This window comes from Cetorhinus maximus, chromosome 7, assembly GCF_964194155.1.
Source record: "Cetorhinus maximus chromosome 7, sCetMax3.hap1.1, whole genome shotgun sequence".
NCBI lineage: Eukaryota > Metazoa > Chordata > Chondrichthyes > Lamniformes > Cetorhinidae > Cetorhinus > Cetorhinus maximus.
This window is the reverse complement of record NC_135885.1, coordinates 29,451,682-29,653,645: the sequence shown is the minus strand read 5'-3', so window position 1 is coordinate 29,653,645 and position 201,964 is coordinate 29,451,682. Positions and strand designations below refer to the sequence as shown.

Genomic DNA, 201,964 nt, shown 5'->3' with positions numbered 1-201,964 from the left:
GAAGGAAATCTGCCATCGTTACCTGGTCTGGCCTACATATGACTCCAAATCCATAGCAATATGGTTGACTCTTAACTACCCTCTGAAATAGCCTAGCAAGTCATGCAGTTCAAGGGCAATTTGGGATGGGCAACAAATGCTGGCCTTGCCAGCAATGCCCACATCCCGTGAGAGAATAAAGAAAATCTAGATCAGCAGACTTCCAGCAGGAATTGTTGAAATTGTTAGAAGCAGGAGCTATAACTGCTTTACCTTATCCTGATAAATAAGTGCTGAAACCAATTGCTTCTTTAACAGAGGACAGAGTGGAGATGAAATCTGTCACCATCCTAGTTTGTATGGCATACTAAATAACCTTTTTGAATTATGTGAGAGCCAAACAGATATTCACTTGATTACCTCTGGGAGTCAGAGAAAAATTCTTGCCCTCAAGTGACCATGAGATGACAGACGGATTACCGGTACATAAAAATTACAACACAGAAATAAGCCATTTATATTCATATCCTCTTATCTTAGGTTCAACTTCTTAGATTTTTCAACAGTATTCATGGAGTTCTCATGACTAAATGCTTCAATTCAATGGTTTCATCTATTTAGAAATTAACATTTTTTACTTGGTGTTACGGAGGTGTGTTGATGTCAAATATTAAATTTCGATCTCATCTGCTGGACTCACATGTGAAACTTTTTAAAAACAAAGACATTAGGTTGGCTGCCAGAGGTCACCTGACATCTGCAACTGTAAGCTGGTCAAGTTTCTGGATGTTGCCAACGTGGATTACAATTAGGACAGGTCCAGGCAGCCCTCCTGTGGAATTTCACACCTGTTAATATCAAGGATTAATTCAAAGATGGACTGAAACTTAAGATGGCTGCCATTATTTGCATCACTATACTAGCTACATGGCATTCTATCAGAATGGAAATGGAGAGTCTATAGGGACAACGGCTACACCTGGGAGCTGTTGGTATGTTCTTTCTGGACTTGTCTGAATGAGTCATTCAGAGGCGATGGCTTGGACATTAAAAATTCATCATGTAGAACATAACACGATAGCCAAGGTCTGTCCAGACATAAGCTAATAAATTACCTTCTATGAAATACTCATGATGGAGAGGGGTCATGTGATCATGATCACCATTTTGAAATGTCTTTAATTATGAAACTCTGCTTGCTTTGGAGCAGTTCAAAAAGTAACATCTGGAAAGCAGATGACACCAGCTGCCTGCGCCTCCTCTCTTTCTCTCAATTAACTTGAACCCTGCCTGCTTATATCACACTGTGGACAGCTTACAGAGAAATTCTAAAGAGTTCAAATTCCAAATCAACGTTTCCAGGAGGAAAAAAACAAAGACCACAGCTTTAAAAACTGCCTCAGCCACAAACAACAGCATGATGAACTTATTCTTTATTTAAGTGAATTCTTTATTTACTTACGTTTTCTTGTTGAATCTTAATTTGACCAAAAGTAAACTTCCTCTACTTTGGAACTTGTATTTTTGCATGTTTGTATCTGTGTGTGTTGTAACAGTTGGGATGTGTGTTAACTTTTTTAAAAAATGTAGCTATACTTACCTGAGTGGGTTTTTAGCAGAAGAAAAACTAACCCCTTGTTTGTTTAAACTCAAGGAAGCCTGGCTGACTGAGTCCTTTGCTATCAGCATGTTAAACAGTTAAGCTGAATTGGCACATTCATCCATATATATTTCAAAAACCCTGTTATGCTCAACCGATGAGTGGAAAAAAAGGGATGTCCTTACACCCTTCCTCACCTGGATGTAACAGTGGAGAAAACTAAATAATTAATTGCAACACCTTGAAATGACTGCATGAAAATGGCAGCTCTGCAATAAATGGAACTTTTACACTAATAAGTTAAAGCAACAGTAGGTACTTTAATGGTCCAAGCAAAAGTACACGGTGTTTGCTGCAGATCAGTCATTTAATAGTTGTACTGACTTATTACAGAGTATTACAAATTGCAAACAATGTATTGGAAAGAAATACAGATTTGGAATTACACCACTGAGACTAACAAGTGGAGACAGTGAAAACATGACTTCAGGTTCTGAACTGCACTCAGTCTCAACGTTCCTTGAAGTGGTAGTTTGGAAAGTTTACAACAATTAAGAGGTTATGGAAAAATGTTTGTGGTACCTCAGGGGCAGCACAACTAAGCATAAACCTTCATTTTACGCACAGTAATTTACAGTCTGTATATCCATAGCCCTGAACTGAGGCACTACTTATTAATGTAAAAACTTGTACACATTAAAATTTTAAATAGTTTAAACCTACATTATATAAGCATGTAATAGCATGTATACCTAGGACTATAAAAGAACAGCAAATCCTGCTCAGCCCGAAGAACAATCCCACCCTACAGCAGTATCCAAATGGACCAGTAGAGGGCAATAGATGGTAAGATTTTGTTGGTACGTGAGGTGCACACCCATCTTGTTTATTTTGTTCTCTGCATCTCAACTCAACACTAAGCTAAAGGGTAATTGCAGCCAAAATTGGCAACCTGTTCCATGTCCTCTGTCTGCAACTGTTCTCCAGGCACCAGGAGCTGATCAAAAGTGGACCAATCATGACTGTTCCTCTAATTAACAGCCCTCACCTGTCCCCAAGTGAATCACTGTGCCTTCACTCTATATGTGGCGTGGCTGAGATTAGCAATGCATGAGTGGGTATGTTTCAGTTTAGTAGTCCCATCCCAAAACTTCATGGCATGGTTCATCAGAACTTTTTACTTACCATATACCACTCCATCCTGCCAATCTTGGGATATGTCACCCTTGTAAATCTTAGAATTCTGAAAACAGTCTGCAGATGGGATTACAGAATGCATGGGGGAGAAATTAAATATTGATGGGGTTGCAAAATAGGCATGAGCCGATCACCCATCTGTAATACACTGGTTTTCCTCTCTATTGAAGTCAACAGAAATTAAACCTCACCCTCACATAGTTCAACATCCCCATGAGGAGGTTTCAATTCACAGAATAGAGTGTCTGAAATCTTTGTTCGAGGGAGGTTCATTGCACCTAATTCCCCAAGCTTATTAAATCCTGCTCAAATGAACTCCCATATCCTGTAAATCTTCAATCTCTAATTTTGCAGTCTTCTGGGATCTATGCTACATGCAAAGCAAGTTACTGGTGATGACCTAGATTCTATGATACGCTGCGTTTAGTTCCATTCTCTCCACTTGTCTGAAGGGCCTTTAGATTTTCTTTTGAACAAATTACTCTATAATTACTTAGTAAACTAATTGGGAGGCAGTGACCTCTTGATTTATAATGTAACATGGAAGCTTTCACAGGATCACAAATTGAGGTCTGGGAAATATTGGAGGCTAATAAAATGTATATAAAGCTAAGTATCTTCAGCTAATGATATTAAGATATTATAAATCATCAACCTATTTTGTGGAATGGGGACCATTTTGAGCACCGACAAACTTAGCATCTGTATTAAGTGTTACTGTAAATGCTTAATCATTTGGCTCTTGTTCCTCCAGGCTGTTTCTAGGATTGGGCATGCACCCAAGATTTTAGAAAGACCTCAACAAATGCCCAAACAATTTTTAGGCCACATATTTTTTATAATCATTTGCCATTGTGCTTCAATAAGCATATCAATAAAACATCCATTGTGACCAACCTCAGTCAGCACACACTTCAAATTCTAACTCTACCATTTTGCTCTACAACTACTCAGAATTTACCAAAACATCGGATTGTTCAGTTCATTATTACAGTATATTACAGTGTAATCACTATCACTGTGTATCAGAGTGGCACTACCTAATCTACGTGTGATCTCAGTTCACATTTGGTTTTTGGCTGGTGTGTAGAAGTTTGATTTGGATTAGAGTACTTCAGGTTTCCAGCTGCATGTGGATTTTCAACTTAACAAGAGTCAGTGACCCAAATATTTGTTTGATATTTCTCAAAGGTCCAAGTGCCAATCAATGGTCTCTCGACTTTGGATCCAAAGTTACAATGTGGTGCAGATATGAAATTTGAATTGCGCCAGCAGGCTATCCAGTTTACATCTTTATTCTAAACCTGATCTTAACTGTCTGGGCAAAGGAGCTGATTCCTGACCTTCATATCTCTAAGCCAGGTAATTCCTGGTTGGTAAACATATCATCACTATATTTCATCAGTAACTGTAAATTTAAATGCGTACCTCCTGTTTGTGGTTTGTTTTATGCCATGGGTTTGGTCTATTTGAGTTTGACAGATCTGGTGACCTGGAAAACTGGGTGAATATATGGTTTGTTTACCAACATCGGGGCAGCGTTGAGACCAAACCTTTCAGAACTGTCAACACTTACCAAACTGAATCAGGTGAACTCAGCAGCAAGGTGAAATGGCACATTCTATCAGGCCTTGTATCAGTTGCTTTGCAAGTTCAAGACAGATACAATATTGGTACAACTGCCATATATCTGATTTGCAACCCCAGGCTGAGCCTAGAAATGAGATGGAGGCCCCACTTTGTGGAGAAAATGAGGGGGATCTCAGAGTAGAATTGATATTGACAGTGTAGAGTTTTGTTGAAGGTGGATATAATACTCAGGGTTACCAGATAAATTCTGCTGTCCAGACATGCATTTTCTATTACATGCCCACTTAGTCAACTATCGATGCACTCATGATTTCTGACTAGTCAGGAGCGATGTAGCTTTTGATTGCTGAGGTTGTATGTAGGCAAAAGGCTCGGATTGTCCTCCGCGCACAAATCATGTGAAATGGTAGTGGAACTGGTGGAAAATGAAGAAGTGAGGATTGCTGCTGCCTTCCTGCCCCAACCTACGTGCCCCTCCATGATGACTATCCTAATCCTGCCCTCTACAGGTAGATTATGGCAGGAAGCTTTGGCCCCTTCTACGATGGGTTCAGTCACTTCAGGGACCACTAGGCAAGGAGTGGTGTTAATCCCTAGGTCAGCAGCTCATCCCCAACACTGCCCTATCATCACTTATGGGGGAAAGAGTGCCTTTCTCCTGTTCCAATTATGCCGGACACCTGTGACTTTGGTAGGACTTGGCTCAGTCTGAGCCCTAATGGTAAAACCTAACTCCGATCTTTGTGACCCCTTTAACCTCGGATTCACCTCTGCTGGTGTGGCAGCGGTGGTCTTGTTGTGGAACCACAGGAATTTTCCTTGTTTGCAGTGGTGGAGGCGAGGGGATGACTCCCACCTGCTGATACGGATGCCACCAGGAGTCAACCCTGCAGACGTAATGACCTCTAACCCAGGTAATTGGGTTGGATTCATCGCATGATTGGTGCTGGGTAGAAGTTCTGCACTGGCCCTCCTCTGGCAATGTGAGGAGAACCCAGGTCTAAATCTACTGTCTTTTTGCTGTTCACAGGATTTGTTGAATATCTGCATGGAAAGTGACTGCTACTTGTATACTGTAACAGCAAAACACTGACACAAATTTGTACTATGCAAACCTATATAATGAAGTATACACATGTTGAATACAATCTACCTTGACATGATAATATGGTACACAATATAAAATACTGCTATTACCTACATTTATTATGCTTTAACATTGTGACCAAATTATAAACACATTTTTTTCCAAAATGGAAATGTGCGGATATGGATATATAATTATATATATAATTATGTACATATATGTAAAAAAAAGCTTTTACTAGTAAATTGGTCCTTTGAAAAACATTACTTAGAAGATGAAGAAGGTTGCAGGGGAATGCTATTCACTCAAACTGTTCCATCTTTTCCAGAGGGGAATAAAATTCACCATAAAATTGTTTCAAGAACAAAAATTATGACTATTACTGCTAGCCTGGAGATTGACTCCCAATGAGCATAGCTTGTTCCCTGTAACTTCCAAAGCAGCTCTTACAGCGAACAGAAGGCATGACTTCAAACCAGCTTGAAAGGTGCCCCTGGGCCACCAACAGCAGGAGAGCAAACGACTGGCTGCTTTGCAATCAGTTCCTCTTCCTCTCCTGACCCACTCTTTGCTATTTAGCCGAGCCAGGGTGCTCTCCATCAATGATGTCAGCAGCGGCCAAACAAGCAGGAATATCTTCCTCGATGGTCTCCATTTGTTCTTGACTCATCGACAACATTTACAGCGAGCCTATTCTATAAAATGAGGGAGTTTGAGCAGGGAGCACTCTGAACAAAGAGAACTTGTCCAGGACGGTCCTTCCTCTTTAATGATTTGGAAGGCCTCAACAAGATACATCCAAGAAACAAACGCTTAAAAGAAAAAATGATCATAAACCCAGACGTCAAGTCTTTTGCTCAGACTGATTTTCAGTTTGCAATCTTCTCATTTTAGATTTTAAATGCCATTAGGAGTAAGTTCAGTAAGGAAACTTTGGAAAAGTTCCATAAAATGTTTTGCCTGCAGTTTTACTCCTCCACAGCCCTCTTGCTCAGAGCTGTTTCAATGTCCTTATTTGGGGCTTCAGTATGGATACTGTTTCTGCTTTTTGCCAGCAAAGCAAGCCAGCCAAGTGCAGAGAAGCATTGCAGCCGCTGCACCTCCTCCAGTACAGTAATAGGCCCATCCCAGCTGACATGTACCTATAAATCAATAAAATTGTGTTAATTCTAATATTGCCAAGTTTTGCTTCACATTCAGCTTTCGAGTCAAAGATGTAGGAGCTTCCATAAGAGGCTCAGCTGCCACGTCTATTTGAAACTTCTACTTCAGACCGTACAAGTTCTACCCACAGTAATGATCTCTCCAAAGTGCCATGGGGTTTGTCACATGATAAGTTCCCAGACATAGATATGGAATTCTGGCTGAGTACAGATTGAGGCAGAAGGCATGTGCTTCCTCATAGGTAAAAACTTAAGCCTAGGAACTACTGTGGGCAACATTATTGTACAAATGCTTATCACACTCATATCAAAATTCTTCTCTGTTGTTTTAACGGAAGAGCTGACCTGTTTATTTTACATGGGCTAATGCCTCGTTAAAATAGTAGATAGAGGCATTAATCTGATTGTGCTAAACAATCTTGCATGAAGAAATCCAGGAAAACTTGCGACTGGACAAGACAACTCATTGGCAGCCCCTGGAAGCTGAATAGCAATGAACTCACTTGCAACATCTTAAAGGTTAACATTCTAGAACATGTAACTAACAAGATGTGTTTCCCATTCATGGACTGCAGCGGATCAAGAAGGGAGTTCACCACCACCTTCCCAAGGGCAACTAGAGTTGGGCAATAAATGTTGGCCTAGCCAGCGACGCCCACATCCCATAAATCAATTAAAAAACGTTTGGCAATGTTTGTGATGGAGATCAAATGGGGTTGGACCTCAGCTCAGGGTTGAATATGCTGCAGTTGCCTATATTTTGACCCCAACATGCTATGGGATTTGAAAATGGTTTATACCTAAGCGAAGATCCTGACTGGAAGTTCAGTTCACTTACCTAGCTCAAACTGGTCTGAGAGATTGCTGCAGGTTTGCTGCACCTCTTCACTATTCCAGCCCAGGGGATACAGGGCACAACCTGAGCCAATCAGTAGACCTGGCAAATAAAAAGGATAAATGTATTAAACTGGGAGATAAATACACATTATAATATCTACAACATACAGAAAGCTCAACAGCACATAGCACAAATATATTCAGCATACCTAATAGCTGTTACATAATGCGCCTCACTCCATTTGCACTTTGTGCTGTCTAGCATCAGGCTATCAAGTTTTAACATTAAATGACAGGAGCATGGCAATTAGTGAGACTGTCACCCAGCAGGTTTGCTAGAAACAATGAGTCCCAAGGAGATGCCTGAGAACTGGATGTGAATCCAACCCAGTCTGGTGGGACAAAATTCTATTGTATCTCAGCATCGATACACATTAAATGAGTGATCTCAATCCAGTATACTTAGGCCTCAGCACAAAGATTCCCTCAGAGGATTGGTAGAACAGCTTTCTAAGAGGAGGTATGTTGCTTCTGTTTGGTCTAGCCAGGGCAAAACCAGATGTTAACTGTGTTCGAGGTTTTCTTGGGTCACCTTTTAAATCTACCTTCAATGAATTAAAATCTTCCAAAAGCGGGGGCTTTTTTTATCTCTGTTTATCTCTGAGGATCCAGTCTGCAATCCTGTCCTGGACTCATAGGACCCACCAATGCCACACGTTCTTAAGCCAAGCATATGCCAAGTCTCTGAGGAGGCCATGCCACGAAAACTCCAATGTTCAAAATGCCCCCCCACTTAACCTCCTTTCACTGCCAGATTTTTAAGGGGCAGGTGGAGGGTCTGCCCTTTCCTATGCCAAGCAGGATTTCCAGCCTCTCTGAATGCCAACCAAGGCCGAGAAATTCCTTGGCGCTGCTCCAGCTGCACCAGCAGAATGGGAACCATTCAGAGGAATTTCCTTTCTCTAGTCTCTGACCATTTTGGTGCATACCAGCCCAAGTTATTCCACCAAAATGGCCACAATCTTCGACCCTTTATTGTCTTAACTCCAGGTGAAGTGCAAGCATGTTGGTGCAAAGTCCCCTTCTGTGCAGCAGAAAGAAGAATCGAAGGGTGAAATTTAATGCTCCTCCAGAGATAAGTTCAGAGGTGGTGGTGGGGGGGGTTTTTTTGGGGGGGGGGGGGGAGAGGCGGAAGGTGGCGGGATGGGGTGACCATGTGATTGGGTGGGGGGGGTGTAGGGTGGCCTTTGTGTCCAGAGGCCAATTAAGACCCTTAGGTAGCCATTTATGGGCCTTATCTCACTATCATTGGAATTCTACCAGGAGGCAGAGGAACTCACCAGGTGGCCAAACACACAGCAAGCTCCTCCAGCCCCCTGGGGGCAGAGGTGGGGTCCCTTGTTCTCAGGAACTATGTGCCCAATCGAGGGATCTGGCATCGAGGAAGGACCCACCACCCCCTCCCCCTCAGCCCTGCAAAAAGCTACCCCCACTGTCCATGCTGTTGACCCCCTCCCCTCCCACACCAGCAACCAAACCATGGGACCCCCTCATCCCATTCCCTTACCTCTCTCCATGGATCTAGCAACAGTCTGGTGAAGTTCCAAGTGCAAAAGAGGCAATGGCCATCGCTCCTGGTGGAGCTGCTAGTACTGGGGAGTTGCTGACCTCTGATTGACCAGCAACTCCCGAGGGCATGATTTCCAGCTGCATTGGCTTAATTTGACGGGAGGCTCAATGCTGTCCAGGTAAGTGCCCTGTTCTTACTAAATTGCATGGGACCTCCCAAAGATGTTCAACATGGGGGTTTCCACCCTGCCTTAAATATTAAATCCCGTCTGAAGTATCAAGCAACAGCCCCAGTAGGTGCAGTCTAAATGCACCCTGTGTTATACCTGGTACTGCTTAATACTGACTTCGGGTGCCTAAAATCTCTCACATTGATCAGCACAAAATTGACCAAAAGAAACATGGGGCAGGATCTTTCGCTGAGCGGGCGGGCAGGCGCGCGCCTGACCCGCTTGAACGTAAAATGACGTGTGATGATGTCGGGCGAGCGCCCTCCTCCCCACCCCCCCTACAGGCAGCGCTGAGTGCTGAAGCACATGTTTCACGCTGGGCAGGCCCTAAATTAGTACACCAGCGTGAAATCGCAGTCCAGCCCCAATCGCGGGCGGCAGTCAGCTTCCTGGCCTCTCCCACCTGCCCCCACTGAGCCCGCCCAACAAGGGAAAAGTCCTGGCCGAGGGAATGCTCACTGATCATTTTTAACTGATTGTACCATCTGTGCTGAAGCGTGCAGGGAATTGCGAGGGGGAATTTATTGTAAGACTATGATCTGCCCTGTGTATATGATATGCAAGCCACTTAGGTCACACTACTTTCAGCAGTAATAGCAAGCTAAATCAATTCTGTGAGAAGTATCGTCCTCCCTGGCCCTGATCAGCAGGCTTCATAGTGAGTAACACTATTAGGTTGTCTGAACGATTGTTAATTTTTCACTCCCAAAGATTTGTGTGCATTTCCGTACTAGCGTCTTTGCAGTCATACTGTTAGCTAAAATGTTCAGCTTGCAAAAATATCATTACTGTGAGAACACCCATTTAACAGGGTACACCCAGAAGTGGAGATGAATTCCTGATTATAAATTCAGCCTGAAAGCAACCGCATTGATAGAAAGTATTTTTACAGAATAATAAATAACTTGACAGCAACTTGTTGGTGATCAATCAGAAGTGTATTGTGTTGGTAATATGATTTGGTCAGTAATTGGTACCAAGACGATGGTAGAACAGTTGATTTCTCCCTTGGCGTTTGAAGAGTTGTCAGTTAAATAGTCATACTGAACTTGTTGGTTTCTGCTCTCCAGAATGCTTTCTCTGGTTTTCCTTAACTGTGAGTTAATTGATGTTATTTATAAGCCTGTGTTAAAAATAACAGCAACTGTAAACTCCAACATAAAACCTGACAATTTATAATGGAGCGTACATTTGATGTTATTTTTAACACCAGGCTAAAATCCTAGCTTTTATGTCCTTAATAGTCACTCTTGGGGGTGATTAGCTCAATGGCTCTACAGCTAGTGTGTAGATCAGGTTAACACCAACAACACAGGGTTTGACCCTCATTCTGGCTGAAGAAGACTTACTGCCTCCTCACCCTGCCCATAGTAAAAAATCACTGCAATTTGCCATGGTTCAGTGAATTTGTGCCAAGGACCTGCCTTTGAGCAGAGAACTCAAGAAGAAGGTTAGTCACCCTTGCGATTCTATGTAACTATAATCATGGTTCTTTGCTCCTCCACAAAATCTTCAGGCTCTGTTCCATCGTCCGCCAACATCCCTTCTCTATAATCCACTCCATGGTATTGCTCCTTCCTCATTCCAATCATAATTGTTGAATATGGAGTCACTGCATCACCTCCAATAGCTTCTCTTCCTACCTAATTCCCTCCACTTTGCGATTTCCTCTTCTCCTTTCAATACCTTCCTCAAAAGCTATTCAACTCAGTTTTCAGGCCCTCCCAAACTAACCCTCTCTGTTGTGCTTTTTTCTCTTCCCAATACATCCACCTTAACATAAATCATTGCCTAGACATGGGAGGAATGCTGCAGCATTGCAAGTTGCTGTTGTGTAGCATGACACATCAGAACTTTTTACAAAGCATCTTATGACATAGGAGGCCATTCAGCCCATTGTACTCACTCTACAAAAATACTATCCAATTAGTCCCACTGCCCTGCTCTTTTCCTATAGAGCTGAAAATCATTCCTTTACAAGTAAATACGGAATTCCCTTTTGAAAGTTGCTACTGTATCTGCTTCCACTATCAACAAGTCACTGCATAAAAATAAATCTTCATCAGCCAGGGCTCGTTGGCCAATTATCTTATTATTGTGCTACGTCGGTACTACTGAAATGCAACATTTATTTATAAGCACTTCAGCTTTATTGGAGGTTGGTGTTTGTTCCAAGTTGTGCGCTATCGCATTAGTGGTAATTAATTTCAAAATATCAACACTTGATATCTCTCCATATCAGTTTAGTGTGTCCATCTCAGATAAATGGAAAAGTAGCAGAACAAGCTTAGAATTATAAGGTTCCTCTCTGTAACCTTGAAGCATAGACACATTAATCTAATGATGTGTATTCCCCAGAACACATAAGCCTCCAATTTCTGCTCCAAGTGACAGTATTTCTATTAACTTCTTTATTGCCTTGAAGGGAAAGCTGGTAGGGCTGCGAAAGTTGCAGTGCTTAATTCTGCACTGGCCTGACAACTATCAGCTAAATGTCATCTCCTTAGGCACAGTTCAATTTTTAGGCTGTTTAAAAAGTGTGTGATACTAGATGGGAAAAAAGGCTTGTAGTCTTAGTAGCCTATCCCTGTTCCTAAAAATTCTTACACTCTTCTGAAATAAGTGAATAAATTTGACTTTCTCCCTGCCTCTCTCTCTCTCTCGCTTCACGGTCCAGCAGCAATGAACATAACCGTATAGCCCATAGTAAGTCTTTGGGAAACCTTCCTCCATTCAGTGGCCCACCCATAAATCAAAGAGAATTATTCTCAACAACTGGAGATCCTGAAAATTATCTGTTGTTAGTGCAAGATCGAGAAGAAAGGTGTGACCCAAAATCACCAGACTAAAAAAAATGGCAATTAAAGTGAAAATTATTTATGCTTCTGAAGCAAGCGAAATACATCAGGGAACATTTTCTTGGTACATCAATAGATTGAATTATCTTTGGGACATTCAAATTGCAATGAGTCATGGGGTCTTGCTCTTATAATGATTAATGAGGCCACTACATGGATAAATGGCAGCGATGCAGTACAATACCCAAGTGCTGGAACTTGCCAAAATGCTTCTGGGCAACTTCAATTCCTCTTAAGTTTTGCAATCGATGGACTAGGCAGGGGTTCGTTTGGAGTTAACTATCTGCAATAAAAATAGTGTATAAGGGGCATGGTTTTCTTCAGGGCTGAAGTTAGCAGATTTGAATTCAACACCATCTGCAATGATGTTTTTACCTTATGCTTAAAACGAATGACCTTTATGAGTGAATGTCCACCAGGTACATTTCACATTAGGGAAGCCAAGAGACAGCATGAAAAAATATGGGCAAGTAATACTAAGGAAAACTCAAGGAATTTTTTAATATAAATACATAAAGAGCAAGAGGGTAACTAAAGAAAGAGTAGAGCCTATTCAGGACCATAAGGGCAACATATGTTTGGGGGAGGAGGATGTTGATATGGTTTTTAATGAATAATTTGCTTTGGCTTTCACAAAAGAGAGGAATTATACAGACATTGCAATTGGTTGGGGGGGACGGAGACCGGGGGGCAGTGGTGGGGGGGTGTAGAGGAGTGTGAAATATTAGATAGAATTAACACATTGAGAGAGTTTAACATCTTTGAAAGTGGATATATCCCCGGGTTTGGACGAAATGTATACGAGCCTGTTAAGGGAAGCAAAAGTAGAAACAGCAGAGACTCTGACCATCATTTTACAATACTCTCTAGTTACAGGTGTGCTGCCAGAGGACAGCTAACATTCAAAAAGGGAGAAAGGGATGACTGAGTAATTACTGGCCACTCATCCTAACAATGATGGCAGGGAAATTATTGGAAAAAGATTCTGAGTGACAGAATAAATCTTCATTTAGATTCATCAAAGACAGTCAGCACAGATTTGACAAGAGAATGTCAGTGTCGGGCTAACATGATTGAACTTTCTGAGGTGGTAACATGGAGACTCGATGTGCATTTGATGTAGTCTATATGGATTTTAGCAAGGCTTTTGATAAGGTTCTACACGGCAGACTGTCCATGAAAATAAAAGCTGAAGGCAAAGAGGCCAGTTAGATCCAAAGTTGGCTCAGAAGCCAGAGGCAAAGGGTGATGGATGATTTTGCAACTGGAAAGCTGTTTCCACTGGGGTTCCGCTAGGCACAGTGATGGTTCCCTTACTTTTGGACTTGAATGTAGGGGGTATGATTAAGAAGTTTACAGGTGATACTAAACTTGGCTGTGTGATTGCAGTTGGCGGGCAGGCAAAAAGGCCAAGCAGCCTTTGCATTTTTTAGGAAACCTCATTCACAGGCGGGATGAGGTTTCCAACAGCAAATAAAAATAAAATAAATTTTTAAAAATTTAATTAATAACAAGTCCCTGCTCATGTGACAGAGTGCTCATGAGGGGGCATGTTTATAATATTTTAGAAATCTTCATTTTTAATTTTCAAGTGCGCACCCGCACACATGCAACGAACTTGCACTCTCGCCTTCCTCCTATCCCCTGCACAGGCAGCGCTGAGCGCTGCCACTCATGTTTCACGCTGGGTGGGCCTTAATTGGCTCGCCAGCGTGAAATTGCAGCCTGGTCCCGATCGCGGGCGGCAGTCGGCGTCTCGACCACCCTCGCTGAGCCTGCCCGACGAGGGAAAAATCTTCCCTTATATGTTCATTCTCATTCCTCTCTCATTTTTACAGCCAGGTAGCAGAAGTGAAAATATTTCTCATTGACCCCAAGTTGTCTTTTGCTGCTATTAGATAAAGGTGGGAAGTAAGGAGCTGAATGGATATCCTGAGCGACATCAGGCAATGGGAATATTGGTTGCTATCTGCTCAAGAAGGAGGGAGCAACTAAAGAAAGGCTCATCATCTACCTTTTTGAAACAGCAAAGTACAGACATTTTACCAGACACCAATGTAATCCATGATATGTCGTTTAGGATAAAAACAGCAAGTGTTGGAAATTTGAAGTAAAAATGGAGAAAAAATGCTGGAAACTTCACAGGAAGTCAATCAGCATTTGAAACAGGAAGAAAAGGTTATATTTTGGTGGGTCCTTCATAGTGACAAAGAGCCCCAGCTGAAATGTTCTCTCTCCTTTGGCTATCGAATGACTCACTGTACGTTTCCTTTGTTTATTGCTTGTCAGTAAATCAGCGTGTGTCACTGTTTACTTGTGAAAATGTTGCAATAAAAAGGGAAAACAGAAAATTTTGTACGATATAAATAACATGTATTTATTCCGGGGATAAAATATAACTATAACTAGCTATAGATGGGATACATTACACAAGGGATGATGGGCTGATGCAGTAATGGGAGGATTCAGGTCTCAAACATTATTGGTTACATCAGTCAGGTCAACAGAGCCACTGAGCAGAAACGTCATTGTTCCAATGTTTCACACTATTATAGAAAGGGTGCTACAGATTTCAATGAGTGTTGGTTACCAGGGTAATCTGAAATCTGATTTGGTCTGTTTAAAGTTTTTTGGAAACGATGAACAAATATTGGTGGAGGAATTGAGCCCCATTTTGTACAGAAATTAGTGGCACAAAGGAATAATTTTGGACCATGGAGTCCTGTGCCTGCATTGGGGGTGAGGGGGGGAGGGGGGCATATTGGTAAAGGTTGCTTTCCAGGTGTTAGGATTACATTCAGGCCAGGCCACCAACAACAATAACATAATTACATAGCACCTAAAAGGTAAGAAAATGTCGCAAGATGCTGCACAGGAGCATTATAGAAGAAAATATGACACAGAGCCACATAAGGAGATATTTGATCAGACCACCAAAAGCTTGGTCAACAGGATAGGTTTTAAGGAACATCTTAAAGGAGGAAAGAGAGCTAGAGAGATGGGAAGACGTAGGGAGGAAATTGCAGAGCTTAGGGAACTTGACATCTGAAGGCATGGCCACCAATGGTGGAATAATTAAAATCAGGGATGATCAAGAGACCAGAATAAGAGGAGCACAGATATCTCAAAGGCTGTGGGCTGGAGGAGGTTACAGAGGTAGGGAGGGGAGAGGCAATGGAGGATTTTGAAAACAAGGGTGAGAATTTTAAAATCAAGACATTGCTTGACCAGGGGCTAATGTAGGTTAATGCAGGGGTGATAGGGAACAGGACTCGGTGTGAGTTAAGACACAAGCAGTAGAGTTCTGGATAACTTCAAGTTTACAGAAATGTGGGAGGCTGGCTAGAAGTGCACTGGAACAGTCAAGTCTAGAGCTAACAAAGGCATTAATAAGGGCTTCAGCAGCAGATGAGCTGAGACAGTTTTTATTGACTTACTTTGTCAGCCTCCCTCCTCCACCTTCTCAGGACCAGTGAGGCAATAGGTACAAATCCATACAATTACCAAGATGTAGCCAGTGGACCAACTTTCAACAATTTAGGATAAACACATTTGGATAGTGATCCTTTTCAAAACGGCTTGCAGTTTGAAAATGGTAAAAAAATAAAATGGCTAAAATAACCAGGAAATTAGCTCTGCTTAATCACTAAACTTGTTTAAAAATGCAACTGTATCAGAACAATAATGTGAAAGTAGCTGGTCCATTTTTAATTAATTTTCCTATTGGCTTAATTTAGTATACAAATAATTTCTTTAAATAATTCTTTACTAAACGTGGGCAGAATGATACAGACAGCACGTTTTCCCCCGGAAACTGCATCGGCGTGGAGCCAATGTACTCCACACCCACCCACCCCGCAGCCATAAAGCACTGCAGGTGGGTCTAACGAGGGCTGAGCGGGACAAGTCCCGCCCTCTGGAGGTGCCGGCCAATCCGACTGGAAGTGCCAGGAAGGCATTAGTGGCCACTGTTGGGACTGCGGAAGAAGTCCAAGGGGCATGGATCCCCAGAGCAGCTAAGTCCGAGGTCATGGGCTGGGAGGATTTGGGTAGGTTAGGTAGAGGAGCAGGTTGTTGGGAGGGGGCAGGTTTTAGGGAAGGGGCGGGTAGGATAGAAGTGGATGTTTGACCTAAGGGGGGGTGGGGGGCCGCACCGCACCGCAATTGGCAAACGGCAGTCCCCGAAGAGTGACCCCCTCCTTCCTTCCCGCCCTTTAAATCTTTAAGTTTAAAAATTGGGCTTCCCAAATGTTTTATGGCATTGGGCAACATATTATCAGGGTCAATTGGCTTGAAAACAAGCCTAATTGACAATTAATTATTCAATTAAATATGGTGGCGGGAAGGTGGTGGGATGGGCGCGCACCCCATTTTACATGCCTCCCCCACCCCCATGGGAAACATGCCTGCCGGGCGCACATTAAAATTCAGCCTATGTTCCAGTGGCGCCTAATTAATGTTGGTGTAAACTAGAACAATATGAACATGTTCACAGGCCATGAAAATTTGAGCCTGCCGAAAAGTGTGATCGAGCTAAACTGTTTGAAATGTGAGAAATTCCTTTTGGACAGGCCTCAGGTTACTACTACACGCTTTATATGCTGATTGTTCCTCACCTAAAGATGGGCCTAACATCAATTTCTAGGCCATGTGTCAGGAGCTGTATAATATTTTCTCCCAGCCTCTTGTGTTATTATGCTGATTTGCCAATGAATGTTTAATTTTCTCAAACAATCACATTCATGGAGCTGATTGTAAAGAACAATGGGGCTGTTGTGACTGTTCGCAAATGGTAAATGCGCAGTTTCCCTGTGGTTTCACACGTCATATCTGCAGCTGTTTTGATGTCAAAGAGGCATTCAGCAAGCCTGCTGGTGGCTGCTTTCTGTGCACATCTCCAGCAGTGCAAAGTTGGGGGTCAGGGAGAAAGAGAATTCTTCCACCTGGCAAGGTTAGTGTCCCACTCCAAACCCTAGACAAATACATGGAACTAATATATTGCCTTGCTTTGCTGTGGAGATTTTCAACATCCTGTAACTGTTTAGAATATGTGGTTAAGCGGGTCTGCTCGAGACCGTGACAACAGAGAAGCCTTTTGTCTTTGTTGAATTCTGTTTTGGCTTCTTCATTTATGTCACGGTATACACAGGGTTAAAATCAACCTCACTTACAGATAAATGGGCCAACCCAATTGATGTGCACAAAGGCTCCAGAACAGACAAGGCCTAGAAATTCAGGTGCGGCATATTTGGGAGCATTCGTTGCACCTGAATGATGCAGTTTGATGTGCACCTAATACTGGGCCACAGGCCTTATCACCATTGGACGCGGGACTGAAGATCAGATTGTCAGAAGGGCAAAAAAGGTCCTCAAGTAAGTGATAAACGTGGGCAGGGATGGTGGGTGGATGATGGATTTGGAAATGAAGCAGTGAACTGGCCAGGGGTGAGGGGGTGGAAGATAGCCACAGTGCAAGGATGGGGCCGAGGTAATGGTAGTCTATGGGAGGGTGGTGGTGGCGATTGCAGGAGCTGGCAGCAGCCCACACTCTTTAAATGTAGAAATGCTCCAGTCCCACCTGGCTCCATAGTCAGGTAAGTATATTTTAAAGCCTTACCTTGTTGTCTGCCTCAGGGCAAATCTGTCTTGCATTACAGATCTGAAACTGATGTTAAAACCCCTTATTTACATATGCACAGGGCCTATTGCATGTTTCAGGTGTGTTCATTTAAGTCAATGGTTTGGCCATTACTAATATAGTGGGTGACAGGCTTCAGGCAGATAACGTGTGGGTCTTTCCTGTTCACCATAATGGAGGAGGCCACTTGGTGCCTGAAGAATGGGTGCTGCAAGGCCAAATTTCTAGGCCCATATCGTTAATATAAAACATGAAGGAGACACATATCTTAAGTTGAGACCTTGTTAACTGGATTGCTCATTGTGTTCAAAGTGTGCTACCAATAGGGAATAATTGGAATGTTCTAGAATTGGGGAATGTTCCTTAGTGAGGAAAAGTCTCAGTTTGTCCGAAGCTTTTGCAGCAGATTAGTTTTGTTCATGGGAAGCTGCCAATTCAAACAATAATCCCCCTGAGGGCCTTTTCAAGTATATATTTTATTGACAGAGCAATATGAGTTTAAGAGATGTATTTTTAATTTCCTTTGTCCCAGTCAATCTTCCAGGATTTTTAAAGTCTATCTTGGGCTGACTACCTCCTAGTCAGCATTCCTCCAAAAGCTATATGACAGAAGTAGGCCGGTAACTCTGTGAAAATATACTTAGCAGTGAACTTCCACTTAATGTCATTGTCAGCGTTTTATTTCGCTTCCAGTTTTGCGCTGAATGTTAATGCAGGAGGTGCAATTGTTGTTTCTCTACGTTGTAAGAATTAATAATGTATGTAAATTACTGCAATTCAACTGTTTATTTTTTCTATTTATCTATAAATAAATCTGTTTTGGTAGTTTTGATTACGCAGCACAGTAGCCTTGGAGTACAGTATAAGTTACAAATGGGCTTTATAACTGTGACAGAACTGTGCTCTATCTTGCTTCAAGCTATAAAAGCTCTGCATTTGATTTGTTTCACATGAGATTTATAACTAGGTCAAGCATAATAAATTCAAAATTAAATGCTGTCACTTTCTGAAAAGAATGCTTCTGTTTTCACCATGCAGCCTATATGTAAACATCTAAGAAATATTTGCACTTGTATAGCATCTTTCACATCTTCCCAAAGGACTTTGCAGCCAATGGAGTACTTTTGAAGCACTGTTGCAATATGGGAAATGTGGTCACCAATTTGTGCACAGCAAGGTCCCCGCAAACAGCAATACAATAATGACCAGATAATCTGTTTTTTTTAATGTAGAGGGATACATGTTTCCCAGATCATCAGGGAACTACTTCCCTGCTTTTCTTCAAAACAGTGTTGTGGGACCTTTTACGTCCACAGAGAGGACCGACAAAGTCTTGGTTTAACATCTCAGCTGGATGATGGCGCCTCCTACAGCACAGCACTGAGATGTCAGTCTAAATTATGTGCTCAGGTCTCTGGAGTGACACATGAATCCACAACCACTCAGAGGTGGGCGTATTACCACTGAGTCAAGGTTGACAACTATAATAACTATAATTTAACAGCTAGTATAAAGGATTGATGCAGCTCCAACTGCTTTTTTCAGACATAATGACTTCATCCACTTCTACAGTATATCCTACACAAATCAGCATTTATTTCCTCTGAAGGTCTTTCAAAGTGCAGGCGTAACATTTATGTTTTTAGAAATGTTGTCAGTAGAAAAGTCTCTGAATTTTTTCTTTGAAGTTTTCCCCCTCTTGAAGGCACCATCTCTGGGTGGGATTATGGTCAAACTGGTCATTCTGGTAACTTGCCTAAATGGATATGACCTAAAAGCCATAGGAGCATTTCAACTGAATACTATCCTCACCTAATCGTCCACACACAGGCAAACTTTGCTGCAGGATACCTAGATAACAGGAGTGGGACTCTCTTGCAGCAAACAGTTGATTTACCAATAATCCATTAACGTGAAATATTGCCTTCATGTATAGCATCACATGCTTCTGTGACTCTACAAGATGGATTCAAATTGTTTATGTTCTCCACCCTTCGGAGATCACCATCACAAATCTGCGGGCGGTATTTAATGGAGAGACAGTGACCTTGCCCGCTGGCTGGATAGCCAAAGAGAGCTCTGCATCACCTCTTTTAGGGAAGGCCCACGGTATTTAACTGGACAACAAGAGGTCTTCTCTGAGATCAAGGCGGACGTCTTGCCGGCTGAGAGCTGTCGGCTAATTAGATGCTCTATTGAATGGCAGCGCCACAGGGAGGTGGTGTCTGCTGCTTGTAAGATGCCTACTCAAAGCCCAGTATCTTTGCTGGATCCTAGGCCACAGGTGAATGATGGCAGGAGGGGGAAATCACAGGGTGAGGGATGTAGGGGAGAGAGATGGGAGGGGCTGCGGCAGTAAGGTCAAGGGGCTGGCTCTCTGTGGTCCCCCCCCCTTACCGATGCCAGGTCCCTCGATCAGGCACTGAGTGCCTTTGATTTAGGCACCACCCCACCCTGAAAGACCCCACGGGTTTGTTTGTTGTGCTCCCTGCATGGTGAACCCCCTGCTGACTGCTGGGTTAATGCCAATGGCAGCAGGATAAGGCCCTTACATGGGCATCAATTGGCAGCGGGACGGGGAGAACATCCATGGGCCTTCCAGCCACAGATTCTATCGGGGTGGAGCCAGGAAGATGTCACCCTCCTGCCTGACTAAATGGCCAACCTGCCTCCAAACTTGCCACAGGAGAAGGCATTAAATTCTGCCCTGTGAATCGCAAGGGAGATGTGTAAAAGGAAACTGCAGTCTTGAATCACATATTAATTATGTGTTATGTTTGCTTTGTTTATTTGATACTGAAGTTGTAGGAACGTGCCTCGGACTTTATGCCAATTCTATAATCAAGACTGCCCGGTGGAGCATAGCAAAGTGTCCATGTTCATAGTCAATTCCTTGTCCACCTCTGTATGAAAACAAGAATGCATAGAATGCGCATGAAATGCAAATTATTCAAATTCATTTTCTTCCTCTTTCTCTCAAATTTTCTCTCCAACTGTGAAGGAGATTGCAGCCAAGCTCAAACTTGTAAGTACTCTGTTTCCACATGCATTCAATAACTCTCCGTATGCCAAAAGGAATGGGCAGTCTGCCTGTGTTTGTTTTTGACTTCCCAAATTCAGGATTGCAATATGCCCAGTTGGAGTGCCCTTACCATTTCCTCAGCTGAGATCACCTCACTCAGCAAGGACTAACCATGAATTCTGGAATTTCCTGCTCTCGTTACTCCTAGATAGCTGTTTTACCCCAGAAGAAATGGGACAGCTAAGTGAGTTTATCAACGTTTTGTAAGGTGTTTCACTGCCCTGCTGCTCCTGTGGTTTTCATTCTATGACGCAGCAGCTTGTAGCTTAAGTTGTAAATTGCTCTTAAAAATATCACAAGCATTTCATGTTTTCAGGAGTTCACACTTCCGATGTATTTGCGTTTGACAGACAGTGACAGGATGAGATAAAGTGAGATATCACTTTGGCTACTTGGAAACAAAATCAGACTTTCAAAATTTTTTCAATGTTATGACAAATATTTCAGCTGCTCCGGGTTAAGGTTACAACCGGTTAAAGTAAGCCAGTGTTTACATGAACACAAATGCAACTGTTGGGAGTCACTGTGCTATGTGAATTGACACTAATTGGGAAGTGAGATCAGTGTTAAGGGCTGGAAAAATGTTAATATTTTAAGATTTTATCAGTGTAATACTTCCACATCAGCTAAGCTCTATGCTTAGGAATGCCTCTCCCTAAACCAATTTTATTTCTACTGGCTGGTGTTTCAGTAATTAAAGGGCATCAGTTTAAGAAAGAAGTGAGTGATTTTTATATTGCCTTTATTACACAGAGGGATGTTACGTTATGGACTGCTTACCAGAAATAGCAGTGAAAGCTGAATCCACAACAGCTTTTAAAGGGGAAGTGAATAAATGAAATTAGGCAACAAAAGTCTTAGAGGGACTGGGAAAAGGGTTATAAAATTCAATGATTCTATTATCCACATTGTGTACATTGCTAGCCTGTCTGAGCAAGAATGTCAATGTGTCATTAAGAAATGCCTATCTGGATGCACTGAACCTAAAAATTCTAAGGCCAGGGTTTTAAGGCCCCGCTGTGGCGTGTCTGCCCCCGGCAGATGTTCCATTCAGTCCAGCAGGACTGTAATATCCTGCTGGGCAGGAGGGGCTGTAAAATCCTGGCCTAAACTCAGATTGAAAAGATGTTGCTCAAGAGGAGGAGCCTCCGGGCCTGGAATTATTATTTTAATAACCAGCTATGAAGGACTGAATATTTGTGTTGAAATGGACACATCCCAGATCAGTTTGGTACGAATGCCACACATAAATATCCCTTTGAAAAGTGACAGGTGACCCAGTGCAGACCATAAATAAATGGATAACAAAGCTGGGTACTCTGAAGGTGTTCAAGAGATAATTGCCTCCCCTTCTATTGCTTCCCTGGCCGCTGCCTTGAGTAGAACCAGACTGGCTCATGAGTTGAGCTTCTGACCGGCCAACAGCCTCTCCCATCACAAAGATTGTCCGCCTCTAGCCCTTCCTCAACGCATCTGCTGCTGAAATCAATGTCTTTGTCACTTCCAAACTCAACTATTCTGGTGCTCTCCTGGTTGGTTGGCTTCCTATCCTCCAGTCCAAAGGATTCAGAACATCCAAAATGTTGCTGCTTCTCCGCCTATCCCACATAAAAGCCTGTTCAGTGTAACCTGATGAATTTGAAGCTGAAGACACTTTATTCAGGGCAGCTGCAGGATTGGGGGAGGGGCAGCAGAATTTGGGGCAGGGGAGCAGGATCTGGGGAGCAGGCAGCAGGATTGTGGGGGACAGAAGGATTGGGGGAGGTGGCACTAGGAAATTGGGTGAGAGTAGCAGCAGAAATCAGTTTTTTTTAGAGTTTTACACAAGGCAACTGAAGTTCAAATAGAGAAGAAGCAGAATTTTATCTTTGGCGCACACCATAGGATTTATGAATCTACAAAGAGCCTTGAATGAATACATACATTTTGATTTGTTATATTGTTTACTGGATCTATTCAGAATCCGTTACATTTGTCTTTTCTGGCTGTGCAAAGACTGTGAAATTTGACCAAAAATCTCAAGAAAATTCAGTCAGATGGGTCTCTTCACTGAAATTATTTTCTCCGTTACCTTTAAAGGGAATGTGCTCGTTTTGCATCGTACCAAATATATTCTTGAATGCTTCCTATTATTTGTTTGCATGTTTATCCATTCAGCCCAGTTAACTGAGAAGAGCCCAGTTAACTGCAGAAAAGATTTGTGAGAATGGTTTTAGGGTTGCGAGACCTCAGTTACAAGGGCAGATTAACAAAGCTGGGGCTGTTCACTTCAGAGAAGGTTGGGAGGAGATTTGATAGACGTGTTTAAAATCATGAGGCATCTAGACAGAATAAGTAGGCAAAAATTGTTCCCATTCCCATGTAAGGGTTGAGAACCAGAGGACACTGATTTAAGGTGATTGGCCAAAAAAGCAAGGCAATATGAGGAAGAATTATTTTTATGCAGTGAGTGGTCAGGACCTGGAATGCACTGCCTGAGGGTATGGTGTAGGCAGATTCAATCAGGGCTTTCAAAAGAGAATTGAATAATTATTAAAGAGGAAAAATTGCTGAGCCACAGTATAAAGGCAGGGAAGTGAGACCATTAGACAAAGTTCAAGAGAGTCGGGGGGGCAGAGGTGAGTATGGTGGCCGTTACCAAGGAGAAGGTGCTAGGAAAACTGAAAGGTCTGAAGGTGGATAAATCACCTGGACCAGATGGATTACAACCCAGAGTTCTGAAGGAGATAGCTGAAGAGCTAGTGGCGGCGTTAGTGGTGATCTTTCAGGAATCACTGGAGTCAGGGAGGGTCCCAGAGGACTGGAAAATCGCTGATGTAACCCCCCTGTTTAAGAAGGGAGTGAGGCAAAAGACGGGAAATTACAGGCCGTTTAGCCTGACCTCGGTCGTTGGCAAGATTTTAGAGTCCATTATTAAGGATGAGATTTCAGAATACATGGAAGTGCATGGTAAAATAGGGCAAAGTGAGCATGGTTTCATCAAGGGGAGGTCATGCCTGACAAATCTGTTAGAATTCTTTGAGGAGGTAACGAGTAGGTTAGACAAAGGAGAGCCAATGGATGTTATCTACTTGGATTTCCAGAAGGCCTTTGACAAGGTGCTGCACAGGAGGCTGCTCAGTAAGATAAGAGCCCATGGTGTTAGAGGCAAGGTACTAGCATGGATAGAAGATTGGCTGTCTGGCAGGAGGCAGAGGGTGGGGATAAGGGGTTCCTTCTCAGGATGGCGGCTGGTGACTAGTGGAGGGGTCAGTGTTGGGACCACAATTTTTCACTTTATACATTAATAATCTAGATGAAGGAACTGAGTGCATTCTGGCTAAGTTTGCAGATGATACAAAGATAGGTGGATTTGTCACTTCCAAACTCAACTCAACTATATGGACAGGCAGTATTGAGGAAGCGGGGAGGCTGCAGAAGGATTTGGACAGGTTAGGAGAATGGGCAAAGAAGTGGCAGATGGAATACAACGTGGGGAAGTGTGAGGTCATGCACTTTGGAAGGAAGAATAGAGCATAGACTATTTTCTAAATGTGGAGAGAATTTAGAAGTCTGGAGTGCAAAGGGACTTGGGAGTCCTAGTCCAGGATTCTCTTAAGGTTAACTTGCAGGTTGAGTCGGTAGTTAGGAAGGCAAATGCAATGTTGGCATTTATTTCGAGAGGACTAGAATATAAAAGCAGGGATATGCTGCTGAGGCTTTATAAGGCTCTGGTCAGACCACATTTAGAATATTGTGAGCAATTTTGGGCCCCGTGTCTCAGGAAGGATGTGCTGGCCCTGGAGAGGGCCCAGAGGAGGTTCACAAGAACGATCCCAGGAATGAAAGGCTTAACATATGAGGAACGTTTGAGGACTCTGGGTCTATACTCGATGGAGTTTAGAAGGATGAGGGGGGATCTGATTGAAACTTACAGAATACTAAAAGGCCTGGATAGAGTGGACGTGGGGAAGATGTTTCCATTAGTAGGAGAAACTAGGACCCGAGGGCACAGCCTCAGAGTAAAGGGAAGACCCTTTAGAACAGAGATGAGGAGAAACTTCTTTAGCCAGAGAGTGGTGAATCTATGGAATTCATTGCCACAGAAGGCTGTGGAGGCCAGGTCAATGAGTGTATTTAAGACCGAGATAGATAGGTTCTTGATTGGTAAGGGGATCAAAGGTTACGGGGAGAAGGCGGGAGAATGGGGTTGAGAAACTTATCAGCCATGATTGAATGGCGGGGCAGACTCGATGGGCCGAATGGCCTAATTTCTGCTCCCTATGTCTTATGGTCTTATAGACACATGAAGGGCCAAATGGCCTCCTTCTACACTGTAATCATATGAGTCTATAAAATAATGGGGCAAAATTTTTAGCTCAGCGGACTCAAGCGTAAGATGATGCGTGTTGACATCGGGTGAGCATCCCGACGTCAACGCACAGTTGCGCAATATTTTGGTCGGCGGGCCGGAGTCAGCAGTGCGCCCGCTGACAATTACAAGGCTTGTTAAGGTTATTAACAAGGTTATTAACTTAAATTTTTCTTAAATTTTAAATTACAAAACTTAAGTTTTAACCTTAAATTTTCGCAGCCTTTGCACATTTTAGGAAACCTTACCAGGGGCGGGATGAGGTTTCTTAAAGCAAATAAAAATAAAATAAAACACTTAAAATGTCATTAATAACATGTCCCTGCTCATGTGACAGAATCACATGAGGGGACATGTTTTATTATTTTTTATTTCTTTAATTTTTTTGAAAATTCTTCATCTCCCTGAGGCAGCTCTGTGCCTCAGGGAGATTCTGAAGCGCGTGCTCATGTGCATGCGCAAAGTTCGTGCTCATCCCGCTCGCCCTCTCCCCCCGCCCACACAGGCAGCGCTGAGCGCTGCTGCTCGCGTTTCACGCTGGGTGGGCTTTAATTGGCCCGCCAATGTGAAATCACCTTCTGGCTTCGACTGTGGGAGGTGGTTGGCTTCCCGACTGCCCCCACCCGCCCCCACCGAGCCTGCCCAACAAAGGGCAAAATTCTGCGTATGATTTCCTTGCTGAGGGGGCAGTCAGACTACCTGCAACCAATCCCCTGCCCATTCTGCTCTTGGCCTCAGTGTTAAGAAATGTTCTAAAGGATGGGACTCTTATTCCCTTCCGTGTCCCTAGGGAGCCACCTAACCTCTGTTTATTGTTATCTCCACTGCCATTGTTAAAGTCAAGGGTCCAGTTGTTAGAATACCATGGTCCTAATTCCAGGGCACACTCCTCCTCGGCTGAATGAGCTACACTGATACCGCTCTTTCAGAGTAAACAGTTGCAGATAACAACAGCAACTTGCACTTCTATAGCCCCTTAAATATAGTACCTACTTACCAGGCACATTGCAGGAGAGTTAACAGACTAAATCTGATGCTAAGCCACGGAAGGAGATGACAGGTGACCAAAATCTGGGTCATCAAAGAGTTAAGTTTTAAGAAGCATCTTAAAGGAGGAGAGAGAGGTAGACAGGCGGGGAGGCTTAGGGATGGAATTCCAGAGTTCAAAGCACAGGCAATAAAAGGCACAGCCACCAATGGTGGAAACATTTAAAATCGGGGTTGTGGAAGAGGCAAGATTTGGAGGAGAGCAGAAATTGTGGAGGGCTGGAGGACACTACGGAGACAATGAGAGTGAGGCCACGGAGCAATTTAAAAACATGGATTAGAATTTTAAAATTGAGACAGTGCTTAACAGGGAGCCACTTAAGATGCTCAATTGGCCTCTGGGCGGGAGGTCCATCCTCCATCTTCCCTGTTGCTGGAAGGCAACGGGCAAACCCACCCCCCACCGCCTCCCCCCCTTCCCATGTCATTTTATGGGCCACCCGCATCCCAGACCATCCCTAGACAGTCAGTCAAATCCAGCCCTGCGTGTCAGCACATCTCAGTTGGTAGCACTCCTGCCTCTGAGTCACAAGATTCCGAGTTCAAGTTCCACTCCAGGACCTGCTCACAAAAATCAAGACTGATGTTCCAGTGCAACACTGGGGGAGTGCTGCACTATTGGAGGTGCAGGCTTTTGGATGAGACATTAAACCAAGATCCTGTCCACTGCCTCTTAGGTGGATGCAAAAGATCCCATGGCACTATTTCAAAGAAGAGGAGGGGAGTTATACCCAATGGCTTGGCCAATATTTATCCCTCAATCAACATTACAGAAGCAGATTATCCGACATTATCACATTGCGTTTATGGGAGCTTGTTGTGTGAAAATTGGCTGCCATGTTTTCTACATTGCAAAAGTGACCATGGGCAGGATCTTTAGGTTGGCGAGCGTGGGGCTAAAGAACAGATACAAAGATAAATCATTTAAAAGGATAACATTGGTCTTTATTCACAAGGACAATGAGAAGTTTTGCTCCAGCGGTATAAAGATCTGGTTAGATGCATTCAGTTCTGGGCACCACACCTCCTGGGCAGAACTCCCGACGTCACTGCATGTTATCTCCACTTTCAGGTTGGCGCAACCGAATCAGCTGTGTGCCTGCCAACGTGTCAACTGCCTATTGAGGCCATTTAAAAAGTCATTCACCTAATTAATGGACCTGCCCTTCCAATCTTAGGGTTGGCGGGCAGGCCGGGAGCCCTGGCGGGCTTCAGAAAAAGCATGAAACCTCACCCACGGGCAGGATGAAGTTTCATGAGGGTTTTTACATTTTCCATAAAGGTTTGAGTTTAAGTCACGGACATGTCCCAACTCATGTGACAGTGTCACATGAGAGGACATGTCAGGGAACTTTTTTAAACATTTATGTTAAAAGTTTTAATTCTGAGCTGATCTCCCTGAGGCAGCACTTGGCCTCAGGGAGATCAGTGCGCTCTTTCGCGCACATGCGTGTAACACCGTACTGCCGGCTGAGGGAAATCCCCCCCCCGTCCGCACAGGGAATGCATAGCGCTTCCTGGCAGACATCGCGCTGGGTGGGCCTTAATTGGCCCGCCCACATAAAATGGCGGTGCGCCCCCAATTGACGGTGCCAATCAGAGGATCAGAGGCGTGCCCGCCCACGCCCGCTCCTGCACTCCCCCCCCCCCGACTGGGGGAAAATTCTTCCCCATGTTTCAAAAGTACTTCACTGGCTGTAAAGCACATTGGGACATTCGGTAGCCATGAAAGATGCTCTATCAATGCAAGTCTTTCTTTTTCTCTGTACGGTCCCCTTGTTTCCTTGTTTGGCATTAGGTGTACTCATCACACTGTTATATATTTAAAAGCCAAACCTCCAGTAAGGGAAGTTATCTTACTCTAGAACATTTTACAGGAAACATGAGTTGTCTAAACTACACAAGCTTTCTCACTAAGCTTGCTTAAGAAGTGAGGTGAACCTCCAGCAATCTATAAAGCAATACTAGTGTCATGGACAGAGTTTTGTGTGTTTTCTTACTGTCTGTGATCAATCTGTTTTGTATTTGAGGTGTGTGTACTTTCTTACCATTGGTTGTCCCAATTTAAATAGTCCCACAAGTAAGCCTTTTCATGAGTTTTTAAATACAGAAGTTTACTCAACTCATACAAAGGCTAGATACAGATGAAGATAAAAAACAATATGTGGAGAATTTTTCCTAAGTTGGGTGGGCTGGGTGGGCGCGGGCCAATTAAGGCCCGCCCAGCGTAACGCACGGCCGGTAGCGCTACCTGTGCAGGTGAGGGGAGGAGGGAGAGTTGAGGCCTGCGCTCTTTCACGCATGCGCGCGAAAGAGCGCTGCAATCTCCCTAAGGCACGGAGCTGCATCAGCGAGACTAAGTAGATAATAAAACTTTTTAATAAATAACGTAAAAAATTATTTAAACATGCCCCTTCATATGACAGTGTCACATGAGCTGGGACATGTTTGTGAAGTTTGGAAAACGTATTTAATTATTTAATAAAACCTTCAGGAAACCTCATCCCACCCATGGATGAGGTTCCCTGAAAAACGCGAAGGTCGCTTGGGCTCTGCGCCTGCCTGCCAACTTAAGGTTGGACGGGCAGCATTCTTAACAAGGTTAATTGCTTTTTTAATGGCCTTAATAAGCCATTGACAGTTCAGTGGAGTCACAGCCGCCTCCGGCGCGCACCCGCTGAGCAAAGTATTGAAATGACGCGTGATGGCATCGGGACGCATGCCCGACATCATCACGCGTCATTTTATGCATTGGCGTGTCAGGTTCGCACCTGCACGCCGACGGCAAAGTTCTGCCCTATGAATTCAATGTATAATTGTCTCAGTCTCTCTTTCGTGGCACGCCTGTAGACTCTTAGATGAGTTGATGCTTATAAGACCTTCACTTCAACTGAAAGCAGAGGTTTCTCAGTAAGCTGTAAGGCTTCTTATAGTTGAATTTCTAGGAGGTTGTTTCTCAGGTGAACTTGAAGTTGGAACAGGTTGGGGAGAGTCCTTCTCCCACTTTCAAGGTATTGCTGTTTATTACGTTGGCTGCTTAGTTGACTTCAGCTGGTTCAACGGCATCTGCTGGTCTCTATGTTTCTGCAGAGCTGATTCTTGCTGTTTTTAAATGCAGGCAACAAAACATGGCTGTCTCACCCATCTGACCTGTTACAAATCCAAAGTCCTTTTCCAAATAAGGTGGGTGGCCAGATCAATTATACATCCTGTGTGATGACTTTCACACCTTGAGAGTTTGAGATAGCTAGTGTCTTTGTAACTGAATGACCAATTCCATTTAAAATTACCTTTTTGAATTAGTTTCAGGGAAAAGGCATTCAGTCAACATCAGTCTGGAAAATTCCTTTTGTTCCGTCTTGTGTTTCAATCCACACGAGAAGTTGGGCGATCCTCAGGTAGGCATCTTTTTGTAGCCTTTTGTGGTTTTAAAAAATATAAAGTATCGACTGTGAGTTCGTAACATGACACTTGCGCTGGAGAAGCTTGACTCAGCAACAATTCATTGCCTTAATGAAGTGACCCATTCAAGGGTCTGTTTGCTTAGCAGTAGAAATATGAGCACCAGAATTTTTACAACTAACCTGCTGTAGCATTCATTTCACTTCTTTAGAATATAAAAAATACTGTGGCAATTTAAGGAATATCTCTGGTCCTTCCATCACGCCAACTTGGAATTGTGCAGGTTTGGGGGAACTGCAGATATATTCTAACCATCTGCAGTCTCGTCCCATTTCCCAGTGTTACGTAGGCCCTGCCCTGACTTCTGACCCTGTATGACTCTTGAGGCTGGTGAAACTGAATATCAACAGGGTTGCCGTGTTCCACAGTAAAAGTAATTACATTTTTTAAAAACCATATTCTATGAATTCTTTTATAATTGATACAAAATGGAAGTTGGAATATCTCATTCTGTCCCAGTGGGACATACTAATTCAATGTGTCTTCAGCAAGGCAGCGGAAAGCAAATGAGTCTAGAATTAGGGGGAAAAAATGGATTTGCTGGGTGTCAGGTTTTTTTTTAACAGTTTGTGCTGTTATGCCTCCTATTCTTTGCATTTCAGACAGGCCCCTGTAGTTTTATTTATTGACTGGAAATCAAGTTCAAGTGTAAGCAGAGCGTAGCAGGCTGTCACTTTCCTGTCATCTGACTGTGACATCGTGTCAGACTGCTGAACAATAACTGCCTGGTAATGGCTCCAATTGTCTCCATAGAAATTCATATAAATGCTTTCAGTATTATGGCTGCAGGCACCACGAAGGGCCTGATAGTGCCCTTTGGTATTTCCTCCATAGCTTCAAATCTTCCAGCTTTCAAAGCAATGACATCAGTACAGGCTAAGAGACAGTAGAAAGGATAAGGGAACACCTTTGACCGCCCCCTATGACAACCAGATCTCAAATCCAAATAAACGGCCTTTGTATTCAACAACTGGCAACCTACACCTTATCATAAGTCCTTTACAGACTCCAGGCTGACGGTGTCATCTGCATGAAGCATCAACACATTTCCCTCTATAGAGGTGTGCTTTAGGAAAGGAGCTCATCAACTTTACATCCCTTTTCTTTCTCCTCCTCCTCTCTGGAAAGCCCATAATTATTTTGGGTTTGGAACAGACATTAATTCCCAAGAACGAAGATAAAACCGAACACCGACCACTGATCTTACTTCTATAATGCATTCTCATCACAAAACCGGTGGCCAGGATTTTACAGTCGGTGTGCGGGGGCGGGTCCGACACGCCAGCGCATAAAATGATGCGCGATGACGTTGGGCGTGCGTCCTGACGTCATCACGCTGTCTCGCAACGTTTCATTCGGCGGGCGTGTGCCGCAGTTGGCTGCGTGCCCACCAATAATTAAAAGGCCTATTAAGGCTATTAAGGAACTAATTAATTTCAAATTTACGCTTCCTATGAGCGGGATGAGGTTTCCTAAAGCTTTTGCAAATGGAAAAAAAACTTTGTCTTGAAAAATAAAAACATGTCCCATCTCACGTGACACAGTCACATGAGGGGACATGTTCCATTAAATTTTTATTGCATTTAATTATTTTTTTTCAAAAGCGCCTCAATCTCCCTGAGGCAGCTCCGTGCCTCAGGGAGACTGAAGCACACTTTCGCACGTATGTGCGAAAGAGCGATGGACCCGGCTCTTCCTCCTCCCCCCGCCTGCACAGGTAGTGCTGAGCGCTACCGCTCCGCGACTGCCCCCGCCCACTCCCGCTGAGCCTGCCCGACGCAGGAAAAATTCAGGCCATGAGATTTTATTGGGTGCTGAATTCTCAGGGGAAAAAAATGTGCATTTATCAACACGAGAATATAAATAAACACTTGGAAAGCTCTCACTCCTCGGATGACAGTACACTAGCAAATTAATAGATTGTTGTAGGTTGGTACAATGGAATTCTATCCAATTACAATGGTTGGACCCAGTGTATTTATCTGGTATTGATTGGCCTTTGCGTCTCTATGGCATGCTGATGCCCAATTCTCTTATCGACCCATTCCCACTGGACTGTCCTATTTTATATCATTGGTATTAGCTCCCGACACTGTTGCCCTGAAAAGTTCAGTCCGAAAATAGTCAGGGAGAGAATGATGCAGTGCTTTAACCTTTCACTCCCATAGAAAGTTGGGCGGAATTTTATGGCCCTGACGCAGCGGGGGGCGAGGCCATAAAATGTGGCGAGACGCTCAAAGCTCCATTGGCTTCGGCGGGAACAGAGGCTCCCACCGGTAGGAGGCGCCACAAAATTCTGCCTGTGGAGTCATGCGCGGCAGAGCAGGGGTAACTGTGGCAAAGACACCTGATCCATATTCTCATCAAATTTACTCTCGAGGTTTTGTGTCATCACTTTCCTGCCACTGTGCAATATCCAAGTCCTTTCACAATTATAGCCTTGTTAATGACTTTGCATCATTCTGTTCCCTCTATAAGGATCCATTGGCCAGGAATTTTCGCTCGTTATTTTCGTCCTGACGTTTTCACGCACTCGCGCAATATTTTGGTTGGCGGGTGCGTGAGGGAGTCGGCAGCACGCCCGCCGATAATTAAAAGGCCTTTTAAGTCCATTAAAGTAATAATTAAGTTCAATTTTGCAAAAAGGCCAAGCGGCCTTCGGATTTTTTAGGAAACCTCATCCACGGGCGGGATGAGGTTTCCAACGGCAAATAAAAATTAAATAAAGGTTTAAATTTCATTCATAACATATCCCTGCTCATGTGACAGTCACATGAGGGGACATAATTTTTAATAGTTTAAAATTCTTTATTTTTAATTTTTTAAATCTTCAGCCAGCTCCCTTATGCAGCTCTATGCCTCAGGGTGCTTTTCCCGCGCGCACCTGCGCGCATGCGCGAAGTTCCCCGCTCTCCTTCCTCCCCCACCCCACAGGCAGCGCTGAGCGCTGCAGCGCCTGATTTACGCTGGCTGGCCGTTAATTGGCCCGCCAGCGTGAAATCACGGTCACGACCATGAACGCGGGCGGCAGTCGGCTTCCCGACCGCTCCTGCTCTCCCCCACCGAGCCCGCCCCGACAAGGGAAAAGTCCTGGCCCATATTAAAAGGATGTGCGCTGTGATATGACCTTTCTCAAAAGAAAAATCATTTCACTCTACCCACGTCAAGAACTCCACACTACTTGGCCCCAGGTGACACCGCGGACAATTTATATCAACCATGTTAAAAACTGTGAATTAATATGTTCTCCATCATACAAATCTGAAGTCATTTTACACAACCATGTGAAAACTTTTGGACCCCTTGTGCATCCAAGGACCTTTCATAATAGCGATGTTAAAAAATTCTACCTTGAAGTCCAAAGTAAAAACCATCCGTCATCTGCAAGACTCTGAACACAGACAGCAGTGCAGGTTTTTGGCCTGGATAGATTTTAATGTCATTCAAGTTTTTTGTCAGGCAATCATTTACACTGCTGCCACTTTGTTTCTGTCAAGACACACACATTTATCCCTGTTAAAAAAATCCTGAGATCCAGCACAAGGCCGACATAAATGAATTCCATTCCAGTTTTAAAGTTATTGGTGCAGGTTCATGTGTTTGAAGTGCACTGTACAATCCACCCATGCAGACTATGGGCAGGATTTTACAAGTCGGCGAGTGGGGGTGGGGCCCGCTTGCTGATGCGTAAAATGACACGCGGTGACGTCGGGGGAACTCCCGACGTCACCGCACCCTATTTAAATTTTCAGGAAGGCGGGGTCTCAGCGAAATCAGCTGTGCCCCCACTAACCTGTCAATGGCCAATTGAGGCCTTTGACAGAGTCAATTAAGTAATTAATGGACCTGCCCGTCCAACCTTAAGGTTGGCGGGCAGGCCAGGAGCCCCGGCGCGAATTAGAAAAAGCATGAAGCCTCATCCACGGGCGGGATGGGGTTACATGTAGCTTTTTAAAAATTTTAAGAAAGTTTTTGTAAAAATTATAGACATGTCCCAACTCATATGACAGTGTCACATGAGGGGACACGTTAGGAAAATTTTATTTTTCTATTTTTAGCTTTTTGACATTTAGAGCCGATCTCCCTGAGGCTGCACTTAGCCTCAGGGAGATGAGTACGCTCTTTCGTGAGCGCTTCTGTGCGGACATCACGCTGGGTGGGCCTTAATTGGCCGGTCCACGTAAAATGGCACCACGCCCCCAATCGGAAGCACGCCCTTCAACTTCACTTCCAACTGGGGGGAAATCCTGCCCTATGAAGAGCAACAATGGCTGTGAGTTAGGTCTGCTCGATGGTGCTGAGGTGAATTCAATTACTACCCCTCTGACAGTGCTCCCATAGCACTTCACAGAATCACAGAATCAAACAGTGCAGAAGAGGCCCACCTGACCTGCCTACCTAATCCCATTTACCAGCACTTGGCCCATAGCCTTGAATGCCATGACGTGCCAAGTGCTCATCCAAGTACTTTTTAAAGGATGTGAGGCAACCCGCCTCCACCACCCTCCCAGGCAGCGCATTCCAGAACATCACCACCCTCTGGGTAAAAAAGTTTTTCCTCATATTCCCCCTAAACCTCCTGCCCTTCACCTTGCACTTATGTCCCCTCGTGACTGACCCTTCAACTAAGGGTAACAGCTGCTCCCTATCCACCCTGTCCATGCCCCTCATAATCTTGTACACCTCGATCAGGTCGCCCCTCAGTCTTCTCTGCTCTAACGAAAACAACCCAAGTCTATCCAACCTCTTTTCATAACTTAAATGTTTCATTCCAGGCAACATCCTGGTGAATCTCCTCTGCATCCCCTCCAGTGCAATCACATCCTTCCTATAATGTGGCGACCAGAACTGCACACAGTACTCCAGCTGTGGCCTCACCAAGGTTCTATACAACTCCAACATGACCTCCCTACTTTTGTAATCCATGCCTCGATTGATAAAGGCAAGTGTCCCATATGTCTTTTTCACCACCTCACTAACATGCCCCTCCGCCTTCAGAGATCTATGGACACATAAGCCAAGGTCCCTTTGTTCCTCAGAACTTCCACGTGTCATGCCGTTCATTGAATACTTCCTTGTCAAATTACTCCTTCCAAAGTGTATCACCTCACACTTTTCAGGGTTAAATTCCATCTGCCACTTATCTGCCCATTTGACCATCCCGTCTATATCTTCCTGTAGCCCAAGACAGGGAAGCACAACAGAGAGTGGAAATCTGGAACTCTCTGGAAATCTGGAACTCATCCCCCTTCAAAAAGCTGTTGAGGCTGAAGGGTCAACTGAATATTTCAAAACTGAGAGTTTTGTTAGACAAGGGCGTCAAGGGTTACTGAATCAAGATGGATAGATACAGAGTTAAGATACAGATCAGTCCTGATCCAATTGAATAGTGGAACGGGTTGAAGGGCTGAATGGCCTTCTGTTCTTAAGTCCCTCCTACTAGTAACCTATGCGACTGGTAGAATTGTAAAACAATTAATTTTCTGTTAAACCAGTGAGCTTGATGAGAAACAATATAAAAGTATAGTAATGCTCGTCAAATGAGGAAACATTGTGTAAGAATTGGTGGTACCAAAGCTAAAAGGTTTATAATGTTTTACCTGAATCTAAAGGTGTGTCACAGATAACAAGAATTCTCAAGAATGGGGACTACATTTTCCACAACAGTTCATGTTTAAACAATCACCAGTTGCTGCCTCAGCTGACAGTTGTCTATTGAAGACGGGGTATTGTCTGCCCTTTGAGCTAACATTAGCATATCTCTCGGTTAGGTACTTTAAAACCTTCTAGGATGTTTGGGCCCCACCAAGGTCGAGAATGGAGGTGGACAGAGCCCAAAAATACCGGTACCAGCCAGCATTCGGGTTTCCCAACGCCAATACCAGCATCGGCAATTCTTGGGGAGGTGGGTTCTGGGCCCGGCAAAGCTGCCCACCCCCACAAGGTGGGCAGCCCATTAGGTTCATTAAGAGCTTTACGGTCAGGAGGCTGCCTGGGATTTACCACTTTCCCGGCACCATAGGAGGCAGGTCAGCAGCCTGGAGGTGGGTACCCAGTGGCAGGTGGTGAAGAGGGGTGCGACAATGGTGGTGGCAGTGCTTCAGGCAGGCCTGCAGGCCCTCCCTGCCTGCCTGGGTGTGGGTGCGGCTAAAGGCTGCCCTGAAGGTGGATTCTCCACCGTGCAGTGGTGGCCTAGGCTGCTTTCCTTGTTTTTCATTTCAATTTTTAAAAGGGTGGGTGACAGGGCGCCTCCATGATGAAGCGCCCTCTCAGTTACTTACCCTCAATTACAGGCTGCTGCTCTCTCAAGCTGGAAGGCCTCTGATTGGTCCTGTTGCTTTGCGAGCCCATCTGCTGCCTTTAATTGGACAAGGAACCTGTTTCCATGGCAACGGAGGGGGTGCCCCTGTGAATCAGTGACTGTTTGTCCCCAGGTGCGGGTTTGGGACCCGGAAAGTTCTGGCTCCTGTATTCCTCATCCAAAGTGAAAACGCAGCCCCTAGACTCGGCCCTGATCCTGAGATGATAGCTAACATCGTCTTTGAACTTATGCAACACATGCACGGGCTACAGAACAGCAAGAAATACTTCTAACAAGCTGAAGGGGTGTTTCAAGAGTTTCAAAACCCACTGGTATTCCGTGGGGGAAGGTGCAAACTTGCTGGAGCTTGTGACAGGAACAGTGAAATGAAACTGCCACATCCCCTATTCCTGACATGAATTCCAACGTTATGGTGTTTGTCCAGTCACAATTTTACAAAGGATTAACAGCACAACGTCATCTCTAGAATGGTCCAGAGGAGGGATGTTTAAACTGCACCTAGATCTGTTATCAGCAGTAACTTGAACTTTGTGCAAATGAATGGATATATAGCTTTAAATTGTATTCATAACCCGCCCCTAAAAGTAAGGATTGAAGTGGCCCACACAGACAAAAAGCTTGGACCCTCAATTAGCGGATGGAGATTGGGGGTTTATTTTGACTTTGGCCTATAGGGTAAAACAGACGATAGGGAATCAGCCGCCTGTCGTAAATCTCTCCTGCTTTTCGTTTCAGCTGAATTCACACATTTGTACCTTTGGTAGTGAGATGGCCAGCTCCTTATGCCACCTAAGAGCTGCCTATCTTTTCCATATATTAAACCACGCTCACTTCACGGCCAATGTCTCAGCATACGTTTCATTGACCCAGGGTCATGAAACCATTCTGCCCCGGTCAGATGGGACACTTTGCAGATATCATGTGCTTTGCCTCAACTGGGATGGGCTCTCTTGTTTGGCTCGTATGGGATGCCAGCAAAGACACCAACCTTGTGCTGCACATTAGAATTTGACAACCAGGATATGATGTCATAGATGTTAGCATCAATATTGTTCCTCGCCTTTTAGGATACCAACTCTCTCAGAAGAGATTTCTACTTAATGATCATTTGGCTGTTGAAGTTGCCTGGTTGCACTTTGTCTAGCAATGGATTATGGGCAAGTGGCCTTGGCAGTATGGCTATTGAAGATCATGATGATCTATTTGCTGGTAATACCTCAGTGTTAGTATCTAGTGTCATAAAAGAGCTCTAAGTGAGCAGGTATAAATCTAAAGGGCCATTCCATATGGAAGACACATGATTGTTTTTCAGTGGGGTCTCTACCCATATTCACATTAACCTCTTCCTCTAATGCCTTTCCTCCATTGAACAGGACTACTCCCACCTGGTTCAACTCTTACCCATCTATTCGTAGCGAGAGAATCACCAGTAATGGCTTCTCTTCTTGGCCCAGCACTGCTATCTTTGGAGTCCCTCAAGGGGCTAAATCCTTATACCTCCATCCCCCCTCCCCAAATTCTCAACTACATACTGGTCATATCATCCAAAACATCAGGTTGCACACGGACACTGACGCCAGTCAGTTCTGCTTCACCACCATCTCTCTCAAGCATCACTGCCTCTTGTCTGACATCCAGTCCTGGATGAACCACCTCTGCTAGTGCAGTATTCATGCAGTACTTACCCTCTGACAGTGCAGCGCTCCATTAGTACTTCACCTCTGCTAATGCAGCACTCATGCAGTATTTCCCTCCGGCAGTGCAGTCATCCAGAAAGCCAGTTGGTGAAGGATAGTACTGGAGCAAATCTTTACTCAGTCTTACAGTTCTTTACAGAGCTAAGCATAATAAGCTCACAGTTCCTTACTCAGCCACCCCACAGTTTCAATCAGTGTCTATTTATATGTGCTCAAAGAACATCCCTAGTAATGTCCACCAACTGCATACCATTAAACACAATTAATATACAACTAACGGGATCAAGCTGAAGTTCCTTTCAAACAAGAAAATCAGAGAACGCCTTATGATAATAAAATAGTTCATCTAAGAGTAGAAGGATGTAAACACATCCTGGATGCTGGGCAGTGCTGCTGTCAAAGCAAAAACCATGGGCAGAATTTTTCAGTTGGTGGGCGGGCTCGGCGGAAGCGGGCAGGGGTGGTCGTGGATCCGATCACTGCCACTTGTGTCGCATGAGATGGGTCATGTTTTTATTTACATGAAATTTTATTTATTTATTTAATGAAAGCTTTGGGAAACCGCATCCCACTGGTGGATGAGGTTTCCTAAAAAACGCAAAGGCCGCTTGGCCTTTTCGCCTGCCCGCCAACCTTAAGGTTGGACGAGCAGCGTTTACAATAACCTTAATTAGATCCTTAATGGCCTTAATAGGCTGTTTACACGTCGGCGGGCGCGCAGCCGGCTCCAGCACACACCCGCCAAACGAAACATCGCAACTCAGCGCGATAATGTCGGGATGCGCGCCCGATGTCATCGCACGTCATTTTACACGTCAGCATGTCGGGCCTGCCCCCGCACGCTGACTGAAAAATTCTGTCCCATGGTTTTGATGAAATCATCAACCTGAAATGTTAACTGTTTCTCTCTCCGCAGATGCTGCCTGATCTGCTGAGTATTTCCAGTATTTTCTGTTTTTACTTTAAACTCATAGTTTGCTCACTTACATCTTATTCACCACAGCTGCATGAAATGTGCAGAAACACCAATCCCAGGGGTTTAAAAAATTCTGATGAACTTTGCTAATGGCTTAATAATTAATGGGGTGACCTTGGAGAATGCTAAAGCCTTACAGACCAGGTGGTCCCAGGTTTATTTCCCACCTTGTGATGAATGGATTGGGCCTGACTTTTTGCAACGGTGGAAGAGACCGAAATCCGGAAGTCCTGGCACTGACCCCGGCACCTACCATTTTCGTGAGGGCAGGAATGGGCCCTAGTCAGGATTTGTGCATGTGCATTTCATAGAGGCAGCTGCCCATATAAAACATCAGCTGAGTCCAGTCTTGTCTGACTTTCATTAGTCAGGAGTGGGAAACATGATGTGTGCAGATTAGACCTGGTGTAGAAGCAGGCCTAAATTTTGCAGGGTTCTTTAGAAAGGTGGGGTATCCTTTGGAAATAGTGTCAGAACATCTTTGAGAGCTGTAAGCTACCCTTTGCGAGAGACAAGGTGCCCTTTTGGATATTTAGAAGTGGACATGAATGTGAATAAAAGTGTATAAACTCACTGGAAATGTCAAGAGAGCTGTCAAGAGGAACTGTCAAAATTGCCAAAACTGTTAAAGTGTCAAGGTAGCCTAGGCCTAGGTGGGAAGGCCACCCATAGAATTTTATGCAACCCCCTCCACCCCTCTGGCCTCCAAATCTCACCAGAATAGAACATAAAATTGTGCCCTTTGAATTCCAATCCTTGGTTTTGTAAGGATTAAGCACTTGAATGAAATGTTTGTTCTTATAAGAGGTTATGTAGTTGAAGGAATGTAAATGTACTGAAAAGCTTTTTATGAATGAGAATGTTATTTTTAAATAAAGTCTGCAATACACACTTCGAACTTTATTTTGTTTACACAAGCATGCTCCTGAGATCTGCCCATGTGGATACTGGGTGGGTTGGCATGAGAGGTGTAAGGGAAAAGGGTGGGGGGTGGGAGGGCATGGGCTGACATGAGTTGGCTTAGGGGCTATAAAGGGCCTTGGGGGCGGGTGGTTGGAGCGGCATAGGTTGGCATGGTGGGTATGAGGGGCCATGGGAAGTGGGTGGGGGCATGAGGTGGCATGGAAGGGGCATAGGGAGTGTGTGGGGGTGAGGGGGTGTGAGGGCTGGAGGACTGTTTTTGTCTTAATTTTTTTTTCAAATTTTAACAAAATTCCAGTGCACCGATGTAGGCGTTCCGCCCAGCCCTCTTCCACACCCAGCAGCTTCCGCGCTCATTCCAGGAACGTTCTAGAGAACTCCGCCACCCCAAAATGAAAATCCCAACTTCGGGGGCACTTTCTCCTGGGCCAGGTTTGCAGAGCTTGGAATCGTCCCAACCCTGTGCTCCTGACCTGGGAGGGAGAATTCAGGCCTTAGTCTCAGCTTGGTCAGCAGTATGAACACTGCAGTTAGGGCAAGGAGGCACCAGAAACAGAGTTCTTGATCTGGATCACTATCTGGTGACCTCAGATAGAAAGCATGTGTGTGCATGTGTGATTGACTTGGCTGTGATAGCCTCCTGTGGGCAAACAGCCTTCCTTTTACTGCCATGCTCAAAGGAGGAATGGACATATGGTGCAGGTATCCATGGAACTGTACTAAAGCAAGCAGTCAGCCTGTTCAGGAAATCAAGAAAGGAATGGAAAATAGAGAAAAGAAGGACAGAAAAAAGAAAGTGAATATATGATAAAGAATATCCACCGGCACTGGGCTTTAAATATTTATTGTTTTTTCGGGGTCTTGCATTTTACATTAGCTGTTTGAACAAAAAAAAAGTGTTGAATGATATGATTAAAATTTGTTTAAATAATCCTGATTGAAAATCTGCTTTCTCTCTGGTCCTGCGTCTGTGCGATATCCTAATCTGCATTTGAATGCACACGCTTTGGATTTCATTAAACTTGTAGAATTTTTAAATCAGAAAATAACTAAGCAGCTCCTGCAGGATATTTTATGTAAATGCAACTTGCGTGAATCTGCATGATAAGCATGGGTAAAGCATGTAATGTCCTCCCACACCTTTGCAACTGGTGAATAATGAGTGAGACATCATTAACGTTATCCATTGTTTCCACCGCACTGATGGTCATCAACTTCTCTTAATGCGCCTGCCATCTGCGGATCGCTTAGGCACCAGTGGCGAGTGCTCTAAATGCCAGCTTCACAGGAACATGATAAGAGGTCCAAGTCCAATCAAATTGTAAGCACCCAGTGACTGCTTTGCTGGTGTTGCCCTGTCTCAGCGAAACTAGGGACCCTTCAAAGCTGTTCCCCGATGGCGATATGAAATTCCTCAGAGAGCTGTGTTAAATTTATGGCCCAAAAGCCGGCAAAATAATCCTCTAACACAATGCAGGGGATTAGGCCTGAAGCGCAGTAGTCAGAGCATTAGAAGTAATTAGAAGACCTTTGACCTACAACTGTTTGTTCCATTGACTTCAGCTGAGCCTATTTTAATGTCTGACAGCTCATTTTTTATATTCTTGTTAAATTCCCCATTACAAAGTCCTCCATCCATCACACAGACAAAAAAAAAAGGTCTATGCTTTATTCTGAGCAGTTCACATGAGCTTTTTCCTGTATCTGATTCAGGAGCAGGCAGTTTTCTCATCATAACGAATCTCATGAGCTTTGAGTAATAATCTGATCAACCCTCCTCGGAAATGGTGCTGTCCTCCTTGAATAATTCAAGTAAAACTGAAAACGGCAGAAAGAACTTGTCTATTCTTTTTTTCTTTTTGTTCTAACAGGAATAAATCCTGCTCCTCCCTAATGCTCCACGGGTCTACAAACGGCCATCTACAACTGGAAGTGGGCAGGGACAATTTAACTCTTGTCCACTCACAAACAAGATATTTCCACTTTATTTATTTTTTTCTTTCACGACAGTAGTAACAATTCTACAATCAGACTAAAGGAATGATTTGTGAAGTTACTGCAAGAATAATGATCAAACATTACAAACTTCTGAAAACTTAAGGTGGAAATAAGAATTTCTGATGAGCACATTATCAGTTGGTGGGGGTGGTGGTGGGTGGGGGGCGGGTCATTATCTAATTATTCGGGTAAAGGCCCAAGACCCACAAAGCAAATAAATTCTTCCAGTCTGGGCCTCAGTTTTCAGGGGTAGAATTTTCTCCCCGTCAGAGAACGAAAGCGAGAGCAGGTGGGCGCGCAGCCGAGCGCCGCCCATGATCGGCTGCATGTCACCATTTTACGTGGGCAAGCCAACTAAGGCCCATCCAGCGTGACGCACACCCGGATGCGCTGGGCGCTCCCTGTGTAGGCTGAGTCGGCTCATGAACATAATTTCACCCCCATGCAAAAAATCTGGAGATGGCGAGTTTCCTGCATTTAAACCAGTGTTGAATGGGTGTAAAAATGTGGCTAAGCCCCACTGAACCCTTAATTGACAGAGCAGGCGAGTTTCAGCCTTTGAATATATCCCAAACTATTTCCGGAGTTTGTCAGTGAATTTGTCTTGGAAATTGTATCTTTAAATTTCTCTCACTGAGACCATGTTGTATTTGGTATATCTTTATAATAATGCTTTAAAATGTCATTAAGGTCTGTAACATGGAAACAACCAAACGCTTCTATATTTGCATTTAGCTCAACGTGCTGCATTGCTTAATGTGCGTAAATAATGGCCAGGATTTTCCAGCCCTGTCATGGAGGGACTTGCCGCAGGAGATTTGGTGGCCCAGCCTAAAGTCCATTAACTTCTGGCAGGACCAGACGATCCTGATGGTGGGCGGGGCCAGAAAATCCTGCCTAATGTCTTGATAGCTTCAAACTAATGAGGTAAAACAGGCCTTAAAAATGGAAGATAAAAGCAAAATACTGTGGATGCTGGAAATCTGAACAAAAACAAAAATACCTGGAAAAACTCAGCAGGTCTGACAGCATCTGCGGAGAGGGATACAGTTGACGTTTCAAGTCTGTATGACCCTTCATCAGAGCTAAGACATATAGAAATGAGATGAAATATAAGCTGGTAGAAGGGGGTGGGACAGGAGAGCTCGATAGGAGGCCAGTGATAGGTGGAGACCAAGAAGAGACTGCCAAAAATGTCATAGAATAAAGGACAAAGGGGTGTTGACAGTGGTGATATTATCTAAAGGATGTGCTAATCGGGACATTAAGGGAAGCAAGCTAGTGGCAGATGGCCCTAGGGCGGGTGGGGTGGGGGGAAGGGATCGAAATGGGCTAAAAGGTGGATTCTCCAAAGGTTCTCAATGGTTCTCTGAGTTTGTGCTTGTTTTGTGTCAGTTTTTAAGCTCCAGCACATGCAATTGAGATCCTCAGGAAATTTCAGTGTAGATCGCTGGAGATTGGTGTAAATTTCAGCGTACAGTTCTGCATAATGTTCTGGGCCAAATCTTATTATTTCTCCGTCACAAAAAATGTGCCAGGAGAGCGACCCCAAAATTTCTTAAATATGGAATTACATTCCAGACAAATCTTGTCCTGCAGAAAAACAAAATCCCGTGGTAATCTAATTGATAGGTTCAGATTGTTTATGAAAACAATAATGAATGCATGGGGCTGGGTGGTACAGTGATTTAACACATTTTTCTCCTGCGAGCCAAGTTTGAATCCAGTCCAGACTGAGCGGATAAAAGTTCTAACATGAAAGCAAAATATTGCAGATGCAGGAAATCTGAAATAAGAACAAAAAATACTGGAAATACTTAACAGCTCAGGCAGCATCTGTGGAAAGAAACAGAGTTAATGTTTCAGGTCATTAGCCTTTCATCAGAATTGGATAAAAGTTCTTTCTCTTTGACAACTGTAAGTCTTCTAAGGCTGTTTTTACATTGATTGGGACACAGGGAGAGGAGTAGGCCATTTATCCCCTTGAGCCAGTTCTCCACTCAATGAGATCATGCCTGATCTGTGACCTAACCTTTGCCCCATTTCCCTCAACACCTGTGGTTAACAAAAACCTATCAATCTCAGATTTACAATTAACAATTGATCTAGCATCAATGCCCATTTGCGGAAAAGTTTGAAACTATCACCCTTTCTGTGTAGAAAGTTGGCGAGTAAGTTGGCGGCATTTTTAATGCATTAGCATGTCATGCATACTCATTAAAACACACGGTTGGCAGATTAAATTGTCCCTTTGTGATTAGATCGGCAGCAAACGAGAAACACATGCCTTCAGATTCATGACTGGTTAAAGGTGGCGTGAAGCCGGTAAGTCAGCCTTCCTGGTGAACTTGGAGAGAGTAAGAGCTGCTTTTCTTGTATGGGGAACTTTGTTGGACCAGGGGAGAGGAGGCTGAGCTGTTGCATTAAGCTCAGGCAGTGGCTGTCCAGGGAGGTCAGGGCATGGCTACCCAAGGGAGGGGGACATCTCAGACAGGCAGAATGATGCAGCTGGCTTGGTGGGAGTGGATGCCTGTCCAGATGGCGTTTGGATCTTCAACACCCATGAGGTAACGATGGGGTCAGCGACTTCCTACCCGTCCCTGCCGCATAATTGGCTGGGCCCCGTGACCATGTACAGCTAATTGGCTGGCCATTGCTTGATTGTACATGGCCAGTCATCCTGTCTCTGAGCAGAAGTGCCACTCACTTCTGGTCCCGCCATAGGGACACTCAAGCTACAACAAATTTCTGTCCCTAGACCCCCCCAAACAGCGGAAATAGTTTTTCCTCTACCTACCCTATCTGTTCCCCTAAACACCTTGAAAACTTTGAACATATCACTCCTTAACCTTCTAAATTCTATGGGATACAATGCTGCTTTGTGTAATCTCTCCTTATACTTTAACCTTAGAGTGCAGGTATTCTGGTCAACCTATCTATGCTGCACTGCTCTCAAGGCTGCTATATTCTTTCTAAGGTATGGTGTCCGGAACTGCTCAAGGTAGTCCAGGTGTGCTCTTTCATTATTATGAGTTCTCAGGGTTTGGCGAAGCTTTCAAAGATGCATTTGTTGGCTATCCCTAGGTTCCAGAGGAGGCTGTGGTGAACCTTCTCATTGAGCCCTTTGCAGTCATTTGGTGATACTGCTAGGTAGGGATTTGCAGGATAGTGGCAACAATGAAGGAATGGAAATAATCCTTCCCTAAAATTCCAATGTGGCCAGCCACTGGATTAAAATTCAAGTGGTTTAACATTTAAATTTAATAAAAATATTACAATATGAAAAAGGATTAGAACTCTTACCATGTCAATTCACTCTATTTATAAAGCACTGTCGAGATCAATTTAGTCTATTTCTGTTAATTCAAAGTCACTTAACTTGAATTACTGAATAATTGCACTAAAAAGGTCTACAGTGCTGTTTTATTCCAACTAATTACTGGATAGTTAATTTTTTTGCGTAATAAGCGATACTGAATTTGCGAAAGCTGACACTATACTGTCCCCTAAACATTTTAAGATTTGCACTATTCTTGTTTGCAAATTTATTTCAAAAGCAAGTCTCCTGGAGTTCCCCAACAGCTTGATGAGTAAATGTATTATCCTATGTAATAGCGAACCTTTTTTCTTATTCATTCACAGGATGTGGGCTGTACTAGCTGGGCCAGCATTTATTGCCCATCCCTAGTTGCCCTTGCGATGGCGGTAGTGAGCTGCCTTCTTGAACCGCTGCAGTCCATGTGGTGTAGGTACACCCACAGTGCTGTTAGGAAGGGAGTTCCAGAATTTTGACCCAGCGACAGTGAAGGAACGGCAATATATTTCCAAGTCAGGATAGTGAGTGACTTGGAGGGGAACTTCCAAGTGGTGGTGTTCCTATCTATCTGCTGCCCTTGTCCTTCTAGATGGTAGCGGTCATGGATTTGGAAGGTCCTGTCTAAGGAGCCTTGGTGAATTTCTGCAGTGCATCTTGTAGATGGTATACACTGCTGCTACTGTGCATCGGTGATAGTGGGAGTGAATGTTTGTGGATGTGGTGCCAATCAAGTGGGCTGCTTTGTCCTGGAAGGCGTTAAGTTTCCTGAGTGATGTTGGATCTGCACTCATCCAGGCAAGTGCGGAGTATTCCATCAAACTGCTGACTTGTGCCTTGTAGATAATGGACAGGCTTTGGGGAGTCAGGAGGTGAGTTACTCGTTGCAGGACTCTTAGCCTCTGGCCTGCTCTTGTAGCCACAGTATTTATATGGCTAGTCCAATTCAGTTTCTGGTGAATGGTAAACCCCAGGATGTTACAGTGGGGGATTCAATGATAGTAATGCCACTGAACATCAAGGGCCGATTATTAGATTCTGTTATTGAAGGTGGTCATTGTCTGGCACTTGTGTGGCGTGAATGTTACTTGCCACTTGGCCGCCCAAGCCTGGATATTGTCCAAGTCTTGCTGCATTTGGACATGAACTGCTTTACTCTATGAGGAGTCTTGAATGGTTCTGAACATTGTGCAATCATCAGTGAACAGTCCAGCTCTGGCCTTATGATGGAAGGAAGGTCATTGGTGAAGCAGCTGAAAATGGTTGGGCAGAGGACACTGCCCTGAGGAACTCCTGCAGTGATGTCCTGGAGCTGAGATGACTGACCTCCAACACCCACAACCATCTTCCTTTCTGCTAGGTATGACTACAACCAGTGGAGAGTTTCCCCCCGATTCCTATTGACTCCAGTTTTGCTAGGGCTCCTTGATGCCACACTCTGTCAAATGCGGCCTTGATGTCAAGGGCAAGTCACACTCACCTCACTTTGGGAGTTCAGCTCTTTTGTCCTTGTTTGAACCAAGGCTGTGATGAGGTCAGGAGCTGAGTGGCCTTGGCGGAGCCCAAACTGGGCGTCATTGAGCAGGTTATTGCTAAGCAAGTGCCGCTTGATAGCACTGTTGATGACCCCTTCCATTACTTTACTGATGATCAAGAGTAGGCTAATGGGGCAGTAATTGGCCGCGTTGGATTTGTCCTGCTTTAGTGTACAGGACTTATCTGGGAAATAATCCACATAGCTGGGTAGATGCCAGCATTGTAGCTGTACTAGAACAGCTTGGCTAGGGGCGCAGCAACTTCCGGGGCACAAGTCTTTGGTACTATTGCTGGAATATTGTCAGTGCCCATAGCCTTTGCACTATCCAGTGCCTTCAGCTGTTTCTTGATATCAGGTGGAATGAATCAAATTGGCTGAAGACTGGCATCTGTGATGCTGGGACCTGCGGAGGAGGCCGAGATGGATCATCCACTCGGATCTTCTGGCTGAAGATTGTAGCAAATGCTTCAGCCTTATCTTTTGCACTGATGTGCTGGGCTCCCCCATCATTGAGGATGGGGATATTTGCGGAGCCTCCTCCTCCAGTGAGTGTTTAATTGTCTACCAACCTTCATGTCTGGATGTGGCAGGACTGCAGAGCTTAGATCTGATCCGTTGGTTGTGGGATCGCTTAGCTCTTTCTATCACTTTGCTGTTTATGCTGTTTGGCACGCAAGTAGTCCTGTGTTATAGCTTCACTAGGTTGACACCTCATTTTTAGGTATGCCTGGTGCTGCTCCTGGCATGCCCTCCTGCACTCTTTATTGTTAGCTGACTAGCAGAAAATCATCTGCAATTTGTTAGACAAGGCAGCAGGAGTCGTTTGTCAAGTTACCAGGAATGAGATCTCCCCAGCAATCAGCTGTGTGAAAACTGGCACATCTGTCACAACAACTTGTATGTATACAGCACCTTTAACATAGTAAAATGTCCCAAGGTCAATTTAGAAGGTTGCGGGCTTATTTAATTGAAGTCTTTAAAATAATAAAGGAACCTTTAAGGTAGATGCAGAGAAACAAATTCCACTGGTGGGGCAGTGAAACCCAGAACAAGAGGGTGCAATCTTAAAATTAGAGCCTGACCATTCAGGCGTGAAATCAAGAACAATTTTACTCCCAAAGGGTAATGGAAATCTGGAACGGTCTGGATGCTCAGACAATTGGAGCTTCAGGATTGAGATCAATAGATCTCTGTCAGGGAATGGTGGCCTAAGGTCAGGTCCTCTGTTCATTTCTCCACCCCTCGCTGTTTGGGCTTTAATCTTCAGTTGCTCATAGCAGCCTCCCATTTTCAATATCACAGTGTGTAACATCATCATTCTCTTTCTCCCTCTTGGTCTACATCCCTCTAATCTTCCTTCAATCACCTCCTTCTGCAAGTTCTCATGCTTTGAATATGACAAACCCAACCTTTTCTTGATGATATACACTGACAATCTTTCCTCCTCCACATTCCTGAGAACTTCTTCATTGCTCTTGTGTTGTCTCCAACTGAACCACATTTCTCAACTTTCTAGTGTTTGGATGTCTTTTCTCAAGGGGAGGGTATCAAGGGATATTGAACTCAGGCGAGTAAATGCGATTGAGCTGAGGATCAACCACGATAATTGAATGGCGGAGCAGGCTCAATGGGCTGAATGACCTACTCCTGTCCTTAGGGTTAGTTATGAGTTATAATTCAGGGCTTTCTACCAACACTTCCTTTTTGTTCCCACAACCAGACAGAATCATCTTATAAATCAAAACCTGTGTTCTGGAATGCACTACCTGAGGGGATGGTGGAAGCAAATACAATACTAACTTCCAAAAGGGAAATTGGATATATACAAGTATAAAAAGGAAAAACTAGCAGGGCACAGAGGAAAGAGCAGAGGAGTGGGGCTAATTGGTTAACTCTTTAAAGAGTTAGCACAGTCATGATGGGTCGAATGGCTTCCTTCTGTGCTGTTTAATTTTCTAGGAATCATAAAGAGCAGAATGGACTCAGGCTCCAATCCACATGTTTACTCTGTTTTAGCAGATTGGAACTGTAGCAGTGAGGGTGGGATAATTGGCCTCAGTTCACCTACTGTTGGACTGGGTGCAGGAAAGTGCAGCTGTGTGGACTTCAAGTGAGGAGATGATCGTGTGGTCTGATATGCCCACAATGGTTGAATCAACTGTCAGCATTTGCTGGCTAGATTCACACATGACATAAAGCTGCTTTGAGGCACTGAAAGGCTGGCCTAACAATTGAATTATTAGAGATCAGTGGAACTCTGCCCAGCAGATGTCAACAGCTTCAGGAGAGGTATGTTTGGGCTGGAGGACAAGAAAGTATAGCTTGTTTATTACAACACACTGGTGCAAAATTCCTCCCTAATAGAAACCAGTTTGATGGACAACAAAGGCAAGCAGCATTTTTAAGATGGCAATTTGTAAATGAAACCCTAATGCCGTGTCTTACTTGCTTACTGCAAGGTCTCTGGAGTTCCAACTGCTTTTTAAAAAGATTATATAGCACTCTTTAAATCATTAATAACAATTGTTTATTTGTTAACTAGCGTATAGCACAACACTTCTGCTCTACATTCTAACAGCTTTATGTATTGTATATATTTTCACTATCGCTATCTATAGTATCATTCAACTAATTTTTGTCTAAAATAATGTCTCCAACAAAAGCACCTCCTTCAGTGACCATGTACTTTGGATAATGGCCCAAAGGACAAGCTGGTAATCAGCAATTGTCCCTTGACCTTTAGGAAGTCCACATTTGTTGAGGTTTCACTTCTAACTGATACCTGGGGAGAATGAGGGGTGACGGAACAAGGAGAAACCATCTGTTTCCAGTTAGGCAAATCGTCAGTATTATATGGCAGAGACTTATAATGGCTCACTGGGAACTAGTTTGCCTTCAGCCTGCTGAGTAAGGACTGAGAGCCAACAGGAAATGTAAAGGTACCATGAATGCAGTTTCACATTTTATTCCCTAAATCTTCTTTCCTCCTTTCTTGAAGCCACTCACTCTTCATAGGGAACAGTTCCAGATGCACTGGTAGACTTCCTGTGCCTCACCCAAATGGCTATCCTTCGTGTATGAGTCCAGAAGATGAGTGATAGCAAGCTATTTGACCATGGGATGGGAAACATCAGCAAGTGAGCCTGTTCCTGAAATCCGTATATGTGCAATGTTGAGAGGAGTCACTGAGTGACAATCAGGAGGTGGAACCCTGGCCGATGAAGCCTATTGTATCATCTTACCTGCTGCCCAGCCTGAGATCAGTGAACACGGCACAGAGCTTCTAGTCTGTGTGGATGAGCACAACATAATTCAGTGGCTTTACCTACAATGGCATCAGGGGACCATACTTAATTCACTTTAGCTGTCTACACTGCTTTCTTTGTATTCTAGACCGCCACATGTAACCATGTCTGCTTCAGAGTATTAAGTAAAGAAACGGTGCTGGATGTGGTACGCTGTCAAGTACACTACTGATAACAATATTTGTTAAGGGCTTATTATCATTTAGATATGCGATTACTTTCATGAACTTAATCCATTTGTTTAATTTATAGGAATCTGTCATCCACACACCTGAAGAATAAGAAATCCATGGAAGACTGTGAACATGGTAAGCGGATACGCAGATATAGGTTTCCTAAAGTCTACACTAAATAGTTGTAATTAACCTTTAAGTACAAAGTAAGTTACCCTTCAGCCGTCATCATCTTGCTAACTGTCATTAAATTGCCTTTCCCTTTTGTGAGGTCAAAAGTCAACAGTAAAAAAACAATTATTCCAGCTACTGTGTCATGATAGTTTTGGACGGCGTCATAAATGTAATGGTGATGCCCCATTCCCAAAGACAAAAACAATTCTGCGCACCTCTGGGCACTGGTCTCAGCTTCATTAAAGTTTGGACCAAATGCAGTATAATTCCAACCTTAAACAAAGAGAGTGATAATCAGCTCTACAGATTACACTTAAAAGAGCACCGTCTCCGGGAAAGAGGTGTCTGGGGATTACAGTTTACACGTTGCCTTTCTCTGCCAGATGTAAAAGTTTAGCAGCCTTTAAAAAAGATCACTTTTTCCCTCTTCCCACAAGAGGCTGCCTGTCAGCCACAGCCTATATGTGGCCATTTTTTTGAATGATTAGCATGTGATTTAATTAGCAATTAGCTAGGTCAAAGAAGAGGCACTTCTATCCCCAAAAGCACAATGCTGTCTTATCAAAACATTCTGCTTGTTTCTCCCTCCCCCAAGAACTAGCAAACTAGATCGCTGATGTCGTCAGACAGCTGAGTGCTGGGAAATAAAGGTCCCATACATTTTATTAATTTATTTGTTTTTCACTATAGAGGCAAATTTGGCTACTTCGATAAGATAGTTTGATAGAATTATATGGTAGAATATTTAATAGGGAGTATCTTGGTGCTCCCAGCAATATGCTATGTGCACTGGAGCGTATTAGAAATTGGGAGGCACCCTCAGTTCATAGGTCCCCAATTTGTGCGTTAAAATGAAAAGTTCAGAAAATCAAGGCCCCCTCAAAATCCTGATCCATGCTCTGGACTAAATTTTTTTCCAAAATACTCCAGCATAATGATGCCCTGATGGGTAAAAGTAGAAGTAAACAGATCACAAGGTGACCGGTTTTATAAAAGCAAAATACTGCAGGTGCTGGAGATCTGAAATAAAAACAGAAAATGCTGGAAAAGCTCAGGTGTGACAGCATCTGTGAAGACAGAAACAGAGGGCAGAATTTTTTGCCTGCCGGGTGGGCGGGCCCGACCCAATCTCCGGCAGGTGGGGAGCCAATCCCCGCCGGAGAAGCGGTCCCGTCGCCATTTTACGTGGGCGGGCCAATTAAGGCCTGCCCAACATGACATCCGGCGGGAAGCGCTATGCGTTCCCTGTGCGGGCGGGGGGGATTCCCCAAAAGCGAGAGTGTGCTCTTTCGCGCATGCGCATGAAACAGCGCACATCTCCCTGAGGCTAAGTGCTGCCTCAGGGAGACCGCTTACACTTTAAAAAGATTAAAAATAGAAAAAAAAAATTCCCTAACGTGTCCCCATCAAGTGACAATGTCACATGAGATGGGACATGTTCATAAATTACAGTGAAACTTAATTAAACTCTTTAGAGCCCTGCATGAAACCTCATCCCACCGGTGGATGAGGTTTCATGTTTTTTCTATTTGGCACCGGGGCTCCTGGCCTGTCCGCCAACCTTAAGGTTGGACGAGCAGGTCCTTTACTTGTTTAAATGATCCTGTCAATGGCTTCAATTGGCCATTGACAGGTCGGCGGGTTCGCAGCTGATTTTGCTGTGCCCCCTCCTTACTGAAAATTTAAATGGGGCGGGATGAAGTCGGGGGTTCTGCCCGACATCATCCCACGTCATTTTACACGTCGGCGAGCGGGCTCCACCCCCTGCTCGCTGACAGCAAAATTCTGCCCAGAGTTAATGTTTTTGAGAACAAGGACTCGAAATGTTAGCTCTGTTTCGCTACAGATGCTGCCAGACCTGCTGAGCATTTCCAGCACTTTCTGTTTTTATTTGTGACAGGTTTCATCCTTGGTTTATGCCAAATTAGCCTATCTCACCTTAGCAGCAGTTGGGGTCCAATAACTAGTTCAGCTCTGAAGAATAGTCACATTCGACTCGAAATGTTAACTCCACTTCCCTCCCCACAGATGCTGCCAGGTCATCTGAGTATTTCCATCACTTTCTCTTTTTATTTCAGATTTCCAGCATCTACAGTATTTTTCTTTTAATCAGCCTCAGTACCATTGTAGAAAGGAAGGGAAAAAAAATCAATCAGTATCTCCAATCTGTAAGTACCAATGAAAATCAATGGCTATAGGAGAACGCTGAGCAGTCAACTTAGATTTAGCTCCCTTCTGTGTTGTAAAGGTTTACAATTCTGGACTTTAAAATTGCTTGGATTGAACTCATGAATTGGGGAAAGTTTGCCATCACAGATAATCATCTTAATTGGAATAAGGATAGGGAAATAGGGATAAGGATAGCTGCTTGGTCTGCACTGAGAGCCAGTGAGTGACGGAGTTTTAAGGGTTAATTTCTATCTAAAGTCTGTTTTTTTTTAAATTTAGCAAAAAACTAAAATTACTCCTTAAGTTAAGAGAAGTTAAATTTATTGCAGTCTTAAACAGGGGTATACAAGCTCTCTGAGAGCAGCTGCAGCTAGTTAATTAGGTAGCTATCTTAAACTGGTTTTCAGAAGCTTGAATCAGTTGTTTTTCAAAAAGTATAAAACCAGGGGGTTCTCAGTTTGGTTTGGTCTGCACTGAGTGTTGCTTTGTGTGCACACAGTGCGAAGCTGGGAGGGAGTGACGGACTGACATACTACTTCTAATTGTAACAAATAGTTCTTTAAAGTTCTGGTATGGTAGGTCAGCTTGGCTCAGTGGGATGTACATCCTGCAGTATGTGTGAATTCATGGACGCACCATGCATCGGAGACAAATACATCTGCAAGAACGGTCGCCAGCTGCAGAAGTTGAGCTCTAGGACTTTGAACTCGAGCTGGAGACACTGTGGTGCATCTGCAAGGCAGAACTACATGGAGAACATGTTTAAGGAGGTGGTTGCACTCTAGGTTAGGGGTGTGCAGGCAGAGAGGGAATAGGTGACCACCAGGCAGTCTAAGAGAACCAGACAAGTAATGCAGGAGTCCCCTGAGTCGACCTTGCTTGCTAATCAGTTTTCCATTTTGGATACTGGTAAGGTTCCTCAGGGGAATGCAGCCAGAAACAAGCCTGTGGCACCACAGATGGCTCTGCTGCACAGGAGGGGAGGAAGAAGAGTGGAACAGCAATGGTGATAGGGGATCAGACAGGCATTTCTGTGGCTATAAATGTGACTTCAAGATGGGGTATACTGATTCCCTGGTGCCAGGGTCATGGATGTCATGGAGTGGCTGCAGGACATCCTTCTGGGGGAGGGTGAACAGCCAGAAGTTGTGGTCCACATTGGTACCAATGACATAGGTAGAAAGAGGGATGAGGTCCTGCAAGCAGGTTTTAGGGAGCTAGGAAGGAAATTAAAAAGTAGGACCTTATAAGCAGTAATCTTAGGATTAATCCCAGTCTCATGTGCTAGTGACCTTAGGAATATGAGGATTGAGCGATTGGACATGTGGCTGGAGAATTGGTGTAGGAGGGAGGGCATCAGATTTCTGGGGCACTGGAACTGGTTCTGGGACAGGTGGGGCCTGAACAAACTGGATGGGTTAAGCCTTAACATCCTCACAGGGAAATTTGCTAGTGCTGCTGTGGAGGGTTTAAACTAGCTTGTCAGGGGGATTGGAACCTGAGGGGAAGCTCAAATTGGAAGGAAGTAAAGCTGGTAATAGGAAGTAGAAAACTAGCAAGCAAAATTAGAAGATAAGTGAAATGAAGGTGAGCATCAACTAGGCTTAGAATGCAGAATAATGATCAAAAGATGAAGTTAAGGGCACTCTACCTGAATGCACATAGCATTTGCAACAAGGTAGAGGATTTAAGGGCACAAATAGAGGTAAATGGGTAGGATTTAATTGCCGTCATGGAAACATGGCTACAGGGTGACCAAGACTGGGGACTGAATATTCAAGGCTATTCAACATTTAGGAAGGTCAGGCAAAAAAGGAAAAGGAGGTTGTGTTGCACTGATAATAAGGGATGGGATCAGTACATGAGTAAGGGAGGATTTCGGATCGGAAGAACAAAATGTGGAATCTGTTTGGGTGGAGCTAAGAAAAAGCAAGGGGCAGCAAACATTGGTAGAAGTTGTTTTTGGGCCACCAAACTGTAATCATACAGTGGGGCATGGTATTAATCAGAAGATTTGGTAAGCATGTAGCATGGGTAATACAGTAATCATGGGTGACTTCAATCTGCATACAGACTGGGGAAACCTAATGAGCACTAATGATTTGGAGGATGAATTTCTGGGCTGCGTTGGGAATGGTTTTCTGGAGAAGTATGTTGAGAAACTGACTAGAAAACAGGCTATTTTAGACCTAGTATTATGTAGCGAGAAAGGGCTAATTAATAACCTGGTTGTAAAAGAACCTTTAGGGATGAGTGACCATAATATGATAGAATTTTACATTATGTTTGAAAGTGAGGTAGTTCAATCTAAAGCTAGGGTGTTAATTTCCTTTGTTCAAATTTGAAGGTATGAAGGGCAAATTGGCTGAGGTGGATTGGGAAAATACATTAAAAGATGTGATGGTACACAGGCAATGGACAGTCTTGAAAGAATTATTACATAGTTATATCAATTATAAAATCCTTCAAGGCACAGAAATTAAAAAGGAAAAGTCAGTCAACCGTGGCTAACAAAGGAAGTTAAGGAAGTATAAGATTAAAAGAAAAGGCCATTAAAGTTGCCAGAAATAGTGGCAAACCTGTGGATTGGGAGTATTTTACACCATGGCAAAGGAGGTAAGTGATGGTAGGAGGAGGTGTTGTAGGGTGGAGTCCTAGGAGGGGAGTCGGCAGCAACCCACCCCCTTCCCAATGCTGGGTCCCCCACCCTTGACCCTGGGAACCTGCAGCAAACCCAACAGATCACTGGGTTAATACCAGAGTTAATGTCCACAGGCCTTCCCACCATGGACTTAATTAGGGTAGAGATGGGATGGTGGCGGTCCCCACCCGACACCTTCCCACCTGATTAAATGGCCCCATCCACCAAACTCACCGCAGGGGAGGGTACCATATTCCACCCAATGGTAGGAAATAGCTTTAACCAGTAGGTGGTAATTCTGACACACTAGGCACAGTTCTAATGCTGCCTACCTTGAATAGAGGCAGGGTAGACAGGTAGGCAGTTAAAATCACTCATGGGACCCTACCTGCCATGTACCGATTCCATAGGTTATAATTTTAACCTGCTCTTCTGAATAGGTGAGATGGAGCCTGCAAGTACCTTCATTAAATACATAAATCTTGCACCATTGACAGCATTGGATCTCAATTGCTTTATTAACTTACAGGCCTGACCAGGGAAATAGTTGTAGCTTTCTTGCCTGGTCCACCTCATAAAATGAAAAATCAGAACTAAAATTGGTCCCAAAAAAGGCTCCTCCAAACGCCACATGTGGAGACCTCCCCTGCCCTGATCATCTTACCTGAATGCCAGGGACCATTCCTTCAGTGCCCAGCCTGTCACAGCCATTTGCTGCTCAATGTTGTGTCCTTGCCAGTCAGGGTGGCCACTTCTGGCCAGTTTTAGGAGGGAAACTGGCTGGGGCATGCAGATGAGGCCCAGGAGTTAACATTTTCCAGGCCTTGTGCTGCCAAGGGAGGGTGATTTGCTGCCCATCTCAGCCACTGCTCACCTTGCAAGCTTGACGCACATCAAAGCTATCCCACGGGACTATGGCTATCCTGACCAGATCATTGTTCGCTGTGCAACATGTAAACTCACAAGCGGGTCAAAGGCCACCAATTTTGGACCTGAAAAGTGTCTAGATTACCTCAAATTACCCTGGGAAATGCAAAAGTGTTTCATAAATTTGAGCAACAGATTAAGCAAGCAGTCTTATGCTGCTACTATGCAATAGCTACACAAGTGGTACTTTCTATGAACAATACACTGCCATCAGTCCAAAAAGGCATTCTGCATACCACACAATTAAGCAACGTCGTGTATGAACTTCAGTGCCAGTGCGATGCCAGCTATGTAGGTCATATGCCCCAACGATTGGATGATCAAATCAAACAGTGTGTTCCTTCAGTTTTTTGTAACAGGCAGAGACAGACTATACTCAACAAGTCCACGCTTGCCAACCCCAAAACAAAACATCTACAGTTAGATGTAGTTCTGCAATTGGGCAGCACTTGCTGAACAATTCTGAATGCGCCAATAGCTACACTAACAACCATTTTAAGATAATCAGTCGAATTTGTAACATGGCTTATTTACGCTTGCTGGAAGCGACATACATTCATGCGCAGGGGCCCATTTTCTGCAAACAAAAAAAATATGTTCAAGCCTTGTGCCTTTTTTGAATTACCTGAGAGCTTGGGGAGCCATAGATCCTATTGTTTTCTCCATGGCAACACATTGCTTGGCAAATTGACTCTGATTAGCTAATCAGCACCTTTTTCTCCCATAGTATAATTTATTGTGATTGTTTGAAACTTGGCATTCTGGCATTTGTCCTGATGAGTGCAAGACAAAAATCTTCGGCAACATTTCCCCTTTTCCAGCAATATCTAGCAATACTATCGAGCATCTGTTAAAATTACCTCCACTGTGTTCAAATCTAGTTGCCACATTACAAAAGGTGATATTTGTACTGCAAATAATTAGCCATAGTCCACAATGGACCGTAGGCACTTCTCTCTATTCGACAGAAATAATTAGTTATATATAGCTTGAGGGGCTCCACTCTGCAAAAATGGGCAAGGTGGGGAAGCAGGCCTCCATGCACTACCACAGCTGGTATGGGGATTGAACCCGCATCATTGGCATCATGCTGCATCACATTCTAGCCAACTGAACTAACTGACCCTCCTATTACACCTGACTGTAAAGGGTTCAGACAATTCCAAATTTAATGGGAATAAATTATGAAAAATGGTTACAAAAGTTCATGGTCTAATGCCAAGCAAAAACTAAAGCGAGCCCTTTCAGTATAGATAAACCCTCAATATTATTTCAAAGCAAGCCAGGAAAGCTGGACCAAAAGGGATACACTTAAATTATGGAGAACTAAATTTAAAAAAGGTACAATGGCAAAATATTATTTTCTCAAGTTTGGAAGAATTTGCCTGAGTGATAGGGATATAAGCATTAGAAATGTTCAGGATGTATCTGGACACCATGAGCGAAATGTTAACTCTGCACAGAATTGAAATCGGGCCCTAAACAACAGGGTTAGGATACTGGAAGAACAAGCTTCAATGGGCCAATGGCCTTTTCTCATTTTATTTTCCCAATTATCTTACTTATTATTGGATGCATGAAAAAAAATGCTGTCCTGCCCCGCTAAAATATAAAATAAATGTAATTTAAGTTGACCAAGGCCTTAACAAAATAACAACAATAACAGTGAGCTGCCTTCGATCTTTTTATTAAAAAGTCAAGTCTGAGAAAAACAGGACTGACTGCAATTTGTCTCTTGCTGTTGTTGGTCAGATGTTTGAATTGTCTTTTATTTTCCAGAGTGAACATTAAGGTCATGGGAAATTATCCAGCTCAATGCCAAAGGCAGTTTCCTGGAGTTAAAACCCTGGGACTGCCGCCTCCTCAGATTCCTCCACAGGCTGATGGGTTGCATGCTGCATTTCAGAGTGGAAGCAAGCCAACGAGAGGCAGATTAGCCAGTGGAAAACCATAAATGGAAAAGTTATTTGTAAATTACTCTGTTGGCAAGCCACAGCTTTCCCTAACCCAACCACCGTGTAAACAATGAGGTCCTACCCCAGCTCTCACTAAATAAAATGACGCTGAGTGTGTTGAACTGTGTTCAATGTACCGATGCATACAGCACATCGACACTCCCATTGACTGGATAATTGATGTCCCACAATCTATCATCCATTTATCAGGGCTAAACACTAGAGCGAGGTCCATGCAAAGTGTTTGCAGAATAAAAAAACTCACATTAGCAAAATACAGCTATAAATTAAATCACCAGGACAGCTTAAATTACGATACCATGAATAGAGAGAAGCGAATAGAAAAATATAATCTGTTGTATGGATGAATACACTCAGCGCATTTATCTTTCGAAATTTAAATATGTAGCTTTCAAAACACTCCTTTCCACAGTGTACTGTGCAGTGTTTGGTGGATATTGGTGGTGTTAATTGTTCTTCCTGTTAGCAGCTATTCAAAAGTTTTGTTTTGATGACTACTCACACTTTTGAGCACAATGTTGATGCCAATGAGACTCGTATCTTGAGCATGAATTAAGAAAAAGGGATGCCACATCTCAATACACCTTGAGGTTACCCTGTGGATCCCTGCTTAGCTTTGAGCAGGTGATGTTGAGAATACAGATAGATGCAAGCACATCTGTTAAAACAAGCATGGAAATACTGATAACAAAGGGGCCTGTCTAATATAATTTAAAAGCTTGTGCTGCCCATACTTGCTCTAATTAAGTTGTTAACAGACAGATATACGGAAAGTCGATCCTTGTTTCTATGTTGCAGCTGCACTGCGGGTTTAGCATGCGCCCTAACTGAGGTGCTTGAGGGTTGATGAAATTTGGTCCTCAGTCCTCATCAATATGTGAGTTGCCAGAGCGATCTGTGTCTTCACAAGAAGCTCACTCGTGCAAAGTGATCAATGTCAGGCCACCTATGAAAAGTTGTGTCCATTTCACACCCAAAGAACAGGCAAAATGCCTACCATTTCTATCCCTATATATTCCATTTTACATCATGACCATAGGACAAGGAACGCAGACTAAGCTCAGCTTTCTCGGAACTGTCAATAGTCTCAGTATAGGTCCCCGCTTGAAGAAAGGTGACAGGGGTGTGATACTGAAAGGAGCTGCATCAGTAGAGCCATACCACATCAGCAGTCATGGTGGAGGGGAAATATTAGCCAAACAATAAACCAAATGTGAACTTTTTATAGGCAGCTCTTCAGAACAATCTACTGTGCCTGCTATTAATTCTGAGCATTGAAAAGCAGGAAACCAGACGATGCTCAATAACCTTTTGTCAAGAAGTGGAATGCAGACTGTCTGTGATTGCTGACATCTCTATTAATGCTATTATTCCACATGCAGAATCCTGCATATGCACTGTCTGCAATGTAAATGACAATTTTACTGTGACTCCGTTAAAATACTCTCCTGCTATTGCTAGACACAATCCCTTATTCAGGACCTGTAATTCTCTTGTGATAGCTCTTCACTTTGGGGTTACAGATCCAAACAAGACTGCTGTGTAACTGCTTAACTACAAGAATGTGATTGACAAATAATGTTTCCTAGAAGTGAATTAGAGTCTCTAGAGATTTGCAGGTGAGATCCATCCTATTTCCTTCTCACTGTCATTCACATGTGTAAATCCCCTCCATGTGCTGATCGTAACAGCATTTAAGCCTCCAGCTCCTTCACTTTAAATAATGACATGGGGCAGGAGCCAATGCAGGTTAGCGAGCGTGAGTGAGACCTGGGCAGGATTTTGTGTTTTGGATCAGAACACCAACATCGGAGGTAACTGTGGGTCCCAACTCCGCACTGTAACAGGAAGAGCAACCCCGACAGTGATTTTACCTGCGTTGCCAATTTGAAGCCAGAGGGTGTGCTCATCATGCGATTAAGGATAACGAGTAGGCTCTTGAAACTGGAGGACCAATAGGAAGCCCATCCAGCATAGAAGGAACTGCAGTCCGTAGTTCAGTTAGGATAGAGAGAAAGCACCTCCATTTTGAGACACTCTGAAAACTTTTGAAGTAAAAAATGGCCACAGCTGCCAGACCACCATTGTCGAGGGGGAACTTGCCTCCAGGCAGCTGGCATACTCCCAGCATCGCAGGGGGCCTGCAGGAAAATTCCAGTCAGCCTCTGATCATTGTATTAATTGGCTTTTTAATAATGACGCCCACCTACCTCCTTTCCTGCCCCATATCGGGGTGAAAATGCTGTCACTGGTGTGGATTAGGATACAGGCAGCAGAATCCTGGATGAACTGAAGTTCACAGAAGGTGGGGAATGGGAGGCTGCTTGGGAGGGCATTGTAATGGTTGTCTGCAGATGACAAAGGTACGGCTGATGGTCTTGGCAGCAGATGGGCTAAGGCAGGAGTGGAGACGGCCAATGTTATGGAGGTGGAAGTAAATAATCTCTGTGCTAGAGGGTGTATGCTCTGCATACGGGTGAATAGGACCCTAAACAGAGCTTCCAACAGCCTGTGTAGTCAAATAGCTGACACATGTTGTCCTTCCTAATAAATAATGGCCACTTGGCTGAGTACCAAGAACATTCACCTCAACATGATTCAACACTTTCTTTAGCCAGACTGGTTAAAGTGTCTAATTTACAACCTCATAGAGTAGTTGAGGCAAATCACATAGATGTATTTAAGGAGAAGCTAGATAAGTATATGAGGGAGAAAGAAATAAAAGGACATGCTGATAGGATTAGATTAGATAGAGTAGGAGGAAGCTCGAGCAGAGTGTAAAACTGACATAGACCAGTTGAGCCGAATGGTCTGTAGCAATTCTACTAGTCGTTTGGTAGTACAGAACTTGAGTATTGCTGCAAAAAGAGTAGTTGAAGCTTTTCATCTTGCACTCATCTGGACAGACGCAAGAATGTCAAATTTCAAAGGGAACAACAATTTATACTGCATGAGAAAAGGGGTGTTGATTGGTTGGCAAGTCGGCTCTGATTTGTCGAGACGTTGCCATGGCAAATGCACCAGGGAGCTATTGTCCCCCATGCTTTTTTTCTATTCAAAGAAGGTGCAACATCTGAACATATTCCTTTCGCCTGCAGAGAACAAGTTCCTGCATATGAATATATGTAACTTCTAGCAAGCATAAGTGAGCTACATCATGAGCCTGACTAATAATCTTAAACTGGTTGTTAATATAATTCTTCGCACAATTGGGATTGTTCAGCAAATGCTGCCCAATCACGGAATCAAATCTAATGTTAGACACTGAGTTTTGCAAGCATGGGCTGGTTGAGTATGGTCAGTGTTCTGCCTATTGCGAACAGTCGAAGGGATGTACTGTTTGATAAGATCTGCCAATCATTGGGATGTACAGCCTATGTACCTGGCATCACACTGGCACTGAAATTCATATACAAAGTACTCATTTGTATTGTCGCAGAACATTTTCTTGGCTTGGCCTGAGGTGGACTTGCAAGTGAATTGTGTGAGAGGTAGATGGGGTGGGGAATTAGGGGCAGGATTTGGTAAACCCGGTCTCTACACACGGATTTTTTTGGGATCTGGGCGGGCAGTTGTTGTGTCCATTTCCTTGTGGTCTGACATATCAAATGCATGTGGGACAGACAGGAATGGTGTCATCCATCAGTATTTCGACTGCTCCTGATTTCTATGCTTTGAGCACACTGAATGCTGGCAAGATACCAGCAGTATGTATAGTGAAGCAATCCAAGAGGAGCCATTCCAGGTAGAGGTCATAACTTATCCTGTACTGGATTCTCTGTGTCCTTGTCCCAATCAACAGACCACAAGGTGCACTGGTACTGATGCAGGCACCCACTGGGGATATCTAAAATGCTGCTGGAGTAAGATGATTAATTTTCAGCTCCATTGAGTTTTGTTGCTGTAGTTTCTTAGGAATAAAGGGCAAGTTGTGAATTCTGGTTGAAGTAATTGTCAAAAAATTTCAAAAGAAGCAAAAGTACTAAGTATTAAGTACATATTAAGGCCTTAATTCTGTGCCTAGTTTTGGACAAGTGCACAGACTTGTAAAAGAATTACATATAACACACTTGTAAAAATCAGTAAGGAAATATCTGTTGCAATATAATACATGTTATAATTCATTAGCTGGCATGGATTGGTATGCTTTGAGGACACAAAGAGGTGATTAATTCCTATTTGGGACAACTTACTGTCTAGACCAGTGCTTGCTTTAAAGAGTTCAGTCAACAACAGTTCACTACAGTTTTCCCAGGATCTAACCTGATTGCCTTAAGTAAAACTACTCTATTCGGTCAGCAGTACATCAAACAGCAGAATGTCAAAGCCTTTCCATTCTTTCGTATCTGACAGACCCCCTATTGCAAGCGATGTTTTCTCATGACCGGGATACTGCTCACTGTATATCACAGTTACTTCTTTTGCATTGATACTGTCCAAAGTAGCCTCCGCTTTGGAGCAAGGGTGTACACTCTAAACAAGGTGCTTACTCCCTTTGTGGGAGCATCAACTTGACAGCAGGCCATAAAAATGACCTGATGTTGCACAACACAGACTGCCATTTTGTTTCGGCTGTAGGCAGAGACCATGTAAATAGGCAATGGGCGGAATTTTCTGCCTGCTGGGTTGGCGGGCCTGACCCAATCTCCGGCGGGCGGGGAGCCGATCCCCGCTGGAGAAGCGGGCCCCGCCGCCATTTTACGTGGGCGGGCCAATTAAGGTCCGCCCAGTGTGACGTCCGCCAGGAAGCGCTATATTCCCCCGATGTCATCCCGCGTCATTTTACACGTCGGTGAGTGGGCCCCACCCCCTGCTTGCTGACGGCAAAATTCTGCCCCATATGTTTTTGTCCCTCTGACACTGGAGAAGTTCCATGCCAGAAGCTTGTAGGTTTGACCTTTTTGAACAAAACCACATCTCACAGCCAGTACTCTGCGTTCTTTCCATAATGTAAATGAGAATCAGATCGTCAGTGGGGAACCAGCAGCCTAAACATGACATGAGGATATATCACTGACACAATTCACAGTCTGCACATTACAATCACTGATGTGTGGCCTTTCAGCTCAAACACGCTGATTGTAGCAAGCTGTAGAATTTGGGTTGTTGCCGTAATAGTTGTGCGATTGTTCAGGGTTCACTGGTCTTTCTTTGTGTAGATAAGGCATCTAATAACATATATACTTTATAATGGTCTCAGTGATAGTGCTAGATACACTTAGCAGCATAAACTGTCCAGAAAGGCTTCAAACATGGTTTGGTTTTGTTTGGGAAAAACCAATGAGCAGTTGTGTCAGACATTAGTTCCAAGCACTTTAGATAAGAATGCAGTGTTAGGTACAATTGTGGTGTAGCTGCATGCATGCATGCAAAGCTATTTTTTTTGAAAGTGCCCATTCCTGCTGGGGTATGGCTTCACAGGCACTGGCAGTAAACTGCACATCCTCCATACAGAAGGCTAGCCAGTGAGTGTTGACGTGTTAATTGCCTCAGCATTCCAAGAGTAGACAGTAGAAGACACCGGGCAGCAATTAGGAAGGGGAATTCTGGTTGATTTATTTCCACCTCCCTGGCTCAGGAGCATTGAGGCCAACTATGTGCCCTCAACAATGCTCCAATTCAGATCAGCTAAGTTGGGACAGACCACCTGGGGCCCTTCTGGATTACATGACTGAGTTCCATACCATGTACTGCCTTTGCCAATGAGCAGATAGGGGAACTTGATGCAACCTTAATGAATTTATTATTTTTTCCAGGTACAGGTTGAGGAAATGCAGCTTGCTTTCTGAATGACGATTCTCACAACTACTCATTTAACGGGGAAGCACTGTTACAAGCATTAGAACAGGAATAGGTCATTGGCACCCTCCCTTGAGTCATGATTCAATTAGATCATGAATGATCTGTATTTTATCTCCATCTACCCAGCTTGATTTCATAACCATTAATAGCTTTACTGAACAAAAATCTGTCAATCTCAGTTTTGAATTTTTCAATTGACTTAGCTTTAGCAGCTTCGATCATTTACAATGCATCAGCAATGTTATTAAAGATTGTTGTCAGCGCTGGATAATTTCTAGCTTTTTCATTATTGGCCTTAATATTGCAACAAATTTAAACGAACAGCAAAAGGCCATGACACTCAAATAGACCACCTTCAACTTTCTCATCATAACACATTTGATGTCTCTGCAAAAATGCATCTAACTGCATCTTAACTATTATTACTGTTCACGTCCATGCCATTCTTTCCTTACTTCCCAGTTTATAATTTGTGTATTTTTTTTGGACCAGATACCATAAGTGACTGATTGCCTGGATCAACTTTATCGACCCAACTCATTATTTGTTTTTGCCAACGGTTAAGCTCTTCTATCTGCTGAGAAAATCCTGTTAACTAAACTTGTTTACAGCACCATGAGTTTTAGTTAGGAACAGATTAAACCCAGTAAACCACCTTGTAATCCCAGCAAGACAATAGACCAGGAGCACTGACATGTCAATGCCAGGTGAACAGGATATTGCTGGAAACCACATTATAATTATCAGCTCAAAGTAGGATTTTAACACAATTTGGCAACTGGCATTGATGTACACAGACACAATTTAAAGATTTAATGTAGCTGAGACCCCTTTAAACTGAGTTCTGTGTTCTACATTTATACAGCATCAAAGGGATGAGGTATAATTTAAGTCAGCAAACAAAGACAAGACAGGAAAGGTCAATATTGTTACGTTAACTATCTAATTTTATGATGTTAAATACAGCCTGAGTTATTAATATGAATCCATCCTTTTATGTCACAGTGCCATCAGCTTAGATGTCCTTGGTTTTTAAACATTAATGTCTAGACTTTATGAGTCATTAGAAAGATTGTCGACTTCAAAAAATAATTAAAGTTATGGCAGCATCTGAATTGACTGGCTTTGCTTTGTTTTAACTTTCTAACTATTTCTCATTGCTGTACTCTGTTGTAAGCCCTTTCGCAGACCTGTCAGTTTTATGGATTTCGACACATGTGGGAAAGTACCTGCTCCAAGTCTGCAACTGCCCAGGTTGACTTCTTTGAAATGAGGAGTTCAACATGTGGGAAATCATAAGCCTGGGGCACATCATTCAATGATGCAGTCAGATGGCGTGTTCCTGAGGACAGGCTTCCAGCAAGACACCGCTTGGAGGATTGACAAAAGTTAGTGAATAAAAACAGTATGCAGGATTCTTAGGCCTCTGGGTCACAAATTTCTGATGACAAAATTCCTTAAAGTAGTAGGGTTTGACATAAGGAAATGTAAGCCTCACTCTTTTCATCTGCTGAATGCTCATTTCCAGAATCCATGGGTGGAATTTTCTGCTCTGGAGATTAAGGCTTGAATTTTCCGACCCCGTTAGCATCGGGCGTCATTGCAGGCGGGGGAGGGACAATATGGTGAGAAGGCCAAAAATCAGTTTCGTGCTGGCGTGAAAGCACAGCAGGATCATCCGATGGGAACACGAATACCCCTGGAGGTCGGCATGAGCCCGCTTTGCATCCCGCTAATGGATTGCAAAGTAAGGCCCGGCCAGAATCATCTCCGATGCGAGTTTTACCGTTACGCTGGCAGGAAAACACGCCAGCCCAGAACACGTCTGGACAAGTGTGACATGCAGGAGTTGGGACTTACCATCAGGGCCTTGCTCAGATCACAGACATCCGAGGAGCAGAAGAGGCTGGAGCCCTACAGCTACCGGACTCTGGAGGAACACGTGTATCGCTTGCTGAGTGGATTCTCATGGACATGGCTCTGCCTCGAAGCAGCCCACAGAAGGTGGGTGGTCTCCGTTGATGTCTTGGGTCTGCTTGGAACATCACAGTCTCGGCCATGAGCTGCTGCAGATGATCGCCAAAGTGGGGGGGAAGAGGAAGGTCCAGCTGTGAGTGGGAGAGGAAGGTTCCCCATCTACAGGCTGCAGATACCTCCCCTGACTGTGACTGTGCCATCTCCAGACCAGTATCAAGCTACCAATTCCCAGGACTGATGTGTGCGAGGGAATGACCACACCCTCCACACCATGCTGGGCACAACTGGCACAGGACTGACAGGACCTCGCTGGACGGGGAACAGGACAGGTGTGCCAAGCACAGCCCTCAAAATTGTGGCACAAATCCCCAGAACTGACTATGCTCTCTAGTCCCAACTAATTTCATCCCAACCCCCGCCACTCATGTGTCCCTGTGCTCTCTTCTCCAGTCAACCCCCCCACTCCCGCCAGGCATGTGTCTCTTTGCTCTCTTCCCTAGTCACACCATTACCCTCCCCCCAGTTATGTTTCTCTCTGCACCTTTTTTGTTGGGCTGCATTGCCACACACCTCCATCTCACCCCCCACAGTCAAGCTTTGCCTTCCAACCCCCACCCCCCCCCGCCCACCTTTGCCTTCCCGCTGGTCTCGCATGAGAAGCGTTGGCCCCGAGCCCCCCTGCCCTTGCCTCTCTGCTGGTACTGCCTGAGCAGCCTTGGCAGGGAGTCTGAGCAGCAGTGAACACAGCACAGTGAAAGGCAAGTAAGCGCTGCGCACACCTCGAGGTCCTGAGTGAAGTGCAGTTAGCCAGGTGCACGCTACTTGCATGCGGTCGTGAATCACACTGCTCTAATTATCCACCGGCATGGCCATTTGACCCGGAGCGAGGGTGTGATTCCAGTGAGCTGGGTTTTTAATGAGTATTCACGAGATTCAAATGCATGCACATGCAGTTCCTGACATGTCGTGGTGGACAACCTGACCCACCACGAAAGTCTGGAGCGTAAAACGTCAAACAATTTTTATGCTGGCGGGAAACTGACTTTTGGCTGCACTCCAAGCTTTCCCGTTCCTCCTGTCGCTGGGGGGGGCCAGGAAATTCTGCCCCATATGTTTCCATCTCAAAAAGATTCGTATTTTTATATTGCCAAGTCGTCATGACACAGTTCCAGAAATCTTAGTAGACACCTACCCATTTCTAAAAGGAATTTTCTCCTCACTTTAGATTGTCCACAGTGACATGCACAATTCCTAACTCCACAGGCTTTCTGTATACATTGGCTGCACCTTCCAGGACACACGATTAACACCAGGAATGTATTAGTTGGCATTGCAGAGGAATGCATTAGATGGAAAGCAGATGAGAACCTGTGACCTATCAGTCTGTGATGCACACATTAATGGTTGTGCTGCCAGCTGACCTGCATGTTATTTTTCCCTCCACTCCTAATTTTCTGCCCTCATCTCTTGAAGGCACTGACTCATGCTGTGATGCTGTTCCATAGGTAATGACCATCCTCCACTACCTCAACTAAGTGGTTAATTTTCCATGTAAGAACATAGAGAGTGAGTTCCAGCAAGCAATTTGACTGTGGGAAGTGTTAAGCTGTGCCTGATCCGATCCTCACCAAATGTCCATACAGGCCCACCTACAAGCAGAGTCACTGGCTAGTGATCGTGAGCGTGGCCCTGGCTCCTTTTCTAACCCCAGGCGCTGCAGCATCCCTAATGATGCCATGGCCAAGGTCAACTAAACCAATTTGAAATTGTCTCTGTTGGTGTGGTGCAGGACCACACCATGAGGAGAATTTACCACTGTGCCATCAAGATAGTTTTCAACCTGTTTCGATTTAAGCATTACAAAGAATTATACAGTATACACAGCACAGAAACAGGCCAGTGTTTATGCTTGACATGACCTCCTTTCATCCTACTTCATCGATCATTATCAGCATAATCTGCTATTCCTTTCTCCTTCATGTACTACTCAACTAGCTTCCCTTAAAGATATCTGTTATTCACCTCAACTATTTCATGTGGTTCACATTCTCACCACTACCTGATTAAGAAGTTTCTGCTGAACTTGTTATTGGATTTATTAGTGATTATCATATATTTATTGCCCCTAGTTTTGGATTAGGATGCCAGTTAGCTGAGTTGGCTACATGGCTAGCATGTCATTCAGATTAATGCCAACAGTGTGCTTTCAGTTTCCATTCTGGCTGAAGTAAACTTGGGACCTGCCTCCTTGCCCTGCCCCTAAGCGTGGAAGGCATTGGCAAACCACCACTGATAAAAACTGCCAAGAAACACAGTTCAGATTAAAGCACAGCAGACAATAAGCCAAGGACCTACCTTTGGGCGAAGCATTCCTGGAATGGAATGGATTTTTGGATTAGTGGAAACATATTTTCCACGCCTACCTTATCAAACCGTTCCCTAATTATAAAGACCTCAATTAGGCACCTCTTCTATTTTCTAGAGAAAAGTGCCCCAGCCTGTGCAGTCTTTCCTAACAGTAATATCCCCTCAGGCACACAGCTCCGCATCAGTTCATGTTTTGATAATGCTTCATGCGCATTGCTGCCTTTCACTTCAACTTCATTAAAATCCGTTGAAAGAAAATTCCAGATCAACTTTTCCAGCTTAAGAAATAGAACAGAAATATTGCAAGTACACAACAAGGCTTTTCATTTCAGTCTACTCTGGAAAACCTAACTCTGTAAAAATATCTGAATGATTTATTATAATAGTTTGCCACTTATTCAACATGAGTTAAAAAATCCCATGGCAATAAAATGCTAAAACATTAGCAATGGAAACTGCAAAGCAGGCTCAGCACCAAATAATGACCGTAAATCACTGGATTGGCTTCCAGTGCCAATAAATAGTTTATTAAAGTCCCACTGTTGGCACATTGACTGCATTCTTTCATTCTCCCGTGGGACTTGTGAGGGTGCTAATGTCACCATCAGGCTTAGTTTCCCAGAACCGAACACTAGCTCTCTGTAATGCTGTTACTGTGGCCATTTATCTGAAAATTAATCAGGGAACATTTGAAGAAAAAGAAAACACTGCTAATAGGATGATGAATCATGTAGGGCAGAAGTCCACTCCAATGCACTATGTTCTTGCTGAAATGACTAACCAAGGCAGACATAATGTCACACTGTAGCGAGATCATCAGAACTTTTCAGTTTACATTCTGTAGACAGCACAAGCTTTGGCTTGAAGATTTTGTCCCACAAAACCATGGAGTTTGACATATACAGCTCCTCATATTCAATATAGTTCTTTACAATAATCAAAGAAGGTATCAGAAGGAGTACGCCAATTAGATGTATAAATTGAAAGTATTAAAAGAGAGAATAAAATTGCTAAACAGAGCAGGGAAATAGATTTTTCATTAAAACAAATCAGGCAAGAACATTAGGCTTGCAAAGAGAGAAGCTGCTGCTTGTAAATTGGACACTTGAAATATCCAAGATGGCAGCAGAACGCAGGTGATCTTTACTACAACAACTTGCATTTATATGGTACCTTCAACATAAGACATCCCAAAGCGCTTCACAGGACCATCATTAAACAAAATTTGACACCAAACCATATAAAGAAATGTTAGGGCAGATGACCAAAAGCTCAATCATTTTAGGGAGCATCTTAAAGGAGGAAAGCAATGTAGAGGGGGAGAGGTTTAGGGAGGGAATTTCAGAGCTTAGGGCATTGCAGCTGAAGGCACAGCCAGTAGCAGTGGTGCAACTAAAATCGAGGATGCTCAAGATGTCAGAATTAGGTTAGTGCAGATATATCGGGGGTTTGCAGGGCTGGAGGAGGTTATGGAGATAGGGAGGGGAATGGCCACAGTAAGAATTTGACAACAAGGATGAAAATTTTAAAGCTGAAGCATTCCCAGATGAGGAGCGAGCACAGGGGCAAGGTAGGAAAACAAACCTTGAAGTCCCAAGCGAAGTGCAGCCCACCAAGTGCATGCTTTATATATGCTGTTGTGAAACACGTCGGTGTGTTTTGCCGCCGATGTGGGCTGAGGATCTAGCGGGGGGGGGGGGGGGGTGGAGCAGAAAATTCTGGCAGGCTGGCCTAATATATGCAGATGTATTACAATGAGGCTCCCAATGCCCGATGGCAGGAAATGGCAGACAATCACAAACTGGTTTCACGCCATCGTGAAATCAATTGCGCCATATTGTCCACCCACGTCATCGAACACGCCCAGCACCAGCGGGCAGAGAAAATCCCAGCCAAAATTGTTAACTATAAAAGGTTCCCACACAAAGAGGTATTTTTGAATCTTTGTTAATGATTAAGCTTTCCTATTAGAATACCAATACCGATGATAAGAACCCTTTCTCTAAACCATGTTTTATAGGTGCTTTCTCATCAAAAATACATCCTATATTTATTTTTCTGATACCCATACCAGTCATAGTGAGAATGGCATGATCCCCAGCTGCTGCCCAATCGCGTAAGGCAATTCATTTAACAGTGCAAGTTTCATTTGGAGGCATACCCGGCACTTGATCTCTAGTTTGAACATATGCTGCTTCAATTTTACCTGTAAAGCTGAGTCAAACGTCAGCCACGCACAATCTAAATGGATGTTTCACTGGTCTTTATTGGTGAAAGCACTTCCAAAGTTGCAGTTTCAATCCCTGATTTGGACTGCGTTGTCGATCAGAACAGCAATGGGGCACCCTAAGATCAACCACAGCACCCCTGTACTGGAGGAGAAAGACCAGCTGGGTTCCTAATCCTGTTCATTATTCAATGGCTCCTGTTGAAAGCAGATGTGGGTGACATGCCAAAATGCACCCTTTTCCTAGCATGTGCGACTGCCTATTACAAGCAAAAAGAAGTAAGCACAGAACCAGAGCCAGAAAAAGGGAGTGCAGTATTTGTTTATAGATAGGGAATATTTAGAATATTTGGCAAACTGTATCCCTCCCTGTTTATAAAATAAAATCCCTATAGCAGAGCATAGAAAATGGGACTAATGTGAACAATACAAGCATTGGCTCTCTAAAGACAGGAAACATTTAGATGGCTTGGAGGGATAAAACAAAGGTTGGATAAGTATGCATTTTTCTAACACAATGTAATTCAACTATTTTCTGTTCGTTTCTTAACCGGCTGTTTGTAATTATACAAACAGATATACATTCATGTTTAACTGGGGAAGTTACTACGCAGAGATCAGGGCTTTGTAATGTCTCTGGTATTAGCAGAACACATTTTATGATTTGTTTTAGCTATGGGCATTTTACTGAAAGTTCCCGGTGCTTTGGAAGAACAAACAGTTCAAAAGTTATTACTCAACCAGTTAAACACGGTCAGTAGAGTTTGAATTTTGTCACACAATGGAGCAGTTTCACAGCGCAGGCTAGGACTAAATGAAGTCTTCCAAGTATGTTGTGCAAATGCATGTTTTATCCAATGTTTAATCAGCTATCAAGCTATCCCTTTCTCCTCTGTACTCCTTAAAGCTAGTCTTACAGGTCACGCATTATTTTCTAAATTGCTTTATATTTCTCACCTTTGGCATGGCAGTCCGTCTGTAAAGTTGGCACATTCTAATGAGGACAGGATTTACTGTCTACAGAAGTGCACAACAAGTGTGAGTAATTTTCCAAAGATTGCTGAAGAAAGCATTGGCTGAAAAATTAAATCAAGCATACTGTTACCTGACAGAAGGACTTAATATGAATCTCCTGCTTCCGGTACTTGGCACTGACTGGCATAGGGTGGTATGGTAGCCATGTGGAAACAATACATGAATCTGGTCTTCCTGCACCACTTTGTGTAACCTCTGCACCTATACTACATGTCTCTCCAGAAAGAACTGGCCTCAGGAAAATCCTTGAAAGCAGATTAAGTATGACTCCTCTCCCTGTATACCAAGCTTCTTATTTTCTTTTCTCAGAATTGTTATACCTTTGCTGGTCTCACATTCTACACAATATCTTGGTGAGGGCCGTCAGGTAACTCACATCTTGCCCTCAACCAAGGCTCCCTGTAACAAGGCTTTCAGGGAAGTGTGAGGAAAAAGAATTGTGCATTTCTCCCCCTCCCTTCGGAAAAAGCTTGCTGCGGGAAAAAAAATGATGACCTCAAATCTGCCTACATCTCTGTGTTGTGCTAATTTTAAAAAACTTTTTTTGCCAATTTTTCTCCCCTTTCTAACCTTATTGGGCACGAGGGTGTGAATGTTAAATGCCCTCCAGCACCTCGCCCAAGTAACAATCATTTACATGTGATCTTTGACAGTGAGTATGAGTGCAGATATCAAAGGCAAATCTCATCCTCACCCCACACATACACACACACACTGGCAAAGCTGCTAACTGGTTAAGGTCACTGTCACTGAGAGAGATATTTAAGATCTTTGGAACTCAAATTCCCAAGTAGATCCCAAAAACAAATGTGGAATGCCCATTTGAGTGTTTGCATGTTAAATGTTCACTGGATCAAGTATGTAGCATGAGTAATGTTGACTAGCCCTGCATCCAATTGGCACGCCCCCTCCCAGTATCTTGGCACAAGTACCACATCAAATTCAAATCATCTGTTGCCTCCCCTCTCTGCCAATAAATAAAGTGCTGGTGCTAAGCCTTTAAAGACCAGGATTCCAGAATTCTTGGGATTCCCTAGGAATGCTCCTAGACTTGCCCCTAAAGTTGCCCTCTACCATGGGGGAGAGGAGCGGAAGACTTGCCAAATCTCTTCCACCACAGTCTGAGCTGTTCTTCAGTCAGGGTGGAAACCTGGCAGATCTGAAATCTGCCCCAAATTGCCCCTTCCCCCACAGCGAGCAATCAGTCAGCTCTCCACATTCTCCAACCTCTTGAAATTTGGCTATCAGTCCTGCCAACACCCATTCCCTCCCCGACCAAGGTTTTTAGGGTCTCAACAGTGCATGGCTTCCCATCAACTAGCCAGGTTTTGAACGAGTGAAACTCAGTGAAATACTGCATTGGAAAGCTCTTAAACTTGAAGTCCAGGCATGCAATACAACTGGACTTTGTTTCGCTGCTCATCATCATTCTTGGCAATTGGAAAAATTATCGATCGTATTCGGCAGAGCAGAACTCTGGGAATTGCGGCCTCATATAGTCAGCTAATGGTGTTGGCCGATTAGAGTATCATTGCCAGCTCTCCTGGAGGTACTTAGGTTTTTTTCTGCCTGGGCTGAATCGGAGAATCACAAGGAGAAAACGAAAGGGATTAAAAAAACAATTACAGTTGGTTTATTGGAACTGGAGGCATAGAGGCCGGAAACAAACACACAAGAAAAATTCAATTCACTTAGGATTGATGCAAAAGCAATTGTAAGAAAACTAACCTAGCCTTTGAATAACACAATCTACAGTAACTGCATTTCTGAAGACTGTAGTCAATACCCTGCATCAGATTAAACCCTCTCTCGCTGTAGTTAATTCAACAATGTGAGAACTAATATGCAGCTCATGTTTAATGTTGACCTTCTCAGGGGCAATTAGGGCCAGGCAATAAATGCTGGCCTAGCCAGCAACGCCCACACCCTATGAAAGAATATTTTAAAAAAGCTTTGAAATAACTGATTAGACAATGCAAATATTGATTCATAAAATTCCAGTGTACAAATCAATACATTCTTGTCATTTTCACAAAAAAGCTGTGGCTGGGGCTGTTTTCCATTTTGAGGCATTTTCTATCGATTTTTTTTAAGAAAAGGTTACATTGCAATGGCCAAAACAAATGGCCAAGGGGCAAAACAAATAACAGACCAGCATCCAACCTGGAGCTCTAGCATTTTTTCAGGCTGTTAAAGGCAATTTGAAATGATATCAATGCATCCCATAGAGGGAGATGTAATTGGTCTCCTCCCATTGGCTACACACCTGAATCCCTTATCCAGAGAGCACTGCAGAAACCGTAGAAAGGTTACGACGCAGAAAGAGGTCATTCAGCCCACTGTGCCTGCGCTGGCCAAAAAAGAGAAAAAAAGAAACAAGTCGCTCATTTTTAATTCCACTTTCCAGCATCTGGTTTGTAGCCTTGCAGGTTACAGCGCTTCAGGTGCAGATCCAGATACCTTTTAAATGAGTTGAGCATTTCAGCCCCTCATAATTTTGTCACCTCAATTAGGTCACCCCTCAGCCTTCTCTGTCCTAAGGAAAACAACCCTAGCCTATCCAATCTTTCTTCATAGCTGCAATTTTCAATCGGCAACATTCTTGTAAATCTCATCTGTACTCTCTTTGATGTAGATCTTCATCATAATATTGTAAGAATAAGGGGAGCCAATTGTGGTAATGTAAAACATGCAACTAACTCAATGGCCCAGAAATCTGTTTAATGAAGATCTAGTGAAATCTGTGGAGAGGATTTCGCCTTTGCAGGCATTAGATTTAATCTACTGATGGGTCGCGGAGATCTCCAGGCATCCAACAGTGATGTCATCAAGCAGGGTAAGCAGCCAATCACATTGAAGCATTCTCCCAGACAAGAAAAAGGCAGGAAGTAAAATCCTTCACTTCATTTTGCAGAGAATGAAATAAATGTTTTGGACGTACATGTGGGATTAAGTTGGAAGGTAAAGTATCATAAAGAAATGCTAAAAAGTTATTATTTTGAAATAATGTGGAATTATGTGGAATTTTTATGGAGAAATTTGACATTCCACAAACATAAAATTATTTTTTCAAGGCCAGAGAGGCTTTTCATCACTAATTATGAACTTAGTACGCACTTAAAAAACCCAGCTGCACCGCATTCAACAAGATGCGACTTTTCAAGGGGTTTTAAGCAGGACTAATAGCATAAAATGGCATGTGATCGCCAGTTCAGTGATTTCTAAGTGATTGCAGTCTGTGGGGTCTTCAACAGTATCTCCAATGGGGAAGCGCTGAATCACTGACAGCAACTTCTGGAATTCCGCATTTAACTGCACATGTGCAGATTCCATAAGGTATTGTCAGTTTCAAAGGAGTAATGACAATGAACACTGACAATTTTGGCATCATTACAACCACAAATTCCCAGCCATTAATACTCCCTTTCTGTGAACCCCTCTAAAGAAACTTAGCCATAAACATGCTTAAAGAGGGTTCAATACAGAACATGTAAACCTTTTAAAAATTTACTTTTGCACTTTTGGTTTTCTTATTTTGTTTACAGTTTGCAAAAGCTAGAATGCTAGGAACAAACAGCATTCCCATTACTGCACTGAACACTGAGCTCTGGTTATTTGCTGATTAATGTTGTGTTTACATTACAGGACCACTTCAAGTAGAACTTATGTAGTAATAGCATTTAATGTTGGTGCAGAGGAATCTGCCATGACCATGACAAAAATCCATGCATGTGCTGTTTACATTTCTGCTTCAGTGTTTACTGTCATCGGGGAAATCATGAGAAAGCATCTCTTAAACATGGTGAATTAAATTCACCTTAATAGGGGTTATTGCTTATTAGGGCTTAAGACTGTCACTATTATAATTCAGAATGGTTGGGACCGTCAAACAGCTCCAAAGGGATCCCATCAAAATGTACCCGAGTCTCCAGTTCGACCAGCTCACATCACCCATCCTCATCAAACCAGAGTTAAATCCAGTTGGCAGCCTTCAATATTTCTTCCTTGCAGTTCAGTAGCAGCGAGTGCAAATGTAGCTTCATGAGAACAAATAAAAATAAAATTAACTGGACTCAGTTCACTTCTGCCGATTCACCAGAGTTACACCAACATGGGTTTGAGTGTTAGATTTGTTCCTTCTCCCCAGCATTGACATGGTCCAAGTACTTAACTTGTACTCTCCCAATGTTGCCTTCAGACTAGCTGATTTAAAGAACAGAATACCTATGACTTAATGCATTGTGAAAGTGGGGCACATGGAGTGGAAAGGAGTGTGGTACAACCCCTGTCATGTGCTTAGCTTGATAAACAGGGCTGGGCAGCATTCGGGGGTGTAATAGTGCTTTTATATTCCCTGGGCTTGAAAGGGAGGAAAAACAATCAGTTCAGGTTTGCACTCCTCAATGCTGAACAATAGTCCCACTAGAAAAAGCACATGAGTGGACTTCAGGGCCAATTCCATGTTCTTATAGTCAGAGCAGGGAGTCATATGCGGAAGGAAGTTCTGGTTGGAGAATCAGCACTACTTGCTGTGTTGTAGCTTGGTCTCCAATTCACACTCACTTGCAGGCCTGGTTTCTCCTGTTCAGAGTGCAGGATATGATAGTTATGGAGTCAGAATGATGACCCAGAAGTTGAGAGTTTAAATCCCACTATGGTGAGTTATGAAATTGAATTCAATAAATCTGGTGAAATACGGGCTGGCATCACAAGGGAAATGACCATGAAGGTTTGTTAACAACCCAACTTGTTCACCAATGTCCTTCAGGACAGGGAACTTGGCATAGCTACCCAGTCTGACCTATATATGACTCCCATCCCACATAATATGGCAGTGTTTTAAGGCCTCCTGAAGTGACCTGACAAGCCAGCCTCTTGTAAAAACTAAACACTGCAAATTCTACACATCCCACCACTGGCTTTGCAGAGAAACTTGTGCAAACAAGAGTTGTGACCCTGCCTGCATCACCCGTATTCCGAGTATGAAGTAAAAAAAGATTCACCCCTTTGAGTAAGGGATAGAATCAGGATGAGTTATGATGCTCCCAGCAGTCAAATAGAATTATCAAGGCTCCAACTGGAAAATGGTCACTTGAGCCTGGTATCAGAAGGCTGCCAACTCCCATGAGCCCAGCGTTAGTCACTGCCTTCAGAAAGAAAAATGGGGGGAGAAGGAGGAAAAAGCCAGGGGCGGGGAAAGCAACCATGAGAGATTCTCTTTGGGTTTTTTTTCAGTAAAACTATAAAGTCATCCTAAATACTCTCGCAGTTAAGACTTTATTCCAAATGGCTTGGCCCATGCAATACCGAAATAACTTTTAAATAAATGCATGACCCTTTTGACTTTTCTCAGTTCTCTTTCAAATACTGCCTGATTCTGGCAGTTCTATTCAAGGAGCAGAAGCCAGTGGTTGGTTTCTGAATTCATAAATCATTACTTTCAACTAATAGTCTATTCACAGGGATTCTCAGAACAGTTCGATCTCATCGATTATCTAATAATTACAAATTTCAATTCCTGTTCACTCATATCTTTCAGATGATAAAAAGGAATATTTTGGTTTGGCGCACAGAGTCAGATTTGCCCTGTCTTTATTGTAATTCATTAATCAGGAGGTTCAGACAAGGTTTTTTCAAAGTATTCACAGATCATTCTACACCTCATAAAATAATAGGTTGAAATGTGGGTCAGTTCAGATTTCTCTATTACTCAAATTTTCTCCTTTTGCACCAGAAGCAGCCTTGTCTTTCCAAAATGACAAAAGTATTTCTGTATGTGCTGAATAATTCTTCATTGAGAAAAAACACCCTGTGGCGAGGCCTCCTACCTCCAAATTCCCTAAAGGTACAACATATTACTGACCTGTGAAGGAACAGATGAATCTGCTGTGACACTGTCATCTCAATTCATTAAATATTTAACAGACCCTGGCCTTTATGAGGAGGTTGAAAGAGCTGTAAAATGAATTTCATGACTCATGTCTGCATTGGCTAATTTAAGATACAGTCTGGAATTTCTGCACTGGATCAAGGTTAACTACCTCAACTACAAATCATCACTCAGAAAAGCATGAAAGATAATCAAACAGTGCTGGATCCTTTTTATCTATCATGCCAACATTATTGTGATATATATACTGCCACAATTGGTTTCAGTAATGCATTGGCACCTTGGATCTCTGATCCACTGTACCACCATTGTGTCACAATGCTCAATCAGTTTTAATTCTTTCAAGCATAATGTTCTTGGTTCTCTGCTCGTTCTAATATTATGCATTTAAGATCAGATAGATCCCAGTTCAAAGCCCAGTCTATCCTCAGTGAGTTAATTTCAGCTGGCATGAACAGTGAAACATTTGATTTGAGTGGAGTACCAAATGGCTGCTGAATCTCATGAAACCATACCTCAGTGCTGTTCAATGTGACAGAGAGAGAGAGAGAGAGAGAGAGAAAGAGAGTCACCTACTGACTCCCCAAGACCTGTCTGCCATCTACAAGTCACAAGTCAGGAGTGTGATGGAATACTTACCACTCGCCTGGACGGGTGCAGCTCCAACAGCACTCAAGAAGCTCAACAACATCGAGAACAAAGCAGCCCACTTGATTGGTAGCCCATCCACTATATTGAACATTCACTTCGTCCACCACGATGCATAGTGGCAGCAGTATGTAGCATATACAAGGTGCACTGCAGCAGCTCATCAAGCCTCCTTTCACTGCACCTTTCAAACCTGCGCCTTTACCACCTAGAAGGACAAAGGCAGCAGACGCATGGGAACACCACCACCTGCAAGTTCCCCTCCAAGCCATACACCATCCTGACTTGGAACTACATTGCCGTTCCTTCAACGTCATGGGTTAAAATCCTGAAACACCCTTCCTAACAGCACTGTGGGTGTACTTATACCATATGGACTGCAGCAATTTAAGAAGACGGCTCATCACCACCTTCTCAAGGGATATCAGGGATGAGAGAACAAATATTAGCCTTGCCAGCGACATGCACATCCCATGAACGAATAAAAAAGAGGAATCATAGTATATCACTACACAGGGTGAGGTCTGCAGTGCCTGTTGTGGCTCTTTGAAAGTGCTGCCCAATTTAGTCCCACACTCCAGCTTTTTCTCAATAACGCTTGCTTTTATATTCAATGCCCCGCCTACAAAGTCTCAGTTATCAACTTGACCTGTCACCTTTGTTTGGAATCCATATCTCCAAAGAACTATGTGCTTTTTTAAAAAAAAAATTAGAAGGACATTGAATTATTTGGGCACTCTCCTGAGTTTTTTTTAAAAAGGTTACAAGTTCACTTAGGTCTGTAAGCAAGCTGCTTTTTTCCAAGAAATCACATAACTTCAGCTAAATGACCAGCTAGACACCTGGAGAGATAAGAGTTATTTTGTTTATTTGAGTCTGAGTTAAAATATAATAAACTGTTGTTGCCAGGCTGTGGGCTCCTGCTGATCGGCTGAAAAACATTAGGCCTGGGAGAAGTTCTGTCTGAACATGGTTTTTGAACTCAGTGTGTGCCTTGGGAGCAAACTGTGAAGGAAGATTGCTCCACTCTCTTTCTCTCTCTCACTCCCTGTATTGCCTACAGCCCAGAGTGGGTGTTCACCTTCAGCCAGCAAATTCTCATCTCAGAATAATTCGTCCATATTTGAAAGCCCACGCAGCTGTGACAAGTGAGAGTTAACAAAGACAGTGTCTCACCGAAGATCCTTTGGAAAGGGCTTCCAGACAACTACTTCACAAGTCTTCACAAGCAGGAACACCAAATTGATGGCATCAAGACCTTTTAGAACTTTATCCTTTTTCATAAAGTGTTCCTGTACACCAACCTCTGCTGAAGCCTTGTTTGTCTTGCCCTTTGTTTTCTGTGTGTGTGTGTTGGGATTTTAAAAGGGGTATACCATTACACTTCTAGATTACAAATTGTATGTTAACCAGTTTTGCAACTTGTTTTTAAAAAAGTTTTGATTCATAATAAATCAATTATTCTGAGTTTATTGAAAGAAGCCTGGTTAAAGTCTCTTTCCTGTTTGGCAGTAGCAAAGGTAAACAGTTGGCCATTTTGGTGAGTGAATTAAATGGTTACATTCGTGGTATGACCTGTAGAATAGTGGGGCTAGAGAAACTGTGCACCCCTTCCATCCCAGTTGCAACACCTTCAAAGACTGGTGAATATACACTCCAGGTCACTCTGTCCCCAAGCCCAAATAGTACTGTTTGAATTGTACTGCTTTTCCAAGTTTTCCTCCCAAAATGTAACAATTCACACATTAAATTACATCTGTCATGTATCTGCTCATTTCATGAGTCTGCCTATGTCCTCCTGAAGTCTGATACTATCCTCCTCACTATTTACTACATTAGCAAGTTTTGTATCATCTTCCAAATTCAGAATTGTTTTCCCCATATCCAAGTCAATTGTAATATGTAAAACCTCTACAATGTCACCGCTATTGGAGACCGATTTAACCCAATTGCTTTTTTGCTATATTTGAATGGTCCAATTACAAAAGATCAACCATCTGTGCCTACCCAAGCCAGGTCAAACTCTCAAGATCTTGGGCTTTCCACACTCAAACTCCAGCTCATAATCATTTTAATGCTAAGCTTGAGAAACATGGAAGCCTTGGCAACCAGGTGTCTTGTCCAGGATTCAAGGTACTGTCCTCTATCCTCTATTTACTCTGTCCTCTATCTGGGTTTCTGAGACTCTGCTAAGGTGTTTATTTTTTATTCTCACACAACAGCATGCCTCTTTGTACATTTTGCTATATTTCTGCTAAAGTTTACCTTCTTACAATTTGGTCAATGAAGGCCCAAACCACAATTTCCCATCAAGTCACTTTTCAATTGCTTTTATCCAGAGTGCATCACAAACTGGATTAAAACCTAATTCAGTGTAACAATGAAATTAAAACTGTACAGTCATTCATAGTATTTAAGTTAGTTCTCATTAATTAGCAAGAAAAGCCAAATTAGGAATGCCCAGGATCCTTACACTACTGAAATAATTAAAATGAGCTCTCTTCCAGTTGGGGATTTTCAATATTGTTTTTACTTTGCTCCCTCTGTAACTGATTTTAACATATTTATATTATGACCCATATTACCCAGATGCTCTCCAACTGAAACACAGCCACTTGTCCTACTTCATTCCCCAAACTAGATCCTGCATTACTTCTTGCTTCATTGTGCTAGGAATATACTGATTAAGAAAGTTCTCCAGTATATATTTTCAGAATGCTTCAAGCTCCTTGCCCTTTACATTGTTTTTTCCCCCCAGTCTATATTAGGGTGATTGAAGGCTAAAATAAATATTATTTTATTATTTTTACATTTCTTGGAAATTTGCCAACGGTTTTGGTCTTCCTCTATCTCCTCCTCAGTACCTGGCTGTATTTAGCAAACATCCAGCAATGTAACAGTTCATGTACTGTACCTTAATACTAACAAAATATATTGCATCTTTGAACCCTGCAGTATATCGTCTCTCTGCAGAATTATAATATTGTCCTTGATAAGTACTACCAATCCCCTCCTCTTTTTGCACTTCCCCAAGGTGTCATCTCTCTCACTGGTATTCCAGACTGGGGTCAAACAAGGCAGTGTCATCGCATCAACTCTCTTCTCCATTTACCTCGCTGCAATACCGCGCCTCCCCTCCAGCAAATTACCCAAGGGCATGGAGATGATTTACAGAATAGACAGGAAACTATTCAACTTATGCTACCTTCAATCCAACACCAAAATCACTTCAACTTCAGTCACTGAGCTCCAGTATGCAGATGACACTTGTGTGAGCATTCGCTCAGGAACTGAGCTCCAGGTCATTGTTGACACCTTCTCCAAAGCCTTTGGGCAGAATTTACCCATTGGCGTGCAGGGGCGGGCCCCGCACATCCGTGCATAAAATGACGTGTGGTGACAACGGGCGAGCATCCCAATGTCACCGCGTGCCATCGCGATATTTCATTGGGTAGGCACGTGATGATATCCGCTGCGCGCCCGCCATTAATTAACGGGCCACTTAAGGCCCCTGACTCCCCAATCGATGCCGATTTTTCAGCGCCCGTTGGGCGCAACAGGCAGGCGGGTAGGACACATTTGTACAAACCTCATCCACGAGCGGGATAAGAGGCTCACTGGGGTCGCGAGTGTGCTCTCTCAAGTATTGATTTTTCAAAGTTACTGATACTTGCCTGTGTGATCTGCAATACTTCAAAACGCAATCCAGCTGCTTTGTCTGGACTCTTAACCTTCAGGTCAGCACTCTGCAGTGAGGAATCTATTTTGGGCCTGCAAGCCTGGGAATGGGAGCTGAACTGTCCAATGGAGGCACCTCCTCTGAGGTTGAAGGGAGGGCTAGAAGGGGGAGGAGGCCAGGAGTGCACATTCGGCCTCCAGGGAAGCCACCTTTGGGAGGACAGGCGCAGGCACAAGGGGTGCAGGGCCAAGAGGTAGACCAATGCGGAAGGGGCTGCAGAAGACGCCACTCTCCTGCTGCCAGGGTACACAGGCGGCGAAGCAGTTACTCCAATCTGTCTGAGGTGCAGTGCCGAACGAGGCTCCATCTCTCAAGGGAGACAGTCAACTATATCTGTCAGGTGATTGGGCCTGAGATCTCCCCTAACTGTGTGGGTGGACACCCCATGCCAGTGGCTCTAAAGGTCATAGTTGCCCTCAACTTCTATGCCTCTGGCTCTTTCCAGGGATCGGTGGATGATCTTTGCAGTGTCTCCCAATCAGCTGTGTACACTTGTGTCAAGCAGGTTACAGATGCTCTGTTCAGGCGTGCATTGACATTCATCCACTTCCGTTGGGAACCAGGCAAGCCAGACACAGTGAGCCAGAGGCTTCACAGCGATTGCTGGCTTCCCCCGTGTCTAAGGTGCAATAGGCTGCACACATGTGGCCATCAAGGCGCCAGCAGGTTAGCCCGGTGCCTTTGTCAACAGAAATGGCTTCCACTCCATGAACGTGCAGATAGTGTGTGATCACAGGATGCTGGTTTTACAAGTCTGTGCAAGGTGCCCAGGCAACTCCCGCAACACCTACATCCTCAGACACTCCCAGGTGCTGAGGCTCTTCAGTGCTCCAGCCCGGCTTGATGGATGGCTGCTGGGTGACAAGGGCTATCCCCTCAGAAGGTGGCTCTCCGCCATCCAAGAACAGAAGCTGAGCAGCGGTACAATAGGAGGCACACCTCCACGAGGGCTGCGGTGAAGAGAGCCATCGGTCCTCTCAAAATGCGCTTCCGATGCCTGGAACGCTCAGGGGGCACACTCCAGTACCCCCCAGATCGTGTGTCGCTGATAGTGGTTGAATGCTGCGCTCTCCACAATCTTGCGCTGGAAAGGGTGGACACAGTGGACGATGAAGACATTGACGCTGTGGCTGCGGCTGCACACGATGAGTCCAGCAGTGAGTCCGAGGATGAGCACACACAGGGAAATGCTGAGGGGGTAGATGCTGACCTGGGAATACTGCAGGGAGGCAGGGACAACCAGGAGGCTTTAATCCAACAAACCTTCAGCTAGCACACCACAGATGGACCCCCAGGACAAGTCTGGGCTGTCGGCTCCATACTCAATACCTAAGTGCCAAATCTGCCAGGTTAGGAGAAATAACTAAGGGCCTTGTCAATAAAGCTGAATGTCCAACAAAGCACTCATTACAGTTTTGGAAACCGTACACACGCAGGAGAAAAGAGGCACCCTCAGCCATGGTCACATGTCTGAATTTAATATCACAAGCAAAGAAACTTAAGCCAAAAAAATGACAATGGTGTTCCAATTCAAAGCAAACCATAAAGACTTCATCTCAGGCTAACACAAAAGCACCAGAAATGAACTCGTGGTGTGCCTAAGGTGCCTTATGTTTACGTTTCCGGGAGCTCCAACTCGGTGTTGCCCCATCGCTGGGAGTAGCATCTGAGACAGCCTGCTGACTCTGCTGTCCTGTTGGCCTCAATGACCTTGGCGGCCATCCTCTGGCCCATGGAGCCTGTGCTGGGCCCGCTGCGAGGGATCTGCCAGTTCCACAGTTGGCATCACCCCAGTCGTTGCAGCCTCACTGGATTCTAAGGTCACTGGGAGAGGGGCGGAGGAGATGTCGCCCTCATCCCGGGCGCCCTGAGAGGTGCCCGCAGAGATGACAGGCAGCTGCTGCGCCAATGTGAGGTCGCTTCGGACCTCCCTGCTCACCATAGATGGATGGGCCCCTGCTGCGTTGTGGATGACTCCAGAGGCACATCATCAGGCACCGACTGAGCATGTGCCTGGTCCCCTGCAGTCCTCCAACTGCTGGCACCATGGGCACTCTCTGTCTCTGCCAACTCCTCCAGCAATTGTGAAGTGCCCTCACCACTGTGCCCCGGGACACTAGCCGATGTTCTAACTCCCACCGAGGTGCTAGTATCTGCGCTGGTGCCTGCCTGGCAGAGATGGTGTGATGCTGGTGAGACTTCAGGGCCCTCAGGTATGAGAGGCTGCTCCTCTTCCCGGCCCTGTTTCACTGATGCTGAAAGGAAGAACAAGGACATTGGGTCAGTTAACGTGGAGACAATGACAAAGTGCATCCCTGTCCCCCAGATCATTATGCGCTCATCCTTCCATAAGCAATGGTCAAGTCATGTTGCAAAATTAAATCACTTAACATTCAGCACTGCTATGGCTGTTGGGAGAACAATGCTGACCTCACTGCTGCACCCCAGCTTCACCGACACCAGTGGTCCTGGGCACATGGCGCCTCTCCAAATCCAGGGCCTCCTGCTCATACCGGCTGAGAATGGCTAACTGCACCTGGCCGCTGCCAGTCCTCACCTGCTCTGCCGCGTTATGAGCATTCTTCTCCTGAAAATGAGAGACAAGCATTGATTAGTGCAAATTGCACATGGACTCTCTTTGCACACGGCCCACCCCAACCAGAGAGGGACATATCAGGGCTCCAGTGCCTCCTCACCGCGCTGCTGCCAAACACGCACACAAAGATGCTAGGCCTGTTCCCCAACCCCCCAATGCCCCCTTTAGCCACATGCTGCCTACATCACATTAGGCACCACACGGTATATCCTTCCATAGCAAGGAGGCGCAAGCATGTGGAGCGCAGAGGACAGCAGATGGTTCGATGCCACGCCACCTTGAAGCTCCCCTCCCAGCATCTCATCACCCTGACTTGGACATGTCCTGAAGTTCAAGCACAGAGCCTAGGTGCAGCTTCTCCAGGTTGCCCCTAAACCAGTCATGTGGGTATCAGTGTGCCACATGCTGCGGACACAGAACCCATCTCTTCACCACCCTCTCAGGGTGACCTCGGCATGAGCAATATCTGCTGGCCCACCCAGCAAAGGACACATGTCCTCAATGATTCAATGCAGTCACTACACTCAGACTTGGGGGGAGAGAGGGTGGGGGGCAGCAGGGAGGAAAACCGACCTGCTGGGTTAAATGACCAATGCCAACATTGTCCTCACCCTTGCAGAGCGCAACAAGCCGTTGAAGCGCTTGTGACACTGGATCAAGGTGCGCCACACCACGTCTGTCACCTCCTCTTAGTCACGTTTTGTCATGTCGGGGGGGCCTCCTCCTCCCGTCCTGGGGAACCAGCACCTCCCACCGTACTGCCACCTCCTCGAGGAGGGCAGCAAGGCAGTCATTGGAAAAACAAGGGGCACACTGGCCCCCCACCCTACCCTCCGGCCTGGCCTGCCCCAATGGCCTACCCTCTGCAGAGCCCTTCGCCTAGCCATTGCGAGCAGCCTTTCCAAGGCTGCCAGGCTTTCCCTTATACAGGCTGCCGGGTCGCCACTGGACCCGGCGGGCTGAGTGCGCCTGCCGCCACCCACCCACTCCCGCTATACACGGGAGTCATGAAGTACGCTGGGCGGTCCTAAATTGGCCAGCCTGCGTAAAATGGGTCCACGCCCGCTCCTGCTCCGCCCCCCCCAGCCAACCAGAAAATTCTGCCCTATGGGAAAATGGGTCTTTCAATGAACACTCAGAAATTAAGATCTACTTCTAACAATGGGAATCAAGGAGAAAAATCTCCACTGGCTGGAGTCATATCTAGCACAAGGGAAGATGGGTTGTTGTTGTTGCAGGTCAGTCATCTCAGCTCCAGGACATCACTGCAGGAGTTCCTCAGGGTCATGTCCTCGGCCCAACCATCTGCAGTTGCTTCATCAATGACCTTCCTTCCATTATATGGTCGGAAGTGGGGATGTTCGCAGATGATTGCATAATGCTCAGCGCCATTCGTGAGTCCTCAAATACTGAAGCAGTCCATGTCAAAATGCAGTAAGACCTGGACAAGATCCAACCTTGGGCTGACAAGTGGCAAGTAACATTCGCACCACACAAGTACCAGGCAATGACCATCTCCAACAAGAGAGAGTCTAACCATCATCCCTTGACATTCAATTGTATTACCATCGCTGAATCCCCACTATCAATATCCTGGGAGTTACCATTGACTACAAACTGAACTGGACTAGCCATATAAATACTGTGGCTACAAGAGCAGGTTAGAGGCTTGGAATCTGGCGGCAAGTAACTCAACACCTGACTCCCCAAAGCCTGTCTACCATCTACAAGGCATAAGTCAGGAGTATGATGGAATACTCTCCACTTGCCTGGATGAGTGCAGCTCAAACAACACTCAGGGAGCATGACACCATCCAGGACAAAGCAGCCTGCCTGGCACCACATCCACAAACATTAACTCCCTCCACCACTGATGCACAGTGGCAGCAGTGTGAACCATCTACAAGATGCACTGCAGGAATTCACCAAGCCTCCTTAGGCAGCATCTCCCAAACCCATAACCACTACCATCCAGAAGGACAAACGCAGCAGATGTGTGGGAACACCACCACCTACAAGCTTCCCTCCAAGCCATTCGTCATTCTGACTTGAAAATATATCACCGTTCCTTCACTGTCACTGGGTCCAAATCCTGGAACTTTTCACAAACGGCGCTGCAGGAGTACCTGCACCACATGGACTGCAGCGGTTCAAGAAGGCCGCTCACCACCACCTTCTCAAGGGCAATTAGGGATGGGCAATAAATGCTAGCGAGGCCCACATCCCATGAATGAATTTTTTAAAACTCTTCCACCCGACCCTCCAAGCACCACCCACCCCACATGTGGCAAAAATCTGTAGATTGTGCACTGGACTTATCAGCCACATCAGAACCCCTTGAGCCAGAGTAGAAGCAAGTCACCCTCAAAGCTGAGGGTCTGCCTAAGGAGATGATTTAACACTGAATACCAGTTTGAGTGCCATTTCCCCAGGGGATTCCTGGGCTGCCTGCAGAAAGGAAAAAAATGATATTAATTTGAAACTTTCCTCATTTATCTTTTTATTTTGAAATCTGGTCAGCCTTAAAGGAGTCAGTCTGAATTTATACTCAATTTGCTTTATGCAGCGTAACACCCACCATGAAGTGTGGCATCAGAGTCAAGTACACAGTGTGAGCAATGTGCTGTATCTTCCTTTTGAGGCATGGATTCGATGCTCATGAATGGGTTTCATTGCCTGCTCCAGCTGTAAAGTATTACCAGTAACACTCTGTATTGAGTCTGCCATTTCATTCAAGCTTGTGAGCTCCATGAGTTCTCGATCAGTCCATCATTCAGGTGAGAAGTACATATTTATTCATCAAAATGGTCTGTTTGGATTCACTCTTAATGTCACAGGATGTATCTAGCCAGAACAATAAAGATTGAAAAGAAAATTCAACACCAAAAGAGTCAACTCAATGAATGTGGATTGTGCTCTCATCTTTCTTAAAGCTCGTATGGTTACTGCTGCTTAGGAGAAGCAGTAAGGCATATTTTGATCCTAGTTTAGATGGGTTCACCAAGTTAAACTGCAAATGTAATTTGCAGGGATTTTCCGTTTTTGTACTACAACTGTTATGACACAGTTAATTGTTAAATCTGTTTGTCTGGAGTCATGTATATTATGCGGATGTAGCTGACAGAAATATATTGTTATTGCCTTGATTCTGCCCATTTATAGTCAGTGGGCAGAAAATCTAGGCTTATGCTCTGTCTACAGTGTTGAATTGAGTCTGAGCAGGAGACACCGGCCTTGAAACGGTGCCACTGGATACTAATGTGCAAGCATTTAACATGTTCATCTGAAATTAAAATAATGAGTTAATGCCTAGCATAATTTAAGGGTCATTGTCTATTTGCCTGGGAAACCATCCACAAGCAATTTCCTATGCAAATCAAACTGCGCAAGTAATTGGAAATCCTGACATCAAAAGAAATATCAAGATTAAAAAAATTGGGAGGTTTTAAGTTTTGCTGATCATTCTGAGTTTTGGGATTTGAACAGATGGAGAAGATAAAAATGTAAGATTACATTACAAACATTAAGCTTCCATTCCAATAATGCTGATACTGTAAGGGATACACGAGATTAAGGAAAAGAGGATTTTGCCAATTGAGACACTTGGTTAATCCCTAAAGCCATTTTTCAAAAAGTGTAAGAAATAGCTGACTTTGTTCATTATATTTGTGTTTGACACTATACTAAATACTTTGCCTTATTCTTTTATACTTATAATATCTCTTCATTATAAATAATTACATTGGATGCTTCACACTGAAAACTAACTTGTTGGATCCCTGTGTAATGTCCACCTATCTGAAGAAAGTGTGCAATTTAGCACAAGACCTGTTTAACCCAGCACACAGCAACATCCCACAAACACCAGGTGAAATAAATGACCAGCTAATCTGTTTATATGGTGATGATTGAGGGAAGAATGTTGGAAAGGACACCAGGAGAAATCTCTGCTCTTCAAATAAGGCTGCAGGATCTCTTAAGTCTTCTGTCTGTGGACCCAGTGCCTTAGGAGGCTCAGGCTCTCGCAGCAGGTCATTGCTGACTTCTGCAGCCTCCTGGAACAAGACCTTCTTCCCAATGGAGCAGGTGGGCAAGAATTGTCAGTGGTCAAAAATTGCCAGTGCCTATCACTGGAGAACCAAACACCACTACCCCCACCTGGTCTCTGTGTGCTCTCTTCTCCTGTAAGAGAAAGCAGAGAGTTGCGAGTGATCATAATGGCTTGTGTGGATAGCAGGAAAAGGGCAACATTTGTGGAGGGTGACCATGAGGCATGGGTACAAGAAGTCAATAGGCTGGGGATGAGTGTGAGTCAGACGGGGCTGTGAGGTTGTGCTTGGAGAGAGAGGAATGAGTGAAGCTAAAAGATGTGTGGGTCTGAGGAGTGCAGTGCAGGAGAATGCTGGGAAAGGCAGAGTATGGGGCTTGGTACCTGAAAATGTTGTGCCACTCAGCTGTCTCGTGCCCTCCTGAGGTCCTGGATCCTCATGGTGCACTGTCACCAGGTTGAAGAGATCACTCTTCTGCTGCCAGCTTTACATCCATGTCTGCTTGGCTAGACAGGCTGTTCTCTTCCTCATATGTCTTGGGAGAGCTCAGCTCCCTGCAGTGCCTCAGGACCTCTGGGTAAGAGTGAGACCCCGCACCCCACCCCAAGGAGAAAGTCTTCTTTCTACTTCTTCTGCAGAATGGAAAAGGTCTAGTGCAGTTTACCTGGATTGCAAGTATTGAATCTTTCTCCCAAATATGAATTTACTGTTACTGTGTCCATACGGTGCAATGTGCAGAACATCGTAATGAGTCCCGAAATCAGTGTCATCGTCTGCACAGTATTATAAGTAACTAATGGGATATTTTCCTATCAAATTAACAATATTGCATGATGCTGTTAAAGTAAAATTTGTACTCTCTGGCTTGATTAATAGTTGCGGTGGGTTCACCTATAGGATGCACATAAACTAACACCACATTATGTCATTGCTGCTCTTAATATTAATGACCCATGCTGCATATATATCAGATGATATTTGTAACCAGATGCCAATAATTGGCATTATCATTTGCCTAGGACGTTTCTGTGATTATTTGGTCAATTGATTGGTGAATAATGAAAGGGGAAAAAAATATCATGCGTGATTGATGGGGTGGGTTAAGGGGGTTGGGGGAAATAAGGGATTAGGCAATAAATTCCTTCAAGTTATTGACTGCAACTTGCAGCCCAAGAACCATGACTAATTAGTCCCGTAGCAAACTAGCAATGTAAAGAAGAGGGCACTTCAATATGCCGTCTTTAATCGATCCAATGTGTACTTAAACAATAATTGGCTTTCATCTACATGAACATCATTATATTCACAGATTCCCAAGGATAATTTCAGAATAACTGTGGTGATCTTATTTCTTAACTGCTCATCATGTTATTTCCTCTTCTTTAATTTATATGGGGGAGGGGAAGGGGAAAGGGGGTGGAGGGTGGGAGGATAACTAGATCATGTGTGTTGAAGATGCAAATCTATCTTACAATTTGGCGTCATCTTCCCAGTTGCAAATTTTCTTTTCCATTCTTGCACCAACTTTTTTAAAAATTATGCAACATGGGATCCATAGAGGATTATAAAAAGTGAAATACAGTCATTAGTAAATCTGCAAAGGGCCGATTATGCATGTGCCCATCATTACTCTGCCACTCCAGAATGTGTACTGATGGAACAAATGGGCCATTAATGCTGCATGTCACAAAATTGTGTGTGTCAGCATGGCAGTCTTTATTGAACCAGCATCAGTTCTTCATGCCGCATTTTAAAATATTGATGTATTTGACTTATAAGAATAATTTTAAATCCTATATTCATGAAGGTTTAAAAAAAATCATTTATTTCATGGGAACAGGAGGATCTAATTCTAGTTCCCTATCTAGTTCTCAGTTATGAAGGAATTTTCAGGATGAAGAGTGAAAGATTGTTTTTACTAAGGGCAAATTAACAACTGGGTATAGGTTGAGGATTATAATGAAAGGAGTAAATGACAGCTTCAATCAGCTGTTTGCACTGTTAACAACTACCAGAGGCAGTGTGAAAGTGGAGATTGGGGCAGTGCTTTGACATGGTATTACTGTCCATCACATATAGCAGGCAAATTGCATTAGCACGAGCCTGTCCTTTATATGGGTGGGGATTGTAGATACAATCCATACTTTCAATTGGTATGTTATGGATTCATCTTGTACCCAGATAATAGGTGAAGAAATTAAAGTCTATTTTTCTCCTCCAAATACTTCTCTGTGACTCACAAAAACAAACATTAGATACCTCTTACTTGAAAGCTTATACAGTGAAATGTCGATATTCAATGCAGTGTCAGCATTATAACTACATTGAGGGAAATTGCTATGTTTGAACTACTGCACTATATTCCTCTCTTCCGTGAAACTCCCTAAAACCTTCAACTCTTTAGAAATGATGCTCACAATTGCCCATCAAAGAGTGTGGTTAAAGGCATAAGTGCTCCCTTTGTTGTTGAGAAATGTTATTATACAGTGGAGCCCAAAGGTTGCTCTTTGATGACAGATTTTCAATGCACAAGAGGGATGATTGCAGACTGTGAGCTATCTGGGATGAATGTCAACTCGCAACAAGAATCAGAAATTTAGCCACTGACTGGGGATTTTGGAGGTGTTAAAAATAGTGTTTCCACCATAACTGTTCTGCAAATGCTTTTACTGAAAAGTTTCTTATCTTGCCCCTTCAACAAGCACTACAGATAAGTTCTAGAGGTTGTATTTGCATTACAAAATCAAAGTGAAGGAGTTTTTGTCTTCATCAGAAAACTGAGCAAAGTAATTTCATACAACACAAATTGTTGTCAATAACGATTGTATAGATTTGCGTTTTCTTTTTTCATGTGACTTTATTTTTCTCTCAGCCTTCTCGTCTCCTGAAGGTGATCTGATACAGAGCTATCTCCTCTGCCTCCATGTGTGGTCACTATTCCTTTGGAAGAAATGAAAGTTAGGGGATGAATTTTTTTTTCTCTCCAAAGCACCTTGGGACATTTTACTGTGTTAAAAATGGGCAGATGAACTCTGGAACGGGACCAGCAAGTTGTCCATTGTCCCGCTAGGAGGCCCTTTCAATTTTGGGGATTGGCCATCATTTGTATAGGCCGGCAGCTGCAGCCAGAAACTGAGCATACCAAGCAGCACGACAGCTCTGAGCCAGAGGGACCAGGCTCTGGAGGAAGGATGGATACAGAGCAACAGTGGCCCACGCTGAGGCTGGAAGGAGTATCATCTTTCAGGTGCTCTTTGCCGCGCCACCTGATACTGGTCAGAGCTTGTGAACTTGTACAGTGCACACCCCCGCCCAGGACAGGCTAAAAAAGCCAAACACATGCTATTGACGTCAAAGGACCAAAGGCTTGCATTTCCTGAACTTTAGCTAGTGCTGATAACCAACAACAACTTGCATTTAAATTACATTTTTAACACAGTAAAATGCCCCAAGGTGCTTTAAAGGAAAATTATGAAACAAAATTTGACACCAAACCACATAAGGAGATATTACGCAAGATGGTCAAAAGCTTGGTCAAAGAGAGAAGTAGAGAGGCCGAGAGGTTTAGGGAAGAGATTCCTGAATGTCCAAGGCACCTAAGTCGAACAATCCCAAAAACAGTGATCTGAAATCAACGGCTTGAAAGAGCAGTGAAAGCAGCTTCAATTGTAACTTTTAAAAGGGAACTGCATATCTACTTGAAAAAGAAAAATTTGCAAGACTATGGGGAATCAACAGGGTAATGGGACTAATTGAATAGCTCTTTTAAAGAGTCAACACAGACACAATGGATCGAATGGTTTCCTTCTATGCTGTAGAATTCTATGATTTTAGTACCTGTGGTCTCCCTGTAATGACAAACTGAATACCAGTATAACACAAACATAAGTTTGACAAAAAGAATCAGTGTAGAGTGTATTCACTGACCCAATTAGTAATATGACAGCCCAGTCAGTACATTAAGCGCAGAAGCTTAGCTTTTCAGAGTGGCCAAGTGCAAATTGGGAGACCCAATCAGAAAAGAGGAGGTAGATTCACACACCACTGCATGAATTTTATGGGGATTTTGCAATGGACTAGGAGGCAGAAAGGCTGGCAAAATGGCACAGGAATTCCTGCCACCATGCCATTTTGCCAGCGGTAGGAAAAAGGCCTGTCTGCTCAGAGTCCAACTGAGCCACTTAAGTGGCCAATTAAGGGGTTCTTCCCACCTTCACTGGCATTTTACCAATGGCAAGGGTGCCAGTTGCCTTGTATGGAGATCACCAGGTAACCCTGGTGACCTCCCAGCAGGCTCCAAGGGGTTTGGAGGTTCCATTTTGGGTACTCTTTGGTGCACGGGGGGACCTCGTGATCAGGGCCGGATTGCGACTTTGCACTGGCGGGCCAATTAAGGCCCACCCAGTGTGAAACATGTATTGCAGTGTTTCATAATTTTCCTTTAAAGCGTGCTGCTTGGTATGCTCAGTTTCTGGCTGCAGCTGCCGGCCTATACAAATGATGGCCAATCCCCAAAATTGAAAGGGCCTCCTAGCGGGACAATGGACAACTTGCTGGTCCCGTTCCAGAGTTCATCTGCCCATTTTTAACACAGTAAAATGTCCCAAGGTGCTTTGGAGAGATGAGGATATAAAAAAGAAATTCAGAATTTTAAGTTGCTAAACAAATTTCCCTTCCTGTGACTCTGCCACAGGAGCAGGGACATGTTAGAAATTAGGATGAAATTTGAAAAAAAAATTTTTTAATGACGGATCGAAACCTCATCCCGCCCAGGGATGAGGTTTCACAAAAAATGCAAAGGCTGCCTGGCCTTTTCACCTGCCCGCCAACCATAAGGTTGGACAGGCGGTGAAAAATTTAAATCAATTGGATTGTTGATGGCCTTAATAGGCCTTTTAATTGATGGCGGACACTCTGCAACTCCTGTGTGCGCTCGCCGACCGAAATATTGCTCGAGTGCGCGATGACGTTGGGACACTCGTCCGACGTCATCGCGCATTTTACTTTCATTCGGGTCAGGCGCACGCCCGCCCAACGAGCGAAAAATTCTGCCCATGGAATGTACAGGCAGGGTAATCAATGATGTTCCTCCCTTTAAATGTTGGGTCTTCAAGACTGTTAGCATTATTTCATATTAACCACTCTACTTATTTTCATTAAGCTGCCAAAAATACTAATTGATGATATATTCTGGAGTCAAGAATCAAGTCCTGAGATTACAATTACAGATTAACAATTACATGCTTTTGTAGAGACTTTAACATATTAAAATGCATTTGTACATCCAAAGTAGACAAGGTCAGATTTAGGGAATAAAAAGGACTGGAACAAACTATTGTTTACTGGGCTGTTATTGTACAAATTATCGAGTTTACTTCTGATCATTCATTTCACTACTTTACATGGAATGGAAGCCAGACTAATGAGTCTATAGAGGTGTGTTCTGTTCTGTTGAAGGGTCATGAGGACTCGAAACGTCAACTGTGCCCTTCTCCACCGATGCTGCCAGACCTGCTGAGTTTTTCCAGATATTTCTGTTTTTGTTTTTGCTATAGAGGTGTGTGCCTGAGATGGGAAAGTGCTAGTCTCTCACCCTGTAACCTGGTGCTTCAGGTCATATTAGAAACCTTGAAAATACAAAGGACTTAATTAATAAAGCTGATGCTTTGCTTTTGGCTTGTAATCAAGTTGTGAAACCATTTAATTCAATTTATGTGTTTTTAAATTCCTGGTAGATCAGTGTTTGAAGGCTGTCTGGATAGCTCAATCCTTTTCATACAGTGAACCTGTATCACACTGCATGCTCAGTGAAAGAGATGTCTGCCTGAGGCATCACATTATTACGCAAAGGCCATATCCAAATTATACGTACTGCATAAAAAGCATTTAAACAAAGAAATGCTGTAATTTGGAAGTTGCTATTCTCCTTCCAAATCTCCCTGGCACTGATTACAATTTAAACCTCGTCTATTGGTGAACACACGGTTAAACAAAGCATATGGATTGACCTCAAATCAACAGTTTCAGGGTCCTCTGTCTGCTGTGTCATGGGAGCCAGTCCAATCTGTAACTCCTGCTGGCTTCAGTTACCAGAGTCTCTGTTGCTATTGCATTCAGCATTTCAAATAGGTCAATCTCAGCACAAACATAGCCAAACTCCCCTCTTAGCTACTTTTTCACCTTAGAGCTTTTTGCACCATATCGAAGAGCTATATGCCTGTGAATGGTTAACTGAGGGGCAAAAGCAGGCACCTGAAAATATATTCAGCTTCTGCGCTAAAATGTGTACTTGATAATCATTAGAAGTCACTACAGAAAAACACCACTAACCACTCTACTTATTTTCATTAAGCTGCCACAAATACTAATTGATGATATATTCTGGAATCAAGAATCAAGTCCTGCGATTACAATTACAGATTAACAATTACATGCTTTTGTAGAGACTTTAACCTATTAAAATGCATTTGTACATCCAAAGTAGAAAAGGTCAGATTTGGGGACTGGAACAAACATTTGAAAACCTGCAATTTTTCCAATTTGTTTTGTCTAGTCATTTTTCCAGTTACCCAACACTCCATCCTCAATTTTCTCCCCTTATAAAAAGCAGCTGAGTTATGTTGGAGCTTTAATTCCGCATGTGGTGCAAATCCTCCAGTATCTCATCAAGTGGCTATTTGTAAGGTTATTGTAACACTGGAGTCATTAGAGGTGAATCTAATTCTGTGTTCACTCTACGTGTCCACACACAAAAATGTTCCAGCAGGAATCATTGGGTAGCAATTTGGAATGGTGACACTGGCTAATTTTTCTCTTCCCCAACCCAAAGGTGCGGAACATTAATTGTTGTAGTCCTATTACCATCCTGGCTGAGATATGCAAGCTCAGCATCAAAACGTACATGGAAATTCTTGGTCTGTGTCTCTCAGCTGCACCTGAATCATCAGGGGAGCTAACTGTCCATACTCAGACATAAACCATGTGGCCTTTATTTGTGAGGTGGGGAAACAGCACTGAGTCAATACCTTCAGGAGATGAGCAATAAAGGGAAAAAAATTGGGCAGGACAGTGCTTGAACCGAATACCAGCTACAGGCATTGTTGACAAATTGGAATCTTGTCTGATGATCAGCAGCATAATAAATTTAGGCTGCAATCTCCATAACTGCCACAGGCAAAGCAGTACCTTTGTGAATGGCAGAACAGCCCAGGAGGAAGTAACAGTTTGGACCAGTACTCTTATTTCTCAATACTCCAGCTGAAGCCTAACCAGTGTCTTATATAAATTCATCATAACCTCCCTGCTCTTGTACTCTGTGCCACTATTAATGAAGTCTAGAATACTGTATGCTTTAGAAATAGCTCTCTCTACCTGTCCTGCCACCCTTAATGACTTATGTACATATACACCCAGGTATCTCTGCTCCTGCACGCTCTTTAGAATAGTATCCTTTATTTCATATTGTCTCTCCACTCTATTGTTCTCTGTACCAAAGTGCATCACCTCACACTTCTCCACATTGAACTTCATCTGCCACCTACCTGCCCACTCCACCAATGTGTCAATGTTCTTTTGAAATTCTACACTATCCTCCTCACAATTTACAATTCTCCCAAATTTTGTGTCTGCAAACTTTGAAATTGTCCCCTGCACGCCAAGATCTAGATAATTTTTATATATCAGGAAAAGCAAGGGTCCCAATACCAACCCCTGGGGAACACCACTACAAACCTTCTTCCAGCCCGAAAAATACTCATTAACCATTACTCTCTGTTTCCTATCCTTCAGCCAATTTTGTATCCACGTTGCTACTGTCCCTTTTATTCCATGACCTATAACTTTCCTCACAAGTCTGTTGTGTGGCATTGTATCGAACACCTTTTGGAAGTCCATATACACCACATCAACAGCCTTGTCATCATCAACCATCCCTATTACCTCTTCAAAAACTCCAACAAGTTAGTTAGACACGATTTTCCTTTAACAAATCCATGCTGACTCTTCCGAATCAATCCACATTTTCCTATGTGGCTATTAATTCTATCCAGAACAATTGTTCCTATAAGTTTCCCCACCACTGAAGTTAAACTGACTGGTCTGTAATTGCAGGGCAGATCTTTACAACCTTTTTTGAATAAGGGCGTAATGTTTGCAATTCTTCAGTCCTCCGCCACCTCCCCTGAATCCAGGGAACATTGAAAGATTATTGCCAGTGCCTCTACAATTTCCACTCTCACTTCCTTCAATATTCTTGGATGTATCTTATCTGGTCCCAGTGCCTTATCAGCTTTAAGTACTGACAGCTCATCCAATACCTCTTCCTTATCAATTTTAAACCCTTCTAGTGACTGAATTTCTTCTTCTGTCATCATGGCCTGGGCAGCATCTGCCTCATAGGTAAAGACAGATGGAAAGTATTCATTTAACACCTCAGCTATGCCTCTTGCCTCTATCTGTAATTCCCCTTTTTGGTCCCTATTCGGCCCTCATTTTACCACCTTTTTACTATTGATGTGCTTACAGAATACTTTGGGATTTCCTGTTATGTTAGCTGCCAGTCTTTTTTCATAATGCCTCTTTGCTTTTTCACATCCCTTCTGAACCTTCTGCATTCAGCTTGGTTCTCAATTGTATTTGCTACTAACACCTATTGTAAGCACATTTTTTCTTCTTTAACTTAATTTCTATCTCCTTTGTCATCCAGGGAGTGCCGGATTTGTTTGTCCTACCCTTCCCTTCTGAGGGAACATACTTTGATTGTGCCCAAACCATCTCCTCTTTGAAGGTAGCCCATAGTTCAGCTACTGTTTTTCCCGCCAACCTTTGGTTTCAGTCTATTCGGCCAGCTCCATTCTTTCCCCACCGAAATCTGCTTTTTGCCAGTTGATTATTCTTACTCTGGATTGACCAATTTCATTTTCCACCATCATCCTAAACCTTATGATACAATAATCACTGTCCCCTAAATGCTCCCCCACTGTCACTTGATCTACTTGGCCCATCTCATTCCCAAGAACCAGGTCTAGCAGTGCCTCCTTTCTTGTTGAACTGGACACATACTGCTGTAGGCTTTTGATAAGGTCCCGCATGGGAGACTGATAACGAAGGTAAGAGCCCATTTGGATCCAAAGCAATTTGGCAAATTGGATCCTGAATTGGCTGAATGGCAGGAAACAGAGGGTGATGTTCAAGGGGTGTTTTTGTGACTGAATGCCTGTGTCCAGTGGGGTTCCAAAGGGATCAGTGTAGGGTCCCTTGCTGTTTGTGGTATATATAAACGGTTTAGACTTGAATGTAGGAGGGTTGATCAGTAAGTTTGCGGACGACACGAAAATTGTTGGGGTGGTAAATAGTGAGGAAGATAGCCTTAGATTACAGGAAGATATAGACAGGCTGGTCAGATGGGCTGATCAGTGGCAAATAGAATTTAACCTGGATAAGTGTGAGGTGATGCATTTGGGCAGGACAAACAAGGCACGGGAATACACGATGAATGGTAGGACCCTGGGAAGTACTGAGGATCAGAGGGACCTTGGTGTGCATATCTACCGGTCCTTTAAGGTAGCGGGACAGGTAGATAAGGTGGTTAAGAAGGCATATGGGATACTTGCCTTTATTAGCTGAGGCATAGAATATAATACAAGACGAAGAGAAAAGGGAGGAGAAAGAATAGAAAAGGATGAAAGATAACAATAATATTTTTAAACATTAGTGGAGTGCAATTGTTGGCAGCTGGTTCTCCCAATGTCATTGCATTCCGCAGTGTTAGAAACCGTAGGCATTATGAATTGGGGAAGATGTATGGCTACAAATTTCTGCTGTTGGGTTAACACCTCCTGTTCCAGTGGAGTAAATAAGAGGAGCTGATCCCATTCCTTTGTACTTTGTGCCTCTTATTGCACATTGAAACCTAGAACAGTTTTGGAGATCAGTCCCTGACACTAAAGGCAGAGGTGTTTCAAGGTAAGAACAAAGAGAGCCGGTATTGCAAAAGCACTTAATAATAGGAATGTGAAAATTATTTTCTTTTAGTCTCGATTAGTTTTCCCACTAAATGCAATGTATATTTTTCATGAAGAAGACAGGTTTGTGTTGAAAGGAAATTTTAGATAATTTTGATTTTCTTCAACTGCCAAAAGATAGGTAGATTAAAGGGAGCATATCCCCTCAAATGTTATTATGTTCACTTTCTGTGCTTATTCTGTTGAAGAACTGATCAGGGCAAATAGTCACAGGAAGAGTTTAAATGCACTGTGGGATGCAAACACGCCTATAAATCTCTCACTATCCATACTCGACTGGATTTCACAGAGCCTTTGTTACCGAATCCACTGCCCCTGGGCAAGCCTCTTGTCCCTTCACTGCATTCAAACATAGTTCAACAACGGGTATTTAGCTGCAAGGTAAATATAGTTTGTAAAAATGAACAACAAAAGACAGCTAAAGAAGGAAACAATTAGAACATTCTTCCAAAGCAATTCAACAATTAATTCAAACGAAAGGCCAACTAGGCATTGTGGGTTTTTGACTGTGCTATTGCAAACCAGCAGGGAAATCTATTGTGACCAACATGCCAAAGAACAACTCATCCTAGCACCAGTTGTCTGTGCCCATCCCCCACAACGCTCTACAGTATGTGCACACCAGTGAGATGCGGGTCTTAACAAATGGCAGCTGAGGTGTGATATTCAGCTGCTTGCAATTTGATTTTGTCACTTTTTAATTAAAAGAATCCACGCACAGTCTGGTAGTTGCTTAGTCAACCGCATTTGTCGATAGTGACAGACTTTGCAAGATGAAAGCAGGTCCTAATCAGAATGTGAGAAAAATACATCTAAATCTCATAAAAGTGGCAGCAACTCTATAATTACCTCAGTGGGTATCTTATTGAAGGTATCTCCGAAAGCGCAAGCGAAAGAAAGAGGAAGAGATGCTTTTCAAACATGAGTCTTCAGACAAAAAAAGAGATGAAAGCACAAATTATTTGAAGACTCCCCATCTGGTGTTTGATGTGTCAAAGTGCTTCCTCATGCCATTAGGAAGAAATCAGAGCTAAAATAACCATAATAATTTGATGAACAACACTGACAAGTCTTCTGGGAATGCAATCCTTTCAGAAGCTCAAATAATCATAAAGCATTTAAGTACTAACAAGGGCAGCAGTGCTATCAGTCATGTAAAAGATTAGATTAGTGTGCTCATTTAAAAGATTAGATAATCTCATTCATTTCTGAAAGGTTTTCAGTGTGCAGATAAACAATTATAAAATATTTAAGTTATAGCCTGCTCGGGCGTTTGACAGTGTTAAAGTAGATTCCCTCTTATTAGGCAGGGAAAAAAATTAAACCTTGATGGTTCTGACTTGGCTTCCAACATGAGAGTTTGGTATACTAAGATGCTGCTTTCTTCTCTATAATACATTAATTATTGGACTTTTCTGGAAGTTGTGGATTAAAACATTTTGTGTCACGTATTCACAGGTACTATTTAATATATGCCACCTGAAAATGCTCAGAGATCTTCAGACTAAAGGCCCTGTATCTTCCAAAATAACCATATAATACCTGTGGTATTATTTGTCTATTACACCCCGAACGGCACATTGTAGCATTGTTTAAACATCTCACACTCTGCCGCGGCAGACAGCGGTTCCTAATTATTGATTTTAAACTGAGCCTTCAATCAGAATAGATTCTAAATTAATTAGTTTCTGCAACAGCTTTTAGTGTACTGGGAAAAACTTTTCATTTAATTACTTATTATCAATTTATTATGCATTCCAAATCACAAAATAATTACAAGCAAGAATGGCTTTCAACCATCTAATTTATCCATCCAGAGAGATCCTAAAATTTCTCCACGTAGCATTGAGCTGTCTCTTGGATGATTTCAGGGCTTTAGCTTCCATTATGATACCTGGGAATTTATTGCACGTATTCATCCCTCTTTTCATGAAGAAAAAATTCCTGATATCAGTCTTAAAGTTACCTTTTGGTAATTTTGGTAGAACCTGTGCCCCTAGGTCTATTTCCATTTAATTTAAAATAAAATTCAGGGTTCACTCTTTCCTTAGTTATCAGCTTTATTTTCCTTGGTATCATGTCTCAGACACCTCCTTTTCAAGCTGAAAATCTCAATCAATCCATTCTTTTCTTATGACGCAAACCTTTAACAATAGGGATCAGACTTCCAGTATTACTTTGCGCAGGGTATCCAGGGTGCAGTCTGACCAGAACCAGAAGCAATACTCAAGGTGCGGTCTGATCAGAACTGAAAGGTGCAGCCTGATCAGTACAAGGTAAAATATGATCATTACCTTCTCCAATTTATATTCTACCATTTTGACTCTCTAGTTCATCATACCATTAGCTTTGTTGTTTGCTTCTCTGGTTGGACATAATTAGCAATTATTCCACTATGACTCCCAGCTCTCTTTAGACCTTATTCTTAGTTATTTCAGCATCAGTCTTGGAGTATTTTTCCATTCAACGCGTGGCACTTCTTGTGTTAAATTTTAGATGTATTTGTTCTGCCTACTTACATTGTTAGTCCAACTCACTGTAGTTTCTGGGGTGTTTCCGTTGATTCTATTGTCCCTCCTTTGGTACCATCTGCAAATTTCACCATGTTATTTACACAAATGAGCAGTTGTGGTTGCAGCACTGAGCCCCACTGAGCATCATGGTGCAGGTTTCTGTCAACCCTTAATTTCTGAGGCGGATTTAATTTAGCTAATTTTTCAGTTAGAAAAGCCCAATCATAGAATGAAACCTCTTTTAAAAAATAGGTTAAGGCCACTGTGCCTCATTTTTGATGAATTTCAACTACATCATGTCCCTTTCTCAACAGTTCCGACAATTCTTAGATACATTTAGTGATGTAGGAAATGAGAGGAACAGATGCAGGCTATTTGACCAAGGACTGCACTTCATACTGCACATCACAATCTTGTTTCACTCATACTCCATTGTCATTGTAGCCTAGGTTTCAGTGTAAAAAAAACTGGGAAATGTTCATGCATATAGATAATCGAACCATGGAAATTCTGAGACAGTCATCATGCTACAAGAGTTGCAGGAGCACTCTAGGTTAGACTGTTTTGTTGGCGGCCAACATGACCCTTATGAGCTGGTTTTGTGCTCAAAATCCTTCGGTGTGTTATTTTCACCTGGCCTCACAAGCAGCTTTGCAGTAACATGGGGCTCTGTCACCTATGGGCAAGAGCCTGTTGCCCTGGAAAATCCATCTGTGTCAGAATAACTAGTGGTGCTGAGAAAGGTGGCAATAATCCCAATTGACCGAAAACCACAATGAGGAGGGAAAGCAATTAAAACAGGACTAACAGTTTAGAAAGAGAAGAAAGTTCCCCTCCTCCTGGGATGGAAAAGATTAACCCCAGTTTTCGCATGAAATCATAGCCACTATTCAGTGGGAAGAATAATTGTGTGAGAGGTTTAGAAGTAGATAACCGTGTGTGAAATCATAAATCATGCACACTGTATTGTGTGTGTTGGGATAGGGGCAAAGGGCAGGCAGGGTATGTTTTAAATCTGAGTAGAATCTAAGAACCAAACCCTGTTATTGGTTACATTCGTACCCTAAACTCCTTTAAAACCAAACTTGTAATTTTGCTTGCCATTATCACAAGAAAGCAAATGGAATTTAACCTTTTAGTCAACAGTGATTTTAAAGAATTCCTTGGATTATGCTATATATCAAGTTGGTTTCCAACAACTCTCATTACGTTGATGAAAAAATAGGAACTAGCTTAGGATAATGCTGTCACGCTTACTGGATCCTATAGAACATATTTGCTTGTAGAGCTAATACTCTATGGCTACAGAGGGTAACAATTACTGCCAGTGAAGTCATCATACAAACACTTAACATGCTCATGTCGCATTCCTCTCTGCTATTTTAGTCAAGATGCGAACTGGTTTATATTAAATGGGTGATACCTCTGTTACTGGAGTTGAGTCAGCAATTTAAAAGAGCACATTAAGCATCTGTAGGGCAACCTCTAACCCAATAGGATTTCCCAGTCCTGCTGAAATGCAGAGTTGAATAGTCCCGTTTTTGATTTTATTACATTACATTTAGGCATCAGGAAGACATTTCAGAGCCATGTCTCTTTGAAAGGTTTGCCAATGTTTATTCACCTCTTTCAGGAAATTGGGAAAGTTCATGACCAGTGCAGATCATACCTGCTGTGGTAGAAAAAACAAGCTCAATGGATCAAATGAACATCCATGGCTATGTTCTTATTTCTAAAGTTAAAGTTAAATGAATTACTCAGTGTGTGTCATAGAGACCAGGGAAATCCCAGGTTCAGTTTTTATGTTGTCCTGAGTTACTTTCTTACAGCCTGGGAAACAATGGGAGGTTACAATTCAGCGTCCTGTATTAAGGAGGAGAAAAATAAGCCTGAGTTCGCACTCTTCATTGCCCGCTTCAGATTTAGCAGTGGCATCCCCTGCATCAGCATTGACCAACATAAATCACTGACTAGCCACAGGTATGGCTACAGCAACACAGTTTTCACCAGATGCACTAATTTTAGTAGAAAAAACCCTATATACACTCACACATACAGATAAATGTACTTCACAATTCACTTAACAAATGTCTATCGCCATTCAATAACCAAGGAAATGGAGTTCTCACAATAATCAAACAAAACATTTGCACATTTACTTTTATCTATCTTGCCATTTTACTAACAAAAGTACAAAAATGGTTAAGATCCACAAGTGAAGATTGTGCATGTGCCTATTGAGATCACGTGACCAATGAACATCCATGGCTATGCTCTTGTTTCTAAAGTTAAAGGCTTCCATGATGGGGCAGTGGGTAAATGAGTTACTCAGTGTGTGCCAGAGAGACCAGGGATACTCCAGATTCCATTTTTACTACTTAGAAATTGAATTTGCCACTTTTGAATTCCAAAATAGGCCACGTGACTTGCAGTGAACATCTTGGAAAACAGTGCCCTACATAACCTGCCACGCTCACTGTCAAGGCTTCAAAATGAATCATCGCATTCAGGATAGGAAAGAAAAATATCCATCATTAAACTGAACTGATGAAATGTTACCAAGCAAATGAGGCAACATTCAAACAATGAATTTTTTTTGTACATTGCTAGCCTTTGAAGAGCCTCAATTTTTCTAATAGACTGTGTATCATAGGCCAGGATTTCCCGATCGGCGAGCAGGGCAGGGGACAGGGCCCGCTCGCCGATGCGTAAAATGACCTAGGATGACGTTGGGCGGAACTCCCGACGTCACCCAGCCCCATTTAAATTTTCAGGTAGGTGGGGGCACAGCAAAATCATCTGTGCGCCCGCCGACCTGTCAATGGCCAATTGAGGCCAATGGCAGAGTCATTAAAGTAATTAATGAACTTAGGAGCCCTGGCAGGCATTAGAAAAAGCATGAAACCTCATCCACGGGCAGGATGAGGTTTCATGTAGGTTTTTAACAATGTAATTAAACTGTAGTTAAAAGTGATGGACATGTCCCAACTCATGTGACAGATGAGGGGACATGTCAGGGAATTTTTTTCTCTCTATTCTTCAGATTTTTTACTGTGCAGCCGATCTCTGTGAGGCAGCACATGGCCTCAGGGAGATGAGTGCGCTCTTTTGCATGCACGAAAAAGCGCACTCTCGGCTCAGGGAATCCCCCCACCCCCTCCCCCGGCCCACACAGGGAGCGCACACCGTGGGGACATCACGCTGGGCAGCCTTAATTGGCCCGCCCACGTAAAATGGCAGCACGCCCCCAATCAGGGGCGCCGATTAGAGGCGCGCCTCCCCGTGCCCACTCTTAAGCCTCCCCAACAACGGGGGGGAAATTCTGCCTATAGATTCTCCAGAGAGAGGACAACAAGCACTCTGCTTCCCAAAGGAAAACTGAAATTTTCTGACTCTATACGCAATCAAGTGAAAAATTTAGAATTAGCCTTGTAACGTCCATCAACACTGACTCTCACATTCCAAAGGTCAGGAAAGATCTGCAGTCGTGGTATTTTCTGAAGCACGTGATAGCTATAATCCCTGTAACTTTCAATCCTCTTCATAACTAGACACGTACCTCCTTTTAAAAGGATTTATCCGACTATTGTTAACCAGCTTTCATGAGTGTCTATTTCATATACAGTATTTACTGCTTCTGTGAGAAGAATATTATTTTCTAATCTCTGATGTAGTTTGAAGCCTGTCAACTTTATAATTGTTCAAGCACTTCATTTAAGTAATAGAATGAGGTGTACCTAAACATCTGAAAATGGCAAGCTAAAATTTTATAATCAAGACCGAATGAGTGTCATTTCCAATTATGTTATAGTGAGAAGGCCTGTTCCTTTCCACAGCACAGAATGAGCTTAGTTGACCCACACCAGTCCACAGGAGAGAACATTTTCCAAATATGACAATGCTTCTTGTGAGGTGGCTAAGATGCTCATTTCGTGTCTAATCTTTCTTCCTTTGATCCTTCTGAAGAAATGCCTAGCCCCCTTTCAGCTGTTGAGGTTGAGAATAAGGAACATAGGCACTAGAGTAGGCAATTCAGCCTTTCAAACCTATTTTGCCACTTAATTAGACCATGGCTGATCTATACCTCAATTCCAATGACCTGGCATTCTTCCACATCCTTTGGTACCCTTAATCGACAAAAATCGATCAATCTCACTTATGAAGTTTTCAACTGACCTAGTTTCAAAGGCTTTTTGGTGGAGAGTGTTGCAGATTCCCATCACCCTTTGTGTGAATAAATGCTCTCTGGTATCACTCTAAATAGCCTGGCTCTAATTTATGGTCATGTCCCTTTGTTCTGGGCTTCCCCCAATGAAAGGAAAAGTTTATCTACCCTATGAGTCAATGGGAGGACATCACAGTTCATTGGGTGGAGGAAATCCAACAATCCCACCAGAGCTGGTAATGGGCTGTGGTATGTGCACTCTAGCAAATTGCAGGCACTGTACGTGCACCTCATTGAATGCTGATTAAATTCATGATCTCATTAAATTTGGCAGTGTCACTCACAGACAACCCAGGCAAATGCATTCCCGCAGTTATACTAGAATATGTTTCTCTCCCTTGCAGATATTTTGCTCCAAGGAATGCTAACTGCTTCTGAAGATCTTGAGGGGTCAAAGGCAGAATCTTCTTCACTGACCTAGGCAGCCTGATGATCAATCAACAATCTTGACGGGTCAAGCACTAGCCAAGTGTGATATTGGATTACTGGAGTTCTCATGCAAGTCTACAAGTTCATCCAGTCGTGAATGGTGGTGGACAATTAAACACTCACTGGAGGAGGAGGCTCCACAAATATCCCCATCCTCAATGATGGGGGAGCCCAGCGCATCAGTGCAAAAGATAAGGCTGAAGCATTTGCTCCAATCTTCAGCCAGAAATGCCGAGTGGATGATCCATCTCGGCCTCCTCCGGAGGTCCCCAGCATCACAGATGCCAGTCTTCAGCCAATTCGATTCACTTCACATGGCATCAAGAAACGGTTGAAGGCACTGGATACTGCAAAGGCTATGGACCCTGACAACATTCCAGCAATAGTACTGAAGACTTGTGCTGCAGAACTTGCCGTGCCCCTAGCCAAGCTGTTCCAGTACAGCTACAACACTGGCATCTACCCAGCTATGTGGCCTAGGTATGTCCTATACACAAAAAGCTGCACAAATCCAACCCAGCCAATTACCGCCCCATTAGTCTACTCTTGATCATCAGTAAAATAATGCAAGGAGTCATCAACAGTGCTATTAAGCAACAGTTGCTTAGCAATAACCTGCTCACCAATGCCCAGTTTGGGTTCCACTCAGCTCCTGACCTCATTACAGCCTTGGTTCAAACATGGACAAAAAAGCTGAACTCCCAAGGTGAGGTGAGAATGACTGCCCTTGACATCAAGGCAGCATTTGACAGAGTGTGGCATCAAGGAGCCCTAGTAATACTGGAGTCAATGGGAATCAGGGGGAAATCTCTCCAATGGTTGGAGTCAAACCTAGCACAAAGGAAGGTAGTGTGCTTGTTGGAGGTCAGTCATCTCAGCTCCAGGACATCACTGCAGGTGTTCCTCAGGGTAGTGTCCTTGGCCCAACCATCTTCAGCTGCTTCATCAATGCCCTTCCTTCCATCACATGGTTAGAAGCGGGAATGTTTGCTGATGATTGCACAATGCTCAGCACCAGTCATGACTCCTCAGATACTGAAGCAGTCGATGTCCAAATGCAGCAAGACCTGGACAATATCCAGGTTTGGGCTGACAAGTGGCAAGTAACATTCGTGCCACACAAGTGCCAGGCAATGACCATCTCCAACAAGAGAGAATCCAACCATCGCCCCTTGATGTTCAATGGCATTACCATCACTGAATTCCCCACTATCAACATCCTGGGGGGTCACCATTGACCAGAAACTGAACTGGACTAGCCATATAAATACTGTGGCTACAAGAGCAGGTCAGAGACTAGGAATCGTGTGACAAGTAATTCACCTCCTGACTCCCCAAAGCCTGTCCACCACCTACAAGGCACAAGTCAGGGGTTTGATGGAATACTCCCCACTTGCCTGGATAAGTGCAGCTCCCATAACACTCAAGAAGCTTGATATCGTCCAGGACAAAGCAGCCCACTTGACTGGCACCACATCCACAAACATTCACTCCCTCCACCACTGACGCACAGTAGCAGCAGTGTGTACTAGCTACAAGATTCACTGCAGGAATTCACCAAGGCTCTTTCGACAGCACCTTCCAAACCCACGACCTCTACCATCTAGAAGGTCAGGGGCAGCAGATAGATGAGAACACCCCCACCTGGAAGTTCCCCTCCAAGTCACTCACCATCCTGACTTGGAAATATATCACCGTTCTTTCACTGTCGCTGGGTCAAAATCCTGGCACTCCCTTCCTATTTCTAACAGCACTGTGTGTGTACCCAGAACACACGGACTGCAGCGGTTCAAGAAGGCAGCTCACCACCACCTTCTTAGGGGCAACTAGGGATGGGCAATAAATGCTGGCCCAGCCAGTCAAGCCTACATCTCGTGAATGAATAAAAAAAAATCACCAAAGCCTTCTGTGATATTGCTATCTCCTTCCAACCAAGGATAAACTGTTGATCTGTGTCCAGCCCTGCACTATTTAAGATCGGCTTTTAAAATGGCCACCTACCTACAAATCTTTGCTGGCCATGTGCAATCATTAATACAATTGCTAGTCACTGAAGCCAAAGACCGCAGGGACTACACTGCACTGCTGAACAGTTAAACTACATATATTTCAATAGCACACACTTTAGCTCCCAGATATGGGACCAGCAGCTTTGTAAGCTCAAATTTCAACTCACTTTAGATGGCCAGAAGTGACCTAACTACAAACTATTTGAGTGCAGCTACCTTTTACATTTCCTGCAAAGCAACTGTAAGACAGTAACTACATTCTAATACCAAAGCAAAATACCGCAGATACTGGAAATCCAAAATAAAAAAACAGAAAATGCTAGAAATATTCAGTAGGTCTGGCAGCATCTGTAGAGAGACAAATTGAGTTAGCACTGCATGTTGATGATGAACTTTCAGGCGATAGGTCACCAATCTGAAGCGTTAATTCTGTATTCTTTCTCCGCAGATGCTGTCAGACCGATTAGATTCTAAACCTAATTAAACAGCATGTGGAACAGAAAGCACTGGTGCCTGCATTTTCACACTTTAGAAAAATTAATACTTAAAAAAAAATCTTAAAACAAAGCTGCTTTTGAAACAGATGGGTTTTTGATTTGGGTTCCAAATAATCACATTATATTATGTCTGCATTTTAAACTAATGTGAAGCTGACCATTGTTTAGGCAGATTCTGAATTACTACTCTCTGTAAAGCATGGAGGGCGTCCACTATCATAATTGTAGAATTGTTGATTACCGCTTTATTCTCAAAACAGTGTTTGTGTTGCATCGACATAAACAGAGCAGGGTAGAAGACTAGGAAGTATTCAGAGATGAAAGGAAGAGAAAAAAATTACTCTTCTGCTAGGTAGCATTACTGAAGGTTATCACATGAAAAGGTTTTTCAGTGCTATTGTGGGACTTGGAAGCTTGATGAAGAAGCATTGATTACATTAAATTACAGATCTAACACAGCAAGACTTCCCTTGTTAGTGTAGAACTGACAACCTCTAGCCTTCTTTTACACTCAATGAAATAGATTACAGTAAATTTCAGAAGCAGCGAGCCTCTATGGGCTTTAGGACAGAAATCAAACTTACTTGCTGTCAAGCGATTTCTAAATAAATGAAGTTAATTGAAAAGCTGCTTTTAAATTAGGAATCGCTTTTTTCCACACAAAGGGTTGTGCAAGTCTGTAACTCTGTCCCAAAAGGTTGCAGATGCTGGATCAACTGGTATTTTCAAAACTGAGATTGACAGATTTTTATTGGGTAAGGGTACCAAGGGATATGGGTCAAAGGTGAGTAAATGGGTACAGATCAGCCATGATCTAATTGAATGGAGGAACGGGCTCAAGCACAGGGGGGGTGGTGGGGAGATGGTGAATGTCATTATTTGTATATTTTCCTAAATCGAATGAATAAAATTATTTTCACAAGATATATACATGTGAAAAAAAGAACCATTTGATCAACGTATCCTATAGAGATAAAAGTTCCTGCCAGTAAAAGAATTGGGACATGCTGCATTTCAAGCCCAAAAAATGCCTATTTGTGTAATGGAAAAAACAACTAATAAACAAGCGGAATCTTCTATCCCCGCAGGACGCGGAGAAGGAGGTGGGAGAACCTGAACATTGGGTGGGCTGGCATCAGGACTGATATCCAATGCCTTGTCACCTCCACTGGAAGTAAGTTTTGTGCAGGAAGGCCCATGGTCGACCTTCCCGCCTCACCTCCATTTGAGACACTTAAGTGGCCAATTAACTACCACTTAAGGGCCTTTTCCTGCTTCTGTTGCAATTTTCTCAGCTCCAGGTGGACCAGCTGACATGCAGTCTGCATAACAAAAACAGAATTACCTGGAAAAACTCAGCAGGTCTGGCAGCATCGGTGGAGAAGAAAACAGTTGACGTTTTGAGTCCTCATGACCCTTCGGCAGAACTGAAGTATAGTTAGGCTAACTATAACTTCCCTAACTATACTTCAGTTCTGCCGAAGGGTTATGAGGACTCGAAACGTCAACTGTTTTCTTCTCCACCGATGCTGCCAGACCTGCTGAGTTTTTCCAGGTAATTCTGTTTTTGTTTTAGCTCTTGGCAAGGGCTTGATTCTGGAGAAGGCTCATTGGTTTCTCTGGCTCTGCCTGATTGGCTTAAGATTCGGCAGGCCTTCCAAAGAAGAGGCAGCGCAGGTCTCTCAGCTGCTCTTCAGCTGGCAGATGAGACCCCCCGCTGCCTACGCAAGATTCCACGTGAGGCGAAATAAAAGGGATGCTTCTGCAAAATCATTATCAATCCACTTTCTCCCATCCTGCTGCCCTTTTTCCTATCCTGCAGAATCTTTTTTGCTGGAAAAACTGAGTTTGGTAATCTGTCTGAATTATTCTGAAGTTTTTTTTAAATTATACTCTTTTGTTGAAGAGTCTTGGAGGCTTTAAATATGAATATTAAATGAATACATATAATTACTCACAAAGCTGTCATTGCTGTTCCTCTCATTAAGTCAGAGCTTCAGATAAATTGTGGGGTGTGGCAGTATTTAACACATCAGTCGAAGAATGATTTACATTTCTTAACCTCCCTTTTCTTACAGGCTCAGCTCTAGGGCTGCTAGGGGTTTCTTTGCTTTTTTGAGAGGTTAAGGTGAGGTTGTTATATAAAATGCACTTTTAAGTATAAACCTATGAGTGACTTAAAGATATTACACAAATATCAGCAATTCAGCAAAGTCCTCAGTCATCCATATATGACCCTCGGCTGAACTCACAATATCTCATACGAAATATGTGACTGAACTGAGCCGTCTCCAAGGTACAAAGCCTAGCAAAGTAGTGGGAAATATTTCTTTCATACAGTAAACTTGTTCCTGGAACCAGTTCAGTAACATAACTTGAATACAATAATGAGTTTCAAGGCTGCTTAAAACCAGTAACTAGCAGATCCATCTGACAAGCGCATAGGGCACTGCCAAGTGTCACTCATCTGTTAAAGTCATACCCAATACTAAAATTGAATTTGTTGCATTTAAAAACTACAGGAAGTTAATATGACCTGATTGGTATGGCTCACTCAAACATTCAGTGCTCAGGTGCTTACAGGGTTGCCAACCCTCCAGGATTGTCCTGGAGTCTCCAGGAATTAAAGATCAATCTCCAGGACATTGCTGTTTGCAATCCTGGAGAAAAATCATTGGGTATGAAGAAAGATAGTTTTTATTTGTCATTTTCTTTGAACATTTCTCTTTACCAGGTATAAAAATATTGAAAATGGGGGAGAAAAAGGCTGCTTGGCTGACAGTCAAGCATCATGCAATTGGGTATCGAGTCAGTTTACTTTCTTATTGGAGTAAGAAGGCAGTGCATCATAAGGATGGATGAGTTGGCTGACTAATGGCTGAATCGTGGGAACAAAGCATATGATGAAACCTCCAGGAATACAGTTACTCACAGTTGGCAACCCTGGGTGCTTAAGCTGCTTGTGCAGCCTGTTTTGTATAACCCACACCACATGTTAATCTTGTTCTACATTTGTATGTGGAAAGGGGGAGATGAACATTTTTGAAAGCTATAAGATATTACAAATGTTTGTGCATTACAAACCAGTAGAGTGACTAGGCCAATAACTTATCCCACTATCAACTGCAGGCAAAAGATAAATCAATCCTTTGAAGATTAAGGCACAGCCAAAATGAATGTTACTGGCTGGATGAAGAAAATAAAGCAGATGCTGTACACAGTCAAGGCCCCAGTCTGCATTACTTCCTGGAAGGGGGAGGAGTGGGCAGGGGGAAATCTCAGAATGCCATCTAAAACACCAACACATGTTTCCTCAGTGCAGAGCAGACCTTTTAATATTTCCCATCACAAGATGGAGGCCCTCAGTCAGGGAATCCATTCCAGACAGCACAGCTACAGTGATTGCAGATGTTTAAACAATACGGCTCTCCCTAAAGGAGCCACTTGCCTTCAGAATTTTTTGTTTTACAAACCAAAAGCCCATTGTTCAAGCCAGTTCCCTGTTTGACTGTATCCAAATGACAGCATTGCACTTTTTAATGACACTGTTATTTTTGTGTTGATTATAACTTGGAAAAGAAGAAAAATCCCTGTCATTGGTTTCACAGCTGTAGAATCCAGTTAGAAATCCCTATGTCATAAAACCTAAAAATGTAGCTTAAGTAATTTCATCTGAGTTCCAACTTTGTTCCTTTGTCTTAAACTGAAAGACAAGCATTTCATTGTTTACATGATAATAATGTTTTCAAGGTCCTACAATGGTTCTGAGGTTCATTGAATATTTGGCAGTGTCAAGTTATTCTGACCAATAAGGTCCCAGGTGCAATCCTGTTGAGTTTCCCAATGGTCCTGCATAGAAATTCATATTTGCAGACATCAGCGGAGAACAGGATTTGGTTTGGCTGTGATAACCTTTAACAATGAACAGCCTGCTGACTGGGTTAACATGTGAAGCATGGTCATCAAGTTCCTGGAAACGTGCAAGTACTCATGGGCCAGGATTTTCCAGTTGGCGAGCTGGGGGGGTGGGGCCCGCTCGCCAACGCGGGATGATGTCGGGGGGAACTCCCGATGTCACCGCGCCCCATTTAAATTTTCAGGTAGGTGGGGGCTCAGCAGAATCAGCTGTGCGCCCGCTGACCTGTCAATGGCCAATTGAGGCCATTGACAGAGTCATTAAATTAATTAATGGACCTGCCCGTCCAACCTTAAGGTTGGTGGGCAGGCCAGGAGCCCTGGCAGGCATTAGAAAAAGCATGAAATCTCATCCACGGGCGGGATGAGGTTTAATGTAGGTTTTTAAAAATGTAATTAAAGTGTATGTAAAAGTTATGGACATGTCCCAACTCATGTGACAGTGTCACATGAGGGGACATGTCAGGGAAATTTGTTTTTTCTATTTTTCAGATTTTTTATTGTAGATCCGATCACCCTGAGGCAGCTCTTAGACTCAGGGAGATGAGTGCACTCTTTCGTGTGCATGCATCAAAGAATGCACTCTCGGCTCAGGGAATCCCCTCCCGCCGCACAGGGAGCGCATAGCGCTTCCTGGCACACTTAATTGGCCCGCCCATGTAAAATGATGGCGCCCCCCCCCCCCCCCCCCCCCCCCGATTTGGGGCACCGATCAGAGGCGTGCCTCTGCGCGCCCGCTCTTAACCTTCCCCAATGGGGGGAAAATTCTGCCCATGGAACCATGTTTCCAGAACCATCAAGATAGAATGGGAGAAACACAAGGGGGAAATATCTTGAGCATTTGGTACAATGTATCTTGTTGCTATAACGATATGCTTTACTTCTGTTGTCATTTCAAAATTCTATATTATTAGGTGGAGCTTGTGATATTTTGAGCTTATGATGTAAACCTGAGGTATGCTGGATTTCTGCAGTAAGACCTATGGCACCGCTGAGTCATGCATAACAGTGAATTAACGGAAAAGTTGGTTTCTTGTACATATTGTATTGTAACAATTATTCCCCTCTATCTTCCTCTGCAGACAGCAATGCCTCTTCTATTGATTGCAGCTTACCCTGTTCTAAGACATTAACTACTGACCTCCTCACTCTCCCCCAACTGCAGGACAGGAGTAATGCCCATTTAAAATACTAAATCACTAACAGCCTCATTTCTTGATCAGAAAATCCCAGGAGATTTTGAAATTGCTACGTAAAATCCAGAATCATTAACCCTTTAATTATAGCAAGTCTGGATTTAGCAACTTCCTTTAAATCAAACCTTAAAAAGATTGCAACATGTTCAAACTGTGTGAGTGCCAGCCCTGCTGGTTGCCTTGAGCTGAGAAACTCTGGGAAACATGATTAGCGCTTGTCAATATTAATTAATACAAGGCTCAGTAACAAATCCGACTTGTGCACCATTCTCAAATAAACATTTTAAAAAGGTGCTGCTAAATTGAAAATGTCAGCACATTTATCAAACAAATCTCATAAGTGAACAATAAAGCCAAACAGCCTAAATTAGTTTCCTGCTCGTGCATGAGTGTTGTAAGGCAGTGAAAGGATTAAGTACTAGATGGCTCTCTAACTACTAAAATTAGGTCCAGATTTTCACGCCCAGACATGGGAAAATCCCTGGCTTTGTGAACCGGACATAAAAATGGCTGCCCAGACATCTGATTTGTGGCACGAGGGGGACAGACTGGATTATAAGTCGGGGCGGGTGACCCAGGAGGGTGCAGGCTACGGAGGCGGGTTGGGCAGAAGGCCTGCCTCAGGACTTTGACACTGTGTAGAAAGTTTAAAAATAAAGATTAAAACATGAAACATGCTCCAGCCCTCACCCCTCACCACCCCCCAAACACTCCCCATGCCTCACCAATGCCAACCTATGCCCCCCATCCACCCCACTATGGCCCTTCATACCCTCCATGCCAACCTATAGCCCTCCACCCACTCCCATGGCCCTTTATAGCCCACATGCCAATTTGTGCCAACTCATCCCAACTCATGTTCCCCTTACACTGCCCTTACATCTACCATGCCAACTCACCCAGTATCCACCGTGGGCAGACCTCAGGACCCATGCAGAGATGAGGATAAAATAAAGTTCTATAAAATAAAGATCTAAATGTCTATTGCAGACTTCACTATATTGAAAAAAACACTCATTCATAAAAGCCCACTTACTACATTTATATTCCTACAACTAAATAAAGCCTCATAACAACAAACATGTCATCAAGTGCACAATCCTTTATAACAAGCATTGGAATTCATAGACCCACACCAAAGAGCCTTAACCACATGTAGATGTCAATCAACCTCTGAAATGGCAGGCACCCTACCGTAATAATGGATGGTTGTGAAATCAGTCATGCAGCACTAGTCCTGTAATGGAAGCCCTCAATCGTGTGTCAACACACAGAGTGAAATAGCAGGCAATCATTTTTTTTCAACACTCCAAACATTTTTTTCAATGTTATAAAGGGCAGGACTTTTAAATGCCTTGACAGATTGACAGTGCCCTTTGATAGGTGCTTCCGACAGTTTTCTGACTGTTGAATTTGACAGGTCTGTTGACAGTTCCAATGAGCTTGACCGTAATGAGTTAATGCACATTTTATGTACATTGTGCCTACTTAAAACAATTCCAAAGGGCATCTGGCCTACCCCAAAAGACGCCTAACCTAGGTCACCTGACATCCACCAAAGGGCACCTTATCTCCCCCAAAAGGCTCTGTAGGGCCAGATCCAAATTCCTCTCCAAAGACGTTCCCTGGCTATCCAAACAAATCCACCAAGTTCAGACCTGCTCTTACTTGGTCTAATCTACACATTTCAGATTTCACATTCTTAGCCTGTCCCCCCCGCGAAAGTGGGAAGTGCCATGTTCAGGGGCAAGTTTTACGATTTTCGGTCACTTCAGCCATTTTTGTCATGACAGATATGGGCCTTAGTGTTTTGGGGTCTAGGCAGCTTACAGCAGTGGGGAGAGAGGCAGCAGAACTGAGCAAAGCTCACAGCTCTGCACTGTTTTCTTGCAGAGTTCCATGCTTACATGAATGTGCAACAGGCAACCACAGGAGTCCAAAAATCAGTTAATTTAGTTAAGGACTGGCAAGACAATTATTTCTCAACTACCATCCAAAAACAGTTATAAGGTAAAGTTTAACGAGCTCCCAAAGAATCTTTATACAGCAACCATTATAAAGTTGAAGCATTGAAAACTACCTACTCAGAGCCAAAACTTTGTTCATTTGTACCCTGCCCCATGACTTCAATCGAACAAAAATGGGATTGGGTATAAAGTTAGTGGTCAGTCGGATGGGTTAGGTTAAAATTACCATGCTACTTTTGTCCAAGATGTTCTAAGGGATATTTTAATTAAGAGAAGTTTAATTATACATTTGTATCCTCCAAAAAACAGTACAATGACCAGTGTATGAACTTGTATAGTTTCAAACCTCTGCCACAACAGCATTGTGCTACTTAACTCCCAACTATTTCATAGGTTTTAGAATAAAGCTGCACTGCTAGAAATCTTAGATAAAACCAGAAAATTCTGGAGTTCTGCCAAAGGGTTTACATGAAAACATTAATCTGTCCTGTCTCTTTGCAGATGCTGATAGAAAAAAAAATAGTAGCCTAGCATTTTCTGGCTTTACCCAGATTTTAGACTTCTCTTATCCTTCCTCACTCATGTTAAATACACAAAAGGTTTTTTTTATATATGTGAGCACCTATTTGGGTTTTGATTTTTAACAGACTGGTATCTTTGAGCTGGCTTTCCATGGGTTATAGGTCTGCCACTGGGATGAGAGAAGTAGCTGCAGCTAGATTATGGAATCCCAACTAGTTCCACCGATATTAAAGTAATTTTCATGTAGCTGGAACTGAGGACTGGATTTTGGGTAAAGTATAAAATTTGGGGTTTTTGACTGCAAATTTCAATGTGTGGCCTCTTCGCAGGTCGGGAAGATTGTGATTGTGGTGGGCCATTGGTAACAATACTGGAGAAAGAGGGAGCTGTACCATTGGGATATCCTGTACCTGAACCACACTGGGACCAGAGTGCTGGAGAATTGTGTAACTACAACTAGAAAGAGATCTTTAAACTAAATAGTGATGGGAAATTTGGAAAGTTAAAGAGAAAGGACAAGATAATAGTGCAGGATAATGATACTGGTAATGATAACCAGAGTGTGACAGGAAGGGACAGAGTGTACAAACATAAGAGCAGCATATAAGGTCAGAGCAGGCAAAAACAGTAAGACGACAGAATTAGCGGCTCTTTATCTGAATGCTCGCAGCATTCATAACAAGATGGATGAATTGATAGGACAAATAGAAATAAATGATGGCATTACAAAGACATGGTTACAAGGTGACCAAGGCTAGGACCTGAATATTCAAGGGTATTTGACATTTCAAAAGACAGGGGGAAAGGAAAGGGAGGCAGAGTGTCTCTGTTAATAAAGGATGAGATCACTACAATAGTGAAACATTATTTTTGGCTCGGAAGGTTAAAATGTAGAATCAGTTTGGGTAGGGATAAGAAATATCAAAAGAAAGAAGTCACTGGTGAGAGTAGTTTATAGGCCCCCTAACAGTAGCTACTCAGTGGGACAGAGTATACATCAAGAAATAATGGGGTTTGCAAGAAAGGTACTTGTTATGATCCGGTTTAAGAACCAGTAACTTTTTGTTTAAGGTAGACAAAGTTTCAAATCCCAGGTACTTACTAAGAGTAAAGTAAAGACTAAAATTCCACAGTTTTTAAACAAACAAAATAAATTTGCTATACAAAATCAGAAAAGTAAAACAATTTACAATATCCATCTTATACATTCAGAATTAACATGAGGTACATGTGAATTAATAGGCAACTGTGGTCAAGCACAATACACTGCACAAAAATGGCATATGCAATAAAGACAGATCCCATGGATTTCTCAACAACCCACCCTGACGTCAGTGTCCACTGTGAGTTACACAATCTCATTGAAACTCTGTCTCCCTCACGAGGGATTTCAAGCCCTCACTTTCGAAGATCTAGAATTCCCTCCAAAGGTCACTCAGACTCAGACTGCCTCAACGACCGCTCTCCTCCTGATGGTTTAATCTCTTCTCCTGAGACTACATTTCACTGGTTTCCGAGATTGCACTCCAACACCGACTCACAGGCACAACTCCAGCTCTTCAGCCACGCCGGGCAGAACACCACAACTCCAAAGGGTTACCCTTCCCCAACAGCCCGCCAACACTGTGTCACTGACCTTCTGCTGCCTTTTCAGCTCTCCGGGGCTTCTCCTGAGTCCTCACATCCTGAAGCCTGCCAACCACAGAACTTGTGCTGCTTGGAGCCTCTTTCTTTGCTCCTATTCTCAATGGTTTCTCTCCCTGGTGGTTCCTACTGGTGGTCTCCTCCTCCTAGTGGTCTCTTCCCGGTGGCTCCTTCCCCATTGGTCTCTCTTCCTGGGTCCTCCCTCTCTTCGAGACTTTTCCCTAGGTTCTTTCCCTGGGTTCTCACTCTCTGTACCAGGACTGCCCTAGTTATGGCGTCAAACTGGGTCCCGTGATTGTTGTTTTAGTGCTACGCAGGTGCGCTCCTGATGTCCCAGGTGGCCAAGCCCTTTAACTGAAAACACAAAACTAGAATGTGGCTTACGCAGCCCGTCACCCTGTCACACTCTGTGTAAGCCCGCAACTCTTGGACCTGCTGAGAAATGGAGCCCTTGTCCTCTGCCCAGAACCAATTAAGATCCCATTTCTTAACATGCTGCAATAATCCTGGGTAACTTTAATCTTCAAATCAACTGAACAAATCAAATTGGCAAGGGTAGCCTGAAGGATGAGTTCATAGAGTGTATTCAGGATAGTTGCTTAGAACAATACATTCTGGAACCTACCAGTGAACCAGCTATTTTGGATCTGGTATTGTGTAATGAGACAGGATTAATTAAGACCTCATAGTAAAGGTGGTTAAAGATAGGTTAAGCTAATGGGCAAAAATTTGACAGCTGGAGTATAGTGTGCGAAAATATTAGATTGTCCACTTTGGCAGGATGAATAGAAAAGCAGAATACTATTTAATTAGAGAGAGACTGCAGAATACTGCAGTACAGAGAGATCTGGGTGTCCTTGTACATGAACAATAAAATGTCAGCATGCATGTACAACAGGTAATTAGGAAAGCAAAAGGAATGTTGGCCTTTATTGCAAGGGAGATGGAGTAAAAGTAGGGAAGTCTTGCTACAACTGTGCAGGGCATTGGTGAGATCATCTTTTTTAAGGAGGGACATACTTGTATTGGAAGCAGATCAAAGAGGTTCATTGAGATGATTCTTGGGATGAGGGGTTTATCTTATGAGGAAAGGTTGAGCAGGTTGGGCCTATATTCATTGGAGTTTAGAAGAATGAGGGGTGATCTTATTAAAGCATATAAGATTCTGAAGGGGCTTGATGATGCAATCTCCCAGTAAAGACAGAGATGAGGAAGAATTTCTTCTCTCAGAATGTCGTTAGTGTTTGGAATTCTCTTCCCCAGTGAGCAGTGGACGTTGGGTCATTGAATATATTCAAGGCTGAGTTATGCAGTTTTTTGATCCACAAAGAATTCAGGAGTTATGGGAGGCAAGCAGGAAAGTGGAGTTAAGGCTACAATCAGATCATCCATGATCTTATTGAAGGTGGAGCAGGCTCGAGGGGATGTGTAGCCTAATCCTGCTCCTAATTATTGTGTTCTTATGAATCCCGCAAGCGCCTCTTCTGAAGTCAGGTTTGCCATTGTGAGAATCATAGGAAATTTGAACTTCCTTCCCCATGCTATGTTAGTGTGCTGGTGTAGTTTTTGGAAGCCCTAAAAAAACTAAGCCAGGTTTGAGAGTTTGTGACCACTGGAGGAAGCCTTCTGAGGAACATTCTGACAGTTAAGAGTTAAATGTTTTGACACTTTCAATATAGATGCTGTGTTGTAATGTAGACATGTTTGCAATGCATTGATTGATCATAGGGCTCTGCCCTGAAAAGGTAAATTGACCATTACATTAGCCAGCATTGTGTAAGTGTTAACATGCATTACACTACTTTTGCCAATGGAGAAAGTACCATAATACATTCAAAACAAGAAAAATGTACTGCAGACTCTCCTTTCACGTTGTGGACTGAGATTTAATTATCGAGCATTCTTTAGCTTTGAAAAAAATATCCCTGCAGTCCCACATTAAAAAAACTAAGTACCTGCTACACTACATTGATTGACAGGTAATCTGCTTTGAAATGGAAATGAAACACCATCTGTATCTTCAAAAGACCACTTGGTGACTCAGTTTCAATGGACTCCATTGTCGACATTTCCTGGGATTTTTTGGTAGCTGGGGCTGTTATGAATGCTTAGCTGAGTTTCAAAAGTTCCAAAATCACTTATCTCAGCTGGGGGGGGTGGGGGGGGGGAGGAGCTGTGTTCACATTTTGAATGACAGTTTTAAGAGGTTATTAAAGGATTATCTATCTTTGATGTTGTAAGTGAATAAGTGTTTTGAGTATTTTTACAACAGACTGACCACTTGAGGGGATTTACATTTTTGAATAGGTTATATGGATGGGAGCTTTTTCAGTATTAAGTGTCTTTGAATATGATACCTCTATTAGATTGGTAAAAGTTTATTTTTAAAATGTCAATTTCAAAGATATCCTGAGGTCTGCCCATTGTGGATACTAGGTGTGTGGCTATGGAGAATAAATCAGGGCAAGGGGCGGAATGCAGAGTATAAAGGGGTATGGAGGGTGCATGGGGATATGAGGGGACATGGTGAGTATAAGGGGCACAGAGGAAGCATGTGGGTATGACGCAGCATGCATAAGGTATGGGTGTGGATGGGAGCTGGGGGTAGTGGGTATAGGACTATGTTGGAGAGCTGGGCCAATGTCCCTGCAAACCAAGGCGGACATTTTAACCAAACTGCCTCGGCACCCTTACATCTCCAATGCCTCATCGGGACTTGGAATATCCGATCCCTGCCTGTCCACATCTCTAGGAGACAAAGATATGGCAGGTATGGACAGAAGTGATGGACTTGCTTTCTGAACTCAGGAAATTGCTTGGACCACATTTCAAATCATGAAAATTCAGTCCTGAGCTTCCCTCCAAAAATTGCACAGCTGATATTAGAAAAGAGAAAATGTTCCAATTGATGTAGCTGGAATGTACCACAAAGGGATTTATAAACGGCACATGCCTTTCATCTATACATGGAGAAAATGGCACTTCACAAAAGTATTCACCTCTTAATTGAAAGCAGTTCTTACATTCCCTAGCTCGCACAGCAGATGGTGTAAGCAACTAGTGGCACAGTCTAATATATTAATTATGCCTTTTAAATGAAGGATTCAGAACTGACCTCATCCTTTGTCATGTCCATCTCAGATAACAATACAAACTAGGTTGTACGATTCAAATTTGGTAGATTACCTTCACCTTGCAAGTCTGTCAAAGATTTTACTAACATGGTAATGTATCGTAAGAATTCCAAACAGCCACATCCCTGTCATTCTTTGTGATGATAGAAATGCAAACATTCCTCTGCACGTATGTCAGTAAGAATAGAGTAAGTCAAGTCCATGAATTTGTGAAGATTTTCATTTCAACATTTCTTTTTTTTCTGCAATTGTTTTCTTATTCCCTCCTATATGATGATTGTATCCAGTTTATTATCTTTTAGTGGCAAGTACATACCACAGAAACAGGTCATTCGGCCCAACTGATCAACTCTGGTGTTTATGCTCCATACAAGCCTCTTCCTGATTTATTTCTTTCATTTCACCTATTGACATATCCTTCTCTTGCTTTATACCTCAAGTGCTTATCCCGGTTAGATTTATCCACATGATTGGCCTCAATTGCTTGTGGTAAGGAGTTCCAAATTCTCAGTACAAGTATTGGGATAATCTAATTGACTAACATCTCCATGGCCAGCATCAACTATGAACAGGCAGTGAACACAAAATATTGTGATAAGACACTCCCCTTGGCAGTTCCCCCTATTGTTCTCCCACTCTTCACAGTTTAGTCAAGTCCAGTTGACTCACAGCACCAGGAACTCCTTCAAACTTCCAGGTGAGTCTAAACCTCCAATACTTTCCCTAAAAGCTCATCCTTAGGTTTTTCTAAGAGCATCTTTTCTATAGGTAGAAACACTTTGGGCTGAATTTTCGCCCTGTCCGGGGGTGGGGGGTTTGTGCAGGAGTGGGCGGGAGCGAGTGCGAACCCTATTGGTGCCCCTGCCGCCATTTTACGTGGACGGGCCAATTAAGGCCTGTGCCTCAGGGAGATTTGTTTAACTTTCAAACATATGAATAAAGTAATTAAAAACTTTTAAAACATGTCCCCTCATGTGACAGTGTCACATGAGCTGGGACACATCAATGAATTTTAAATATAATTTTTACTGAACTTTTAAACACTTCATGAAACCTCACCCCGCCCGTGGATGAGGTTTCATGAAAAATGCGAAGGCCGCCTGGGCACTTCGCCTGCCCGCCAACCTTAAGGTTGGACGGGCAGCTCATTTTAACTATTTCAATTAGTTTTTAACAGGCCTTAGTAGACCTTTGTCAGTTCGGCGGGCGCGCAACCGAGTTGGTTGCGCATCCGCCAAACTGGAAATCTAAATGATGCGTGGTGACGTCGGGACGCCCGCCTCCCCTCGCCAACCGGAAAATTCTTCCTTTTCTATATTTAAGGTATATTTAACAGAGAACAAAAAAAATGAGTAAACTTAGCAACTCAAAAATCACATGAGATACTTAGCTATCTCAAAATCGATACTTGAAACCACTTCTCTCTTTTCTAAATAATTCTACTTTCCTTACTCTTTCACGCTTGCTGAAATATCAATACTGTAATATCATCCTCCTAACCCCTTAACTTGTAGAAAAGGTTTAATTCCAATCGATGGTAATGTTAAACCAGTGGGGAAAATAGATTTGAATCAATCTCAATGTATCATTTTCCAATATGAGACCATACCATATTTCTGTGGATTGTTTTACCTTAAATAATACTGCTCAAAAACTGCACCCAGCTTTAGCCGGCGGCCAAGTGGGTTAATAGACTGAGCAGCTGAGCCATTTTGCACCTAGAGATGAGTCCTAATCTTTGCTGAGTTTTAAAAGTTTTTAATTACTTTATTCAAGTAAATCTCAGGGATAGGAAAACCTTATCTCATCTTATACCTTATCCCATCGACCTGCCAATAGGGCCGACAGTCGCAGGTCAGCTCATTAGAAAATCCACGTTGTGGCATTTTTTGAGAGCTATTTGACTTAACCTATAAGATCATAAGGCCATAAGATGTAAGAGCAGAAGTAAGCCATTCGGCCCATCGAGTCTAATCTGCCATTCAAGGAGATCATGGATGATCTGATAATCCTCAACTCCACTTTGCTGCCTTTTTTGTGTAAGTCTATTAAAACAAGGAAAACTAATTGTCATCCAAAAAGTGTTAAGCTTTTGTCTGCTGGAGTCACTGATAGTAGCAACCAAATATTGGTTGCTGCTATCTGTCACCCCAGCAGATTATATGTTACTATAAATGTTTTTGATCAATAGAACAAAGAATTTTTGAAATAAATTGTTCAAATAAAAACTAAAAGGAAAAAGTAAAAATAAAACTGCTGTAGTTCTTTCGGGTTTCTGAATATTGTCAATCAAGTACATATAAGCCCTTATAAACTGGTGTAGGTTTTAACATTATTTATCAGCCATCTGTCAGCACTGCTTTCAAAAATAAATGGAAGCTATTTGATGCCCAAACACTATATTTCATATTAGGACCAATATCTGGCGAATGACAAAATCCAGTGTGAACAAATGGAGTGAAACAAAGCTTTATGTGGACATATGCAAAAGCCACTTTGTAGAGCGATAATTTGAAGCAGGTGGCAAGTCAGAAAAAGGCCTTTATTAGAACATACAATGACTCTGTCTGGTATTGATGTCATACTCAATTAACATTTTCCTAATGCTGACTTTATTACTGTTTGTTAAGTGTGCATTCAATGAATGTGAAAATTAGGGTAATTTTATCCATATTTAAATAAATTGAGGAATTAATGCTTTGGCCGGGATTTCCCATGCCCACTGGTGTCGGGCATGTTCGGCGGCGTGAGCGGACAATACGACGAGAAAGCCAAAAATCGATTTCATGACTTAGTGAAACCAGTTTGCGATTGTCCGCTCAGCACGTCAATGGCGGGCTGTGTTCTCCGCCATCAGATATCGGGAACCTCATTGTAATACATCAGCATATCATTATAAGGCCAGCCCACCGGACTCATATGCCCCCTGTCCCCGCCCCAGCTGGATTGTCTGCCCATGTCGGCAGGAAAACACGTCGACGTGTTTCACAACAGCATATATAAGGCATGCACATGGCGGGCTGCACTTCGCTCGGGATGTCAAGGTTTGTTTGCCTACCTTGCTTCGGTCAGCACTCATAGTCAGCAGCACCAAGCTTCACAGGCAGCACCACATCACTTTTCGGGGGCTCACGGGCAGGTCTCTACCTACCAGATCAGCCATATGTGGGCGGCTTTTCAATGGCTGCAGGGCAAGGTCTTGGCTGGGGAAGGGGGAGGAGTGGCCTCATGCAAGGAAAGAGGCTGCAGGACAAGGGCTGTACTGCGGAAGCAGGGTATCCCAGGGTGTGTGTGTGTGTGGGGGGGGGCATATGTTGATCTGTGCAAGTGGCCTCGAGATGGTGAGGACTGAGGATGCAATCTCCGGAGGAGATGAGGCCAGGTGGACATGTGAAGGTATGTGTGTGAGAATGAGTGCTGTTGTCCCTTGAGCTGGCATTGCGTGAGATGCCAGCGAATGGGCTTGTGAGTGTGTGAGTTTAGAGTAATGAAATGGCTGTCAAACCCTGGCTGCACGGATGAGATTATTCATCCTCTATCTGCATTGATGGCCAACCTTTTCTGCGCAGCATTGGCACTGATCCCCACTGTCATCAACCACCAAGCCGGAGTGGTAATGTTGCTGCCCCTCCTGCAGCCAGAGCCGGGATAGAGGATATCACAGCGGGCCTCCATGGCGTCCAAAAGGTGCTGGAGGACTGCAGTTTTCTTGTCTTTCGGGGCCATGTCTTCTTTGCTGCAGCCCTGGGCTGAAAGCACTGAGCGCGGTTGTACTTTAAATGTGATGCCTGGTGCGATGAAGTGGTGAGGTGACAGCTTGGCAGGCGAATTGGCACCCGCCCACCATCGAAATGGCGTGTATCCTGGTAATGCATAATTAATGCAGCGGGTTTGGGACGATACGTCGTGACAAGCCACCATTGTGGCCGGCGGGTAAGGCATCATGTTTCCTGCCCGCTACCGCCCTTAGTGCAAATCTGGGACGATTCCGCCCTTATTTCTCGCATTGTCTTTTGGTGTTTTTCCAACACTTTGCCTTGTATTTTGGTGATGTCCTTGCTGAAGTATGGCAGGTCTGCCGAACATAAAACTCAACACTAAGTAACGTGCAAAACCAGTGTATATGACAGGGAGAATTTCTTGTGCAGGTGTAAATTATTTTCTTCTCTTTCATGGATCTGCCTCCTCTCTCCCAGTTAGTTCAAGAGGCTCTTGCTCATATCTTGAAACCAGATGCTTGGAACTCTTCAATTTCCCTCCCTCTTCCCAATAACAATGTGGTTTATGATCAAGAATTCAGTGTTATGACCCTATCAAAATATGGTATGATTTATTTACATATATTTACACAGAATTTACAGCACAGAAACAGGCCCTTTAAACCAAGTGGTCTATGCTGCACAACTTTCCTGCTACCTTACTTCATCTCATCCCTTCAACATATCATTCTATTTCTATCTCAAAAATGTACTTAACTAGCTTCCACTGCAACTTTCAAAACAGCATACCTTTAAATGCTATCCATCTTAACCACTTCATGTGCTAGCAGCTCCCACGTTCTAACCATTCTGAGTGGCAAATGGGACATTTTCAAACAGCTACAAAAGATCCAGGAGGAGAACCCAATTTCTTTTATAGTCACAATTCACCAGGTTGCAACTTCGTCCAAAAGTTTCCTGTGGCCATATTTGGGCGTAGAGCCTTGGTCGAGAGGGGGGCAAGTTGAAGGCAGGAATTCCATAGGCTGGAGGTTCGTACATCCCCAGCCTCTCAGGGACCAGGCACAAGGTTGGAGGCCAGACCATTATGTGAGAACAAGTGTATGAATCTGCTGAAAGATGAATATGGGCTCCACATAAGGGGGTTCAGGCATAAACATTTCCTGGGCCCTGAAGACTGTAAGGTAATTATTCATAATGGGTTTTAACGTGGACCCCTTTCAAAGGGGTCTATGCTGGAGGGCACTGGCAGGTGCGATTCCCAGGAAAAGTGCCAAGATTGCAGCTTGTAGAACTTTGGGACTTATGATAACATAAAATGTACTTGGTTTGAGGAGGGAAATGGATGGACTTTATTGCCTATTCCGCTTACTTAATTGCTAAGAGCAGACTGGGAACGCAGAGCAGTACTCAAGATGCTGAAGCAGAATCCCCAAAGCCTGCCCACCATCTACAAGGCTGAAATCAGGACTCAAGAAGCTCAGCAGCATCCAGAACAAAGCAGCCAGCTTGATCAGCATCCCATCCACCAACTTAAACATTCATTCCCTCCGCCATAGATGCTCAGTGGGAGCAGTGTGTCCTCTATACAAGATGCACAGCAGCAACTCACCAAGACTCCTTCGACAGCACCTTCCAAACCTACAACCTCTGCCACCTAGGAGGGCAACAGACACTGGGGAACTCCACCACCTGCAAGTTCCCCCTCAAGCCACATACCATCCTGACTTGGAACTATATCACTGTTTCTTCACTGTTGTGGGATCAAAATCCTGGAACTCCCTTCCCAGCAGCAACAGTTTAAGAAGGCAGCTCACCACCACCTTCTCAAGAGCAATTAGGGATGAGCAACAAATGTTGGCCTTGCCAACGATGCCCACATCCCATGAAATAATTTTAAAAACTGCTAATAAAAGTACAGAAAGTAGTACTGGGTGCTGAGAGTGGTATTGGATGTGTTCAGAATGGTCCTAAATCGCCAGAGTAGGATAGGACGTTTAGTAATATTGACTATGTGATACTGTGGACAAAAAGACAAAAAGTGGCACTGACCGACTGCAGTGGTACTAGAAGCAGTCAGAATGGTGCTGAGGCACAGAGAGGAGCTGTGTCAGTAATAGTAAGCTACTTAGCATGTGGCCTTGTGCCAGTCTGACTCCTCAGATAGTATTTTTAAAATTCTTGAACTGGACATGGGCGTCATTGGCTAGGCCAGCATTTTTATTACCCATCCCTAATTGCCCTTGAGAAGGTCGTGATGCGCCGCCTTTTTGAACCACCACAGTCCATGTGGTGTAGTTGCTGGTGCAGTATTTAAAGTGGTTCTGAAAATTCGGCACAAATGTACAAAAGAAATTAATAAAATCTGCTTCAGTTCCCTTAATATTAATATGTTTATTTAAAAATGCTCCTAATCTCTTTAAAAGGTTATTGGGTAAAAAAAAACCGTACACAATTCCTCCAAACCACCTCCATATTATCTTAATTATACAAAATTACAACCTTGATATATTTTTAATGAACTGGGATAGGCAACAACAGCCTGTGATCAATGTATTATTTCTAATTATTGTGGCTGTCACCTCTTGTGCATTGACTGGAACAAACAGTGTCTGTGCATTCCCATTGTTCTTTCCCAAATGAATTAGGGAGATTTGTCACACAGAGAAAACAATGATCAGAACATATGGTTACCCTGTGTCATGTTGCTCTATTCAAGACTCCCATCGAGCACTGTCAACAGAATGTAGCACCACTCATGATGCAAGAGTGCTGTGTGATTGCAATCAGTGCCAGTCAAAGCAATGATGGAATAAATGCTAGGTTAAAGATTAGGTTCACTGGTTAAAGACACAATGCAGTATGGAGTATTCTCTCGCTTTTTAATTCTTAAAAAGAATGTGTGAAAGGCCAGGTTAGCTGATTTCAGCCAAAGAAGCAGAGGCACGCTATACCTGAGCTAGGGGAACAGAAAATTGAAGTTTTCCTGTGCTTCAGCCCAAACATGAACACCACAGTTATTTGAACAATTCCTTTCACATCAACTTTAAAATTAAGTTCAAAGTTGGGAAACAGTCTCCATGATAGCTGCAAAAGTTAGCTACACAAATATTGATATTATCTACAGAAAAATCATCTATTTTCTCCAAAAATGCTTAGGAATCCTGTTATTTTCTCTTCTTTCTAGCTACGAGGGATGTGACATAAGCTTGAGTATGTCTTTATCTGCGGCTTATCTGCAACTCATAGACACAGTTCCTGATTATAGTCAACTGTTCAGTTTGCCTAATTAAAATTGCGGCATTGCTGAGAATGAGATGTGAATCTTGATTTCACAATGTTCTAACAAGAATCCAGCTAATTCGATTGTTTTCTCGCAGAAGCAAACCATTTTATTATAGTCAGTGCTGCTCCTCAACTGAGAGCTTCCCTGCACAGTGACGCAAAGGCAGAAGCTGAATGTCCCTGGAGTATCTTCAGCACTCTCAAGGGGCTGATTAGCAGCAGTTTGTCAGGGAATAGACAAGACAGGGCCACCTGCCTGCTCTTGGTTAATGATTATAGTAGATGACACAGAGGTGGCTTAAAATGCAGAGGATAAGTAGACTGAAAATGGGAATAAGGAAAAGCTTTCTTAATGGCATTGTATGGTAGTGGACTGAATAATGCTGAACAGGAAGACACCAATTACCTGGAAAAACTCAGCAGGTCTGGCAGCATCGGTGGAGAAGAAATCAGTTAACGTTTCGAGTCTTCACGACCGGGTCGTGAAGACTCGAAACGTTAACTGATTTCTTCTCCACCGATGCTGCCAGACCTGCTGAGTTTTTCCAGGTAATTCTGTTTTTGTTTTGGATTTCCAGCATCCGCAGTAGCTTTTAGCTTTTTGTTTTTATAAGGAAGACACCAATCTTAGGTGGGGCAGCAATGAGGCCTGTAGTCCAAGCATTCCCCATGGTAAGAGGTAAAATGAGCCATCTTTCCTGCTTCTGATTTCTATCCAGTGACATTGGCCTGCTTGTAACGCCTCCATTGTCAAATAATCTTCCAGCAATCTCTGCCTGGCCTAATACATGATGAATAGTTACTTGGATGTTGGAGGGCTATAAGTCTAAACCTCAGCCTGAATCAGATCTTTCAGATGAGGATCAGAGACAGGAGCTAAAGGCCTGAAAAATAAGCTACAAGAAATTGAATGACTTTTAGCAGATGCTGGGAAAGCTGCTTGATGAAGTGCATTGCAATGATGAGCCTCTCCAACCCGGGTAAAAATAGTGAGATATTTCATTAGAAAAACATACCATGCTTCACTGAGCAAATCTATTATTGGCCACTGTTGAACAGCAGGCAGCCCATGGAGAACATGCTGACATGTTCATATAGCTCAGACCATAGCACATCCTCCTGAGTGATCAAGTAACATTATGACAACAAAATAAAGTGAATAGAGCACAAGGCTGAGTAACAAGAACAGGTGCCAGGGTCTCCACCCTGTTTGGTGGGGCAGGGCAGTGGGGGTGCGGGGGAGACCACTGAGCTGTGGGCAGATTGAAACAATGCACCTATCTATCGGCAAGTCCATTGCTCCATGGAACCCATGAAGCTTGATGCTGTCAATGGATGCAGATTGGATACATGCACTTCTCCTCATGAAAATGACATTCATATATAATAAAATGAAGAAGAAAAATTGACAGAGTAGGCTTCTAGTAAAACTTCAGAAGTGTTTTATATAGCTGCAAGCCATGAATAGGGTCAATGGGCCATATTAATACAATTGATTTCTGTTCCTAAATAAGATGTAGGTTACACAAAAAACGGCTTCAGACAAGTAATCAATGATGTTGGTGATGGTGTAATTGTCAACATGCTGTAATGTATTCAGTTCACTAGTTCATATAAGGATATTACTTTGAGTGGATTTTCAGCGCAAGGATCCCAGCTTAACAGTTCACTAATATATTCTACATATTACAGTCTGCTGCCACAGGCCCAGGATGACCTGTTAGCCATCAGCAGCATTGAACTGTTTGCTTCCCAGCAGTTTTGTAATTTATATTAAGTAATAGCATACTTGGTGCATGTTTTAACTATGCAACAAAATGTTTTACTAAGCTGCACACTGATTTGCAAAAACATATTTTTCATAACACAGATACTGGAAACATAGAACCTTAAAGCACAGGAGGCCATTCAGCCCATCATGTCCATGTCAGCTCTTTGAGCTATCCCACTAGTCTCACGCCCCTGTTCTTTCTCCATAGCCCTGCAATTTTTCTTCTTTCCAAATATATATTACTGCAGCATTTTTGACAATAGTAATGCAGCATCTAAACCATGGGGCCCATGGGGCGACAGACCCATTAACTCTCTAGATTCTAACCTAATGTTCTCATGAGTCCCGAACTCTCAAATTCCTGTACAGTTAGCACCTTGTGTATTTTGTGTAGGTTAATGGGAACTCATGAATTTCCTGAATTTCAAACGTGCAGACCTGCTAAGTCTCATACATAGCGTTACCAACCGTGATTGAATGTATTCCTGGAGGTTTCATCACATGACTTGCCTTCACGCTCTTGCCAAAGTTGGCTGACACATCCATCCTTGGGACATGTTGCCTTTCTATGCCAATTGGAAAGCAAAAAGACTCATAACCCAAATGGGCAATGCCTTGTCTGTCAGCCAAACAGCCTTTTCCCCCCATTTTCAATATTTTAATATCTGAAAAAGAGAAATGTTCGAAGAAAATGACAAAAAAAAAACAATCTTTTTTAATGTCCCAATGATTTTTCTCCAGGATTGCACACAGCAGTGTCCTGGAGACTGACCTTCAACTTCTGGAGTTTCCAGGCCAATCTTGGACGGTTAGTAACCCTCCTCACATATTTGATGTTCTGGGCATACATTCATTCCTAACTTCAAAAATACCATGTCAAAGGTTTGCCATTCACTATTTCTTTCAAAATCCCATTCAGCCACACAAGTCACAAAAGAAAATTTTCACTTCGCCAAATTCCTCAGTTCAGGGGAGGCGGTGGCTTAATGGTAGTGTCACTAGAACTCCAGAGACCCAGGGTAAAGCTCTGAGGACCTAGATTCCAATCCCACCATGGCAGATGGTGAAATTTGAATTCAATAAAAAGATCTGGAATTAAAAGCCTGATGATAACCATGGGCAGAATTTTCTGCGTGTTGGGCAGGCGGGCCCGACCCAATCTCTGGTGGGCGGGGAGCCGATCCCTGCTGAAGAAGCTGGCCCCGCCGCCATTTTACATGGGCAGGCCAGTTAAGGCCCGCTCAGCGTGACATCCGGTGGGAAGCGCTATGCATTTCCTGTGCGGGCGGGGGGGGATTCCCCAAAAGCGAGAGTGCGCTCATTCACGCAGGCGCACGAAAGAGCGTACATCTCCCTGAGGCTAAGTGCAGCCTCAGGGAGATCGCTTACACTGTAAAAAATAGAAAAAAAAATTCCCTAACATGTCCCCCTCATGTGACAATATCACATGAGATGGGGACATGTTCATAATTTACACTATAACTTTATTAAACTGTTAAAAACCCTGCATGAAACCTCATCCCGCTGGTGGATGAGGTTTCATGTTTTTTCTATTTGCCACCAGGGCTCCTGGCCTGCCCGCCAACCTTAAGGTTGGACGGGCAGGTCCTTTAATTGTTTAAATGATCCTGTCAATGGCCTCAATTGGCCACTGACAGGTCAGCGGGCACACAGCTGATTTTGCTGTGCCCCCGCCTTCCTGAAAATTTAAATGGGGCGGGATGACGTCGGGAGTTTCGCCTGACATCATCCCGTGTCATTTTACGCTTCGGCGAGCGGGCCCTGCCCCCTGCTCGCCGACGGCAAAATTCTGCCCCATGAAACCATTGCCGATTGGTGTTAAAAACCCACCTGGTTCACTCATGTCATTTGGGGAAGGAAATCTGTTGTCCTTACCTGGTCTGGCCTACAAGTGACCCCAGATACACAGCAATGTGGTTGACTCTTAAGCGCTCTCTGAACAAGGACAATTAGGGATAGGTAATAAATGCTGGCCTAGCCAACGATGCCCATGTCCCATGAATGAATATATTTTTAAAAATGCAAAATCATCTACACTTCATCACTATAATATTTCAGGCAATTATCCTAGAAATAATGTGAACAATAAGCTGTACTGAGCCACCACAATCTCCCCTGCAATGGACCAGCAATGAAGGCTGTTGGTTTAGTAACGTGCTTTCCTACAGAGTAGGAAAATGGAATATGAATATTTTCCCTTATGTTAAGTTCTTGATCAAAGTCAAGGATTGACTGGATTGAGAATTTCACAGCGGAAGGGAGGAAAGCAAGGGCAAACCTACCCCAGTATTCTACCTCATGTGCCTCACAGTGCCCACAGCACTGGCAGAGGCCTGGTAATGGAACAGCTAACCATCCAGTCAAATAGAAAATAGTATATGAGTGGGGGAGGTGGTGCACTGACTAAGTGAAACAAAAACTTCCTGAAACTTTGAAACAAAGGTGATTTTTCTTTTTGGTAGGAAGGCAGCCAGCTTAAATGGGTATCAAATTAGACAGCCTCTGGGATCAAATTCGACTTTGGTGGAAAGGAAAATCAATCGGGGTATATAAAGCATGACTAGTTCATTATCATCGGCTTTGCATCTCACTGAAGTTGAATCTCATTCTCTCTTTCTCAGATAATTGGCTGACACTAGTTGGACAACTAATAGTTTCCAAATTGTGCACCTGTGGTTCACAGGGACAGCTGCCCATACAAAACAGTTTCTGTCTCCAGTCATGTCAGGTTTTCATCAGCACAATTTGGAACCCGCCCCCATTCCTTTCCCCGCAAATAGTGGGAGCCATGTCAGAGGGCGAGACTTCTGGATTCAGGCCAACCACACCATTTTCGCAATGACAGAGAGGTTCTTCATCCTTGCAAAAATTCAGGCTGCATCTTTAAAACATCATATAAACAAAGCCATTAGTTGTCCAACTAGTGTCAGCCAATTATCTGAGAAAGAGATTCAACTTCAGTGAGACGCAAAGCTGATGGTAATGAACTGGTCTTGCTTTATACTGATTTTTCTTTCCACCAAAGTCGAATTTGATCCCAGAGGCTCTCTAATTTGATAGGAGTTGGAAACACAATGTGTGCTGAATAGACATGGTAAGAGCAGATCTAAACTTTGCAGAGTTGTTTGGATAGGTGGGGTACCCTTTTGGAGAGGTAAGGTATTCTTTTGGATATAGTCCTGGGACACCTTTGGGGAAGGTCCAGTGCCCTTTGGGAGAGGTCAGGGGCCATTTGGGAGAGGTAAGGTGCCTTTTTGGATTGTTAAAATTAGAGAAGAATGTGTGTAAAAAGTGTATCGACTCATTGGAACTATCAAGCTCATTGGAACTGTCAAGAGAGCTGTCGACAAAAGGAACTGTCAAAAGAGCTATCAAAAGGAGCTGTCAAAACGAGTTGTCAAATAGAACTGCCAAAAGGAACTATTGAACTATCAAGGCATTTAAAACTCCTACCCTTTAAATATTTGAAAAAATCTGTCTGTAGTGTTTAAAAAATCAGTGCTTGCTATTTCACTGTCTGTTGACATAAGCTTGAGGGTTATCATTACTGGATTAGTGCTGCATGACTATTTTCACAACCTTCCATTATTACAGTGGGGTACCTCTCAGTTCACTGTTTGATTGACAGCTCCAAATGGTTATGAACTCTTTGAAGTGGGACTATGAATTCCAATGCTTGTTTTTATAAGGGATTAAAGGAAGTTAATTGCAATTGATGAGTTTTTATCAATGGAGGTGTTTGTTTGAAATAGCGAATTCTTCAATAGACACGTGGTAACTTTATTTAATTCCATCTCAGCATGGGTTCTGAGGTCCACCCATGGTGGATACTGGGTGAGTTGGCATGGTAGGGAAAAGGGAAAAGGGTGGTGGGGATGGATTGGCATGAGTTAGCATTAAGTTGGCATAGGGGCTATAAAGGGCAAGGGGGTTGGTTAGGGGGCATATATTAGTATGGAGGATATGAGGGGCCATGGAGGGTGGGTGGGGCATAAAGTGGCATGGTTTGGCTTGGATGGGACAAGGGGGGTGTTTGGGGGGATCGAGGGGTGAGGACTGAAGGGTTGTTTTATATTTTATTGTTTTTTTTAAAAAACTTCCACGTAGCGCGGTTGCACCAAGGCATGCCTTCTGTCAGCCCACCTCTGCACCCGGCAGCCTTCGCACTGCTTTTGGGGTCACCCACCACGATTCCCATAAAACCCGGCCCCTCCCAGAACAAAAATCTGAAGTTCCGGGGCACTTTTCCAGTGTCAAGTTTGCGGGGCCACGAATTGTACCGACTCTGCACTCCCGACCCAGGAGCAAAAATTCAGGCTGCAGTGTCATAGCAGAGAGCAACCAATGCAGCATGAAGACCCAGTGAAACACAGAACATTAGCAGAAGCTAACAATATTGTAACTACATGGTATCATTAAGATAACAGTCTCGGTTATCTCATGAGTGCGCCATAGTCGGAAACAATGAAAGATTGGTTCATAACTAGTAATAGGGCACAGCAAACTTACTGGAGAACAAACAAACAAACAGGAAGTTTGAGAAAAGTAAGCACTTTTTTTTATTCATTCATGGGATGCGGGCTTTGCTGCCTAGGCCAGCATTTATTGCCCTTCCCATTTTTTAAGAGTCTACCACATTGCTGTGGATCTGGAGTCACATTTAGGCCAGACCAGGTAAGGATGGCAGATTTCCTCCCCTAAAGGATATTAGTGAAGCAGATGGTTTTTACAACTATGGTTTCATGGTCATCTTGAGAATTTTAATTCCAGATTTTCTTTTATTGAATTCAAATTTCACCATCTGCCATGGTGGAATTCGAGCCTGGGTCCCCAGGCCATTACCCTGGGTCTCTGGAATACCAGTCCACTGACAATACCACCACACCTCCCCCTGACTAACAATTATTCTGCCCTCCAAAGGTGCAAAATGAAAATCTCCAAAGTCTAGTTTTATGACTTATGTTAAGGAATTCTTCACGTAAAGACTAATCCACATTTGGAATGTATTGTAGTGACAGCGTTTAAATCTGGGGTGTCCAACTTTTGGAGCCAGGGGCCTGATATACATATCAAAACCATTGAATTTCCGATAAACAAAAGTGCAAGATTCCCCATTCAGAAACAATAGACTGCCCATACTCAAAAATACAAGGCATCCCAAAAATTCTGGTTCCCTAAATACAAATAAAATCAAGCCACCCACCATTACCAACCCTCCACCCCCAAACCTTTCCTCCTCTCAGCGATGCACCCCACCCCGCCACGTCACTACCCCCCCATTCCCGCCCTACCTTCCTAAAGCTTGGAAATGGGGAAGCTTCAGCCTTCACATTCTTTACAGTCTGCAAGACTGATAAGCATAAAAAGTCTGCACCACTATCAACAACATCCACCACCCCCACCCCCGCCACTATCAACTCCCCCCCGCCACCACTGTGATTGATCTTAACCCATTAACAGGCAGTTTCCTTCATTCTTCCATGCATGGTAGGTCTAAAAAGCTGAAGTTGTGCAAAGGTTGGATAGGCTATCATGCAGAGACAGACTCAGAGAAAGCTGAATTCTCGAAAGATGGCCTCTGCACTGTCCACACCAAACTGAATGACAAGCAATTCAACAATAGCTAGGAAAAGGAACTAAACAGATGCACCCGTGCACAACCAGAACTGTTCCAACATTTGAGCATAGCCCCTGCAAGTAACAGAGAAGATCATTCACAGAAAGATAACAGCATTAGCCCAGCAAACTGCTGCTGCAAACTACAGTTAAGAGTAAGGGAAATGTAACAGAAAACCCCAGGAGAGGAAGTATCATCGAATGTATGCTCAGCGAGGCATCTGACAAGATGATGACAGTGATCGACCGAAGTCTTCATAAAGGCAGTGCTGGGTCATTTCCTGAGATGATAAAAATTACCTGTGGCCACAAAGGTCCTCAGCCAAGCAAAAACTCTTGTGACCCTAGCAATTATCTGCCTATTAGCCAGCCAAGCTGGCTAGGAAAGCTGTTAGGATCATCATAAACTGTGATGGCCGTACACTCTCTGATTACAACATCCAAAAGGAATCAACTTTGCACCTTGTATTGAGACTTCGTGGTGGTACCAAGAAGAGGAAGAAGAAGTCTTACACCACACCAAAGAAAAACCAGCATAAGAGGAAGAAGGTCAAGCTTGCTGTCCTTAAATATTACAAGGTTGATGAATATGGGAAAATCTATCGTCTGCGGCGTGAATGCACTTCTGAGGAGTGTGGTGCTGGTGTGTTCATGGCCAGTCATTTCAACAGGCAATACTGTGGGAAGTGCTGTCTGACATACTGCTTCAACAAGGCTGAAGATGCATAATTAAACAGTTTATAATAAACGATGATGAAAAATGAAAAAAAAAATAAAATAAAATAAACTGTCTCCAGCATCACCTCAAGGGAATTAACTTTTTCAACTCAAGCCAAGCAGGGTTCAAGGCAGGAAGAAGCACCAGTGACAACTTGTACATTCTCCGAGCATTTAAAGCTAACCTGTATGGTCAAGCCGACCCACGGCCTGAAAGATTGGCAGCCAGCAGTGTTCAGTAGCACCTGTGGTAGTACTGCAGCCTGCAGAGGAGCTTTGGGAAAGCAATACCCAGAGTGGTTTATGTTGAGCCCTGTAACAATATGGCCACCTCACTTATGTTACAGCAATGTGATTGATGTTGGGGCTTATGTGAGTAGGCAACAATTCTATAATAGGGTACAAACCATTCCTCAATAAAATCTATTCATGTAAAATCTATGCTGAATAAATCATGTTTTTCTTTTCCTTTTCTCTCCAGCTTTTCTCATTTTTTTGTCCAAATGTCCATTGTTCATAAGTGAACCTTGATGCTGAGTGTTGGCAAAACTGGAGTGGAATTTACAGGCAAACAAATTCTGTTCTTACTTGACTCCCACTCACACATACTTCCACCATGACTCACTGGACAGGGGTTAGTAGTGATTATTAGCACTAGTGATTTTTCGCTCCCTCGCCCAGGGGCAGTAGAGTCAACTGTAGGCTCACCTCTGCCACTTACTCCCCGCAGGCAGCATCAATCAACTCATTCAGTATAGGCCAAAATCCAACCTGTCTGCTTTCCGGCCTTTATGAATCAGTTAGTGACGAGATAAGAAGAGACACTCCTGTGGTTTTTAATTACATATTTAATTAAGAGACTTACAAACACCTTCATCTTATTACTTTGGAATGGTCAACAAAACATTTTTTAAAAACTAGCATAAGAATCATTCCTTACTCCTTTTGACAGAAAAGGATGTACAATTCAGTTACAAAGCAGTGACCTTGGCAGTGATATTTCAGTGGTAGCATTCTCAACTCCCAGTTAGAGGTTGTAGGTCTGAGTCTAGGCTCACATTTGGAGAGCAGCATTGTTGAGGGTGGCATCTTTCAAAAGAGATGATAAATCAAGCTGCCCACTTAGCTGTGTGTAAAAGATTCCATTGCACTATTTGTACAAAGGGCGGGTGAGTTCTCCCTGTCATCTTAGTGAATGATTATCCCTCAACCAAAATCACTAACTAAGAGATTATCTGCTTATTATTCCATTGCTGTTTGTGGCACCTTGCTGTGTACAAACTGGCTACTGTATTTTTCTATGGCCTGAATCTTCTGGTCGGTGTGCGGGGGCGGGTCCCGCTCGCCGACGCATAAAATGACACGTGGCGACGTCGGGCATGCATCCCAATGTCACCGCGCATCATTCCGATTTTCAGTTTGGCGCGCACGCACTGGAGTCGGCTGCACACCCACCGAACTTTCAAAGCCCTATTACGGCCATTTAAAAACTAATTGAAGCAATTAACAGGGCTGCCCGTCCAACCTTAAGGTTGGTGGGCAGGCGAAGAGCCCAGGCGGCCTTTGCATTTTTCATGGAACCTCATTCACGGGCGGGATGAAGTTTCATGAAAGCTTTATTAATTTAATAAATTGTTTCTTGTGAATTGCTAAACATGTCCCACCTCAAGTGACAATGTAACATGAGGGGACATGTCTGAATAATTTTATTTTTTTATTTATCAAATTTTTATGACTTTCCTTAATCTCTCTGCATTCTTTCGCAGGCAGCGATCAGCTGCGCGCCCGCCCGACAGGGAGAAAATTCTCCCCTATATTACATTTGCACTTTGGAACACTGAGGTTGTGAAAGCTGCCACATAAATGCAATTTTCTTTTCATTTTTCTTTAAAATACCACATCAAACATGCATATTTTAGTACACTGTAGAAAAATTTTGCAAAAGAAAATGAAACAATAGAACAGAATGTGAATAAACAATGACATCAAATCAGTAAAAAGAGCCAGAAGTAAAATAAAAACGCAGTACAAAGATCATAGCAATGCCAAAAAACTATGAAAGGCTCAATTATTGTACTAGTTTACATTTTACATTGGCTTTTTTTATTCTTTTGTGGGATGTGTCTATCGCTGGCAAGTTTTTTTGTTTATCCTTAATTGCCCTTAAGAAGGGTGGTGGTGAACATCTTCTCGAATTGCTCCAGTCCATCAGGTGTAAGTGTATATCTGTGGACATCCATGCCAATCTCCAGTCATACTCTTCAATCATGAGAGGATGCACAGAAGAAGATTAAGTCACTCACAGCTAGGACATAATCGAATAACGAGGAGCCTACCACAAAAAGTTATTTGAAATATGACAACAGGAATAAGGCGCTGTCTATCTAAGTTGGACTTCCTTTATGATGGAGCTTCCATTTTGTGCATGGCATGACAATTACTAATATAATTCAACAGTTAATCCCCTCAGGACTTGCCGATTTGAGTCATCAGTTAACTCTTGTCTGTCACTACATTCTGTGCTGCATCCTTAAGAGTTTGTGACTGTAAATTGGCAAAGTTTGTGATCACTGTATGGTACCACCTCTGCATCGGAACTACAGACCAAATTATCTGCATTCCATCTGGAAGTGAAGAGTTACTCCAAGTCTTTTCGGCCAAAGTATGTCAAAACATATTTGGCACTTCAGATAATATCAACAAGGCACTACTAAAAATACAAATTCCTATTGATCAAAACCATGCAAGGTGATTTCACAGACAAAGTGCTTATGGCTGTAAAAGCAGCAGAACAATCAAATAATTCACAGCTGTGTTTGCCCTGCTCCAGTCTGAAGTTAATTGAGTTCTGAATTAAACTCCAGTTTCAGATCTGGTATCTGTTGGCAAAAGTTATTTGTCCATTGTGTGTAAATTAGGTGCTATGGCAGAAGCTGATGTCTGTCCTTGGAGTGGATGGTTCTGCCATTACATATTAGAATATAAAAAAGACTTTAAAATATAATTAATATTATAAAATATAATCCTATTTTTCCTTAGTTCTGATGAAGAGTCATACAGACTCGAAACGTTAACTGTGTTCCTCTCCGCAGATGCTGTCAGACCTGTTGAGTTTTTCCAGGTATTTTTGTTTTTGTTTTAAAATATAATTTGCTGACTTCATGCTCCTGGAAGGGAGCCTTGCCTGTGGAAATGCAGGCATTCATGATTTTCATGCTATTCATGATTTTCTGACCATTCAAATTAATGGTCTGCCCAGATTTCCCATATGCATTTCCAACAGGTAAGAATGCCTGTCAGGAGCATGGTCAGGAAATTATCTCTTGAGAAGCAAGAAAAGTCATCTGACTCAATCCAGTTCAATCAGTTTGTAAATTGGCTTGAGTCAAGTTGCCAACTCTCGTATTCCAGATTAGGTCATGTGAAATTCAATCACATGTTGATCAAATGACATTTTCCCACTCTTTGCAAACGTTATTGTATTTAGAATAATTGAGATAAATTAAGCTCAAATCACAAAAATTTTAACATCTTGTTTTATAGAAGAATGACAGTTTATAAATCAAAGTAAGAACACAAAAGAATAGATTCAACAACAAGTAATGTTTAAATAAAAACTACTTCTATAGTGTTTCCACAGTATCAATTGCAATGAGAAACACCAAGGGCTGAATTTTCTGTTTGGCTGGGGTGTTGCATAGCGAGAACGGGCGCCAACCCGATTGCTGCCCACGATTGGGTCCGCACAGCCATTTTACGTGGGGGGCCCGCTCGCGTAAAATTGCGGGGGTGGGTGGGCGGCGGCGGAAGCGCATTGTCCGCCGGGTCCAATTGGACCCGGCGGCCTGTTTATCAGAAGCGCTGGCAGCCTTTGCAAGGCTGCTCACAATGTCAAGTGGAAGGGCTCACCAGAGGGCTTCTGGAGAGCAGGCCAGTCCGGAGGGTAGGGCAGCGGGTCAGGCCAGGCCGGAGGGTAGGGTGGGGGGCCAGTGTCCCCATCGTTTCTCGGATGGCTGCCTTGCTGCCCTCCTGGAGGTGGTGGCAGCAGGGCAGGAGGTGCTGGTTCCCCGGGACGGGAGGGGGAGGCCCCCCCCACATGACGAAAGGTGCCTGGGAGGAGGTGGCGGAGGTGGTGAGCTCCCACGATGTGGTGCGTCGCACCTGGATCCAGTGTTGCAAGCGCTTCAACAACCTGTTGCACTCTGGCAGGGTGAGGACCATGTCAGCATTGGTCATGTAACCCAGCAGGTCAGCTTATCCCCCTGCTGCCTGCACCCCCCCCACCCTCGTCTGAGCGTAGTGACTGCATTGAATCATTGACGGCATGTGTTCTTTGCTGGGTGGACAAGCAGATAAGGCCCATGCTGAGGTCAGCCTGAGAGGGTGATGAAGAGATGTGTTTTGCCCCCGCAGCATGTGTTACACTGAGTCCCACATGATTGGTCTAGGGGCAACCTGGAGGAGCTGTACCTAGGCGCAGTGTTTGAACTCCAGGACATGTACAAGTCAGGGTGATGACATGCTGGGAGGGGAGCTTAATGGTGGTGTGGCAACGAACCATCTGCTGTGCTCTATGTGCTTGCGTCTCCTTGTTATGGAAGAATGTACCACGTGGTGTCTAATGTGATGTCAACAGCATTTGTTCAAGGCAGGGGTGTGGGGGGGTTGTGCAGCAGGCCTAGCACCTTTGTGAGAGTGTTCGGCAGCAGTGGGGTGAGGAGGCACTGGAGCCCTGATATGTCCCACTCTGGTTGGGGTGGGCTATGCGTGAAGAGAGTCCATGTGCAATTTTCACTAATTAATGCTCTTCTCTCATTTTCAGGAGAAGAATGCACATAACGCGGCAGAGCGTGTGAGGACTGGTGGCAACCTGGCGCAGGTCGCCAGTCTTAGCCACTTCGAGCAGGAGGCCCTAGATCTGGAGAGGTGCCAAGGTCCACTGGTGCCGGTGAGGCTGGGATGCCACAGCCAGATGTTTATGCTCAACAGTGAGGTCAACATTGTTCTCCCAACAGCCATAGCAGTGCTGAATGTTAATTGATTTAATTTTGCAACATGGCTTGACCATTGGTTATGGAAGGATGAGCGCCTAATGATCCGGGGTCATCCGCCAAGGTCATCGAGGCCAACAGGACAGCAGAGTCAGCAGGCTGTCTCAGATGCCACTCCAAGGGATGGGACAGCACCAAGACGTAGCATCCGGAAACGTAAGCATAAGGCACTTTAGGCACACCACCGGTTTTTCACTGGTGCTTTTGTGTTGGCCTGAGATGAGGTGCTTATGATTTGTTTTCTTTGGTGACACTTTTCTCTTTTTTTTGGAATAATTTGGGGAGGGTTTAAACTAACTTGGCAGGGGGATGGGATCCTGAGAGGAGACTCAGCAGGAGGAGATGCACAGCCAAAATTAGAAGAGAGACCAAGTGAGTCTGGAAGGCATAGAAATTATAGGCCAGTTAAGGCACAAGGGAGTTTGGCAAGGTTGGATGGTATTTATTTTAATGCAAGGAATCGACGAATAAGGCAGATGAGTTGAGGGCACAAATTAACACATGGAAGTATGATGGCATTACTGCCACAGAGACATGGTTGAGAGAGGGGTAGGATTGGCAGCTCAATATTCCAGGATATAGGGTCTTCAGGCGAGACAGGGAACGAGGTACAAGAGGAGGGGGTATCGCAATATTGATCAAGGAATCAATTACAGCAGTAAGGAGGGATGACATCTTATAAGGCTCCCCAAATAAAGCCATATGGGTAGAACTGAAAAACAAAAAATGAGCAATCACATTGCTGGGAGTGTACTATAGGCCTCCAAACAGTCAGAGAGAAATAGAAGAGCAGATATGTAGGCAAATTTCAGAGAAGCATAAAAATAGTAGGGTAGTAATAGTGGGGGATTTCAACTTCCCCAACATTAGCTGGGTTAGTCATAGTGTGATATGTTTCAGGGAGCAGAATTCTTAAAATGCATCCAGGAGAGCTTTTAAGCCAGTATGTAGAAGGTCCTGCAGGGGAGGGGGCAGTCCTGGACTAAATTTTAGGGAATGAAGATGGACAGGTGGTAGAGGTATCAGTGGGGGAGCATTTTGCAGATATTGATCATAACTCTGTTAGATTCAAGGTTGTTATGGAAAAGGACAAGGATGGGCCAGAAATCAGAGTTCTAAATTGCGGGAAGGCCGATTTTAATAAGATCAGATATGATTTGGCCAGAGTGGACTGGTAGCAGCTACGTTCAGGTAAATCTGCATCACAGCAGTGGGACTCATTCGAGAAGGAAATAGGGAGAGTACAGGGCTAACATATTCCAGTAAAGACAAAGGGTGGGACCAACAGGGAACCCTGGATGTCGAGAGGTATACAGGATTGGATAAAGAGAAAAAGGGAGGCTTATGGCAGATACCAAGAGCTCAAAACAGCGGAAGCCCTAGAGGAGTATAGAATGTGTAGGAGGGAACTTAAAAAGGAAATTAGGAGAGCAAAAAGGGGGCATGAAAAAACATTGGCAGGTAAAATAAAGGAAAATCCAAAGTTATTTTACAAGTATATTAAGAGTAAGAGGATAACTAGGGATAGAGTAGGGCCCCTTAAGGACCATAGTGGTAATTTGTGTGTGGAGCCAGAAGACGTAGGTAGGGTTCTAAATGAATACTTTGCGTCGATGTTCACAAGTGAGAGGGACAACGTGGGTATGGAAATCAGGCAGAAGGACTGTGATATAATCAAAGAAATTAGCATAGAATTGGAGGAGGTTCTAAGTGGTCTGGCAGACTTAAAAGTTGATAAATCTCCAGGCCTGGATGAAATGTACCCCAGGCTGTTGAGTGGGGCAAGGGAGGAGATAGCAGGGGCACTGGCAATAATTTTCAATGCCTCTGTGGCCACAGGAGAGGTGCCAGAGGACTGGAGGACAGCCAATGTGGTACTATTATTCAAGAAGAAAGGAAGGGATAAACCAGGGAACTACAGGCCCGTCGGTCTAACCTCAGTGATGGGGAAACTATTGGAAGAATTCTGAGGGACAGAATTAATCTACACTTGGAGAGGCAGGGATTAATCAAGGACAGTCAGCATGGTTTTGTTAAGAGGAGTTCAAGTCTGACCAATTTGATTGAATTTTTCAAAGAGGTGACCAGAAGGCAATGCATTTGACGTAGTCTACTTGGACTTCAGCAAGGCTTTTGATAAGGTCCCGCATGGGAGACTGATAACGAAGGTAAGAGCCCATGGGATCCAAGGCAATTTGGCAAATTGGATCCAGAATTGGCCGAGTGACAGGAAGCAGAGAGTGATGATCAAGGGGTGATTTTGTGACTGGATGCCTGTGTCCAGTGGGATTCCTCAGGGATTGGTGTTGGGTCACTTGCTGTTTGTAGTATATATAAATGATTTAGACTTGAATGTAGGAGGGTTGATCAGTAAGTGCGCGAATGACACGAAATGGTAAATGGTGAGGAGAATAGCCTTAGATTACAGGAGGATATAGACAGGCTGGTCAGATGGGCTAATCAGTGGCAAATGGAATTTAATCCGGATAAGTGTGAGGTGATGCACTTGGGCAGGACAAACAAGGCATGGAATACATGATGAATGGTAGGACCCTGGGAAGTACCAAGGATCAGAGAGACCTTGGTGTGCATTTCCACCAGTCCCTTAAGGTAGCGGGACAGGTAGATAAGGTGGTTAAGAAGGCATATGGGATACTTGCCTTTATTAGCCGAGGCATAGAATATAAGAGCAGGGAGATTATGCTGGAACTTTATAAAATGCTGGTTAGGCCACAGATAAGAGTATTGCATGCAGTTCTGGAATCCGCATTATAGGAAGGATGTGATGTGATTGCACTCGATAGAGTGCAGAGGAGATTTACCAGGATGTTGCCTGGGCTGGAGAGTTTTAGTTATGAGGAGAGACTGGATAGACTGGGGTTATTTCCCTGGAGCAGAGGAGATTGAGGGGAGACATGATTGAGGTGTATAAAATTATGAGGGGCATAGATAGGGTGGGCAGGAAGGAACATTTCCCCTTGGTGGAGGGATCAATAACCAGAGAGCATAGATTTAAGGTAAAGGGCAGGAGGTTTAGAGGGGATATGAGGAAGAATATTTTCATGCAGAGGTTGGTGGGAACCTGGAACTCACTGACTGAAAGGGTGGTAGAGGCAGAAACCTTCATAACATTTAAGAAGTATTTGGATACGCACCTGCAATGCCATGGCACACAAGGCTATGGGCCTAGTGCTGGAAACTGGAATTAGAATAGTTAGGTACTTATTTGACCATTGCAGACTCGATGGGCCGAAGGGCCTTTTTCTGTGCTGTCAACCTCTATGGCTCTAAGTTGGTTTGCTTGACAGAATAAATTCAGATATGTCACCATGGCTGAGGGTGCCTCTTTTCTTCTGCATGTGTATGGTTTCCAAAACTGTGATGAGTGCTTGGCTGGATATTCAGCTTTATTAACAAGGCCCTTAGTGACTGTTCCTAACCTGGCAGATTTTGCACTTAGGTGTCGAGTATCGAACCTACAGCCCAGGCTTATCCTGGTGGTCCATCTGTGGTGTGCTAGCTGAAGGTTTGTTGGATTATAGCCTCCCGGGTGTCCCTGCCTTCCTGCAGTATGCCTGGGTCATCGTCTACCCCCTCAGCATTTCCCTGTGCATGCTCATCCCCAGACTCGCTGCTGGACTCATCGTGTGCAGCTGCAGCCACTGCGTCAATGTCTTCATCGCCCACTGTGTCCCTGCTTTCTAGCGCAAGATTGTGGAGAGCGCAGCATGCAACCACTATCACCAAGACACGATCTGGGGGGTACTGGAGTGCGCCCCCTGAGCGGTCCAGGCATCGGAAGCGCATCTTGAGAAGACTGATGGTTTTCTCCACCACAGCCCATGTGGTGCCGTAGCTCCTATTGTACCGCTGCTCAGCTTCTGTTCTTAGATGGCGGAGAGGCGCCATGAGCCACCTTCTGAGGGGATAGCCCTTGTCACCCAGCAGTCATCTATCAAGCTGGGCTGGAGCACTGAAGAGCCCCGGCACTGGGAGTGTCTGAGGATGTAGGCGTCATGAGAGCTGCCTGGGTACCTTGCACAGACTTGCAGAATCTGCATCCTGTGGTCACACACTATCTGCACGTTCATGGAGTGGAAGCTCTTCCTGTTGACGAAGGCACCGGGCTCACCTGCTGGCGCCTTGATGGCCACATGTGTACAGTCTATAGCACCCTGGACGCGGGGGAAGCCAGCAATGGCCTCGAAGCCTCTGGCTCACTGTGTCTCGCTTGCCTGGTCCCAACGGTAGTGGATGAAAGTCAATGCACGCCTGAACAGAGCGTCTGTAACCTGCTTGACACAAATGTACACAGCTGTTGGGGAGACACCGCAAAGATCACCCACCGACCCCTGGAAGGAGCCAGAGGCATAGAAGTTGAGGGCAGCTGTGACCTTGAGAGCCACTGGCATGGGGTGTCCACCCACACAGTTAGCAGAGATCTCAGGCCCTATCATCTGACAGATATAGTTGACTGTCTCCCTTGAGAGATGGAGCCTCCTTCGGCACTGCACCTTAGACATAATGAGGTAGCTGCTTCGCCACCTGTATACGCTGGCAACAGGATAGTGGCGTCTTCTGCGGCCCCTTCCGCATTGGTCTACCTCTTGGCCTTGCGCCCCTTATGCCTGCGCCTGTCCACCCAAAGGTGGCTCCCTTGGAGGCTGAATGTGCACTCCTGGCCTTGTCCCCCTTCTAGCCCTCCCTTCCTCCTCAGAGGAGGTGCCTCCAGTGGACAGTTCAGCTCCCATTCCCAGGCTAAGGGAAGGCTTCATGAAACCTGCAGGCCCAAAAAAGATTACTCACTGCAGAGTGCTGACCTGAAGGTTAAGAGTCCAGAAAAAGCAGCTGGTGTGCGTTTTGAACTACTGCAGATCACACAGGCAAATTTCAAAAACTTTCATAAATAAATACTTGACTGTGCACATTCGCGACCCCAGTGAGCTCTCTTATCCCAACCATAGATGAGGTTAATACAAATGTGTCCTACCCGCCTGCCCGTTGCGCCCATGTGCCGACCTGAAGATTGCACGGGCACCAAAAAATCGGCGTCGATTGGGGAGTCAAGGGCCTTAAGTGGCCCGTTAATTAATGGCGGGTGAGCATCCCGACGTCACCGCGCGTCATTTTACACGCGGACGTGCAGGGCCTGCCCCCGCATGCCAACGGGAAAATTCTGCCCCAAATAAATACCCCTACTTCAACAGAAACATCACTGACATTAATGACTTCTACCTAAATTTTCACATAACTTCATGGCTTTTCACAATGCACAGCAAATTGTATCAAAATTAAAACCAAAACCAAACAGAATTCAATTCACTGACTCTGATGCTCCACCACAAAAGCCCAGCTTCAGCAAACTGAGCTTCAGTCCTTAGGAACAAGCAACAAAGCTCCTTGACTCCTGGAATAAAACACATTATACAACTTCCTGCATTTATATAACGCCTTTCATAACCTCAGGGTATCCCAAAGTGCTTTACAGCCAATGAAGTACTCTTTGAAATGTAGTCATCGTTGTAATGTTGGAAACAGGATAGCCAATTGCACACAGCAAATTCCCTCAAACAGCAATGTGATAATAACTAGATAACCTGTTTTTGTGATGTTGATTGGGGGGTTTAAATATTGGGCAGGGCACCTTTGCTCTTTTCCAAAGCAGCACCACAGAACTTTTAAAATAAAACCATGAACCTTGGCTTAAGGCCTCAGAGAGCACATTTGACAGTGCAGCACTGCTTCCATACAGAATTTGAGCATCGGCTTTGATCTTTGTGCCCAAGATCCAACGTGGGACTTGAACTCACAACCTTCTGACTCAGAAGCATTAGTGTTTCCAGCTGATGCACAGCTGGCATGCCAACTAAAGCATTGGAAATCATATACCCGAATCATGGGAGAGAACAGATGGGGTGTGGTGAAAGTATATTTATACTATGCCAGTCCATCTTTATGATTTACATACAGAACAAATAGATCGAATTAGATTTTTGCTCGTAAGTCTTGTATTGAGTTTAGTGATGCTTACAAAAGCATTGAAGTTTGGATCTGCAATTTTATTGCAACTACAGGGCTCGACTGACTGCCCTGAGAGAGCTTTTGATTTTGTTGACCCTTGGATTAACATAGTTACCTTTATTCTGTAACAGTTCAGCTCCCCACCAACAGGCCTGTAATTCGATATCAATTACATTTGTTTCCATACAGACTTGATCCTTTCTACTGTTTTCAACTCTCTTCTGTGCCACTGGTCCAATTTATCTTGATGTCCTCTGTACTGAAATAAATTGCAATTGATGTCACGCTACTGCTGAGAGACACAAGTCCCCGATAATTTACTTACTGAGGCCTGTGGAGAGTGCAGGGAGGATCTCCAGATGGGAAATAAAACTATCTGGAACCTCAGGCTGAAATTAACAGCAAGGTGCCTTTTAAATTTTTTCTACAGGTTTCTCATCTCTTTTTCTTTCTGTACTTGATTTACCATTGAATTCACTCACCTTCTTATCCTTCTCAATCCTTGCACTGTTGATTTCACAATCTTTCAATCTAAATGGTTAAGATGAGACAGTTGCTTGCCCTGTTCACTCGGGTCCCAGACGCTCTGTTTCACTCACTCGGATGTTATCAGCTCATACTTTCAGCAACTTGCCATACAAAATACACCAAAATTTAAATGGGCAAGGGCAAGTCTAACTAAGTGTAATGACAAATGTCATTAGATTTACTCCGACTACAAATTATGGCTCAACAGCTTTGCTCTAAATGCCACAAACATTTGGCCTTTCATTGAGATACAAATAATAATATACTACCTACCATTCTACCTGCACCATGCATGTCTTCCAAAGCACATTATTAACAATACATTATTAACAATACAAAGGTGGAACTCACTGATCACCTTTTCATTGAAATAAGCTTTTAAGACATGCCCAATCTTCCTGAAGGCTCAGTGAGTTTACTTTGTGTGACAAGCTAAGCCACACAACATGTACCTATATATTGCGTTTAATATAATAAAATGCCTCAAGGTGCTTCACAAGAGCATTATAAAATCAAAATTTGACACGGAACCACATAGCGACAATATGGCAGCTGACCACAAGCTTGGTCAAAGAGGTACGTTTTACGGGGCATCTTAAAGTAGGACAGAGAGGTAGAGAGATGGAAAGGTTTAGGGAGAGAATTCAGGAGCTTAGGGCCTTGGCAGCTGAAGGCATAGCTGCCAATTCTGGAGTAACTGAAATCAAGGATGCTCAAGAAGCCAGAATTGGAAGAGTGCAGCTATCTAGCAGGGTTGCAAGGCTGGGGGAGATTACAGAGATAGGAAGGGATGAGGCCACAGAGGGATTTAGAAACAGGAGCAAGAAGATCCCAGATTCAATGCCATGACCATGTTGATGTGCTTGATCACACACAATGTGAGCGCTCCTATCGGCCCCAGCATCCCATGGTTAGAAAGGGAAATAATCGACACTCTGATGAGACACGAGATGATAACCCCAAAACATTTTTTTTAAATGGAAGGACTGTACTCAAATAGTTATAAATGCCACTAATCCAAGCATCTCAGAAGACCAACATTACTGGTGAGGTTTATGGCCATATATATTCCTGACTTAAAACTGCAGTAAATCATGTTTTGGATTTCCAATGGATTTGAATTTGTGGTGTCAGGAATGGCATTTGTTTTGCAGGTGCAGCTAGTACTCATGAAGCCCAATCCTAGCAGAAGGGGCATATATTAAAGAACAAAGAGCAGCAAGCCATGTAAACATAACAGAGCAAGAAACTGGACATACCTTTCATTTCACATCGTACACACACGACATGTGAACTACTTCCCTTATCCTTAACTGCACAGTGCCACTCTTAGTACAAACAGTAAAAACTAACCTTAGAGCATGCATTCACTCAGTCAATCCTGGCAACTCTGCCCAGGGATTTTCCTAGGGGTATCTAAATGTTAATGCCAAGTGTAAAAGAAATGGGAAACAGCACAAATATTGCTTTGAAATGATCTACAAAATCATAAAAAGAAACACATTGGTATTAAACTAAGTTGTGCCGGACTCCCTTGCTAATGTCTTCCTGATTATATACTGAGTGTGAGGTCAGGCTTCTGATATGCAGCATGAATGATTCATGGCTCAATATTCTGAACTTGCTGCTTGGGTAATTGGTGTGTTACTAACTTTGTTTTCCCTATTTGGCTTTGCACTCAACTGAAAATAAATTGATTTTCTTTCCAGATTCGTTGGCAACTTATGATAACTTAATAACTCTGATCTAAACTGTGTTACTTCAGAAAAGCAGTAAATGTAAAAGTGAACATGGAAAGGTGACTGAATCTGTGTATCCTTCCTCCAGCCTGTGATATGTCACATTGCTGCTCCAATGCATCCAAATGGCCCAAGAATTTGTGCTGTACTTGTGAAGAGATTAGACAAACTGGGGCCCTTCTCATTAGAGCTGAGAAGATTCAGGATAGTTGTTTTGATAAAGTATATAGGGCAAAATTTATTTTGTCATGCAGTGAGTCAGTAACGGGAGAACATAAATTTAATATCATCACTGAAATAATAGGGAGTGGTATGGTGATTTTTTTTTTCACAAAGAAACTCGATAGGACATGGAAAGCCCCATCAGAATTAGTGCTTGAAACAGAATTCATGATAGCTTTTACGAATATACGAACAAGGAGCAGAAGTAGGCCATTCAGCCCCTTGAGCCTGCTCTGTCATTTAATAAGATCATGGCTGATCTGATCGTAACCTCAAATCTGCATCCCACCTACCCCCGATGAACTATCACCCCAGCAAGGCTTCCTTGTTCTTGTAGTACTCCTGCAATAAAGGCCAAGATGCCATTTCCTATCCTAATTGCTAAATTTCATGCTAACTCGTATTCACCCAAGTCTCTCCGAACAACATGTAAAATTTTCATGCCTTTTAAAAAAATATTTGGCTCATCTATTCTTACTAACAAAGTGAATAACCGCACACTTCCCCATATTATACTCCATCTGTCACGCTGTTGCCCATTCGCTTAACCTCCATCTCCTCCTTACAATCCCACCTAACTTTGTATCAGCACCAAACTCAGGCACACAGCTTTCAGTCTCTTTGCCTAAGTCATTAACATAGATTGTAAATAACTGAGGCCCCAGCACTGATCTTTGTGGCACTCCACTAGTTACAGTCTTAAAAATGCCTCCTTTATCCTACTCTCTATTTCCTGTCCGTTAATCAATCCATCAGCCATGCTATTACCCCAACTCCTTATCTTGTGTACTAACCTTTTAAGTGGGTACCTTATTGAATCCCTTTTGGGCATCTAAGTATACTACATCTATGGACTCCCCTTTATTTACCCTACTAGATAGATTCTCAATAAATTTGCCAATAAATCTGTTAAAACACGATTTCCTTTTTATAAAACCATATTGCCTCTGTCTGATCATACTATGATTTTCTAAGTGCATTATCAAGGCAGGCTCTTGTTAAACTGATGGTGCCCACAAGGTGTGTTTTTGCTTCTGAGTAAACATTTTAAGGGATAAATTTAAAAGGATTTAGCAAAATGCCACACAAATGGCACTATATGGACAGCTAGAGCCAGCATAGGTACAATGACCCAAATGAACTACAAAGCGGTGTAAAATTCTATGATTCAATATGAAAGCATGTAGAGTACCTCAGTGAAGTCAGGCTTTTCAAGTACTTAATTTTTTTTTGGTCCAGCATTCCTACAGTAAAACATTGTTACCCGATTCTTCTCATTTTATTGCACTTAAACGTCTTGACGTTTTAAAAGGACCTCATTCTTAATTACACTGAGGCTGCTAATACACAAAGGCTCAAGTCTCCTCTCACTGTTTTGTGCTGCTAAAAATATCTCTGAGCAATAGATAAAAGAGATTGGCAGGAACACTCTTGAAGTGGTGTCAACAGTCTTTTAACAATGTTTGCCTTGGGTTTCTGCCAATATACCACTGCAGTTACGACAGATGATCGAAGAAGCCTGTGGAAATTGCCAACGATTGCGTTCGGTCTTTGCCCATTTCCAGTTTCTAACTCCCATGTTAGGGATGGTGACCCTTTGAAAATCTGGCTTTATAGGAAGTTTTTGCAGCACAGAGATGCAACTGGTGGCAGCAGGCACCTACCATATTGCTGCTATTTATTGCATTTATAAATGGCATTGATGCGACTGTAAAAATTGGGCTTTATGAATAAGAAATGAGAGCAAAAGAAAATAACATGATAAATCTTTGAAAAAGTGTTCAAGGCTAGAGGAGAGAGACTTTTCTGCTACACCTTTAGGCCTTTTTACTGTGATATTTTTCAAATTCAGATCTCCGGAGAATAAACAATTGGTCAGAAATTCATGCTCCCTTGCCAGCGGGTTTTTGCTGCACCATGGAAAATGAGCCTCTGAAATCTGCTGTCAGACTAGGTGCCATCTGTAATGCAGAGTTAGTCGCATGCAAGTTCAATCATCTAATGCACACAATTGGGTTCTCCCATGTGCATACTGGAGTGAGGCTACTCTCCAGCAAGACCCAGCGACAAATAGAAATGGAAAAAAGAAAGTGACACCAGGAAAGCAACGTCTTGAAATCTGATTTAAAAAGCAGGGACCTAGAATTTCCCCAGGAGTACCCCAGGACTAGGTCAGAGGAACAAAAACAGAATTACCTGGAAAAAATCAGCAGGTCTGGCAGCATCGGTGGAGAAAAGAATATAGATTTTTCTTTTCCCACCTATTTCCATTATTTTTAAATTTATACCTTTTATGCCCTGTTAGTCTTTCAACCCCACCCCAACTAGAGCTGTACCTTGAGTGTCCTGCCATCCATTCTTAATTAGCACATTCGGATAGATAATATCACCTCCTTCAACACCTCTTTTTTCATTTGTCTGTGACATCCTTTGATTATCTGCTTCTATCACTGCTTGCTTGTCCCTACAACCACAACCCGCCCCCAACTTCTCTCCCCCCAACCGCCCCCCACCTTAAACCAGCTTATATTTCACCCCTCTCCTAATATTACTCAGTTCTGTTGAAGGGTCATGAGGACTCGAAACATCAACTCTTTTCTTCTCCGCCGATGCTGCCAGACCTGCTGAGTTTTTCCAAGTAATTCTGTTTTTGTTTTGGATTTCCAGCATCCGCAGTTTTTTGTTTTTATCTCTAGGTCAGAGGAAGCCTTTCTCCAGGAGACAACATAAACACCTGCTTTTATCCATTTCTCTGGCAGCTTGGCGGAGGTTCCAGCAGAAGATCAGATGTGCCCTGTGGCAATTCTCCCTCATGATAAGGATATCAAGTTACACTCAGAATTTTACTGAAATAAGATTTGTCAGACTAGTTTCGTTTGACATTATTTCCTGTTAGTAAACTCTTATTTCCAGTGTATTGTCAAAACCCAGTGATGCCCTCGATCTAAGTGCAGCTCTGCCCAGTTCCCTTCCCCCACTGAGGCTTGGCCACAGGCAGTTTGTTGTCCAGGGTGGTCTAAAATCAATTAGCTACCCAAGATGAATGTGCAGTCTTCTGGTTTAAACCAACAAGGGATTTGCATCAGCTATTTATGGGAACCCGGTGTGAACCTCCTGCTTTGCACCTCCCAAACAAAGCAAACAGGAAGAATTGGAAGTCTTTATTCCCGATTCCAACCAGTTATTAACAGACTGCTTTGTTCTTCTTAAATTGCTGTAGTCACACTCACTGCTTCCAGCCAATATTGGTATTAGAAATCTGGAAAAGATAAAACCTGAAATAAAAACAGAACATGCTGGAAACCGACAGCAATTAATTTCTAGAAAGAGAAAAGACAGGTCAATGTTTCTGGTATAAATCCTTCAATATGAAAAACACAAAAACAAGCAAACTCTTTCTCAGGAAAGTTCCTTTTCAGAACTGAATTGGACCAAGTGGCACCCTTTCTTCAGGCCCCCGTGCAACTTGACCTGAGATTGACCTCATGAGAACCAAAGCTAAAGATAGCGTGCAGTACTTACCTGTGGAGCACATTCCCACCTCAGTCCCAGTCCCAAGATCCCCAATCTCACAGCCCTGGCCATGATGTACAATCACCCCATCTGGTCCCACTATCCCTGCCCCAGGCTCAGCCCACAATCTTCTTTCCCCCAGGCTCTGGGCCCCAACCACCCTAACATCCCCCCAGGAAATACGCAGCTATTCAGCTGGCATCTGCAAAGAGAAAAGATGGTTTAAGGTTTCACGTGTGTATCCTTCACCAGAACTGAAAACTGGAAGATAAGCAAGCACCTTGATAGAATGGAAGAGGGAAAAAGAACAGAAGATAGAAAGAAAAGAGGTGTCAAATACCCCAATCACTGAAAATTTGGTAACAAATGACTTGTAGTACATTTGAATACAGAAACAGCGACTCGTTAAATGACATAAAAGCATGGTAGTAAAAACAATTGAGATGAATAAAAGAATGTGGACATTGCCCTGATGGCGAAAAGCATGAGAAAGGTACAAAGAGGGTGATATTCAAGTTTGGTAGGGGCACAAAACCGGCAGTAATGAATTGATGCCTGTCATATGCATTGAAGTCAATGCAGAGGAAAAGCAGGAGGGGTTTAGGCAGCTATTCCATTCCTACAAAGATTGAATTTTACCTTCAAGGTCGGAAATGCTGGAAACATCACGGACTAGTAATTTGGGGAAAACCTAGTTTTGGACACGCCCCCATCAAGTTACTAATCTGTACATAGATAATAGTGCCAGAGGAGCCCTGGGTATTGGGCCTTGGGACTGATTCACATATCAATGATGCTGTTGGAGGGGGCCATGAAACCAAGTAATCAGTGGCAGGGTTTGGAGTAAAGTGAGCATCAGGAGGGATTGAGGGATTGTTGGATGGGGTGGGGGTGCGGGCAGAACGTGAAGGTTAGCATCGGCCTGGAGGCTGTGGATCTTAATGGGATGAGGATGTTCAGTGGTCTGAGGCCATAGGTCTGAGCCAGGGAGTTGGAAGGGGAGGCCTATGGAGGGGATGTTAGGGTGGTTGGGGCCCAGAACCTGGGGGAAAGAAGATTATGGGCTGAGCCTGGGGCAGAGATAGTGGGACCAGATGGGGCGACTGTACGCCATGGCCAGGGCTGTGAGATTGGAGATCTTGGGACTGGGACTTAGGTGGGAATGTGCTTTACAGGTAAGTAACTTACCTTTTTACTGCACTCTATCTTTAGGTTTGGTTCTTACGAGGTCAACCTCAGGTCAAGTTGCATGGGGGCCTGAAGAAAGGGTGTCTCTTGGTACAATGGCTATTCAGTTCTGAAAAGGAACTTTCTTGAAAAAGAGTTTGCGTGTTTTTGTGTTTTTCATATTGAAGGGTTTATACCAGAAATGTTAACTTGTCTTCTCTCTTTCTAGAAATTAATTGCTGTCGGTTTCCAGCATGTTCTGTTTTTATTTCAGATTCTATCTTTTCCAGATACTTTTCCTTTTTCTGTGCAGCATTTTTATGGGTAAGTTAAACAGGAATTAGGGCCCCATTCTGCCTCAGCATGTCCCATTTACAGCCAGAGTTCAACTGTAACTCCACAATGCTGTGTCACAAGTAGCCTAATGATTTTTTTCCCCTTTGTTTTCCAACAATTGGCTTCTGTGGCAGAATTTTACATTCCCCCACTGGAGGGTTTGTAGGCAGGGTGTGGCTGTAAAATTCTTCAGATGGCATTCCCACCGGGCTCCCGCCCACCTCATCCTCTCCACAATTTTACAGTGGGATGAGTGAGGCCTAGACCAGCCCGCCTGCACTTAAATGGCCAATTATTGACCGCTAGAGGGCCTTTTCCCACCCAGCCTCAATTTTCAGGCTGGTGTCAGGTGTTCAAGGACAGGGGTAAAGCTCAGAAAGTGACCCTGCTCAGGCCTCGGGCAGGCAGGGTGTGGGTGCGTGCCTCCAGCAACAGCCTCCTTTCAACACCGCCCCCCCCCATCCAACAAAAGGTCTGGCCACTATGGGTGCTGCTCCCACCCTGCCTGACCTCTCCACCAACAACTCCACCCCTCCTCTGCCCAACCCCCCAAGCCTCACCGCCCTAAGACTCCCACACTTAACTGCTCCTGGAGTCCCAGGACTTTGACTTTGGGGACCGGTTGCAGTCCCAGTCCTGTCCACTGCAGCTTCTGGTGCTGCTGGGACTCGAGAGCTGCTGGCCATTTAGATTAGCCGGCAGCTCTCTAAGGTGAGACCTCCTCCCGACAGAGGGGCAGAGGTCCCGCCTCCAGCCAGTTATCACTATTTGGAGCATTAAGTGGCTGCAGGGCAGCCAATATCGGTGGTGATATATTCACCGCAGGCTCCTCGGATGGCGGGAAGGGAAACCCTGCCATCATAAAAATGCTGGCCCTGATGATTGTGTGCATGTGTGTTTATATGGACAGTGGTTGGCAAATCACCTGTTAATATCCACTGTTTTGACTCACAATGTACCAGAAAGCTGCTGCCATCTGTTAAATGGATATTACGGGATGCAGTCAGAAACAGCAAAGTATGGAGAAGCCTAAATATATCCATCCCCTACCACATGATTCATTTTGATGGATTCAAAGTTAAAAATCCAGCACTGTTTTTGAGATGTCTTAACTGGGATTGCCCAGCAAGGGAGCAGGATGTAAACCAGACTTCATGACTCATCATCTTTTTTGGGTGGACATAATTGAAATTATCAAGACCACTAAACACTGACTTCATGATTGAAACACTGTTCAAACAACTTCCCTCAAGTACCTTCAGTCAATTCAGGAACTAGCAGGTGATAAAGGGAGATGAATTTGTAAATGTCAAGCAGCGTCAACAGCTTTGACTACAGGATGGGGCTTTGAGCAGCGATTTTTGCATTCAATGTTACATGAGGCCCTGTGATCAGCCAGACATCAAAGCTTATGCAGCTTTGCACTTTTCTGTCATTAACATAAAGGCTTTCACCAAAGGCATCTTTATGCAAAAAAGCAGTTACAATCAACGACACTTGTATCTGGAATTCATAATACTTTCAAAACAGATACAAGATAGATAGGCCAGTACTTGTTCATTTAGCTCTTTCCCAAAACCACAATGACACTACAGCATAAAATAAAAAGGATTATATAGGTAAAGCCAATTTATGCATCTATGTAACATTTGCCTTCATATTTTATTCAACAATTCATAATTTATTCAAAGATTAACATTGCTATTACTCTCAAGATCCGGACCCATAATCAAATGCTCTGGTGTCAGTTATTAATGGAACTGCCCAATTATTACTCTTGGGTGACCTGCTTTCAAATGAGATGTTAAACTGGTACCCTGCCTGCTCTCTCAAGTAGGCACAAAAGATCCCATAGTACCATTTGGGGAACAGCAGGGGAGTTTTCCCAGCAGCCTGGCTCACATTTAGCCCCCAACCAACACCGAAGATGGATGATCTGATCATTTATCTGTGGGAGCTTGATGAGTGCATGTTGACTGTTGCATTTCCCACATTACAACTAATTGTCTAACCAACCTGCCATATTTCCTCTGATAATAAATGCCTTATTTTTTTTACAACTCTCTGTGAGACACCTTATTAAATGCTTTCTGTAAATCCTGCACAGCGTATCAAATATATTCCTTTCATCTATCCAATAAAATTCTTCAAAAAAACTATTAAATTTGTTAAACATAGCTTGCCACTAATGAAGAGGTTATCTCATGCATTTCAAAACGCTCAATAATTTGGATTCTATTTATTTGTGTCTATGGCTTTGTTCAGAAATTAATTAGGTAAAAAAAAACCAGGCAACTGGTGGCTGAAGAACCTTAGGTGAAATGTTAATGTATACAGACTGTCGTGTAGAAAAAATCAAATTTTGCTGAACTAAGCAAAATAAGATAACAATATCGAGATATCAACATCCCAGCTCATAAGTTGTGAAAGATGACTTTGAAAGACTGACTGTAACATGAAAGAACTGTCATGACATAAATCATTATTCAGATTGCTCAAGCTTTTAGTCAACTGGGAATCTTGTCACTTGAATACAATATCACATCATGAAAGTGTAGAAAAGACTATTTAATCTAAACAACCTGTCAATTATCAAGCTGTGTATGAAATACAATTTAAAAAAAGGTATTTTAACCCATTTTTATCTTTGTTCTTCCCCATGTATTTTTATTGCATTCTAGGTAATTTAGTGCGTCTCATTGCTTCTGTTAATTATATTCTATCTGTAAATATATTTGATCATTTTAGCCTGTCCACATTGGTATGATAGTGTGGTATTTTCTGTCTTTTTATAGAGAACATGAGGGCATGTGATCGCAGTGGTCAATAACACAATTTGGGGTAATTGTCAATTATATCATACTCACACAAAATTGCAGGTTTTGGTCCATGAAAAACTGGCTCTGTTTACGGAAACCACCTTTTTTTGCCATTAGCACAGGACGGTGGAGCTTTTTACATATATGGCCGCATCAGCTTCAAGTTAGGGAAGTCAAAGAGAAATGGCCATGGCTTCAAGTTCCTGAATGACTCCCAGCAATCTGTGTTGGCGATGTGTACATCTGGATGTCAGGCTAGGGTAGAAGCAAGCCTTGATCTGACGCTCACACGGTAAAACAGACTGCTAAACCCATTGTTCTGGCATATAAATGAATAAGGGCCACTTGCATGAGATGCCAGATAGCTGTTATGGAACTGTACTTCAGCAAATTCTGTTCTTTATTTGCTTTACATGGCCAAGACTACAGTTATTGCCCATTCCAAGTTGCCTTAAGGGTGATGAGAGAACTCTATTTCTAAGGAATTGTTTATTCTGTGTACACTACTGTATCACAACAACATCAACATGTGCTAATATTGCTACTTTAATGTAATAAAACATCCCAAGGCATTTCACAAAGACATTATAAAGTAAAATTTTACACTGAACCACATGAGATATTAGCGCAGATGACCAAAAGCTTGGTCAAAGGCATGATTTTACTGAGTGTCTTAAAGTAGGAAGGAGAAGTAGCAAAGCAGAGAGGTTTACGAAGGGAATTTCAGAGCGTAGGGACTAGGCAATAGTTGGCACAGCCACCAATGGTGGAGCAATTAAAATCAGGAATTCTCAAAATATTAGAATTAGAGGAGTGCAGATATATCGGACGGTTTCGGGGTTGCGGGAAATTACAGAGATAGGGAAGAGAAAGGCTATGGGGGGAATGGGAAAAAAGGATTAAAATTTTAAAATTGAGGTGTTGCATTACCAGGAGCCAGTGTAGATCAGCAAGTAGATCGATGTAGTTCAGGAATGATGCTGAACGGGGTTTGGTGCAAGTAAAGACACAGAAAGCAGAGTTTTGGGTGAACTCATGTTTACATAGAGTAGAATGTGGGAGGCTGGCCAGGAGTATGTTGGAATAGTCAAGTTTGGAGGTAACAAAGGCACAAATGAGAGTTTCAGCAGCAGATGAGCTGAGGCTGGGGCAGAGTCAGGCAATGTTGTGGAGGTAGAAATAGGGAGTCTTTGTGATGATATGGATATGTCTTCAGAAGCTCATTTTGGGATCAAATATGACATTTAGGTTGCATTATAAGGGAGAAAATAAGAGAGAAAACTGAAAAAAAAATAAAAAGGTCTTCTCTCAAGTAAATTACTCAGGTTAGAATATCAAAATTGTATATGGAGGAAGGTTTCTTAGGGTTACAGTCCTTGTTTGTAATATAGATACAAGCCAAAAGGGAGAGGTTGTTGTTCCTCAAATGGTTATTAACTCTAATATTATTTAGGGAGTCAATCAAATGTAATTAATTTTTTAAACATTCAAGAATGTAAAGTAAAAATCAAAGTCACAGGACTTAATCTTAGAGCTCGCCAAATTTTGGCATGTTTGGTGTGCCTATAGTATACTCATTACTTCACTGAACAGTGATGAATGGTAAGAGCTGTGTTTAATACACCAGGAAACAATCTACCACAAAGCAAGACCAAAAGGAAAAACAGCCCCTGATGTGTTAATACCTTGAGAAATGAATCCCTGGACAAACATTCATCTCCGTGCTCACTAACGATATTGTATATTATAGGTAAGTTCCACTTTTTCCATCCACAATGTACCCAGGACTGCTCGACCTCATTAACCTGACAGTACATAGCATAAGCAGGATAGCTCCGCTTCATCTCCCTCTGGGAGAACTCTATAACCAGGACAGCTTCACTCCATCCACATTTTTATTTACTCTTTCATGAGGCGTGGGTGTTGCTGGCCAGCACATATTGCCCATCACTAACTGATCTTGAGAAGGTGATGGTGAGCCACCTTCATAAACCACTGCAGTGCACTTGTAGAGAGTACTTAGTGTACATAGAACACTTCTACTCAATCTGCCAAGAGGGCATGCAACTTGTGTAGAATGTTTCCACTCTATCCACCATCACAGTTTGTAGTGTGCCTAGGACTACTTCACTCCATCCATCTTTTAACAGCACACAGTATAACCAAGACTACGTTATTCCATCAACCTCTGAGAGCAAGATAACCATGACAGCTTAATTCCATCCGCTCGCTGGGCACACAACTTACCCAGGGCAGCCCATTAAATCTACCTGCTGAGGGGACATGATGCAACCAGGTCAGCTCCATTCTATCTAACTGCGGAGAGCACAAGGACTCCAAAACTCAAGAAGATGATTCACCACCGCCTTCTCAAGGGCATTTAGGAATGAGCAATAAATGCAGGCCTTGTCCGCAATGCTCAAATCCCATGAACAAATGAAAAGGAAATAGGCTGAATTTTCACAGAGATCGAGAGGGTCTATCGGTTTACCCAAAATGGCACCAGAGCCCATTCCAGAAGTGCTGCCCCCGAACCTGGCACCCACCATTTTCATCATGGGGGGTGTGGGGAAGCAGGGACGAGTTATAGTTTGCACACCTGTGGTTTACGGATGCAACTGCACATGTGAAAATGCAGCTGCCTTCAGTCACCAAGGTTTCTGAAATACGACTAGGGGACTTTACACTTTTCAGGAGAAAGTCTAAACTTATTGGAGTTCTATAGAGAGGGAGGGTACCCATTTGGAGAGGTAGAGTATACTTTTGGAATGGTCCATGGAACCCTTTGGGGGACATGAGGTGCCGTTTAAGAGAGGTCAAATGCCCTTTGAGATTGTTAAAAATAGATATGACTGTGCGTAAAAAGCGGATAAACTTACTGGAACTTTCAAGCTGTCAAGGCATTTAAACCCCATTGGAACTGTCAAGCTGTCGGGGTATTTAAATCTCCTGCCCTTTAATTTAAAAAAAGTCTGCAGTTTAAAAAAATCAGTGCTTAATATTTCACATAACCCTGAGGTCTATCGTAGGATTTGTGCTGGTTTCACAACCTATCATTATCACAGTGAGATACCTATCAGTTCACAGTTTGATTGACAGCTCCAAGTGGGAATAAAGTCTTTGATGTGGCGCTATGAATACAAATGCTTGTTTTTGCAAGGAATTAAGTTGTTGAATGAAATGTTGTTTTTATTAGGGATTAGGTAGTTGAATACGTTTAAATAAAGGCAAAATACTGCAGATGCTGGAAATCTGAAACAAAAACAAAAATGTTGGAAAAATTCAGCATCTGTGGAGAGAAAGACAGCGTTAACATTTCGAGTCCATATGACTCTTCTTCAGGGCTGAAAAGAAGCCGAAATGTGGTGAAATATATATTGTTTGAGGGGGGTGGAACAGGTGAAGCTGGATAGAAGGCCAGCGGTAGGTGGAGGCAAAGGAGAGATTGCGAAAGATGTCATAAACAAAAGTTCAGAGGGCTGTTAATAGTGGTGGTGCTGGCTAAAGGAGGTGCTAATGGTGACATTAAGAGTGGAAAGCAGAGTGTGATATTGGCAGGAAGCAGGGTAAGCACTCTGGAAAGTGACAGATGGCCCTAGTGAGGGTGGGATGGGGGGAGGGGACAGTGGCGGGAAAAAAGATTGAAAAGGCTAAAAGCTGGGGATAAAACAATGAATAAAATGGAAATAAATTTTAAAAATAATAAAGAAAATAAGTGGGGAGAAAAATGAACTAAATAAATAAATTTTAAAAATTAAACAATAAAAATGAATAAGAAAAAGAGGGAGGATCAGAAAGGGGTGGGGATGGGGGAGAGAGTTCATGGTCTGAAGTTGTTGAACTCAATGTTAAGCCCGGAAGGCTGTAAAGTGCCTAGTCGGAAGATGAGGTGCTGTTCCTCCAGTTTGCATTGAGCTTCACTGGAACATTGCAGCAGGCCAAGGACGGACATGTGGGCATGAGAGCAGGATGGTGTGTTGAATAAATTTAAATGTAGTGAGTGGGTTTTTAACAATAAGAGTGTTTTTTTTAATAGTTAAGTCATCAAAAGCCACTTGGAACTTTATTTTATTTCATCTCAACATGGGTCCTGCAGTCAGCCTATGGCAGATTCTGGTGAATTGGCATGGAGAGTGTAAGTGCAAAGGGTGGTGGTAGGGGGCATGGGTTGGCATGAATTAGCATGAAGTTGGCATGGGGCTATAAAGGGCAAGGGGGTGGGTAGAGGGGCATAGGTTAGCATGGGGGGATATGAGAGATCATAGGGGTGGGTGGAGGGCATGTGGTGGCATGGGGATTGTGTGGGGCTGAGGGGGTGTGAGGCATGAGAGTTAGAAGGCCATTTTTTGTTTTATTCTTCCTTTTTAAGTTCTGGAGCACTGAGGCTCGCTTCACACATCTGGCAACCCTGTGGTTGCATCTGCACTGTTTCTGGCGATGGCAGGCCAATTCCCATTGACACTCAGAATTTTTACTACTCTGCACTCACATCTTGAAAGCAAATATTCAGCCCATAGTGGAACCAAGGTAGCTTCATTCAAGCTGTCTGCTGAGGGAACACCGTGTAACCAGGGAAGGTTCACTATAGAAAACACATTACTAAGCCCACATATACTCATTAAAATTATGTAATTAAGAGCAATAATGTCAATCAAAATTTAATTTGATGAATTAAAGATTTTATTTTAAAAAAATATAGCTTTATCTTATGTAACGGCCAATTAGTATGATCTGTCCTCGCTGAATGCTGGCATGAATTTGGTACTTATAGGTCAACAGAATTGTGCAGTTCAGGGGTAGGTTATAATTAAATAAGCCCAGCTCTAAAAATATGCAGCATTCCAGAGATATAAAAGCTTCCACAGGGATTCTTTTCTCTTTCATGGAATGTATACATCACTGGCAAAGCCAGCATTTAGTGACCATCCCTAATTGCCCTTGGAATGAACATATCAGAGGACAGCCAAGAATCAACCATATTTCTGTGGGTCTGGAGTCATATGTAAGCCAGATGGGGTTAAGGGCTGCAGATTTCCTTCCCTACAGGACATTAGTGAACCAGATGAGGTTTTACAACAAGCGATGGTAGTTCCATGGCCACCATTACTGAGACTATCTTTAGATTCCAGATTTATTAATTGAATTTAAATTCCACCAGCTGCCATGATGGGATTTGAACCCATGTCCCCAGGCCATTAGTCTGGGTCTCTGGAGTACTAGTTCAGTGACATTACCACCACATCACTATCTCCCCCTAACACAGTTTCTTAGCCTTTGTTTGACACTGATATTTCCAGGAAGCTGCTAGAATCTGACTCAATGTCTAGCGATTGGTCAAACTGGTATCACTCTTGAGAGTAGTGCCACTTGGGAGGCAGTTTCTCAACTGAAATCTGTATCCTGATAGACACTAACGTTGGCATTTGTTAAATAACTTTTATTTTATTCTTTCCTGGGATGAGGGTGTCGCTGGCAAGGTCAATATTTGTTGCCCATCTTAATTGCCCTTGAGAAGGTGGTGGTGAGCTGCCTTCTTCAAATGTTGCAGTCCATGTGGTGTAGGTACACCCACAGTGCTGTTAGGAAGGGAGTTCCAGGATTTTGATCCAGCGAAAGTGAAGGAATGGTGATATAGTTCCAAGTCAGGGTGCTGTGTAGCTTGGATTGGTTCCTGCAGGTCGGGGTGTTCCCACGCATCTGTCCTTTTAGGAAGTAGAGGTTGCATGTTTGGAACGTGCTTTCGAAGGAGGCATGGCGAGTTACTTCAGCGCATCTTTTAGATAGTACACACTGCTGCCACTATGTGTCTTTGATGGAGGGAGTGAATGTTTAGGTTGGTGGATGGTACATCAATCATGTGGGTTCTTTGTCCTGAATGGTATCGAGCTTCTTCAGTGTTGTTGGAGCTACACTCATTCATGCAAGTGGAGACTATTCCATCACACTCCTGACTTGTGCCTTGTGGATCATGGACAGGCTTTGGGGAGTTAGGAGGTGAGTTACTCATCACAGAATTGCCAGCCTCTGACCTACTCTTATAGCCACAACGTTTATATGGCTGGTCCGGTTCAGTTTCTGGTCAATGGTAATCCCCAGGATGTTGATAGTGGGAAATTTAATGATGGTGATGCCATTCAATGTCAAGGAGTGATGGTTAGATTCTCTCTTATTGGAAATAGCCATTGTCTGGTGCTTGTGTGGCACAAATGTTACTTGTCACCTATCAGCCCAACCCTGAATGCTGTTCAGGTATTGCTGCATATGGACAAGGACTGGACATAGACAGAAACATAGCTGAAGGAGCTGTGAATGGTACTGAACATTGTGAAATTGTAAGCAAGCATCCCCACTTTTGACCTAATGATGGAGGGAAGGTGACTGATGAGGCAGCTGAAGTTGATTGGGTCTAGGACACTACCCTAAGGAACTCCTGCAGCGATGTCCTGGGACTGAGATGATTGGCCTCAGATAAACACAACCATCTTCCTTTGTGCTAGCTATGACTCCAATCAGTGGCGAGTTTTCTCCCTGATTCCCATTGATTTCAATTTTGCCACAATTCCTTGATGCCACACTGGGTTAAATGCTGCCTAGATGTCAAATGCAGTCACTCTTCACTCACCTTGAGTTCAGCTCTTTTGTTCATGTTTGGACCAAGCCTGAAATGAGGTCCAGAGCTGAGTGGCTCTGGTGGTACCCAAACTGAATGTCAGTGAGCAGAATATTGCTGAGTAAGTGCTGCTTGTTAACACTGTCAACGACCCCTTCTATCACTTTGCTGATGATTGAGAGGAGGCTGATTGGGTGGTAACTGGCCGGGTTAGATTCGTTCAGTTTTTTGTGGACAGGACATACCTGGGCAATTTTCCACATTTTCAGGTAGATGCCAGTGTTGTAGCTGTACTGGAACAACTTGGTTAGGGCATGGCTAGTTCTGGAGCACAAGCATTCAGTACTATTCCTTGAATGTTGTCAGGGCCCATAGCCTTTGCTATGTGGGATATGCCAGGCCATAAGGTTACAGATTATGGTTGAATACAATTATGTTGCTGCTGATGGCCCAGAGCATCTCATGGATGCCCAGTTTTGAGCTGCTCGATCTGTTCCGAATTTATCCTATTTAGCACAGTGGTAATGCCACACAACACGATGAAGGGTATGCTCAGTGTGAAGATGGGACTTCATCTTCACAAGGACTGTGCAATGGTCACTCCTACCTATTTTGTCATGGACAGATACATCTATGACAAGTAGATTAGTAAGGACCAGGTCTAATAGGCTTTTCCCCCTTGTTGGTTCCCACACTACCTGTCTTAGACCCAGTCTGGGAGATATGTTCTTCAGGACTTGACCAGCTCAATCAGTAGTGGTGCTACTGAGCCATTCTTAATGATGGACATTGCAGTCCCAACCCAGAGTACATTCTGTGCCCTTGCCACCCTCAGTGCTTTCTCCAAATGCTATTCAACATGCAGGAGCACTTATTCATCAGCTGAAGGATGGCAGAAAGAGGTGTCCTTGCCTGTGTTTGACATGATGCAATGAGACTTCATGAGGTCTGAGTCAACGTTGAGAATTCCTAGGGTAACTCCCTCGCAACTGTGTACCACTATGCTGCCACCTCTGCTAGATCGGTCCTGCTGGTAAGACAGGACATACTCAAGGATGGTGATGGTGGTGTCTGGGACATTGGTTATAAGGTTGTATGCTTTGGTGAGTCTGACTATGTCAGGCTATTATTTAACTAGTCTGTGGGACAGTTCTCCCAATTTTGGCACAAGCTCCAAGATGTTAGTAAGTTGGACTTCGCATGGTCGACATGGCTGGGTGTGCCATTGTTGCTTCTGGTGCCTAAGGAGATGCCAAGTGATTGATCCGGTTTTATTCCTTTTTGACATTTCTGTAGTAGTTTGATACAACTGAGTGGCTTGCTAGGCCAATTCAGAGGGCAGTGCTGTGGGTCTGGAGTCACATGTAGGCCAGACCAGGTAAGGACAGCAGATTCCTTCCCTAAAGCACATTAGTGAACCAGATGGGTTTTCATGACAATCAATGATCATTTTATAGCTCCATTACTGAGACTAGCTTTCAATTCCAGATTTTTATTAATTAATTGAATTTAAATTCCACCAACTGTCATGGCAGCGTCCCCAGGGCATTAGCCCAGGCTTCTGCAATAGTAGTCCAGTGACATTTTGACTATGACACCATCTTCCCCTTGGATTGGCTTGGTGCCAAATGAAATGTTATTGCTTGAAAGGAATATACTAGAACCCTCTCTAAACGCAAACAGAGGAAAGCTTGAGAATGCTCAGCCTCCACTGGGGGAGGTGAGTGGGGAGGTGGGAAGTTTGGATTTTGATAGGTCAGACATGGAAACCTTGCTTCTTCATGCTGGTCCACCTATAGAATGTAATGGTAACTAAGGAATTCAAGGGAAACTTTTTTTTAAACCTGTGAGAGCAGTTAGAATGTGAAACTTGTGGGATAGCCCAGGTGCACGTAAAGGTGCACTTGATGAGTACATGAGATAGAAAGGAACAGAAAGATATGCTTAGAGGGTTGGATGAAGTAGGAGGATAAGAGGCTTGTGCGGAGCTTAAACACCAGCACAGACCAATTGGGTCACATAGAATTTACAGGCTATATAAAACTCTAATATCCCAAAAGCAACCTAGAAGCAACAGCAATAAGACAGCATTGACCAAGTAAGATTAAGGTGTCAATGTTAAAAAAAACAAACTGCTGTATGTTGGGAGGTAAATGGTTAATTATTGACGAGATCACACACAAACTTCAAACTGACAAAAACTCGTCCAGTTACCATCTAGAAATTGTTCTTATTTTTATCTGTGGCCTATTATTCAGAAATGCATCAAAGGACTAAAGTGACTGCACAATTCTATTTATGTATCACTTGTTGTAAAACATTGAAATGATTTTCCATTTCAACAACAAGTGTTATGTTATGTCTGTTGTACAACCACAAACAGTGATTAAACTGTCTTACCAGCTTTTTAATGTAGTGTCATAAACTTTGTGAATGCTTAACATTAAGGGATCTGTATTGTCTTTCAGGCAAACATTGTGTTGCCTAGTCAAGGGGACCCAACATGCAGTTGAGTCTTTGGCTGGAATTTAATGCCCACTCTGGAGGCAAGATTGATGGCAGCTGGTGGCCGAGACCCCCATCGCCTACATTAAATTATGCCCTTTAAATCTACTACAATTTTCAGAACAAAAATTGAACAATCTCAGGTATTATTCAACTGCCATTATTAGATTTATCCTTCATTTGGTCAAAAATACTTTTCCTTTCAAGATTCCTTAGCAAAGGCACATAACATCCAATTAACCATTGGGTTAATACATAACAACATAGGTCCTTAAACCAATGGAATAGTCTATGACAATACACACCATTCAGGACAAGAACTGAACAGCAGTGTGGATCCTTGAAAAATCCAATCAACCCTGGGTACTGCAAAACAGCATGGGCCCTTTAACAAAAAATATTTAACCCTCTGAGTACTGCAGGGCAATACGAATCAAATATATAAAATGTGATAACCTTCTGCATAATGGAAAACTTTCTAGGTACTTTAAAATTTTATTACTCTCTGAATGTTAAATGTCATTAGCTACTCTCAAAGAACATTTCTTGTGACTTTTTTTTCTCTTCCTCCTCTCCTGAAGCTGCTAACGTTTTGTGCGTTACAGTTCCAGGAGTGCCAGTGATCCTCTGGTACCTTTCCTCAGTCACCATTCTATGATGACAGTTAAGCCATCATAGCTGAGGCGAAATCTATCTTCACTGAATGCCCACATGTGTGCAAGAACCCACTCACACAAATCCTAATGTTTTTGCTCTTACTCGTGTCCCAATGTTGCAATCACTAACAGGAGGAAGGTAAGAATTAAACAAAAGTGAAAAAGGAGAAAAGTAAAAGAGCAGATGGGAAGGGAACGACAGAACTGAAGAAGAGGGACAGAAGTGAACTAGGAAAACAGAAAGACTAAAGGTCAGGAGACAGAGACAGGCAGAAAAGCACCGACAAAAGCAAAGGACAGAGAAAGACAAGTGGAAAGAAGGAAATTTAGGAGAAGTTTACAGCCAGCTAGAGGTATAAGAGAAGAAAGAAAAGAAGTAAAAGTGAAGGCAAGGAGAAAGAAGCAAACAGATAAATATAAAAGGAGATTTAAATAGCGTGGTCCAATGGTTCTATAAAATGGACTGAGATTTAAAGGTAGAGTTTAGGTATGATTCTGTCTGAGTCAAAAGCGATTTAATCAGACACGGTTCAATCAAAAGTTAAGCCACAGTGATACAACTCACTGCTCCAAAAGGTCAGACGCTCCTGCATAAGGCCAGTGGGAGGGCAAAGCAAATATTTTAAGTCAGACTCACTACAAAGTTAACATACTTTGAACTATTGTAAATACTTTAAGGAAGTACTGTTCATTTTTTTGTATATTTTTGTGAACTGACTTAATGCTGTTCCTTAATCCATTCAGATGATACTTTAAATAGTTCACTCGCTGCTTAGTTCCAGATCCCTCTAGGTCAGCTGCGGTGACAGACTTGATAATGTGAGTATCGCATCTGTCACTGTGCCATGTGCTATGTGAGAAATTGTATTAGAAAGCACAGCTGCAGTCTGTATTCAGTCTCTTTCTACATTCAAAATAGTTGCCCCTGGCAAGTAATACTGTAATTGCATTTTTTTTTACAACTTTAATGCCTAGAATGACTGTTTTTGTGGTATTTGCATTAAAAACATTCAATATGTTTATATGACAATCCTTTTTCCAATGTTTAAATGAAATGTTGGCCCACTTATTTTAAATGGGCTAGTGCCTTCCATTAAAGCAGTGAACAAAGGAATGTCATCCAAATATGTTATGCATCATGCACCAATATAGCAAGCGATAATTTCTAGGCTGGCACTTTTAAATGAGAATGTAAGTTCAATAGTAAAGCCAGTCCTATTACCACCTAAAACAATTTTATAAGATGCCCTCTTTAAACCAGAATATGCGAAGTACAGAATCATATAGCACTTTTTAAATCCGTTTTCTAGAAACAAAAGCATTCAGACTTCTTACAGATTGAGTTTGATTTTTAAACCCTCCTTTACATATTCAGAAGATTAAAAGAAAACAGAAGCATTGTAATCTGTAAATCCTTTGAAGCGCGATGAAAGGAGATGGGTTCACAATGAGGCTGAGTCAAAAGCCGTAGCAACATTATACAATAACCCAGTTCGTTCTGAGACAAAGGCTAAATTGAACAAAAATGTTTTAAAACGTCAGAACAAGATAATACAAACTGACTTATTGCAGGCAAATTCATTGTAGACTGTAGACTTACTCCAATTAAGTATTGGTTGTTCTCTATGTTGCGAACCAATAATTTCAATGTTACCAAAAATTGTGAAATTAAAATTCTTGTGATTCAGAACTTCTTATTTCTGAAGTTTATTTTAACACTTTTGATACTCAAATAAAATTGTAATATAATAACATATATGGGTCCCACTTGTTAGTTGCAATGTGTTATCATAGTGATCCCTGCTCATTGATGCACCATGATGTTTTTATTTGTTACATGCTCTTGCATGTTACTTGTTTTGTTTATGACATTTACAATGCCTCTCTATTAATTGTTCTTTTCTACCCCACTTGCAATACTTTGCATTCAAAGTACCTCATCTGTCATCTGTGACAAGCAGATATCTTACAGAAGTGATCCTGATGAGTGGTCGTGAAACATAAAGACAATTGTACCAGGATGGCAAGGAACAAGCTCAAAGCCGAGCTTTCCTCTGACTGCCTGAAGCTTCCTTCTGAGAACCCTCAGTGCATATGATCAAATATATATGGGCTTTAAATTATTACATGTTTATTGATCCTCCCTCCATGCTCCTTCTTCATATCCAAATCTATAACTTACTTTTTCCATGCCTTTCAATTTCTCAATGTCACAACCAATAGAATAAAGAGATGGCCTATTTCAAGTACTGCTGATAATTCAGCCATTTATTTTCACTAGCAGTTTTGAAATATACAATAACCTGTCCTAATGTGCCCTTATGTGGCTGGGTTTGATAATATTCCAATGAAGCACCTGAGGACATTTTACTATGTTAAAAGTGCTATATAAATGCAAGTTGGTGTTAAGTTTATGTTAATTATATTATTTGGTTCTCCCTTTGGCCTTTCCTCCCTTGTTCTGAGATTCCATGCATAACTTATTGGACAAAAAGTTAATTGAAATTTATCTAGCTGCTTCTCTAATTAATGAGGCAGATTTATACAGTGAGTAGCAGAGTCATACAGAAAATCCCCGGTTCAATCACCAACCTGTGCTGAGATAGCTAATTTCTGTTAAGGAAGTCTTAAGGAAAAAATCACCCTGCTCTGATTCATGTACAACAGTTCCTAATGTAAGTATATACTTGTGGCGGAAGACAGATGAGGGCAGGATTAAGGTTGGCACTGGTGTCCCCTTGGTGACTAGCCTGTTGATGTTCAAGTACGAATAACAGCCCGTTGGTCAATGCATCAGGAAGTGCGCAGCATCCATAAGAAAGAACATGGATTTATCTAAGAGCTTTCACATCCTTGAAATGTAGTCGCTGCTGTAATGTAGGGAAGTATGTGAACCAACCTGCATACAACATGGTCCCATAAAAAGCAATTAGATAAAAGACAAGGTAATCTTTTTTAGTGGTGTTGGTTCTGAGATAAAGATCACCCAAAATACTGGCAGAGCTTTGTTGCTCCTCCTTAAAACCATGGAATATTTTGTATCCACATAAGAAGGAAGGCAGGGCCTCCAGTTAGCATATCTGAAAGGTAGCATCTCCAAAAGTGCAGCAATCCCTTAGTGCTGCACTGAATTGTCAGCCTAGACTTTGTGTCAAGCCTCTGCAGTACAGCATGAACCCACAACCCTGGCTTTAGAGGCAAGACTGCCCTATCACTGAGCTAAGGCTGACACCATGGAATCACCAAACAGTAGATTACTAGTGAGTACAGAGATACCTGTCAGAGAAAGTGGCCTTGAAGAAAAAGCAAAAATTATCTGGAATGCCCAAAATATCTAAAAAGAATGTTTGTTATAGAAAGCAAAAGTAAATCTATGTGGATGAAGTTGTGATTTTAGAGACTACCTCCTAAACATTTAACATATACTTTCATTTCTGCTTAACTAGTTCACAAAATGAGATTGCCTGAAGGAGTACAAATATCTGAGTCACAAAGACTGAAATACCATTAAACCATAAAGAGCCAAGAGCTAACTCCAATCAAATCTAATGACCCCTGCCAAGCGCTTAGATCACGGTCTGCCAACTTGAGTTAAAATGAAGGAGATGCCATGGAGGGAGCCATTAAGTTGACTGGACATCATTTTGTGGAAAGGCAATAGCAAAATGAAGTCAAGGACATACGCTTTGACTGCCAACACAGCTCAAACTTTCATACAACAGATCAGAACTGAAATATGCACAGTATGACGCTCAGCAGCCTGTTTCTGCTGTGAAATCCCTGCTGATTAATGACCTTCATGACCCAGTTCAAGCAAGTAACCCCTTCCTTCATACTCAATCTGACCTATCCCCTCCATATCAATGCTTCCAAACATTCCAGTGCACAGATTCGCTGAAATAAATTAGATGTGCTTCAGTAACCAGTATCTAAATGGAGTTTGCCACCAGTTTGCATAGTTTCATTAGGGTGGGCATTATAGTTACAACATCACAGAATTTTGGTAAATATTAAGCTGGCAAATAATCATGACATAAATATGGATGGGCATACATTTTCATGCATCTATCTGCATGAAAGCCAGATAGATAAGTGTGCATGCACACACACGCATACGCTGGCTTTCCATAATTATGCAACATTGAAAATGGAGGTTTTAATTTCATTAAAAGTAAGTGATCTCCACTGAAAAAGCCATTGGGAAACCAGGGTCACATAGAAATCCCTTAGCCCATTTACATTCCTATTTTTGAACTATATTGAAGAAATGTAAGAAATAGAACAAAACAATGAGATAACAAAGTTTTTTTTCTCTGTTAACCTTCATTCTGGGTTTTATTTCATAAGGTAGTGTATTCTGATGTTGGTAACTTTAATTGCTCCTGGTTTGAACAGGAGAGAAGGCTGTAGTGTAAGGACAATTCAAAGGGCAGTGTTTATTACACTAATAATTGATTAATGCATATATACATACTCAGAGGAAATAACAAGGGGATAAGTTAATCATGCAAAGAAGCAGACGTAATGACTTGCTACACAACTAAGCAAAACTTCTGAGTTTGCACTACAGCCATCAATTCAAGTTGCTAATATAAATGATGTAAAATCCCCCATTACTGACCTCTGAATTCAGGCTTCTATACTGAATTGGTGTAAATTGTCTAATGAAGATATCCTGTCGTCCTTTGCCACAAATCATAACTCAGCCATGTTTAATGTTGCTTGGCACAGGAAGTGGACTAGGGCAGAAGGCATTCAAAAATGCATCAAGTCAAAAAACTTTGTTCAAAACTGAATGTGATCTTGTGACGGAAACACAGTTTTGAAATTAGAAATTCTCAGCTCACTCCAAATCAATGGAGAGGCACAGCTGTTGGTGCAAGATTCAGGTCTCAAATCAGCACATCTCTGTTAAATCAGTATTGTCACCATCATTGCTGCACCTTCCACTCTATAAAAACCTGCAGATAAAGTGAATGTTTTTTTCTAATAATTGATATGGAATCAACACACAGAAAAACTGAACTAGACATATGGCAGTCATTTATAAATCATTAACATATGTTATAGCATAGTCCCTCAGCTCCCTTCTATTGGGGCGAATGCCTCAAGGCTACAATCTTGAACTGTCTCCAACATTGGCTATAAATATATAAGAGTAACTCACAGGCTGCTGTATCATCCCATTGTACTGTCTGTTAGACTTAAATCCAATTTATACTTTCAGCCCTGCACTGTGGCACAAACTGAACATGATATTCCCCACTGGCCTTATATAGAAGACTGCCTGAGTCAATTCATGGGCTGCAATGTATTAAATTCCCTGTGCAATGCATTCAAGGCGTTTTGATTTCCAACTAAAGTCAGCAGGAAATTCAGATCAGGCCTGGTGCAAATCTCTTGCTTTAAAGCTCCAAATAACTCTGAGGTCAAGCAGTGGGAGTTTTTAACTCTGAAGTCCAATCACAGTCAATGGCTTTGCACCAGTTCCTGAATTCCTGCTGCAAAGTCGCAAGATTTGCAAACTTGTCACACGAATAAGTACTGTATGCACAATACACTTTGTAAGTGGATGTTTTTATAAAAAGAACCTGCTTTAAATGAATCCAGTGGGATCACCAGCAGCACATTAATGAGATGTGTGGTCTATTAACACAATGTATAGCCGTCATTACAAATCAAATTATTGAAAAGATTAGCATCAATTCATGACTTCACATCCCAACACTATATACAAAAAATATTTAGTGTAGCTTCAGCCTAAACAGTATAGTTTGACACAGTTATAAAAAGCCATTTCATTCCATTCTAACTTGCATCTTCTTCCTAACTCATGCAGTGTTGTCAAATCATTTTTTTTTGCTACACCTACTTTCCTGTATTTTTCAGTGTGCTCACTTTTTTGTGTGATCACCAGAGTGAAAATGCAACAAACATAGAGGAATTAAATTAATATATTTTGTTGAATTGTGAAAAAATACAACAGTCATCTGGTTAATACTGGGTAGTTGATTAACCTACTTACACATTTATTGACAATCAAATTTCTAATTTGTTACTGCCTGGCTACATACACAGGATCACTCACTTGTAATGATTTTGGAACTGTCCAGTTTTAAAATTAACAAAACCTGTTAACATGCTATTATCTGAACGCCACGGCCCACCTCAGCTTAAATTGCCACCTCTCTGTATCTTTCCTTTCCTATTTGAATAATTTTTTGGTATAGAACAGGACTTCTGATCCATATTGGTGCAATCCTATGCAAACTGAATTCCAAAGTCCATCCTTACCAAGACCTGAATTAGAGTGTATAACCCCTGCCCCCACAAGATGCCTAGGTTAATCCTCACTTATACATCAGTTGCATCAATGTAATTATACTGGGGTGTTAAGTAGTTCACTTCTGTTTCTTAGTTCTGTGATCTACCTGTTTGACCATCTTTTCGGATATTTTGATCGTACAATACAAGTACTAAATTATTCAAATCTCAAAGGTGTAGCAAATGGAAGAAGAAACAATGATCCTGCGATGAAAAGGTGCAGTTGCAAACCAGCCTGCTCAAACCACACAACAAAGGTCTGTTGCTGATTTAACCCAAAGCAAAACTAAGCATAAAGGTCAAATGCCTGCCCAGCTGAATCCAACTTTGGCAGCAGCAGCGGAAATGGCAACATAAACAATTAAGCATCATCCATTGTCATTAATCCTCCCAGCACAAATGTTGAGAATGAGCATGAATGAAACAGAAATGCTTGCAAGTCAACCACAACCAGGCCTACGCTGCCCAAAGTATGTGTGATCAACCGAGTTTTTCCAAAATGAAAATCACATCTCATCCATCGTGTTCAGAAAGGAAGAATAATTAATTTATGTTAAAATAGGAACATTATTGAGATTCTTTATTTATCTCATCATCTGTAGTCAAAGCTGTAGTGATTGACATTTGGATGTTTTCAGAGGGAAATAGCATTGTATTTCCACAGTATTTTGTAGTTTTTGAAGTCTAAGATCGGTTTAAGTTGTATTGTGATATCACTTTGTCATTTTGATATGTTAATAGTGGAAATACGATTTTATTTAAAATACCATGGTGACAAACTGACATTGCAGTGCAACTTAAGCTGATGATGTTGAGCTTTAAAAACTACAAAAATACTCTGTTTTATTAAAGCTATACCATGCACAAATCTCTGAAATGTTTAGCAGGTAAATATATCAGTTAGTGTGGTAGCAAGCCACACTGGCCATGTGGGGTGATGGTTGGAATGTTACAAATTACCTCAGCATCTCTGGGTGAGGTATCAGAAAAATTAGCCAGTGTTCTTGCTGCTAATTCCTTGAATAACTCACTGTCTGCCTCGCATGTGAAAATAATCCACTTGGCTAAGGTGTCGTAAGCAGCACCTGTAGAATTATAAACTATCGCACATCAGAACCTTTGGAAGAGGATGTGAGAAAATTGGGGGCAAATATTTTTGAAATGTCACGGACATCAGGGCCAATAAGATGATCTTGTCAATGCTCATGAGGCTGATTATAACTTACTCGTAGATCTGTCACATCTGGACAGCCTGTATGTGGCAATACATATCAAATCCTTCATTGAACACTTCAATGGAATTTTGGAGAGATATCCAACAGTAGTGTCAATATACATCTAAACCTTTCCAAACCTTTGACAAATAAACTTGGGAGAAAACCCATACATCATAAGAGTAATTGGCAATGCTACATCAGAATTCCATGCTGTGATCTTACATATGTTTATGCAGGTTCCAATCTACTACACATAACCACAGTGATAGGCTTCAACTGACCTCAAGCTGTCTGTACCTATGTAATTCTGTCCACAGCCAGACATAATGGTGTGTGCAGTCTGTGCTATTTGTGTGTTAACATTGGAGTTTTCAGTTTGGAATAACTATTTTTATTTTATTACTGATTGCACAACTGTGTTTTTTTAGGTTTTGATGAAAGTCAGATATTACGGAAACTGTTTTCAAATGCAGTGAAAATGCAACTGATTGATTATGCCATCCTTTAGGAATCAGAGCGTTTCCTATATCTGGCATCATCCAGTTTCATAATGACAATATAAATGGTTTGGGTTCTTCCAAACCTAGTCAATCTCTATTCATCAGTGACTCATTACCAACTCTCATCAACCCAACTTCAGTAAAACTGCTATTCAGTTTGACCATCCTATTTCACACCCCATAATGCTTTTCAGCAGTGTTACCATTTGTCCTAATAAATGTGACAAAAACTATCAGATGGTGCTGTTTTTTTTCCATTAAAGTTATTCCTAATGTATTATGAAAAAAGATATTTCATTGTTAAAATGTTTTTCATGCTTTTAGGACATCCCAAAGTGCTTCAAAAGAAATGAATTACTTTTTAAATGTAATGTTTGCGGTGTTGTAGGCAAACAAGGCTGCCAATTTACTCAGTAAAATCAAAAATCAATAAGATGGCATTAGAGAGGGTGCAGAAAAGATTCACGAGAATGGTTCCAGGGATGAGGACCTTCAGTTACATAGATAGATTGGAGAAGTTGGGATTGTTTTCCTCAGAGAAGAGAAGGTTGAGAGGAGGTTTGATAGGTGTATTCAAAATCATGAGGGGGCTGGAATGAGTAGATAGCAAAACACTGTTCTCATTGATTGAAGAATCAAGAACAAGAGAGCACAAATTTAAGGTAATTGGCAAAAGAAGCAATGTGATTTTCACACACCAAATGGTTAGGATCTAGAATGCAATGCCTGAGAGTGTGGTGGAGGCAGCTCCAATTGAGGCATTCAAGAAGGAATTGGATAATTATCTGAAAAGGAAGAATGTGCAGGGCTACAAGAAGAAGGCAAGGGAGTGGCACTAGGTGAATTGCTCCTTTAGAGAGCCAGCACAGACAAGATGGGTTGAATGGCCTCCTGTAACCATCCTGTGATTCTGTGAAGATAACCTGTTTTAGTGGTGTTGGTTGAAGATAAATTTTAACCAGGACACAAGAACTCACCTGTTCATTATTGGAAAAGGAACAATGTATCTTTCATGCACACCTTAACAGAGCCTCATCTAAAAGAAAGCACCTCTAACAACGTAACATTCCCCCTGCACTGCTCTGAAATGTCAGCCTAGATTAGCTGCTCAAATCTTGCAGGTGCCAACATATTTTTTTCTGTGAAGCGTAACACTTAAGACATCACTAATCCAGGGAGCCAAACTTCTATTACCAGAGAGAAGTTGTGGAATAAAATTAAGTATACCAATGGATGCAGGGATAACTGTAAATGAGGAAACTCTATCACTGCCCATGAATGCTGCCCGACCTGCCCAGTGTTACCAGCATTTTCGACACGTGTTATATTATGATTGTGGCCATTGCAACTCAGATGTAAAGCATCACCTGGGCGCATATGACGTAAGGAGGATTTCACTGTGCATTTATTCTAGGTGCATCTGATGTTTGAGAGTATTCTCACGCAATAATTAATCCTCACAGTAAGTTATGAAGTGACAGTCTACAATTAACTAAATTATAAATCATTTAATAAAGATGCAGTTCAAACAGTAGGTGGAAACCATTGGCACATCCACATTGAGATCCGTGTTATGTATTATATATATATATGATATAATATAAATTAACTTGATGGCACTTACCTCCCACGAACTGAATGCCTCCAGCCACTCTGCCCACCGTCCTCGAGATGAGCTCGGAAACACAGCAGCCCATAAGCGCGGTGAGCGCCACCAGCAGGAGGAGACCGCATCCCACCCCGGTCACCACCGAGCAGATCTTCCAAGCCAGGCTGGGGATGCCCAGGAAAGAGGCGTATCTGCCGCACTGCTCCACCATGACCACCGACTGCAGCTGGCCCTCCTGGCGCACCGGGTAGGTGCACCGGCGGAACACGCCGAAGCTGACCGGCTTGTCGAGCTGGGAGCCCAGCAGCCAGTAGGGCATGAAGAAGCCGGTGCAGGAGGCGGCAGCGCATAGCAGGGACAGTGTAGCCCACAGCATCCCGGCACAGGTCAGACTCGAAGACATCTCCCCAGGAATTCCACAGATTTTCCGGCAGACTTTTAAGATCGGTCTCTTCGGTTTGCTTTGAACCAATAATTATTCCATTGAACTTCAGCAGAGGGGCTTCAAAGCAGAGCAAAGCCTTTACTCATTCTGTCTTCCTCCCTTCTGATAACCCCTGTTAGAAATAGGAAAAATACAAACAGTTGATCAAATTGGGTTCTTTTTTTTAAAAAAAAGTTCCCAATTGCACTTCTGTCGGGACTGTCCAGTTGGAGAATGGATTGGCAATTGGAATATCTCCCAGTCCTTTTCTGCAGAACCCATTGGAGGCTCCAAGTCTTGTCTGAAACACTCTTTCTCTCCTGACTCTGAAATCCGAGCTTGACAACCACCCTAAACAGCAGGGAATTGTTTAACGAACGGGGGTCACGCATCCTTAAACAAGTTTTAAACAAGAGGATGGGGAACGCCGCTTCTTAATAATAAATGATTCGACAACCGAGTCGTCCCTAAGCTGTCGTCTCGACAATTGTTTCGGAAAGACGACCATCCCGGTTGAACTGTTTTCAATTTCACACCAGGGATAAAAGTTAATGCAAACTTGAAAGGTGTTTGCCTGTAATTGTTTCCCGTAATAGTTTATTTTTTTTCCCCTAAAGAACTTGGTTTGTGAAACTCCTAACTGGGTGGCTGAGAGTGGTTAAAGTGGAATCACTTCAAATCATTACTTACATCTTCGGCGCGGATCCTCGAAATTCACCCCCCCTCCCCGAGATCCGAAAAAAGGTTTAATTTTAAGAAGAACTTCCCTCCAGGACAGGCTGGCTCTGTTGGGATCCGAGTATCCAGACGGGGATCGCTTTACTCTGGCTCTTTCTGCAGGCGCCTGTAGCAGCAGCCACTGTGCCCAACTCCCGCGCCCCCGCCCGCGCCCCCCTCAGTAGATCCTCGTCCCGTGGCTCAATGTACCGCTCTGTTCGCCCGCAATCCTGACAGGAAATGTTCCACACACATTCCGAGAAGGAGAGCTAGACCGAGAGAGGGGGAATGAATGTTCCTGTCAGCTCAGTCCGGTGCCGTCAATCACACACAAACTCCCAGAGAAAACCCCGCCTCCCACCATCCGCCCACCAGAGTCTCTTCACAGTTTTGTGTGTAAGTCACTGGCACACACAGTCAACCCTCAGGAGCTATCCCAGTGGAGTAAGAAGTAATAAAGCTTACCACGCAAGAGAGGCCATTCGGCCCATTGTGGCTGTGCAGGTGAATGAATCATTGTACGTCTATTGTGTGGTGAATGCATATTTGGCTGCACACGCTTATTGCACAGTGAATACATTTTTGCACACTTGTGTAGTGAATGAATCCTTGACCGTACATTTATTTCCGGACCAACTTTGTGCTCTCCGCTCGCCAAGGGATCGAGAACGAGAGGGCACAGACTTAAAGCGATTTGCAATAGAAGCAAGTATGATGTGATGTGATTGTTCACACAGCCAGTGTTTCGGGTCTGGAATGCACTGTCTGAAAGTGTGGTGGAGGCAGGTTCAATCGAGGTATTAAAGAGGGCATTAGATGATTATTTCAGTGGTAACAATGTGCAAGGGTGTGAGGAGGGGGTGTGGAAAGCAGAAGAAGTCATGATGCTGATTTGGAGAGCCTGTGCAGACATGATGGGCCAAATGGCCTCCTGCTGCACCGTCACAATTCTGTGATTATTGGTATTGCCTTAATGTAAACGGGTTCCCTCACTGCTCTGAAGAACGGTCATACGGACTCAAAATGTTAACTCTGTTTCTCTCTCCACCGATGCTGCTAGACCTGCTGAGTTTTTCCATCATTTTCTGTTTTTGTCCCTCACTGCTGACTGCTCTGTTTGTTTCTACTGCGAGGCATATTCGGTAATGACCCCTGCATGCTGGTGCAAAGTTCTGCCATGGACCTTCTCCATTTTAGGTGGAGAAGTCTGCAGTCCAGCAGTGTTAAAAGTTCATTCCTAGCCTGTGCCGATGGAGAGGTAGCTCAGCTCAGCCGTGGTCAGATTGCAAAATGGTCAACACAAGAAACAGGAGGCACCAGGCTAAACTTTCTCCTAACAGGTCAACCGGCTAGCACTGATATTATCACTGCAAGAGTGCAGTCAGAGACATTAAGACTCCCCTTGAGAGAAAATCTTATGGATGTCATTGTCGTTGAACAAAACAGAAAACTCTGACAAATATCATTAGCACCCCAGGAAAGATAAATTGGCCTTGGAGGGAGCGCAGTGCTGATTCACCAGAATAATACCAGGGCTTAAAGATCAATTTATGAGGACAGGTTGCAGAAACTCAGTTTATATTCTCTTGAGTGTAAAAGGTGGCGGGGTGACCTAAACGAAGTGCTTAAAACATTAAAAATATTTGATTGAATAGATGCAGAGTAACTGTTTCTTCTCGTAGAGGAATGAAGAATGAACAATCTTAAAATTAGAGCTAGACCCTGTAGGAGGGAAAGGAGGAAGCACATTTTCACACAAAGGGTAAAAGAAATCAGGAATTCTGTCTCCCAAAAGGTTGAAGATAGTGGGACAGTTAGCGTTTTCGATTTTAGTTAGGTACGTGTGTCAAGGGATATGAATGTAATGTGGCCAAATGGAGTTGAGGTAGAGGTCAGTCATTATCTAATTGAATGGCAGAGCAAGCTTGAGAGGCTGAAACATCTATTCCTGTCCCAATATTCATGTGTTCCTTTATGCCAGAGAATGAAGGTCAGATCTACCATTGTGTGGTCAGTCTGCAGATGTCTCAGACTGTACCCCACCCTCTGTACTGTTTAGGATGGCATCTTTGGAAGATCCATTAGCAAATGGGAAATTGGCAATGGTGACTTTGCATGAAATTCATGCATGTGCAATGCATCTAAAGTTGTGATTGCAACTATAAATGATTTGCATCTGCATTGTTGCCAAATCCACCTGAAATTAAACATAGACCAGCTTTGACAGCAAGCCAACAAGCTGATATTGTATAACATAGAAGCATTTGCAACAATCTTCAGCCAGAAGTGCCAAGTGGATGATCCATCTCATCCTCCTCCGGAGGACCCCAGTATCACAGATGCCAGTCTTCAGCCAATTCAATTCACTCTGTGTGATATCAAGAAAGGGCTGAAGGCACTGGATACTCCAAAGCCTATGGGCCCTGACAATATTCCAGCAACAGTACTGAAAATACTGGAAAAACTCAGCAGGTCTGACAGTATCTGTGGAGCGAAAGACAAAGTTAACATTTTGAGTCCGTATTGGATCCAAAATGTTAACTCTGTCTTTCTCTCCACAGATGATGTCAGACCTGCTGAGTTTTTCCAGCAATTTTTGTTTTTGTTTCAGATTTCCAGCATCCGCAGTATTTTGCCTTTAATTTATTATAAAAGTACTGAAGACTTGTGTTCCAGAAACTTGCCACGCCCTGGCCAAGCTGTTCCAGTGCAGTTACAACACTGACATCTACCCGGCTTTGTGGGAAAATTACCCAGGTATGTCCTGTACGCAAAAAGCAGGACAAATCCAACCTGACCAATTACCGCCCCATTAGTCTACCCTCAATCATCAGTGAAGTGATTGAAGTGATCATCAACAGTGCTATCAAGCGGCACTTGCATAGCAATAATCCGCTCCCTGATACTCAGTTTGGGTTCTGCCAGGGCCACTCAGCTCCTGACCTCATTACAGCCTTGGGTCAAACATGGGCAAACGAGCTGAACTCCAGAAGTGGGGTGAGAGTGACTGCCCTGGACATCAAGGCAGCATTTGACCGCGTGTGGCATCAAGGAGTCTTAGCAAAACTGAAGTCAATGGGAATCAGGGGGAAACTCTCTGCTGTTGGAGTCATACCTAGCACAAATGAAGTTGGTTGTGGTTGTTGGAAGTCAATCATCGCAGTTCCAGAACATCACTGCAGGAGTTCCTCAGGTTAGTGTCCTAGGCCCAACCATCTTCAGTTGCTTCTACCATTAGGTCAGAGGTGGGGGTGTTCGCTGATGATTGCACAATGTTCAGCACCAGTCATGACTCCTCAGATACTGAAGCAGTCCATGCAGCAAGACCTGGACAATGCCCGGGATTGGGCTGACAAGTGGCAAGTAACATTTGCCCCCCTCAAGTGCCAGGCAATGACCATCTCCAACAAGCGAGAATCTAACCATAATCCCTTGACATTCAGTGGCATTACCATCGCTGAATCTCCCACTATCAACATTCTGAGAGTTATCATTGACCAGAAACTGAACAGGTCTAGCCACACAAATACTGTGGCTACAAGTGCAGGTCAAAGGCTAGGAATCCTGCAACGAGTAACTCACCTCCTGACTCCCCAAAGCCTGTCCACCATCTACAAAGCAGAAGTCTGGAGTGTGATGGAATTCTGTCCACTTGCCTGGATGAGTGCAGCTCCAACAACACTCAAGAAGCTTAACACTATCCAGGACAAAGCAGCCCACTTGATTGGCACCACATCCACAAACATTCACTCCCTCCACCACCGCCACACTGTGACAGCAATGTGTACCATCTACAAGATGCACTGCAGGAACTCACCAAGGCTCCTTAGACAGCACCTTCCAAACCCACGACCACTACTATCTAGAAGGACAAGGGCAGCAGGCACATGGGACACCTCCGCCTGGAAGTTCCCCTCCAAGCCACTCATCATCCTGACCTAGGAATATGTCGCCATTCCTTCAGGTCAAAATCCTGGAACTTCCTCGCAAACAGCACTATAGGTGTACCTGGACCACATGGACTGCAGCAGTTCAAGAGGCAGCTCACCGTCACCTTATCAAGGGCAATTAGGGATGGGCAATAAATGCTGACCTATCCAGTGAAGCCCACATCCCATGAACATATTAAAAAAATCATTTTCATTAGCATAAATGAGTATGAAAGTTATTTGTGGCTTCTAATTCTTGCATTATACCCTCCTGTGCCATGGGGCACTGTCTCATACCTCACATAACTGTCCATTTTTCACGTATGAGACAATAAGTCTTAGCAGGTGACTCAGCTACAGAGACATTAACGTCAAATCCAATTTTGCTCTAAATGAAAACCACACATGTTGATGCCAATGGATGGTTTGATCTCTAGTCGGTGTTGTGTTAGCTGACCTCTGCCAAGGAAACAGTGTAGGGAGTGAAAAATCAATCAGACTGCCTCCCTAACCACAGCCTCTCTAGCTGAAGCCAGCTCACGCAATCTAGACTGCAAGACTGAAAACCCCCACCTTTGTCAGCATGGCACATTTACTAACTTAGTCAGCCGAATCATTATATCAATCTTTCTTTTAACATTAGGTTCATTTTATCCAGCTACTATCTTGAAGTTGTTTGTCCTTAAAATTTGTGCTCTGAATACAGCCTGCAGCTATGGTGCAAACAAAATAGGAAAGAATTTCGGTTGAGATCCAGTTCTGTTCAATCTCTGTGCATTCCAGCAGATTCATAGAATCATATGATCTTACAGCACATAAAGGAGGCGATTCAGTCCATTGTGTCTGCACTGGCTCTCTGTAATTAGTCCCACTCCCCCTGTTTTATATTTCCCTCATAGTCCTGCAAATTTTTCCTCTGCAAGTATTTGTCTAATTTACTTTTGAACAATATTATTGAATCTGTATCCACCACCTTTTCAGGCAATGCATTCCAGATCATAACAAGATAACTCCACAGAAAAAAACACATTTCCTCCTTGGTTGTCTTGCCAATTATCTTAAAGCTGTATCCTCTTCCTATCTGCTCTATCAAAATCTTTCATTATTTTGAATACCTCTCTTTAATTCCTCTGCTCTAAGGGAACAATCCCAGTTTCTCTAGTCCTTCCACATACCTGAAGTCCCTCATTGTTCGTACCATTCTGGTAACCTCCACTGCACTATCTCCAAGGTCTTGACTCCTTACCAAAGTGCGGTGCCCAAAATTGGACACAATATTCCAACTGATTCCTATCCAGTGATTTATAAATGTTTAGAATAGCTTCCTTGATTTTCTACTCTGTGCTTCTAATTATGCAGCCAAGGATCCCATATGCTTTTTCAACAGCTTTCTCAATTTGTCCCCCCCACCTTTTTTTAAATTCATGCATGGGATGTGGATATCGCTGGCAAGGCCAGCATCTATTGCATATCCCTAATTGCCCTTGAGAAGGCGACGGTGAGCCACCTCGTGAACTACTGCAGTCTGTGTGATTACTAGGGAGTTCAAAGATTTTGACCAAGCAAAGACGAAGGAACAGTATGTTATGCGACTTAGAGGGTTCTTGCAGGTGGTGGTGTTCCCACATGCCTGCTGCTATTGTCTTTCTCCTCCTCCAGTGGAAGTCAGGGATTTGGGAGGTGCTGTTGAAGGACTCTTGGATGAGTTGCTGTAGTGTATCTTTTAGATGGTATCCACTGCAGCTACTGTACACTGGTGATGGAGGGACCGAATGTTTTAAGGTGATGGTTGAACGCCAATCAAGTGAGCTAATTGTTGTTGGTGCTGCATTCACCCAGGGAGTATTCCATCATGCTCCTGACTTGGACCTTTCCCAGCACTGCCAGGTCCTAACCTGCTTTAGTAGTTAGAGCATTTATGTGGCTGACCCAGTTAAGTTTCTAGTTAATGGTAACCCTCAGCATGTTGATGGTGGGAGATTGGGTGATGGAAAAGCCATTGAATGTCAAGTAGAGATGGTTAGGCTCGCTCCTGATAAAATCAAAGAGCTAAGTCATAAAGGCCATAAAAGAGTCATTATGGGATAGAAGGAGGCCAGTCGGCCCATCAAGTCAAAGCCAGCTCTCTGTAGAGTAATTGTACAGTCCCATAGATCTGTTCGATCCCCATAGCCCTGCAAGTTTATTTCCCTCAAGCGTCTACCCAATTTCCTTTTCAAATCATTGATCATCTGTTTCCACCATACTCGTGGGCAGCACGTTCAATGTCACTACTACTTGCTGTGTTAAAAAAGCTCTTTTCACATACTCCCCACATCTCTAGTCCAAAACCTTAAATTTGTGTTTCTGGTCCTTGGATGATCAACGAATGAGAACGGCTTTTCTTTGTCTACCTTATCTAAACCTCTCATAATCTTGTACTCCTCTATCAATCTCCCCTCAAACTCCTTTGCTCCAAAGAGAAGAGTCCCAACTTCTCCAATTTAACCTTGTAGCAAAAATGCCTCATCCATGGAATCATCCTGGTAAGTTCCCTCTACATTCTCTTAAGGACCCTCACATCCTGGCACCACATCCACAAACATTCACTCCCTCCACCACCGATGCACAGTAGCAGAAGTGTGTACCATCTACAAGATACACTGCAGGAGTTCACCAAGGCTCCTTAGATAGCACCTTCCAAACCCATGACCACTACCACCTAGAAGGACAAGGGCAGCAGAGAGATGGGAACACCACCACCTGGAGCTTCCCCTCCAAGTAACTCACCATCCTGACTTGGAAATATATCGCCGTTCCTTCACTGTTGCTGGGTCAAAATCGTGGAACTCCCTTCCTAACAGCACTGTGGGTATACCTACACCACATGGACTGCAGTGGTTCAAGAAGGCAGCTCACCACCACCTTCTCAAGGGCAACTAGGGACGGGCAATAAGTGCTGGCACAGCCAGTGAAGCCCATATCCCTTGAATGAATAAAAAAAATCCTTCCTGAAGTGTGGTGACCAAAGCAATACACAATATTGTAGTTGTGACCTAATCAGAGATTTATAGAGTTTTCCTGTTGGAGAAGGCACTTGTGTGGTATGAATGTTAATTACCACTTATCAGTACAAGCCTGAATATTGTCCAGGTTTTGCTGCAAGCTGTCCCCAATTGCTTCATTATTTGAGGAGTTACGAATGGAGTTGAACACAGTGCAATCACTAGTGAACATCCCTACACCTCACCTTATGATGGCAGGAAGGTCAGTGATGAAGCAGCTGAAGATGGTTGGTCCTAGGACACTACCTTGAGGAACTGCTGCAATGGTGTCCTGGGGCTCACATGATTGGCATCAATAACCACAAGTGTCTTCCTTTGTGCTAGAATAACTCCAACCAGTGGAGAGTTTTCCTTTGATTTCCATTGACTTCTCTTTTACTGGATTTCCTTGATGCCACACTTGATCAAATGCTGCCTAGATGCCAAGGGCAGTGACTCTCACCTCACCTCTGGAATTTGGCTCTTTTGTCCACGTTTAGACCAAGGCTGTAGGTCCGGAGCTGAGTGGTCTTAGCAGAACACAAACTTAGCATTGGTGAACAGGTAAGTATATGTCACTTGATAGCACTATAAATGACACATTCAATACTTTGCTGACAATTGAAAGTAGACTGATGGGATGGTAATTGGCCAGATTGGATTGTCCTGCTTGTTGTAGAGGTGACAGACCTGGACAATTTTCCACATTGTCGGGTAGATGCCAGCTTGTAGCTGTACTGGGACAGCTTGGCTAAGGATGCAGCAAATTCTGGAACACAAATCTTCGGTACACTATCGGGATGCTATCAGGGCCTATTGTGCCTTTGATGTATCCAGAGCACTCAGCCATTTCTTAATATCACATGGAGTAAATTTAATTGGCTGAAAACATTGGCATCTGTGACGGTAGGGACCATAGGAGGAGGCCAGGATAGATCATTCAGTCGTCACTTCTGTCTGAAGGTGGTTGCAAATGTTTCAAATGATGTGCTGGGCTCTCCATCACTGAGGCTGGGAATAGTTGTGGAGCCTCCTCCTCCAGTTAATGTGGCAGGGCTGCAGAGTTTAGATATGATCTGTTCATTGTGAGATCACTTAGCTCCATCTATAGCATGCTGCTCCTGATATTTGGCATGCATGCAGTCCTGTGTTGTAGCTTCACCAGGTTGGCACCTCATTTTTATTAATGCCTGATTTGCTCCGAGCATGCTCTACTGCACTCCTTATTGAACCAGGGTTGGTCCCTTGGCTTGATGGTAATGGTAAAGTGAGAGATATACTGGACCATAAGTCTACAGGTGATGGTGGGAATACAATTCTGCTGCAGCTGATGGCTCACAGCACCTCATTGATGTTCAGTTCTGAGATTCTAGATCTGTTCTGAATCTATCCATTTCAGCACAGTGGTAGTGTTACACAAAATGATCCTTCAATGGTCACTCCTACTAAGACTATTATGGACAGATGTATATGCAACAGGTGGTTTGGAAGCCAAATACAGTAGGTTTTTTTCCTCATGGTTTCCTCAACATCTGTCGCAGGTCCAGCCTGGCAGATATGTCCTTCAGGACCTGGCCAGCTGGGTCAGTAGTGCTGCTACTGAGCCAATCTTGGCGATGAACTTTGAGGTGCACCATGCAGAGCACGCTCTGTGCCATTGTGACCCTCAGTGCTTCTTCCAATTGATGTGCAACATGGAGGAGCACTGTTTGTTTAGCTGAGGGAGGAGGGTATGGCAATCAGCAGGAGGTTTCCTTGCCCATATTTGATCTGATGCCATGAGACTCCATTCAAAAGTTCATTGACTTCAGCGGGACTTGAAAATCCCGCTGGCAGGAGGGGCCCTAAAATTCCACCCCGTGGAGTTCAGATTCCATGCTGAGGACGCCCAGGGCCATGACTGTATACCACTGTGTCACCACCTCTGGGTTGGTGTGTCCTGCTGGTGGGACACGATAAACTCAGAGATAGTGATTGAGAAGTCTGGTACATAGGCTGAAAGAGATGATTCTGTGAAGGTGACAATGTTAGACCTCTGCTTGACTAGTCTGTAAGACAGCCCTCCCATCTTGGCAGATTCTCAATTCCCTAGATGTTATGAGAATTACTTTGCAAGGTTGACTAGGCTGGGTGTGCCATTGTCATGTCTGATGTCCAGGTCAATGCCAGGTGGTCTGCCAATTTTATTCATTATTTATTCAGACAATTGAGTGACTTGTTAGACCATTTCAGAGGGCAGTTTAGAGTCAACCACATTGCTGTGAGTCTGGAGTCACATAAAGGCCAGGCTGGGTAAGTACCACAGATGAATCAGTTGGGTTGTTATGACAATCAAGTCGTTATATAGTCACTATTATTGGTAGTAGCCTTTTATGCCCTACATTTTTTTAAATCTGCTGAATTACATTTGAACTCATGTTTCCTAATCAGAAGTCTAAGGGTGGAATTGGCAGTCGGCGCCATCAAGCACAGAGGAGGTCAGCCATCCAGTGCAGGAAGAGGGTGAACACACTCTCAACTCATACATTCACAAATCCATCTTACGGATCTCACACCTCAAGGGACAACACCATTAACTCTCACACACACCCTTACATCTCCATCAGGCTCATTTCCTCTGGAGCTCGTGTCCTCATCCCATCCTTGGCTCCGCTCACTACACAAACATTCCACACAGTGCCATGCGTCCCGCAAATATTGTCTCAATCTGTTTTCACGCAGGAGAAGCTGGCTCACAACATCAGGGAGAGGTCCCAAACTGGGGGTGGAGGGGCCCACATCTGGGCCCCTCACTCACTTTGAGGAGCGTGCCATTGCACTGACTGATGAGGGCATGGACCGTTCCTGCGGTGACGGTGAGGTGGGCGGCGAACACCTACATGTGGATCCTGCACCACATCATCCCTCTCTCACACAACTGTGAGTGCTCTCTCTCTCTCTCCTATTTTTGACTCTGCTGCCATGCACTAATTATCTCTACTTTGGTTCACAGGGAGCTTTGCCAAGTGACCAACGGCCTCAGCCAGCCAATCCCTCAGCTCCATCCAGGTCCTCACCTTCAGCCAGGAGGTCATGCCCTCCATTGAAGAGCCAGAAATAAGCAGCCTGGAAGACCCATCACAGCGCTTACCCACACCCTCCACCAGCGCAGAGACACACACCTCAGTGGGAACTAGATCTAGAGCAGGCTCGGGTTCACAAATCTGGTGGTCACCACATGTGTCCGCTGCAGGAGGAGGCAGATTCAGCTGAGCTCCCCCGCACTCGGAGGACCGCCGGGGAAGAGGCATCTGTGAGGTCCAAGTCAGATGCTGAGCCTCTGGATTCGGCCTTCCAAATCATCCTGGAGAGTCAGCAGAAGGCGGGGGAGCATCACACAGAGCTGTTGGAAGGCCACAACAAAGTGGCACGCGAGTCAGACGAGCATGTCTGCCTGCTCTCTGATGAAGTGGTGCCCACGTGTGCACATATGTAGGTCTCCATGAGAAGGATAGCAGATGCCAAGGAGACCCTGGTCCAGCAGAATGTAGAGATGTGCTCAGACCTATACGCCATCGTAGCAGTCATGGGTGAGTTCCTGCAGTAGCAATGTCCCACCAGGTGCTCCTTCCCCTCAAGGAATCAGGCCCTCAGGCATCCGAAGGGAGGAGGAGCAGCAGCTGGTCACCCCTGGGCCATCCACTCGGGAATCTCAGAGGCTGTCCTCTCCCTCCAAGGCCCCTTTGCCTGTGACACCCCTCAACCTCATCCTCTGTCACTGCAGAGGGAGCAGCTGGCTCACAGGAGGACAGCCAAAGCAAGCTGGAACCCTCAAGGCCTGGGCTCTCCAGAGGACGCATGCCAAATCCATCAGAAGCAACAGGGCCAACCATTGCACAGTCTGTCTCCCCTCCTGCTGCAGATGTCAGAGCAGCACCTAGGAGAAATGTTAGGCCTTGGAAAGTTAAGGAATTCTGATCACAAGTGGTTACGCGGATAAACAGATTTGGTCACTTTATAATCTGAAAGTATCTTCACTTTCACTGACTGATGTGTAATGTTGTCTTTCAGCTTCATTGACAGGCTTCACGAGTCCTCCCACTGCATTCACAAACCGCACCCCCCCCACCACCCACCACTAGCAGTTCAGCTGCATATAGCCAGCCTCTGAGCGATTCTGGAGGGAGAAGTCTGTGTGTGTGGTAGGCCTGCAGGGCCTTTCGGAGCCTCGTGCAAGCACTCTTCCACGCACGCGGGGCCTTCATCCATCTCACCCACCTCACAGTCCCGAGTATTTTCAATGCTGCCTGCTGGGGTTCTCTTTCAGTTGTCTATCTGAGCTGGCCTGCATCTCTCTGATTACACTCCCATGCAGCACCTGTGCCTGTCCAACACGAGGCTCCGCTCACTTTTGATTTCGACAACGATGGTCGTAGTCAGACTTTTGCTCAGCTCCCCTGTCCTTTCCCCTCCCCCAGTCACCCATGCCTTTTCCCCATCGCTGTGAAACCCCCTAGCACCACCTTTCACTTCCCCACCGTCACCTACCAACCTAAACCCTTGTCTTTCCAGGATGCCCAACTAAACATGCACATTCCCTACCTTCCTGAGAATCCCATCCCCACCCACACGGACCTCCCCTGACCTCCTCTTTCCCACCCCAGTGTCCGTGTCTGCCTCCGAGTCCCCACCACCCATCTTCGCTGCCCCTTCTACCGCTATTGGCGTGCCCTCACCCTCCCGCTCTTCTGGCTCCCTCTCATACTCACCATTCCCTCCTACCACGCCCACCCTCAGTTCGTTCCCCAGGAGGCAGTCATTGACTCCACAGACCCCTCCCTTGCCGTTCACCTGGACATACCCCACCTTTTACTCCCTCCTCCACCCTTTCTCCCTCCTCCCTCCTCCACTCATACTCTCTCCTCCTGCTGGACACCTTCCTCCTCCTGGACTCCTTCCCCCTTCCAAACTTCCTCCTCCACCCCCAGACACCTTCCAGCCCCCAGAGGATTTGCTCCCCCTGGACTCCTTCCCCCCTCCATACTCTTTCCCCCCTCCAAATTCTCTTCTCTCCCTGGACTCTTTCCTCCTCCAAACTCTCTCCTCCTCTTGGGCTCCATCGCCCCATCAAACTCCCTCCCCCTCCTGGACTCCTTGCCCCCTCCAAAATCATTTCCCCCTCCGAACTCCTTCCCCCACTCAGAATTCCTTCCCTTACACCTTCCTCCCTCCATACACCTCCCCACTTGCTGCATTCTCTCCCATTACACCCTCCTCCCCTGTAGACCCTCCTCCCCCTTCCAACCTCAGCCCCCCCAACATCTTTGTTCCCCCCTCCCAACCTCAACCCCCCAACGCCTTTGTCACAACCTCCCAAACTCATCACCCCTCCAACACCTTTGTTTCCCCCCCCCCCACCCCTAACCTCACTCCTCCCCTGCCCCCACTCCGGCCGCAGATGCACCTTCCTCTCCCAATCCCAGCTGGACCTTCCTCTCCCTCCCCTCGCTGATCATCTGTAGCAGCCCATGGCCAAGACTGTGATGTTCCAAAGCAGACCCGGGATATCAACAGAGACCTCACACCTTCCGTGAGCTGCTTTGCGGCGGAGCCATGTCCATGAGGATCCACGCGGCATGTGATGCACGTGTTCCTCCGGGGTCTGGTAGCTGTAGGGCTCCAGCATCTTCTGCTCCTTGGATGTCTATGCTTTGAGCAAGGCCCTAATGGTAAGTCCCGATTTCTGCACGTCACACTTGTCCAGATGTGTTCTGGGCCTGCGTGTTTTCCCGCCGCCATAACGGTAAACCTGGCGTGGGGAGACGATTCCAGTCGGGCCATACTTTGCATCCCATCAGCAGGATGCAAAGTAGGTTCACACCAACCTCGAGCGGGATTGGTGTTTTGCCATGGCGGGCACCATCGGATGATCCCGCTGTCCTTTCACGCCGGCATGAAACCGATTTTTGGGCTTCTCGCCATATTGTCGCCCTCTGCCTGCCATGACGCCCAACGCCAACAGGGTCGGAAAATTCCAGCCTAAGTCTCTGAATTTTAGTAACGTCACCACTATGCCACTGTACCCTGCTGTGTATGTGAACCCCTAGTTTCCTGCTCCTTCACCACTTTCGGAATGTACTGCTCAGTTTATACAACCTCGCTCACTCTTCCTATCAAAAAATGCATCGTTTCACACATCTCAACATTAAATTTCATCTGCCATGTGCCTGTCCATTCCACTATTCTGTCTATGTCCTTTGAAGTCAGTTACTATCCTCTTATGTAATGAATGAATGAGGCTGTGGCAGTTTGTGCTAGATTTTCAGCATTGATAGCTGTGGTTAGCGAGACAAAGCTGCCAGTGTGGGGAAAATGTTAGTGGTGAGATTTATCCCAGCATAGACACAATGGGCCGAATGACCTCCTTCTGCGCCGTAAATGATTCTATGATTTATCATTGGATAGCAACTCAATAGTAACTTTCAAAAGAGAAATGGATATATACTTGAAAAGGAAAAATGAACAGGGCTGAGGGGAAAAACACAGATGAGTGGGGCTAATTGGATAGCTCTTTCAAACAGCTGGTCAACCACAATGGGCTGAATGGCCTCCTTCTATGCTGTGTAATTTAAGAGTTGGGTGACTTATACATTTCAGTGTCTCACCATTCATTGTAGGTTCAAGCGTGACAGCAATTTATATAATATGGGAAGTATTTACAAAATGGCATAGCATTTGCTTGCTGGCAGTTTAGATCCTCACCAACTAAATCATTCTTTATTACAAAAAACAGCCAAGTGTCAGCTCTGTTACAGATATTAATTAATGTAGACTGCAGTAACGTTCACCTCCTTTTCTCAAATTTTTAATTTGGTGATACTTTAGTGAAAATTTCTAGTAAAATACATGGCACTAGGAATTCATTGTATGTCAAACGAACATACAAACTAGGAGCAGGAGTCAAATTCTTGAAGCTGTTTTATGAAGATTTTATAAAGCACCATTCAAATTTCAGCCGAATGTATGAATCTTGTCTATCCTTTTCATAAAGTCGTATTTTGTACATTTCAGCTGATTTATTGTCATTGATATCTGCATTCCTGAGCAGCTATTCTGTCAATATTTTCCAATATGGCATTGTTTGTTTTACAAATGCTTCCCTACCAGACTCGTTCTACATAGTTTGTTGTTGCTTGCTTTATCACAAAATAAACATAAAATCTGGAGAGTATACATGATAAAAAGTCACCGAAACAATTTGTACATTGACACCATGGTAGGCCCTGAATTTTTATGCAGCTCTCTAAGTCTTCTGCTGTTATATAGGTGGGAGATTGATGGAACCCCTGGAAAAATAATAATATTTGCTTTTAACTATTTCTATAGTTTCTCCAGGAATTGCAAGGAGGGTATTCTGCTAATCTCCTACCAGGGAATGCCTGTGGAAATTCCATGTGTACAAATGTAAGTTTATATTCATACATATTTGCTAACTAATGTATTTTTCTCCCAGTTTTCTTCTTAACTTGTCTTTCACTCGTGTGCACAAAGTTTAATGTAATACTTACAGTGATAAAAACAAAAAACTACTGCGGATGCTGGAAATCCAAAACAAAAACAGAATTACCTGGAAAAACTCAGCAGGTCTGGCAGCATCAGCGGAGAAGAAAAGAGTTGATGTTTCGAGTCCTCAATACTTACAGTGACAGATCAGATGAAGAAGAAAATAAGTATAGTAAAGTTTGTGAGAAAATGCTTGGAAAAGACATTGGAATTTCTAACTGAAAGTTGACAGGAAATGTATGCAGTTTTAATGTATTTTAATCAGACATAGAAATAAGACTGTTTTCAATATAAAACTGTAATAACTATGAAAATCGTACATCCAAAAATTGCTCTAAATTGAATTGTGAGAGTAGGACAAGGCAACATGAGCCCAAACTAATAAAGGGAAAACTTACTAATATCAGGAAAATTGTCGCACATACATAAAATGGTGTACTAGAGGTGAAAACCCTGGAATCATTTCAAAACTAAATGAATGCCGCAATGAAAGCACTTTAGGGATTTTTCTGGACCGATGAGTTAAGACGGACCTTAGTTACCCATTACCATTTTGTGACCTTGTAAATCAAATTTCATGGAAATTACACAGTAGCCTTCAGTAAATGTTTTATTATAATTTAAAACCCAGAACTATTTTCTATTGAATATATTGCAACTATTATGAGAATTACATGCTTGAACAATTAGATTTGAGTGTATATAGATTCGGGAAATTTCAAAACAAAGGGATAGTTTAATAAGCACAGCATTGCTGGTGTGAATGAAGATAGATGTCAACCTACAAAACTCATAAAAGCTTATGAACAGCTTCAAACAAAAACCTGGCACAACCCCAAAAGCTGGCAAACCAAAAGACAGCGTGTAATTGAAAATCAGCCGAGAATAAAGATCTTTGACTAAGATTACTGCTTCATGGCAACCAAGTAACTCAAATTTATTTTTAATGGCACTGGATTTCAGGATTTTTATTAGTATTTTTGAATTACATTCTACAATTCAGTTGATGTTTCATTCAAAGCTAAAACCCAAAAGCCTAAATGTTCTGACAGAAAGTTGTTGTCTTCAACTGTTTACCCTGGGCTGATCCTCTCCCCACAGATTCTCCCTGATTTGCAATGCATTTCCAGCATTCTCTGGAGAAAGTGATTACCGGAAGGCTGCGTCAACAATGATGACAACAGGACATTATCTTTGAATACTGGACTACTTGTAAAGTTATATCGAATTTACAGCACAGAAACAGGCCACTCAGCCTAACTGGTCCACACCAGTTAAAAAAGCAGTCACAGGAATGCTGGGACAAATGGCTTCCCTCAGGGCTGTAAGATTCTATGAAAAGGGAAAATGTGAAAGGATTGGTTTATATTAGTACCTTTAATGAGGTGAAAAAGCCCAAGGCGCTTCACAGGTTCTACCAGACAAAATTTGACATTGAGCCACATAAGGAGATATTAGGGCAGATGATAAAGAACTTTATGAAAGAAGTAAATCTTCATCAGCCTCCTGAAACAGAGATTAAGGGAGGGTATTCCAGAGTATAGGTGGAGACTCCTCTAATTGCCACATTAAAAAGGCTTGCATTTTTATAGCACCTTTCACAAACTTAGGCTATCTAACTGCTTTACAGCCAATGAAGTACTTTTAATGTGTAGTTACTGTTGTAATGTAGGAAATGCAGTAGCTAAATTGTGCAGAGCAAGCTCCCACAAACAGCAATGTGATAATGACAAATAATCATTATTTTTGTGATATTGATTGAGAGATAAATATTGACCTGGATAACTCTCCTGCTCCTCTTCTAAATAATGTAATGGAATCTTTTATGTCCACCTAAGGAAGACAGATTAATATGTCTTCTGAAAGAAAAGACCTCTGACACTGCAGCACACCCTCAGTAATGCACTGAAGGGTCAGTAGGGTGGCCATTTGTCCAGTTTTACCAATGTGGCCAACTCTAAGGCACACTTAGACCACTGGGGGTATTGCGGGTTGGGGGGTTCCTGGCCACAGCCGGGGCAGATGGGGTGATTGGGAGGCTGGAGCTGGGGCCTGGGTGGAGGGCGGGGCAACAGGGGGGTGGATGGGGATGATGGGGCTGGGTCAGACGGGAAGGCTAGAACTGGAGCAGGACACGGAGGCTGTAGCTGGGTATGGGGAGGAGCTGGAAACTGCTACCTTCCAACCCCACCAAGGATCCCGCATGTAAAGCAAGGTGAGCCAAATATACCTTTCTGCGAGCTGTTTAAAAAAAAAAATCAGTTGAATAAGTAATACATTTTGTTCTTCCCTCCACACAAATGGAGCCTGGCCAGCCCACCTCCTTCTCCTTGTGGCCATGTGGATGGGCCAACAGCAGAGTGCAGTGCACATATGCACACTGCACATTCGTGGAAATCATAGAAACATAGAAACTAGGAGTAGGCCTTTTGGCCCTTCGAGCCTGCTCCACCATTCATTATGATCATGGCTGGTCATCCAACTCAATAGCCTGCTCCCGCTTTCTCCCCATATCCTTTGATTCCTTTCTCCCCAAGAACTATATCTAACTCCTTCTTGAAAACATACAATGTTTTGGCCTCAATTACTTTCTGTGGTAACGAATTCCATAGGCTCACCACTCTCTGGGTGAAGAAATTTCTCCTCATCTCAGTCCTAAATGGTCTACCCCATATCCTCAGCTGTGACCCCTGGTTCTGGACTCCCCCACCATCAGGAACATCCTTCCTGCATCTACCCTGTCTAGCCCTGTTAGAGTTTTATAGGCTTCTATGAGATCCCCCCTCATTCTTCTAAACTCCAGCGAATATAATCCTAACCGGCTCAATCTCTCCTCATATATCAGTCCCGCCACCCCAGGAATCAGTCTGGTAAACCTTCGCTGCACTCCCTCTATAGCAAGAACATCCTTCCTCAGATAAGGAGACCAAAACTGCACACAATATTCCAGGTGTGGTCTCACCAAGGCCCTGTATAATTGTAGCAAGATATCCCTGCTCCTGTACTCGAATCCTCTCGCTATGAAGGCCAACATACCATTTGCCTTCTTTACCACCTGCTGCACCTGCATGATTACCTTCAGCGACTGGTGTACAAGGACACCCAGGTCTCGTTACACATTCCCCTCTCTCAATTTATAGCCATTCAGATAATAATCTGCCTCCCTGTTTTTGTTACCAAAGTGGATAACCTCACATTTATCCACATTATACTGCATCTGCCATGCACTTTCCCACTCACTCAGCATCCTCCTCACAGCTCACCCTCCCACCCAGCTTTGTGTCATCTGCAAATTTGGAAATATTACATTTAGTTCCCTCATTTAAATCATTAATATATATTATGAATAGATCAAAGATGGTTGGACCATGAAAACAGGAGACTCCACAGCAGTCTCTCATGTCACTGTCCTAGAAGTACAGGAAAAGGGCATCCTGGCAACAACCAGTTTGGGACAACAGCTAGACTTATGGGACGATCCCATAAAATGGGGATAGTTGGTCTCACTGAGTTTTACACCGGACAATCTGGTTTTCAGGTGCAAAAACAGAAAATGCTGGAAAAACTCAGCAGGTCTAACAGCAACTGTGGAGAGAAAAACAGAGTTAACGTTTCGAGTCCGTATGACTTCTTCAGAGTCATACGGACTCAAAACGTTAACTCTGTTTTTCTCTCCATAGATGCTGTTAGACCTGCTGAGTTTTTCCAGCACTTTCTGTTTCTGTCTCAGATTTCCAGCATCCGCAGTATTTTCTTTTATCCTGGTTTTCAGATGGTTTTTCCCCCCCTCGTGGTTCCCAATTTTCACTGATTGGACAACTTATTTTCAGGCATTTTAGTTAGTTATCCCCCATCTGTATAGCATATATGCATGGCTCCAACCAGCAGCACCCCCTTGCCTTTAGGCCAGTGAGGCTTGCACAGGGTGAACAACTGTCCCATATTTTAAGGGAAGCAGCATTTCACTTGCACTTCCCTTAATTTAGTCTACTACATCCGCTGCTCCCAATGCGGTCTCCTCTACATTGGAGAGACCGCTTTGTGGAACACCTTCGGTCTGTCCGCAAGCATGACCCAGATCTCCCTGTCGCTTGCCATTTCAACACTCCACCCTGCTCTCATGCCCACATGTCCGTCCTTGGCCTGCTGCACTGTTCCAGTGAAGATCAATGCAAACTGGAGGAACAGCACCTCATCTTCCGACTAGGCACTTTACAGCCTTCCTGAGTGAATATTGAGTTCAACAACTTTAGATCATAAACTCTCTCCTCCATTCCCTCCCCTTTCCAATCCCGCTTTTTTCCAATAATTTATAAATATTTTTCTTTTCCCACCTATTTCCATTATTTTTAAATGTATTTCCATCCATTGTTTTATCTCTACCTTTTAGCCTATTTCAATCCCTTCCCCCCACCCCACCCCCACTAGGGCTATCTGTACCTTGCTTGTCCTGCTTTCTACCCTTAATGTCACCTATTAGCATATTCCTTAGATAATATCACCACCTTCAACACCTCTTTGTCCTTTTGCCTATGACATCTTTTGGCAATCTGCACCTATCACTGGCCCTCTATCCAGCTCTACCTGTGCACACCACCCCCCCCCCCCCCCCCCCCCCCCCCAAACCAGCTTATATTTCACCTTTCTTCTATTTTTCCTTAGTTCTGTTGAAGAGTCATACGGACTCGAAACGTTAACTGTGTCCCTCTCCACAGATGCTGTCAGACCTGCTGAGTTTTTCCAGGTATGTTTATTTTTGTTTTTGTTTTCAACATTTTTATATCTGGTAAAGAAAAATGTTCAAAGAAAATGACATTAAAAAAATCTATTTTTCATGACCAGACAATTTTTCTCCAGGGTTGCTGTGGTAACTGGATGTATAGTCACTCCCTCCTGCCAATCACAGGTCATGCGATGTACTGTGGGGTCTCCGACCAGTGAGCTCCTAGTGCGCGCGCGCAATCCGCAGGGCAGGGCTTTTCCGATGAGAGATCTGGTCGAACGTGAAGGCACTAAAAATGTCTCTGCAATAAAGTTTAACTGTTTCTTGATGAAATCAGTCTCCTCCATTGTCATCACATTTGGGGACGAGGGTAAAACCAACTTCGACTCTGCACCTCGCCCTGTTACTGCGATTAAGTCAAATTTTCAAAAACTGCTCACCAGCCATGCCACTGTTTGGAAGAATCGACCCTTATGATATGATGCTAATTTTGAAGACTGGAGCCCGTGTGTCGAGTGCCTCACATTTTACTTTGTAGCAAATGAAACAACCGCCAAAGAAAAGCGGAAAGCAATCCTCTTAAGTGCATGCAGCAGTAAGACATAGAGCCTGATTCGCAACCTGACTGCCCCAAGCGCGCCCAATTCCAAGTCATAGTGAGTCAGTGGACCTAGTGAAAACACACTTCCAGACGAAACCAACTGTGATAAAGCAGCGCTTTAAATTCAATTCAAGAGTTTGGGCTGCAGGAGAGTCCAGCGCAACCTATGTAGCGAATCTCAAGCAGTTAACAGAATACTGCAATTTCAGAGACGTTTTAAACACTATGCTGCTGGACCGATTGGTATGTGGAGTCAAGGACGACACCATACAGCGATGATTGCTTGCCAGGTTGATATTGATTATAAGTGCACCCTAGAAATCTCCCTCACCATGGAAAGTGCTGTGAGAGACTCGTAGGCTTTGCAGCACATGGATAATGGCACCGTACTTCATACTGGGCGGGAACCTGCTGTTGAGCTGGCGCGAAGGCCAGGCCTGCAGAATTAAAGCGCGATTCAATGGCCACTGTGAGAAACATTAAGAAGCCTAACAGGTTTCAAGACAAAATTGCTATAGATGTGGAGGTGACCATGGAACCAGGGGACATAGATTCATGATAAGTAGCAGAAGGTGTAGGGGGGACATGAGGAAGAACTTTTTTACGCAGAGGGTAGTGGGTGTTTGGAATTCACTGCCCAAGTTGGTGGTAGAGGCAGAAACTCTAAACTCTTTTAAAAAGTACCTGGATCTGCACCTTAAGTGCTGTAAGCTGCAGGGCTATGGGCCGGGTGCAGGAAGGTGGGATTAGAAAGGGCACCTGGGTGTCCTCGGGCTGGCATGGACAAGATGGGCTGAATGGCCTTCTTCTGTGCTGTAACTTTTCTATGGTTTCTATGGTTCTATGGAACAGATACCTGTAAACTCAAAGAGACGGAATGCCATTACTGTCATAAGAAGGGTCACATGATTAGGCAATGCCGTGCAACATTGATGCAGCCTGGAAAACAGCAAACATGATAGATGTAACAGGTACAGCAAAGGCTGAAGCTGCTGCTCCTGACATTTACTCCTTATATAATGTGACTGCTGTGAAGACTGAGCCTATTACAGTGACAGTGCAAGTGAATGAGAAGTCACTGACGATGGAAGTGGATACTAGTGCCTCAACTACGGCGGTGGAAGAGCATGCTTTCAGGTACCTTAATGAAGGAAGACAGCAAATAAACTTGGAGCGGACAAACACTAAATTAAGAACTTATACAGGAGAATCTATTCAAGTAAAGGGCCACTGTCCTAGACTCTTACAAGGAATAGACAGTCCAACTGCCTGTAATAATAGTGAAAGGAGAGGGATCCAGTCTTTTAGGTTTGAATTGGCTACAGAAAATCAAACTCGACTGGCCTGAGATATTTCACCTAAAATCAAATGGAATCCCAGAACTTCTAAGGAAATATAACATGGCTTTTCGGGATGAATTATGGAAGTTAAAAGGCATGCACGCCAAGATACATGTTGATTCTCATGTGACACCACGTTTCTTTAAGGCCAGGCCTGTGCCTTATACATTGAACAAAGGGTGGATGCAGAGCTGTGCAGGTAAGAAAAGCTGGGCATCATCCAACCTGTCCAATTCTCGGAGTGGGCTGCACCTATAGTTACAATGGTTAAGTCTGACCACACTACACGCACACTTTATAGTGTGGAAACTATAAATTGACTGTAAATACGGCAGCAAAACTAGATGAGTACCTCATTCCAAGGATAGATGACTTATATGCAAAGCTGGCTGGAGGCAAGTCCTATACAAAATTGGATATGAGCCACGCCTACCAACAGTTGGAACTAGATAGCGCGTCAAGAGAATACATGACTATTAATACACCCAAGGGTTTCTATCAGTACACTCGTTTACCCTTGTAGTCTCGTCAGAATGCGCTATTTGCCAGAGAACAATGGTGAGTCTTTTGAAAGGACTCCCATGAGTGGTAAAATATTTGGATGTTGCTCTCATCACTGGGTCAACCAAGACTGTTCACTTGGCCAACCTGGAGGAGGCGCTAAGAAGGTTCATGGAAGCTCGCGTACGGTTAAAGAAAGAAAAATGCACATTTCAAGCACCAGAAGTCACTTATCTAGGTCACAGGGTGGACACCATGGATTTGCATCCAGTAGAAGATAAAGTTCAGGGAATAAATGATGCACCATGACCATCCAATGTAACAGAATTCAAGTCCTTCCTGGGTATGATCAACTATTATAGCCACTTCTTACCCAACCTGTCAACTGTTTTGGCACTATTACACTCGCTGCTGAAAAAGAACCACCATTGGTCATGGGGTTCACAACAGGAAGAAGCCTTTGTGGAAGCAAAGAAATTGCTGCAATCGTCATGTTTATTGGTACACTATGACCCATTGAAAGAGCTGGCATTAACATGTGGTGCCTCTCCTCTCGGTGCCAAAGCCGTGTTATCATATAAAATGGAAAATGGATCAGAAAGGCCCATTGGCTATGTCTCAAGAACCCTTTCTCAAGCCGAGAAGGGCTATTCTCAGTTAGAAAAAGAAGGATTATCAGTAGTATTTGGTGTAAAAAAAAGTTTCACCAGTACCTACATGGACGACATTTTACCATTGTGTCAGACTATAAACCAGTAACGGGATTATTCAGCAAAGATAAGGCCATTCCGCCAATAGCATTAGCCAGAATACAACACCGGGCTCTGACATTATCTGTGTACGAGTATACTTTTATGTACCGCCTTGGCCTAGACATTGCAAATGTAGATGCGCTCAGTCACCTCTCATTACCACTGTAAACACTCCCGTTCCACAAGAATTAGTGCTATTATTGAATATCTTAGGCCAGGATTTTCCGGGACCCGAGAGGCGAGGCCCCAGCCAGAAGTCCATTGACTTGCGGTGGGACCAGAAAATCCTGGCAGCGGCCAGGTGCGGAAAATCCCGCCCTTAGAGCCTTCTCCTATGCATGCAAAACAAATTAGAAAGTGGATGAACAGAGGTCCAATATTGTCGAAAGTCAGGGACTTTGTTTTGCAAGGATGGCCAAACTCGCCTGTATCTGAAGAATTGAGACCATTCCATGTCAGAAGCACGGAATTAAACTGTGAAGACGGAATTGTGTTGTGGGGTTCAAGAGTTGTCGTCCCATCACAAGGTAGACAGCCACTCTTGACAGAGCTCCACAGTGCACATCCAGGCATATCAAAGATGAAAATGCTTGCGCGAAGCTAAGTATGGTGGCCAGGCATTAGCAGTGACATTGAGAGCATGGTCAAGCACTGTCTCCACTGTCAGCAACAACAGAAGTTGCCTGTTGCAGCTCCACTGCATCCTTGGGACCGGCCTGGTTGACTCTGAGTTCAACTACCTACCAATTACGTAGAACCATTCTTAAGTACCATGTTTTTGTTAATTGTAGATTCAAAATCAAATGTTCTTGTTAATTGTAGATTCAAATTCAAAATGGATGTGTACAAAGTCAAATTGCCAACGTCCAACATAACCAACGAGAAGCTACGTCACTGTTTCAGCATTCATGGCCTATCTGAAATGGTCGTTTCTGATAATGGTACAGCCTTTGCCAGCATTGAGTTTCAGAAATTTATGGATCTGAATGGAATCTGACATATTAAAACAGCCCCTTGGCATCCCTCATTGAATAGTCTAGCTGAAAGGGCTGTACAAAATTTCAAGTCTGGCATGAAAAAGTTATCATAAGGTACTCTGGAATCTCGACTTTCCCAGTTTCTCTTCAGTTATTGTAGAACGCCACATTCTACTCCGGGGTCAATGCTGTTGGAGTTATTAATGAAAAAGCCATTTGCGAACACGTTTACGCTGGTGTTTCTGAATTTAGAGAGGAAGATAGTGCAGAACCAGAGTAATCAGAAATTTAACCATGACATACACAGTAAAGCTCGCACATTCAGTATAGGTGACATGGTATACATGCAAAATTTCGGCAGTGGACCCTGTTGGGCTCCGGGAGCCATTGTTTCAGAGACTGGTCCATTAACTTTCCAAGTGCAAGTGGGAGATAGAATCATCCGGAAGCACGTAGGTTACATCCGTGCCAGAGAGACATTCCAACAATTATCTGATCAACATTGAACCGTCAACTTCTGAGGTGTATTATCGACCTAGAACAGACATTCCAGATGTTTCAGAAGAGTTGCCAAATCCTGAACTGCTCAGTTCCGATGATGTGTCTCACAGTGCAGCTCCAGATCCTGCCGGTCCTGTTCAGGAACATCCAGTGGTAGGGCTGCACCGCTCTAGCCATATAAGAAGAGCACCTCAGACTTGATTTATAATCACCTGAAATTGTATATATGTTTGCTGGATTGTTTAAATCTTTTTTTGTAAAGAGTAATTGTAAAAAACTAAAGGGGGAGGAAATGTGGTAACTGGATGTTTAGTCACTCTCTCCTGGGTCACGCGATGTACTCTGGGGGTTCCAACCAGTGAGTTCTTAGCGCCGGCAATCCGTGGGGCGGGGACGCTTTTCTGATGAGAGATCTGGTCATGTGTGCAGGCACTAAAAATGTCTCTGTAATAAAGTTTAACTGATTCTTGACGAAACCAGCCTGCTCCAGCGTCATCACAGCTGCACACCGCAAGCGTCCTAGCTGGAGATTGGTCTTTAATTCCTGGAGACTCCAGGCCAATAATCCTGGAGAGTTGGTAACCCTGAATGTGCCCCATACCCCCCACATCATCCCCCCCCCACATCATCCCCCCCACCCCCCTCATCAGCCCCCCCCACCCTCATCAGCCCCCCCGACCCCCTTAACCGCCCCCCCAACCCCCCTCATCAGCCCCCGCACCCCCCTCATCAGCCCCCCCCACCCCCATCAGCCCCCCCCACCCCC

At 43.5% G+C, this 201,964-nt stretch overlaps 1 protein-coding gene across 1 annotated transcript; it reads right to left on the bottom strand.

The window, feature by feature from the left end:
- Positions 1–1,879: 1,879 nt before the first annotated feature.
- Positions 1,880–177,423, bottom strand: LOC144682685 (LHFPL tetraspan subfamily member 6 protein). The gene is made up of 4 exons (XM_078545269.1): positions 177,283–177,423; positions 176,184–176,725; positions 7,455–7,553; positions 1,880–6,595 (listed from the first exon to the last, which is right to left on the bottom strand). The coding sequence occupies exons 2-4, from the start codon at positions 176,569–176,571 to the stop codon at positions 6,477–6,479; spliced, it is 606 nt and encodes a 201-aa protein (XP_078401395.1). The 5' UTR covers positions 176,572–176,725; positions 177,283–177,423; the 3' UTR covers positions 1,880–6,476.
- Positions 177,424–201,964: the final 24,541 nt, after the last annotated feature.

Coding starts and splice junctions, on each gene's coding strand:
- LOC144682685 (XM_078545269.1), bottom strand. CDS start 176,571: ATGTCTTCGAGTCTGACCTGTGCCGGGATGCTGTGGGCTACACTGTCC. Junction 7,554..176,183: donor AGGCATTCAGTTCGTGGGAG/GTAAGTGCCATC, acceptor TTTATTTGCCAG/GTCTACTGATTGGCTCAGGT. Junction 6,596..7,454: donor CTCAGACCAGTTTGAGCTAG/GTAAGTGAACTG, acceptor ATTGATTTATAG/GTACATGTCAGCTGGGATGG.